At 54.5% G+C, this 278,819-nt stretch overlaps 6 protein-coding genes and 1 long non-coding RNA gene across 41 annotated transcripts; 5 read left to right on the top strand and 2 right to left on the bottom strand.

The window, feature by feature from the left end:
- The first annotated feature begins 6,901 nt into the window (after window positions 1–6,901).
- Window positions 6,902–61,423, top strand: LOC105483493 (dynein axonemal assembly factor 5). Of its 2 annotated transcripts, XM_071095481.1 has the most exons (13): window positions 6,902–7,518; window positions 9,847–10,031; window positions 21,285–21,409; window positions 21,866–21,984; window positions 32,152–32,384; window positions 34,027–34,239; window positions 39,168–39,311; window positions 41,285–41,453; window positions 47,828–47,975; window positions 49,960–50,110; window positions 50,906–51,062; window positions 55,552–55,743; window positions 60,658–61,423. In XM_071095481.1, the coding sequence occupies exons 1-13, from the start codon at window positions 6,924–6,926 to the stop codon at window positions 60,792–60,794; spliced, it is 2,568 nt and encodes an 855-aa protein (XP_070951582.1). In that variant the 5' UTR covers window positions 6,902–6,923; the 3' UTR covers window positions 60,795–61,423. The 2 variants fall into 2 exon arrangements, with proteins under 2 accessions (XP_070951582.1, XP_070951583.1); XM_071095482.1 differs by lacking the exons at window positions 55,552–55,743; window positions 60,658–61,423 and adding an exon at window positions 51,553–55,545 and having other exon boundaries at window positions 6,912–7,518.
- A 19,233-nt stretch (window positions 61,424–80,656) lies between these two features.
- On the top strand, window positions 80,657–85,629 carry LOC139362589 (uncharacterized). The gene is made up of 4 exons (XR_011621734.1): window positions 80,657–80,779; window positions 81,480–81,700; window positions 82,987–83,110; window positions 85,000–85,629. It is a non-coding gene; the product is annotated as an uncharacterized lncRNA (long non-coding RNA).
- Window positions 85,630–94,455: 8,826 nt separating this feature from the next.
- Window positions 94,456–151,814, top strand: LOC105483427 (Sad1 and UNC84 domain containing 1). 31 transcript variants are annotated; one of them, XM_071095460.1, is made up of 23 exons: window positions 94,456–94,600; window positions 110,209–110,305; window positions 118,197–118,385; window positions 119,817–120,001; window positions 121,130–121,156; window positions 121,272–121,451; window positions 125,227–125,424; window positions 126,304–126,387; window positions 126,698–126,808; window positions 128,388–128,486; window positions 129,052–129,145; window positions 129,712–129,770; window positions 129,898–130,037; window positions 130,492–130,701; window positions 132,047–132,133; window positions 133,414–133,457; window positions 134,858–134,987; window positions 137,113–137,367; window positions 138,915–138,999; window positions 143,702–143,817; window positions 146,306–146,473; window positions 149,395–149,487; window positions 150,143–151,814. In XM_071095460.1, the coding sequence occupies exons 2-23, from the start codon at window positions 110,229–110,231 to the stop codon at window positions 150,257–150,259; spliced, it is 2,748 nt and encodes a 915-aa protein (XP_070951561.1). In that variant the 5' UTR covers window positions 94,456–94,600; window positions 110,209–110,228; the 3' UTR covers window positions 150,260–151,814. The 31 variants fall into 31 exon arrangements, with proteins under 31 accessions (XP_070951561.1, XP_070951565.1, XP_070951567.1 ...); XM_071095479.1 differs by having other exon boundaries at window positions 94,457–94,600; window positions 129,895–130,037; XM_071095459.1 differs by lacking the exon at window positions 94,456–94,600 and adding an exon at window positions 109,158–109,179 and having other exon boundaries at window positions 129,895–130,037.
- A 1,425-nt stretch (window positions 151,815–153,239) lies between these two features.
- On the top strand, window positions 153,240–174,226 carry LOC105483426 (guided entry of tail-anchored proteins factor 4). 3 transcript variants are annotated; one of them, XR_011622646.1, is made up of 10 exons: window positions 153,240–153,539; window positions 163,109–163,187; window positions 163,615–163,696; window positions 164,622–164,771; window positions 167,487–167,625; window positions 168,730–168,870; window positions 171,255–171,330; window positions 171,415–171,487; window positions 173,126–173,272; window positions 173,985–174,226. XR_011622646.1 is itself a non-coding variant. In XM_011744320.3 (9 exons), exons 1-9 carry the CDS (start codon window positions 153,385–153,387, stop codon window positions 173,212–173,214), a joined length of 984 nt encoding a protein of 327 aa, XP_011742622.1. In that variant the 5' UTR covers window positions 153,240–153,384; the 3' UTR covers window positions 173,215–174,226. The 3 variants fall into 3 exon arrangements, 2 of the variants coding, with proteins under 2 accessions (XP_011742622.1, XP_070951581.1); XM_011744320.3 differs by having other exon boundaries at window positions 173,126–174,226; XM_071095480.1 differs by lacking the exon at window positions 153,240–153,539 and adding an exon at window positions 159,738–159,873 and having other exon boundaries at window positions 173,126–174,226.
- Window positions 174,227–175,675: 1,449 nt separating this feature from the next.
- Window positions 175,676–234,609, bottom strand: LOC105483425 (ArfGAP with dual PH domains 1). Of its 2 annotated transcripts, XM_011744317.3 has the most exons (11): window positions 234,326–234,609; window positions 216,408–216,538; window positions 204,817–204,908; window positions 198,065–198,147; window positions 184,551–184,663; window positions 183,077–183,223; window positions 178,418–178,501; window positions 177,969–178,031; window positions 177,206–177,277; window positions 176,799–177,027; window positions 175,676–176,715 (listed from the first exon to the last, which is right to left on the bottom strand). In XM_011744317.3, exons 1-11 carry the CDS (start codon window positions 234,405–234,407, stop codon window positions 176,687–176,689), a joined length of 1,125 nt encoding a protein of 374 aa, XP_011742619.1. In that variant the 5' UTR covers window positions 234,408–234,609; the 3' UTR covers window positions 175,676–176,686. The 2 variants fall into 2 exon arrangements, with proteins under 2 accessions (XP_011742619.1, XP_011742620.1); XM_011744318.2 differs by lacking the exons at window positions 204,817–204,908; window positions 216,408–216,538; window positions 234,326–234,609 and adding an exon at window positions 198,804–198,943.
- An 11,566-nt stretch (window positions 234,610–246,175) lies between these two features.
- On the bottom strand, window positions 246,176–257,220 carry LOC105483424 (cytochrome c oxidase assembly factor COX19). The gene is made up of 3 exons (XM_011744316.3): window positions 257,066–257,220; window positions 254,690–254,801; window positions 246,176–250,899 (listed from the first exon to the last, which is right to left on the bottom strand). Exons 1-3 carry the CDS (start codon window positions 257,145–257,147, stop codon window positions 250,821–250,823), a joined length of 273 nt encoding a protein of 90 aa, XP_011742618.1. The 5' UTR covers window positions 257,148–257,220; the 3' UTR covers window positions 246,176–250,820.
- Window positions 257,221–266,784: 9,564 nt separating this feature from the next.
- On the top strand, window positions 266,785–274,001 carry CYP2W1 (cytochrome P450 family 2 subfamily W member 1). The gene is made up of 9 exons (XM_011744315.2): window positions 266,785–266,958; window positions 268,286–268,448; window positions 268,817–268,966; window positions 269,033–269,190; window positions 270,475–270,648; window positions 270,948–271,086; window positions 271,185–271,369; window positions 271,944–272,085; window positions 272,299–274,001. Exons 1-9 carry the CDS (start codon window positions 266,785–266,787, stop codon window positions 272,484–272,486), a joined length of 1,473 nt encoding a protein of 490 aa, XP_011742617.2. The 3' UTR covers window positions 272,487–274,001.
- The last annotated feature ends 4,818 nt before the right edge of the window (window positions 274,002–278,819 follow it).

Here is a 278,819-nt window from a genome sequence, read left to right as displayed (position 1 = left end):
AGTACCTGGGACTACAGGTGTGAGTCATTGCATCCAGCTAAGTTTCTATATTTCTTTGTAGCGACGGCGTGTCACTATGTTGCCCAGGTGGCCTTGAATGCCTGGCCTCAAGCAATTCTCCCATCTCAGCATCCCAAGGCCTGTTTCATTTGTTGTAACATATTGCCATCCTGTCCTACTGCCCTGCTTCTGTCATCCGGTTTATAGCTATTCGGTCTGGCAGTGTGTCTTGGGAAAGGAGAGAGGTCATGATCTCGCTGGGTATTCACAGAGATGCCACCACAATCCAGGTACTTAACTGCACCAGCACCACAAGACTCCCTCCCAGTGACCCTTAATAATTACGCCACCCCATCCCTATCCCCTAGAGATCAGTCATCTGTTCCCCATCTCTGTTACTTTATGGATGTCAATACAAACAATACCACAAAAGATCCCTTCGGGACTGGTTTTCATCTACATAATCTTTTAGAGTTTTGTCCAAGTTGTTGCATGTAGCAATTGTTTCCATTTCTGAGTCGAATAGTTGTCTAATCTCCACATGTGTGAAGATTTCCCTGCTGTCTGCTGCTGATGGTAAGTTTGATTCCATTATTGTCAGAGAAGGCATTCTGTGCAAGTCTTTTTTTTTTTTTTTTTTTTTTTTTTTTGTGGAGACGGAGTTTCACTCTTGTTGCCCAGGCTGGAGTGCAATGGCACAATCTCGGCTCACTTCAACCTCCACCTCCCGGGTTCAAGTGATTCTCCTGCCTCAGCCTCTCGAGTAGCTGCGATTACACGATGCGCCGCCATGCACAGCTAAAAGTGCTGGGATTACAGGTGTTAGCCACCACACCTGGCCCTCGGTGCAAGTCTTTTACATTTGCTAAGGTTTGCCTTATGGCCCAGGATATGGTCTATCTTGGTCTATGTTCTGAGGACACTAGAAAAGAATGTGAATTCTGTGATTGTTGAGCAGTTTGTTCTATAAATGTCAGTTAGATCCTGTTGGTTAATGGTGTTGCTCTGCTATACCTTGATGACTATCTGCCTAGTTATTCTAGCAGCTGCTGAGTTACGGGCTGAAGTTGTCAAATACAACAGCAGCTTTCTCTCTTTCTCCTTTCAGTTCTGTCAGTTCCTGTTTTACACATGTTGAAGGTCTGTTGTTTGCTGTATACACATTTGGGATTGCTGTATCTTCCCACTGAGTTCTTTCATCATTATGTAATGTCCCTCTTTCCCAAGGAATTTCAACAGCCAATCCTGCTTTTTAAAATTAATGTTTACATGATACACTTTTGCCATCCTTTTACTTTCAACCTGCCTATGTTGTGTTTGAAGTGAGCTTCAGCATATTGTAGACATCATATAGTTGGGTCAGGTTTTGTATCTATTTGGCGAACCTCTGTCTTCTAATTGTTGTGTTTAGGCCATTTACATTTAAATTAGTGATATCGTAGGGCTTACGCTTGCCATTTAATCATCTGTGTTTGTTCTCTCATGCTTTACTGTGGGATACTTGAAGGTTTTTTAGAATTCCACGTTATATTTTTGAGGATATCACCACATACGTATATAACTCATCAGTCTATCAGCATCTATGATTTACCACCTTGAAGGAGTGTAAACCTTCCTTCCACTTAAGTCCCTAACCCTTCTCACTGTTAAATACCTGGTCGTAGATGTTTCCTCCACGTACATCACGCACCACATCAGTGTTGTAATTTTTGCTTCAACCATCAAATATGATTAAAGAAACTCCTGAGGTGAAAGATGGTCAGTGACATTTACTTCTATTTTTATCCACTCCATTGTTCTCAACTTTCTGGAGGCCCCAGCCCTCTTCTGTTAAAATTATCTTTCTGGGCCAGGCACGGTGGCTCACGCCTGTCATCCCAGCACTTTGGGAGGCAGAGGCAGGCGGATCACCTGAGGTCAGGAGTTCAAGACCAGCCTGACCAACACGGAGAAACACTGTCGCTGCTAAAAATAAAAAATTACTCGGGCGTGGTGGCACATGCCTGTAGTCCCAGCTACTCGGGAGGCTGAGGCAGAAGAATTGCTTGAACCTGGGAGGCGGAGGTTGCAGTGAGCCAAGATCGTGCCATTGCACTCCAGCCTGGGCAACAAGAGCGAAACTCCATCTCAAAAAGAAAAAAAAATTATCTTTCTGGTTACAGGGTATCCTTTAGGCATTCCTTAAAGGTAGGTCTGCTAGCAATAAATTCTATTAGTTTGCCTGTCTGAGAATATCTTTATTCCTCCTCCATTCCTGAAGGATAGTTTTGCTGGGTAGAGGACTCACAGTCAACAGCTCTTTCTCCTGTACAGTTGAACAATGGCACGTCACTTCCTCCTGGACTTTTGTGGTTTTGGTTAAGAAATCTGCCTTCATTCAAACTGGTGTTCCTCTCTAGGCAAGACATCATTTCTCTCTGGCAGTTAGTATTTTTCCTCCCCCTGTCTTTAGTTTCCAGGAGTTTAATAGTTTAATTGTGATGTGTCTTACTATGGGTTTTTGGAGGGCTTATCCTACGAAGGCTTGTTCAGTTCTGGAATCTGTGGATTTATGTTTTTCATTGAATTGGGGGAGTCTTCAGCATTTTTTTTTTTTTGAGATGGAGTCTTACTCTGTCACCCAGGTTGGAGTGCAGTGGCATGATCTCAGCTTACTGCAACCTCCATCTCCTGGGTTCAGGCAATTCTCGTGCCTCAGCCTCCCTGAGTAGCTGGGATTCCAGGTACCCGCCACCACACCCAGCTACTTTTTTTTTCAGTAGAGATGGGGTTTCACCATGAGGCCAGGCTGGTTTTGAATTCCTGACCTCAGGTGATCCGCCTGCCTTGGCCTCACGAAGTGCTGGGATTACAGGCGTGAGCCACCAAGCCTTGCCTGGTTCTTATGACTGCTTTAAAATTCTTGGCAGATGATTCTAACATGTGACCTATATGGAATTCACATCTGTTACCTTACCATGGTCAGATTGTGGCTTTCCTGGTTCTTGGTAAGACAAGTGATTTCCAGATGTATCCTGGACATTTGGGTTACGATGTTTGCAGACTCCTGGTCCTACTTTAATCTACTTTAGCAGACAGTTGCTCTGTTCAGGTTCACGGTGTAGATTTCAGCCTATTTTTGCGGCCTGTCATTCTAACAGCAGTTTTGTCTTCAGAGCCCTGGCACTGCCCTCCTGGTCTGCTTTATTCTTCTGGCCTTCCTGGGGCTGCTGCTCATTTCCCATTGGTGGCACCTGCAGGGGTGAAAGGTACCTCCCTGGGCCACCTGCTGTCACTGGGCTACGTTTTGCTGTGTCAAGATAGAACATGCTCATTCTGGGTCTGTTTGTGCTATGAGAGGAAGGGCAGACTTCAGGCTCCTCTGACACTACCTGTGCCGTGCAGACTGTCCACTGGAACCACAGTTGCGCAGCACAGGTTAATACACCTGCAGTGGCTTTAAAATCGGCCCTGAAAGCAGACTGGAGTGGAGGTGGTAGCTACCCTCTGAGTTTCTGTTGGGCATCCCCTTTCCCAGGGCTTTGGCCAGAGCGAGGAGGCTTTCCTTGGAGAATTTCTGTGCGTGACTGTTGGTTGTTCTGGGCTGCAGGCTTCCCTGGGGACTAGTGTAGGAACACACGAGAGAAAAAGAAAACCCAGGGGACCCACCACCTTGCTATTCTTCCAGTCCAGAGGTCTCTAGACCGTCTGTCTTGCTGTCAACTCTCAAGCTCCTTTCCTCGTTGCCTGCTGAGTTATGTGCAGGGTATTTTGCTGTATTTCAATGGGAAGAGCAAGGAAAAGTGAAGTCCCACCACTGTAATTAAAGTGCTTATTATTTCTTGACTTCATTGCTGCCACAGCCTTCCAAGGGCTCCCGACCAATCCGTTCAACAGAAGCCAAAGGGGTCCTTGAAAAATGTGGACTCAATCTTGCCAATGCTCCCACCTTGAAATCGTTAGTCCCCCATGCTTTAGGACAAAGGCCCCCATGGCCAGGCGCTGGCCATCTGCTCACGCCCTGCCTGCTCCCCTGTGAGCAGTGTCAGCCTCCCTCCGTTTGATACCTGGGGCTGCCATAACAAAGCACCCCAGGCTGGGTGGCTGAACAAGAGAAACTGATTTCTCAAGATCAGGGTGTCAGCAGGGCTGGCTCCTCCTGAGGTCCCTCTTCATGCTCATACTGTGTTCTCCCTGTATGCACATCTGTCTCCAAAATTTCTCCTTTTATGAGGACAGCAGTCACATTGGATGAGTGCCCAACCTGATGACTTCATCTCACCTCGATCACGTCTACAAAGACCTTGTCTCCAAACGCCTTGTCTCCAAATAGGGTCACATCCTGAGGTATGGGGGTTAGGACTTCAGCATGTGAATTTTGGGGAGGCACCATTCAGCCCATACCACCACCGAGGCCTTTGCTTATGCTATTTCCTCTCTCTACAACACCTCCCTGTCCCCTACCCCCACCTTTCACCTGGCTATGTGATGTGGTTTGGCTGTGTCCCCACCCAAATCTCATCTTGAATTGTAGCTCCCACAATTCCCACGTGTTGTGGGAAGGACCCAATGGGAGGTAACTGAATAATGGGGGTGGGTCTCTCCTGTGCTGTTCTCATGATATTGAATAAGTCTCACAAGATCTGATGGTTTTATAAGGGGGAGTTTCCCTGCACCAGCTCTCTGTCTCTCTTTGCCTGCCGCCATCCATGTAACATGTGACTTGCTCCTTCTTGCCTTCAGCCATGATTGTGAGGCCTCCCCAGCCATGTGGAACTCTGAGTCCACTAAACCTTTTCCTGTATAAATTACCCAGTCTTGGCTATGTCTTTATTAGCAGCATGGAAACGGACTAATATACCATGTTTACTTATTCTTCATATTTTGCCTCTGCTACCATTTGTTCAGGGAAGCCTTACAAGTCTAGTTCAACATCCCTTGACACTCATTCTCCCGGGACCACTGTGGTTAAACACATATTAATTTATCTTTCCATTAAGGGCTATCTCATCCTGCAAGATAAGATCTGGGAAAGCAGGGACCGTGGCCAGTTTCTACATCATTGTCATCCTGTCCCATGTGTTACAGATAGTGCCTGGTCAAACAAATGCCTGTTGGAGGAAACAATGAATTAAGAACGTTACTGAATATGCTACATAACGACATTTAAGAGGTACTGATGGGCTGGGTGTGGTGGCTCATGCCTGTAATCCCAGCACTTTGGGAGGCCGAGGCGGGTGGATCACGAGGTCAGGAGATCGAGACCATCCTGGCTAACATGGTGAAACCCCATCTCTACTAAAAATACAAAAAAATTAGCCAGGAGTGGTGACAGGCACCTGTAGTCCCAGCTACTCGGGAGGCAGAGGCAGGAGAATGGCGTGAACCTGGGAGGCAGAGCTTGCAGTGAGCGGAGAACGCGCCACTGCACTCCAGCCTGGGCGACAGAGCAAGACTCCATCTCAAAAATAAATAAATAAATAAAGAGGTACTGATGAACAACACCATTTTGCAACACGAAGATCAACAACAAAAAAGGTCAAACTTGAAGTTCAGTCCTAAAATTACACACATTCTGCTTTTAGAAAACTGAGTGCACCGTCACAGATGAGAAGTGCCTGGCTAACCAGACTTGGGGACTCCTGGTTTGCAGTGAGTGCTGTCAAATTCCCGTTCCAGGCTGGGCTCGCACCAACTCCGCCGCCAAGCTGTTTAGGCACCTCTGTCTCCACTCAAGTCCATACTCAAAGTCACTACTGTGAAACACTGTCCTGCTTTTAATTTCCAAGCTGCCTTGTTATTTCTTGGGAGTAGGCCAAGCTCACTTTAGGAGCAACTTAGTTTACAGTTTAACTTTGAAACAAAGATGATAACAGCCCTTTCCTGAAGCCAATCTCCTTCTTGCCTGGGGACCAGAATGCCTTTGTAAGACTAAGACATGGGCCACAAGATTAGAAATTGTGGTTTGAGTCATGTAGCTAGAGGCCACAAGATCCCAAACCTCCCGGATTGCTCCTTAGGATAACATCACTATTGTAAACTCTAAGATTGGTGCTCGAGATATTTTTCAGGCTCTGCATTCTGATGCACCAGCTGCCACCACCCACACCCCTAATCTGGCTCAACCAGTTCTGTGAGCCCACCCAAGAACAGAAGACAGCAAGAGAATGAACTTTGACGCTCCACTGTTTCATCTCCAACCCAACCAATCAGCACCGCCCTCTCCCTGGCCCCCTACCTGCCTAATTATCCTTAAATGACCCGTCTCAGGAATTTCAGAATCTGCTTTGAGTAATAAAGCTCTGGTGTCGTTTAGCCGGTTTCTGCATGTATTAAACTCTCTATTGAAATTCCCCTGTCTTGATAAATTGACTCCACCTGGGCAGCGAGTAAGGCGAACCTATTGGGCGGCTACACCTGAGATCAAATCACAGGTTGCACGTGAAGCCCAGACCAGGAACCCGTCTTACACCACAGGGGGGATCCAGTCCACAGAACCAGCGCCCTTCCCTCCTGGAACGGACCTTCCCAAAGCCAGAGGGGCTCTAGACGGCTCAAAAAGGGGTTTCCCGGCTACCCTGGACCGATGCAGGGCACCCAGGTTCCTTCTCCAAGCACTCCAGGCCGCAGGGCAGGCTTCCCTAGGGGCAGGACCAGGCCTATAGCCCGGGGCCCGCATCCCAGGCGAGCTGCACCCTCCCGAGACCCTTCCCATCTGCGCAATGGGGACAGGGTAAGGCCCAGCAGGCCGGCTGGCGGGGGCTCCTGCGACAGCGCGGGACAGCAGGCGAGCACCGCCGGACGAGGGCCCAGGCCCACGTGCGCACCTGCTGGGAGGAAGGAGCTCGGCGCCCCGCCCCCAGCGCGGACCGGAAGTGCTGCCGTAATCCGCGCCGAGCGTCGCGAAAGCGCCGTTCCCCTTAGTGACCGGCGACGCGAGCAAAATGGCGGCGCCGGGGGTGGCGGAGGCCGTGGCGGCCTCACACCCGGCCGAGGGGGCCGAGATGGCGGAGGCGGCAGAGCTGAGCCGCGCCCTGAGCCGCCTGCTGCCGGGGCTGGAGGCCGACAGCAAACCGGGCCGGCGGCGCGCCTTAGAGGCCCTGCGGCGCGCGCTGGAGGAGCCGGGCCCTGCCGCCGACCCCACCGCTTTCCAGGGCCCCTGGGCGCGCCTGCTGCTGCCGCGCCTGCTGCGCTGCCTGAGCGACCCCGCCGAGGGCTGCCGCGCGCTAGCAGTGCACCTGCTGGGTCTGGGCCTGCGCCGCGCCGCGCGGCCCCGCGATGCCCTGCCGCGCCTGCTGCCCGCGCTCGCCGCGCGCTTGACCGGCCCCGAGCCCGCGCGCCGCCCGCCCGAGGCCTGCGAGGAGCTGCGCTTGGCCCTTGTGCAGCTGCTGGGTCTGGCCGTGGACCTGTGCGGCGCCGCGCTCGCGCCCCACCTGGACGACGCTCTGCGCGCGCTGCGCTGCTCCCTGCTGGACCCCTTCGCCGCCGTGCGCCGCGAGAGCTGCAGCTGCGCCGCCGCCCTGGCGCAGGCCACGCCCGGTGAGCACCCCGGGCCCCGCTCGCACACCCCACACTCTCACCCCCACCTCCACCTCCACGGCCCCTCTCACAACCCCCGCGGCTCGGCCCCACCCCACAACATCCCGGCCACCCCCATGGCCCGCGTCCCCCACCCGCCTGCCCCAAAGACCCCGCCCCCTCCTCTCACCACCACTGCGTCCCCTGCCTCAAGTCCCGCCACCAACGCGCCCTTCACCCGCTCCCTTGCCCTCTACCCCCACGTACCTGTTGCCTGCGCTGCCACCTGCTCCTGCTTGGCCCTCACTCACGTCACCCCTGTGTCCCCCGCTCCCCGCCTCCACCCTCCACGCCCCAAGCCCCGCCCCCACCTGCCTGCTCCCTGTGCCCCCTCCACCTGCCTATCCTCTGCCGTCCTCCTCTTTGCATCCCGCCGTCCCGCGACCCTCATCCCCCACCCTCCTCCCTGCCTGAGCCCCCTCACCCAGGCCCACGAGCCAGCTCTCCTATCCAGATCCCTGGAAACCACCGCGGAAATTCCTGTTAAGCAGTTTGGGGTGGTGTGTGCCCCGATAGCTGCCCCCTTTCCTTCCCTCTGGGGGCTTGCAGGACTTGCATCTGGTTGAGGAGACACGCTGAGACTCTGCTCTGATCATTTCACTTTCTGTCCCATTCATCCTACTCCACTGCCTTCCCTTTCTGGTTTGGACCACTGTCCTAAGTGGAAGGAGGCCGCTTCTCCCCTCCACTTTATAACGTTCCGCATCATTTTTAGAGCTCTGATCTGATCTGGTCGTTCTGTTTCCTTAACTGGCCATTCCTGCAGGGCCTTGCCCTTTCCCTCCTTTGGCTGGGATGTGGAATGATAGCAGGCGCCGGCTTCCTGCTGGCGGGAAAGCTTTCCAGAGAGGGGAACACTGATGCTATAAATCGGTGGGCGGTAGGGAGCAGGAAAGCAGTGAGAGATCTGGCCAGCTCAGGCCGTCCCAGTGATATCCCAATGATGATTTGAATGTAGTGGAAAGTGCAGGGGGTGTCAATAGGAGTAGTAGACCCGAGTTCAGGTTCTTAAAAGATCACTGCAGCTGCATGGAGAATAGGTTCCAGAAGTAAAGGAAAAGCTGGACTTGGGGAAATGCCGAGATTTCCACGTTGGTTAACTTTGGATTTCACATGGTCCAGAATTCCTGTGGAGCTCGGGAAGAGCCTTGGGCTGGACACGGCCATTGAGAATTCCTGGCATTTAATGTATTTCTCTTTAGCCCTCAACCACTTCCCTATGCCATCTGTACATCAGCCCCACGGGTGCTCCTGCTTCCTCCAGGGAGCTCCTCCTGGCCTTGCCACATTCCCTCCCCAGACCGTAGGTTCCATAGGACAGCACCATGCCCGCCTGTGCCCCTGCCCGAGCACAGCCTGCCGGGATATGTGCTCATGGTTGCTGTGGGGTGAGGGACTGTGCCTCTGCCTGGAGCGTCCCCTCATCTCCAGCACCTCTGGCCCTCCTCTCCCCTGGGTAGGGGGCCTCACCTCTGGCCTTGGTCACACTGGGCAGTGGCAGAGAGGTTGAAGAGCTCACCCAAAGTCTCACTGGAATGATGGTTTCCCAGACAAGCCCCAAGTAGTGCAGAGCTGAGGCAAGAGGCAGTGTGGATGCCAGAGACCCTTTGGTTCTGGCTTTTTTTTTTTTTTTCTTGGAGAGGGAGTTTCACTCTGTCTCCCAAGCTGGAGTGCAATGGGGTGATCTCGGCTCACTGCAACCTCCACCTCCTGCGTTCAAGCGATTCTCCTGCCTCAGCCTCCCAAGTAACTGGGATTACAGGCGCCCGCCACCTCTTGTTCTGACTTTCTGTGGGGACTTTACAAATAGGAAGTGCAGTGGCTTTGCCTAGAGTGGTTCTGGCCCAGCTTCCTGGAGGAGCCTGGGGTCTGGTCTCAGTTGGGGCTGGGCGTGCGGCCTCCCTGCTGTCCTCTGGGCTCGGCTTCTTTCCTGTGGCCTCCAGTGTCCCCCTCAGGCCTCCACCTTGGCTTCAGCAGGTCCAGGCTCTCCCATCTTCAGCCACAATAGGATTGCACCCCCAGCCTTTCCCTGCTGGTCCCTCTAAGCCCCCTGGGTTGCACAGGTGTCATCAAGGTGGGACACTTGTCCCTGAGCCTCTTCCTGTGCTGGGCGGTACAGAGCTCTGTTTGGCAGCCTGAGTTGTTTACTGTTCCTGCAGCAAGGACCTGGAGGGGAAGAGGAAGGGAGGTGAGGAGCTCCCAGGCGGGCAGCTGTCCTCTGAAAGCCCACAGAGCTGGGCAAGGCGTGTGGGAGCAGCTTTGGTAACTGGGGGCCTCCCTGTCCCTCAGACCACTTCCACATGCAGTCGGAGTCTCTGATCGGGCCCCTGATGCAGACCATCTCCCACCAGCACTGGAAGGTCCGTGTGGCCGCCATTGAAGCCACAGGTGCGGTGATCCAGTTTGGCAACGGGAAGTCCGTGGACGACGTGCTTTCCCATTTTGCTCAGCGACTGTTTGATGACGTCCCGCAGGTAACTGGTGTTTCTCCTGGACAGTCTGTTCCTCTCTCCACCACAGGCGGGCTGACGTGCTATTTTTAACTAACTCACTTGTTCTTTTTTCAGAATGCTTCATGCACCAAATGTCCTTTCATTATTCCTACTCACAGGATGTTCCTATTCACATCTTGGAAAAACTAGGAGAGAGCTGAACTGTTTTAATGTTTGATGTTATGAATTCCAAGGGTGTGAGAAAGGATGGCTTGTGTAGTTATTGTCTCTTAGACACGGTGTGTGCTTCAGCAGTTGCAGAAGCTTCCTTAGTGCTCCCATCCATCAAGATGCACTTTCCTGAAAAGCCACCGTGGTTGGTGGACCTGGCCTGGGAGAATAGTGCAGTCAGGATTAGTTTGTTGGGGATAATTATGTTGTTGGGCTTTGGAACCCACCGAGAGACGGGCAGGCAGGCAGGCAGGAGTCCTACAGATGGGACTGAGTGTCGGCTTTACTGCTGGCAGAATCTGGCCTGGAGGGCATGTCTTGGATCTGAGACCCCAGTGACTTGCTAAAATGCCACACACTGTGGCCCCCAGGGAAGCTGAGCGACCTCTGATCTTTCTGTGTCTGAGTTACCTGTCAGCGTAGTCAGACGTGATCTTCTGTGTCTGGCTTCTTCACCACGCATGGCTCCAGGTTTCAGCCTTGCAGAGGTAGGTTTCCTGATGAGAAATGGCATGGAGGTGGTGAGTTGAAGAGTCACTCGGGTATTCTGGGGCCAGGATGGAAGCCCTGACTCACTCCCTCGTCTGTGCGCTGGGGTCCACCTGTCGGGCCGGCTGTAGGTGTGACACAGCACCTGCCCAGGATGCCCCTGCTTTGCCTCCATGGCCAGGCTTCATTCCCGGGCGCGCTCCCTCCAGCGGTAGTGTGGCTGCCTTGGGGCTGTGCGCAGAGACACAGGGGGACCCTTCCCCACCAGGAGCCTTCGTTCACCCCCTTGGTCTCATCAGGCCAGCGGAAATTGAGTCACCATGTGTGCTGGCCGGCCCCTCCTGGAGCTGGTGTGGGTTCAGCACCAGGCAGCACAGAGGGCCCGTAAGCACATTAGGCTCTGCCCGGTGGGGAGAAAGTGGGCAGAGTGCGGGGTCAGTGTCCATGCTGCCTGGCACTTGGCAGCAGGCACTTCTGGCAATGACTGAATACTTGGGCTGCGGAGGGCAGTTCAGGGGGCCAGGGCAAGAACAGAGCCCAGTGAGAAGTGCAGGCAGCCGGCTGGTTTTCTCTCCCACCTTCCTTAAGCCTGAGGCAGAGTATGGCCAGCAAGGAACGTGGTGTCTGTGTCGTGGGCCAAGTCTTATTCCTCAAAACAGTGTGATGACTCTATGGAGAGCTCTGTGTGCATACTGAAGCTGCATAGCTGATAGCTGTCGGTGTAACCTACCGTCACTGTCTAAAAATACCGTCACTGTCTAAAAATACTGTCACTGTATCGATAGCTGTCTATAAATACTGGAACTCTGTGGCACTCTCTGTAAATACTGGAACTCTCTAGCTAGCTGCAGACGGTGTAACTCAGTGTAACTGTACCATAACTGTAAAAATACCGTAACTGCGTGTCGATAGCTGTCTATACATGCTGTAACTGTATTGGTAGCTATGCATGAACCGCCTACTCTGTATCAGTAGCTGTTAGAAATCTGACATCACATCATTGATCTGAAGCAAGCTTGTCCAACCTGCGGCCTGCGGGCCACGTGCTGCCTAGGACTGCTTTGAATGCCGCCCAGCACCAATTCATAAACTTTCTTAGAATGTTATGATATTTTTTTGTGATTTTTTTTCTTTTAGCTCGTCAGCCATCATTAGTGTTAGTGTTATTTTACGTATGGCCCAAGACAATTCTTCCAGCATGGCCCATTTCTTCCCAGTGGGGTTTGCATCTTGTTAGCAGAGACCCTGCACGGCCTTTCATGTGAGTTTCATGTGGAGTCGGGTGCTGCCCCTTTTACTCTGATCAGCCCTGGGACCCCATCCTGGAGCTCACTGTGCGCTCCTTGCAGACACCTCGAGCCCCTCAACAACCCAGGGATTGGAGCCCTGGGACCCCATCCCCTCTGCACAGAAGGTCCTGACTGCCTTCTGACTTGTAGGAGACCTTCCAGCAGCCTGCTAGACTAGGCTTAAATCACTCAACTTCACTGGAAGGGCCCAGAAATAACTTCATCTCCTCCTTACGAGGCTCGGAGGCCTCAGAGCTCACTCAGATAGCTCAGCCAGGTGAGCCTCAGAGCAAGGTCAGGACGTGGGTGGTCTAGCCGCCCTGGAGCCTTAGGCCCCGGGACGGTGGTGTCTGAAGTTGTGGAAAGGGGGGTGTCCCAGTGTGCCAGGGGCTACTGCATCTCCCCACGTACACATGACTGGAGCTCCCAGCCAGGACACTGGCATCCAGAACGCCGGCGAGGCAGGCAGGACGGACGTATGGCCGTGCAGTTGTGAAGCAGGCCCTGAACAAACTGCCCTGTGCCGCCCTTAGGTGGGTGGCTTATGGACTTCGCCCTGCAAGGGTGCCCTGGTTGTTGCCAGGCCTGCAGTCGGCAGCTGCTCAGCTTTGCTGCAGTTTTCCTGCTCGATGTGTGCTGCTGGTGAGACCACCAGACCTGTTCTTGTCAAGAGGACCTTCCAGGAACATTGGATGTTACAGGAGAGGCTGGGGCTGCATGGACAGCTTTTCAGAGATGAGTATTTGTCACGTTCCTGCCAAGTACCTGTTTGGCATTTGTATGCCTTCTTTTGATAAATGTCTATTCAGATCTGTCCATTTTTAAATCGAGTTACTAGATTTTTTTTCTATTGAGTTTGAGCACCTTATGGATTCTGGTTGTGAGTCCCTTTTCCGATGGGTATTTATGCAGCTGTTTTCTCCCATCCTGTGGGTCGTCTCCTCACTGTTGATGGTTTTCTTTGCTGTGCAGAAGCTTTTTAACTTGGTATGATCCCATTTGCCCATTCCTTCTTTGGTGGCCTGTGCTTTGGGCATTTTACTCAAGAAACCTTTGTCCAGACCATATCCCAGAAAGTTTCCGCAATGTTTTCTTGTAGTGGTTTCATAGTTTGAAGTCTTAGATTGAGGTCTTTAATCCATTTTGATTTGACTTTTGTACATGGCGAGAGACAGGGGTCCAGTTTCATTCTTCTGCATATGGATATCTAGTTTTCCCAGCACCATTTATTGAAGAAACTGCCCTTTCCCCAAGGTATGTCCTTAGCACCTTTGTCAAAATAAGTTCACTGTAAGTGTATGGATTTAATTTCTGAGTTCTCTATTCTGTTCCATCGGTCTGTGTGTCTGTTTTTATGCCAGTGCCATGCTGTTTTGATTGCTGTAGTTCTGTAGTATAAATTTTTTATGCCAGTGCCATGCTGTTTTGGTCGCTGTAGCTCTGTAGTATAAATTGAAGTCAGGTAATGTGATCCCTCTGGTTTTTTGTTTGTTTGTTTTTGTCATGTTTTTTGCTCAGGATGACTTTGGCTCTTCAGGGTCTTTTGAGGTTCCATATAAATTTTAGGATTATTTTTTCTGTTTCTGTGGAGAATGTCATTGGTATTTTGATAGGGATTACACTGAGTCTGTAGATTGCTTTGGGTGGTTTTGACATTTTAACAGTATTGATTCTTCCAGTCCATGTACATGGAGTATGTTACCATTTTTTGTGTGTGTCTTCTTCAATTTTCTCACATCAGTGTTTTGTAGTTTTCATTGTAGAGATCTTTCACTTCTTTGGTTAAGTTAATTCCTAGGTATCTTATTTTGTTTGTAGCTATTGTAAATGGAATTACTTTCTTGATTTCTTTTTCAGATTTGTTCACTGTTGGCATGTAGAAATGCTACTGGTTTTTGTTTGGTGATTTTTGTATCCTGCAACTTTACTGAATTTATCTGTTCTAATTTTTTTTGTGTGTGGAGTCTTCAGGTTTTTCCAAATGTAAGATTATATCATCTGCAAACAAGGATAATTCTCTTGCTTTTCAATTTAGATTCTCTTTATTTCTCTTCTCTGATCGTTCTAGCTAGTGCTTCCAGTACTGTGTTGACTAACAGTGGTGAAAGCGAGCATCCTTGTCTTGCTCCAGATTTAGAAGAAAGCCTTTGAGTTTTATCCCCATTCAGTGTGATACTAGCTGTGAGTCTCGTATATGACTTTTTTTTGTGCTGAGGTATTTTCCTTCTATACCCAGTTTTTTGAGGATTTTTATCATGAGGGGATGTTGAATTTTATGCTTTTTCTGCATCAATTGAAATAATCACATAGTTCTTGTCCTTCATTCTGCTAATATGATGTGTCACATTGGTGGATTTGTGTATGTTGAGCCATCCTTGTATACCTGGAATAAATCCCACTTGGTCATGATGAATGATCTTTCTAATGTGCTGTTGAAACACTGTCTTGTTGAGGAAATTTTGCATCTGTATTCTTCAGGGATATTGTCCTGTAGTTTTCTTTTTCGATTGCATCTTTGTCTGGTTCTGGTATCAGGGTAGTACTGTCCTCATAAATTAAGCTTGGAGGTATTCTTTTCTCTTCTATTTCTTGGAATAGTTTGAGTAGGGGTGACCTTAGTTCTTTAAATGTTTGATAAAATTTGGCAGTGAAGTACTGGGTCCCAGGCTTTTCTTTGCTGGGTGGCTTTTCATTGCAGCTTCAATATCATTACTTGTTACTGGTCTGTTCGAGGTTTGGATTTCTTTATGATTGAATCTTGGTAGGTTGTATGTGTCTAGGAATTGATCCATTGTTTCTAGGTTTTCCAATTTGTTGGCATATAGTTGCTCATGGTGTAGTTGCTCACGGTGCAGGTGCTCACGGTGCAGGTGCTCACAGTGCAGCTGCTCACGGTGCAACTGCTCACGGTGCCGGTGCTCACGGTGCCGGTGCTCACGGTGTCGGTGCTCACGGTGTCACAGTGTCGGTGCTCACGGTGCAGTTGCTCACGGTGTTGGTGCTCACGGTGCAGTTGCTCACGGTGTCGGTGCTCATGGTGCAGCTGCTCACGGTGTTGGTGCTCACGGTGCCGGTGCTCACGGTGCAGCTGCTCACGGTGCAGTTGCTCATGGTGTCGGTGCTCACGGTGCAGTTGCTCATGGTGTCGGTGCTCATGGTGCCAGTGCTCACGGTGCAGTTGCTCATGGTGTCGGTGCTCACGGTGCAGTTGCTCACGGTGCAGTTGCTCACGGTGTCGGTGCTCACGGTGCAGGTGCTCACGGTGTCGGTGCTCACGTTGCCGGTGCTCACAGTGCAGTTGCTCATGGTGTCGGTGCTCACGGTGCAGTTGCTCACGGTGTTGGTGCTCACGGTGGCGGTGCTCACGGTGCAGGTGCTCACGGTGCAGGTGCTCACGGTGGCGGTGCTCATGGTGGCGGTGCTCACGGTGCAGTTGTTCACGGTGTTGGTGCTCACGGTGCAGTTGCTCACAGTGTCGGTGCTCACGGTGCATTTGCTCACGGTGCAGCTGCTTACGGTGTCGGTGCTCACGGTGCAGTTGCTCATGGTGTCGGTGCTCACGGTGCAGTTGCTCACGGTGCAGTTGCTCATGGTGTTGGTGCTCACGGTGCAGGTGCTCACGGTGTCGGTGCTCACGGTATAGTTGCTCATGGTGTAGTTGCTCATGGTGTCGGTGCTCACAGTGCAGTTGCTCATGGTATCGGTGCTCACGGCGCAGGTGCTCACGGTGCAGTTGCTCACGGTGCAGTTGCTCACGGTGCAGTTGCTCACGGTGCAGGTACTCACGGTATAGTTGCTCACAGTGTAGTTGCTCACGGTGTCGGTGCTCACGGTGCAGTTGCTCATGGTGTCGGTGCTCACAGTGCAGTTGCTCACGGTGCAGTTGCTCATGGTGTCAGTGCTCACGGTGCAGGTGCTCACGGTGCAGTTGCTCACAGTGCAGTTGCTCACAGTGTCGGTGCTCACGGTGTCGGTGCTCACAGTGCAGTTGCTCACGGTGTCGATGCTCACGGTGTAGTTGCTCATGGTGTCAGTGCTCACAGTGTAGTTGCTCATGGTATAGTTGTTCACTGTGTCGTTGCTTATATTGTAGTTGCTTATGGTGTGGTTGCTCGTATGCTAGTTGCTCATGGTGTAGCTGCTCACAGTGTCATTGCTCATGGTGTCGCTGCTCACAATGTTGTTATGGTGTAGTTGATCACAGTCTCTAATGATGCTTTGAATTTCTGTAGTATCAGTTGTGTAATGTCCCCTTTTTGATCTGATTTTATTTACTTGGATCTTTTTCTTAGTCTGGTTAAAGGTGTGTCGATTTTGCTTATCTGTTCAAAAAGCTAACTTTTCATTTTGTTTGTCTTTTGTATTTTTTTGTTTCGATTTCATTTATTTCTGCTCTTATTTCTTCTACTAACTTTGGGTTTGGTTTGCTCTTGCTTTCCTAGTTCTTTTCGACACAGCGTTAAGTTGCTCTTTGAAGTTGCCTGCTTTTTGGCTGTAGGTGCTGATTGCTATACACTTGCCTCCTAGTGCTGCTTTTGTTGTTTTGGCATATTGTGTTTCCATTTTCATTTAAGAATTTTTTAAATTTCCTTCTTAATTTTGTCATTGACCCACTGGTCATTCAGGAGCATATTATTTAATTTCCATGTATTTGTATAGTTTCCGAAGTTCTTGTTATTAATTTCAGTGTCCTGTTTTAAGGCTTGTTTCGTGGCCTAACATATGGTCTATCCTTGAGAATGATCCATGTGCTGAGGAGAAGAATGTGTATTATGTAGCTGTTTGATGCAGCGTTCTATAAATATCTATTAGGTACATTAGGTCTATAGCGCAGATTAAGTCCGATGTTTCTTTGTTGATTTTGTCTCTGGATTATTTGTCTAATACTGGAAGTGGGGCGTTGAAGCCTCTAGCTGTTACTGTGTTGGAGTCTGTCTCAACAGACAATATTTGGTTTATATATCTGGATATTCCAGTGTTGGGTGAATATATATTTAAAGTTATGTCCTCTTGCTGAGTTGACCCCTTTATCATTATATGATGACCTTTGTCTCTTAATATAGTTTTCGTCTTGAAATCTGTTTTGTCTAAGTATAGCTATCCCTGCTCTTTTTTTGGTTTCCATTTGTACAGAATATCTTTTTGCATCCCTTTATTTTCAACCTACGTGTGCCTTTTTGGTGACGTGTGTTTCTTGTCAGCAACAGATAGCTGGGTCCTGGTTTTCTTACCCATCCAGCCACTCTGTCTTTTGAATGGAGAGTTTAGTCTGCTTACATTCAATGTTGTTATTGATAAGTAAGGACTTACTCCTGTCGTTTTGTTGTTTTCTGGTTGTTTTGTGGGCTGCTCTTCCTTCTTGCCTTCTTGTCTTCCTTTTTATGAAGATGATTTTCTCTGTTTTTTTTCCGTATGTTTTAATTTCTTTTTGTTTTTTGTGTATCTGTTGTAGGGTTTTTTATTTGAAGTTACCAGGAGGCTTGCAAATAACATAACCCATTATTTTAAACTGATGGCAACTGAACACTGATTGTAAAAACAAACCAGCAGCAAAGAAAAAATGAATAGAAACGCTACAGTTTAATTTTATCCCCTCTGTTTTTTAACTTCTTGTTGTTTTTATAACTTTGTCTTGAAAAGTCATTGTAGTTATTTTTATTCATTTATTTATTTTTATTGCTTTATTTTTGAGATGGAGTCTTGCTCTGTCACCTAGGCTGGAGTGTAATGGTGCCATCTCGGCTCACTGCAACCTCCACCTCCCAGGTTCAAGCGATTCTCCTGCCTCACCCTGCTGAGTAACTGGGATTACAGGCATCCACCACCACACCTGGCTAATTTTTGTATTTTTTAGTAGAGTCGGGGTTTCACCATATTGGCCAGGCTTGTCTCGAACTCCTGAGCTCAGGTGATCTGCCCGCCTCGGCCTCCCAAAGTACTGGGATTACAGGTGTGAGCCACCGCGCCCAGCTAGCTAGTTATTTTTCATGGGCTCATCTTTTAGTCTTTCTAGGCAAGGTGTGAAGAGTTTACACCCCACAGTTACAGTGTTACAACAGTCTGTGTTTTTCTGCATGCTTACTGTTCCCAGTGAGTTATATCCTTTTAGATGATGTGTTATTGCTGCTCAGCATCCTTATTTTTCAGACTGAAGAAGACTCTTTAACATTTCTTGTAGGACAGGTCTGATGTTGATGAAAATTCAGCTTTTGTTTGTCGGGGAAAGTCTGTCTCCCTCATGTTTGAAGGATTTTTCACTGGATATACGAGGATGAAAGTTTACTCTCCTTGAGCACTTTAAATATGCCACGCCACTGTCTCCTGGCCAGTGAGGGCTCCTCTGAGAGGTCGTTGCCGGGCGTACTGGAGCTGTGTTGTATGTGATTTGTTGGTTTTTTTTCTCTTGGTACTTTTAGAACCCTTTCTTCATCCTCGATCTTTAGGAGTTTGATTGTTAAATGTCTTGAGGTAGTTTTATTGGGTTAAATCTGGTTGGTGTTCTGTAGCCTTCTTGTACTTGAGTGCTGGTATCTTTTTCTAGGTTTGGAAAAGTCTTTGATATTATCCCTTTGAGCAAACGTTCTACCCCGATTTCTCTCTCTCTACCTGCTCTTGAAGGCCAGGAACTCTTAGATTTGCCCCTTTGAGGCTATTTTCTAGATCCTGTACATGTGCCTCATTCTTTCTATTCTTTTTTCTTTTGTCTCTATGTGTTTTCAAATAGCCCATCTTCGAGCTGCTCACTAGTTCTTTCTTCTGCTTAGTCAGTTCTGCTGTTAAGAGGCTCCGATGCATTCTTCAGTATGCCCATCGCTTTTTTCAACTCCAGAATTTCTGCCTGATGCTTTTTAATTATTTCAGTCTCTTTGTTAATTTCTCTGATAGGATTCTGAATTCCTTCTCCATGTTATCTTGGATTTTGCTGGGCGTCCTCAAACAGCTATTTTGAGTTTTCTGTCTGAAGGGTCACCTATCCCTGTCACGCCAGGATTGGTCACTGGTGCCTTATTTAGTTCACTTGGTGAGATCATGTTTTCCTGGATGCTCCTGATGCTTGTGGCTGTCGGTCAATGTCGCTAGGTATTTACTGTCATTTTTGCAGTCTGGGCTTGTTTGTACCCATCCTTCTTGCGAAGGCTTCTAATTCATTTATTTTGCTTTTTAGGACAAAAATTGAAAAACATCCTGCTTTGTTAAACTGTTACATGGCAGTGAGGTATTCAGTGTTGTTTTTGAACTAAAAGAAAAGGGATAATCCGTCTCATGCTAATTAGAATTTGCAGATTTCTTATGATACTAAGTCGAGACTGATAGAAAAGGTGGTGGCAGTCCATGAGACTCAGGAGCAGCCCCAAATCCTACCCTGCAGCTGCCCTTGCTATGAGGTGAGATGTTGGAAGCTCCTTTCTACAAAAGAAGTCGATCTGTGGGTTCCAACGGACAGGCGGCCGTCCTGGGCAGGGCCCTGCAGAGACCCTGGCACAGGTGCAGGAGGTCAGGGAGGAGAAAGCAGCGAGTCCGACCCAGCGAGTTCAGACTGCTCCCCGGCTGCCGGCCTGGGGCAGAGTGTGCTCAGGCCTTGCCGTGTGGCCCTGGATGCCTGCCCGTCTCCTGGAGAGGGCCCCATCACATGTGTTTGGGCTCGGTACTGGCTGCAGTCTGGCTTGTCTCAGTCACGCCCTCTGCCCGACAGGCTTTCTAGCATCTCAGCACATGGCACAGGCTGAGCTTGGAGTTTGCCACTCACATGGATTAGCGTCCTGGCAGGTGCGGCCATGAGTGGTGCCTGTTGACTGCATTAAACCCTGGGGCATCTCTGCTCGAGACCCGCCAGCGCCATGTGTGAAGACAACAGTGACAGCTTGTTCTGTGGTGACTCTCTAACCGGGTGGTGGAGTGGCCATGGAGCTGATTTGGGTTTCTCAGTTGTTATATGGGTACTTGTATTTGTGGTTGCTAGTAAGGCCCTGTGTCAGTTAATAACCCCCGCAAATGCACCACGCATTCCTGTGTCCCCTATGCTGTGTCCCCGATGCACGCTTCCCTGCTGCTCGCACACCAAGAGTCGCCTGTGCTTACCACACAGGGAGCGGGAGTCAGGCGCGTTGGGCCCCTCCTTGTGTGAACTTGTCTACCCCTCACAGGACCTCAGTGACGAGCCCTGTCAGTCATTCCTATCCATTTTCCAGGTGGGAATGAACTTCGGTTCGGAGCGGTCAGGCCAGGGCCCGGGTCCCAGGCTGGCAGGGACAGATCCTAGATGCGATCTGCTTGGCTCTAGGCCTTGTTGGAGCCGGGGCGGAGCAACCCCTCCTCCGAGTCCCAGTGAGCGACCACGCCATGGGCACAGCTGCTGCTCGGGTCCCCTGCACCTACACGTGACTGTGAGTGCTATTGCTAATGGTGCATGGCTGTGCGGAGATGCTTCATCCAAAGTGTCAGGAGGGAGGAGGGTCCTGCGCCCCACAGCCCAGCCAGGCACTGATGGCACCACAGAGTCGGCCCCTGGCCTCACAGGGGATGACTCTGAAGCTCGTTCACACCCCAGAGCTCCCTGGATCAGTCTATAGCTGGCTTCAGCCACACCACTTCCTCACCCAGCTTCTTCTTGGCTGTTCCCAGTTCCCTTTGAGGAGTGTTGGTGCTGGTCCCCATCTCAGGCACTGCCCTTTGGGAGCTTGGCTAGGGCACTTGGTGTCTGTTAAGCTGGTTTCTTCTGCCTGCGTAGGCAAGGTAGGCAGAGGCCCTCGTGCCGCCTTTTCAGACACCCAGCAGCAGAACCAGGGACCTTGCTGGTTTCCTCCTGAGTCCCTGGGCTCTGGGACCAGATGCCTTTGAGGTCTGGCCATAGTGCACCATACGTGCTGTAGCCCTGGCTCACTGAGCACCCAGGGTGAGAAAGACACAGCCTGGCCAGGAGGTTTTCATGCAGAAGACTGAACACGCGGCGCGGCTCAGGCAGCAGCTAGGAGCCTGCTCTCGCCAATAGGACCAGGCCGGGGCACGGGGGACTTGTGTGTGAGGCTGCAGGACAGCAGCATTCCTCTCTGGCCCAGCCGGGGGGGACTGGCAGAGCTGGCTGGGACCCAGACTTGGTGGCGCCCAGGACCCCGGCCATGCACCTCTGCCTTGGGGATGGCATCCAGGTGGTGGTAGGTGGCCCAGGACCTGGCCGTGCCTCTGCGTCAGGCAGCGCCTGCATAGCGGCACTCAGAGCTGTGCTGTGGCATCAACTCCAGCATCCCCTTTGCCTACACGAATCCTTATCCCTTCCTCTCGTGCACAGGTCCGGCGGGCGGTGGCCTCTGTGGTAGGCGGCTGGCTGCTGCGTCTGCGCGACCGCTACTCCTTCTTCCACAAGCTCATCCCTCTGCTGCTCAGCAGCCTCAGCGATGAGGTGCCCGAGGTCAGGTACGTGGGCAGGCGTCCAGCCGGCGGCCACGGGCCCTGCTTCCTAAACAGTCGTGTATAGCAGTGGTGGTTTCTCTTCGCTCAGAATCTGTCACAGAAACCTGCTCGTGTCCCTTCGTCCCTGTGCTCTGAGGTGATGTGCCATACAGAAGGCCTCTGGTTTTGTAAACGTCATTTCACATCTTTTTAGCATTTGACTGAGTAATGGACAGAGATCAGACGGCCCACTTGGTGTACTGTCCGTAGAGTGCTCACAAGATGAACGGGATTTCTGGTCCACCTTTTCTGGGGTTAGGGAGCTTCCCACTCTCATGTGATGGGGTCTTTAGGCGACCCGTGTCCTGGCACAGCCCTGCGACCTCCTGGGCATCTCTGGGAACTTGCAGGGCCCTTCCCTGTGTGCCCTCCCCTGCGTGCCCTGCCCTGAGCCGCTGTTGTCCATCTGTTGTGCCACAGGCAGCTGGCTGTCAGCCTCTGGGAAGACGTTGGCCTGCAGTGGCAGAAGGAGAATGAGGAGGACCTGAAGGACAAGCTGGACTTTGCCCCTCCCACCCCACCCCATTACCCTCCACATGGTGAGTGACCGAGGCAGAGGGAGCGCCAGGAGGCGAGCGCTTGTTGGGTAGGAAAGGGGCTTCTGAACCTGAAGGAAGCTTCAGCTCTTGGCGTTCTGAGCCCAGGCAGCCGCATTGGAAAGGTGCAGGCATCTCCCCATTGTGCTGGGACTCCTACGTCCCAGGCACCTGGGACCTCCCTGCGTCCTAGGCAGAGCACGTCTCTCCTCAGCATCTGGGAAGCCCCCGTGTACCTCGCAGTGACCTCTCCCCTCCTCTGACCAGCTTTATTTTAAAAAGGCCGTGGGCTTCTGAAAGTGTCCAGTGCACTGCTAGATGGTGTCCGCCCCCCTCCCTTGGCTGTGCACACAAGGGTGCACTGAACTCTGGGTTCCTGGGCAGCTCTGCTGGTGGTTGGGGGATGTTGGAAACAGTGGGATAAGGGGCTCATCATTTCACCAAGACAGAGCTCAGCACAAGGGCCACGGATGAGGTGAGGTCTTCGTGGTTCCACATGATTTCCAACCTGGGAACAGGGTCCCCTGCTGCGTGGCCTCCCGCCCTTCCCACATTTGCTCCCTGGCCATGTTGCGGGCACCCATGTGTGTCTCTGCAGAGCCCAGCAGGTCTGGCTGAGTCTGAGTGGAGGCTCCCAGGTCCGGCCCCAACACACTTGCTCTGCCATGCCACTGGCCCACCTCGGGCATCATCTGTGTGGAAACCACTCTGTCGTGGGGCTGAGTGTCTTCCACTTGCACATGGTCAGGTGTTTTCATCACTTGAGTCTGTCTGCAGGGTGTCTTCTTAAAAGTGAATAATAGATACGCACTGATGAGGACAGAAAGTAGGTGAAGCATAGCCCAAATCAGATGCCCAGCCCAAATCAACCAGATACCCAGCCCAAATCAATCAGATGCCCAGCCCAAATCAATCAGATGCCCAGCCCAAATCAATCAGATGCCCAGCCCAAATCAATCAGATGCACAGCCCAAATCAATCAGATGCCCAGCCCAAATCAATCAGATGCCCAGCCCAAATCAATCAGATGCACAGCCCAAATCAGATACCCTGAGAGATTTGCAGCCTCAACTTACTTCCCATGTCACCTCCCTGGCCTAGTCCAGGCACTGAAGTAGCCCAGGGTCAAGTCCTGGAGGGAAGTGTTGTACTCTGTCAAATACAGCATTAAAGCGGCTTCTTGGCTGGGCATGGTGGCTCACGCCTGTATCCCAGCTACTCGGGAGGCCAGGGTGGATCACTGGAGCCCAGGAGTTGGAGACCAACCTGGGCAACACAGCAAGACTCCGACTCTACAAATATTTTAACAAAAACAAAATAAATTCGCCGGGTGTGGTGGTGCACATCTGTATCCCAGCTGCTCTGGAGGCTGAGGTGGGAGGATCACTTGGGTCCAGGAGGTTGAGGCTGCGGTGAGCTATGACCACGCCCCTGCACTCCAGCCTGGGTGACAGAGTGAGACCCCGTATAAAAAAAAAAAAAACAGTTTCTTGTATCTGGTGTTGATATTTGGTGCCCTGTTAAATCCCCGCCCACAGAACCGTGACTCCTCCCAAGCCTGTGAGTCTCAGGGCTGCTGTTCCTCCCGGTCGGCATTCTCCACCTTGCAGCCCCCCCACAATGCACAGTTGCTGTACAGGGAAAGCACACGTGTTTGGAAAAGGCACAGAAGTTAGTTGCAAGCAAGGTTTGTTCTGATGGAGTGAAGCCAGTGTGAGAACGCTCCGTCTTTCTTTTTTTTTTTTGGAGACAGAGTTTCACTCTTGTTGCCCAGGCTGGAGTGCAATGACTCAGTCTTGGCTCACTGCAACCGCCACCTCCCAGGTTCAAGTGATTCTCCTGCCTCAGCCTCCCGAGTAGCTGGGATTATAGGCACGCGCCACAACGCCCAGCTAATTTTGTATTTTTAGTAGAGACAGGGTTTTGCCATGTTGGCCAGGCTGGTCTCGAACTCCAAACGTCAGGTGATCCGCCTGCCTCAGCCTCCCAAAGTGCTGGGATTACAGAGGTGAGCCACCACACCTGGACAACTTAATCTGTTTTAAAATGTGGAATTTAGGCTGGGCATGGTGGCTCATGCCTGTAAACCCAGCACTTTGGGAGGCTGAGGCAGGCAGATCATGAGGTCAGGAGATTGAGACCATCCTGGCTAACACAGTGAAACCCCGTCTCTACTAAAAATACAAAAAAAAAAAAAAATTAGCCAGGTGTGGTGGCGGGCATCTGTAGTCCCAGCTACTCGGGAGGCTGAGGTGGGAGAATGGCATGAACCCGGGAGGTGGAACTTGCAGTGAGCCAAGATCGCGCCACTGCACTCCAGCCTGGGCGACAGAGTGAGACTCCATCTCAGAAAAAAGAAGAGGAACTGTATTTGCAAACTATGCCTCTGAAAACGAGTTAATTTTAACATATAAAACACTTAGGGCCGGGCATGGTAGCGGGCGCCTGTGGTCCCAGCTACTTGCGAGGCTGAGGCAGGAGAATGGTGTGAACCTGGGAGGAGGAGCTTGCAGTGAGCCGAGATTGCACCACTGCACTCCAGCCTGGGGGACGGAGCGAGACTTCATCTCAAAAAAAAAAAAAAAAAAAAATATGGAAGTTAGACACGAGGCCGCTTACGAACTCTCTGTTGAACTCGCACTGTCTGCGCGCCGGTGATGGGAGTGGAATCCCACGCGTGCTGTGGTTCTCTGGCAGTGCCCCTCCGTCCAGCCACCTGGGGTGAGCTTCTGCGCTGGTCGCACCTAGAAGCTAAGCTGTGGGTTGTTTGCCTCTGGCGATTTCAGCTGGGCTCTCCTCACCGATGAGGAAATGCTGCTCCTTAAAGAGGATCCAGCCTGTGTGCCTAATTCATGCTACACGGAGCTCACGCTGCGTGGCAAATTGTTCTCCACGTGCTCACTGAGAAGCCAGTGGAAGGCCCTTCAGGTGTCAGTGGGGCAGGAACGCCGTCCCTGAGACACAGGAGGGTCCAGTCCTTCCTGCTGTGCACCAGAGAGGGAGGCAGAGGTGGGCAGGGACAGTTTCTGGAAGGTACGATCCTTGGAATGCGGTAAAGGAGAAGACAGAGCAAAGCACACACATATACGCAAACACATACACATATTCACAGGCATGCACATGCACACGTGTATACACATCTGTGCACACACGCGTACATGCATAGCCTCGCACACGTGTACACATATACACATCTGTGCACACGTACGTGCATATCCACGCACACACGTGCACATACATATACACATGTACACATGTACATATACATCCCGCCCTGCCCTCGCCAACTGGCTGGCCCTGGTAGTAGGTTCCCGGAAGGGGCTTCCTCCCTGTGGTGGAAACACAGGCTCTTTCGAGGCTGCCTGATTTAGAATTGGTGCAAGGACTTGGGACTCTTCCTGACTGATAATTGCAAAAACAGTTATCCATGCCGAGGCGTGGAGAGTGTCGTTAGGCACAGAATTTTTGTTTCGAGTAGAGCAGAGTAAATTTAGAATTGAATTACAATCAGAGTCAGTGGCATAAGCACTACATTTTGTTAGATTTTTGGCATTTTCCCCTCAAATTACTTTGCTTCAGTCTGTAGATTTGAATTTTAAATACGATTTCTCAGATTTTTTTCTACAGTATTTTAAATGTCAGATCAGAAGATTATCTGAGTCTCTTCCTCAGAAGTTTGCACTGGCCTTGTATCGCCAAGCAAATGCCCTCCCTACCATCCTGCCGCTCCCGCCCGCCGTGCCCAGGGTCTGTGACGCCCTCCTTACCATCCTGCCGCCCCCCGGCCACCATGCCCAGGGTCTGTGATGCCCTCCTTACTATCCTGCCGCCCCCACCCATCGTGCCCAGGGTCTGTGATGTCCTCCTTAACATCCTGCTGCCCTTGCCCGCCATGCCCAGGGTCTGTGACGCCCTCCCTACCATCCTGCCGCCGCCGCCCGCCGTGCCCAGGGTCTGTGACGTCCTCCTTAACATCCTGCTGCCCCTGCCCGCCATGCCTAGGGTCTGTGATGCCCTGCTTACCATCCTGCTGCCCCCTGCCCACCCTGCCCAGAGTCTGTGACATCCCTTCCCCCAGGACCATACTGCGTTCACCCTTCAGGGCTACAGCTCTGTGAGTTTTGAGCAGCATTGCCTCTGTCCCCCGCATGTGGGCATCTCCACCTCCCAGAACCTTGGGCCCTGGCACTGCTGCTGTGGGCTGCGTCCTGTGCGTCCCTTCCAGGATGTCACGAGCATGAGGTCGTGGGAGCATGGCTGCTGGCGTCTGCTCTTTCCTCTCTGCGTGGCGCGTTGGAGGCTCGTGCGTGGCACCTGTGTGCAGCACTTTCCTTCTTCGTGTGAGTCACGTTCCCTCCCGTGGACAGACCATCCAGTCACCAGCGGGGCACATTCGGTGCTTTCTAGTCTTTCACCATCACGGGTAAAGCTGATGTAAACACTTGCAGTCTGGTTTTTGTGAGAGTGTTTTATCGGATAAACACTCAGGCGTGGGACTGCCGGGCCGTAGGTACAGTCCTTGCTTTGTTAGAAACTCACCACATGCTGTTTTCCACACCCTTCGCGCCACGTCGCATCCCCACGGGCACTGGACGAGCTTTCCGGGTGCCGTGGTCAGGCCAGCATATGAAGTGGGGTTTGCTGTTTTTAGCATGTCGGTTGGTACGCAGTGGTGGCCTGCGGTGTTTTTGTTTGCGATTCCCTAACAAGAGGACGTTGGGATCTTTTCCTGTGCTGTGTTGTGCTTCTGTGCACCCATGCGTCGTCTTTGGTGGCCGTTCACATCTGTCATCTATTAAATCGGGTTCTCTGTTTCCGAGTGTGGAGTTTGAGGACCCCTGCCATGCCCTGGATGCAAATCCCGCATCAGACTGTTTCACGCTCCGCAGCGGGGCCTCAGCTCTGGCTCCCGCTCCCCTCAGAGCTCTGGCAGCTGCCCCCTACCTCGGTGGAGGTGCTCCTTGTCCTCGGTGGACCCAGACCCTGTACTCACCTCACCACTCGCTCCAGGGGCCTGTCCGTCTGCTGCCATCCCCAGCACCCAGAGGCAGTGAGCCAGGCTCGGTGGCTCTGAGCACCCAGGGAGCCGATGAGTGGCTGCGTGGCCTGTCTTACCTGCAAGAACAGACGGTCCGACCCTGTGGTTGGGTCACCAAGAGCGTGAACAGGCAAAGTTTGGTCATATTTTCAGATCACAGCTAATGCAAGCCGTGCTCAGAGGTCATGACCTATCAATAAGGAATTCACGTGGTGCTGGATCTGAAGTGTAATCAGAGCCCAGTTTTCCTGTTTCCTGGGAAAATAAGGTGTGCACCACATAGAAATATAATTCGTACCATATAGTTTGTCATTAGCTTTGCAGACACAGCATAAGTTTCCGTTAACAGCACTGAAACCTCCACCTTCACAACCAAGCTTCGTGCTGGGAGGGTTGTGAGGGCATCACTTACTGTCCTCAAGTCAGTCACTTCCCCAAACACCGTGCCCTTCTCACACGGAAGCACACGTTCACGCCTGGCGTGTGTGTGACGATCGCACTGCCAGCCGCCAGCCGCAGATGGCTCAGTGACAACACTCCAGAGTCCTTTCTGCTTTGAGACTATCCCTCTGTTAAGATTGTTTTCCTTGGCAATGCCTGAGTGTAAAGGAAAGCGCCTCGTGGTGCTGGTGAGTGGCCGGCCAGAGCTTTTCACACAGGAGGACAGAGTTGGCTCTTCTTAAAGCCTGACTTAGAAGTGAGCAGGGTTCCCTGTGGGTGAACGCTGCCATGTGACAGCCTTCTCCTCCCTCCGTTCTCCTGTTCCACCTCGGAGCTCGCACCTATTCTGCTTTGCTTGTGTGTTTCATCTGTGTGTTTGGAAAGATGGAAGCTTGAATGGAAATTGTCAGAAACGTTACGTTGTGCAAAGGGGCTGGAAAAGCTGGTTAGCATCGTCTGAAGCCAGCAAGGACCCACACGTGGAGCACTGGCCAGCTCTGAGTTAGGCGGGGGTGTTGCAGAAGAAGGAACTTGTTTTCTTTTTTTGAGGCAGACTTGCTCTGTCACCCAGGCTGGAGTGCAGTGGCATGATCCCAGCTCACTGCACCCTCCGCCTCCCAGGTTCAAGTGACTGTCCTGCCTCAGCCTCCCGAGTAGCTGGGATTACAGGCGCCCACCACCACACCCAGATAATTTTTGTATTTTTAGTAGAGACGGGGTTTCACCATATTGGTCAGGCTGGTCTCCATCTCCTGACCTCAGGTGATCCACGCGCCTCGGCCTCCCAGAGTGCTGGGATTACAGGCGTGAGTCACGGTGCCCAGCCTATGTCTGCTATAATATTAAATATTAAAAAACAGGCTTCAGAACCATATAAGACCATGTGCTGCATAACGGCGTTTGAGTCCATGACTGACCGCAGGGAGGAGGCTGGTCCCCTCAGGTAGTAACATTGTGTTTCTCCTGTACCTTCTCTGTGTTCGGAAACAAATGCTCACCGTCTGCTGCAGTTTCTGCGTGTAGAGTACAGTCACCTTGCTGCACAGGTCCGTAGCCTGGGAGCCTCACAGGCATCGCACAGCCCAGTGTTGCCCAGCCCAGCAGCCCGGATGTTGCCCAGCCCATCAGCACAGGCATCACACAGCCCAGGCATCGCCCAGCCCGGGCGTGTAGGAGGCTGCGCCATCCAGGCTTGTGTGTGTCACTGTAGGACATTCACATGGCGACCAAATCACCCAGCGACGTGTTTCCCAGAACGCACCCCACTGTTCAGCAGCACTTGACCGTACCCAGAACTAGCGGTCCCCTGCCTTTTCACCAGGGACTGGTTTTGTGGAAGACAATTTTTCCATGGGTGGGGCGGGGAGCAGGGTGGTTTCAGGATGAAATTGTTCTCCCTCAGATCATGAGGCGTTTGGTTCTCATAAGGAGCGCGTAACCCAGATCCCTCGCACGCACAGTTCACAGGAGGGTTTGCCCTCCCCTGAGAACCTCATGCCGCCACTGATCTGACAGGAGGTAGAGCTCAGGCGGTCACGCTCCTTCACCATCTGCTTACCTCCTGCTGTGGAACCCAGTTCCTAACAGGCCTCAAACCAGTCCCGGCTTGTGTCCAGGCCATGGGTACCCCTGCCCAGCACCGGCCAGTGTTTCTTTGGAAACACCCACAGGCCCAGGTGCCCACAAAGCTCTGTTCAGCTGTCAGTGGACCCCTCCCTGGCTGTTCTTGGTCACACATCCCTCATTTTGCAAACTTTCCAGAGTGGATCATCATCAGGAAGAAAGGTGCAGCCAGGCTTGGTGGCGCATGCCTGTAATATTGAGGTCAGGAGTTCAAGACCAGGCTGGCCAACATGGTGAAACCCCATCTCTACTAAAAATACAAAACTTAGCCAGATGTGGTGGCGTGCACCTGTAGTACCAGCTACTCAGGAGGCTGAGACATGAGAATGGAGAATTGCTAGAACTCAGGAGGCAAACGTTTCTATGAGCCGAGATGGTGCCACTGCACTCCAGCCTGAGTGGCAGAGTGAGATGCTTTCTCTAAAAATAGAAAAAGACCCTTTAAATCCTGACGTGTCATGGTTTCATTTCTATCTTTACAGTTGCTCTGAATTTTTTATTTTTTGTTTTTTATTTTTTTCGAGATGGAGTCTCGCTCTGTTGCTCAGGCTGGAGTGCAGTGCCGTGATCTTGGCTCACTGCAAGCTCCGCCTCCTGGGTTCAAGCGATTTGCCTGCCTCAGCCTCCGAGTAGCTGGGATTACAGGCATCCGCCACCACACCCAGCTTATTTTTTCTATTTTTAGTAGAGACGGGGTTTCACCATGTTGGTCAGGCTGGTCTTGATCTCCTGACCTTAGGTGATCCACCCGCCTCGGCCTCACAACGTGCTGGGATTACAGGCATGAGCCACCGTGCCCGGCCTGAATTTTTAAGATCAAAATCTTTTCATCAATCCCTGAAGGCTTTTGTGTAAAAATCGATAAACTGATTGTGAAATTCTTGTGGGCGTGCAAAGGACCCACAGCCGCCGAAACACTGGGGAGGAGTGAGGCTGAATGGCAGCAGTGCCTGGGTGCAGGACTCACAGAACCACAGTCAGGGGCTGCGTGGTGTTGGCTTTCAGACCAATGAGCGGAACGAGAGTCCAGAAACAGGCGCCCGCATGCAGACCACTGACTTGATGAAGGCTCAAAGACCATTTAATGGAGTCTTTTAATAAGGGTGCTGTCATGATAGGATTACTCACATGCCAGAAAGTGAACTGGGAGTGAAAAACCTACCCCGGTTGTCTCAGGGGCCTGAAGGTAAAGCCCAGAACCGCAGAGCTAGGACGAAGTCTTCATGACCGCAGGCCGGGCCACGCTTCCCTGGATACGTCCTCAGAAGACTGCAGGGTGACGACGAAGCCTTTGTGACCGCGGGCTGGGCCACGCTTCCCTGGATACGTTCTCAGAAGACCAGAGCTAGGATGAAGCCTTAGTGACCACGGGCCGGGCCACGCTTCCCTGGGTGCGTCCTCAAAAGCACGCTCTGTAACAGGGCAAGGCAATGTGCTGGACTTCACCAAAATGAACACTTCTGCTCTTTCAAAGGCCTGTTGAGAAAACGAAAAGACAAACCAAAGACTGAGATGTTTGGAGATGATGTATGTAGGGATTTGTCTCCAGAGTACAGAAAGAGCTCTTGAAACTCAGTAGGAAAACAATCCAGTTTTTTAAATGGGCAGAAAACAATTTGGAAAGACCCTTCACCAGGGAAGATAACACAGGTGGCAAACAAGCCCGTGAAGAAGATGCTCAGTGTGGTTAGTCATCAGGGAATGCAGAGGAAAACCACACGGAAACGCCGCTGTGCCTCTCAGACGGGTCTCAATTCAAGACTGAGTGTACCGCATGCCACTGAGAATGGGAAGGAGCACGGACTGGCTCAAACACTTTAGAAAATAGTTTCTAAAACAGTTAAACACATGCACCTTCCCTGTGACCCAGCCCTTCCACAGCTGGTATTTGCCCTGGCACAGTGAAAGCACAGGCCACACAAACTTGCTCTGGACACCATTCAAGTGCTGCTCTGCAGAAGAGCAGACAGCAAACTGGCATCTCCCCAGAACAGGCCACTTCCCAGCTTCAGAAAGGAGCAGGCACGGGCAGACCTCAGAAAACCACGCAGAGCGAAAGAAGCAGAGAAGAGAGTGAATGACAGGCTTCCACTTGTGCCAAGCTCTGCAAGAAAGTGCAGCCCGGTCACGGGACAGAAAGCAGATCCGGGGGTGCCGGGGCGCCGTGGGGGCCGCACTGCAGAGGAGCAGAGGAAGCCGGGCAAAGGACGTGGCCATCACCCCCACCGTGGTGATGGCTTCGCAGGCGTGTCTCTCTGATCATACACATCAGCACGTGTGGCGAGTGTGTTGCTTGCATCTCTGTGTGGCTCTAAATGTTTTGTTTTGTTTCTTGGGATAGGGTCTCACTCTGTCACCCAGGCTGAGTGCTGGGGCGCAGTCTTCCCACCTCAGCCTCCTGAGTAGCTGGGACCACAGGCATGCACCATGGCGCCTGGCTCATCTTCCTGGTTTTTTTTTTTTTGGTTTTTGTTTTTGTTTTAAGATGGAGTCTCACTCTGTCACCCAGGCTGGAGTGCCGTGGCGCAATCTCCACTCACTGCAAGCTCCGCCCCCCTGGTTCACGCCATTCTCCTGCCTCAGCCTCCCGAGTAGCTGGGACTACAGGCGCCCGCCACCTCGCCCAGCTAGTTTTTTTTTTTTTTGTATTTTTAGTAGAGACGGGGTTTCACCATGTTAGCCAGGATGGTCTCGATCTCCTGACCTCGTGATCCGCCCACCTCGGCCTCCCGAAGTGCTGGGATTACAGACGTGAGCCACCGCACCCAGCCCATCTTCCTGTTTTTTATAGAGGTGGGGTCTTTGCCACGTTGCCCAGGCTGGTCTTGAATTACTGGGCTCTAGTGATCCACCTGCCTTGGCCTCCAAAATGCTAGGACTGCAGCCGTGCACCGCCTATGTGAATGTTTTGAATGAAAGGGGCATTTGGCAGCTTTGCGTCCACCCCGAGACTTGTTTTGAAATGGTGAGTTTGAAACTCACAGGTGTCCCTTAAATGTGACATGCGGTAACTTCAGTTGTTGAGGTTTTGCTTGTGCATTTCTTGTTTTTTCTCTTTTTCGTTCCAGAGCATCGCCCTGTGCTGGGCTGCCGGGAGCTCGTCTTCAGGAACCTCTCCAAGATCCTCCCTGCCCTGTGCCACGACATCACAGACTGGGTGGTGGGCACCCGAGTGAAGTCGGCCCAGCTCCTGCCAGTGCTGCTGCTGCACGCCGAGGACCATGCCACGCAGCACCTGGAGATCGTCCTCCGGACCCTGTTCCAGGCCTGCACCGACGAGGAGGCAGCCGTGGTCCACAGCGTGAGTGGCCGCGGAGCTCTAACTCGAGCTTAAGATCCCACCTCTGTGGTGTGCGGGGCCCGAGGCTGTGACAGACACAGTTGGGAGGCCACCCTGCAGCCAAGACAGCGTTCCCCTCACCCCCAGGCCGCAGCCCCTCCCCAGGCCCGGCCCCTGGGAACCACCGGTCTGTTTTCTGTACCTGTAGGGAACAACGTGTTGAGGGTGAACCCTCCATGCTGGTCTTCAAGCACACTCGGGCGCAGTGCCGGGTGCGTGTTGTGTAAACGTGTGCCAGACAGGGACCAGGCTGCTGACTGAGGACCGAGATGCCCAGAGTTCAGCATTGACATCCGGGCTGTCCTCAGACGCCTTCCAGGCCTCACAGGGGCTGTGGGGGCACCTGGCGGCGGGGAGGGCACAGCCTCAGGTGTCCTGTGAGTGGCATCCGTGGTGCCATCCTCTTTCTCACTCCCTGTCTGCACTCGGCTGGTGGTTATCGCCTCGGCAACAGTGGGTACGCACAAGGGAGTCCCATGCTCGGGCCACTCCTGCTCACTAGGCTGGGCCACGGTCTGTGCTGACAGTCACCACCGTGGGGACTTCACACCCGCCCCACAAGGACACTTCCCAGTGCTCAGGAGAACAACTAAAGCTTTGACTTGAGGTTTCAGTTCAAAATATCCTCATCTTGAACCTTAAATTCCATTGAAGGAGGCCTTGCCAGTAGCTTTTACTTTTAGTGGTCCAGGTCACTGTTACTAGCTGTGCGTCATGGCGTGCACCTGTGGTTCCAGCTACCGGGAGGCTGAGGTGGGAGGATCACCTGAGCCCGGGAGGTCAAAGCTGCAGTGAGCTATGATAGCACCACTACTCTCCAGCCTGGGCGACGGAGTGAGACACTGTCTCAGATAAAACAAAAAAAATCTACATCATTGTGACTGATTTAAAGTAAATGTTCCAGTTTCCATGTTATTTACATGTCATGTTTCTACTTTTCAAAAACTACCATGAATTTAAAATTATCTGTAGTGCTCTGTGGAATCTATGGGAGAGCAAGAGACACGGGGCGAGGCTGAGGCAGGACAGGAGACATGTGTGTGATCCACTGTACAGTCCCACGGTACAGAGGGGCTGGTGTGTGTGATCTGCTGTGAGTCCCACGGTGCAGAGGGGCTGGTGTGTGTGATCCAGTGTGAGTCCCTCGGTGCAGAGGGGCTGGTGTGTGTGATCCGCTTAGCAATGGGAAGGTTGGGTCACTGGCGTCCGATGAGGGGCATGCGGTGAACCTCGCAGCTCAGACACAGCCTTCCTTTGGGCCGGACTTCGCTGCCTGCGGGGTGTGTCCAGCTCACTGGCTGCAAGCCTGGCCTTGGGGACGTTCTGAGATCACACGAGGACTCTTGTACCTTTCCTGAGGGCTCTGAGCAGGTGCCAAGGACTCACTCGGCCTAACACGGGGCTGTCTGGGGACCACAGTGCCGAGAGCGGGAGCCCGGCTGAGACCCTTGGGTTTGGCTCTGAGTTCTCGTGTTTGTTTCTCGCAGTGGGAGCCCGGCTGAGACCCTCGGTTTGGCTCTGAGTTCTCGTGTTTGTTTCTCGCAGTGGGAGCCCGGCTGAGACCCTCGGTTTGGCTCTGAGCTGTCGTGTTTGTTTCTCGCAGTGTATGAGATCCGCAGAGCTCGTTGGGACATTTGTCAGCCCTGAGGTGTTTCTGAAGTTGATCTTATCGACGCTGAAGAAGGCGCCCTCCGCCTCCGGCCTCCTGGTGCTGGCCTCCGCCATGCGGGGTTGCCCCCGAGAAGCCCTCCAGCCGCACCTGGCGGCCATCGCCACAGAGCTGGCACAGGCCCACATCTGCCAGGCGTCTGAAAACGTAAGAGCACTTGGGAAAGGGGGGAGTGGAGAAGAGGAGCCTCCCCTGCCTGGCCGTCTGCCATCGTAATGACATGTTTGTGGGTCCACCCCGTGCTGCCAGTCCGGGCTGTCAGAAACACCCAGTGATGTGTCTGTGGGTCCGCCCTGTGCCGCCAGGCCGGGCCATCAGAAACACCTGCGGTAGCTGGGGTGCCCTCACTGGTACCCCTCGTTCCAGGGCCTCGTCCTGCACTGTGCAGAGCTCCAGCCCCAGCCCCAGCTCCAGCCCCAGGCGGCCGCTCACATTTACATTGGTTGCTGCACATTTCTTGGCCACACTGGCCACAGTTCTGGCCACGGTTCACATGTTCAATGACTCAGGAGGTGTCCACGGCGGGGACCGCTGGCCCGTGCTGCTGGGGGTAGATGCGGGGTTTGCATCGTCCCACCCCTGAGGAGCGTGGTCGCATGTCCGCCATCCCACCCAGTCCCCACGCGCCATCCCACCCAGTCCCCACGCTCCATCCCACCCAGTCCCCATGCGCCATCCCACCCAGTCCCCATGCTCCATCCCACCCAGTCCCCACGCGCCATCCCACCCAGTCCCCACGCGCCATGCCACCCAGTCCCCACGGTACCTGCACAGATGGCACATCCTCGGGGGCGCCGGCAGCCTGTTCCCCATCAGCCCTGCCTGGCGTTCCGATCTGTGCTTCACACAGCCCAGCTGAGGATTTGCCAGAGACGTTTGTTTAATTTTAAATTGAGCAGCAAATCCTTGAGCTCAGAAGCTGGAACAGCCTGGGTAGTTGGACTTAATTGTTTGGAATAATCCATAATTGTTTTCTGTGGAAGAAGAAGTGATGACTTTGCTTTGGTTTGGAGGCGAGTCGTCCCTGTCTGTGTGTGTCGGACCCAGCACCCCAGATCTTTCTAGGACACAGGGCGGCCCCCACCGGGTGGCCGTCCCATGCAGGGCAGACCTCAGCTCGCCCCTGGAGGCCGGCACTTGCTCCGGCTTGATCATTTCTGGCAGCTTCTATGGCCCCAAAGCTGGCCTGGGGCACGGGGACTTGCCCTCTGCTCTCAGCCCAGCCTGTCCTGTGTCCAGCTCCCTCTCTGTCCTCAGAACGAGAGGTGGGGCTATTAACAGTCATTATTGTGAACTGTTTTAAGAAACCTGTAAACAGTTCCTGGAATACACAGAGGGAAGGAAACAGAGCTGGGATCAGGAAGGGAGCGGGGGAGGGAGCCGGACCATGTACTCATGGCGCTTCAGCCACGTTCCAGCTTTTCCCAAAACCCGTTTTTAACACATCATCCAATCTGTGTCAGTTCTGCGCTTTCCTTTACTCACAAGGGGTTGTGAGGATCGCTTTGATTTCTGTATATAGATTTGCAAGCCAGAAGCATTTTTCCCTAGAAGGGCATAACTTGAAAATGTGCACAGGTGCCTAAATCCGTATCTCACAAAGTTTATAGCAAAGAACGTGAAGTTTTCACGTCTCCATGTTGGTTACAGGAAAACGGAATTGTGTCATCCCGCAGTTGTGTGTTTGGCTCCCCATCTTCCAGTTTTATCGAGGAAAAATTTGCTTACGATCTTTCAAACAGAGACCTCCTTCTGACAAAGCCCAGTCACACAGCCTGGGGAGCCAGCCTCAACCTTCCAGGCTGCGAACATGTGTGGCCCTTTGGCCAAGGAGCCAGTCACAGTGAACACCCAAGATGTACATTTCACTCCTTCCTTGTTTTCATTTTTTTGTTTCAGAGTGATCCTCCCACCTCAGCCTCCTGAGCCGCTGGGACTACGGTTGTGCACCACCACGCCGGGATAATTTGTTTATTATTTATTTTTATTTATTTACTTTTTGGGACAGAGTCTTTCTCTGTCGCCCAGGCTGGAGTGCAGTGGCACAATCTCAGCTCACTGCAATCTCCTCCTCCCGGGTTCAAGCAATTCTCCTGCCTCAGCCTCCCAAGTAGCCGGGATTATAGGCGCCCGCCACCACGCCCGGCTAATTTTTGTGTTTTTATTAGAGACGGGGTTTCACCGTGTTGGCCAGGCTGGTCTCGAACTCCTGACTTCAAGTGATCCGCCCACCTCGGCCTCCCAAAGTGGTGGGATTACAGGCGTGAGCCACCGCGCCTGGCCCCATTTTACTCCTTAGCAGACTTAAATTCTTGGCAAGAAAGGGTGAATGCACTTAGGTCTCTGTCAGAGTCAGGCCCACGGCTCTGTGCTCTTCCCGCGGCTGGCTGGGCTTTGTTTGTGTCATTCAGGAAGTCGATTATGTTTCCCGCAATTATTCTCCAGTAGCTATGAGAACAGGTTAAAAATGTCTTTCAAGAACAAACTGAAATTGTTTTAAAAGCCCATGTTCAAACAGAAGTCCGTGAAGATGTATTCTAAACTGAGCCTGGCTTCAACCCCCTGCCCTGGGGTTCACAGGAAATGGTTTTAGCAGTAGGTACTTCCAGGTGTCTTGGGCCCAGCAGCACCCCTGGAGCTCGACAGAGGGGAACTGGAGTCTCCTGGGAGGGAGTTTAGGACAGGTGGGCGCCTAGAGTGAGGAAATGGGTAACTCACCAATTCGCTTCTCACGCAGGGAAGCCGGCAGTTCTGGGATGCCATTGCCATTGTTAAAACAGGAGTCTCTTGTGCTTTCTGAATTAAAAACTTTCCAATCTTAGATAACATTGTTTCGGAAAACAATGTTTGAAATACTCTTTCAAGAAATACTGAGAATTATTTCTTGCTGTATCTTTTTTCTTTTTCATTCTGTGTGTGTGTGTGTGTGTGTGTGTGTGTGTGTGTGTGTGTGTGTGTGTGTGTGTATGTAGGCAGACACTGAAAATCGTCTGGTCAAATATAGAGGAATCTGTAAATGTGAAGTCTTGTCAGTTCCTCCGAGACGGTGCTGCATTTGTGGCAGGAGGGTGGCGCTTGCTGTACAGGATGCCTGCTTCCCCGTTTGTTCCCGTGCTCAGAGGCACAGTCAGCCAGGAGGGGCCATGTCTTCTAAATGCACCTTCCCTTTTTAACCGAAAAGATGGTAGCTCCTGAAATGTACATGACAGGTCATTCTAGAAAGCAGCCAGATAGTGTCCTCAGAAGTCAGCCAGTCAGTGCGGGCCTCAGAGAAATGGCTGCGGGAAAAGTCAGGAATGGAATAAAAACAGAAATCGGTAGCTTCTGTGGGAGTTGGGGCCACGACAGGGCCACTCTGCTCTGCCAGCTCCAAGGTAGACGGCGCCACGCAGCTCTGCCAGCTCCGAGGTGGACGGGGCCGCGCAGCTCCGTGTCTTCTGTGGGCCAGGGCGGGGCCACGCAGCTCCGCCAACTCCGAGGTGGACGGGGCCACGCAGCTCTGTGTCTTCTGTGGGCCAGGGCGGGGCCAGGGTGCAAGGACGGCGCTGTCATATAGCGGGAGTGTTTTGTTTGGCATTTCGTGATTTACATCAGTGGGGAATGGGGCTTAGAGTTTTATAACTGATTAGGAAATTTAGAGCCAACCTATTGTCTAGCCAAATAATTACCAAACTTTTTTGAACTCACACCCCCATTAGTAAGAAGCAGTTTAAACATAAGCCTTCAATATATGTACACTGTTGATAAATCACGTTTAAATTACATACATGACCACTGTCCTAACTCACTCTGTACTTTATGAAACATACATCAAATAGACATTAGAGGGATATTATAAGAAGTAAATACAGGCCAGGCGTGGTGGTTCTTATCTGTAATCCCAGCCCTTTGGGAGGCCACGGCAGGAGGATCACTTAAGCCTAGGAGTTTGAGGCTGCAGTGAGCCACAGCTGCACCACTGCACTCCAGCCTGGGCAACAGAGCAAGACCCTGTCTCTGAAAAATAAGTTAAAATTTATTTAGAAAGAAGTAAGCATACACAAAGCCGTAGGAATTCTTGGGTCCAGCACACGGCCACTGTGTTGCGGGCTTCAGATCCTGGCTGATTCACAGCAGATGAGGCTGGAGCTGGGAGGAGAAGCCTTCAACCAGCGCAGCCTTAGGTGCAGAGCTGAGACTCCACCTCCCCATCAATCAGGAAACACTTTAAACCATAGAATTTTGTCTTTGTTAAAACTTGGTGTTATAGAAATATCCAAAAATGCACGGAAGAGGGGCAGGCGGCAGAGCGAAGATCCGCTAGCTTCAGTGCTGGCCAGCCCTTTGCATTCATGTTCTGCCTGCCTGGGGCCACTTTGGAGGGCGGGGAGAACTCGGGCGTGTTAAAAAGCAGATAATGCAATGCGCCGTCATTTCTCTCACAGGTACCATGGTGTGCATCCCTAATGCGGCTTCTTCACCACATAGCTGAAGTGCCTGTTCCCATTTCACAAAATAAGCACAGATTCCTTAGCTCCCAGTCTGTGTTGAGTTTTCCCGTCGTCAAGCACGTCCTTCTGTGGTTGACGCGCCAGCACCTGGGGGCTGTCCCTGCGAGGGCTCTCCCATGCACGCTGCCCCTTGTGAGCCATAGACTAGGAGCCCCGGGCGGGTTCTGTCAGCCCTGGGGCTGGGGCCAGGGCAGGAGCCCTGTATTAGTCCATTCTTATGCTGCTAATAAAGACCTACCAGAGACTAGGTAGTTTACAACGAAAAGAGGTTTCATGGACTCAGAGTTCCACATGGCTGGGGAGGCCTCACAATCACGGCGGCAGGCGAAGGAAGAGCAAAGTCACGTCTTCCATGGCGGCAGCAAGGGAGTGTGTGCAGGTTACTGCCCTTCATAAAACCATCAGATCTCGTGTGAGACTACCATGAGAACAGCACGGAAAATCCCACCCCCATGATTCGATTCCCTCCCACAGGGTTCCTCCCAGAACATGTGGGGATTATGGGAGCTGCAGTTCAAGATAGGATTCAGGTGAGGACACAGCCAAACTGTACCAAGCCCTGACGGTGCCACCGGTCTCTTCCAGGACCTCTACCTGGAGCGCCTGCTGCTGTGTGTGCAGACTCTGGTGTCTGTGTGTCGTGAGGACTGCGGCGTGGGCAGCCTGCAGCTCATGGACGTGCTGCTGACAATAGTGGCCCTTGCAAGTGCCACTGGCCTGAGGGACAAGGTAAGGCTGACAGTGGTGGCTGCTGCTTGGCCTCGTGGAGCTCACAGCTGGAAGGCATCTCTTAAGTGAGGGGAACTGTCTCCCACGCATCCCCTCTGCGCGCAAGCCCCAGGCCTCAAACCTGTCTGACCAGCAAAGACCAGGGATTGAGAACCTTGCGGGTGAGTCCCCAGGTAACAGCCTTCGGGCAGCCCTCCGGCTGCCAGTGTATTCCGGCATCAGGGAGTGGAGACCACTGTTTAATTTTAGGGTCCACAGCAAAGAAGCAAACAAGAAATAAGACATCACCTTTAAACCTGCGCACCTGAGTGGGGTTTAATAGAGCAGGTGTCGCCGTGCGCATCCCAGCACATCGGGAGACTGAGGCGGGTGGGTCACCTGAGGTCAGGAGTTCGAGACCATCCTGGCCAACGTGGTGAAACCCCGTCTCTACTGAAAATACAAAAAATTAGCTGGGCGTGGTGGCCAGCGCCTGTAATCCCAGCTACTCAGGAGGCTGAGGCAGGAGAATCACTTCAACTGGGGAAGCAGAGGTTGCAGTGAGCCGAGATTGTGCCATTGCACTCCAGCCTGGGCTGGGCAACAGAGCGAGACTCCGTCTCAGAAAAAAAAAGAAAAATAGTGCACGTGTGACTGTGAGTCTACACAGAAGATACCATGATTTCCCACTCTAATTGTAGCGCAGCGTTAAGAATTAGTTCTCGCCCATGGGCTCCCTGTTTATGCCCCAAAATCATCTTTTTTTTCAGTGGAGTCTCTGTCGCCCAGGCTGGAGTGCAGTGGCACGATCTCGGCTCGTTGCAACTTCCGCCTCCTGGGTTCAAGGCACTCTCCTGCCTCAGCCAACTGAGTAGCTGGGATTACAGGTGCTCGCCACCACACCCAGCTAATTTTTGTATTTTTAGTAGAGACAAGGTTTTGCCGTGTTGGCCAGGTTGGTCTCAAGCTCCTGACCGCAGGTGATCCACCTGTCTCAGCCTCCCAAAGGGCTAGGATCATAGGCATGAGCCACGGTGCCCGGCCATTATGCACAAAAGTCTTTTAACCCCAACCTCCTTGTGGGCTCCTCGGGCCCCTGGAGGCCGCAGTGTCTGTCTGCCTCTCTGGAAGCTGAGACTTAGTTCTTCTTCCTGTTCTGTCTCTGTGGACAGCCCGTCTCGGCAGGTTCTCTCTGATCTGGGAGATTCACGGTCTGAACGTACCACAGGGAACCTGGTGTGGAGGAGGCTGCTGCTCTCGCCTCCCTTCTTGAGGCCTCTTTAAAAACAAGCTTTCCAAGGGGCGTGTGTCTCAGCAGACGCTGTCACTGATAGGGCCTTAGATACCAGCGAAAGCAGTCTTTGCCTGCTGGCCATGGGGGAGGAAGCCAGGCAGCCCCAGATTCAGACTCCAGGCCTGAGGCAGTGGCCATCAGGGAGCCTCAGCCCTTCCTCTGTTCCTAGGCCCCCAAGGAGAGCAGCCAGCTAAAAGTAAAAGGCAGCCAAGGTTATCATCTCTCTCTACCCCGTTTTACCTGGAGGTCTGGTCTGCTGGGCTTAACTCTTTAAGCCACTTGCCCGTCCGTCTCTGCCCCTCACTGCCTCAGAGGAGCCCTGCCTGTCTGGGGGGACACCCAGGGTCCGTGGGAGCCCCGGGACCACCTGTGCTGCGTGCGTCCCAGTGTGCACAGTGCCTGCCCAGGCGGACGCCCAGGGTCCGTGTGAGCCCCGGGACCACCCGTGCTGTGTGCGTCCCAGTGTGCACAGTGCTTGCTTCATGATACGCTGCAGAGACGGCGTTGGCGTGAATGGGATCAGGGTCTCGCCCTACGCCCGTGGCTCTCACTCTCCTGCACCCTGGTCGGGGCTCCCTGTGGCAGCCTCCCTCCCGGTTATCCCGGCAGGCCCGGCCTGTGTGGGGGATGGTGAGTCCCGGCAGGCAGGCTTGAGCCCTGAGTGTTGGAATTGTCTCAGTCTCTGACTTGTAACCTCCAGGCACAGGAGACGATGGACTTGCTGGCCAGAGCGGAGGGTGTCAGTGGCTGCCAGGACCTCTATCGCAAGCACATGGGTCCCCTCCTGGAGCGGGTGACTGCGTCGCACCTCGACTGGACGGCACACTCGCCAGAGCTCCTGCAGTTCAGTGTCATCATCACGCAGTCAGGTGAGCCGTCCCAGCAGGTGGTGAGCTGTGCCTGGCCCCGCCCAGGCCACACACCTGCTCCCCCGGGTGCTCAGCAGGTACCAGCACCGACCAGCTGAGCTGTGATTCACTGAGGCGTATTTTTAAAAGTACCCAATAGTCACTCTTGCCTGTGGAGAACCAGCATTTTAAGGAGCATCGCGTTGAAGACTGTGGGACGCAGCTCTTCCACTTGGCCCGGGCACACGCTTTCATGTGAAACCTTCAAAGTGTGGTTTTCCGTGGCCTGTTTTGTAGCCTGGCTTCTTAAATACGTCTGGATTTTGTTGCAGAATGTAGTTGTCTGGCCACATGGGTGCTGTGTGTGTGACGTGGGGGCCTCGGCCCAGCCCCTCTGAGACCAGAATTTCTGCGGTTCTCTTTGAGTCTGCGAATCGGCCACTTTCCTGGGATGGACAGTGTGGCCCAGTGGGCTTCAGTGTGGGGCAAGATCTGCTGCAGAACTCTAAGGAGGCATCCGTTCAGCAGCCATAGAGCCTTGGGACACACAGCCCGTGCTGCTCCGTGGGCCATGAACTCGCCGCGGTAGCTTTTCCTCGTTTGCCTCCCCAGCTCTCCCGCTCCCCTGTGCAGTTCCAAGTGCCCCCGCCTCCTGTTGGATGCGTGCACCAGGGCGGTCATGCTCTGCATCTGAGGACACTAAGATCGTTCTTATGCAATCTCTGTGCCTGGTAGGGACTCACCATTTTTTTTTGAGACCTGGAAAAATATCCAAATTTGTTCTTTGTCAGCTGTATTCAAAACTGTTTCCAAATTAGAAAAGAAAATACTAGCTGGGCATGGTGGCTCACACCTGTAATCCCAGCACTTTGGGAGGCTGAGGTGGGAGGATCACTTGAGCTTAGGAGTTTGAGACCAGCCTGGCCAACATGGCAAGGCCTCATCTCTCCAAAAAGATGAAGAAAAAAACTGCACGTGTACTTCTAAATCTAAAATTTAAAAATAATAAAATACAGTTAGCCAGGCGTGGTGATGCGCGCCTATGGTCCCAGCTACTCAGGAAGCTGAAGTGGGAGGATCGCTTGAGCCCAGGAGTTCGAGGCTTCAGTGAGCTGTGACTGCACCACTGTACTCCAGCCTGGGCAACAGAGCAAGCCATGTCTCTAAAACAAAAAAAAAAAAAACAAAGCTGGCGATTGCTGACGTGCACTCGGGGCATTAAACACTTTATGCCAGACGCTGCTCTGCAAGCCTTATGGCCGTCGGCTCGTCTACCCTCACAGCTGGCCTGTGTGGTGGGAACTGTGACCCCGTTTCACAGACAAGGAGGCAGAGCAAGGGAGCTCCCGAGGCAGCGACTTCAGGGCCTCCCTCAGCCTCTCTCCCACGGGCCTCCTGGGGATGGGGTCCCAGGGTATTCCATTTCAGATTTTTACTGAATGTTACTTCTTTTTTTTTTTTTTTTTTTTTTTTTTTTTTTTTTTTGAGACGGAGTCTGGCTCTGTCGCCCAGGCTGGAGTGCAGTGGCCGGATCTCAGCTCACTGCAAGCCCCGCCTCCCGGGTTCACGCCATTCTCCTGCCTCAGCCTCCCGAGTAGCTGGGACTACAGGCGCCCGCCACTCGCCCAGCTAATTTTTTTTGTATTTTAGTAGAGACAGGGTTTCACCGTGTTAGCCAGGATGGTCTCGATCTCCTGACCTCGTGATCCGCCCGTCTCGGCCTCCCAAAGTGCTGGGATTACAGGCTTGAGCCACCGCGCCCGGCACTGAATGTTACTTCTAACGACCTCTTGCACCAAATTACTGCAGCCTTCACCTCACAGTCCAGAAAATTGGGCACGCAAACCCCAAGAGACTCAGCTTGCAGTGAAGCCAGGACTCGCATTTACTGCAGCTCTGGTGGCTTCTCCACCCTCTGCTCTTCCTCTTTGCAGAAGCATTTCTTAAGGTGCTGGCGGAACTGATTGGCAGCTTAGAACATGCATCTCTTTGGACCCACATCTGTCATTCGCTGAAAGGCGGAAAGACTGCAGTGTGCTGTTCAATGTCAAGAGTTGGGTATAAAACTGCGTGGGGGTTTTTTTTGTGTTTTTTTGTTTGTTTGTTTGAGACAGGGTCTCACTCTGTCACCCAGGCTGGCTGGAGTGCAGTGGTGCGATCACAGCTCACTGTAGCCTCGAACTTCCGGGCTCAAGGGATTTTTCTGCCTTAGCCTCCTAAGTAGATGGGATTGTAGGCGCACGCCACCTGGCTACTTTCGTATTTTTTATAGAAATGAGGTCATATAAACTGCCAGACTAGTCTTGAACTCTTGGGCTCAAGCCATCCTCCTGCCTCAGCCTCCTGACTAGCTGGGACCCCAGGCACCCACCACCACTCCTGGCTAATTTTTGTATTTTTTGTAGAGATGGGGTCTCTGTACATTGCCCCTCTTGATGTTGAGGCTGATCTCAAACTCCTAGGCTCAAACAGTCTTCCACCTCAGCCTCCCAAAGTGCTGGGATTACAGGTATGAGCCACTATGCTGGGTTTAAAACTGTATTTCCCAATGATTATTTTCTCTGAGCCCCACCTGAGCGCACACACGTGATGTGCTCTCGGGAATCAGGGGCACAATCTCAAATATAATAAATATTTCCAACATCACGTCCTTGGGGATACAGATGATTTTTGTTTTCTTCTTTATTTTTTCTATGTTTTTCTAAGTTTTCTCTAATGAGCATGCACTCCTGTAATAAACAGAAGACAAAAGGATTAAAACAATTTTTTTAATAGGAGAAATTTTTTAATTTCTTATTTACAAAAGGAAGATACCTTTTAAATTTTAGTTATTTTAAACATACAGAAAGGGATAACTTTCTAAACTTTGAGAGGACGGGGGAACTGCAAAGACGATGATTTGACTACATTTGAACCCCAATAAAAGGAACACAGACTTAGGAAAGTATTTGCAGTAAGGATGACAGTGTGAGATCTTTGTTACATAAAGCCGACACAAAATGAGAATAAAGGCTGGGCACGGTGGCTCACGCCTGTAATCCCTGCACTTTGGGAAGCTGAGGCGGGTGGATCACAGGGTCAGGAGATTGAGACCGCGGTGAAACCCCATCTCTACTAAAAATACAAAAAAAAAAAATTAGCTGGGCGTGGTGGCGGGCGCCTGTAGTCCCAGCTACTCAGGAGGCTGAGGCAGGAGAATGGCATGAACCCGGGAGGCGGAACTTGCAGTGAGCTGAGATCGTGCCCCTGCACTCCAGCCTGGGGGACAGAGCGAGACTCCGTCTCAAAAAAAAAAAAATGAGAATAAAAGCATTAAGAGTTGGGCTCGGTGGCCACGCCTGTAATCCCAGCACTCTGAGTCCACAACTGAGCAGCCTGCTCTGATGATGGAGGCTGAGGCAGGAGGCTCACGTGAGCCCAGGAGTTGAGGCTTCAGAGTGGTACAGTGACTGTACCACTGCACTCCAGCCCGGACAGCAGAGTGAGACCATGATTCCAAAAAACAAAAACCATTAACTCCCAAACTAACAGGCAAAATATCCAGATTTTATAAAAAAGAGAGTTAATACAACTAATGAGCAAATAGAGTGGGAACCATCCAGCCCTTCTAGTCATGAGGAAATATGAATTAAAGACTGGAGGGCCCCATTGTTTCCTTTATCCAGTTAAATGAAATAAACAGCTTCTGCCCAGGGTGGCTGAGCTGGGAGTGCCAAGGTGCTTTTGGAAAGCCGTCGGATGGAATTGCCAGTATTTGGAAAACAGCGGGACATTGCGCATCTGGAATTGCCAACATCTTCACTCCTTTCATCCAGCAATCACATTCATGAGAATCTATCCTTCCTAAGGAAATAATTCTAATTATGGAAAAAGCTATGTACCCAAAAATAGGCATCGGGCATAATTTATAATTTAATAGCAGACATTGGAAGTGACCCCACTACCTCATACAAAGTTAAATACATAATGGTATTTCCATAGAAGAAATGCTCTGGCAACCATTAAACAATTATCCTAAGCCTTTATAGCAGAATGGGAAGACAGGCATGGTGTGATATGGAGGGAAAGTGAAGCCAGTGCAGAAGTGTCCGTGCTGCGAGCAGGAGCTCACCTGGGAAGGCAGACAGGTGGTCTGGGCGGAAGTGTCTGTGCTGTGAGCAGGAGCTCACCTGGGAAGGCAGACACGTGGTCTGGTGGAAGTGTCCGTGTTGCTAGCAGGAGCGTTCGTGCTGGCAGGGCAGACACATGGCCCAGGCGGAAGTGTCCGTGCTGTGAGCAGGAGCGCTGGTGCCGGGAAGGCAGACACGTGGCCCCGGGCATCGGGTTTGAACACTCTTGACAGCAAGTGGCCCACCCCTCAGCGCGCCTCTTACCTCCCATCCCAGGAGGTGGACGTGACCTGTCGACATTCGGCTGTTTTCTTTCTGTATTTAAGCCAGAAACTCTGTCTTCTTTCTAGTTTAAGATGTAAAGAGGGTGAAACAGTCAGAAACTGGGTCAGAAGCAGCATGGTTCTCGTGGCAGGGCGGCACTTGGCCCGAGACTCCTGCCCTGGGAGGCTCAAGTCAGGCATCCCAGCGGCTTCGAGGCAACCCCTCCTGCCTGGCTGTATGAGGAGCCTCTCCAAGACACCAGCTGGTCCCACCGCGAGGCCTGAGCCAGGCCTGACTTTGAGCCAGAGCAGCGAGTACATCGCGTCTCCGTGTGGCAAGGGCAGGTGGGGGTCTCGGTCCACTACCAAGCAGCCTGCTCTGATGACCACCAGTGCCAGGGAGAAGGCTCACATCGCGGGGTCCCCAGCGACGGCTCAGGGTGATGCACAGATGCTTGGATAAGCCAGCGGATGCTCCCTCTACACTAGCCCTGGGCCAGAGCGCCTCCCTCTGTGGCCCCAACCCAGTCCCCACCCTGCCCTTCAGCTCCTGAGCCTGCGGGCTGAGCCTGGCAGGAGATGCTACGGGGATCCTCGGGGCTGTCCTTGCCCTGTGATTCCTGGAGACTTACGGGGAGGCGGGGTGGCCCTACTGCGGTGGGGACCCGTTGGGGTGTAGGATGCACAGTGCAGGCGCCCACGCCTCGCACCCACTGGAGAGCAGCTGGGGTGCAGGAGGTTGGCCCTGAGTGTGGACGGGGTGACGGCTGCAACGCTGAGGGGCAGATATTAAATAACTTCCTTCACTAGAACAATTTATTTTGGTTGTTATTTCAACTATTGCTTGACTTTAATTTTTCAAAAAATTTAGAAAAGTTTAAGAAAAATAGCCGGGCGCGGTGGCTCAAGCCTGTAATCCCAGCACTTTGGGAGGCCGAGACGGGCGGATCACGAGGTCAGGAGTTCGAGACCATCCTGGCTAACACGGTGAAACCCCGTCTCTACTAAAAAATACAAAAAACTAGCCGGGCGAGGTGGCGGGCGCCTGTAGTCCCAGCTACTCGGGAGGCTGAGGCAGGAGAATGGCGTAAACCCGGGAGGCGGAGCTTGCAGTGAGCTGAGATCCGGCCACTGCACTCCAGCCTGGGCGACACAGCGAGACTCCATCTCAAAAAAAAAAAAAAAAAAAAAAAAAAAAAAAAAAAGAAAAATAGAAGGTTGCTTTGTTTTGTTTTTGAGACAGAGTTTTGCTCTTGTTTCCCAGGCTGGAGTGCAATAGTGCGATCTCAGCTCACCACAACCTCCACCTCGCAGGTTCAAGCAGTTCTCCTGCCTCAGCCTCCCGAGCAGCTGGGATTACAGGCGCCCGCCACCACGCCCAGCTAATTTTGTATTTTTAGTAGAGATGGGGTTTTCTCCATGTTGGTCAGGCTGGTCTCGAACTCCTGACCTCAGGTGGTCCACCGTCTCAGCTTCCCAAAGTGCTGGGATTACAGGAGTGAACCACCGCGCCCAGGTTTGGTTTTTTGTTTTTGTTTTTGAGACAGAGTCTCACTTTGTCGCCCAGGCTGGAGTGCAGTGGTGCGATCTCAGCTCACTTCAACCTCCGCCTCCCAGGTTCAAGTGATTCTCCTGCCTCAGCCTCCCAAGTAGGTGGGACTACAGGTACACGCCACCATGCTAGGGTAATTTTTGTATTTTTAGTGGAGATGGGGTTTCACCCTGTTGACCAGGCTGGTCTCAAACTCTGGAACTCAGGTGATCCTCCCTCCTTGGCCTCCCAAAGGGCTGGGATTATAGGCGTGAGCCACCATGCCTGGCCAAATAGAAGGTTTCCATATGGAAAAGCATGATTGCTGCTTTTCTGTGATAATCACCTCACTGATTCAGAAAGAGGAAGGGGGAGGTGGTGGCCAATAGTGTCCTCTCCCAGGTGGGAGCATCCGTGCCTGGGCCTGCGCTGGACGGGGCCACCTCCCGTCTCCCGAGGGCCATACACAGGAGCCTGTGCTGTGTCTTGCAGGCCCTGCCCTAGGAGAAGCCCTGCCACACGTCATGCCCACGCTCAGGGCCTGTCTGCAGCCCTCCCGAGACCCGCAGATGCGCCTGAAGCTGTTCTCCACCCTGTCCACTGTGCTGCTCAGAGCCACGGACACCATCGATTCCCAGGGGTAGGTCTGGGCTCTGCCTCTGCACGGCCCCCATCTCCCTCCCCAACAGCTCGCTGAACAAGGGGGTTCCCACCTCTCTCCTCCACTGTGAGTCTAAGGTGGGCCAGAGTGTCCTAACTCCCTCCCCAACAGCTCTCTGGGCAAGAGGTTCCCCACACCCAGTCTAAGGTGGGCGTATGCAATGATCCCTGAGCTTCACTGGCCCCGGAGCAGTCTGTCCATCCTCACTGGGTAAACACAGGCTCTCGGCAGGGAATGCACAGAGAAACACTAAGTCAAAGTCATGTCCGTGTGGCCATTAAAATTCCAGTGAATGAAAAAGTTTTAGGGAACATTAACTATTAATAGCTTATGTATTAGCCGTCCTCTGTTTTAAAAGCCTTCAGGCACTTTTCAAACCTAACAAAGAATTGATTCAGTTACTACTGATGGTCAAAGTGGTAGAAATACCTCCCTATTATCTAAAAGAACTTTTAGGTGACAGTAAGACACCGAGGGCCTAGGGCCTCCAGTTGTACGGCTTTGAAGTAAGGGCCAGAAACACGGTTGCCCCCCAGAAGTGCTGGGAGGGGCAGTGGAGGAAGAGGCCCCACCTGGGTGCTGCTGCTGAGGCAGCTCTTAGAGCCCTGCCGCTTACTTTGTTATAAGCAAAATGTGCCTTCAGTTGGGTCCCACCCCCACCTGTGCAGCTGGATCTGGCTGCATCAGCACCGGGACCCGCCCCAGCAGCAAACGCGTCAAAGTGGAAAGCAGTTCACACACCGGAGCCTCACGTGGAAAGAATCCAGCGTTCAGACTTTCTCCTTCATGACCCTCATCTCTGCTCTCGGCCCTCAGCCCGCCCGTCGTACTGCAGGAAATATTGTTTCCTGCTTGTCTTCAAAAACTTCAGGGTTTAGAACGGACCATAGAAAGATATGAACAGAGAGCCGTGACAGCCGTCCAGCTTGCAGGCTGATATTTGTGCAGATACCATGCAGATAACACAGCAGGGTCCAGGCCCTTCCCTCTGGAACTCACGCCTGCCTGTATTTTGGGAGGAACCGTGGGGCAGGTTCTGCCCAGGAGCAGTTAACTGCGGAGCACAGCTTCCACATCCGGGCTGAGTTCCCAAAGAAAGTGCACTAACAGCGTCTTGTGGAAGGCGGTTGGTGTCAGGAGAAGTAAAGTGTTGAGATGGCAGTGATTTTAGTAAACTCATTAGCTATTTTAATAGGCAGGAAAGATTTTTTTTAATCCATTTGGTTTTTATTTTTTTTATTTTTTTGAGACGGAGTCTCACTCTGTTGCCCAGGCTGGAGTGCAGTGGCACAATCTCGGCTCACTGCAAGCTCCGCCTCCCGGGTTCACGCCATTCTCCTGCCTCAGCCTCCCCAGTAGCTGGGACTACAGGCGCCCGCCATCACACCCGGCTAATTTTTTATGTTTTTAGTAGAGAGGGGGTTTCACCGTGTTAGCCAGGATGGTCTCGATCTCCTGACCTCGTGATCCGCCTGTTTCCGCACCTGTGGCCCTCCCATCCTGCCTCTCTGAAGCCACAGCGACTGTCCTTGCTGGAGGGAGGGTTATGTAGCTGGAGAGACAGCCTATTTCTGGGGGAGGGATGCAGACGGGAAGGGGCTCACTGGGGGCTGCCAACACCACCACGGCTGCCCTTGCCCAGGCGCCACTCAAGCCTCCTTTTGGAGCTAGGAGTGGGAGAGGCTAAAAGTGCACCCTCAGCCCAGGGCCTCTGGCTTTCTTTCTCTGGCCGCAGGAGAGGCCAGCTGCACGGGCACCGCTGTCTCCCGGGTGGGGTTGGGTCTGCAGAAACCTCCCACTTCACAATGAGAAGCAGCTCCTGAGAGGAGGAGGGGCCTCGTGTTTTGGGGTCGAGTTCGTTTTCCTGTTTGGCTCCCCCTCAGCCCCATTCATCCCCAGACTGAAACATTCCTTCCGAGTGCTTGTCCAGCCTCCTCATCTGCCGTCTCTGCTCCGGTTCCAGGCAGTTTCCCAGCTACCTCGAGACAGTGACGAAGGACATCCTGGCCCCCAATCTGCAGTGGCACGCGGGGAGGACAGCCGCGGCCATCCGCACGGCTGCCGTGTCCTGCCTCTGGGCGCTCACCAGCAGTGAGGTCCTGTCGGCAAAGCAGGTACGGGGCTCCCTGCGTGCTCGGTGGACAGTGGCCGGGGACTGCACGGGCTTCCCGGCGCCCGGCGGGACTCCCACAGCAGGAACGTGGGGAGGCAGCCGCTGCACCTCCACCTGGGGCCTGTACCCCCGGAGTCTCTCCCCACACTGGCCGCAGCAGGGTGGGAGCCAGCAGCGGGGCCGCGGTTCAGACAGCGGACGAGAGAGCGGGAGCCCGGCCATGGGCCCGGCCAGCCCCGTGTACTGCGGGTTTCGCTGCCCTGGATGAGTGTGGGGTTTCTCGGGTTTGCGGCCCCACGCTGGCTACAAGACCAGGAGTCGAATCCCAGGATCCAGGCTAGAGGACAGGCCGGGGCTTTCCACGTCTTTTCTGTGAACACTTCCCGCTGGGACCAGGCGTCAGAAAACAGACGCTGATGCCCGCCCCGTCCTGGCCACCGCCCAGCGGGAAGATGCTGCCCCTGTGCCCGCATGACGTGAGCGCCACCTCCTGGTACACACAGGGTGGTGCGGTTGGTGCTCCAGCTGCAAGCCCCACATCAGTGGGGTCCAGGCGAGCCATTACCCTGGTGCAGGGTTAGTGCCTCACCCAGGAGTTGTAAACAGTGTATGTGTTTTTTAAAAATCAAGTAAGCAAGTTAAAAATTGCTCAAAATCTAAATTTTACAATCAAGATTCAAGCGTACTTCTTAGGTAAAGCTTTCAAGCCCCATAAGTCCTTCCAGGCAGGAGTGCACGGATGGTGAGCCCCCCCAGGACAGATATGAGTCACGTCGTGTGTGTTTGCCGATTGCAGATACAGGACGTGCAGGAAACACTGATGCCTCAGGTCCTGACCACCCTGGAGGAGGATTCACAGATGACACGACTGATTTCGTGCCGTATTATCAACACGTTCTTAAAAACCTCGGGCAGCATGACGGATCCAGAGAAACTCATCAAGATTTATCCTGGTAGGACATTTCTGTTGTTCACAGCCTATGTAGATACAGTCGGCCCTCCGTATCCCTGGGTTCCATTTGCATCCATGGAGTCAGCCAACCTCAGATCAAAAGTATCTGGGGCAGGGTGCAGTGGCTCACACCTGTAATTCCAGCACTTTAGGCAGGAGGATTGCTTGAGCCCAGGAATTTGAGAGCAGCCTGGGCAACATAGTGAGACCCCATCTCAACAAAAAATTTAAAAATTAGCCAGGACTGGTGGCACACACCTGTAGTCCCAGCTACTCGGGAGGCTGAGGCAGGAGGATCGCTTGAGCCCAGCCTGGGCAACAGACCAAGACCCTGTCTTTAAAAGTAGATATATGTGTGTGCGTGTGTGTATATATATAGAGAGAGAAAGAGATATATATGGCTATATATATACATGTTTGTACATTAACACGTACAAACACAAATTTGTATGTATATTTGCATATATAAATATGTATGTTTTGGCGAGCAGAATTCCATAATTCCAAAAAGCAAAGCTTGAGTGTGTTGAGCACCGAGTACGTTGAACCCGCGTGAAGGAAGCGTCGCATGGACACTGCATTTGGCATTAAAACAACGTTGAACCCGCGTGAAGGACAGTGTGGGACATTGTATTTGGCATTAAACGTAATCTAGAGATGATTGAAGGTGTGCAGGAAGATGTATGTGGGTTGTGTGCAAATACTATGCTTTTTTTTTTTATCAGAGACTTGAGCATTTGAGGATTTTATCAGAGACTTGAGCATTTGAGGATTTTGGTATCCTGGAGGGAGTGGATTCTCGGAACCAAACTCCACAGATACCAAGGGACTACTGTATTTAAGTTTGACAGTGGTTTGTTTTATAGAAAAAAGTAGAAAATGTGGCTGGGCGTGGTGGCTCACGCCTGTAATCCCAGCACTTTGGGAGGCTGAGGCAGGCAGATCAGGAGGTCAGGAGTTCGAAACCATCCTGGCCAAAATGGTGAAACCCCATCTCTACTAAAAATAAAATATTAGCTGAACGTGGTGGCGGGCGCCTGTAGTCCCAGCTACTTGGGAGGCTGAGGCAGGAGAATCACTTGAACTCAGGAGGCAGAGGTTGCAGTGAGCTGAGATCGCATCATTGCACTCCAGCCTGGGTGACAGAGCCAGACTCCATCTCAAAAAAAAAAAAAAAAGTAGAAAATGCTTCTCTTTGACTTCTGTTCAAGTTGGTACTATGAGAACAAACAGCAATGACATGAAATACCACAAATTAAATGGCATAGCAAGAAGCAAGGCAGAGGTCTCCAAACCAGCACTGGGTGGGGGTGACAAGGCTCAGCTTCCACATGGCCGGGAGTGGAGTCCTTAAGGGTTGCAGGGTCCCCCTAAGCAGTGCCCTCAGGGTGGGGTGGCTGGAGCTGCCTGTGGGAAGACGGGGCCGGGCCACCCTGCAGCCCGGTGGGGCCAGGGGCACAGCCTCAGTGTCACCGCCTCTTGGAGCCCAAACCCCAGACCAACCCCAGGCGAGAGTGAGCGCTGGGGAGGGGAATGAGGTGATCGACTCGAAGCTCCCAAAAAGCAGCAGCACTGAACAGAGTCATGAATTCAGAGAGCCCCTCACTCAGGGCAGCCTGCACACAAACCCCTCAGGACAGGGTCCCCACCACCCAGGCCATGGGCCAGTACCTGTCCGGGTCCTGTTAGGAACCAGGCTGCACAGCAGGAGGTGAGAAGTGGGCGAGTGAAGCTTCATCTGTGTTTACAGCTGCTCCACATTGCGCACGTTACCACCTGAGCTCTGCCTCCCGTCAGATCAGCAGCGGCATTAGATTCTCATAGGAGCCCAAATCCTATTGTGAACTGTGCATGTGAGGGACCAAGGTTGACGATCCTTATGAAACTCTAATGCCTGATGATCTGTCACTGTTTCCCATTGTCCCCAGATGGGACAGTCTAGTTGCAAGAAAACAAGCTCAGGCTCCCACTGACTCTGCATGATGATGAGTTGTAGAATTATCTCATTATGTTACAATGTAGTCATCATAGAAATAACGTGTACAATAAACGTAACATACATGAATCATCCCAAAACCATCCCATCCCCGGTCCATGGAAAATTGTCTTCCACAAAACCAGGCCCTGGTGCCAAAAAAGCTGGGGACTACTGCCTCAGAACACCGGAGACCCGGCGCTAAGGGCGGCCTCGCACCCAGCCCGGGAAGGAAGCACTAATAATAGAACCACCTCAAAGTTACCTTTTGTGAAGTGTGTTTAAGATCTTCAGAAAGCTGAAAGAGTAACATCCACTAAAAACAAGCTGAGAAACAAGACAAGCAGGAATAAAGAACAGACGGAAACGGGAACGATCACTGGGAAGTCCAGAGCGACAGGGATGGCGTGCTGGCGCTACTTTCAGGAAAGGAGTTACCCAGCGAGGGAGGAAGGGGGATGGGGTGGGCGGGAAGCAGCCACTCCGGCTTTCCTGATTATCTCTAGTTTGGGTGATTATCTATACTTTGTGTATTTATGCCAGAAATGTTTAGCAGTTTTTAAAAGATGGTTCCTACTAATTCCTGGAAATGAACGGAGACATCAGAACTTCACACTCTGTGCTTTGGGTCAACTCTAGACTGAATGTGGCTGAAAACAGAGTTAGTGAAGCGAAAGCCAGGAATGTGGAGTTCCCTGGATTCACGGCGCTGGGCAGAAAAACTGCCTCCTGCTGAACTCTTGAGGTCCGGGTGCCTTTCTCACTCATTCTTTCACCTTTGCTTTTCTGTTTTTATTCTTGTAGTAATAAACATCCTGTTCCCACTGACTCTGGAACAAGTTCAACCCGTGTGATTTGTTGGGAGTTCACTCACTTTTTAAAACAGGAGCCAGCGGAAAGGCTGCACGCATTTGGGTGTCTGAGCGCGTTTGGGCGTCTCGGTCGCAGCCTCCTGTGTGGTTATTCTCACTACAAAAGGTTCCTTGAGAGGCTCCTTGCCCATTAGTGCCAGCTCTGGGCTTCCCAGGGTAGAGTGTTGGACAAATCATGGCCTCCTTGGCGGGGAAGGGAAGGATGTCCTGAGTTGGGAGCACAGGCAACCAGGCCTCCCAGAACAGGCAGACACAAACGCGAACAGCAGACAGGCCAGTGTGAGCCGATTCTGCCTGGCTTAGTCGTGCACGAAAGGAACCCTAAACTGGTACAAAAGTGGACCTGCAGGCCGTCCAGGGAGTGATCATCATAAAAACACAATAGCCAATGCCACTCTGCAATTCCACAGTCGGCCGCGCCAGCAGGAGGCCTTGGAGGATCCTGTCCATGCCCATAGACGTTTGCTAGTGGGCCAACCTTGGGTGACTTGATCATCTGACTCCGTCCTTCCTCCTGAGACACGTGCAGTGAGGGCACCCACCATGCAGCAAGGACACCTGCCCTGCAGCTAGATCACCCGCTGTGCAATGAGATCACCCTCTGTGCAGCGAGGGCAGCTGCCGTGCAGTGAGCATACCCGCTGTGCAGGGCTGCTTCAGGGTTTGGCACCGTGATGCCTGGATGCTGTCCGCGGCTTCCTCCTTGGTGCCTGCGTTTGGTGGCTGGAAGGCCCAGCACCCTCAGGGCCCAGCACCCTCAGGGAAGCACCTGGGCATCTCCCAGGAGTTAACCCACTGGGTACCACTTGTCTCAAAGCCTGGCTTGGTGCGACGGCCTGAACTTTGGATGTTTTTCATGCCTTTCGTTACGCAGGAACCGCTTGCTGAGGTTGGATCATGCCCTCCACATTGCAAAAGCAGCAGAGACCCAGCCCACCCTCGTGTTTGCAGAGGGAAGATGGGCCGCGTGCCAGGCGCAGGCAGCCGCGCCTCCGGCGTCGGGAAGACGGGCCTCTGGATGGTTTTGCAACTCGGTCGTCTGCAAATCTCCAAATGATGCACAGAAGGGGGTGCCAGAGATTTTTTTAAGATGATGTGAAAAAAGCATAAATTTGATAATAATTATATCCATTAATCTTACAAGTTTCTACCCATCAGGAAGGATCATCCTTCTCTTTTCAGCAGCAGAAAACTGACTACAGTAGAGAGTTGTCTGTCAGTGAGTCCTCAGCTCTGGTGGGAGGGCAGGGTCGGAGCTGGGGAGGGCGGCCAGCTCAGGGATCTGAGCATCTGGGAGCAGGAGGTGGAGGCCAGGTGAGCACACAGCTGCGGGGAGATGGAGGCCAGGTGAGCACACAGCTATAGCTACAGCGGGGCTTGGGTCTGCTGCGCCCACAGGGCAGGTTATTGTAGGGGCCACAGCAGGGCCTGGGCCACCTCCACTCTGTTGGCTGGGGTTCAGGGGTCCCAGGGCACCAGGAGCACCTTGCATGTGGCTCAAGATGCACGGAGTCTCCAGCAAGGTGTGGGTTTCCTAGGACCCCAGGCTAGGTGCCCCACGGGAGTGCGAACTAAACGCCTTTGTGGACGTTTAGACATGAAGTATCTGCTCGAGACTCACACACCTCACTCTCTCCTTCCAGAACTCTTAAAACGCCTAGACGATGTTTCTAACGACGTGAGGATGGCAGCCGCCTCCACCTTGGTCACCTGGCTGCAGTGTGTCAAGGGTGCTGACGGAAAGTCCTACTATCAGAGCAGTGTCCAGTACCTGTACCGAGAGCTGCTGGTTCACCTTGACGATCCAGAGAGGGCCATCCAGGATGCGATTTTAGGTGAGACTCCGACGGCTTGGCCTTCGTTCTGATGTCTGCTTTCAGCACCTGCCACGGGCCTCTGTAGCTGAGCCGTGTGACCGGCCACAGGGCCCTGGGGCACAGGGCCCTGGGGCACAGGAGGGGCCTCAGCTCCAGCCTGGCGCACACTTGAGTTCTTGGCAACCCCTGAGAGCAGCTGTCTTTGTGGTGATAGCCGCTGACATTTCCTCTAACAGAAATCAAAATTGAAAGCATTCTAGAATATTTGTTAATTGTTTAAAATAAAGTAAGCCCAGTATATATTGACACAGATGACTTGTTTTTGAAAAGTATTTTCCGAAACAAAATCATCTGCAAGAACAATTTTTGCAAATGTCTTAAACGTGTAGCTTGATGGAAGACAATGGACTTTCACATCTTCCATACAGTCAGTCATGATGTGTATGGCTCTGGTTGAAATACGTGGAAAATAAGCTGACCTCGCCTGTGGCTTCAGGTGTAGTTGGACAAGAGAAGAGTATTTTAGTAGCCTTTTCAGATAGGCGTGGGCCTTATTCAATACCACGCCAACAGCGACATGGACTGCCCCTTGAAGGTCACTCACAGCGTGGGCCCTGAGGCCACAACCACAGAGCCTTCCACGCTCAGTGTGTTAAAATCCGCTGGTCCATCTCGCACTTGAAATGTAATGATTTGCTTTTTTTTCTTTTCTTTTTTTTTGTTTTGTTTTTTGTTTTGTGATGGTGAATATAATGACTTTGCTTTAACATAAAATTTGTATTTTTAATTTTTGTGGGTACACAATAGGTGTCTATAAGGCATGTGTGGTACTGTGATACAGGCATGCAGTGTGTGTAATCACATTGGGGAAATGGGGTCCCCATCACTTCAAACACCCTTTGTATTACAAATAATTCAGTGATATTTTTCGTTATGTTCAAATGTGTGATAAATTATTGTTGACCATAGTCACGCTGTTGTGCTATCAAATACTAGCTCTTACTCATTCTGTTTTTGTACCCATTAACCATTCCCACCTCTCCCCCTGGCCCCATTCCCCTTCCCAGCCTCTGGGAACCATCCTTCTGCTCTATCTCCATGAGTTCAATTACTTTTATTTTTAGCTCCCACAAATGAGAACATGCGGAATTTGTCCTTCTATGCCTGACTTACTTCAGCTAACATAGCAACCTCCACTTCCCTCCATGTTGTTCCAGTGACTGGATCTCATTTCTTTTATGACTGAATAATATTCCACTGTGTGTGCGCCACATCGTCCTTCTCCGTTCTTCTGTCCGCGGACAGCCCGGTTGCTTCCAAACCTTGGCTGTGGGGAAGCGGGGCAGTCAGCATGCGCGTGCAGGTCTCCCTCCGCAGGCTGATTTCCTCTCTTTTGGGTATATGCCCAGGAGTGGGATTGCTGGGCCGTATGGGGCTCTATTTTTAGTTTTCTGAGGGCCCTCCAGACTGTTCTCCATAGCAGTACTAATTTACATTCCCACCAACAGCGTGAGAGGGTTCCCTTTCCTCCACATCCTCGCCAGGACTTGTTTCTGCCTGTCTTTTGGATAGAAGCCATTTTAACTGGGGTGAGAGGATGTCTCCCTGTAGTTTTTCTCCGCATTTCTCTGAGGAGCAGTGGTGTCGGGCACATTTTCAGATGTCTGTCTGTCATTTCCATGCTAACCTGTGAGAAATGTCTATTCAGGTCTTTCACCCATTTTTAATTGGATTATTAGATTTTCTCCTGTTGAGCCTGAGCTCCTCATATATTCCAGTGATTAATCCTTGTCAGGCCGCAGTTCGCAGATGCGGTCTCCCATCCCGTTCCCGCGGGCTGCCCCTTCACTCGCTCATTGTTGCCTTTGCTGTGAGGAAGCTTTGGGCCTGAGTGTGCTGGCTTTGCCTTTTGACCTCATTTGGGAAATACTACGTGGACCTTGCGGCTGCGTCCCATTTCCTGGCGTGGCTACGTCCTGTTACACAATGTCGGATCTTCCTGGCGTGTCCACCTCCCGTTACGCGATGTCGGATCTTCCGGGCGTGGCTACGTCCTGTTAGGCGATGTCGATCTTCCTGGCGTGGCCACGTCCCATTACGCGATGCCGGATCTTCCTGGTATGGCCACTTCCCACTTCCTGGCGTGGCTACGTCCCCTTACGCAATGTCGGATCTTCCTGGCGTGGCCACGTCCCATTACGCGATGCCGGATCTTCCTGGTATGGCCACTTCCCACTTCCTGGCGTGGCTACGTCCCCTTACGCAATGTCGGATCTTCCTGGCGTGGCCACGTCCCATTACGCGATGCCGGATCTTCCTGGTATGGCCACTTCCCACTTCCTGGCGTGGCTACGTCCCCTTACGCAATGTCGGATCTTCCTGGCGTGGCCACGTCCCATTACGCGATGCCGGATCTTCCTGGTGTGGTCACTTCCCACTTCCTGGCGTGGCTACGTCCCCTTACGCAATGTCGGATCTTCCTGGCGTGGCCACGTCTCCTTACGCGATGCCGGATCTTCCTGGTGTGGCCACTTTCCGTTTCCTGGCGTGGCTACGTCCCGTCAGGCATGGTCAGAAACTCAGACCATCATGGCGTGGCTACGTCCAGTCCTGCGGCCTCAGAAATTCGGATCTTCCTGACGTGACTGCGTCATGTTATGCGACGTCAGAAACTCTCCTGAGTCGGCACCAGTCTCAGAAGAGTCCAGCCTTATGGCGGCAGGGACAAGCTTTGGATAATTCTGATTTTTTGTGTGAAAGCTTGACTCGTATCCTGGGCCACAAACCCTGTCGGTTGTCGTGGCAGTGAGGGACTCACGCCGTGCTCTGACCGATCCATGTCCGCACAGCTAGCATGGGTGCACTGCCCGTCCGTCCGCCATTCTTCCTAGGGAAAGCAGCTCGGCTGCACGACCCTGGTCCTCAGTGTGAAGTCGGGCACCTGGTGCCCACTTGCGGGTGGAAACCGTGTGCGTGAGGGTGAATGTGGCGGGGGGTGCAGGCCTCAGCTGCTCCCGCACCTGCGCAGGTGTGAGTACGGTGACAGGCAGGCCGGGCGTGCTCTGCGTGTGACCACGAACCTGGCTTTGACTCACCCCCGAAGGGTCTTGGGGACCCCGAGGGCCTTGGAGCACATGTTGGGAGTCCCTGCCTTGAGTCATGGAATCAGGTTGTCAACCAGTGAGGGAGCCCCAGAGCCCATGGACCCGTGGCGCGGCCCGTGCTACGGGTCATGGAACGAAACTGCAAATTGGAGTCCGATTGGAAATTGTTTAAAAGGAGGACAGCAGCCCATGTGCAGGCCTCGCTGGGAGAGCCCGTCCTGCCAGATCCACCCCGCACTCCCAGATCCCCACACTCCCTGGCAAATCCCAGCACTGCCTACTCCCTCCCGGCTCTCCTGCCTTGCACTGTGCACCATCAGCCCGAGTTCTGAGCTTCCCCCACCCGCAGCCTCAGTCTCACTCACCTTCAGGACCTTGCTCTAGACCAAGAAGACCGGTGTGACTGTGCACCAGCTCAGCCTGCAGCCCGGCCCTCTCACCTCCTCAGGACTGCGCAGGGCACCTCCCTTCCCCACTGCGTGGTCCAGGCCATTCTTTCTCCTGTCTTTAAAAAAACGAACCACAGATGCCCTGGACGCCACCCCCCACCTCCCCCACCGTGCATCCGCCTGGCACCAGGCTCCCTGGAAGCAGCCCACGCTACCCCTCGCGGCCCGGGGCCGGTGGCAGGCATCCGCAGCCATGCACCTGCCTGCACCTCTGAGCAGCGCCAGGCACAGCTGGCGGCCACGCGCCCTCCGCTGCTGCGGGATGCTCCTGCTCAGCCTCCTGGTCTTTCCTTCGCCCATGTGGGCCTCCTCACTGCTCTTCTGCTGTGTCTGCACTGCTGCCTCAGAGCTCTTCTCCTGGCCTCCAGACCACGCTCCACGCCATCCTCCACACCACCCTGCCCTCAGCTCCACACATGAGTGCAGCTGCCTGGTGCCGAACCCTGGGCTGCTACCCCCCTCCCCGACTCTGCCTGCCAGTTCCCCCCACCCTCAGTGGCTCAGTGGCCATCTGTCCTCAAGACTGAAGGCAGAGACCTTGGGGTCCTGGACCCTCTCCTAGACTCCCAGCAGAATCTGATAGGCTCCCCACCCACTGCAGCAACCTCCCCATCCCCTTCCTGCCTCAGCTAGACATGCCTGACCCCTGCTGGCCTCACCCCTGTAGCTCCCACTGCCCCCATCACACACACCACCACGAGCCCCAACACATCTGCCTTCCTGGTTTTCATCATCGGCCACTGCTTCGTAATGAACCCTCCATAAGCATGGGCTCACTTCCGGCTGTGTCCGTGGTGCCTGGCCCGTGGCAGGTTTGCAGTCACTGCAGCAGGTGAATTGGCATCAGCAAATTGGATAAGAAAGTCATCTATTTTTCTGAGCCTGTTTATTTGCTCCTGCGAGACCTGTTTCTGAGGCCAAAAATGCCACCTGAAGACTCTGCAGGACATCATTTCATTTCATGGTCTACCAACAACTGTCAGGAGGCAATTTTAAGTTATTTGTATCCACGTTGTGACTGCCGTACACCCACCCAGCAGCATCAGGCTCTTCATATTCACGTAGTGACCGCCATGCAGCGTCAGGTCACTTGTTTCCACGTCGTGACTCGGGTCATTCATATCCATGTTATGACTGCTGTCCACTCGTCCAGAGTGTCAGGTCGCTCGTATCCACATTATGACTGCTGGGCACCCATCCAGCAGGATCAGGTCATTCGTATCCACATTGTGACTACTGTGTACCCACCCCACAATGTCAGGTCATTTGAAAATGCTTTTACGGATGCCTGGACTTTAATACGAAGCTGATTTGCACGAGAAATAAGATTGGTTTCATGTTTATTTCTGGCATGTTCACAGTGTTTTGCTGTTTTACAGAGGTCCTCAAAGAGGGCAGTGAGCTGTTCCCAGATCTCCTGGTGAGGGAGACGGAGGCTGTCATCCACAAGCACCGCTCGGCCACCTACTGTGAGCAGCTCCTGCAGCATGTGCAGGCCGTGCCAGCCACGCAGTGACCACGCCAGCACGAGCCACAGCACACCTGCATCCCCACCTGAGCCGGAGTTTGTGGCCTTTAAATCGCAGAAACAAGGTACCTCTGTGCCAGCAGTGAGACTGTGACAGCAAGAATGTACTCCTCGGGACACCTGTCCGCTCTTCCCCCGGAATAACAGCTTCTGAGTGGATTCTGCATTTTTATGTGATTTGTTCCGTTCAGCGAGCGGTCTCCCAAACGTCTACAGCTGATGTGAAATTAAAAGTAAATCACAGCTGCTCATCATCTTAGTTTTTATGCCTCACATGTGCAGCTGGGTACGTGGATCATCAGTTCCATCCTGCTTAGATGCCCACCAAGAAAGTTTTTACCTATTTAACAAAAAAGAAAAAAGCCAAAGTGATTATAAAGAAATGAAATCTCTTTTTGGGTTCTGTCTTCCGAAATTTAATATCTCCGTGAACAGACTAAAAGGAATTTGGAATCTTAACAACTTATCGAATTTCTCCTGTTTTAAATATACTGGGACTTTAAAGGTTATATATCCAGTCGCCGTGTATTTTAAGTCAGTAATGCTGAAAGTGTTGAAAACAGAATATTTCATCAGATGTAATTTTGGTTGCCCCTATAGGTAGCCAGAAAGTAAAATCGTATTTCCCTCTCGCACATTCTACACCCAAGTGCCTAAAAGATCTCATTGTAAGTGGGTATTGTTACCGTAAGCCATTGTGTTCACACAAGGGGGAAATGCTGTATATATTTTTCAACAAATACTAACATTTATACTTTCATGTTTGAAAATTTAATTAAAAATATTTGTTATAATGATTGTGTATGCCTGACTTTGTGGGTTGGTAACTAACCGACATGTCAGGCAGGGATCCCAGCCTCCAGAATTCTAGGGTTCCTCTGAGGGATGTCCTAGTGCCCCCTCTGGACACCAGGGGGCAGGAGCTCCCAACACATTAAGGCAACACCCCGGTAAGGAGGGCCCCATAGGACTCACCTGGAGAGGGGCCGGGGCGTCAGGGTAGGGGCAGGCCAGCCTTGGGGGTGTCTGGGTAGGGGGAGGTCAACCTTGGGGAGTGTCTGGGTTGGTCGGGGGAGGTCAGCCTTGGGGATAGCTGGAGTGTCTGGGTTGGTCGGAGGAGGTCAGCCTTGGGGATAGCTGGAGTGTCTGGGTTGGGAGGTCAGCATGTGTGGCTGAGCCTGCCCCATGGACTCACATCCCTTCCCTAGACACCCTCGCTGCCCTCTGGTCCCCTTCAGAGTTGCGCCATCATGCCTGCTCCCTGCGCCAGCTTCTGTAACTGGTGGCCACAGGGATTCAGGGGCCCTCAGGGGTGGTCCTCCACCTCTCCCTTGTGTGCCCTTTGACCTCTGTGGCTCCTGCCATGTCCTTGAAGGGCCCTTGAGAGCCCCTGGGTTGGTGGTCCTCAGTGGCAAGGGAGCCAGTGGCAGCAGCCTCACCTGGAAGCTTGTTGGAAATGCACATTTCAGGGCCTCAGGCCAGACCTACTGAGGCAGAGACTGGTGGGCCGCCGTCGGCCCTGCAAGTGCTTCTGAGGCTGCGGACTGGGAGGTCCCCCACCTGTGCACCATGCAGCTCCCATCCAGCTCCCATCCAGCACAAGCCTCCGTCGTCTTTGTCACAAGAACCAGAAATGAATGGCAGGGAGCTTGCCCGAGAGGACACACATGTGAGGGGCCCCTCGACCCCTCGGACGCAGGTGCACCAGCCCCTGGGCCGTCCCTCGCCCTGCATGCTGGGACCACAGCATAGGAAGAGACATCAGCACTCGCCGATCCATCTCTACACATCTGTAAAGGGAGCTCCCAGGGACCTGGCACGTCCACAGGTGCGTGTGTTCAGAGAAAGATGGAAACCCAGCCTACAAGGGTTCACAGACACCCAAGAGGCGTTACGTCTCTCTCCACTTAATTCTTTGAAATTTTTATAGGCCGGGTGCGGTGGCTCACGTCTGTAAAATCCAGCACTTTAGGGTGCTGAGTGGGGAGGATCACTTGAGCCCAGGAGTTCAAGACCAGCCTGGGGAACATAGGGAATTTTTGGTCTCTACCAAAAATTTTTAAAATGAGCCGGGCGCGGTGGCTCAAGCCTGTAGTCCCAGCACTTTGGGAGGCCGAGATGGGCAGATCACGAGGTCAGGAGATCGAGACCATCCTGGCTAACATGGTGAAACCCCATCTCTACTAAAAAAAAATACAAAAAACTAGCCGGGCGAGGTGGTGGGCGCCTGTAGTCCCAGCTACTCAGGAGGCTGAGGCAGGAGAATGGCGTGAACCCGGGAGGCGGAGCTTGCAGTGAGCTGCGATCCGGCCACTGTACTCCAGCCTGGCTGACAGAGCAACACTCCATCTCAAAAAAAAAAAAAAAAATTTTTAAATGAGCCGGGCGTGGTGGTGGCTCACGCCTGTAATCCTAGCACTTTGGGAGGCCAAGGGCAGATCTCTTGAGGCCAGAAATTCAAGACTAGACTGGGAAACACTAGGAAACCCAGTCTCTACAAAAAAATTTTAAAAATGAGTTGGGCATGGTGGTGCACACCTATAGTCTTAGCTACTCAGAAGTCTGAGATAGGAGAATCACCCGAGCCTGAGAAATCGAAGCCGTAGTGACCCAAGATTGCACCACTGCACTCTAGCCTGGGCAAGGGGAGTGAGACCTTGTCTCCAAAAAAAAATTTGTAAATCATAGAAATCATACATGAATGGATTAATACAATATGTACTTTTTTTTGTCTTGCTTCTTTCACTCAGCAGTTTTGAGGTCCATCCATGTTGTGGTGTCCATCAATAGTTCATTCCTTTTTGCTACTGCGTAATATTCCATTCTATAGATGAGCCACAGTGTGTTCACCCACTCAGTTGTTGATATGTGTTTGAGCTCTTTCCAGGTTTTGGCTATTACAAATAAAGCTGCTTCGAACATTTGTGTACACACGTCTTTGTATGGATAGGTACTTTCATTTCTCCTAAATAAACAGCTAGTAGAATAGCAGTCATGGTAGATGTATACTAAATTTTTAAGAAACTACCAATCTGTTTTCCAGAGTGGTAGCACAATTTCCACCAGCCCTGTGCAAGAATTCCAGTTCCTCCCGTATTTGCCAATACACTCGCTAATCAGTTTTTAATTTTAGCCATCTTAATAGGTATGTAGTTGTATCTCATTATGGTTTTAATTTGCATTTCTCTAATGTCTAATGATGCTGAGCATCTTTGGTGAAGAGTCTTTTTAAATACTGACATGGTTTGGCTCAGTGTCCCCACCCAAGTCTCATGTTGAACTGTAATTCCCAGTGTTGGGGGAGGGACCTGGTGGGAGGTGATTGGATCATGGGGGTGGATTTCCCCCTTCTGTTCTCGTAATAGTGAGTTCTTATGAGATCTGGTTGTTTAAAAGTGTGTAGCACCTCCTCCTTTGTCCTCTCTCTCCTGTCGCCATGTGAAGATGTGCCTGCTTCCCCTTCACCTTCTGCCATGACTGGAAGTTTCCTGAGGCCTCCCCACCCATGCAGAATTGTGAGTCAATTAAACCTCTTTTCTTCATAAGCAAGCCAGTCTCAATTAGTTATTTATGGCAATGTGAGAATGGACTAATATAAATATCTTGCCCATTTAGACAAAACTGGGTTGTGTTCTTGCTGAATATTGAGCATTCTTCATATATTCTGGTACAAGTCCTTTATCTCATATCTATATATCTATCTATCTATATATATATATATGCTTTTCAAATATTTTCTCTCATTCTATAGCTTGTTTTTTCATTCTTTTAACAACATCTTTTGAAGAAGATAAGCTTTTTATTTTGAATGAAGTCTGATTTATCAATTTCTTTTTTAATGGATTGTGTTTTTGGTATTGTATCTAAGAAATCTTTGCCTAACCCAAGGACACAAAGGCTTCAGTTCCTGAAGCTCAAAAAGCTGTTGTCGCCAGGCACAGTGGCTCTGCCTGTAATCCCAGCACGTTGGGAGGCCAAGGTCAGAGGGTCGCTTGAGTCCAGCTTGGGAATCATAAGGAGACCCTGTTTCTACAAGAAAAGAAAAAAAAAAAAAAAAAGGCATGTTGGTGCATACCTGTAATCCTAGCTAGTAGGAAGGCAGAGGTGGAGGATCTCCTGGGCCTGGGAGGTTGAGGCTGCAGTGAGCTATGATCACACCACTGCACTCCAACCTGGGCGATCGTGCAAGACCCTATCTCAAACAAACAAACAAAAAGCTGTTGTCATAGGCCAGGCACGGTGGCTCATGCCTGTAATCCCAGCACTTTGGGAAGCCGAGGCTGGTGGATCACTTGAGGTCAGGAGTTCAAGACCAGCCTGGCCAAGATAGTGAAACCACATCTATACTAAAAATACAAAAATTAGCCAGGCGTAGTGGTGGGCACCTGTATCACAGCTACTCAGTACACTGAGGTGAGAGAATTGCTTGAACCCAGGAGATGGATGTTACAGTGAGCTGAGATCACCCCACTACACTCCAGCCTGGGTAACAGAGTGAGACTCCATCTCAAAAAAATAAACAAATAAAAATAACTCATCTATTTGTTCTTACCTACACTGCGATTCAAAGGCAACTTCTACTTCCCTTTGTAATCTCCTTTCTGTGACCTAAACGAAGAGCTGAGGTTACTCGAGGGTGGGAGTTGGTTGGTTGAAGAAAAAACACTCACCTTTTTGTAGCCAAAGATAGCCTTCTATATCAGTATGGGATGACCACCAAAACACATTGTTAATTTTAAAAAACAAGGAGCACAGGCCAGGCATGGTGGCTCACGCCTGTAATCCCAGCACTTTGTGAAGCCAAGGCAGGTGGATCACGAGGTCAGCAGTTCGAGACCAACCTGGCCAACATAGTGAAACCCTGTCTCTACTAAAAATACAAAAATCAGCTGGGTGTGGTGGTGCACACCTGTAATCCCAGCTACTTGGGAGGCTGAAGCAGGAGAATCACTTGAACCCGGGAGGCAGAGGTTGTGGTAAGCTGAGATCTCACCACTGCATTCCAGCCTGGGTGATAAAGTGAGACTCCGTCAAAAAAAAAAAAAAAAAAAAAAAAAAGATCACAACCTTGTGAATCGAATGCCCCATCCGTAACAGGAAGCAGAAGGGAGCTGCCTATTTTGGTTATATGCATAAAAAAATTCTGGAGAGGACAAAAGAAACCAGTTAAACAGTGAGGCCTCTAGAGAATGGACCTGAGTGCCTTAGGGAGTGGAGTGGGAGTCCAGTGTTTACCTCTTGGTACCATGGAATTTACTCCTCTCAGTACCGTGGAATTTACTTTTAGTGCACGTATTTATTACCCAGTCAAAAACAACTCGGCTGAGACTAACCTGTAATCGAAGCCTCACTGACACCTGATACTGTTCTCAGCTCACAAGTCAGGACACTTGTTTCTTCTGTATCGTGAACCCCTGTCCCAGGGAAGGGTGTTCAGGATGTCAAAGCCAAAGCTTTATCAGAAAGTCGTCTTGGGCAGGGTGTGGTGGCCCATGCCTGTAATTGCAACACGTTGGGAGGCTGAGGCAGGAGGATTGCTTGACCTGGAAGTGGAGGCTGCGGTGAGTCATGATGGCATCATTGCACTCCAGCCTGGGTGACAGAACAAGACCCCATCTCAAAGCAAACAAACAAAAGTTGTCTTATTGAGAAAGGGAAATGCAGAGACTTGTAACCAAGTGCTCATAGCAGCTTTATTCTAGCCCCAAATTGGAAAAAAACCCAAATGTCCATCGACAGTAATGAATATGTATAAACAAACTGCAGTCTATCCATGCAACAGAATATGATTCTGCAATCAAATGATAGGGCACACTGCAACGGGGACAGCCCTCACAGATACCAGGCCAGTGAGAAAAGACTGCATCTCATATAATTTATATGGAACTCGAGAACAGGCAAAGCTGTTCTACAGTACTTTTTTTTCTGTTTTAGACAGGGTCTCACTCTATCACCCAGACTGGACGGCAGTGGAGCCACCATAGCTCATTGCAGCCCCGACCTCCTAAACTCAAGCGATCCTCCCGCCTCAGCCTCCGGAGTAACTGGGACTACAGACACGCCACCACACCCAGCTAATGTTTTATTTTTAGTAGAGACGAGTTCTCACTATGTTGCCCAGACTGGTCTCGAACTCTTTGGCTGAAAACATCCTCCTACCTCAGCCTCCCAAGGTGCTGGGAGGACAGGCGTGAGCCGCTGTGCCCAGCCTACAGTCCTTTTTAAATCACTGAATCAATGATGACTATATGGAGGATCTTTATATTTATTATATTGTTCTCTCTACTTGTGTATGTGTGAATTCTGCATAAGTGTTTTATAATGAAAAACATCAAACTTCAAAAACCGTCACCTGGCTAAGTGTGGAAGACACAAGCTCAGCCTGAGTGCTCTTGGAGCCTCTCCTCCAGGCGGGAGCAGACTGGGCAGTGTCCCTTTTACTGAACGTTTGACTTTCCACTACCAGGTGCCTCCTCACCAGCCTGAGAACTTCAGTTAAATTTTCTCTAAAGATAAATCTTTCATCCTAGCCAGAGCAATCAGGCAAGAGAAAGAAAGAAAAGGCATCTAAATTGGAAAAGAAGTCAAATTATCCCCATTTGCTGATGATATGATCATATATCTAGAAAACCTTTCACCAAAAGCTGTTAGACGTGATGAATGCAGTTAAACTGCAGAATACAAAATCAACGTAGCTGAGAAAGAAATGAAGGCAATCCCACTTATAACAGCTACAAAAAAATAAAATACTGGCTGGGCACAGCGGCTCATGCCTGGAATCCCAGCATTTTGGGAGGCCGAAGTGGGTGGATCATGAGGTTAGGAGATCAAGACCATCCTGGCTGACACGGTGAAACCCCGTCTCTACTAAAAATACAAAAAAAAAAAAAAAAAAAAAAAAATTAGCCAGGCATGGTGGCAGGCGCCTGTAGTCCCAGCTACTCGGGAGGCTGAGGCAGGAGAATGGCATGAACCCGGGAGGCGGAGCTTGCAGTGAGCTGAGATCATGCCACTGCACTCCAGCCTGGGTGACAGAGCAAGACTCTATCTCAAAAAAATAATAAAATTAAAATAAAATAAAATACCAAGGAGTTAGTTTACCTAAGGAGGTGAAAGATCTGTAAGAGGAAAAGCACCCAACACACTAATGACAGAAATTGTGGATGACACAAACAAAGGAAAAACATCCCATGCTCATGGATTAGAAGAATTAATAGTGTTAAAATGTCCATATTGGCTGGGCACGGTGCCTCATGCCTGTAATCCCAGATACTCGAGAGGCTGAGGCAGAAGGATGACTTGAGCCTAGGAGTTTGAGACTAGCCTGGGCAACACAGTGAGACATCGTCTCTAAATTTTTTTTTTAAATTAGCCAGGCACTTTTGCATGCTCCTGTAGTCTCAGCTAGTCAGGAGGCTGAGGCAGGAGGATCGCTTGAGCCCAGGGGTTTGAAGCCGCAGTGAGCTATGATTGCACCACTGCACCACAGCCTGGGTGACCGAACAAGGCCCTGTCTCTTAAACAAAACACAACAAAACAAAACAAACTGCCCAGAGCAATTTGCATATTCAATGGAATCTGTCAGATACAAATGTCATTTTTCACAGAATTAGAAAAAACACGTCCTGAAATTCATGAAATCCAAAAAGAGCACAAATAGCCAGAGTGAAAAGAATGAAGAGCAAAAAAGAACAAAGCTGGAAGCATCACGTTATCTGACCTCAAATTATATAACCAGGCTATAGTAACCAAAACAGCACGGTACGGGTCTAAAGATAGACACATATATCAACAGAACAGAATACAGACCCAGAAATAAAACCACATGTTTACGGCCAACTGATCTTTAACAAAACCAACAAAAACATTCTTCGGGAAATGAACATCCTTCTCAGTAAGTGGTGCTGGGAAAATTGGACGCCCGTACGGAGAAGAATTAAACTGGACCCCTGTCTCTCACTAGATACAAAAATCAACCCCAGAGGGACTAAAGACTTCAATGTAAGACCTGAAACTATAAAAAATACTGGAAGAAAACCTAGAGGAAAACTCTTGCGGACATTGGTCTAGGCAAATAATGTATGGCTAAGACCTCAAAAACACACACAGCAAAAACAAAAATAGACAAATGGGACTTAATTAAACCAAAAAGCTCCTGCACAGCAAAAGAAATAATCAACAAAATGAACGTTACATCCTGTGGAATAGTAGAAAAAATTTGCCACAGTATTCATCCAACAGGGGACTAATATCCAGAATCTACTCAACTCAACAACCACCAGCAGACACCACAAATAATCCCATTCAGAAGTGGGCAAAGGGCCAGGCGCAGTGGCTCACCCCTATAATCCCAGCACTTCAGGAGGCCTTGAAGAGTGAATCACCTGAGGTCAGGAGTTCGAGACCAGCCTGGCCAACATGGTGAAACCCCGTCTCTACTACCAATACAAAAATTAACCAGGCGTGGTGGTCCACACCTGTAGTCCCAGCTACTTGGGAGGCTGAGGCAAGAGGATCACTTGAACCCAAGAGGGGCAAAGTGGGCAAAGGATATGAAAAGACATTTTCCAAAAGAAGGCATACAGGCCAGGCGCAATGGCTCATGCCTGTAATCCCAGCCCTTTGGGAGGCCAAGGCGGGCAGACCACGAGGTCAGGAGACCGAGACCATCCGGGCTAACATGGTGAAACCCCGTCTCTACTAAAAAATACAAAAGTTAGCCGGGCGTGGTGGCAGGTGCCTGTAGTCCCAGCTACTTGGGAGGCTGAGGCAGGTGAATGATGTGAACCCGGGAGGCAGAGGTTGCAGTGAGCCGAGATCGCACCACTGCACTCCAGCCTGGGGAAGAGAGCGAGACTCCGTCTCAAAAAAAAAAAAAAAAATAATAATAATAATAATAATAAAAGGAAGGCATACAAATGGCCAAAAGGTATATAAATCATGCTCAACATCATTAATCACCAGAGAAACTCAAATTAAAACCACGAGATACCATCTTACCCCAGTCTGAATGGCTATATTTGAAAGACAAAAAATAACACATTGGCAAGGATGCGGAGGGAAGGGAACTCTGTTGGTGGGAACGTAAATTAGCACAACCACCACGGAACACAGTATGGCGATGTCTCAAATAACTATAAATAGAACTGCCGTTCAATCCTGCAGTCTCACCACTGGGCACCTACCCACAGGAAAATAAGTCACCATATGAAGAAAGCACCCACACTCGTATGTTTATCATCATCACACTATTCACAAAAATAAAAATCTGGAATCAACCTAAGTGTCCATCAACGGATGGATAGAGAAAATGTGGTGTGTCTACACGATGGAGTACCGTTCAGCCATAAAAATGAACGAGATTGGGCCGGGCGCGGTGGCTCACGCCTGTAATCCCAGCACTTTGAAAGGCCGAGGCGGGCGGATCACGAGGTCAGGAGATTGAGACCATCCTGGCTAACACAGTGAAACCCCATATGTACTAAAAAAATAAAAATAAAATTAGCTGGGTGTGGTGGCGGGCACCTGTAGTCCCAGCTACTTGGGAGGCTGAGGCAGGAGGATGGTGTGAACCCAGGAGGCAGAGCTTGCAGTGAGCTGAGATCCAGCCACTGCACTCCAACCTGGGTGACGGAAAGAGAGTCCGTCTCAAAAAAAAAAAAAAAAAAAAAAAAAAAATGAACGAGATCCTGAATTCTGCAGCAACATGGATGGAACTGGAGGCCACGATCTTAAGTGAAACAAGCTGGGTGCGGAAAGTCAAATACCACATATTTTGACTCATGAGTGGGTGCTAGAAAATGTGAACACATGGACGTAGAGAATGATAGACAGTGGAGACTCAGGAGGGTGAAGGGAGAAGAGGAAGTGGATAATGAAAAACGACTTAGTGGGTACAACATACGATATTCGGGTGATGGATCCCCTGACAGCCCTGACTTGACCAGTATCCAGAATGCAATCTATGTGTGTAACAAAACTACACTGTATCCCATAAGTTTTTACAAATAGAGAATATTTCTCCCGACTTCTCCCCATTTTCCAGAATTTTTTTTTTTTTTTTTTTTTTTTTTTTTTTTTTGAGACAGAGTCTCACTCTGTCGCCCGGGCTGGAGTGCAGTGGCGCAATCTCGGCTCACCGCTACCTCTGCCTCCTGGGTTCCAGCGATTCTCCTGCCTCAGCCTCCCGAGTAGCTGAGGCTACAGGCACCTGCCACCATGCCCAACTGATTTTTGTATTTTTAGTAGAGACGGGGTTTCACCACATTGGCCAGGCTGGTCTCAAACTCCTGACCTCAAATGATTCACCCACCTGGGCCTCCCCAAAGTGCTGGGATTACGGCGTGAGCCACCGCGCCCCGCCGATTACCTTATCTTTCCCTTTTCCAGACTTTGAGTCGTTTCTCATTTTAAAAGCATTTTAAGAGGTCTCAGGCAGTGCCTTTCACAGAGAGGAGGCTGCAGCCTCCATGCAGGCCTCACCCTCTCCGCCTTCTTCCTTTGACCTAGGCATGTCCTTGACGTTGTACCTCAAAGGTCTGTGCCCCTTTCCTGTGAGCAAACGATGGCTCCAGGAGCTGGCCTGGACCCTGAGGCCTAGAACCTGCCCCAAGGGAAAAGCACCTGCTCATTTGTGTTTAGGCATTTACTCAATGCTTTTCTTAATGTCTTGAAAAGTGTCATTTAGGAGACAAGGCAGTGCTTACTCTTGGCTGACAACAAGGTAACTGTAGACAGAAGAATCTATTATTAGGCGTCTGCATGTTCTCTTCTTACTCATCCTAGCCTCATTGCTGGCACTGTCATCCCTACGTTAGTTTCCTTATAGTTTTTTTTTTTTTTTTTTTTTTTGAGACAAGGGTCTGGCTCTGCCACCCAGGCTGGAGTGCAGGGATCCAGGTGCAGGGATCCAGGTCCAGGGGGCTTCTCTGAGCCCCCAATCCTTTATGGGGCCTTTTCCTGGGGTCCCTGTGGGCTCCATTCCAGGATGCAGGACAGAGATGCAGGATGCCGAAGGGTTCCTAGCAGGGATCTGGGTCCAGGGGGTGGGAGGAGCCCAGAGGGTGGCACCGTCACCCAAAGGCTTCCAGAGGCATGGCTCGGGACAACCACCACGCCAGGAGCCTGCGCTGCCAGGGCAGGGTCCACACCCACAGACTCTAACCCGGACGCGGGCAGGGCGGGGTCCACACCCGCAGACTGTAACCTGGACATCGGTAGGGCAGGGTCCACACCCACGGACTGTAACCTGGACATGGGCAGGGCAGGGTCCACGCCCACAGACTGTAACCTGGACATGGGCAGGGCCGGGTCCACACCCGCGGACTCTAACCTGGACAGGGGCAGGGTGGGGTCCACACCCGTGGAATCTAACCTGGACCCGGGCAGGGTGGGGTCCACACCCGCGGACTCTAACCTGGACCCGGGCAGGGCGGGGTCCACGCCCACGGAATCTAACCTGAACCTGGGCAGGGTGGGGTCCACACCTGCGGACTCTAACCTGAACCTGGGCAGGGCGGGGTCCACACCCGCGGACTCTAACCTGGACAGGGGCAGGGCGGGGTCCACGCCCACGGACTGTAACCCGGACAGGGGCAGGGCGGGGTCCACACCCGCGGAATCTAACCTGGACACGGGCAGGGTGGGGTCCACACCCGCGGAATCTAACCTGGACCCAGGCAGGACAGGGTCCACACCTGCAGACTCTAACCTGGACCTGGGCAGGGCGGGGTCCACACCTGCAGACTCTAACCTGGACCCGGGCAGGGCAGGGTCCACACCGCAGAGTCTGTCTAATCTGCAGGGGACAAGGGTGGGGTCTCCCACAGAGCCAGCCTGAGGGGTGGGCGCAGCGTTCTGACCACAGGGCAGGCCAGGCACAGTTCCCAGACCTGGTTTCTGTGCTCACAGTCAAGTGCTGGGTTCCGGGACTCGTTGCCCTCTGCCTCGCGCTGGCAGGACCCGGGAGGCCTAGGAGTGCTGGGAACTGAGACAAGGTGATCACCAGTTAAAAGTCGTGCTGCCGGCCAGGCGCGGTGGCTCACGCCTATAATCCCAGCACTTTGGGAGGCCGAGACGGGCGGATCACGAGGTCAGGAGATCGAGACCATCGTGGCTAACACGGTGAAACCCCGTCTCTACTAAAAATACAAAAAAAAAAATTAGCCGGGCGCGGTGGCAGGCGCCTGTAGTCCCAGCTACACCGGAGGCTGAGGCAGGAGAATGGCGTGAACCCGGGGGGGCGGAGCTTGCAGTGAGTGGAGATCGCCTCGCTGCACTCTAGCCTGAGTGACTGAGCGAGACTCCGTCTCAAAAAATAAATAATAATAATAATAATAATAATAATAATAAAAGTCGTGCTGCCTTTTATTTTTTATTTATTATTTTTTTTTTTTTTTTGTATTTTTTAGTAGAGACGGGGTTTCACTGTGTTAGCCAGGATGGTCTCGATCTCCTGACCTCGTGATCCACCCGTCTCAGCCTCCCAAAGTGCTGGGATTACAGGCGTGAGCCACCGCGCCCGGCCCGTGCTGTCTTCTGTTAACACCATGTGTCACCCTTCTATACAGTATCAGTAAGAAAACACTCCCCTAAAAAAACCTTTTGTTGCTCTAAATCTTAGCTGAACAGTTGCTGCAATTGCTGGTGAGTTTTAATACAGCTTCCAATGAGCACATTTAATTATCCTTTACGAACCTGCTCTAAGTGGAAGTAAATTCAGACAATGTCCAGTGAGGCAGTGGGATCCCATCACACACGGACTCAGCAGCACACACTGCTTCAATATTTAGGAATCGTTGGCGCTTGCTTTGGTACAATCCATGTCTCCAGCCCCTGTGGGACTTCAGATTTCTGTGTTTAAGCATTAAATTCAAAATAAACCTGACCGGGTGCGGTGGCTCAAGCCTGTAATCCCAGCACTTTGGGAGGCCGAGAGGGGCGTACCACGAGGTCAGGAGATGGAGACCATCCTGGCTAACACGGTGAAACCCCGTCTCTACTAAAAATACAAAAAACTAGCCAGGCAAGGTGGCGGGCGCCTGTAGTCCCAGCTACTCGGGAGGCTGAGGCAGGAGAACGGCGTGAACCCGGAAGGCGGAGCTTGCAGTGAGCCGAGATCCGGCCACTGCACTCCAGCCTGGGCGATAGAGCAAGACTCCGTCTCAAAAAAAAAATTTTTTTTTAAATAAATAAATAAACCTTATTAACGTGCAGTGATTGTAAATACAAAGAAACAGAACTTGAGGTGCTTCAATTATTTTTTTTTTTTTTTTTTCAGAATAGAGTCTCGCTGTCACCCAGGCTGGAGTGCAGTGACGCAATCTCAGCTCACTGCAAGCTCTGCCTCCCGGGTTCAAGCAATGCTCAGCCTCAGCCTCCCGAGTAGCAGGGATTATAGGTGCTCACCACCATGCCCGGCTAATTTTTTCGTATTTTTAGTACAGACGGGGTTTCACCATCTTGGCCAGGCTGGTCTTGAACTCCTAACTGTAGAATGAGACCACCACTTCTCCTGCTGTCTTTCCCGGCTTTTCCCCGTCTCCCCTTTTCCCTAGTTTATAAGACAGGAGAAGGGGGAGAAAGCAAAAAGTTGGAAAGAAACAGAAGTAAGATAAATAGCTAGACGACCTTGGCACCACCACCTGGCCCTGGTGGTTAAAATAATAATGATAATATTAACCCCTGACCAAAACTACTAGTGTTATCTGTAAATTCCAGACATTGTATGAGAAAGCACTGTAAAACTTCTTGTTCTGTTAGCTGACGCCTGTAGCCCCCCGTCACGTTTTCCACGCTTGCTTGATTTATCACGACCCTTTTACATGGATCCCTTAAAGTTGTAAGCCTTTAAAAATGCCACGTATTTCTTCTTCAGGGAGCTCGGCTCTTAAGACGCGAGTCTGCCGACGCTCCCTGCCGAATAAAAAACCTCTTCCTTCTTTAATCCGGTGTCTGAGGAGTTTTGTCTGCGGCTTGTCCTGCTACATAACCTCATGATCCACTAGCCTCAGCCTCCCAAAGTGCTGGGATTACAGGTGTGAGCCACCACACCTGGCCCAATTATGTTACTCTTACATGACCATTTATAACATTTTTACTTGCATTTAAGCTTCAGAACAATGAACAGAGAACATGCAAGCCGCAAAATGTGATTGTTTTTGTTTGCTAAGTGTAGATTTTAATCATGAAACATTTTGAGGAATTTGAATATCTTTAACAGTAAAGGAATGACTCTTAAAATTGTTGATTCCTTAAAAACTAAAGAGTAGATTAGGAAAATAATAAAATATTATTTCATGATTCTTTCTAAAATAAATTTGAGACTGGGCATCGTGGCTCATGCGTGTAATCCAGCACTTTGGGAGGCTGAGGCAGGCCTCAGGATCACTTGAGGTCAGAAGTTCTAGACCAGCCTGGCCAACATGGCAAGACCTCGTCGCTACTAAAAATATAAAAATTAGCTGGGTGGCCGGGCACGGTGGCTCAAGCCTGTAATCCCAGCACTTTGGGAGGCCGAGATGGGCAGATCACGAGGTCAGGAGATAGAGACCATCCTGGCTAACACGGTGAAACCCCGTCTCTACTAAAAAATACCAAAAAAACTAGCCGGGCGAGGTGGCGGGCGCCTGTAGTCCCAGCTACTCGGGAGGCTGAGGCAGGAGACTGGCGTAAACCCGGGAGGCGGAGCTTGTAGCGAGCTAAGATCCGGCCACTGCACTCCAGCCTGGGCGACAGAGCGAGACTCCGTCTCAAAAAAAAAAAAATACTTTTAGGCCTTCAGTATTTGAAGGAGAAAAGTGGGCTGGAGGGAAACAGGGAGGGTGTGGTCACATTGTTGAATCCACAAGTTTCAGGAGAAAAGGAGCAGGTAGGGGAAGAGTCAGTGCTCCAGAAACCCGCTCTTCACAGAAGAGACGGTGAACCTGGAGTACCCACCCGTGGACATTTAACCTTTTATCTGGAGCACCCTGCTGAGGAACGAAAGGAAAGGCAGTTTCTTGCTTGGCCCAGCTTTCAGCTTAATGTTTCCCTTTCGGCGGAGTGAACTGGGGTCCTCAGTTGTCATTTTCCTCTCACAAGAGGAGGAAGGTGTAGGCCGGGCGGGTGGCTTACACCTATAATCCCAGCACTTTGGGAGGCCGAGACGGGCGGATCACGAGGTCGGGAGATCGAGACCATCCTGACTAACACGGTGAAACCCCGTCTCTACTAAAAATACAAAAAACTAGCCGGGCGAGGTGGAGGGCGCCTGTACTCCCAGCTACTCGGGAGGCTGAGGCAGGAGAATGGCATGAACCGGGGAGGCGGAGCTTGCAGTGAGCTGAGATCCGGCCACTGCACTCCAGCCTGGGCGGCAGAGCAAGACTCCGTCTCAAACAAACAAAAAAAAAAAAAGGAGGAAAGTATTTCAGATGATCCACTCTGGATGCCAAGCGTGACAGTGAACGACCTGGACAGACGAGGGCTTCCCATCTGAAGACCGGTGAGAATGCAGCCAGAACAGGGCAGCGTGCTTCCTCCGCCTGCTTGCAGCCCGGGAAACCTTCTAGCCCAGATTCTTTCCCTCCCCAGGCAGGGCTGGGAGCACGGCCCCACGTTCACCACCCGTGGATCCCGCCTCTCCAGGCATGCGCCCACGTAATAGCCACTTTGTGCCCGTCCAGGCTGGAAGACTTGCCCTCACTGACAGGTGCGCCAGGCTGGCAGCCTCTGAATGTTTATTTACATTATTTGATGGCCGGGCGCAGTGGCTCACACCTGGAATCCTAGCACTTTGGGAGGCCGAGGTGGGCGGATTGCCTGAGCTCAGGGGTTCGAGACCAGCCTGGGCAACACGATGAAGCTCCATCTCGACTAAAATACAACAAATTAGCCGGACATGGCGGTGTGCACATGTAGTCACAGCTACCTGGGAGGCTGAGGCAGGAGAATTGCTTGAACCCGGAAGGTGGAGGTTGCAGTGAGCAGAGATCACGCCACTGCACTCCAGCCTGGGCAACAGAGCGAGACTTGGTCTCAAAAATAAATAAATAAATAAATGAAAGAATGAAACAAAGGGGGCGCGTGTGGTGGTTCATGCCTGTAGTCACAGCGCTTTGGGAGGCCAAAGCAGATGGATCTCCTGAGGTCAGGAGTTAGAGACCAGGCCCCATCTCTACTAAAAATACAAAATTAGCCGGGTGTGGTAGTGCATGCCTGTAATCCCAGCTACTCAGGAGGCTGAGGCAGAATTGCCTGAACCCGGGAGGTGGAGGTTGCGGTGAGCCGAGATCACACCATTGCACTCCAGCCTGGGCAACAAGAGCAAAACTCCGTCTCAAAAAAAAACAAGAAAAACCCCAAAAATCAAAAAAAATTAGCTGGTCATGGTGGTGTGCACCCATAATCCCAGCTACTTGGGAGGCTGAGGCAGAAGAATTGCTTGAACCCAGGAGGTGGAGGTTTCATCGAGCTGAGATGGTGCCACTGCACTCCAACCTGGGTGACAGAGCAAGACTCCATCTCCAAAAAAATTAAATAAATAAATAAATAATTTGTTAATAGCTCATTTCATTCCGCCAGGGAAAAGACGTCTTCCAACAAGAAGACAGGCACTAACAGACCAAATCGGGACCTGGAAGAAAGCAGGAGTGGATAGAGCATAGGCCCCGCTGAGGCGGCTCCTTGAAGGAGGTGGATGTCCAGCTCCCAGGGGCCTCTGCTCCTGACCATGCCAAGACTGTCATTTACAGCAGAGGTTCCCAACCCCCAGGTCACAGAACATGGCCTGTTAGGAACCAGGCCACACAGCCAGAGGTGAGCGATGGGCCAGCCAGTAAAGCTTCATCTGTATTAACAGCCGCTCCCATCGCTGACGTTACCACCTGACCTCCACCTTGTCAGCAGCAACGGCATTCGATTCTCACAGGAGCCTGAACCCTACTGTGAACTGTGCAGTCAAAGGATTAGGTTTCACCCTCCTTATGAAAATCTAATGCCTGATGATCTGTCACTGTCTCCCATCACCCCCAGATGGGACTGTCTAGTTGCAGGAAAACAAGCTCAGGCTTCCACTGATTCTACATTTTCAAAGTTGTAGAATTATTTTATTACTGACCAGGTGCAGTGGCTCTCACCTGTAATCCCAGCATTTAGTAGAGATGGGGTTTGGCCATGTTGTTCAGGCTGGTCTCGAACTCCCGACCTCAAATGATCCTCCCGCCTTGGCCTCCCAAAGTGCTGGCGTTACAAGCGTGGGCCACCACAGCTGACCATATATATATATATATATATATATATATATATATTTTTTTTTTTTTTTTGAGACAGAGTCTGGTGCTCTGTTTCCCAGGCTGGAGTGCAGTGGCACGATCTCGGCTCACTGCAAGCTCCGCCTCCCAGGTTCATGCCATTCTCCTGCCTCAGCCTCCCAAGTAGCTGGGACTACAGGTGCCCACCACCACGCCCAGCTAATTTTTTTGTATTTTTAGTAGAGACGGGGTTTCACTGTGTTAGCCAGGTTGGTCTCGATCTCCCGACCTCGTGATCCACCCGCCTCGGCCTCCCAAAGTCCTGGGATTACAGGCGTGAGCCGCCACACCCAGCCTGACCATATATTTTAAACTCTTTATTGAAATAACTTTAGGGCTGGGTACAGTGGCTCACACCTGTAATCCCAGCACTTTGGGAGGCTGAGGCGGGCGGATCATGAGGTCAGGAGATTGAGACCATCCTGGCCAACATGGCGAAATTCCGTCTCTATTAAAATACAAAAAATTAGCCAGGCATGGTGGTATGTGCCTGTAGTCCCAGCTACTTGGCAGGCTGAGGCAGGGGAATCGCTTGAACCCAGGAGGTGGAGATTGCAGTAAGCCGAGATTGCACCACTGCAATCCAGCCTGGCGACATAGCAAGACTGCGTCTCCAAAAAAAAAAAAGGAAGAAGAGAAAGAAGAAGGAAGGAAGGAAGGAAGGAAGGAAGGAAGGAAGGAAGGAAAGAAAACTTCAGACTTTTTAACAGAAAAATTGCAAAAATAGTGGAGTTCCCATATACACACTTTGCTCAAGTTCTCTTGGTGTTAACACTTTACACACTGTGGGACAAATATGAAAAGCAGGCATTGGGTGGGCATGGTGGCATGTACCTGTAATCCCAGCACTTTGCGGGGCTGAGGCAGGAGGCTCACTTGAGGCCAGGAATTTCTTTTTTTTTTTTGAGACGGAGTCTCGCTCTGTCACCCAGGCTGGAGTGCACTGGCATGATCTCGGCTCACTGCAAGCTCTGCCTCCTGGGTTCACGCCATTCTCCTACCTCAGCCTCCTGAGTAGCTGGGACTGCAGGTGCCCGCCACCTCACCCGGCTAATTTTTTTTTATTTTTAGTAGAGACGGGGTTTCACTGTGTTAGCCAGGATGGTCTCGATCTCCTGACCTCGTGATCCGCCCACCTCAGCCTCCCAAAGTGCTGGGATTACAGGCACGAGCCACCGCGCTCGGCAAGGCCAGGAATTTCAAGACCAGTCTGGGTAACACAGCAAGACTCTGTCTCTACAGAAAGTTAAAAAATGAGCTGGGCATGGTGGTGCACACCTGTAGTGTTAGCTATTCAGGGGGCCAAGGTGGGAGGATCACTTAAGCCCAGAAGTTCGAGAGTTCGAGGCTGCAGTGGGTGGCAGAATGAGACTCTGCCTCAAATAATAATAATAATTTACAGTACTTAAACCTCTGTCTCTTGTCCCACCAACTTTGGATGGTATCTCTTTGCCCTGTTCCCCGGAAGATGAGGGTCCCGTCCTTTCCTCTTTCTCTCCCTCCCACCCACCTCCCAACTCATAACAGCTGGACAGTTGCAGTTACATGGCCAAGGTTACTATTTATAGTTAGAACAGATGGAAAATATTCACCTTTTTCATGGTTTACATGTAGATTGATGCCAAAGGCTAAAAATAAATCCACAGTATTTTCTGATTATGGCTATATATATATTTTGAGACAGAGTCTGGCTCTGTCGTCCAGGCTGGAGTGCAGTGGCGCCATCTCAGCTCACTGCAACATCCGCCTCCCGGGTTTAAGTGATTCACCTGCCTCAGCCTCCCGAGTAGCTGGGATTACAGGCATGTGCCACCACGCCCGGGTAATTTTGGATTTTTGGTAGAGACAGGCTTTCACCATGTTGGCCAGGCTGGTCTTGAACTCCTGACCTCAGGTGATCTGCCCGCCTCGGCCTCCCAAAGTGCTGGGATTACAGGCATGAGCTGCTGTGCCCGGCCATTCTCCACTATTTCTGAATCTCCTTGCTCTCTCTGGAAGGGATCATTTCATCTCCTGGTCTCTGGTCCTTCTCTTCTGGGCTGCTGGTTTTCCTGGTGTCTCCCAGTTACCAATGGAGACCTTGCTTCATCTTCCAGGTAGCTCAGCTTCCTCTCCGGCCTCTCTCAGAAACAGAGAGGTTGACGGGAAGCCTCGTGTCCAAGGGGAGGGTTTCCAGGTGTCCAGCTTTGTGGGGTGTGGAAAGGGAAGAGGCACTGGGAACCCTGCCAGATGCCGGACCGAGGAAGGAGTGACTTGGGAAGCCTGGCCCTGCCCTCTCTAAAGCCCTCCCGAGCAGTTGCTCTGCAGATCTGGCTCCTTGACCGGGGAGGCTGGCCAGCCGCCAGTTGCCCTGTGGCCTCAGTATAGAGGATCACGGCTCCCAGCCAGGAGCTTTGTTTAATCTCCACGGTGCCAGCCCCACCCCCAGACCTGCCACGCTCAGCCTCAGAGGCCACCTCCACTCAGGCCAGGTGCCCATTCTTGGCTGGTGCTTCCGCCTGGCCCCTTCACCCACCCCACACTCTACTGCTTCCCCATTCCCTGAATTCCCTCCCCCACCCTCCCCACCCACCAGTCAGTGCCTTGGGTGGGGAAGGGAGACGCTGCCTGGGCCCAGCTCTTCCTCCGCTGAGATCTCAATTTCTGTCTGTGGACAGGGGAGACCTCCACGCGTGCTGTTAGGTAGAAAAAGCAGACTACAGGCCAGGCCAAGTGGCTCACGCCTATAATCCCAACACTGGGGGAGGCTAAGGTGGGAGGATCGCTTGAGCCTAGGACTTTGAAACCAGCCTGGGCAACATATTGAGACCCTGTCTAAGACCAGCCTGGCCGACGTGGTGAAACCCCATCTCTACTAAAAATACAAAAATTAGCCGGGCATGGTGGCAAGTGCCTGTAGTCCCAGCTACTCGGGAGGCTGAGGCAGGAGAATCACTTGAGCCTGGGATGTGGAGGTTGCAGTGAACCGAGATCATGCCATTGCACTCCAGCCTGGGTGACAGAACAAGACTCTGTCTCAAAAGAAAGAAGGAAAGAAAAAGAAACAGAGAGGAGAGGGGAGGGAAGGGGCAGGGAAGGGAGAGGAGGAAGGGAGAGAGAGAGAGGAAGGAAGGAAGGGAGGAAGGGAGGAAGGGAGGAAGGAAGGAAGGAAGGAAGGAAGGAAGGAAGGAAGGAAGGAAGGAAGGAAGGAAGGAAGGAAGGAAGGAATCTACAGCATCCACTTTTATGAAAATACATATATATGTTCATGGGAAAGTGACACAACAAACAGAAATGTTGACAGAAGTCACCTCTGGCTGATAGAATTCAAGTGATCTGTGTTTGTTTTCAACTTTTTAAATACTTCTGTGTGTTTTCTAAAACCCTTTTTGTTTCCTATCAGGAGCCAAAACATAAGCCTTGCTGTTATGAATGTGGCAGTTTGCATCGTGGCTGAAGCGTTGGGCTGTGGAATCCTCGGATCTGGATTGTTTGTTTGTGACATCGTTTCCTTCTATCACCCCAGGCTGGAGGGCAGTGGTGCGGTCACGGTTCACTGCAGCCTTAAACTTGTGGGTTCGAGTGACCCTTTCATCTCAGCCTCCCGAATAGCTGAGATGACAGGTGCGTGCCATGACGCCTGGCTAATTTTTTCACTTTTTAATAGAGATGGGGTCTCACCATGTCGCCCAGGCTGGTCTCGAACTCCTGGGCTCAAGCGATCCTCCCACCTCGGCCTCCCAAAAATACAAAAAATAAAAAAAATTAGCCAGGCATGGTGGTGGGCGCCTGTAATCCCAGCTACTCGGGAGGCCGAGGCAGGAGACTGAGCTTGAACCTGGGAGGCAGAGGTTGCAGTGAGCCAAGATTGCACCATTGTACTCCAGCTTGGGCGACAAGAGTGAAACTCTATCAAAAAAAAAAAAAAGAAAGAAAGGAAAGAAAAGAAAGAAAAGAAGAGAAGAGAAGAAAAGAAAGAAGACAAGAAAGAAGAGGAGAGGGGAGGGGAGAGGAGAGGAAGGAGAGGAGAGGAGAGGAGAGAAGAGAAGAGAAGAGAGGAGAGAGGAGGGAAGGGGAGGGGAGAGGAGAGGAGAGGAGAGAAGAGAAGAGAGAAGAGGGCATGGGAGATGAGAGGAGGGGAGGGGAGGGGAGGGGAGAGGAGAGGCGAGGCGAGAAGAGAAGAGAGAAGAGGGGAGGGGAAATGAGAGGAGGGGACGGGAGGGGAGGGAGGGGAGGGAGGGGAGGGGAGGGGAGGGGAGGGGAGGGGAGGGGAGGGGAGGGGAGGGGAGGGGAAGGAAGGGGAGGGGAGGGGAGGGGAGGGGAGGGGAGGGGAGGGGAGGGGAGGGGAGGGAAGGGAAGGGAAGGGAAGGGAAGGGAAGGGAAGGGAAGGGAAGGGAAGGGAAGGGAAGGGAAGGGAAGGGAAGGGAAGGGAAGGGAAGGGAAGGGAAGGGAAGGGAAGGGAAGGGAAGGGAAGGGAAGGGAAGGGAAGGGAAGGGAAAAAAGAGAAAAACAAGGCCGGGCGCGGTGGCTCAAGCCTGTAATCCCAGCACTTTGGGAGGCCGAGACGGGCGGATCACGAGGTCAGGAGATCGAGACCATCCTGGCTAACACAGTGAAACCCCGTCTCTACTGAAAATACAAAAACTTAGCCGGGCGAGGTGGCAGGTGCCTGTAGTCCCAGCTACTCGGGAGGCTGAGGCAGGAGAATGGTGTGAACCCGGGAGGCGGAGCTTACAGTGAGCTGAGATCCGGCCACTGCACTCCAGCCTGGGTGACAGAGCGAGACTCCGTCTCAAAAAAAAAAAAAAAAGAAAAAAGAAAAAAAAGAGAAAAACAGAGTTGGGACACTCAGAGTCAGCGGGGCTCCTGGCCGCTGCACAGCTCTGCCCTGCCCAGGGTTTGTTTTCCAGAAGGCGTTGCCTCCACTCAGGACCTTTCTGGAGAACCCAAGTCATAAAAACGTCCCAACCCTTGACCCAGCAGTTCCGCTTCCAGCGATTTATTCTAAGGAAACCCCAAGACCAGAGGGCAAAGGTGAGCTCAGGGATGTTTCTCGGAGCGTGATTAACGGTGAGCTGGACGGGGCTGAGCGTGTTCGTTCTGGGGAGAGCTGTCTCCAGCCACAGCGAAAGGCAGCAAGGCCAATTTACTCAGACAAATGAAAAAGCCAGCTCACAAAAGTCCATCTGTTGTGACTCCATTTTTGTCTGAGAAAAAGAAGTATGTTGGCCGGGCGCGGTGGCTCACGCCTGTAATCCAGCACTTCAGGAGGCCAAGGCGGGCGGATCACGAGGCCAGGAGATCGAGACCATCCTGGTTAACACAGTGAAACCCCGTCTCTACTAAAAATACAAAAATAAATTAGCTGGGCATGGTGGCGGGCACCTGTAGTCCCAGCTACTTGGGAGGCTGAGGCAGGAGAATGGCGTGAACCCGGGAGGCAGAGCTTGCAGTGAGCCAAGATTGCACCATTGCACTCCAGCCTGGTCTACAGAGCGAGACTCTGTCCCAAAATAAAAAAAGTGTTATTAGGCCAGATGCAGTGATTCACACCTGTAATCCCAGCATTTTGGGCAGATCACTTGAGGCCAGGAGTTTGAGACCAGCCTGGTCAACATGGAAAAAACCCCAGCTCTACCAAAAATACATTTAAAAAGTAGCCAGGTGTGGTGGTGCATGCCTGTTATCCCAGCTCCTCCGGAGGCTGAGGCACAAGAATTGCTTGAACCCTAAAGGCAAAGGTTGCTGTGAGCCAAGATCATGCCACTGCACTCCAGCCTGGGCGACAGAGTGAGACTCTGTGATAGGGTTTGCCTGTGTCCCCACCCAAATCTCATCTTGAATTGTAGCTCCCATAATCACCATGTGTTGTGGGAGGGACCCAGTGGGAGGGAATCGAATCATGGGAGTGGGATATTCCTGTGATGTTCTCGTGGTAGTGAGTAAGTCTCACGAGATCTTTTTTTTTTTTTTTTTTTTTTTTTTTTTTTGAGACAGAGTCTCGCTCTGTTGCCCAGGCTGGAGTGCAGTGGCACGATCTCGGCTCACTGCAAGCTCTGCCTCCCAGGTTCAGGCCATTCTCCTGCCTCAGCCTCCCGAGTAGCTGGGACTACAGGCATCTGCTACCACGCCCAGCTAATTTTTGTATTTTTAGTAGAGACGGGGTTTCACCATGTTGGCCAGGATGGTCTCAATCTACTGACCTAGTGATCTGCCCACCTCAGCCTCCCAAAGTGCTGGGATTACAGGCATGAGCCCCCGCACCCGGCTGAGATCTGATGGTTTTATAAAGGGTAGTTCCCTGCACACACTCCCTTGCTGCCACCATGGAAGACGCCCCTTTGCTCCTCCTTCACCTTCCACCATCATTGTGAGGCCTCCCCAGCCATGTGGAACTCTGAGTCCATTAAACTTCTTTTCATTATAAATTACCCAGTCTTGGGTATGTATTTATTAGCAGTGTGAGCTCAGACTAATACAATCTGTCTCAAAAAGAGAAAATAAAATTCTATTTCGTTTTAGTTTTTTTCCCTTGACACTGACAGTTGTCGTCGTCGTCGTTTTCAGCAACACATATGTATTGCTCATCAAATGGAAAAAGAATAAAACGTAAAACCAGTTGCCAGGATGACAGCTGCTTCTCTCTTTAGCAAAGCTCTGCTCCAAATGCCCAGCAGTGTTGCCCTGGGACCCAGCTCTCCTGGGTCCCTTTCCTGGGTCCTGGGCTCTGTCACTCACTCTACTCCCTCCAGCCTCATCCTGGGCAGGTTCCCGGCAGCACATTCCCAGGCGGGTCAGAGGGGCCTTCCAGGCTCCCCTCCCAGAGATGCTTCTCTCATCAAGACACAGGTGCAGTTTGCCAGCCTCTCCCTTCTGGCCCCTGGAGTCACTATTTTCAAATCCGTCATTTTCCCTCTGAACAGGGTACATACAGCCTCAAACAGGTGGATTTTACAACCAAGTGGGAGGATTTTGCCCACAGGAAGACCTCGGAGGCGGCTGCCATCCAGATGGCTCAGGCAGCCCAGCTGACCTGCTGCAGAGGCCTTCCTGGAAGGTCTCAGGCATGGGGGTGTCCACACTGGATCCTGGACAGGAGTGAGCCTCCGTCTCGGAGAGACGCACTGAGTGGGAGCCACACGTGTACCCTGGAGGAAGGCCCTCTGTGTTACTCAGTTCTCGCGTCGCTGTAAGGGAAGACCTGAGGCTGGGTAACGTATAAAGAAAAGAGGTTTGCAATATGGTTTGGCTCCGTGTCCCCACCCAAATCTCATCTCAATTGTAATCCTCATGTGTTGAGGGCGGGACCTGGTGGGAGGTGATTAGATTGTGGAGGTGGTTTCCTCCATGCTATTCTCCTGATAATGACTGAGTTCTCACGAGATCTGATGGGTTTTTTTGTTTGTTTGTTTGTTTTTTAGACAGAGTCTGGCTCTGTCGCCCAGGCTGGTGTGCAATGGCACAATCTCTGCTCACTGCAACCTCTGCCTCCTGGGTTCAAGCGATTCTCCTGCCTCAGCCTCCCGATTAGCTGGGATTATAGGTGCCCTCCACATCTGGCTAATTTTTGTATTTTTAGCAGAGACGGGGTTTCATCATGTTGGCCAGGCTGGTCTGAAACTCCTGGCCTCGGGTGATCCACCCGCCTCAGCCTCCCAGAGTGCTGGGATTACAGGCATGAACCACCGCAACCAGCCAAGATCTGATGGTTTCAAGCCAGGCATGGTGGCTCAAGTCTGTAATCCCAGCACTCTGGCAGGCCAAGGCGGGTGGTCACCTGAGGCCAGGAGTTTCAGACCAGCTTGGCCAGCACGATGAAACCCCATCTCTGCTAAAAATACAAAAATTAGTTGGGCATGGTGGGGGGCACCTGTAATTCCAGCTATGCAGGAGGCTGAGGCAGGAGAATCACTTGAACCTGGGAGGTGGAGGTTGCAGTGAGCCGAGATTGTGCCATTTCATTCTAGCCTGGGCAACAAGAGCGAAACTCCATCTCAAAAACAAACAAACAAAAACAAAACAAAACAAAAAGATCTGATGGTTTCATAAGTCAAGCTCCTCCTTCCGCACTTCTCTCTCTCACCTGCTGCCATGTAAGACGTGCCTGCTTCCCATTCCCTCATGACTGTAAGCTTCCTGAGGCCTCCCCAGCCATGTGGAACTGTGTGAGTCGATTAAACCTCTTTTCTCTGTAAACGACCCAGTCTTGGATAGTATCTGTGTAGCAGTGTGAAAACGGGCTAATACAGTTTATGTGGTCCACGGTTCTGCAGGCCGTACAGGAAGTAGGGCAGCAGCATCTGCTTCTAGCAAGGCCTCAGGCTGCTTCCACTCATGGCAGAGGTGAAGGGACAGGTGCATCACGTGATGACAACAGGAGCAAGAGAGGCGGTGGGGAGGTCCCAGATCCTTCATGAACTCACTTATCACCAAGGGGATGACGCTGGGCAATTCGTGAGGGATCCGCCCCCATGATCCAACACCTCCCAGCAGGCCTGGGGATCACATTTCAACCTGACGTCTGTAGGGCATAAACATGCAAACCTCATCCGCCTCTCTCCTGGGTCCCCCAGGTGTGGCCATGGCAGGGCAGTTCCAGCACTGCCAGATATGATGATTTTTCAAGAGAAGCTGAAAGTCCAGATTTTAAAAATATATTTTTTAAGTCCTTTAATTTTTAAATATTGGCAACTCATTTATTTTTGTTTGTTTTGTTTTGCTTTTTTTGAGATGGAGTCTTGCTCTGTCACCCAGGCCAGAGTGCAGTGGAGTGATCTCAGCTCACTGCAACCTCCACCTCCCTGGTTCATGCCATTCTCCTGCCTCAACCTCCCAAGTAGCTCTGGGACTACAGGCACCACCACCACGCCCAGCTAATTTTCCTTTTTTTTTTTTTTTGAGACAGAGGAGTCTCTCACTATTGCCCAGGCTGGAGTGCAGTGGTGTGATCTCGGCTCACTGCAACCTCTGGCTCCCAAGTTCAAGCAATTCTCCAGCCTCAGTCTCCCAAGTAGGTAGTATTACAGGCAGGTACCACTGCCCTGCTAATTTCATTTTTCTTTTTTTGTCCCCAGGCTGGAGTCCAGTGGCAAGATCTCAGCTCACTGCAACCTCTGCCTCCTGGGTTCAAGTGATTCTCTTGCCTCAGTCTCCTGTGTAACTGGGAATACAGCTGCGTGCCACCACGCCTGGCTAATTTTTGTATTTTTGGTAGAGACGGGGTTTCACCATGTTGGCCAGGCTGGTCTCCAACGCCTGACTTCAAGTGATTCTCCCACCTTGGCCACCCAAAGTGCTGGGATTACAGGCATGAGCCACCGAGCCAGGGCCCGGGAATTTCAATTGAAAAACCACAGTTATAGGCTGGGTGCAGTGGCTCACGCCTGTAATCCCAGCACTTTGGGAGGCCGAGGTGGGCGGATCACGATGTCGGGAGATTGAGACCATCCTGGCAAACACGGTGAAACCCCGTCTCTACTAAAAATACAAAAAACTTAGCTGGGCGTGGTGGTGGGCGCCTGTAGTCCCAGCTACTCAGGAGCCTGAGGCAGGAGAATGGCGGGAACCCGGGACGCAGAGGTTGCAGAGAGCCGAGATCGTGCCACTGTACTCCAGCCTGGGCAACAGGGCGAGGCTCTGTCTAAAAAAACAAAACAAAACAAAGACACCTGGGAGGCAGAGGCTGCAGCGAGCCGGGATGGCACCACTGCACTCCAGCCTGGGTGACAGAGCCAAACCCTGTCAAAAGAAAGGGGAAGGGAAGGGAAGGGAAGGGAGGGGAGGGGAGGGGAAGGGAGGGGAGGGGAAGGGAGGGGAGGGGAGGGGAGGGGAGGGGAAGGGAGGGGAGGGGAGGGGAGGGGAGGGGGAAGGAAGGAAGAAAGAAAAGAAAAGAAAAAGGAAATCACGCCTGTAACCCCAGCACTTTGGGAGGCTGAGGCAGGTAAATCACCTGACGTCAGGAATTCAAGACCAGCCTGATCAACATGGAGAAACCCTGTCTCTATGAAAAATACAAAAGTAGCTGGGTGTATGGCGCACGCCTGTAGTTCCAGCTACTCAGGAGGCTGAGGCAGGAGAATCGCTTGAAGCTGGGAGGCAGAGGTTGTGGTGAGCTGAGATCCCACCATTGCACTCCAGCCTGGGCGACAGAGCAAAACTCCACCTCAAAAAAAAAAAAAAAAAAAAAAAAATTGGAGATGTCATGAGATCCCCAAGAAGAGATGGAGCATGGGGCAGTCAGACGTCTGCATCTGGAGTTGAGGGGCGTTGCTGTCTAGAGATGTGAATTTAGGCACCAGCAGCTTATGGGGGTTATTGGATGTGACGAGTGTGTAGACAGCAATAAGACACACTAGGGCGAGCCCTGAACGCTTCAGTGTCTAGAGGTCAGGAGCATAAGGAAGAAACCGCAAAGGTCAGAAGGAGACTCAGGATGGGTGGAGACGAGAGGGTGCCAAGCTGAGGAGGACGATGTGGGGAGGACGCTGGGGGGAGGACGGTGGGGGACGGGAGGGTGCAGGGCTAGGGAGGACGGTGGGGGATGGGAGAGCGCAGTGCTGGGGAGAACAGTGTGGAACAGGAGGGTGCAGGGCTGGAGAGGACAGTGTGGGGAGGACAGTGGGGGATGGGGGGTGCAGGGCTGGGGAGGACAGTGTGGGGAGGACAGTGGGGGACAGGAGGGTGCAGGGCTGGGGAGGATGGTGTGGGGATGATGGTGGGGGACAGGAGAGTGCAGGGCTGGGGAGGATGGCGTGGGGAGGACAGTGGGGGACGGGGGTGCAGGGCTGGGGAGGACGCTGTGGGGAGGACGGTGGGGGACGGAAGGGTTCAGGGCTGGGGAGGACAGCGTGGGGAGGACGTGGGGGATGGGGGTGCAGGGCTGGGGAGGACGGCGCGGGGAGGACGGTGGGGGACGGGAGGGTGCAGGGCTGGGGAGGACGGTGTGGGGAGGATGGTGGGGGACGGGAGGGTGCAGGGCTGGGGAGGACGCTGTGGGGAGGACGGTGGGGGACGGGAGGGTGCAGGGCTGGGGAGGACGCTGTGGGGAGGACGATCGGGGACGGGAGGGTGCAGGGCTGGGGAGGACGGCGCAGGGAGGACGGTGGGGGACGGAAGGGTGCAGGGCTGGGGAGGACGGTGTGGGGAGGATGGTGGGGGACGGGAGGGTGCAGGGCTGGGGAGGACGCTGTGGGGAGGACGGTGGGGGACGGGAGGGTGCAGGGCTGGGGAGGATGCTGTGGGGAGGATGGTGGGGGACGGGAGGGTGCAGGGCTGGGGAGGACGCTGTGGGGAGGACGATCGGGGACGGGAGGGTGCAGGGCTGGGGAGGACGGTGTGGGGAGGACGGTGGGGATGGGAGGGTGCAGGGCTGGGGAGGACGGTGTGAGGAGGACAGTGGGAGAGGGGGTGCAGGGCTGGGGAGGACGATGTGGGGAGGACAGTGGGGGACAGGAGGGTGCAGAGCTGGGGAGGATGGTGTTGGGAGGATGGTGGGGGATGGGAGGGTGCAGGGCTGGGGAGGACGCTGTGAGGAGGACAGTGGGGGACAGGGGAGTGCAGGGCTGGGTAGGACGGTGTGAGGACAGTGGGGGACAGGGGGGTGCAGGGCTGGGTAGGACGGTGCGAGGACAGTGGGGGACGGGAGGGTGCAGGGCTGGGGAGGACAGTATGGGGAGGACGGTGGGGGATGGGAGTGAGCAGGGCCAGGGAGGATGATAGGGGACAGGAGGGTGCAGCCTGGCCGCAGAGCCATCGCTGGGGAAGGCTGAGAACCCACCTAGGCTTCAGTGAGTCACAGCGACAGTGGCCTTGGTGGGAGTGATTTTGGCAGCGCGGTAAGGATGGGCTCTGGAGAGAACAGGAGGAGGCAGTAGAGGGAGGGAGGACAGACAGCTCTTTCAAGATAAACAAGGACATTTGGGAGGCACTTTGTTTTATTGTTTTGTTTTAGGATGCCTGCTCTTTTACTTAGCTAATCCCTGGGGGCAGGTCATCTCTTGGCAGGTCTGTTAAACAGTAGCAGGATGCATAGCAGCCCCCAGATTTGTTCACCTCAGAATGAAATGTTACTTGGAATAAGGGTCTTTGCAGATATAATGAAGGTAAAGATCTAGAGATAAGACCATCCTGGCTTAAGGTGGGCCCTGGATCCAATACATATCCTTATAAAAGGAGGTGGCTGGGTGCAGTGGCTCACGCCTGTAATCCCAGCACTTTGGGAGGCTGAGGCAGGCGGATCACATGGTCAGGAGATCGAGACCATCCTGGCCAACATGGTGAAACCTGTCTCTACTAAAATACAAAAAATTAGCCGGGCATGGTGGTGTGCACCTGTAATCCCAGCTACTCGGGAGGCTGAGGCAGGGGAATTAATGGAACCTGGGAGGCAGAGGTTGCAGTGAGCTGAGATCACACTACTGCACTCCAGCCTGGTGACACAGCAAGACTCTGTTTCAAAAAAAAAAGGAGAAGGCCAGGTGAGGTGGCTCACACCTGTCATCCCAGCACTTTGGAGGCCAAAGTGGGAGGACGGCTTGAGCCCAGGAGTTTGAGACCAGACTGGGTAACATGTCTCTCTACAAAAAGTTAAAAAAATAAAATTAGCTGGGCATTGTGGTGGGTGCCTGTAGTCCCAGCTACTCGAGAGGCTGAGGCGAGAGAATCACTTGAGACCAGGAGTTTGAGGCTTCCATGAGCCGTGATTGTGCCACTGCATTCCAGCCTGGGTGACAGAGCAAGGCTCTCTCTCAAAAATAAGCAAATACATACATACATACATAAGTAAATAAAACGCTCTTCAGGGCCCAGCATGCATGTCTGCAGTCTGTACTGAGTTCAAACCCTCTGTCAATACTGGGAGCGTCTGTGCATGGATTTTGGATTCTGTGTATTGGGAAATCTGGCTGAAATCTGTTGCAGCTCTCTGGCAAGTTCCTTTCACCACTCCCCACAGACTCACGCCCTGAAACCACACCAGGGGCCGCCCTCACTCACCGCAGGGGACAACCACCCACCAAAAACCATTTCCTCTGCGGATGCTTCCGGCCCAAAGGAGGAACCAGAAGCGGGCAGGATAGGGAAGCAGCCGGCAGAGAAGCCAAATTGTTTCCTTAAGAGAAAGGGATTTATGGGAGGTGGAGGTTGCAGTGACCTGAGATCGTGCCATTGCACTCCAGCCTGGGGGACAAGAGCGAAACTCTGTCTCAAACAAAAAAAACAAAACAAAAAAAAACAGAGAGAGAGAGAGAGAGAGAGAGAGAGAGAGAGAGAGTGTGAAAGGGATTTCCTGAGCCTCCCGGAGGTCGGCTGGGTAATTTTCCTTCGTCCGACCCTCTCCCTGGCCCTTGTGCAGCCACCCTCATCCAGATCCAGATGGCACGAAGCCTCTGGACTCGGGTTTCTGACTCGTCTCCCAGGAGCCGGTTTCTGTTTACCGCTGAAAGGCACGGCCTGCTGCCAAATTTGAGGTGTGAGCTCACCGAGAAAGCAGCACTGCGCTCCCTCCGGAGCTTCCCAAAACGGGCCGTTGCTGCCCTCGGTTCTGCAGCAGAGATGGTGGCCGTGAAGACAATGAGCCTGCCTACGGGGTCACTGCGTCCGGTCTCACTCCAGCCAGGCTGCCGGCCCGGCCCCTGCCTCCGTTTCCCTTGCTTTGAAATATCAATGGCTGCGCCACCTGCTCCATCCTGCTCTGCAGCGCTGGGAAGAGCCTTAGGGACTGAAGTCCAGCCTGCTGCCCAACTTCTGAAATAAGGACGGTTGGCCAGGCCGAAGAAAACAGAGCCAAGCTGTGTTTCGGGAGACACAGAAGCCGCCAGATTCTCCTACCTGCTTGTTCTTGTTCCTCCCTTAACCCACTCTGAGGACCGGGGCCTTACGGGGTGGGGAGCCGTACTGGCCCCAGGGGGGGCAGGGTGGAGGCCAGCCTTTTTGGGGACACGATCCTAGTATTAGAATTTCCATCTTTTCTAGTGACAGACCCAGGCGGTAGGTTCTGGCACAGCCATCTGCCAAAATCTTTCCTCCAAACAGCTGTGCCTGTTTAAAAAGGAGATCTAATGCAGGGTTTTAGCAGCAATGTAAGGGCCATCAGTAGTCAGGTGTGGTAGCGGGTACTGGGGGACGCTGAGGCACAGGATTGCTTCAGACCAAGAGTTCAAGACCGGCCTGGGCAACATAGTGAGACCCTATCTCTACAAAAAAATTTTAAAAATTAGCCAGACACGGTGGTGTGTGCCTGTAGTCTCAGCTACTCGGGTGGTGTGTGGGAGGATGGCTTGAACATGGGATGTCGAGGCGGCAGTGAGCTATGATCATACCACTCCAACCTGGATGACAGAGCAAGACCCTGTCTCTAAACAACAACAACAAAAAGCAAAACAAAAGGGAAAAAACAGGAGTTCGAGACCAGCCTGGCCAACGTGGTGAAACCCCGTCTAGGCCGGGCGTGGTGGCTCAGCACTTTGGGAGGCCGAGGCGGGCAGATAACGAGGTCAGGAGATCGAGACCGTCCTGGCGAACACGGTGAAACCCTGTCTCTACTAAAAACACAAAAAAATTAGCTGGGCGTGGTGGCGGGCACCTGTAGTCCCAGCTTCTAGGGAGGCTGAGGCAGGAGAATGGCGTGAACCCAGGAGGCGGAACTTGCAGTGAGCTGAGATCGCACCACTGCACTCCAGCCTGGGTGAGAGAGCGAGACTCCATCTCAAAAAAAAAAAAAAAAAATCCCATCTCTACTAAAAATACAAAAATTATCCAGATGTGGTCCCAGCTACTCTGGAGGCTAAGGCACAAGAATCACTTGAACGCGGGAGGCGGAGGTTGCAGTGAGCCGAGATTGTGCCATTGCACTCCAGCCTGGACAACAAGAGCAAAACTCCATCTCAAAAATAAATGAATGAATAAATAAATAAATAAATAAAGGCTTTATTGGCCAGGTGCGGTGGTTCATGCCTGTTATGCCAGCACTTTAGGGTGCTAAGGTGAGAGGATCGCTTGAGGTCAGGAGTTCAAGACCAGCCTGGACAACATAGTGACACCTCCATGTCTACAAAAAAAACACAAAAAAGGCGGGGCGCGGTGGCTCACGCCTGTAATCCCAGCACTTTGGGAGGCCGAGGCGGGCGAATCACGAGATCAGGAGTTCAAGACCAGCCTGGCCAACATGGTGAAACCCCGTCTCTACTAAAAACACATGAAATTAGCAGGGCGTGGTGGCAGGTTCCTATAATCCCAGCTACTGGGGAGACTGAGGCAGGAGAATCGCTTGAACCCAGGAGGCGGAGGTTGCAATGAGCCGAGATCATGCCACTGCAACTCCAGCCCAAGCAACGGTGAGAGACTTCGTCTCAAAAAAAAAAAAAAAAAAAAAAGCCACGCGCGACTGTAGTTCCGGCCACGGGAGTCTGAGGTGGGAGGATCACCTGGGCCGGGGAGGTTGAGGTCACAGCGAGCTATGACTGTGCCACTGCAGTCCAGCCTGGGCAACGGGAGTGAGACCCTGTCTCAAAAAAAAAACAAGAGTAAAAAAGGTGAACATGATTGTAAATTATACTTCGTTCTAAAAATGCACAGAACAAATCAGTATTTGCAAGACGCGGTGCAGTCCCCAGCACGGAGAAGACAACCTGCGAATTCCACGACAGAAGAGCTGCATTTCCATCAGCCAGGGCTCTGCGGGTGACCACGCCTGCAGACCCCACTCATTCCCCAGAAGGGCGCCCGGGGAGCAGGGGCCAAGGGAGGAGCCCGGCCTGGGAGCGCCTGCGCACGCCTGGAGCTGCGGCGAATTGGGGTGGGGGCGGCGGCAAGCACGGGGAGACGTTCGGGAGGCCAAGGAGGCACTGGCCGAGGTGAGCCCCGTGGGAAGCTGGGGCTGCCTCCCAGAGCCGCAGGGGCCCCTCCCCAAGACCCCTCCCCCAGATCCAAATACGTTTCCGAAGATGCAGACCCCTCCCCAACGTAGACCCCGTATCTGAGACGCTGACCCTCCGCCGATGCAGACCCCTCCGCCAGTGCGGGCCCCTCCCCCAGGTGCGGACCCCTCCCCCAGTGCGGGCCTCTCCCCCAGGTGCGGGCCCCTCCCCCAGATGCAAACCCCCCACCAGGTGCAGACCCTTCCCCCAAATGCGGAGCCCTCCTCCGGGTGCAGACCCCTCCCTCAGGAGCAGCCTCTCCCCTGCATGCAAGCCCCCTCCTCCAGGTGCAGCCCCCCTACCGGGACGCGGCCCCGCCCCGCCCCGCCCCGCCCCGCCCGTCTCACCCCGTGACGCATGCAGGCCCCTCCCCATCCCTCCCTCTCCTTCTCCCCTTCCCCCGCCTGGAGTCCCCCTCGCTCCTCCGCCCGCGGCCCGTAGCCGCCTCGTCATTGGCCAGAACGCTTCAGGTGGCGCGCTCGGGATTGGTGGAGGCGTGCGTCGCTCCCGCCCTCGGCCCGGGGCGCGGCCCGCGATTGGCTGGGGCGGGCAGAGCGTCTTCTCCGGCCTGGGCGGCGCAGACGAGGCCTGAGGCGGCGGCGCGAGGCAGGTGAGCTCCGGGCGGGCCGGGCCGAGGGGACCCTGGGGTGGGTGCCGGACTGCGGAGAAGCGGGGCGGGGGCCGGGAGGACGCGGAGTCGCGGCCTGGGCGCCCTCTGCGCGGGCTGTGCTAGGGCCTCCTGGGCCTACGACTGCCGCCCCCGCCCGTCCCGCGCCTCGCAGCTACCCCACCCGCGCAGGTGAAGACGCCCAGGGACCCTGGGGGTCGTGGCGCGGGGGTCCTGCTCCTTCCCGGGGTGTCGCCGGCCGGGCCAGGGCGCGGGGTCGGGGGCGGAGCGGGGAGAGGCGCGGGAGGCCGCGGCGGGTAGCCCGGGCTGGGCGTGGAGGAGCGTCCTCTCCGCGTTCTCAGGCCTCGGCCGGGGCTGCCCGCGTGGACCCCGCTGCGGGGTCCCAGCCCCTGGAAGTAGCGGCCGGGCCGTGGGTGGGGTGGTGGGAAGGCGGTTTTATTTAAGAGGTGGGGTCTCGACCTCCTGAGCGCGACCGATCCTCCCGCCGCCGCCTCCCGAAGTGCTGGGATCACAGGCGTGAGCCACCGCGCCCGGCTGATACTCGTATTTTTTGTAGGGTTGGGGGGGGTCTCTCTGTGCTGCCCAGGTCGGACTTTTAGGCTCAAGCGATCCTCTCGCCCCCACCTGCCTGGAGGCGCGCGCGCGCGGTCTCCGCGCCCTGTTGCGCCTGCAAAGTGCCCGGAACGGTGTCTGGCGCAAAATAAGCAGCGGCGGGGAACACCTTGCCACTGTCACCGTCACGGGGGGGATTTCTCCCGGCCGCCCAGGGCTCCCCGGGGCAGAGGGGCGCTGAGGTCCCACGTCTCTGCTCTCGCTTTGCAGCTTGTGGTTGCTGCGCCTGGCTCTGATTCCAGGTGGGAAGCTGCTCATAATCGTGTCTTCTAAGCTTCGGTAATAGTATTGCCCGTGGAGTGCTTGCGGCTCTGATTGCTAATGCTTTGTATGAAGGCTTTTGTGTGCAATCCGTTTTTACTCCCTACATCTCCACTGTGTAGAAACATCGTGGGTTTTGGTTTGTTCTCATCTGTTGTTGGACACTTGATAGTTTTTTGAACCCTTTAGTTTTCTCAAATTATTTCTCCAACAGTTTCCTCTTATTTGTTTACCTTTTTTTTTTTTTTTTTTTCCCTGAGTGTTTTGGAAATACTGCTGTTTGGGCTGGAAGGCTTGGGCTGGCTTTATAATTTTCTTATCTTTCTTCCATTTTCTATTCTACTTTCTAGATTTCCTCTTTTTCTTCCAATGTATCTATTTAGCATTTTAGTTTGGCCATCGTATTTTAAATTTCCCAGGGCTTTTTTTTTTTTTCTCCTTTAAAATTTGTGATATGTTTTTCATAAATGCAGTATCTTCTCATTCACCTGCTTTTTTTTTCCGATTGTGCTAAAATACATGTAACATAAAACAACATTACCACCTAGTTACATAACTTTTTAATCATCCCAGATGGAAACCCTATACGTGTTAAGCAGCCACTGCCCATTCTTCCGTCTTCCCAGGCCCTGGTAATGGCTAATCTGCTTTCTGTCTCTATGAATTGGCCTGTTCTGGAGATTTCATGTAAATGGAATTATACAGTATGCAGCCCCTTGTGTGTGGCCTCTTTCACTTAAGATAATGTCTTCAGAGTTCATGCATGTTGTAGACTGTATCAGTATTCCATTCCTTTTTATGACTGAATAATTGTGCATTGTATAGATATACCACATTATGTTTATGCATTAGTCTGTTGATGCTCGCCTGGGCTGTTTCCACCTGTTGGCTCTTGTGAGTAATGCAGCTATTATGAACATTTGTGTATGAGTTTTTATTTGAGCACCTGTTTTCAATTCTTTGGTTATATACCAAGGAATGGAGTTGCCAGGTCATATGGCAAGTCTGTGTTTAGCTTTTTGAGGAAGTGCCAAACGATTTTTCGCAGTGGCTGCACCATTTTACATTTCCATCAGCAACATATTAGAGTTCACTTTCTGCACATCCTCCCAACACTTAGTTTCCAAAAAGGATGACCATGCTAGTGGGTCTGAAGTGGCTTCTGATTTGGCTGTGATTTGCATGTCCCTGATGACCAGTGAAGTTGAGAATTGTTTCATGTCCATGTTGGCCATTGTATATTTTTGGAGAAATTCTCATTCAGGTCCTTCCCTGCCTACCCACCCAACCCCCCGCCTTTTTTTTTTTTTGAGGCGGAGTCTCGCTCTGTCACCCAGGCTGGAGTGCAGTGGCGCGATCTCGGCTCGCTGCAAGCTCCGCCTCACGGGTTCACGCCATTCTCCCGCCTCAGCCTACAGAGTAGCTGGGACTACAGGCACCCGCCACCACACCTGGCCATTTTTTTTTTGTATTTTTTTTAGTAGAGACGGGGTTTCACCATGTTAGCCAGGATGGTCTCGATTTCCTGACCCCGTGATCCGCCCGCCTCGGCCTCCCAAAATGCTGGGATTACAGGCATGAGCCACGGCGCCCAGCCTTTTTTTTTTCCCCAGGCTGGAGTGCAGTGGCACAAACTCAGCTCACTGCAACTTCTGCTTCCCGGATTCAAGCGATTCTCCTGCCTCAGCCTCCCGAGTAGCTGGGATTACGGGTGCCTGCCATCACACCCGGCTAATTTTGTATTTTTAGTAGAGATGGGGTTTCCCCATGTTGGTCAGGTTGGTCTCAAACTCCCAACCTCAGGTGATCCACCTGCGTCGGCCTCCCAAAATGCTGGAATCACAGGCATGAGCCACCCTGCCTGGCCTCTTTCTCCTTTTTAAAATTGGGTTGCCTTTCTTTTTTTTCCTCTATTTTTTTTTGAGTTGTCAGAATTCTTTATTCTGTATACTAGACCCTTATCAGATACATGATTAGTAAATACTTTCTCCCAGTCTTTGGATTGTTTCTTCACTCTCTTGTTAGTGTCCTTTGATGCACAAATTGATGAACTCTAATTTTTCTGTTTTTTCTTCTGTTGCACATATTTTTGATGTCATACCTAAGAACTCTGAAAAATCAAAGTCAGGAGGATTTGTCCTGTGTTTTAAGGGTTGATCATTGTAGCTCTTGTATTTAGGTTTTTGATCCATTTTGAGTTCGTTCTTGTGTGCGGTGTGTGGTAGGGTCTAACTTCGTTCTTTTGCATGTGGATATTCAATTGTTCAAGCATCATTTGTTGACAGGACTGCTTTTTCCCTATTGAGTAGTCTTGGTGCCCTTGTCAAAATCAATTGACTATAGATGTGTGGGTCTGTTTTTGGACCCTGTTCTGCAGGTCTGTATGTTTTTATGCCAACGTCACACCTTTTTTTTTTTTTTTTTTGAGATGGAGTCTTGCCCTGTCGCCTAGGCTGGAGTGCAGTGGCGTGATCTCGGCTCACTGTAGCCTCCACCTTCTGGGTTCAAACGTGTCTCCCGCCTCAGCCTCCTGAGTAGCTGGAATTACAGGTGCACGCCACCACGCCCAGCTAATTTTTGTATTTTTAGTAGAGACGGGGTTTCACCGTGTTGGCCAGGCTGGCCTCGAACTCCTGACCTCATGATCCCCCCACCTCAGACTCCCAATGCCACACTATTTTGTAGTAAGTTTTGTTTTTGTTTTTTTTTTTGAGACAGAGTCTCGCTCTGTCGCCCGGGCTGGAGTGCAGTGGCCGGATCTCAGCTCACTGCAAGCTCCGCCTCCCGGGTTCACGCCATTCTCCTGCCTCAGCCTCCCGAGTAGCTGGGACTACAGGCGCCCACCACCGCGCCCGGCTAATTTTTTGTATTTTTTAGTAGAGACGGGGTTTCACCGTGTTAACCAGGATGGTCTCGATCTCCTGACCTCGTGATCCGCCCGTCTCGGCCTCCCAAAGTGCTGGGATTACAGGCCTGAGCCACCGCGCCCGGCCTGTAGTAAGTTTTGAAGCTAGGAAGTTGGGGTCCTCCAACTTTGCTTTTGTTCTGGAAGATTTTTCACTATTTGGGACCCTTTGCAGTTCCATATAAAGATTGGTTTTTCCACATTTGCAAAAAAGACCATTGGGGTTTTGATAGAGACAGTATTGAATCTGTACATCACCGTGGGAATACTGCCATCCTAACAGTATTAAGTCTTTTCATCCATGAACATGGAATGTCTTCCCATTTATGTAGGTTGTCTTTAATTCTTTCTACAATGTTTGTGATTTTCAGTGTACAAGTGGTGCACTTACTTGGTTAAATTTATTCCTAAGTTTTTAACACTTTTTGATGCTATCGTAAAATGAATTGTTTTCCCAGTTTGACTTTCAGATTGTTTATTGCTAGTGTGTACAAATGCAACTGACTTTTGTATTGATCTTGTATCCTGAAACTTTGCTGAGTTTGCTTATTAGTTCTGACAGCAGTTTTTTGGTTGATTCATTAGGATTTTCTAGATATGAGATCATGTCATCTGAGAATAAAGGTAGTTTTACATCTTCCTTTCCAATTAGTATGCCGCCCCCGCCCCTGCTTTTCTTAACGAATTGCTCTGGGGAGAACTTCCAGTATGGTGTTGAGGAGCAGTGGTGAAAGTGGCCACCCTTGTCTTGTTGCTCATCTTAGGGGGAAAGTTTGAATACGGCATTCACTGAGTTTTTCACAGATGCCCTTTATTGTGTGAGGGGTAAGTTCCCTTCCATTCCTGGCTTGTTGAGTGTTTTTGTTATGGAAAGGTGTTGGAGTTTGTGAGGTGCTTTTTTGTACCAATTGAGATGATCACATGGCTTTGCCTAATTGCTTCTTGAACAGATTGTGAGTATTCAGTTTCTCCTGTATTTTGGTTCCATCTTATACCCTCACTTCCAATTGTAACCTAGTGCCACTATTTTTGGAGGCTTTTGGGGGTTCCGTGATCGTGTTCTCCACTGCATGCTTATGACTCAACTTTTTCTGGCCTAAGACAGTTTTTATTCATCTATTTAGCTCCCCAGAATGTGTTACTATTTTCTTTTCTCCCTTTCTTTTTGTTCTTAATGAAATATGCCCTTAAAAAATAGCCCTTTCTCAAAGGGCTCCTTAGTAGCTGGAGTAGCTGGAACTACAGGTGCATGCCACCACGCCCAGCTAATGTTTGTATTTTTAGTAGAGACAAGGTTTTACCATGTTGGTCAGGCTGGTCTCGATGTCTTGACCTCATGTTCTGCCCACCTCAGCCTCCCAAAGTGCTGGGATTACAGGCATGAGCCACCGCACCCGACCTGGTGACCTGTTTTCAAAGAATGCTGATGTTTAATGGGGTGTGTTGTCAGCTCATCACCATTGTTTCCTGGTCCTGAATTTATGATGATCGAATGGTCTCTTAAACAGTCTGCTTTATGGTGTCTCCAGATTCTGAAAATCCAATTCAAATCTGCTTACAGTAAATGCCAGGTAGTGTTTTTTGTAGGAGAAGCTGTGATGGGATGAAACCATCCTTCAGCGTTCAACCCTTCCCGTTACCGCAGCGTTTCAGGGTGAGGTGAGAGTCCCGGAATTGCCTCTCCTGGAGGCAGTTGGATTGCATGTCCTAAAGCCCACGGGTGATTCAGGTTAAGCGGTCCTGAACACAGTGGGAAAGGGAGTTCCCACATGTGGGTTTGCCAGGCAGACTGGAAACAGGACTGTCTGGGCGGTAGGCGCGGTGTTGTCGGCCTCACCTTTCCCTTTGTGTATTTGGTGGGGTGGTTGTGCTTGGGTTGCCTGCTGGAGGGTTGCAGTGTTCTGTTGATTGAAAGCCTGCCCTCGTTTTCTTCTTCCCCTTGCTTCCTAAATGTGGAGCTCGTTGCTATTTTGGACTTTGCTCACCCACTCGATTTATAGACAGAGGAGACCAGCCTGGCTCACCCACTCGATTTATAGACAGAGGAGACCAGCCTGGCTCACCCACTCGATTTACAGATACAGGAGACCAGCCTGCTGCGTCCTATTTGAAGCAGTTTGCTTCCACTGGGATGAAATAAACTAGGAAGTATCAGGTGAAAAATACAGAACATGATGTTGCTTCTTACAATACACTGTTTATATATTTGTATATTGTAATTGTTTCTACTTTATTAAGTATCTCGTGTAATTTATAGTTTAAATTGTGTCTGTAATTAAGCATACTTGTTGTGTTGGTACTTGGGTTTTCATTTAGTTGCCTAGGGGCATACAGCGAGTGGCTGTAGGTTGTGAGTTTTAGTTTAGGCGGCAATGTCTGTGACAGACACTTTTCGATGTTTGTGCAGAATTAAACTGTAGGCCTCAGACAAGCAGTGTGGATGCCATAACATCTGGGTGCCGGGTTCCCTGGGTCCCAGCGGTGGAGGGGAGACGCCCCTGGGGCATGTGTAGTTTGAACACAGAGCAGCCCTTTGGTCGCTTTGTTCTTAGTTATTCTGTTTATTTTGATTTTTAATACTATTGGAAGATGTGAGCTGTATCTGCAGTATGAAAAACAGATGACTTTATTACGTCTTTACTTGCTACAAACTGAAACGTATTCATCTCGAGCCTAGAACCTGGTGCTGGGAAGGACAGAGCGCTAGAAGGGTGATCTGGACGTGGTGTGGATGTGTATTCCAGCACGTGTAAGACCCTGAGACTGCTGTTCCCAATTACCATTGGGAATGGAGCAGCTGACACACCTGTTCGGGTTAGACGAGGAAGCATATGAAGGCCTGAACGTGCTGGGAGGAAGAATGAGAGGCCCAAGCGCAGCACACATGGCCCTGTGGTCACCCGTGAATTCCCACACGCACACGGCCCTGTGGCCGCTTGTGAATTCCCACACAGCCCCGTGGTCGCCCACGAATTCCCACACACAGCCTTGTGGCTACGCACGAATTCCGACACGCACACGGCCTTATGGCCACCTGTGAATTCCCACACAGCCCTGTGGCCGCCTGTGAATTCCCACATGCACACGGCCCTGTGGCCGCTTGCGAATTCTCACAAAGCCCTGTGGTCGCCCACGAATTCCCACACACGGCCTTGTGGCCATGCACGAATTCGGACACACACACGGCCTTGTGGCCACCCGTGAATTCCCACACGCACACGGCCCTGTGACCACGCACGAATTCCTGCAAGCACATGGCCCCGTGGCCGCACACGAATTCACACACGCACACGACCCTCTGGCCACGCATGCATTCCCACACGCACACAGCCCTCTGGCCACGCATGTATTCCCACACGCACACGGCCCTGTGGCCACGCACGAATTCCTGCACACACACGGCCTGTGGCCACACACATATTCTCACACACACATGGCCCCGTGGCCACGCACGAATTCCCGCACACACACGGCCTGTGGCCACACACATATTCTCGCGCACACATGGCCCCGTGGCCACGCACGAATTCCCGCACGCACCTGGCCCTCTGGCCATGCATGTATTCCCGCACGCACACGGCCCCATGGCCACGCATGAATTCCCACACATGGCCCCGTGGCCACACACGAATTCCTGCACACACACGGCGTGTGGCCACCAGCAAATTCCTGCACACACACGGCCCTCTGGCCACGCACGAATTCCCACATGCAGCCCTGTGACCACGTATGAATTCCTGTACAGGATTTTTCTGGAGCGTAGTCAGGTAAGGAGTAGAGAGTGGTGGAGACGGGAGGATTGTCAGCTTAGTGGCCAAGTGAGCAGGGTGCGTGGTGTGGCGAGCGCTCCCTTCCCTTCCAGGCACTTGCAGCGTTCACTTGTTCTGCAAGCAGGGGTTAGAGCTGAAGGTGAAGGAGGCGCAATTCCTGCCCTCACAGAGTTCAGGGGCCACTTGGAGAGAAGGACTCAGTAAGAAATAATCATTACCATTTGTGTTAGTGCTGATCACCAGTGAGCGCTGGAATTGGCAGGAACTGGGGTAGGATGAGGCCCATGGGGGCTTCCTGCTGGTGGTATCTCTGCTGAATGTTAAGTGTGAGAAGAAGTTAGCTAGGCAGAGTTTGGGGTATAACTAGACCAAGGAGATGTGGAAGGGGGTGAGAAAATAGGAGGGCACCTCCGACAGGAGGACACTCATTGCAAGGAAAGAGTGGAGGAGTGGCACGTAAATGGGTGGGGAGGAAAGGGCTCCCTGCAGCCATGGTGGATCCTAAGGCACGGATGGGAAGTGAGGAGGGAGAAGTAGCAGCACTTGCACCAGGGCTGTGTGTGCAGGCAGCCACGGGAGGAGTCCGTGTGAACAAGGTAGGCAGATTTCTCTGTAGATGGATCATTCAGGTGGTTTTCTTAAGGATCAGTTTGAAAGGCAAGACTGGAGCCAGGGAGACGGTCAGGGCGTTTGCAGGGAGCCAGCCAGAGGTGGCGTGTCAGGGCGGGAATGGAGAGGGAGGGGGCATGGGGCACGCGCCCAGGAGAGGGAGGAGCAGGCCTGGGGCATGATTTGGACCTGTGAACCTGCCTGACGTGTGGGCTGTCCAGGCGGAAACGCCCAACAGGAAATAAAACGATGCTTGTGTACAAACGGCATTTACAGATGGGTTAAATGAATTATTAATGGCTTGCAGTGTAAAAGTCAAAACAGTAAGAGTAGGAGAGTCCACTGCAGACCATTCTTGTGTTCTTGGCTTAGGGAAAGTCTTTCTAAGAAGCAGGATGTGAGTCAGGGAAGGGAAAGACCAGACATGGTGTAGCCAAAGTCACCTGGTTGAAGTTAAGGACGGGAGTATCCCTGGCGTGTGTAGCAGATTCATATCCTTATGTATATGTGGTCCTGTAAAACAGAAAAGGACAGATCTCCTCACGGGATGAGAAATACACCTGGCTGAGAAACATGAGAAGATGTTTCAAGTCCCTGATAATTAAGGAAATGCACATGAAAGCTGTGTGAACCTCCGGGTCCAGACCCAGCACTGGCTTTGTAGGAGGAGGATGCTGAGTGTGGCTTCAGCACGTCATTGCTTGAGGGCCACTGGCTGAGATGAGTTCTTCCAGGAGACTTTTCGTTGGTGGTCCTGATTGTACTGGTTATAAGGAAATTTTGTGCACTCTAGGTTTGAAGCAAATACAATGAAACTATTTAATAGTTCTGTCTTCCTAGACCTTTGCAGTAATATGTATAAACTAAATAATTTGGCCTTGGGCTTTTGCTGAAACACTGTGATGACCACCTTTTTGTAAGAGGAAATGGGGTTTTTATTGAAAAGATCCAGTGCCCTTATCATATGGAGATGTACACACGTGATAATCGGTCTTCTGGAAGAAGTCATTTTCTTTGACACTCAGAACTGTTTTCTTGATGTACAGGCTAAATGGGCTTGTGTATCTTTTCCTGTTGTTTCATCATTTCCAAAACAAGTGAAGAAACATTGCGTCTTGACTAGGAACTATCTGTCAATACGGCTTTGCTGCTGACAGGGTGTGCTGGGAGGCAGCCTGGAGCAGGCGGGTGCGTCCGCTGGCTGGTTGCTCCGCTGGCCGGGTGCGTCCGCTGGCTGGGTGCTCTGGCGGTGCTCCAAGGAGCAGGTTCTGTTTCTAGCCCCTGTGAATGTGTCCACACCACCGCTAAGGCAGTGGGAGACCTTGAATTGGACCCCAGAGGACTGGCTGCCTGTCCTCCCTCACAAATGAAGATGAAATTTGTTTCTTTTTGAAAGTAATATTTATTATGGTAATTATTATTATTATTATTATTATTATTTTTTGAGACAGAGTCTCGCTCTGTTGCCCAGGGTGGAGTACAGTGGCGCGATCTCATCTTACTGCCAGCTCCGCCTCCTGGGTTCACGCCATTCTCCTGCCTCAGCCTCCCGAGTAGCTGGGACTACAGGCGCCGCCACCACGCCCGGCTAGTTTTTTGTGTTTTTAGTAGAGATGGGGTTATTCACTGTGTTAGCCAGGATGGTCTCGATCTGACCTCATGATCCACAAGTTTTTTTTTGTTTGTTTGTTTTTTTTTTTTTTTTTGAGACGGAGTCTTGCTCTGTCACCCAGGCTGGAGTGCAGTGGCCGGATCTCAGCTCACTGCAAGCTCCGCCTCCCGGGTTTACGCCGTTCTCCTGCCTCAGCCTCCCGAGTAGCTGGGACTACAGGCACCCGCCACCTCGCCCGGCTAGTTTTTTTGTATTTTTTAGTAGAGACGGGGTTTCACCGTGTTAGCCGGGATCGTCTCTCGATCTCCTGGCCTCGTGATCCGCCCGTCTCGGCCTCCCAAAGTGCTGGGATTACAGGCTTGAGCCACCGTGCCCGGCCCACAAGTTTTAAGTAATTATTTACAGTGGACTTAAGAAACAAACCGGGCTGGGCATGGTAGCTCACGCCTGTAATCCCAGCACTTTGGGATGCTGAGGAAAATTGCTTGAGGCCAGGAGTTCAAGACCAGCCTAGACAACTCTCTAAAAAAATAAAAAGATTAACCGGGTGCCATGACGCGCCCCTGTGGTCCCAGCACTGTGGGAAGCTGAGGCAAGAGGACCACTGAGCCCAGGAGATGGAGGCTGCAATGAGCTGTGATCTCGCCCCTGGCACTCTAGCCTGGGTGACAGAATGAGACCCTGTGTCTTAAAATACATATATAAGAAAGAACGAACAAAGAAACGAACAGCCTGATGTCAGGCTGGCTGCCGTTTGACAACCCTGGCCTGGGGTGCTTAAGGATCAGCGAGGGCGAGGATTGAGCCAGTGTGTGTGCCTGTGTGCTCATCATGCCCCCCTCTGTGTCTCTCGGGAAGGTCCCTGAGGGAAGGATCTGGTGAAAGAAACATCGCCGCCCAGCCTGGTGGAGCAGGTGTCCACAGCTAGCAGGCCCTGCTGAGGCTGGGGGCTGCAGCTCCGGGTGTCCCTGTGGACGTGGGGCTTGTGGCAAATGGCACTCTGGGAGGAGGGGCCTGTGTGTCCCCCCGAGGATCAGTGACAGACTGACAGAGTTTTGCAAGTTTGAGTCGTACGTGTGACTTGTTTCAGGAGGTAGGCTGCCGTTTTAAACCGGGGCTTGCAGGATCCATGTGGGCAGGTTCCCCACCTGCAATGTTTCTGATGGGAACGCTGCGTTTCACTAGGCTCCCTCTCAGTGTCAGTCCATGTCGTCAGTGAGCAACGCTGGGGCACAGGAAATGCAGCCTACAGCATTGTGCTAATGTCTGTTAACCGTGTCTCTGCAGCAGATCCCGTTGTTTATGTCTTCTAGAAAATATCAACTCAGTGTTGACAGTTGCTGTTCCTAGGCTGAAGGGAAGTGCTGCCCGCAGGCATTAAAGTTTGCCCTTCCCAGTTTTCTTTAGAGCCGATAGCATTTCTTAAGAAAAGATGGTGTGTTGATTTTATTTCAGAACTCTCAGGGTTTGTTTTTTGTTTTTGTTTTTGAGATGGAGTCTTAGTCTGTCACCCAGGCTTGAGTGCAGTGGCGGATCTCAGCACAGTCCCCTCTGTGCACACCTGTGCTGAGCCGGCCAGCCTGAGAACCCACCCCCAGGGCTTTCTGATGCCCAGCTCCTATCTCAGCGTCCTGCACAAAGCTGGGTACCAGTTAGTCTGTCTCCTTCCACCAGGCCAGGGGACACACACTCGTGTGGCAACTCTCACAAGCAACTTCCGCCTCCCAGGTTCAAGCGATTCTCATGCCTCAGCCTTCCAAGTAGCTGGGACTATGGATACGTGCCACCACGCCTGGCTAATTTTTGTAGTTTTGCTAGAGACGGGCCATATTGGCCAGGCTGGTCTCCAATTCCTAACCTCAAGTGATCAGCCTGCCCGCCTTGGCCTCCCAGAGTGCTGGAATTATAGGCGTGAGCCACTATGCCTGGCCAGACCCATTTAGTTTTGTTCCGTTTTCAGCTTTACATGAAGATTTTTCAACCACGTTCTCTGAATTATTACTAGATTAGTGCAGACTTTCTGAATAGTAGACTCAAATGATAGGGAGAGTAGGACTAAAATCTAAAATCCATTTTTTACCGAAGCATTCAAGAAAGAAAAACTGAGCTGTATATTTTCATGTCTACCATATAGTATAATTTATATACTGTAAAAGGTAAATGGTATTAAAAGAGAAACCTAGTATAACTTAAGAATCTCACCTAGTTTTTTTTTTTTGAGTTGGAGTCTCACTTTGTCGCCCAGGCTGGAATGCACTGAAATCTTGGCTCACTGCAACCTGCGCCTCCTGGGTTCAAGTGATTCTCATGCCTCAGCCTCCCGAGTAGCTGGGATTACAAGCATGTACCACCACACCCGGCTGATTTTTGCATTTTTAGTAGAGGAGGGGTTTCACCATGTTGACCCCGCTAGCCTTGAACTCCTGACTTCAGGTGATCTGCCTGCCTCTGCCTCCCAAAGTGCTGGGATTACAGGCGTGAGCCACTGTGCCCGGCTGGATGTATATATTTGTAAAGAAACCAAAGCCATAGGTTTGAATCCAAAGTTTGCAATCTAAACAGATTCTCTCTACTTTTCCTCTGTTTGTGAACTTGTAAGCTCTCTTGGCCACCAGCAAGCACAAGATAAAAGGGAGAGACTTCGTCTGGGTGACAGGCACTCCTGGCCGCCATCTCCTAAGGTGTGGGCCTTTCTGGTGTCGATGGGTCTCCACCCATCCATCTTGCAGAAGCCATCTCATAGGAGGACCAGCAGGGATCTTCCCACACTCCCCTCTGTGCACACTGTGCTGAGCCGGCCAGCCTGAGAACCCACATCCAGGGCTTTCTGACACCCAGCTCCTATCTCAGCGTCCTGCACAAAGCTGGGTACCAGTTAGTCTGTCTCTTTCCACCAGGCCAGGGGACACACACTTGTGCAGAACACAACTCTCACAAGGCCATGCCAGGCGTGACACTCAGGGCAGGGCAGCCAGGGAGACACAGATGCTGGCAGGAGTGTTACGCCTGAAGACAGCACCTCTATGCAGAATGTCAACTTCAGATTCTTTCCAGGTTCTTCTGATGCCATTGAAAACATCCTGGGTCCATTTTTCACTTACTGTGTGGTTACAGATCAGATTATAAACACAAAACACATCTCCCTTGAGTCTCTCAGACAGGCGACCAAGGCAGCCTCCTCTTCACATAGGAAGGCTCTCATGTTACATTTCGGTTTTAATTAGCAGGGATGTAATGGAGACTGGGAACAGTATTGTGAAAACGCGGAGTACTCTTTGGCGGTCAGTTGAGCTGGTCTCAGAACCATGCTTTTGCCTGCAGGTGTGCCGGCCAGCTCTGCAAGGGCTGGGGGCTCCCGCCTGCTGGCTGAGTCCCAGCTGTGGGGCTCATCGGTGAACCTCTGCCTTTCATTTAGGGCAGGGTGAACAAATCTTTCGTTTCAGGAATTGCACACCCAGAAGAAAAATAACTGTTCTTTTTTAAAGTTTAAAACATCGGTCCTATCGCTTTACTCCTCAAAATAACCGCAGCTGATGCCTGAGTGCTTGTCACCTGTCAGGCATTGCCAGAGGTGCGCAGTTTCATTTAATCCTTTTTTGACTTCATTTTAGTTTATCCTATAATTTAATACTTGGTGTCGTAAAGGACTAAGGATGAAGTTTAAAATCTTCCTGATCCATGTTGTGGTCTGTTAAGGGGGAAGGAGGAAGGAGGGAGTGAATGAGACTGCAGGGCGGGGAGGGGAGTTGGAGAACTCTGGGAGCCTCTCACCTGGCAGCAGGCCTGTGGCGCATGTGGGAGAGCGCGGAGCACCTGCCTTGGGGACACCGGGGCACATTGTCACAGCCTCTGCTGCCGCTGCCTCGCGAGGTTCTGCTTGGCATGAGCCTGGCCTTCGGCGCTTGTCAGGGTGGGGTTATTTTCTCAGCTGAGAGGTAACGGCCAGGACACTTCCCTTGATCCTGGACAGGTGTCGTTAGGCCAGGACTGCATCGGGGGGGTAAGGTGCCCTGTTTCCTCATTTCAACGTGTTAGGAAATAGAGAAAGTGATAGATTCCGCGCGTTTTATACACAGATGCATTTCACCGGGGAGCGTAAACTTAAAATTCACGTGATTATAAAAGTGAAATCAGAGTGATGAAGATAGATTAAGGGTCTGTAATCACAGACTCTCCACATCTGCACTTCCCTCAGCACCTGCTGAACCTGGAGTGTGACCTCTTTTCCCTACCATGCCAGTCTTCCTTGCTTTCCTTTTCTCTGGCCTGGCTGTCCTAACGGACTTACTGCTAAATTAGCCCAACATCTGAGCAGGAGTGGGCATCCATAGCATTACTCAGTTAGCCCCGTGTCCCCCCACCCAGGGCAGGAGTGTCCCCCCACCCAGGGTAGGAGCAGGAGCGGGCGTCCGTAGAAACACTGAGTTAGCCCCGTGTCCCCCAGGGTGGGAGTGGGAGTGGGCATTCGCCGAGCCCAGCCTTGGGTTGTTGCTTGGCAGTGCAGGCAGAGCCCATTGTTGCATTGCTGCTGGGTGGGGCTGGGTGCTGCAGAGGCTGCCGGACCAGACCTGTGCACCTCAGGAGCCCAGGCATGGTGTGTAGGGGGAGCGTAGCCTACATTGGATCCAGACCAAGGCCCTGCTCCTGTGCCGGGCTCCTCTGCACGTGGACTGAATCTAGATTTAGGTGTTGGTTAAAGTAGGTAGACAAGTGGGAGAGAGAGAGTTAAACAGATATTAACTATTACGTGGATTAAGTGATCACAGTTGTATTTGCAAAAAGCTGTTGAAGCGTAAGTTCATAGAATGCCAAACAAGTGTGAATTGTACTTGCCGAGCCTGTGTTCTGGGTCGGGTACTGGGCTGGGTGTCCCTGGAAAGAACTGAAGAATTTTGAAACGTGTTTTGAAATGCAGAAGTTTCGTCATGCTTGTCCATACTTATAGGTGTAGTACAATTTTTACATGTAAACAGTGGTCTTTATTTCTGTGGTACTTTATTTCAAAGAAAGTAGTATGAATTAAAGTACTTTTGGCTTGGTATATGGAGCTCAGTCATTTGTACAAAAGTATGTTTTGTCCAGGATGTTCTTTTAGTTATATCTTCCTCAGATATTTCAACAGCCAACTAGGACTCACGTTGCTACTATGAAGACTTCTTAAAAAGGCAGGGCGTGTGCATGTGAATATTTTTAGCCAGAGGAAGGTGTGAGTCATTCCAAAGAAATCTAGAGGACAGCCTGAGAAACAATACACTCACCACTTTCTAACCTAAAAAATAACCTGTTTTTTGGTGAGGAAAAAAGGTAAATAGTGCCTTAAACTTTTTTATTACTCACCCTGCAGTTTCTTTTCTGATTCCGAGATGCTTGTGAGAGCTTCAGCCATCTAGGAACGTGTATGCTGCTGCTTGACCACGGAGTAGCAGGTAGTTCTCTTTTAGTTAATAAAATAAAAGCTGATTTCAAAAGACTGAGAACATTTTGACACAGAGGATTTAGAAACATCTTGAAGAGCGCTCTGAGTTTCTCTGTGTTTCTTGGAAGGTGCCCCCGTTTTCATGAGTCAGTCACTTCAGGGCTCCCCAGGTCTTTTTCTCAGGCTATATTAGGGGACTAGATAAGCCAGCAGTGTTCCTGGGCTTGTGACTATGGAAACACTTGTCTCCTCTGTTTAGAAAACACTGCCGCTGGCTGTGTTGCCTGGGAGTTTTGATGGTGACCTGAGTTGAGTTGCATGTAGGCGGCTCAGGTTGACTAAGACAGGACTGCCCTGGATTTCCCGCTCATTAAACACTCTGCATTTCTTTCCTTCCCTCTGCAGTATGGTTTGAAGTGGTGAACATGGATTTTTCTCGGCTTCACATGTACAGTCCTCCCCAGTGTGTGCCGGAGAACACGGGCTACACGTATGCGCTCAGGTGAGTGTGCACCTGCACGTGGGGGCCTGGCCTTGCGATGCCCAATCGCTGCCGCGGTGGCGTGGACCTTAGCAGGAACTCGATAGTACTGCTGACTGCATGCTATATTTTGAAGGTGAAAAAAAATGGTAAACTGTATCTTACGGCTTTAGGGTGGTTTTGAAAGCTGCGTTTCCGAATCTGTTTATCCTGGTGACTGGGTGGTTAGTCATCACACATGGCGTGCTGGCTTCAACCACACCCAGGCGGTGGTGATCCGGAGAAGTCTCTGTGGTGATGGCTGGGGTTTGTGATGTGTATCAGTGGCTTGGTATTTTTGAGTTAACATAAGTAACCTGGAAAATTATTTCCCATTTGAAAGGAAGCATCATAGAACAGTGTTGAAGCTCAAGGTTTCAAGAACACAACTTTTGTCTGAGGCTGAGTTTTCTGCTTTTATTCATATTCTGATCCACTCAAACCGAGAGACGTTTGAGTCTGAAGAGGTGCTGGCCCTGCCCCTTGTGTTTTCAGTTTACCAGGTAGAAAGGGTGACTGAAACGAAGCTTGCGTTTGATGAAATTACGGGTTAGCGCCAAGGGAAAATATACAACGAAACAGGCCAGGATTTGATCAGCAGGTCGAAAAACTTGTGTACCCAAGCAGATGTTTAAGGCACCAGGAAAATGCTTGTGTAATTTTTTCAGAGGCTTGTCTTTTTTTTTTTTTTTTCTTTTGGAGACAGAGTCTCACCCTGTCACCCAGGCTGGAGGGCAGTGGTGCAATCTTGGCTCACTGCAACATCCACCTCCTGGATTCAAGCAGTTCTCCTGCCTCAGCCTCTGGAGTAGCTGGGATTACAGACATGCGGCCACCATGCCCGGCTAATTTTTCTGTTGTTAGTAGAAATGGGGTTTCACCATGTTGGCCAGGCTGATCTCAAACTCCTGACCTCAGGTGATCTGCCCGCCTCAGCCTCCCAAAGTGCTGGGATTACAGGCATGAACCACCACGCCCGGTCTCAGTGACTTATCTTCTAAAGAGTGAAAATGTAATTGAAACTGTAAGAAAATTAGAAAATATTTTAAGAAAAATACTTCTTACCAGCATTAGTCAGATCTCACATTTGATGATTGAGTTTTTAATTCACAATTCTAGGTCACATCACACTTCCATAGCAACACACTCTGTTTTGTAAAAGTCCTGTGTTGGTTAGAACAGAACGGGTAGGCCAGCTCAGGGAGACTGCTCCTTCCTTCAGACCGTGCAGCATGAAACAGTGATTTATGGTCATTTATTGTTGCTTTTCTGACCTATTTTAAATAGAGTTTTAAAAATGTCTGTGTGTGTTTCTCTACCTTAGGAGAGCAACACTTAACTTCATTGAAATTCACAGCCTTTCTTCAGTGAGACCTGTGGGCAGACCTCTGTGGCAGCTGGACTGGGAAATGCAGGGGGAAGGTGGGCAGGGGCTGGCAGGAGTGGTGTAGGCTGGGCTGGGAATTTAGATTCTTGGTGGGCAGGGGCTGGCCGGATGGTGTAGGCTGGGCTGGGAATTTGGACTCTTGGTGGGCAGGGGCTGGCCGGAGTGGTGTAGGCTGGGCTGGGAATTTGGACTCCCGGGCACTGGGAACCCCTGAAAGGTTTTAAAGGGGGGGATGCTCTCTGAGGTTGCTGTAGGATAGAGGTCGGGGGTTGTCCAGGAGATGGCCAGAGTGCTTTGGGGAGGCCCAGCTCTGGATCAGGACCAGAGGGAAGGACCAGCCGCCTTGCATGAGTCGAGGCCTGTGGCGCACAGCCGGAAACTGGAGGCGGGGGCCTCAGGGCTGGTCTGGACATCAGTGCCTGGGTCCACCTGGTCCTGGGCTGGCCTCCGCAACTCTTGCCACCTCAGCTGACCAGCCTTACACTGGGTCCTTACGCTCTTCTCTTTTTCCTTTCCTTAGGCCCTCGTAGCCCTGGCCTCTTCTCTGAAAGTTCTCCTTGTCTTTCAGCCCTCCCTGCATAGTCGGAAGGTGGAGCGGCTGTTCCTGATGGCTTTCTGTCTCCGTCACTACCCTCATCTTGATTCTTAGCAATTTCAGTAAACACTGAAAAGATCTTCCAGCATCCTGGCTACTCACTTTCTTTAATTAAAATTTTTTTCTCTTTTGGGGGCCAGGCACAGTGGCTCACGCCTGTAATCCCAGCACTTTGGGAGGTCGAGGTGGGTGGATCACTTGAGGTCAAGAGTTTGAGACCAGCCTGACCAACGTGGTGAAACTCCGTGTCTACTAAAAATACAAAAATTAGCTGGGTGTGGTGGCGCATGCCTATAATCCCAGCTACTCAGGAGGCTGAGGCAGGAGAATCGCTTGAACCTGGGAGGTGGGGGTTGCAGCGAGCCGAGATTGCACCACTGCACTTCAGCCTGGGAGATGGTGTGGGACTCCGTCTCAAAAAAGTAAATAAAATAATTTTTTTTCCTCTTTTGGAAAATGACAATATGCACGTTGAGAGAACAGTGACAAGCCTATTTGCCGGCGACTGGCTTCGACAGTGATGCATACGGGTTTTCCGCCCCCACCCAGCACTTTGGAGCCTCTGTGACCAGTGCTTCAGCTCACGGGTTTCCAGCCGGCCGTCCTGCTGCACCAGTGGCCTGGCACTCTCCCTGCTGGGACAGGGTGGGCCCGAACACTTCCTCCCACGTTCCCCTGGAACTTCACTGGATTATTTAAAGCCAGTCTCTGAAAGATAATGGTATATTTGGCCGGGCATGGTGGCTGACGCCTGTAATCCCAGCACTTTGGGAGGCTGAGGCGGGCGGATCATGAGGTCAGGAGATGAGACCATCCTGGCTAACATGGTTAAACCCCCTCTCTACTAAAAATACGAAAAATTAGCCGGGCGTGGTGGCGGCGCCTTCAGTCCCAGCTACTAGTGAGGCTGAGGCAGGAGAATGGCGTGAACCTGGGAGGTGGAGCTTGCAGTGAGCCAAGATCGTGCTACTGCTCTCCAGCCTGGGCGACAGAGCGAGACTTCATCTCAAAAAAAAAAAAAAAAAAGATATATTTAAAATAACCCAAATACCACTGTCATCCCAGTCATTTAAAGGGGTTCTTAATGTATTTAGTCAGTGTTCCAATATCCCAGATCCTTGAATTTTCTCTTTCACAATTAACTTTTTTAAAATTAGCCTAAACAGGATCCTCATGTTACATTGGGTGATTTCCCTCTTAAGTCTCAATCTGTAATTCTTGTCAACTGGTAGTTAAGTCTGGAAGTGCGGTCATTTTTTGGTTTATTTCTTTATTGGCGTGACTCTGTGACAGATGGTGTTACGGGATGTAGCTCCCTGTCACCGTCTTAAGTCTGTGCTGTCTGGTGTGTCTCCTCTGATAGCGCTGAGGGTGATTGATGATGGCAGCTGAACCCAGCCGCAGTAAAATCCAGCCATTGGCGATGGTGGCCTTGAGCTTCAGGGTCAGCAGAGGATGCTTCCCAGAGCCCTCGGACCTGACGTGCTGCTGCCCACGCTCAGACCCAGGGGCGCTGGAGACGTGAGGGTCCCACCATCCAGCCGCTCACGGGGCTATTGGTTGTGGAAGCCAGAAGAAGAGAGTTTCCAGAAGGGGGGACTTGCCAGCAGGGGCAGATGCTGCTGTAGGTCAGGAAGATGGGGTGACTCATCCATGGAGGTCGGGGGGCCTGGCGGAAGCTGCTTCAGAGCCTCCACCAGGCAAGGAACGGGCGGAGACTGGCCGGGGCTACAACCAGTCGGCTGCTGGGGGAGGTGGAGAGGCCTGGCTCTGAGTGGAAATTGTTTGTTTTTTACCATGGGGTGAGCCAAGCGTGTGTCTAGATGCTGGTGGTCAGGAGCCAGTAGAGAGAAGCTGAAGATGTAGGAGAACGAGGAAGGGTCTCCTACAGAGAGAGGAGGGCAGGAGAAACTCCATCCAGAGCATGCAGGCTTGGCTCGGGATTCCTCTTCCATCGCAGCAGGCAGGAAGGGTGCGTCAGGGTAGAACATGAGTGAACGTATGAGTACATTCATAGGAAGAGATTGATTATGTGGAATTGGCTCATGGAGGCTGGCAAGGCCCAAGATCTTCAGGTTGAGTTGGCAAGTGGAGACTCAGAGCAGCCGATGGTGTAAGTTCCAGGCCAAGTCCAGAGGCCCGAGACCCAGGAGAACCACAGTATAGTTTCAGTTTGAAGGTGGGCAGGCTCAAGACCCTGGAAGAGCTGATGTTCCGTTTTGAGTCTGAAGGCAGGAAGCAGCTGGTGTTCCAGCTCCAGGCTGTCCGGCAGGAGGAGCTCCTTCTTACTAAAGCCTTCCTGTTCTGTCCAGGCCTTCAGCTGATGGAGGACAGTCTGCTTTCCCAGTGTTTTGATTTTGATTGGAATGTTACTGTCCTCCAGAAACACCCTCACAGATACACTCAGAATAATGTTGGAGCAAATATCTGAGCGCCCAAGGCCCAGTCAAGTTGACACATACAGTTAACCCCTGCAGAGGGAAAGGATGGGCGGGGTCGAGGAGGAGGCAGTTTTCTGATGGCATCTGGCTTTTCTGGGAAGAAAAATGTAGGGCCTTCCCGACAGAGACCGAGAGGTGGAGGGAAGAGATGGTGACGTCAGACATGGGGCTATGGAGGGGGTCTGAGAAGGCCACTGAGGGCTGGGCACACATGGCCCCCAACACATGGATGGCGTGAGGACCTGGGGACCGCAGATCAAGACGCACTCGCACCTGCAACATGGGGGAACTTGAGAGAAAGCATTCGGGCCCACCCAGTCCTGGCAGGGAGAGTGCCAGGCCACTGGGGCAGCAGGACAGCAGACTGAGGAACCCTTGTGAGCTGAGGCCCCGGTCACAGAGGCTCTGAAGAGCGGGGGCGGGCAGGGGTCTGCGGCCGGAAGAGCGGGGGCGGGCAGGGGTCCGCGGCCGGAAGAGCGGGGGCGGGCAGGGGTCCGCGGCCGGAAGTGCTGGGGCGGGCAGGGGTCCGCGGCTGGAAGAGTGAGAGCGGGCAGCGGTCCGCGATTTGAGTTGGTGTCAGGGCACAGCCATCACGCTCCGTGAGCAGCGGTCTGAAGCTCAGAAGTCTCAGACACGTGGACTGTGCACCTTTCGGTCTGGCACACCTGAGCTGAGTTAACCTTGTGTGCCTTTGTTGGGCAGGTACTGTGGGTCCAGCACCTGCCCAACAAAGTACAAAGTACATCTAAATAACACATTTTTGAAAGAACAGTGCATAACTAATGAGAGAAAGACATTAAAACTTGATGTTCTTACAGGTGAGATCTCCAAGTTATCTTCAGGGTTTTCGTCAGTCCTGTCTCCTTGTTCTGTCACTTAATTCTCTCTAATCCTAGACTGGACACCTCCATTTGAAATTCTGTGTTCCCCCAAACATTGTAGAAAAGGTAATAAAGTGCTGTAATACTGTAGCCTACTGGGCTGCGTTGTGTCCTGGGATGGTGCTGGGCCAGCATCCGTGTCCTCCTGTCTCTCCTGGACGCTGGTGTCCTCCTGCAGGGCCCTGGGCACACCTGTCTGTAGGAACCATGATACGGATGGTGGCTGGGTTGACAGCCTAGGCTGGCGAGCAGAGGTGGCTTGTGACATTCCTGAACTGCACCTGAGCTGTGATGCTGATGGAATCGTGGGTGCTGGGACTGGAAGGGACACTGAGCTCACCTGATGCCGTGGATGAGGGAGGCTGGAAGGGACCCTGAGCTTATCTGATGCTGTGGTTGAATGGCTGAGACTCAGGAGCTTTCCTCACTTGGGTGCCTGCTTTCTGTTGGGACTTGAAATTTTAGTCTTTGAACTCAAAGCCGTGGAATTCCCGGTCCCTCCCGCCCTCCTTCCTTTCCCCTCCTCTCTTCCCTCCCTGACTTTTAAGCATGGCTTCCTTACCTTGAGGAGTCTGGTGCGGTACAGCTCAGGGTGAAGATGCTTTGACTGGCTGTGGTAGCCAGCATGAAGATCCTCTCATGCTTTTACACGTCTGTGTGTGGATGGGTACGTGGTGGTATTTTGTCGTTTATTCTAACATAGATAGGATGGTGCTAGGGTTTTTTTGTCGACCAGTGTACCTGGAAGTCTTTCTGTGACCGTGTGCAGGTCTCCCTGTGTTCTCATGGCCCTGCAGCATTGTGTAGTTGGAATGTGCCCTGGTTTGCCTGCCCGTTCCCCTGTGGGTGGCGTCCCCGTGCCTGTTCCCCTGCGGGCGGCGTCCCCATGCCCGTTCCCCTGTGGGTGGCATCCCCGTGCCCGTTCCCCTGCGGGTGGCGTCCCCGTGCCCGTTCCCCTGTGGGTGGCATCCCCGTGCCCGTTCCCCTGCGGGCGGCGTCCCCGTGCCCATTCCTCCGTGGGTGGCGTCCCCATGTCTTGCTGCTGTGACAGCACTGCCGTGAGGGTCCTTCCACATGGCTTCCTCACCAGCACCCTTTCTTTTTTTTTTTTTTTTTTTTTTTGAGGCGGAGTCTTGCTCTGTCGCCCAGGCTAGAGCTCAGTGGTGCAATCTCAGCTCACTGCAAGCTCCGCCTCGGGTTCATGCCATTCTCCTGCCTCAGCCTCCCAAGTAGCTGGGACTACAGGCGCCCGCCACCACGTCCGGCTAATTTTTTTGTATTTTTAGTAGAGACAGGGTTTCACTGTGTTAGCCAGGATGGTCTCGATCTCCTGACCTCGTGATCTGCCCGTCTCGGCCTCCCAAAGTGCTGGGGGATTACAGGCGTGAGCCACCGCGCCCGGCCCTCACCAGCGCCCTTTCTACCCAAACCAGCAAGTGTTCCCAGTTTGTGTTGGAAAGCAGGGATCTCATCTCCACTTCAAACCCAGTAATTAGATCAAGAGGCTGAGTGTGGTGGTGGGAGGGTAGAAGTCAAAGAGTTTAACGGATGAATTGAAAGTCGTAATTGTCTTGGTCCATATCTACATGACAAGTTCTGATTTGAAATCAGATTGTTTTTTTAAACTAGCATCACAATTGTGTAAAATATTCTGCTAGAAACAAACCCTGCTTGAGATGATACTGAAATTCTGTCTAGCTTAATACCCATCATCACTGTTTAGCATAGCTTAGTGCAGTCTCTCTCTCGTCCCCACCTCAGCCTCTGAATTAAAGAACCTCTTCTTAAATTGTGTGTGGCAACTCGAAGCAGTTCGTATTAACTTACTGTTGGTCATGAACGTATGACAAGGTCTTGCTCTGCTACCCAGGCTGGAGTGCAGTGGCACAGTCATAGCTCACTGCAGCCTCAAACTCCCAGGCTCACGCAATCCTCCTGCCTAGGCCTCCCAAAGTGCTGGGATTGCAGGCGTGAACCCCGTGCCTGGCTCATCTTTTTATTTAATTACATTAATTGAATAATTATATGGAAGGTATTGGAAGTGTCTTTCTTTTGGTCACAGGCTCAAAGCAGTTTTAAATTTGTCTCAAGCCTTTAGATAAATTCTAAATTTAGAAGGGGAGCATTGACGACTCGGTCACTTGGCCTCCTCTCCTGCGTGGATTCATTTTATATGCTCTGGTGTATTGGATTAAATATTATGTCCGCGTAGTGTTGACTGGGAAACACACACTGATGTGTTTATAGCGAGGACGTAGGTGGGGGCTCAGGGCTCTAGCATATGCCCTCAAGCAGTTCTTAGGGTGAGTTGTAGACGCTAGGTCCCAGCATCTGGGAATGTGCTGACCTACGTCTGATGTGAAGGGAGAGTGGCTGGGGCAGATGTCAGGAGCCGATGCTGGCTGACCTCTGCCACCATACGTTTGCATTAGAGTGAGGTTGTCACCCAGTAATAGTTGCTCTTGAAAATCCACAATACATTGCACTCTCAGTTTATGATTTGTTCATTTTGTTTCAGAATGGGGGCTATAAGCACTGCTTTATCTCTGATTAGTTTTTTTCCTTCTAGTTCCAGTTATTCCTCAGATGCCCTGGATTTTGAGACCGAGCACAAATTGGACCCCGTATTTGATTCTCCACGGATGTCCCGCCGTAGTTTGCGCCTGGCCACGACAGCATGTACCCTGGGGGATGGTGAGACTGTGGGTGCCGACGGCGGTGCCAGCAGTGCTGTCTCCCTCAAGAACCGAGCGGCCAGGTGAGCATCGCCCTCTTGTTGTCTGTCTGATCTCTAACACCAGTTAAAACTGAGCTTCCATACTTTTTGGTCTGTAAAGCCACACCCTGTCTCTTGAGCGTAAGGATATGTGTGTGCACGCGTGTACAGACACACAAACCCGCCATATAAAGTGACAGTGTTGCTGTAAATAAAGACTGAAAGGAACTCTGGAATCTACGTGGGTTGTTTAGTATTGATGTTCTGCCGTTCATGTTTCAGGTTCTCTTCACTGGTGCACTCCACGTGCAGTGCCAGCCCTCAGGTCTGGAAGCTTGTGGTCCTGTGGTGGGAGTTGAGCCACAGCTGTCCTACCACATGTTTAAGGAGGAAGGAATCTTACAGATTACACATGGTGTTGTGGACGATCTCCATGTCCAGTTCATTCTTTTTTCTTTTTTCTTTTTTTTTTTTGAGATGGAGTCTCTCTCTCGCCCAGGCTGGTGTGCAGTGGTGCAATCTTGGCTCACTGCAAGCTCTGCCTCCTGGGTTCACGCCATTCTCTTGCCTCAGCCTCCTGAGTAGCTGGGACTACAGGCACCCACCACCATGCCTGGCTAATTTTTTTTTTTTTTTTTTTAATTTTTAGTAGAGACGGGGTTTTACTTTGTTAGCCAGGATGGTCTCAATCTCCTGACCTTGTGATCCGCCCACCTTGGTCTCCCAAAGTGCTGGGATTACAGGCATGAGCCACCGCGCCCTGCCTTTTTTTTTTTTTTTTTTTTGAGACCGAGTTTCGCTCTTGTTCCCCAGGCTGGAGTGCAATGGCGCTATCTCGGCTCACCACAACCTCCGCCTCCCCGGTTCAAGTGATTCTCCCACCTCAGCCTCCCGAGTAGCTAGGATTACAGGCGTCCGCCACCACGCCCAGCTAATTTTGTATTTTTAGTAGAGACAGGGTTTCTCCATGTTGGTCAGGCTGGTCTTAAACTCCCGACCTCAGGTGATCCGCCTGCCCTGGCCTCCCAAAGTGCTGGGATGACAGGCATGAGCCACCACGCCCGGCCTGTGACCACCTATTCTTGCTGTACTTAATACAATTCCATCTTTACCAGCAACTTAGAAATCGCTTTTAGAAAAGGGGAGGATTACATTTATAAATCACAGTTTTTTTATTTTCCGGCCTTTTTTATTTTTAGTTTATTTTAGCTTTTAACCACTTTGGGGTCATGGTGCCCAAAATAACCTGGAAACTATTTTGTGTTTACAATTTTAGAGGGAGTTCTTGGATCCCAGCTTAAAAATTCCTTTTTTATATTAACAATTGATTCATTACAGCAGAAAAGGCATAAGAAAAGGGCTTGCCTTAAAATGCTGTGTTTATCCCCAGATGAAGAGTTTGTGTTGGTCAAATGTAATCATTTTGTATTTTCTAGAAAAGATCTATAAACTTGCTGTCTTTTTTCTTCTTAGAACAGCGAAACAGCGCAGAAGCACAAACAAATCAGCTTTTAGTATCAACCACGTGTCAAGGCAGGTCACGTCCTTTGGCGTCAGCCACAGTGGCACTGACAGCCTGCAGGATGCTGTGACTCGACAGCCTCCTGTACTGGATGAGTCTTGGATTCGTGAACAGACCACAGTGGACCACTTCTGGGGTGAGTCCCTGGGAGATGCAGATCGCCCCACCTACGGTTGGGATGTCTCTCAGATTATGCTGGGGAGAGGGAGGCTATGGCCAGGTTGTTGGTTTGCAGGGATTATGCTGGGGAGAGGGCGGCTGTGGCCACATTGTCAGTTTGCACGGATTATGCTGGGGAGAGGGAGGCTGCAGCCAGGTTGTCGGTTTGCTGCATGACTGGTTGGGAGGAGCATCAGTTAGGTTTCAGGCTTGTCCTCAAATTTGATCAGGACGCTCCTTGGAAGCCACTTCCATGTGCACCTTGTCAGGTTGTCATTGGGTTATGCTAACGTATAGTGACTAGTTGTAATGGGGAGATTAAGCAGCAGGTAGTAATCTTAAAACTCTGTTTTTATAAATGCATTACTTTTGTAGAATGTTTGAACAAAGTCCAAAAACGTACCAGTGTGTTTCCAAGAAAGCTCTAAGCAATGAAGCAGCCAGGGTTAGAGAGTTGTTAGAGAATGCTGCAGGGTGAGGCATTGGCACTCAGACTTGGCTGACGTGGGGTCTGGGCAGTGTGAGCCACAACCTGGCTGGGGAGAGCATGGGGTCCCAAGGCTGTGCAAGGAGAGGGAAGCGTGGTAAGGGATGCCCAGCCGCTCATCTTCGTTCAGTTTATGTTCTGGTTGGCCCGTTTGAGACAATTAGAAGATCCAGATTAGTTCCAGAGATCGTGTGTGCTAATTTTGAGAAGACTTGATATTCGTGTTCTGTTTTGCTTAACTAGTGAGAGTGGTTACCAGGCAATGGAGAGGCATCTGCTGCTGAGGCTTGTGCCTCACTGAGCGGGCTGTGAGAAGATGGGCATTCCCCTCCTTCCCTCATGTTCTGCTTCCCTCCTTAGGCCAGGTGCTGTGTGTGCTGCCGTCTCTCTGTATTTTCTCCAAAGACAAGTTTTCACCTTCAGTCAGAAGATGGTATCTGCATCTATCTGGAGGCATTTTAGGAAATGAACCATGACCAGTGCCATAATGATTTATTAACCATTGTAACCTTTACATATTTAAAATGGGTTTTGTTCTTATTTGATAAGTTGAGCTCAACTCAACACACACACATAAAAAAATGTGTGTGTGTTTTGTGTTTTTTGTTTTTTTTTTAGGTCTTGACGATGATGGTGATCTTAAAGGTAATTATTTTCGTCCTTTTACTTTCATACACTTTTCAAAATAGAAGTTTTAGTTAAGTATCTGCAGACTGTGATAAACAGGTTCCATCTACCATCTACTATTTGAAAACTTTAGGTGGAAATAAAGCTGCCATTCAGGGAAACGGGGACTTGGGAGCCGCCGCTGCCACCGCGCACAACGGCTTCTCCTGCAGCAACTGCAGCATGCTCTCCGAGCGCAAGGACGTGCTCACGGCGCACCCCGCGGCCCCCGGGCCCGTGTCGAGAGTTTATTCTAGGGACAGGAATCAAAAACGTAAGTCTCAGTCCTTTAAAACTCAAAAAAAGATGTGTTGTCCAAATTTAGTATTTCCTTTCTATAAGCCTCAGTGTCTGCAGTATTTGTCTTAGAGACTTAAAATTATCCTTTGAAAGTGTAAGAAGTACACCCCAAATCAGCGTCATCCTGCCTGTCCTCTTTCAGCTTACGTTTTATGTGGTTAGTAATTGTGTACCTAAAAGTATTTGAAATTCTATAAATTTGGACTTGACGTGAGCAAAAGAAAGTTTCTATGTAAACGAAACTATTAAAACTACAGTCACTTTCAGATGCACACCCTGATTTTTATAAAGCAGCATGGATGTTCACGCGTGCTGAAGGAATGGCTTTGGGACGTTGCTCTGGTCGGTTCTGTGAAGTGTTTATGCCAGTGTTCCTGTCAGGAAACCATTGCCCATGGTTGGTGCCCCGTGCTTATGGTGATGGAGGGGCCTTCGGAGAACATCTGGGTCTGGGAAGGACACGTGGCTCTGGTTTGTTCTGTGACAGCAGCAGTCATTGCAGGGAACCCCCTGACATGGACAACCTCTGTCCATGGACTTCCCTCAGTGGCGACTGGGAAAGAGTGTGGGCGTCCCTGCGGGGGTGCCCTCCCAGGTCTGCAGGAGAGACAGAGCCACAGGCCCCTTTCCGGCTTCCAGGCAGGACTGCGATGCCCTGAGGGGCTGGGAGTCTGTGCCCTTCATTATTACCTGGCCTGGGATCTCTCTCACCTGTGGCAGGAAGAGGCTGGGACCCTCGGCCGGGCCGGGTGCTGCCTCATTCTCAAGCCCTTGGCACCTTGTCCTTTGAAGCCCTCATTCTGCTGTGCTTGGAGGTGCTGGAAGCCTCAGGAGTGCAGGGCCGGGTCTGTCTTATCTACTCCAAGCCTAGCTATGCCCATGACGTGGGACGTTCGTCCAGTATTATTCAAATGACCGGACATAATGAAGGATGGCAACAGGATGAAGGCTTCCGCCCTAAGAGTTCTAGCATCTTGTTTTTACCAACTTGTCTTCGTGGCCCTCACTTGTGGTTGTGTCTGCTGTGGTGGTATGGACACTGCTAGTGTTAATGCCGCACAGTAAGTGTGAAAGGGGCCGAGAAAGGTGGCGGGAGCAGGGCGGCACATGGGTTTTCCTCACGGCACTGTGCACAGTGCCCGCTTGGGTTCCTCCATGTGGACCAGCACCACTGAGCACCCACTCTGCGCCAGGCACTGTTCGTGGTGGTCACGGCAGCCCCCTTTTTACCGACAAGCAAACTGGGGCTCAGCCAGCTCAGGAGGCTCGCAGGCAGGTGGGGGAGCCTGGAGCTGAGCCCAGGTGTCTGACCCAGGTGTTTCCCCTTAACTGCCTGCCTCCATGAGCACTTGGCACCCCACGGCCTGTGCGGTGCTGCACGTGAGCCCTCGCATAGCTTACGCGACACGCACAAGGATTCCCTGTATTCAGGGTTTATTGAGGCTGTGTTTTGAAGCATGCCATTGATAGGCTGAACATAACATTTTTCTTAGAATGAAAGCACATTCCATACACTCTACTATGGCAGAATAAGGAGGTTCACAGATAATTGAGAGAAGCTACCAAACTCTGCTGTTTTCCGAAGGCCTCCCTAGGCGTGTTGTAGTAAATGTGTGTTTATGACTGACAGAATTTTGGGGATCAGGGCCCAAGCTTAGCCGTGCAGTTGAGTGTGTCTTTAGATGGAAAAGGCGTTGGTGTGGTGTGGATTGTGGCTTCCCGAAACTCATGGTACCTGCCCGCAGACGTCGGTCTCATGGCGCCTCCCCACAGATGTTGGTCTTGGGTGTTTTGGGGGAGAAAACAAGCCCCATCCTTCCCGCAGGGGTTCTGGGCTTCACACCTGCCTCACCCTCTCAGATGAAGGCCAGGACTTGTGCGGCCCACATTAGTGTTCACCCTGTATTACAGTAAAATATGTTTATCAAAGAACATTGGAAAATCAGGCACAAAGAAGAAAATAAAAATCACCTACAAGCTGCCACACCAGAAAAAAAGCACACTTCCAGAAATTTCCTCTCTACGTACTTACAGTCAGATTGCGTGAATTGGTTGCATAATCATATTTACTTAAAATAAATATGGCTTTCCTCAAGTATAAATTTTCTCTCCACATTTTCTTTATTTTTGTTTTCATGTATGTATTGTAATGTTCTCTCTAAAGTCTTTCAGTAGTACAGATAAAGTAAGTCCTTTCCCCCCACCCAATCCATCTCCTCCTGGGGGAACCACGGCTAATGATAATAGTTGAATGGGAATTCTTACGCTTTTTAAAATGCGGTAAAATTCAGATAACATGAAATTAGCCATTAAAATGTACGGGTTAGGAGTAGTCAGCCTCCTGTTGCATGACTGTCCTGGGATTCTCTTATGCACCTGCAGAACCGTGCAGTTTTGGCTTTGTTTTTCCTTAAATGCCATCATGGTGTATGCACAGTTTAGCCTTTCTTTTCATTTTATGTGTTAATTGATGCTTGTATGGTGTTTTTTTTTTTTTTTTTTTTTTTTTTTTTTGAGACAGAGTCTTGCTCTGTTGCCCAGGCTGGAGTACAGTGATGTGATCTCAGCTCACTGCAGCCTCCACCTCCCGGTTTCAATCAGTTCCCCTGCCTCAGCCTCCCGAGTAACTGGGACTACAGGCGCATTCCACCACGCCCGGCTAATTTTTGTATTTTTAGTAGAGTTGGGGTTTCACCATGTTGGCCAGGCTGGTCTTGAACTCCTGACCTCGTGATTCACCCGCCTTGGCCTCCCAAAGTGCTGGGATTACAGGCATGAGCCACCATGCCCCACCCAACACACATTGTATCTTCTGAAGTGAGAGGTGGCACATGCCTGCAGTCCCAGCTACTTGGGAGGCTGAGGCAGGAGGATTGCTTGAGCCCAGGAGGTCGAGGCTACAGTGAGCTGAGATCGTACCCCAGCACTTCAGCCTGGGCAAGAGTGAGACCTGTCTCAAATCAATAAATTAAAAAATAGGCTGGATACTGTGGCTTATGCCTGTAATCCCAGATCTTTGGGAGGCAAAGTTGGGAGGATCACATGAGGCCTGGAGTTTGGGACCAGCTTGGGCTGTAACATAGCAAGATCCTATCTCTAAAAAAGCAGAAACAAATTAGCTGGGCATGATGGCATGTGCCTGTACTCCCAGCTACTCAGGAGGCTGAGGCAGGAGGATCACTTAGGCCCGGAGTTCAAGGCTGCAATGGGCTATGATCATCCCACTGCTAGGCGACAGAGAAAGACCCTGTCTCTAAAAAAAAAAAATTAAGAATAAAAATAATAAATAGGAAAGGAGGTGATTCTGGAGGTGATTCCGGTGCTCCGGTGTCCCATCCTTAAGCTGGTGGGTCAGAGGCCATGAAGCAAATGGCTGTTTGGCAGTATCTGAATGTGGTAGTATATGTGTAAACAGCATTGGAGTGAAGTGGCCGTGACTCGGGGACTCTGTAGATGATTGCTAGTGCGGCAGCAGAGCTGGCGGCCTTCCCCAGGGGTTACCCTGCAGCCCCCTCTCCGGGGTCGCCCGGGGGTTACCCCGCAGCCCCCTCTCCGGGGTCCCCCGGGGGTTACCCTGCAGCCCCTCTCCAGAGTCCCCTGTCCACCACCAGCTGGGCTGTTCCCCAAGTGATTATCTTTGGTGTCCATTCTAAAAGTGCCTGAAATGAGTAATTTGGCTACTTGACTTATCAGGAAGTAGATGTTGGCTTTATGGGAAGAAATAACGCGTGTTCATGGTTTTTTAATAGGCGGTGCGTCTTTCTACGTGAATAGGATTTTGTGGCTGGCCAGATACACTGCGTCATCTTTTTCATCATTTTTAGTTCAACTTTTTCAAGTGGTTTTAATGAAGCTCAATTATGAATCAGAAAATTACAAATTGAAAATTTATGAATCAAAAGATTGTGAATCCGAAAGCTTTAAATCAAAAAGCCATGAATCAAAAGGTATTTAAATATTTTTTCCCTCCTTCTTCCACCAGTCGCTTTCGCGGTGGAGAAAGCACTGTGCTTTTCCTCGCCCGGCGCCTCCCTCACTGCCTCCTCCTGCAGTCTTGGTGCTGGCCCTCTCCTGGCTTCCCCCTCTGGATCTTGCATCTCTGGGAGCTTGTGGAACTTTTCCTTTGTTCTGTGTGTAGTTCGGTTCTCTCAGAGCTGATCAGTGTTGAAACAGCTTTAAGGTTATTTCTTAAATGAAAAGTTAATGTGCTCAACTTTTGATTTTTATTACCTTTTTAAAGCAAAAACTTTACCTGAGTGGTATTTAGAACCTATTTTTTGAGAATTTTTTTTTTTGAGACGGAGTTTCACTCTTGTTGCCCAGGCTGGAATGCAATGGCGCGATCTCAGCTCACTGCAAACTCCGCCTCCTGGGTTCAAGCAATTCTCCTGCCTCAGTCTCCCGAGTAGCTGGGACTACAGGCGCCCGCCACCACGCCCGGCTAATTTTTTATATTTTTAGTAGAGATGGGTTTCACCATATTAACCAAGATGGTCTTGAACTCCTGACCTTGTGATCTGCCCACCTCAGCCTCCCACGTGCTGGGATTACAGGCATGAGCTGCTGCGCCCGGCCCAGAACGATTTTAAGCTGATGTTTGTATTGTTTGGACTGCGCACGGGATTTAGCCAGGGGGTGGGGGGTCTTTCCCGTCTCTTCTCGTGGCCCGGGCCCTGTCACCGGCGTGGTAGGAGCCATCCGCTGCGTGAGCTCTGTGGAAGTGGCTAGCCTAGCACATTCTCTGATCATGGTGACTTCATCAGGGTGCGAGGAGCGCTCGAGCTCGGTGTTGTGAGTTCTCTAAGCCTCTTTTGCATGTGTTGCAGCTCATGCCAGTTACTGTGGGAGAATGAATGTGAGAGAGGTTCTCAGAGAGGATGGCCACCTCAGTGTAAATGGGGAAGTGCTGTGTAAGTATGGCTTCGTTTTCCTGTGAGCGTCGGTCGTGGAGTTGGCCCCACATGCCGTCACGTTGGGCACTAGCAGAGAATGAGCGGCCCGTGTGACATGGTGGTCCTCACTGATGACGACGGGCTGGTGGAGCTGCTGCTTAAGCCCCCATCACAGAAGCTCATAGCCACCAGATTGCATTTGCTTTGATTGTTAACTGTCTTGTGTGTAATTGAGTTTCCTAGTTTTTCAGACTGCCGTTGCCGTGCACAGCTGAGATGGACAGAGTTTGCTTGTGAATCCGCCACATTCACTGCTTGTCACCCACAGGCGACGACTGTAAGGGCAAGAGGCACCTCGACGCATACACAGCTGTCCACTTGCAGTCGCCACGGCCGCCCAGGCGGGCAGGGACCCTCCGGCACATCTGGGCGTGTGCAGGTTGTCTCTCGCCCCGTCTCCATCTCATCCTGCCCCGTCACCACGCTATTTGCGCCTTGTGTGGTTTGTGCTTGGAATTCAAGTGCTTTAAAGTCTTGCTGTAAAAACTGACAAGAATAGTATTAACTTTGGTTTAAAACAGGGTGAATCTCTCTCGAAAAGATTCCTTGTGAATTGATTTTTTGGAGATGGAGTCTCACTCTGTCGCCCAGGCTGGAGTGCAGTGGTGCAGTCTCGGCTCACTGCAGCCTCCGCCTCCTGAGTTCAGACAATTCTGCCACAGCCTCCTGAGTGAAGGATTCTTTTTGTGTTTTTAGTAGAGACAGGATTTCGTTATGTTGGTCAGTCTGGTCTTGAACTCCTGACCTCAGGTGATCGACTTGCCTCGGCCTCCCAAAGTTCTGGGATTACAGGTGTGAACCACTGCACCTGGCCTCCTTGTACATTTATTTAGGATGAGTTAAACATTTGAAAAGGAATGTATTTGCGGTGAGATTGAAAGTTGAGAAAAGGTGAGTCCCTGCTCACCCCACTGTGTGGGAACTGGAACTGGGGCTCGCCGCGGCTGCACCTCTGCCCTGTGCCGCTTTAGTGGTTGCTGTCTGTGCCCCAAAGCTTACATGAGCACATTACTTGTTTCCAGTCTACGCTCAAAACTTTCTTGGCAGAGAGACACCCTTTTTTGGCATCTTAAAAAAAAAGTTTCAAAAATAATTGTCTCATCTGCTAATTAATAAACGTAAAGCAATTGATTTTTCTGTTAAATTCTCATAAGCCATACTTCTTTGCATGCCAGCCATGTTGTAATTACATAGGTGCAGGAATTAACATATAGATGTTAAGTCAGTGTGAGGAGAGAACCACCCACCATGAGATCTGGAACAAAACTTACTTTGGGAGGCCGAGGCGGGTGGATCACTTGAGGCCGGGAGTTCAAGACCAGCCTGGCCAACATAGCAAAACCCTGTCTCTTTAAAAAAAAAAAAAAAAACTGGAACAAAACGGATTTCATGAGTTTCCTGCTTTTTGTAATGTGAGGTTTGATACTAAGTTGATTGTGGTGCATTCCATCATCCGGTAGTGCCGTGTTACCCTTCTGAAACACTTTTTCACTAGAAAGTATTAGCCTTTAGAATAATGTGATTTTTGGTCTTTGAGTAATTATTTTCTCACCTAGAGCGTATGAACTGCAGGGGTCTATGGAATTTCAATCTGCTTTAAAATATGGTACTATCTTTCCAATATAAACTGTGCTGGCACCAATGGCCAATATTTATAGGGTGGCTTCCAACCGCTGCCCCCGGGGTTTTGTAAGGGATATCTGCATTTTACATCTGAAGTATCTGCAGGCAGAAGTGAGTGAAAATATTAAATATAGAACTGAGCTTTTCCTATGGTAATGTCAGTGCGGTATTGCCAACACTTACAAGAGTTACTTGGTTTTCGTATTTTTTGAGGAGACTCGACCCACCGACGTGGGCTCTGGTGAAGTGTGTGGTGTGGGTATCCCCGCGGTGCCATCAGTGCGGAGGCTGGTCTCTGGCGTCTGTCTGCGGCCTTACACGTCTTCTCTGCGCAGGTTACTTCTTGCTGCAGACTCTGCGCAGGATCGGAGCTGCGGGCCGGGCTGTGTCTAGGACGGCGTGGTCGGCCCTGTGGCTGGCCGTGGTTGCTCCAGGTGGCTATTTTGGGTTTCTGTGTTGCGTTCTCTCCAGAGCTTCTGGCAGCTAAGCACCTGCACTCGATGATTTACCTAACCAAGTAAAAATCTCATGTAGGCTCTCATGCTTTGATCCTTGGCGTAACGTGTCTCGTTCCTCATGATGTAGCAGTGTTAACTGACTCTACTTGCTGCATGAGCGCCCTTGGTTTCTCTGGGGTTGCGTCTGGGGTGAGTCCGGCTGCTTGAGTGCCCTGTGCAGGGCACAGAATGCATGGATCTGGGGCTTGCTCTCCTGCATCCTGTCCTGCGTGTTCATCAGCGTGATACGTTACTGCCTCGCCTCTCCTGCATCCTGTCCTGCGTGTTCATCACGTTACTGCCTCGCCTCTCCTGCATGCTGTCCTATGTATTCATCAGCGTGGCACGTTACTGCCTCGCGTGGCAACTAGCATCATGGAACTTCTTCACCTCCAGCTTCATCTTCATGTGCTTCTTGCTTGGCCTTCACAGAAACAGTCCATTTAGGAGCTTGGTTTTCCTGAGAACATTTCCTTAGAACGTTTGGTGTTTTCTCTTGTAGGGAAGGCAGCCTCCGGAGTGTTCTGGTGGCTAGGGATTGGATGGTACCAGTTTGTTACTTTGATTTCTTGGCTGAATGTGTTTCTTCTTACCAGGTAAGGAAATGGATATCATGTCAGCTTGGTGCTTTAAAGAACCAATTTTGTGCCATTCGCAGGCTCTCATTTGATTTGTTATTTTATAAGGATTTCGCTTATGTTCACATAGTGTTTGTATATTTTACAAAAGTGCCTTTATATTCTTATTTTTCAAACCAACCTGTGAGGTAAGAAAGGCGCAGATATCATTAAGGAAAACAAGTGTGCAGAGGTGAGGCAGCTGGAAGGGCCTGGGCAGGGTGGGGACCCAGGTCCAGGCTCCTCCCCTGCTGCAGTGCCCAGTGGCGCCAGTCACCTCGGGAGACTGGTGACCTGAAGGGGCAGAGACTCAGGGCAGCTCAGGCCGTCCCCACAGCACCAGAGAGTTGGTACCATAGGTCTCGAGGACGCCGTTGTACACTAAGGTTCTCCTGTAGGCGTCACAAGCCTTGTAGATAAAACCGTAACTGCTTTTCTAACACTGGGGGGTGGATTTTGCACAAAATTATCTAGAGGGGGAAAGCAGATTGGTGAATGCTGACTTTCATTTTTTCCAAATCAAAGGTTTTCATTTTTACCCCCAGGTGCCTTCGAAACATCTGCAAGCTTTTAGTCTTGCTCGTCCCACTCCTCCTTTTACTCGGTAAGTCAATCCAGGGGCTAAGCAATACACATACATGTAACTTAGTGGAAAAAAATGAGCGTGTAAGTCCATGTTTTGAGAAACGTGGTGTACCTGTGTGCGTGTGGTGGTTATTCTCTTTTAGCAGGTCTCTCCTTACGGGGCCAGGGCGATTTCTTTTCGTTCCTGCCTGTGTTTAACTGGGCAAGCACGCATAGAACACAGCGGGTGGATGACCCCCAGGATGTATTTAAACCCGCGACTTCTCGCCTGAACCAGCCTCTGCAGGTAAGAGGGTAGAAGGGCCTGTCAGTTGGCACCGCACATGTGAGGTCTTCAGGGACGCGTCCACACTGCTGTAAGTCAGGCACTGCAGTCAGGTGCCCTGTTGTAGGAAATATTTTTAAATGTCAGATAAGCAAGTCTTTGGAGCTCCTTAAGTGTTCTAAGAGTTCAAATGCACATTTAAAGTACTCTCATGATTCAGTTAGTTTTAATGTAAAAAACATTATAGTATTCATTACTGTGCAAACTACAGAAAGTACAGAGAAGCAAATGAGAACCACCCATAGTCAGGCACGTAAGGATCGAACCTGATACTCCAGGTTTCTGTGGATTCCTCCATTTGTGTGCTGTGCACCCCAGAGCTGGCGTCTTGCTGTAGGACACTGTTTGGAGGTTTTGACTGACTCTGCTCATAGTGACTTGATTACCTGGTTTCATTCCTCTCTTACCATTTCAGGGTGACAACGAGGCTTTTCCATGGCATTGGATGAGTGGCATGGAGCAGCAGGTGACCTCCCTGTCTGGACAGTGCCACCACCATGGCGAGAATCTCCGAGAGCTGACCACTTTGCTTCAGAAGCTGCAGGCTCGGGTGGACCAGATGGACAATGGCGCTGCCGGGCCATCAACATCGGTCAGAGATGCTGTGGGACAGCCCCTGAAGGAGGTGAGTGCTGCCGGGCTACCGGGCTCCACGGTGACACCAGCGCGCTTCTGGGTGCCGTGTTCTCTCTCTTTGGGCGACAGAGGGGATGGGAGAGGTGTCGTTGTGACAAGGGGTTGCACTTTCTGTTCTTAGTTGTTGAGAGCAGTGTGCCGGGGAAGGAGTGGGTTTCCCATCGTCTGCTGATGACCAGGAGGTGTGGCTTCCATAGCACGCGTGGAAGTGGTGGGCAGGAGATGTGTGATAACTCCAAGCGGGAAGTCTGGCGGTCGTGGAGAACCGTGGCCTTTCCTGTCCTGTTCTCCAGATTGCCCTCTTGGTGACAGGTCATGGCGCTCTGTCCCTGCAGACGAGACGGCCACTGAGTGTCCCTGTAGACAGGACGACCACTGAGATGGACACATACTGTCTCACGTGGGCCCCAGACGCACTTCGCCTCGGAGGCAGCCCAAGATGCTCCCGCCCACCGCAGGGATTGCGTGGGGGGGCCCAGGAACCTCTGCTTCAGAGGATGCCCTCTCTTGTAAAGAAAATAGTCGATAGCTTTTCAGAACAGTTTAGTGAAAACTAAATTGTATGTGGCCTGAGCTCATTTTAGTACAGATTGAGCCCATTCTTAAGCTGTCTTCCAGCACGTGCCTGTCTGGGTGTGATCATGGCAGTGATTGGAACGCAGAGCAGGGCTTCCCTCAGAAGCGGTGCACGCAGTGTTAAACGCTCAGCCACCTGGCAGCGGGCAGAGCCTGGTACCTGCTTCCCGGAGCCTCTAGCTCATGTTTGCATCTGCACTGCCTAGTGGAGGACGCCACTACTAGCATATGGTCGTTACATTTTTGTCAGTCAACACCACATCGAACTTTAAATGGCAGGTTCTCACTTGCATGGCCCCATTTCAGGTGCCCAGTAGCCACGAGTGACTGGTGCTGCCCTGCTGGACAGCACAGCTGCAGCACGGCCCACCGTGGCCCGAGGTGGGCATCAGGCCCTCACGGGGTTTGCTGTGTCAGTGCACTGGGCTCAGGCCTGTGGTCCCAGCTACTCAGTAGGCCGAGGCGGGAGGGTCGTCTGAGCCCAGGAGGTGGAGGTTGCAATGAACCACAGAGGGGACCTGTGGTTCAGGCTGGAGTGCAGCCGTAAAATAAATAAATATATAAATAAAGATCTCTGTAGTTAGGGATGAAGATGAGGATGTTGTTATTAAGCGGATTACTCCTTTAGGGTCTGTGCCACATTGCAACCGCAGATTCTCTGATTGTCGACATTCCGTGTAGAAACGCCTTGGCCTAACTTGCCAGGTTTTTGTTGCTTAGCTTTCTCCATCATTTGTTCACCCCTTTTCTTTCCTAAGACTGACTTTATGGCTTTTCACCAAGAACATGAAGTGCGCATCTCACACTTGGAAGATATTCTGGGAAAACTGAGAGAAAAATCTGAGGTATTTATTTTGCACCTTATGCTTTTTTAAAATAAAAAGAAAATCAACTATGGCTCATATTTTAAAGCCCCTGGGTCATTTAATGTTCCTCTTTTTAGGCTATTTGCTGTTGTGTAAAGTGGAAAGAAACACTTGTTCTCTGTCTGGTGTGGCAGGGGCTCTGGGACTCTAACGTTTAATCGGGCGTGTAACTCACTCATCCCTGTGTCTCGGCACAGAGTAGGGCTGCACACGCCAGGAGGTGGCTCTGCCAATTCCAGGCGGCCTCTGGGTTCCCATCCAGCTTTTTCCGGCTCCAGGGTGCTTCCTCGCTGCCACACACCCCCTTGCAGTGTCTTTAGAGGGGAGATAAAGGACCTGAACCTTTTGACAGACAGCACTAGCTTTGGGTGGGAAGGCTGGGACCATTAGTTGCTGAGAATGCCAGGGGAGGGGCCGGGCCTCTGTGCTGCCCTCAGCCCTTGGGAGTTAGGGTGGGGCTCAGGTTCCGGCTCTTTGTGTCTCTGGTGCTTGACACAGAGCCTGGCGTGTCACATGTGCATGTGTGTATTGAACTACATTGAGAAACGTGGTGAGCCTAAGGGTTGTCTTTAGCACGCCCTTTTGGGAATCTTGGGACCTGCTCATGGATTATGGAACCTGTGAGATCAGGCGGGTTTACTTGGGAGGGAGATGAGGGCTGAGAGGAGCAGGCAGAGGGGAGAATGTACCTGCCTGCGAGGGTCTGCGGGGCGCCGCCTCCTGTGTCCACTCATGAAGGTCTGCGGGGCGCCGCCTCCTGTGTCCGCTCGCAAGGGTCTGCAGAGTGCCTCCTCCTATGTCCGCCTGCCCTGGGCCAGGCTGTGGAGACCTCCGTGGAGTGAGACTTGGGGCTGACGCCGGCACTCAGCATGGTGCTGCTGTCAGGTTGCGCGGATGGCACAGGCCAGCATGGCTCAGCTTCATGTGTGCCTCTGCCGTGTCCCTGTCCTTCACGGTTAGAACACACTTTGGAGGTGTGACAGGGAGCTGACTCCCAGCCTGGGTGCTGGTTACGGGAGCTGCATGTTCTGAGCCCGCCAGGCCGTCCCCGTGTGATTTGTGCTCCTTTCTGCACACACTTGATGAAGGTTACTTTCAAATGTACAATGAACACTTCCTACCTGCCACCCACAGGCGGATCTGGACTTTGAATTAAAGGGGGTGTTTCAGAGAAATCAATGGAGTTTTAAGTATATGGATTTATGAAAAGTTAATATATAACTTAAGTATTTCAGTAGATTATTTCTTGTATTTTTTAGGCCATCCAGAAGGAACTAGAACAGACCAAGCAAAAAACAGTCAGGTAGGAGGATTTGGAAAACACTCACTTTTGTCTTCTGTGTGTGTGTGTGTGTTTGTTATGTGGAGCGGCAGCAGAGTGATGAACGAGGGGACACGGGGCCGGCCTCCACTGTGGGTCACCTGAAGGCCCTGAGGTTTGTGCTGACAGACACTCCTGCTGGGCTGCGTGAGGACAAACGGGTCCTGAGGGACTTGCCACATCCCCTTCCGTGTGGCATGGACCTCCGTGTCAAAGGTGCTGCCCTTGCCCCTGCTGTAACTTCGTCTCCAGTGTGCTTGCAGGGCCACCCTCAGGGAGTAGGTCGAGGCCCATCTTGCAGCCCATGCCATAGTGGGTGTCATGGTGGGCTCTGCGCCGGGCCTGCGCTGGCACCGTTGGCATCTAGGTGGGTGGGGTTACAGCTCAGCCTCATCCCTGCTGCTCCTCCTGGTGGGCAGGACACCTGCTTCCAGAACCACCCGATTTGTGCTGGGCATGTCACGGTGGGCCTCTGCGTGGCTGTTGGCCCTGCTGCCCTTGGAATTCATGGCACATCCGGGTCCCTCTGCGCTTCCTGGGGATGCTGGCGTTTTGCTCCTCGAGGACTCCAGGTGGCTTTCTTCCACACAACTATTGATTTGCCTGAAGCCTGCTTAAGTGGAGTGCCTCCCTCTCACAGGTGTTCCCAACACGGCAGCCTTGTCTGTCTTCCTTAGTTTTATACACACAGCTCATACCCCCACAGCCCTCCCCGCTTCTAGATTGGGCAGCCTTGGCTTGGTTGTGGTTTCCCAAGGTCCCCGCATCTGCACTCAGGAGGGTCCGTCCTCCCCTGTGCCCCATGTTCCTCCTCTGTGAGGACAGGTGTGAGAGCTGAAGCAGTTTTCTCTTCTTCCAAAGCTTTTATTTCAATAAAAAGTTGCTTTAATACGGTAATATGTCAGTCCTAAAGTGTTGATCCGGGAATGAGTTTTTTGAGATATGAATTGTTAGTATCTCATTAAGTATGTGTACCTATAAAGGCCTCAAGTGATCCGTCTGCTTCGGCCTCCCAAAGTGCTGGGCTTATAGGCATGAGCAACCGTGCCCAGTCCAGAAATAAAGTTTTTAGATGCTTAAATCGTTTTCAGAGAGAGCTCTCACTCGCCACTGAGAAACATCACTAGCAGCATTTTTGTAGGTAGCCTCCTTGTGCAGTGTGGATATTTGTATGTTACAGACATAAATTGATGCAGAAGATGACCTCTCTGGGATTTTTATTGGAAACTGGCATTCAGTTTCCATGTTAGTGTGGCACAGGTTGACATCTGTACAGTTAGGACACCCAGGAGTGGGATCGGGTCCCCTCAGCCTGTGTGTAGTGCGGGAAGTGTGTAGGCTGGGAGGCTTGTGTGTGACCCATTCTCACTGTTGGATTCCAGTGCGGTTGGTGAGCAACTCCTGCCCACGGTTGAGCACCTCCAGCTGGAGCTGGATCAGCTAAAGTCAGAGCTGTCCAGCTGGCGACACATGAAGACTGGCTGTGAGACAGTGGATGCTCTACAAGAAAGAGTGAGCTGCTTGCGTGTTTACTTTTTGTTTTATAATAGAGTAAAAGAAAACCTGATGACTTAGGTTTATTAGTTGTTTAAATTTTTTTTTTTTTTTTTTTTTTTTTTTGAGACCGAGTCTTGCTGTGGCGTGCAGGCTAGACTGCAGTGGCACGATCTCGGCTCACTGCAGACCACCTCCACCTCTTGGGTTCAAACTCTTCTCCCACCTTAGTCTCCCGAGTAGCTGGGACTAGTGGCACGTGCCACTATGCCCAGCTAATTTTTGTGTTTTCAGTAGAGACGGGGTTTCACCACTATGGTCAGGCTGGTCTCAAGATTCCTGACTCCAAGTGATCTATTTGCTTCGGCCTCCCAAAGTGCTGGGATTACAGGCCTTAGCCACCCACCACGCCTGGCCTAAGTTGTTTAATTTCAACTTCCTTTAAAAACTTTTTTGACTATATGTGAACTTTTTAAATATTTCAAAATAACTAATTCAGCGCTCTGTAGATTTTCCCGTTCCCGCACCACCGCCTGTCAGCACCCACCGTGCGTCTTTCCAGTCTCCTTGGTGTGCGTGCAGCCCAGGGCCAGCGCTGACTTGTGGCTGGGTTGTTGCTGTGTACCTTTCATTAAATAGACCCACCTTGAACCTGCTGCTTGCTCTGTTTCATGTTAAAACATATCATAGACATTGCTTCAAGTCCATCATCCTTAGGCAGAGGAGAAAATCTAGACATTTAGAGCTGCTTAAGAATGAAAACACAATCATTTGGCAAAAGTCGTCAAAGTCAGACAGTAGATTGGTAAAGGTATTTGCAATATGTGTGGTAAAATTATCTCTGATGGGCAGAGAGCCCCTAGAATTGGTAGGAAGAGAAGCAGTGGCGACAGAGAAAGCGTGCGATAGGCTGGGCGCGGTGGCTCACACCTGTAATTCCAGCACTCTGGGAGGCTTAGGCGGGCGGATCACCTGAGGTCAGGAGTTCGAGACCAGCCTGGCCAACTTGGTGAAACCCTCTACTAAAAATACAAAATTAGCTGGGTGTGGTGGCGTGGGTCTGTAATCCCAGCTACTCGGGAGGCCGAGGCAGGAGAATCGCTTGAACCTGGGAGGCGGAGGTTGCAGTGAGCCGAGATCACGCCATTGCACTCCAGCCTGGGAGAGAGTGAGACTCTGTCTCAAAAAAAAAAGAAAAAGCCAATGTGCCATCAGGGAGCTGAGTCCTGCTGATGGGACTTGCAGACTACAGCAGGCTCTCATCTGTAGTCTACAGGCCCACGAGGACGCCGGCTGCTGTCAGCACTGGCCAAGGCAGCGGGCTTTCCCCTGGCCAGGAGGACTGTCACCAACCACGGCCTCGGGGGGAAAATCTTAGGATATTCACCAGTGACAAATACCTGCACTCTTTGAAACGCACAACCATGCCCTTGGGAGTCATCCTACAGAAATAAAGGCACCAGTACAGAGGCCACACAGGCAGGAGGGTTAGCGCTGCGAAGTTAGTGTGGGGAGAAGTGAGGGTAGAAAGCAGCCACGTGCCACTGTTAGCGGGTGTGGGCTAGAGAAAGGTGTGTCCACACGTGGAGCGTGGGAGGGTGGCTGTGATGAACGGCTGTGCCATACATAGGCTTTGCCATTTCCTTCACGGTCTATTGTTACAAAGCAAGAAGAAAAAGGTATTTACATATGTGTTTGTGTGCGTAGAAATAACACGGGGCGTATTTAGCATACATGAAGCTATAATTTAGGTTCGTTTATATGACTGTTTTCTTACCAGACCAAGTTTGTTGATGGCAGGGCCTCTCCAGTGCACCTGTGTGCCTAGCTGCAGGGTGCCCGGCGGGTGCTTGCTGGATGGACATGCACCTCCGGATGGTGTGGACATGCCCCATCGCATCTTGCAGCTCCTAAGATGCAGGTCGTCCTCATCCCACGAGCTCGCCTATTTCTGTTCTTTTTAACGTGTTCCTGCATTATTGGAGAGGTTCTTAAATTTAATACGAAGGAAAACACTGTCACAATGACATTCTAGATTTCGAGAGGATATATAATACTTCTGAGATATCTAAGATAATGGACTCAAAGAATGGAAATGATTTAGTTAAAATAGTAAATTTGTGTCTCTCTACTGTTTTACTAGGTGGATGTGCAAGTCAGAGAAACGGTGAAACTCCTGTTTTCCGAAGATCAGCAAGGCGGCTCTCTGGAACAGCTGCTACAGAGGTTCTCGTCGCAGTGTGTGAGCAGAGGCGACTTGCACACGATGCTGCGAGACCTGGAGCTGCAGATCCTGAGGAACGTCACCCACCACATTTCCGTGACCAAGCGGCTCCCAGCCTCGGAAGTCGTGGTGTCTGCTGTGAGCGAGGCGGGGGCGTCTGGAATAACAGAGGCGGTGAGTTGGCGGCAAGAAATGCTTACAGTCCATTCTCTGCTGAGACTGAAGACCTCGCTGTGAGGCGTGGATGTTGATGTGTTGTTTTAAGAGTGGTCTGGCTGGGGTATGCTTAGCTGACATAAGTGAGATGGGATGTGCCTGGGCAGTGTGCCGTGTATGGAGGGGCACCTGTGCGGTGAGCTTCAGCTCTTGCTATCGATGTCATTACTGAGCTGCCTCTTGGGAGTTCTTTATACTTTGTGAATCTTTTTGTCCGAAAGAGCCCATCTGCCTGTGTGGTGGCCACACCTTCTGAAGTTCCATGAAAATGTTTCCGTGTATTAGTCTGTTCTCATGCTGCTAATAAAGACATACCCAGGACTGGACAATTTAGAAAGGATGATTGACAGTTCCACATGGCTGGGAAAGCCTCACAATCATGGGGGAAGGTGAACAAGGAGCAAAGTCATGTCTTACATGGCGGCAGGCAAGAGAGCATGTGCAAGGGAACTCCCTTTATAAAACCATCAGATCTCATGAGACACTATCAGGAGAACAGCATGGGAGAAACCCCACCCCCAGGACTCAGTTTCCCCACCTAGTCTCCACCACAGTGTGGGAATTAGGGGAGCTGCAATTCAAGGCCATGACTCGGTTCCCCCCACCCAGTCCCCACCACAGCGTGGGAATTAGGGGAGCTGCAATTCAAGGCCATGACTCGGTTCCCCCCACCCAGTCCCTACCACAGCGTGGGAATTACGGGAGCTGCAATTCAAGGCCATGACTTGGTTCCCCCATCTAGTCCCCACCACAATGTGGGAATTATGGGAGCTGCAATTCAAGGCCATGACTTGGTTCCTCCCACCCATTCCCTACCACAGCGTGGGAATTAGGGGAGCTGCAATTCAAGGCCGTGACTTGGTTCCCCCTACCCAGTCCCCACCACAGCATGGGAATTAGGGGAGCTGCAATTCAAGGCCATGACTCGGTTCCTCCCACCCAGTCCCTACCACAGCGTGGGAATTACGGGAGCTGCAATTCAAGGCCATGACTCGGTTCCCCCATCTAGTCCCCACCACAATGTGGGAATTATGGGAGCTGCAATTCAAGGCCATGACTCGGTTCCTCCCACCCAGTCCCCACCACAGCATGGCAATTAGGGGAGCTGCAATTCAAGGTGAGACTTGGTCAGGGACACAGCCAAACCATGTCACTCAGTAATACCTAAATTCCCAGAATTTCCTGTGTTCCAGGCTTGAAGTCTCATCTTTCCTTTATTCATGTTTTATGGCGTCTGGGGGATTTTTCTGGTTCAAAGATTGATGGCGGCCATGACTGAGCCCTGGGGGAAGAGACCTCGTGCCGTCCCATCTCCATCCTATGGCCTTGGCAGTTAGGTACAGGACTGGAGTGTGGAGTTACTTCTCTCATGCCGAGGATCCCCTACATAGGTTCCATTGAGAAAATGCTCTAATGTAAGTGTCTGGTCCTCATCTATGGCACTAAAACCCAAGTCTCTCCTCTCCTGTTCTGGTGTTTGGTGGTCTGTCCTCGTGTCTGTCCAGCAAGCACGTGCCATCGTGAACAACGCCTTGAAGCTGTATTCCCAAGATAAGACTGGGATGGTGGACTTTGCTCTGGAATCTGGTGGTGAGTAAATAGACGTTCAGATTACTAAGTGAGATGGTCACCTGTTAGCAGGGGTGTGCACTGGAGAGGCTGTTGCTGCCCCACGTCCAGCAGTAAAGACTCCTAACGTTTACACATCTGAGAAAAGGCATGTGATTCTGGGCATGTCCCTGGTGTTCTTTCTTGCTGGCCAGTTGTGTTTGGGGGGCACAGGTTCTCCCCTGGAAGGGCTGGGGGTGCATGCTTGTGGCTAAGTCAAGGTTCACAGCACAGAAAGTTTGGTCGACTTCACTCTCTCCTGTGCTGTGATCGGGGATTGTTCAGTGCCTTCAGGAGAGACTCAGCAGTGACCACACAGCTCTCCCCGAGGGTGTCCATTCAGCAGCAAGACAGACTGGGAGCAGGAGCAGGCTAAGCAAATGGAATGATGGGGGCAGTGTTTCAGGACCTCAGAGAAATACAAAGGCCGCTGTGGTCAGGGTCTGGGAAACCCTGCAGGGGCACAAGCCTAGGCCAGACCTCTTGGGGCAGATGCATTTGAAAATCAGAATCGCAGCTGAGGAAAGTCTTGGGGTCCACACAGCCCCTCCATGGGGAGTGGGGCAGCACACCTGGATCAGACACGAGCATTTCCGAAAGAACCATGAGAGGAGAGCTAGACCTGCTTCACGTCTGCTCAGGGAAGGTTTGCACCACACGTGTTATGGAAATCGAAATCTTGGTTTTCTGAAGGTTTGTGGTTTTTTTTTTTTTTTTGAGACAGAGTCTTGCTCTGTTGCCCAGGCTGGAGTGCAGTGGCGCGATCTTGGCTCACTCCCAAGCTCTGCCTCCCGGGTTCACACCATTCTCCTGCCTCAGCCTCCCGAGTAGCTGGGACTACAGGCGCCCGCCACCACGCCCTGCTATTTTTTTGTATTTTTAGTAGAGACGGGGTTTCACCATGTTAGCCAGGATGGTCTCAATCTCCTGAGCTTGTGATCTGCACGCCTCAGCCTCCCAAAGTGCTGGGATTACAGGCATGAGCCACCACGCCCAGCCTTTCTGAAGTTTTTAAATGTAGGATTTGCAAATGTGGGCTGGGAGACTCACATTATCACTCAGAATATGCTGAGTTCAGTACACGTTAGTGCGTGGAGGGACTGGAGAGTCTGCAGAGCAGGAGGGATTTCTAAAACCCACGATGGTGTAGGGCTGGGTAGGGACTCTGCCGCGTGGTTGTGCAGGAACCTGATCCCATTAGTACGGGAGCAGCTGGGTTTGAGTTCAGTCATTTGCCACCCCGTGGGTTCTTCCTGTGGTGGCTGCAGACTGAAGTCATAGTAACAATGGCCAGATTCTTCCAAATGGTAGATGTCAACAAGGCTACTGGCTTGATCAGTGTGTGTGTGTGTTTAAAGTGACCTTTTTAGAACATTAAGTGCTTTTAGTTATATATTTTGAAATTCAGTGATTTAGGAAGAAATTATTTTCCATTAAGAGGCATCAATTGACATGAACCATACAGTTTGAGCCGAGATGTCATTTATTCTTAAAACTCTAGTTAATCCTAACAGGTTTCTGTGTACCTCAGAACATTGGTAATCCTGAGAAGGCTGCACTGAAGGTTCTGATACTGAAGAAAACATTGATTGGCACTTTGTGAGTTAGACGGAGAACAGGATTTTTAAAAAGATAATTCAGTGGTTTGGAAATTCGGGTCTCAAGCAGCTACATTAAAATCCCCTGGTTTTCCTGGTTAAAGCATCAGTTTCTGGCCGGGCACGGTGGCTCACACCTGGAATCCCAGCACTTTGGGAGGCCAAGGCGGGCGCGGATCACGAGATCAGGAGATCGAGACCATCCTGGCCAACACGGTGAAACCCCATCTCTACTAAAAATAAAAAAAAACTAGCCGGGCGAGGTGGCGGCGCCTGTAGTCCTAGCTACTCGGGAGGCTGAGGCAGGAGAATGGCATGAACCTGGGAGGCGGAGCTTGCAGTGAGCCGAGATCATGTCACTGCACTCCAGCCTGGGGACAGAGTGAGAAAAAAACAAAAACCATCAGTTTCTGCCTCTCCGGCCCGTGGTTCACCAGCGCCAGGGCCCCTGGAGTGCCGCCCTTCTGAGCTTGCCCTTGCTGCCTGGTGTTGCGTGCTGCCTTCAGGGCCAGCTTGGTTTTTGTTTCTTGGGGGTTTTTTGTCCTGCTATGACAACAACATTCTGCCTGCCCTATTTCCTATTGAGGGCCAAGCTGGACTTGTTTTTTATGCTTCCTCTTATTATTGAGATGTAATTCACACAAAAATTCACCATTTTAAAATGTACAGCTCTGTGGTTATTAGCGTATTCACAGTGCAGCCATCACCACTGCCTCACCCCAAAATCTTTCTGACCCCCGCTAGGAAACCCTGTACCTGCCAGCAGTCATCCTCACGGCCCCAGCCTTTTCACTGTGATTGGTAATTACTGTGACGGAAGGTCTGCTCTTCAGGGCCTGAAAGCTCACCTGCCAGGTGACACCAGGCTCAGTTGTGTGCTTTATTCTTCATTGAGAAAAACCAAGGAAAGTTCATTCAGAGTAGCTATCTCTCTAGCAGTAGTGGGGGAAGGCCAGTATTGTAAGAATTTCCCAATTTCAGTAAGTAAAAATTCTGTATCCTAAAGCACTTGTAAACTCTTAACACTCAATTTGAGAAAGGACAATTAAGAAAAGGACTGGTCTAAAAGTAGGAGGTTCTTTCTATATGTAAAAACTTGAGAAGTTTAAAAACACTTTTTTTAACCCTAAAATATTTATTAGCTGGTATTAGATAACATTCTTTGTCATTTTCAAACTTATGTATTTTAATGGGTTCTTAACTAATTACCTATTTTTTAGTTTTTGTGGATACATAGGTGCATATATTTATGGGGTGTGTAAGATGTTCTGATACAGGCCTGCAATGTGAAGTAAGCACATCATGGAAAACGGGGTACCCATCCCCTCCAGCATTTATCCTTTGAGTTACAAACAATTCAGTTATACTCTAAGTTATTTAAAAATGCACAGTTAGGCCGGTGCAGGGGCTCACTGCACTTCGGGAGGCCGAGGCAGGCGGATCACCTGAGGTCGGGAGTTTGAGACCACCCTGACCAACATGGAGAAACCCCGTCTCTACCAAAAAGATACAAAAAAATTATCCGGGTGTGGTGGGCGCCTGTAATCCCAGCTACTCGGGAGGCTGAGGCAGGAGAATCGCTTGAACCCAGGAGGCAGAGGTTGCAGTGAGCCAAGATCGTACCATTGCACTCTAGCCTGGACAACAAGTGAAACTTCATCTCAAAAAAAAAAAAAGCACAATTAAGTTATTCACTGTAGTCACCCTGTTCTGCTATCATACAGTAGGTCTTATGCATTCATTTTTCTTAGAGACAAAGAGTCTCTGTTGCCCAGGCTGGAGTGCAGTGGTGCAGTCTCGGCTCACCACAACCTCTGCCTCCCAATTTCAAGCGATTCTCCTGCCTCGGCCTCCTGAGTAGCTGGGACTACAGGGGCACAGCACCACGTCTGGCTAATTTTTGTATTTTTAGTAGAGATGGGGTTTGTCCCTGTTGGTCAGGCTGGTCTGGAACTCCTGACCTCAGGTGATCTGCCCGCCTTGGCCTCCCAAAGTGCTGGGATTACAGGCATGAGCCACTGCACTCTGCCTCATTCTCTTTCTTTCTTTTTTTTTTTTTGACCCATTAACCATTCCCACTTTCCCCAAGCCCCAACTCCCCTTCCCAGTCCCTGGTACCACCCTTCTACTGTCTCTGTCCATGAGTTCAACGGTTTTGGTTTTTAGATCCCACAAATAAGTAAGAACATGGGATGTTTGTCTTTCTATGCCTGGCTTATTTCACTTAACATAAAGACCTCTGGTATCCATCCATGTTGCAAATGACAAGCCTTTTTTTTTTTTTTTTTTTTTTGAGGTGTAGTCTTGCTCTGTCACCCAGGCTGGAGTCAGTGACGTGATCTTGGCTCATTCCCAGTTCAAGCAATTCTCCTGCCTCAGCCTCCCAAGTAACTGGGATTACAGGCGCCCGTCACCATGCCTGGCTAATTTGTGTATTTTTAGTAGAGATGGGGTTTCGCCATGTTGGCCAGGCTGGTCTGGAACTCCTGACCTCAAGTGATCCATCTGCCTCATCCTCCCTAAGTGCTGGGATTACAGGTGTGAGCCACTGCGCCTGGCCTGCTCTCATTGATTTTTATGGCTGAGTAGTACTCCATTGTGTTTATGCAACCCATTCATCTGTTAGTGGACATTTAGGTTGCTTCCAGATGTTAGTCATGGTAAACAAGTAGTGCTGCACCAAAGATAGAAGTGTGGATCTCCCTACGATAGACGGCCCTCCTTTCTGTTGGGTATGTACCTCGGAGTGGCATTGCTGGGTCATATGGTAGCTCTGTTGTGGGTTTTCTGAGGGACCTCCGAACCGCTCTCCATGGTGGTTGTACTAGTCTCCATTCCCAGCAACAGTGCGTGAGGATTCCTTTCTCCGTGTCCTCACCAGCATTTGTTACTGCCTGTCTCTAGGATAGAAGCCATTTTAACGGCGGGGAGAGGAAATCTCATTGCAGCTTTTACTTGCATTTCTCTATCAGTGACGTTGAGCACTTTTCTTGAAAACATTCTGAGTAAATCCTTAAGAGGTGCAATACTATTGCTTCCAAAATAGTGGAACTGGGCCCTGAGACTGATCTGAACTTTGCTTTAAGGTGGCAGCATCCTGAGTACTCGCTGTTCTGAAACGTACGAAACCAAAACGGCCCTGATGAGTCTGTTTGGGATCCCGCTGTGGTACTTCTCGCAGTCCCCACGCGTGGTCATCCAGGTGAGTGGCCGCCGGTGGCCGGAGCTGCTCTTCAGCATGGGCTCTGTTAGTGTTCACAGGTCGTACGTCCCCAGCCTGGCAGAACTTCGTGAGATGAACATGTCTGTGGAACTGGTACCGCAAGCAGCAGCAGTGTTCCCACACCGAGGAGTCCCCGTGTAGCCTCCACGCTACACGTCTGTTGGCTTGGGTTTAGCGTCGCAAAGATGGGACCGTGTGGCACATGCTGGTCCCGTCGGCCTTCCTCCCTCCCTCTTTTGGGTGGTCCAGCCATGGTGGTGTGAGTGGCAACTGTTCCTGCTCAGGGCTGTGGGTCTTCCGTCACGAGAGTGTCAGCTGTGCTTTCTCGGGTGTTGAGAGAGAATAGGTGGGGAGGCCCTTGCTGTCTGGCCTCGGTGTAGGCCTTTACCCCCCGTCTCCCAGGCCTTCACCCCCCGTCTCCTGGACGTTCTGCTGTCGTCCTTATTGTGTACTGCTTTTCTGTGGCTTCGTTTAATACTTTATACTATTGACTGTACAAGTTTAAAGCACTAAAGGATGGAGAATTTAAACAGATAGATCTATTTTGCCTCAGTACTCAAATCCTGCCTAATATTCATGACATGTTTTGAAGAAAAGTCCAGTAATTCCTTGTATGTGGAACAACGCCAAGACAGCTTTCACTTGGAAAACACAAGTCCAGCCTGAAAGAATTCATGACATGCCCGTGACCTGAAGTTGAAGGTCCTGCGGGACTGTCGTCGTCATGATCTCGTCCCCAGGCCACCCCGGTGGAAGTGTCAGGTTGGCGGGACTGTTTGGCTTTCTGTGGCCATCAGCAGCACACAGACTCACCAGCACTTTGCTCCCGAGGGCGCAGCCGGGAGCCCTCCTCACTGCAGGCAGATGCAGCCTCTGCTGCCGTGAAGCCACACAGCCCTGCGCTTGGCATGCAGCTGGTTTTTCCGTGCCAGCTCGCGAGCGCCACCGGCACAGTCTGTGTCACCCGGCAGGGCCGACAGGTTTCCTGCATGGGGTTGCCACGGTGTTCCTGCATGGCGGTTCTCCTGCTTCTGGCCGTAACCTCCTCCTCAGCGGGCTTGGTGATCCTGACCCTTCCAGAGGAGCTCACTGGCCCGCAGCGTCGTCAGCGTGATGCTGGTGGGGATCTGGGGGTGAGAGTGCAGCGTGGCTTCAGTGTCTCAGAGACTGAGGGAGAGGGTGGAGCTCAGCCCTCCCTGGCACAGTTCTCTCTCGGCAGGAACTGCACGTCCCTGGAGGGGCAGACTTCATATAAACTGCCGTCACTGTGATGGGACTGGACCGCGAAGCTGTCGGCTCCTGGGAAGTAAAGAGAACGTTTACAGAACGTAGGGACAGCAGATGGAAGGGACCACAGTGGAGCCTCGCCAGAGGGTCTCTCCAGACCTTTGGGCGAGGGCGTGGCCCAGCTCACTGCACGTCGGGGAAGTTGCTGTGGTGCCACACCGAGGAATGTGCCAGCATGCTGGGAAAGCCTGTGCACAGCAGGGTGACTCACCAGGCGTTTGGCTGCAGCACTCCCAAGAGGGGAACCAGGGAACCTCAGTGTCCCTCCAGCACCCTGAGCTGGCAAGGGCTAGGCTCTGCGCTGGCAAAGGGAGAGCAGTTCAAGGCTCAGCTCCATCTTCACAGCGCAGCAGAAGGGTGGCTTGGGGGCTGAGGGGCAGTAAATGCACAGCTGGCATAGAGGAGAAGCCGGCGGGTACGTGCCCATTGTTCACCGTCTCGTCTAAACATGAACTAACGTGTGTGTCATTCTCACACACCGAAGGCAGGCTGCCTGCATGGCGGCCTCCTCCATTGCACACAGCAGCATGACTGCCTGGACACAGCATCTGCAGCTTCTCAGCCAGTCCCTGTGTGTGCCTGGGGACGTCGCGCTGTGAGGCGTGCTCTCGGTCGCATCTGCATCCTGCAGTTCTGTCCCTGCACCTGGAGGTGGAGGTGCGACTGCAGGCCAGAGGCAGATGTGTGCACAGTGGGCTGACCTCGCCAAGCTGCGCTTCTGGGGCTGCACGCCGCACCGTGGCCGGCGGTGAGAATGTGCATCTCCCCAGGGCGTCAGCGGCAGACTCTGTTAGACCCTTGATTTGATGTTGGTCGGATAGGGGGCAGTGGTGGTTCCCTGTGATGTTGTCCCTTCTTGCTGTGCAGGGTGGAGGGCATCTTCCCACGACCGAGGACCACTGACGTTCACCTTTTCTTTGAAGTATGTTGTATGTCTGACCCATTTTTCTTTAAGGTTCTGGTCATTTTAACTTTTATACAACATACAGGCTGGAGATAATGGCCCTTTGAGGAGTGAATTACAAATGTTTTTCCCAGCTTATCTTCGGATTTTGCTCATGGCAGTTTCTACCATGTAAAAATTATTTTTAGCTCAGTATAATCAGCCTTTCCTCTTACTGCTTCTAAGTGGGTAAGAGCATGCTCACACTCCGAGTCCTCATGTTTTTCCTTTCCTCAGCCTGACATTTACCCCGGTAACTGCTGGGCATTTAAAGGCTCCCAGGGGTACCTGGTGGTGAGGCTCTCCATGATGATCCACCCAGCCGCCTTCACTCTGGAGCACATTCCTAAGACGCTGTCGCCAACAGGCAACATCAGCAGCGCCCCCAAGGACTTCGCCGTCTATGTGAGTGCACGTGGCTGCCTCTCCTCCTCCCACACCTTCCTGGGAGTTCCCACAGATGAAAGCAAGTGACGTGAGCCCACTGGGGACGGCTGCCTCCGGCCGCCCTCTCTCAGCAGATTCAGTGTTGAGGGGAACATTCTAGTGTTTTTCCAGGGAGGGTAACTTAGAAATGGCATATTACCTGATGTCCACTTTACGTGCAGTACTACACTGACCAAGGCAGACACACCTAAGGATTTTGCTCTTCGCTGCCTTTGCCAGGTTGCCTGTGACAGGTGTTCGGGCAACTGGGTGACATGGGAGCAGCTAACTGACAAGAGGACTGCCATGATCCCAGCCCCAGAAAAACCCACCATTAATACTGTGATACTTTCTGGTTTCTTCCCCATGCCTTTTAAAGAATACAGTTGAGTCTGTAATCCCAGCACTTTGGGAGGCCAAGATAGGCAGATCACCTGAAGTCAGGAGTTCGAGACCAGTCTAGCCAACATGGTAAAACCTGGTCTCTACTAAAATATACCAAAAAAAAAAAAAAAAAAAAGCCAGGCATGGTGGTGCACGCCTGTAATCCCAGATACTTGGGAGGCTGAGGCAGAAGAATCACTTGATCTAGGAGGCGGAGGTTGCTTTGAGCTGAGATCGTACCACTGCACTCCAGCCTGGGCAACAGAGTGAGACCCTGTCTTAAAAAAAAAAAATTACAGTTCAGACAGTAGTGTTTATGAACCTTTAAAATTTTCATAAAACATTTCATAAAAGTATTACTGCCCTTAAAAAAAATTGGCCAGGCGTGGTGGCTCACGCCTGTAATCCCAGCACTTTGAGAGGCCGAGGCAGGTGGATCACCTAAAGTTGGGAGTTTGAGACCACCTTGGTCATCATGGTGAAACCCATCTCTATTAAAAATACAAAAATTAGCCGGGCATGGTGCGTGCCTGTCATCCCAGCTACTCAGGAGTCCGAGGCATGAAAGTCACTTGAACTTGGGAGGCAGAGGCTGCAGTGAGCCAAGATTGAGCCACTACACTCCAGTCTGGGCAACAGAGCGAGACTGTGTCGCAAAAGGAAAAAAAAAAAAAAGGAAATTGTATTACGAGCGTTTTTCCGGGGCAGTTAGACTTTATGGCCATCCTCAAGTAGCGTCAATCCTCCGTGTTTATCTGGCCGGTTCTCCTCTCGCTGAGTATTTCTTTCCCTTTTCTGCTTCCCTGTGTAACTGCCGCTCCTTTACACCTTCATAATCCCCATGGACAAGACACTCACAAGTGGCGTCACGGTTTCAGAGGCCAGCAGCATGTTTTACGGCCAAGTCAGTGCACTGTGTTACTAGCGTTTTCTTTTTCTTTTTCTTTTTTTTGAGATGGACTTTCGTCTTGTTGCCCAGGCTGAAATGCAGTGGCGTGATAACTCACCACAACCTCTGCCTCCTGGGTTCAAGCGATTCTCCTGCCTCAGCCTCCCGAGTAGCTGGGACTACAGGCCACGCCACCACGCCTGGCTATTTTTTTTTTTTTTTTTTTTTTGAGACAGAGTCTCACTCTGTTGCCCAGGCTGGAGTGCAGTGGCGCAATCTCAGCTCACTGCAAGCTCCGCCTCCCAGGTTCACGCCATTCTCCTGCCTCAGCCTCCCGAGTAGCTGGGACTACAGGTGCCCACCACCTTGCCTGGCTAATTTTTTTGTATTTTTAGTAGAGACGGGGTTTCACCGTGTTAGCCAGGACGGTCTCGATCTCCTGACCTCATGATCCGCTCGTCTCAGCCTCTCAAAGTGCTGGGATTACAGGCGTGAGCCACCGCACCCAGCCCTGTATTTTTATTTCACTGGTGATTATCAGAGGCAGTAATTACTCACTCGCTGGAATTTCTTTAGATCTAGGGAGCTGGAACTCCCTAGAAAGTCCTTTCCCATTTCAAAACAGATATGCAAATAGTCCCCTGTATCTTCTGCTAGTTTTCTGACTCTGGTAAAATACAACATAAAGCTTACCATTTTATTTTATTTTATTTTATTTTTTATTTATTTATTTTTTTTTTTTTGAGACGGAGTCTCGCTCTGCCGCCCAGGCTGGAGTGCAGTGGCCGGATCTCAGCTCACTGCAAGCTCCGCCTCCCGGGTTTACGCCATTCTCCTGCCTCAGCCTCCCGAGTAGCTGGGACTACAGGCGCCCGCCACATCGCCCGGCTAGTTTTTTGTATTTTTTAGTAGAGACGGGGTTTCACCATGTTAGCCAGGATGGTCTCGATCTCCCGACCTCGTGATCCGCCCGTCTCGGCCTCCCAAAGTGCTGGGATTACAGGCTTGAGCCACCGTGCCCGGCCAAAGCTTACCATTTTAATAAGTGCACAGTCCAGTGACATTAAGTCCAGTCACACTGTCGTGCTGCCATCACCACTATCATCTCCAGAGCTGCTCCATCTTCTAGTCTGAATCTCTATCCCCACTGAGCCCTGACTCCCCACACCCCAGCTTGGCCCAGCACCCCCTTCTGCCTGCTCTCCTGCTGGAGTCGGTCTTCTGTGGCCCCTCCTCCCACTAGTGAGGCCTCGTCTCCCCAGGCTCAGCAGGTGCTCCAGAGCTTCCACTGTGCAGAGGGCAGCAGCTGAGCATGGTCTGTGCATCGGGCGGGGTCACTTCTCTGACACACATGAGTGTGTCCTGTTTTGGCCACAGTTTTCCTAATGTGTATAATGGGGGGAATCGTGCTGACCTCAGGACGTGTCATGGGTTATGTGAAGCCCTCAACAAAACATACCCCTTCCTTCCAGGGAAGGCCTCATGACTGTGCCGTGGAGGAGTGACTTTCTCTAACTAAGTGGAGGGAAACGGTCCTGTTTGCTCAGTGTTAGCTGTGGAAGGGAACAGTCCTCTCTGCTCAGTGTTACTTTTCCATTAGTTCATGATTGTATGGTCTCGATTTCAGGGATTAGAAAATGAGTATCAGGAAGAAGGGCAGCTTCTGGGACAGTTCACGTATGATCAGGACGGGGAGTCGCTCCAGATGTTCCAGGCCCTGGTAAGAACCGGGACTTGCACTGCCCTGGGGTCTCTTGAGTCCCACAGCCTCTCGTGACAGCAGGGCCCAGCCGGCATCAACAGACTGGAAAGCAGCGTGAGGACCAGCCTTTGAAAAACGTTAACCTGCGTTTCCTGGCTTTGCATTAATGAGCCTTTCCGTGGCTAATAGAGTTCTCAGTTTTACCCGTGCTTCATGCCCCGTGATACATTACTTACAAGGATCATATTAAAGAGTTAACTTCCGGCTGGGCATGGTGGTTCACGCCTGTAATCCCAGTACTGTGGGAGGCTGGGGCGAGTAGATCACGAGGTCAGGAGTTCAAGATCAGCCTGACTGACCAACATGGTGAAACCCCATGTCTACTAAAAATACAAAAATTAGCTGGGCGTGGTGGCACGTGCCTGTAATCCCAGCTACTCAGGAGGCTGAGGTAGGAGAATCGTTTGAAACCGGGAGGCAGAGGTTGGCTGAGATCGCGCCATTGCACTCCAGCCTGGGTGACAGGGCACGACTCTGTCTCAACAACAACAACAAAAGGTTAATTTCCAATTTAGCTGCTTCCTGTCAGACGTCATATTTGGGGAAGTGATTGGGCTTGGGGTTATAAATACGAAATACATGTTTTGTTTTGTTTTTTCCTCCTTGATTTCAGAAAACACCCGACGACAGAGTTTTCCAAATAGTGGAACTTCGGATTTTTTCTAACTGGGGCCATCCTGAGTACACCTGTCTGTATCGGTTCAGAGTTCATGGCGAACCTGTCAAGTGAAGACAGTACTCATTATTTTTGTACATTTTTGTATATACTGGGACAGCCTGAAACACTGGAATCCTTCGTGGACGAGGGCATATACACTGATGGGACAGTGCCACTCCTTCAATAAACGTGGCTGCTGGCCAGGGACTAGAGCGTGTGACGGGCGCCCTGGCACCACCTGTTGGGTGCTCACTGACTGCATGTGCAGAGGGGTCAGCAGCAGGGGAAGCGTGTTGAACACGTGTCTCAGACGCTCCTTGTTTTTAATGGGAAGTTCTTTGTATTTGCATTTCCTTGACAACAGGAGCAAAGCAGAGGAAGCTGAGAGTCTGGCGTGTTCTTGACGCTTTGGTCTTGAGCCTTGCACTGGCTCTTCTAAAGGACTTTTGGAGGGCAGATAATTTCATCTGTTAAATCCAACACACATTTCTTTCAGGGAAAAACAATGTCACCAAATTTTCAGAGTTCTAAACTCCTTTCCTTCAAGCCGGGATTTTCCTTTATTCAGCACCAGTACGTACTAAGTCTCCAGATGGGGAAATGACTAAAATGGGTTTTTCTGCTTTGTTTGCTCTACTTCTGAGAAGGGTTTCCAGTCTGGACTCGCTGTACCAATATCCGTGGTGGAATATGGGAGCGTTTCATTCTCCTTGTAGGCTGAAGTCAGTCTGACTTGAAGGAGGCTGGTTTGGATCTAAGCAAACACCCAGATGGGGTTCTTTGGTCTCAGCAAGGCTTTTCCTGTTGGGATTCACAGTAAACAGAAACCCAGAAATCTCACCTTGGGTGTTTTCAGGGGTCGTTTTGAGTTTTGCTGAATAGGGAGCACGAGATACCCTGAGCCTTCCTCTCTTTACTGGTGGTGATCAGAGGAGCTGTCTGGTGTGTCAGGGTCGTGAAGCCGTTACATTTCAGGACGATCCTCTTTCCTTCAGCAGCACTTCTTACTGGCTCTGGCTGGAATCTGCCTTTTATCACAGCTGTCACCATTCTCACGTGATTCTCGTGAGACTCTCTGGTTATAATTACTATTTAATATTTAGACTGTTTTACTGAGCAGACTTTATAATAATGAGATATCTGCAAGGCACTTAAAGTGTTACAGATGTTTTACCTTAAGAATTATTTAAGTTGTGTTGGGTTAAGACAGTTTTCGGTGTACCGTAAATGTTGTTTTTTCAGAAAAAGACAAAACGATGGTGCTGACTGGTTTTCTGTATATTGCACAACAGTCCTCAAATCCACGAAACTATTCATACATCAAGCAGCATTTTTTTCACTCTCCTTAGAATTGGAACTATGCAGTTAAAGCGGATAAAATGTACAGATGTTTCATATATTACAGGTTACATATATAAATCAAAATTTCCTATATAAAACTGATTTGGGATTTGGGGTGGAAATATTTTGAATATTTATTTTTAAAGATGCAAGATAGGACTTTGTGCAATGTATTTTTGTAAATGCTTTTCAAAATATCTGTCTTTGGTAGTGCTGCTGCTGCTGCCACCAAATTGGTAAGATGCTATTAAGAGGTTTAAATAAAGAGTTTTAATTTTTAAAAGTTCATGGGATATAAACAGTATTTCTTTTCTCAATTTATCTGTCTCTGCCCCCGGGATGTGGGGAGGGACTGGGTTTGCTGGCTGTTGTTGGCAAGCTCTGTGGCACAGCCTTTGAATGGTAACCTGTCCTCCAAGGCCTTGAGGCCTCAGGTGTGCTGGGCATCTCTTTCTGTAGGGCACCATTTCCACTTGGAAAACGGACTGAATTACAAGTTGCTTGATGGGCAGAACGTTAGGAGATGTGATGGCTTTCCTCAGGACACAGTTTTCATCGCTGCTTCGGTAGCTGAAAAGGCAGGTGCTGACACCAGGTCACAGGTGATAGCACACACACCACACTGTTTCGCACCTGGCTTTTCCCCAGTTACCAAGTGTGTCCCATAAGAACCTTTTTTTTTTTTTTTTTAACAGCTGTTTTTGTCCATTGTATGCACAGCTGGATCATGGTGATTCAAGCAGGGCCCAGCTTAAAGGCTTGTTTCCTCTTTTTTATTGTAAACAATGCTAACCTATAAGGTCGGAAGTCTAACGGAGTCTTCAGACCAAACCGCTTTCAAACCCCAATGCTTACAGCCAAGCTATTTCCAAACCCGCATGGCTAGGGCTGGGCCCCGGGTCCCGTTTCTAACTCTCTGCCTGGGGTTGGACCCCGTTTCCGCCGCCTGACGGGGCTGGAAGCTCTAGGCCGACCCAGTTCCCCCTTCGAGCAGGGCCCGACCCTTGGGGAGTGACTGTCCGTCAACCCAGGCACAGCCGCAGGTCCCCAGCCACGGCCAGGGAGGGACCACAGGTGGCTTTTCGAAGAGGAGGAAGGCAGCTCAGCTATCCTAAAAGGTTTTTTTGTTTGGAGACACAGTCTGGCTCTGTTACCCAGGCTGGAGGGCAGTGGTGCCATCTTGGCTCACTGCAACCTCTACCTCCTGGGTTCAAGCAATTCTCCTGCCTCAGCCTCACAAGTAGGTGGAATTACAGGCATGCGCCACCACACCCAGCTCATTTTTGTATTTTTAGTAGAGACGTGGTTTCGCCATGTTGGCCAGGCTCCTCTGGAACCCCTGACCTCAGCTGATCGGCACCTCGGCCTTCCAAAGTACTGGGATTACAGGCGTGAGCCGCCGCGCTCGGCTCTATAAACGTATTTTTAATTTAAACATTTTACACGTAGAGCTCAATGGCTGCTGTTAACACCAAGCGCGTGGGCAGGGCCCCACCCCAGGACGCTCCCTGCTCAAGGTCAGCCGCCGCCGCCGCAGCCTCGGGCTCCCCGCCGCGCCGCACCAGGCAGTTCCACCCCACCGGCCATTGTGGCGCGAGCCAGTCCCGGCCCCGGGTCACGTGCCGCGCCCCGCCCCGCCCCGGGCCACGCGTTGCCTGCGGCCCCGCCCCTGGGTCACGTGCTGCCTGCAGCCCCCGCCCCAGGTCACGCGCCGCCAGCCGGCGCGCCCGCCCCCGACTGCGCGCGACTCCTCGCGGCCACCGTAGAAGGGCGTCGGGCGGCCGCCGGGACGGAAGCCGGGAGGCGCTGCCGACCGCGCCTGCGACAGCGTCAGCCCTGCGCGGAGCGCCGGCCCGATGGCGGCGGCGGCGGCGATGGCCGAGCAGGAGAACTCCCGGAACGGCGGCCGCAACCGCGGCGGCGTCCAGCGTGTGGAGGGCAAGCTGCGCGCCAGCGTCGAGAAGGGCGACTACTACGAGGCGCACCAGATGTACCGGACCCTGTTCTTCAGGTACCCGCGCCCGGCCCTCGCCGCGGCCCGGCGCCCGCCCCCGCCGCCTCCCATTGGCCGCGGCGCCTCGCCCCGCGCCCCCATTGGCCCGCGCCGGTGCCTGTCGCGGGGGCGAGTGAGCCAGGGGCCGCGGGTCGCCCGGCGGAGGGTCTGAGCCGCGCCTCCTGGGTTTGGCCCTGCCTGGCCCGGCGCCCCGGCGCCCCGGCCCCTCGGCCTCCGACTCCCGCCTCGGGTTCCCTCCCCTCCGCCGCGTTCCTCCCTGGCCTTCCCCTGCCCCTGGCTTCCACCTGTTCCCTCCTCCGCCCCCCTACGCCCCTCAGCCTTCCTCTCTCTCCTCGGCCGCCCCCACACTCGCACTTCGGTCTTTCTCCTCGGCCGCCCCCCCAAGCTTGGTTTCCCTCTCTCTCCCTGGCCTCCCCCTTCTTCTGTCTCTCTCTCCCCGGCCCCACCCCGCCCCTCGTCTCTCTCTCCTCGGCCTCTCCCTGCCCCCCGCCTCGCTCTCCCTGGCTTCCCACTGCTCCCTCCGTCTTCCTCTCTCTCCCCGGCCTCCCCCTGGCCCCACTCCTTTCTCTCCTCGGCCTCCCTCTGCCCCCCGCCTTTTTCCCTGGCATCCCCCGGCCCCCCCTTCTCTCTCTTCCTCCTGCCCCCAACCCCGGCTCGCTCTCTCCCCAGCCTCGTCCTTTTCGGCTTCCCTCTCCTAGTCTCCACCGCCGCTGGACCTCCCCCACCTCTCCCGTGGCCTTCCCCACTCCACTTCCTTCCCCCAGGCCTTCACCTGCTCCCCACCCCATACCTCCCTGTCCCAGACCTCCGTGCCCGGCCTCCCCCTCCGTGTTCTCTGCCTCCACCGCCCCTCCCCCATCTCCCTCCATCTCTCCCTTGGTCTCCACCTGTTCCCCTCCCCTTGGCCTTCCCAGGCCTTCACCTCTCCCTCCCCCCCTTTCTCAGGCCTCCCTGCCCGGGCTCCCCGTCCCCTTCCTCTGCCTCCACCTCTTTGGGCCTCCCCTTGCCTTCCCAACCTCTCCCCTGGCCTCCACCTGTTCCGCATTCCCCCACCTTCCTGCCTCCCTCCTCCTGGCCTTCAGGTTCTCCAGCCGGGCCCTACACCGAGCTCCACAGGAAGTCGCTGGCGTTCCTCTCACCGAGGGTCCAGGCTGAGGGTGAAACCGCTTCTCTGTTGACGCCGCCTGGCCTGCCGAACCGAGTCAGCCGCCTCTGGACCTAGGCGCGGTGACACCTGCGCGGCCCCGTGCAGCCTGGCGGGCGAGTGCGGGCAGAGCCGGCTGTGCTGGGTTAACTGCACGCCCCTCGGGACTGTGACCACTTGGAAGTTCCAGGCTGCTTCGGGCTTGGTTGATCTCTTCAGGACTGCTCTGTTACAATATTTCTGCTATCATATAGTTACTGCAAAAATGTTTCAGTTCTGTGTGTGGCATCCTGTAAATTATGCATATCAGGTTATCTCTTACGGCTCAGGTCAGGGAACAGTTTGGCCGGTTACTGGAGGGATTGGGTCTGTTTTAAAGATAATTTCAGAGGATTTAGTCATTTCCGTGGGGTACCTTTTACTTCTAAACTGCCGCAGGACAGTGGATGTTTTGATACTGTATTTAAGGGCAGTCTGGCTTTCATACAGTTTAGGCCTGGTTTTATTTGGTTTGGTATTCAGGGGTTTTTTGCTTTTAATAAACTTTTTTTTTTTTTTTGAGACGGAGTCTCGCTCTGTTCTCTCTCCCAGGCTGGAGTGCAGTGGTGCGATCTCGGCTCACTGCATCCTCCACCTCCTGAGTTCAAGCTATTCTCCTGCCTCAGCCTCCCGAGTAGGTGGAATTACAGGCGCGCGCCACCATGCCCAGCTAATTTTTGTATTTTTAGTAGAGACGGGATTTCACCATGTTGGCCAGGCAGAAACTCCTGACCTCGTGATCCGCCCGCCTCGGCCTCCCAAAGTGCTGGGATTACAGGCATGAGCCACCGCGCCCGGCCAGTAGACTTTGCTTTTTAGAGCAGTTTTTAGTTTGTAGCAAAATGGAGTGCAGTGTGTCCTGAATCCCCCCTTGGACAGCCTCCCGCCCCACGGACACCCCTCCAGAGGAGTCCTTCAGGGACCCATCTCCCACATCGGAGTTTGCGCTTGGTGTGCGTGGGGATGAGAAACCGCGTCAGAGCGTCACACAGCACAGCTCCATATCCTGAACATTCTCCGCTGGGCCTAGGTTTTAAATCCTTTCTCTCCATAGCAAGTCCACTTGTTGTCTGGAGAAGTCTAGAGGTGCCACTTTGGTTGTAGTTTGCTAGCTTATATTTGAATTAAACACGGTCTGTGGTGCCTGGCCTGTGCCTGCGCCGGGCTGGCTGGAATGCAGCCTGGATAGGCGATTGGTCCGCACTCAGTGGGGCTGGGTGCTGGTGAGCCCAAGCGAAAGTGGGCTTACCAACCCAAGGCAGGGAGTAGATGTCATATCGCTGCTTACTCATTTATGCCAGGAAATGAGAAAACAGGAGTGTTTTTGTCAGTAGTTGTCAATCTTAGCTGACCCGAACGGGCTGGGATGAGACCCTGGCCTCTGTTTGAAGAGTGTTCACGTTGTTTGTACAGCCCGGGCTGAGGACAGTGGACGTGAGTCCCTGACTGTAGGCTTATGAGGAGACATCTTACATGACCTGAAGGACAGCCTTGTTTCCAGAATTTTCTATGAACCTCGACATACTATAAATGCACACCAGGCAGGCTACATTGCGTCTTATAGTTGTATTGTAGATGCTTTTCTTTTTTGAAAACTGAGCTGTTTAATTGGTTTAGAAAGAGATTCGCTTTCCTCCTTAGAAGAAACTACTAATTTTATCTCTGGCAGAAACAAGTCTTTGATGCATGACGCTTATAGCGATACGTTTTAATGCTGGTTGAATTTGTCACTGAACGTGTAGCAGCTCCCAGATGGCACGGGTTGTGATAGTGCTTTCAACCTGATTGTTCTTCAGGGATCAAGGCGAAGGTGTCAGTAGTTACTAAACCGTAGAACGCGAGCCTTCCAATGGGTAGAGGGGCCATAGAGCTGTGTGATGGGGAACTTTTATGTCGTTCAAGATTCACCCTGATGCCTGCCATGCCTAGAGATTTGTATATAAATATTTGCTGAATTTGCCAGGCAGTGGTGGCTCACGCCTGTAATCCCAACACACTGGGAGGCCGAGGCGGGTGGATCATCTGAGGTCAGGAGTTCAAGACCAGCCTGGCCAACATGGAGAAACCCTGTCTTTACTAAAAATACAGAATTAGCTGGGTGTGGTGGCGCCCGCCTGTGATCCCAGCTACTCGGGAGGCTGAGGCAGGAGAATCGCTTGAACCTGTGAGGCGGAGGTTGCGATTAGCCGAGATCGTGCCATTGCACACCAGCCTGGGTGACGAGAGAAATTCCGTCTCGATAAATAAATAAATATTTGCCCAATGATTAACCAGCAAAAGTGGATCTCCCCCAAAATAAACACAGTGTTCCTTGTTTTGAGCCACTTCTACGGTGACTGGGGATTTGTCAGTTTTGGTTTTCAGTGATGAGTGCCTGGTTGAGGGAGTATTTTCACAGTGAAACCAGGGAGGTGATGAGTGTTCTGTGCCCTTAAGCTCTCTAGACTGGGAAGCGTTCTGGCCACGTGTGACGTTGTGGGGTCACCTGGCAGGGGCATGGTGCGGCTTAGCTCAGAAAGCCTGGACTTTAGGGTCACACGCCACCTCTTACGGGGCCCGGGACACGTTACTGAACCTCTCAAACCTTGGCTTGGAGCCTTTCAAGCCAGGAATGAAGACTGAGTCAGCAGCGGCAGCTGTCACCTCACTGTCACCTGCTGAGACAGCATCCTTTTCTTTCCAGGGTAGAATTCCGTGTGGATTCCCAGCTCTGCTTCAGAGCACTCCATGGGTGGGTCGCTTCCAGAGAAGTCACATTCCCCAAGTTACGGTCTTTGTTTTTTGAGACAAGAGTCTCACTCTGTTGCTCAGGTTGGAGAACAGTGGCGCGATCTCAGCTCACTGCAGCCTCTGCCTCTCAGGTTCAGGCAATGCTTGTGCCTCAACCTCATGAGCAGCTGGGACTACAGGCGCCCGCCACCACGCCTGGCCAATTTTTGTATTTTTTGTAGAGATGGAGTTTCACCATGTTGGCCAGGCTGGTCTTGAACTCCTGATGTCAGGTGATCCGCCCGCCTCAGCCTCCCAAAGTGCTGAGATTATAGGTGGGAGCCATAGCACCCAGCCATTTTTTAAAATGCTTTTCTGCCCATAAATATATATAATTGCACGTTTACATTTAAATATTTATGAAAAACGTGTAATTTGGTGAGGTCTGACATGAGTGAACTATGACCAGTCAAGACATGGAATATATCACGGCTCTGTGGGGCTCTGCAACCAGGCTTCCTCGCCCCCACTCCCACCCCTCCGCACCCCTGGCACCCATGCATCTGCGGGCTGCACTTAGGTGTGGTGGCGTTTCCTGGACTTTTATGTACGTGGAATCACAGCGTGCGCTTTCTGTCTAACCGCTTGAATTCACGCACCACGGTGACTGGGAGACTCCTCTGGGAGAGTCCTCAGTTCCTTTCATTGCTGAATGGTGTTCCCTGTGTGTCTCCGGCAGAATCGTTTATCTCTTCAGCTGTCAGGTGAATCTGCCAAAAGACAGTGTTCGTTGACGTATTTTTAAATATTCTAATGTTTATTTAAGCCTCGGGTTTGTGTGCAGGCTTTGTTGATTTATTTTTAAATATTCTAATGTTTATTTTAGCCTCAGGTCTGTGTGCAGGCTTGTTATATAGGTAAACTCGTGACTGGGGTTTGTGGTACAGATTATTTCAGCACTGGGTACCAAGCATGGGTACCTGACAGTTTTGTTAAAATGATTTTTGAGTCTCTTCCTCTTCCCTCAGTCAGGCCCCGGTGTGTGTTGGCCCCTTTCTGTCCCTGTGTTCTCATCATTCAGCTTTCGCTTCGAAGTGAGAACGCGTAGTATCCGGGATTCTGTTCCTGCGTTAGTTTGTGAAGGATAATGGCCTCCGGCTCCTTCCAAGTTCCTGCAAAGGGCATGATCTCGTTCCTTTTTATGGCTGCATAGTACTCTGCGGTGTATATGGACCACATTCTCTTTATCCATCTGCTACTCACAGGCCCCCAGCTTGATTCCACGTCTGTGCTGTTGTGAGTGGTGCTGCAGTGAGCATTTGAGTGCGTGCGTCTTTATGGCAGAACCATTTAGAGTTCTCGGGGTATATATGCAGTAGTGGGATTGCCAAGTCGAATGGTTAGTTCTGTTTTTAGTTCTTTGAAGAATTGCCATACTGCTTTCCAGGATGGTTCAGCTAATTTACACTCCCACCAGCAGGGTACAAGGGTTCCCAAGAGATACCTTTTTTTTTTTTTTTTGGAGACAGAGTCTCGCACTGTCACCCAGGCTGGAGTGCAGTGGCACGATCTCGGCTCACTGCAAGCTCCGCCTCCCGGGTTCATGCCGTTCTCCTGCCTCAGCCTCCTGAGTAGCTGGGACTACAGGTGCCCGCCACCATGCCCGGCTAATTTTTTGTATTTTTCGTAGAGACGGGGTTTCATTGTGTTAGCTTGATGGTCTCGATCTCCTGACCTCATGATCTGCCTGCCTCGGCCCCCCAAAGTGCCGGGATTACAGGTGTGAGCCACTGCACCCATCCAAGAGATGCTGTTTTAACTCATAGCCACAGCAGTTTAAGGTGAAGGAGAGGAAGGAATGGGAACCCAGCAGGTTTGGTATCGCTGGGTGTGTGCCCCACAGAAGTCGCGCAGCAGCTCCTGGTTTGCCTGGTTGTGCTAGAGAGAAACCGACCTGGTTCACCTGGTTATGCTAGAGAGAAGCCGACCTTGCCCCGTAGATGGCACTGGTTATGGTCATCACCTGATTTCTCCACACTTTTCCCTGCTGGGTTGAGGAGTCGGCATCCAGGCCGAACGGATTATTAGTGCTCTTCGGAGCCACCATCCAGGCCTTGAGGGGCCTCAGCCTTGGCTGCAGTATTTGTAGATTCACTTTTAGAAACTTGATGTGGCTGAGACCGCAGCCTGGGAGGCAGTGACCTGCAGCAGCCGCCCACACAGTGGTGGGTCCGGCTCCTCCTGCCACATGGTTGCTCTTGCAATGTGTTTGCCTGATTTTTTTTATTGCGGCCTCTGAGCTTCTTTTGTTTCTTCAGTCATCTAAAGAGATTTTTTAAAGGAAAATGGTCCAGTGTGTGCGGTGCACGCTGTAGCCCAGGGCCCAAGAGGAGCGTCGTGTGAAGGAGCTGTGCTTGGCGGCTCAGGTCCCTTCTCAGAGTGAGTCCTGGCAGAGCGGAGCGGCCTCACACTCCCTGCAGGAGCCCCGCATCTGGGCGCGGGTGGCTTCAGCTCGAGGCAGTCGGTGCGGGGGTCCTTGTGAGGTCTGTCTGGCTGCCTGTGCCCGGCACCTGCGTGCGTCTTGAGTATTTCCTCTTCATCCTCCATGTGTCCCTGGTGGCTGAATGCGCGAGCCAGCTTCCCTCTGCCGAGAGCGAAGGGCGGGATTTGCCCCAGGAGCTTGGTCTTCCTTCATTTGACACCAACAGTTTCTGCCACTAGTTCTCATGCTTGCATTTCTGTGTTCTACTTTTTTTTTTTTTTTTTTTTTTTTTTTTTGAGACGGAGTCTTGCTCTGTCGCCCAGGCTGGAGTGCAGTGGCCGGATCTCAGCTCACTGCAAGCTCCGCCTCCCGGGTTTACGCCATTCTCCTGCCTCAGCCTCCCAAGTAGCTGGGACTACAGGCACCCGCCACCTCGCCTGGCTAGTTTTTGTATTTTTTTAGTAGAGACGGGGTTTCACCGTGTTAGCCAGGATGGTCTCGATCTCCTGACCTCGTGATCCGCCCATCTCGACCTCCCAAAGTGCTGGGATTACAGGCTTGAGCCACCGCGCCTGGCCCTGTGTTCTACTTTTTAACGTGTTTGTAAGAGAAGAGCAAAGTCAGCTAGATTGTTTTTCCAGACACTTTGCTCTGTGGATACAGATTCTTTGACCGGCAGAGAGCACCATCGCTCTCTGGCTATCAGCGCCTCTGTCAGTAGGCAGAAGCCGTTTCCCTGTCTGGAAGGCGTGTCTGGGTGTCCACACAGCATGGCCAACAGTGCGCAGCGTGCAGAGCCAGGCCGGGAGAAGGCCCAGCCTTGCCCAGCTGCCCCCTACTCTCCCTGGCCTCGGGCCTGAGAGGGTACCTGTCCCGGCTTAGTCACCCGGAAGCCAGAATCCTTCACAGCTTCCGGAATTCTCCAGTGCAAGAGGAAGCCATCCATGTTCAGAGCTGCTTTAGACGGTTTGCCCGTCACTGGCATTCCTGGACCTGGAAACGGGCACCCCCAGCCAGGCCGGGGACCACTGTGTGCCCAGAATTCTCCTCCCGTTCTTTTTCCCCTCGCCTGGCTCACAGCTGCCCTGGGAAGAAGGGAGCCGGCCGCAAGGCGCAGTCCAAGCCGGGCCGGAGGCCAAGACCATCAGCAGTGCCCCCCACAGCAGGCTTCTCGTGCAGGAATATGGGTCACTGCCTTCCAAGGAGTCCTTTTTCTTCTTCTGGTTTTTAAGCTGCCACCACTTGCTTTACCTCCGATAGAAGCATCCAGAATGCTGTAGTATCGGCATAAGCAGAAGCCGGGGTGGTGCTTGCTCAGGGTCAGTGCATCGGTTCTGCCCATGGCCCTGCCGGCGGCAGTGTGAGGCCGGGTGTGTCTGGAAGCTTGTTTTCCCAGAGTGCCCTGTGCCAGGCGGCTCCCGGCCTCCTCTGAGTCAGTCACAGCCCTGCAGGACTGGAGCCAGGATGGCCGGTCACAGAGTCAATGGTCCTGTCGAGGCTCCTGCTGTGGTGTTGGGGTGGGTCTCCCTCCAGAACCTTCACTGTGCAGGGAGCGCAGCAAAACCTGAGGCCTGTCAGAGGCCTGCGGGCTGACGGGGGGCGGGGCACTTTCTTTCTTGGGTACAGGCTTTTCCCTCCTGGTGCCCTGCCTCTGTGCAGCCCGACGGGTGGGAAGGCATGTGTGCCAGGCTAACAAGATGCCCTAGTCATGGCGAGGCTGTCTGTGTTTGGGATCCCCGGCTGTGGTGCCTTCTGAAGAGGAACCCTTTTCCTGTGGTTAACTGAGCAGCCAGCCCTTCACGTTCTCAGCTGGCCGTCCCATCCTGGCAACACCAAGCTCACATTCCGGCCTTCACCGGCATTGCTGTGTCTGTTTACCACCTGCACTGCAATTGTTTTTTGTTTGTTTTGGGGGGATGGCGCCTCGCTCTGTCATCCAGGCTGCAGTGCAGTGGTGCAATCGTGGCTCACTGCAGCCTCGGCTACCTAGGCTCAAGCAGTCCTCCCACCTCAGCCTCCTGAGTAGCTGGGGTCACAGGTGCACGCCACCATGCCCAGCCGATTTTTGTGTTTTTCGTAGAGACAGGATCTCACTATGTTGCCCAGGCCAGGCTCAAACTCATGGGCTCAAGCGATCCTCCCACCTCAGCCTCCCAAAGGGCTGACATTACAGGTGTGAGCCCCCGAGTCCGGTCTGCACTGCCGTTTACTTAATATTTTTCTTTAACTAGATTTATTTTTAAACAAGACTTTGTCCAAGGACATTTGGCTTACAGACACAGAGCTGATTAACTGGTTATGTATTTTTTGATAAGGCAGTTAAGAAAAATGTGTAGCTGATGAAATAGCATGTGCTGGGCCCCACCACTGGGCCTGGGAGGTGCAGCGCGTCCCAGCAGAGGCCGCCTCCTGCCTGCCACGCCTGCTGTTCTCACAGGCAGGGGCTCTGCTGCTTAGAGCAGTGTGGCCATCTCGGCTTTTCTCCTCATCGTCTGTCGCACACTGGTCCCCACCACGCCTCTCGCCGCCCCTGCCTCTGTCCCTGTGTAGCCCGAGGAGCTCCAGCTTTCCCCGGCGACGGTGCTCTGGGAGTGGGGACATGATGCAACCGTGCACCCCAGACCCTTCCCTGTCCTGGGGGGAGGAGTGCGGCATGCAGAGGAGCAGAGGGCAGGGACACTGGCCCCGTAGGGGAAGAAGGTGCTGCTGTCACAGCCATTACTGTCCTTGGTGGGACCCCAGCCTGGAGTCCGCCATCCTTCGGCCCCTGCCTGTGGCCACTGAGCTCTCAAGTGGCCACGTGCACATCCCCTGCTCCTTCCCTGTCCACCTGCCTCGCCCAGTGGCCTTTCTGGTCCCAGCTGCTGAAACAGTGAGCTGCTCCAGGGTGAGGCTGCTTTCTGGCTCCTGGCATATTTGGACACAGATGGGCCCTTAGTAAGTGTCCAGAGGCGCCCCACACTGCCCTCATGGTCAGCATGACGCCCAGGGCAGACCCTCTTCACACAGCACCTGGGCCTCAGGAGCTGCTGCCCTGTTCTTGGTGAAAAGCATCTGTGCGCAAGGGGAGCACCGCTTTTAGGATGCCACCCGTTCCTGGGCACCTTGTTTTTAGCTTCTGACCTGAAGATGAGCGGGGAGTGTGGTGGCGAGAGCGTGTGGGTGCGGCTCACGGTCTCCTCTCTGTGGCAGGTACATGTCCCAGAGCAAGCACGCGGAGGCCCGGGAGCTCATGTACTCGGGAGCCCTGCTGTTCTTCAGCCATGGCCAGGTACGCCGTCTTGTTCCTCCTGCATCCCTTCCTGCTCCCGGCAGACAAGTTGAGGTGGGAGTGACATGGGAGGGGCCTGACAGGCATATCTTGGGCTGCCCTTGGCCTTGGCCACTGGGGCTGTGGGTGGCGGAGGGGCCCAGAGTCCCTGGCTTGGCTGCTCCCCTCTCAGGGCTGAGACGCTGCGCTGCGTTTGTGCACAGTGGGGCTGAGTGGGCATTTTGGTATAAACGGCCCTGTCCATTTTCATTTGATTCTTGGCCAGGAGATCTGTTTTTTGGCGGCATTGCCAAGGGACGTGGTGCTCAGAATAGACTCCTCAGCACTGGCCGCGCTCTGGCTTCTGCTGGAAACCCAGCCTTGTCTTTTCTGTCCTGAACAGGTCAGAGCTTTGTTCTTGATTTTTGTGTGTTTCCCTCTTTTGTAGCAAAACAGCGCAGCAGACTTGTCCATGCTTGTCCTGGAGTCCCTGGAGAAGGCAGAAGTGGAGGTGGCTGACGAGCTGCTGGGTGAGCATCCGGCCCTGCACCCCGGGACCCTGTGACGGTGGCCCCGGTGCGCCCCTCCCCGGGCCTGTGCGCTGTGTTTGGTGTCTGCGTTTGGGGGTCCGCCGTGTTTGGTGTCTGCGTTTGGGGGTCTGCCGTGTTTGGTGTCTGCGTTTGGGGGTCCACCGTGTTTGGTGTCTGCGTTTGGGGGTCTGCCGTGTTTGGTGTCTGCGTTTGGGGGTCTGCTGTGTTTGGTGTCTGCGTTTGGGGGTCTGCCGTGTTTGGTGTCTGCGTTTGGGGGTCTTGTGCTCTGGGGTTCACCCTGCTGCAGAGGCAGTTCTCACCCGGTCCCGGTGAGCCAGGCCCCCTGGCTGGCCCTGGCTCGAGCACACTGCAGGCTGAGCAGCACCTGCTGTGACTCGTCGGCAGGGTATGATCGGGGCCCTGGCCTCTCCCCTGCTCTGATGGACAGTGGCCTCCCCGCCAGCTGGCAAGGTGGGCGCTGGTTCAGGGTGGGGCACCATTTTATCCAGGGATTTGACTTGTCGGCATGTCCTGTCGGGTGAGCGTGAGGTCAGCAAAGCCCTTCTGTGGGCGGCCTGGCTGCGAGTCCCACTCCTAGTCCCTGCTGCTCTGGGAGATGCCCCCGAGCCAGAGCCAGGTATCCAGAGCGGCCACAGGTGTTCCTGGACTCCAGACTCCCCACGGCACCTTCCCCAGCCCTTGCCTCGGCCAGGGTGTCTGTCCTTCCTCACTGTGCTCTGGGGCCCATGGTGCTGGCACCGCGGTGGGCAGGTCAGCAGGGTGGCCCATGGCTCACTCAGGGACACCCACCAGCTTCCTCTCCCTGTTAAGTAGTTGTGGATTGAAATCCACTTCCGTAAGGTGTGTGGTACAGAGAACCGGAGTTGCTGTGCGTTTCTCTGATGAGGGTCTGTGCTCTTTGCAGAAAATCTGGCTAAAGTGTTCAGTCTGATGGACCCCAACTCTCCTGAGCGCGTGGCCTTTGTGTCCAGAGCCCTGAAGTGGTCCAGTGGAGGCTCCGGGAAGCTGGGCCACCCCCGGCTGCACCAGCTGCTGGCCCTCACCCTGTGGAAAGGTAGGTCTGGGGCCAGAGTGGGCGTGGGCCCCTCTCTGCTCTCACGGTGTTGATATGCACTGTGCATTCCAGTCCATCAGGGTCACCCACTGGGGCAGGGGTGGGGTTTCACCCTGTGGTCATGTGGGTCGGTCCATGGAGGCCCGTGCACCATGCCAAGCCCCCGATCAGATCCACTGCCCTGAGAAGCTGCAAGACGGGGGGCAGGCGACCGCCTCTCCAGGCCTTCCCGTGGGATGTTCTGACCCTCAAGGAGGCAGCCGCACCCTCACAGGGCCTACACGTGCTGCTGCTCCTTTCTGGAACGTTCTTTCCAGCACTGGGATGATGCCATGCCTTGTTTTTCTCCTTTACACTGACCTCATCTTCTGATGAAGCCTTTGCGGGGATTAATCACCCTGTGGTGGGGCTGATGGAGCCTCTGTGCGGGTTACTCACCCTGTGGTGGGGCTGATGGAGCCTCTGTGCGGGTTACTCACCCTGTGGTGGGGTCTGGCTGGCTGTGTTCTGCAGCTCTGAAGCGGGAGTGGTGCTGGGTAAATGTTGAGTGACTTGAATGAGGTGCTAATGGGGGTTTAGAAGTGTCCTCCCCAGGGTATTCCCTGGGAAATGGGGTGGCAGGTGGCCCCAGTACCGTGAGATGGTTTCCTTCCTGCTGTCGGGAGGCCTGCTCGGGTCTGCATGTGCCTGGGCTTGGCGGGTGAGGGGCAGCCCCGCATTGGAAGCTCTAGGAACTTGGATCTCGGCTGAAGGCCTTTGCTCCAGAGACCAGGGCTCTGAGCTTGAACAGCTCCTCCTAGACACAGCTGTGCTCCACCTGGCGCGGTGGCAGCTGCACGAGGGCCCATGTGCTCTGCACACGTCAGCAGCCCCGAAATGCACGCCCGTCCGACCTTGTCCCTGGTCATGCAGGTTCCGCCTGGGCTGTGACAGGAGGTTCAGCACCCTCAGGCACCTGGCAGGCCCTCCTGACCTTCTCCCCAAGCGACAGGAATGGGAAGGTTGCCGATCCGAGTAGAATTAGGAGGCTCTTCTCAGAGGAGCCTGGCAGAACCTGGCCCTGGATGTGTGCCGAGTGGCAGGGCACCCACAGGGAGATGAGCCAGTGCCCACCTTTCACCTCAGTTTCCCCGTGGTCGCCTCCTTCCTCAGAAGGGGCTGGCCCAGGCTGGTGCCTCCTTGGTTCCTGAAGCATACCTGCTGCCACCTTCCCTGGCCTCTGGCTACAGCAGGCCTCCTGTACTCCACCTGTCCCTGAGCCAGCACGCCTCCACACAGAACACGGCCGCAGATGACCCTCCTCTGCCCTGCATAGCGAGCTGCCGCCTGTGTGGGTCCCACTGCCAGGTTGGGGAGTCAGGAGCTGCCCCCACACCCTGCCTGGGAGCTGTCACCCGTCTTTTGGATGAGTCAGGAACACCTACGTCAACACTGGGTGGCCGCCCTTGCCACACCTGCGCACAGGCCCTGTGGGGAGAGCCAGGCAGTGGGTGGCGTGGGACAGGTGATGCCCAGTGCCCAGGAGACCTGCATGGCAGTTCCTAAGACAGGCACAAGCGATCATGAGGGACGTATGTGTCTATCTCCCCACCCACCATGGGGTTAGGTCGAGGCAGTCCAGGGAGCGCGTGGGAGGGCTGTGCTCGTTGCATCTGCAGAGATTCTCTGAAGAGGGACCCTGGCTGCCTCCCACTGGGGTAGGCGCGGGCCCAGGTCCCCGACAGCATGACAGTGCTGTGAGACTTCGATGGACCTCACCCGGGGAGCCCAGGCCTGCTCCATGCCAAGGTGGCCATGCACGGCCTCTGCTGTCCTAAGCACAGGCCCCATACAGGACCTGAGGCTGGGGCTCCACGATACTTGGGCTATGTGCTTCCCTGGTGCTTCCCTCCTGGGGATGAAATCACACCCATAGGTAAAGGTTTGGGAGTGTAGGGAGACAACAGGAGACAAAGCAAGGTGACAAGGACTCTGGCAGCCACAGAGGCAGCAGGAGGGCCCTGGAGGCTCCTGTTGGGCAACGCAGTTGGGAAAGGGCCCACTAGGTGGGAGAGGCAGGCGCCTGGTGAGTGCTGAGATCTGCACCACGGGAAGGGCTGGGCTCCCAAGGCATGCACGGGGCCTGGGAGCGGAGTGAGTGTGAGCGGGTGTTAGGATGGGGCCTGGGAGCGGAGTGAGTGTGAGCGGGTGTTAGGACGGGGCCTGGGAGCGGAGTGAGTGTGAGCGGGTGTTAGGACGGGGCCTGGGAGCGGAGTGTGCCTTTGAGATATCAAGGGTTGATCGTTGGGTCAGTGTGGTGAGCACATCAGGCTGGTTTTGACTGTTGATTACATGCTAGATGCACTGGCCTAGGCCCTGATTACATTGCTCCCTATAAGTTGCTTCTGGTAGGTGGGGAGGGTCACATGTTAACACTCTGTAACTGATCATTACAACGCACGTTAATGTGATTGGATTAAGCAGCTCTGAGAGCTTGGAGGATGAAGGTGTTGCATGGCTGAGTGACTGTTCCCTGGTGATCTGTTTATTTGGTGCTGTGTGTGAGGTTTGGGCCGGCTCTGAGTCCCTATCGGGTACCTCTGCCTGTGGGCTCTGGCTGGGCTCTTCTCCAGGGCAGGCAGGTGGACTACAATTAACATAGAGTATCTTTCCACTTTTCCTGTTCTATATTATATTCATGAAATGCATTCAAATTTTTCTGTGTTTCCTTTGCAGAACAAAACTATTGTGAGTCGCGCTATCATTTTCTGCACTCGGCGGATGGGGAGGGCTGTGCCAACATGCTGGTGGAATACTCCACGTCCCGCGGCTTCCGCAGCGAGGTGGACATGTTCGTGGCCCAGGCCGTGCTACAGTAGGTGTTTGTGGCTCTTTGGGTCTTGGCTTCCATCGCTGCCTTGGCCGGGTGGCCTTACAGCAGGTCCCCTTGTCCCCTGCCCGAGCCATGCTGCAGGATAAACTGAGTTCACTCTGGGCAGAACCCACAGCGCACTTGTCAGCCAGAGTCACCCGTGATTATTCATAAGTTTAACCAGTTTCAAGAAGTATCTTAGAAACTCCCCCTTTCCCGACGGGCACTGGAGCGCCCTCCACACTGTGCCTCTTGCCCGCTGCCGGGAGGCCCCGCGGCCTCTGCTCTCCTCAGGCCTGCCTCGGCCTCTGCCTTCCCGCAGTATCTGGAAAAGCGGAAATGCACACCCAGGTCATAGAATGGTGAGCATCTACCCCGCGGCCCCTCCCGCCAGCTCTCTGGGGCATCCTGCAGGCCGAGCTCCAGGCGCTCCTGCTCCAGGCGCTGGCCTCCGCTTCCTTTCTCATGAAAGCGTTATTTGTGTCCATCAGTTTCTTCCCACAGAACAATGTGGATTTCAAGGCGGGCGTTGAGGAGTTAACGTGGGATCTGGGGACAGACACCCTCTGACCTCGGTGGTGTGCACTGCAGAGCTCTGCCAGGAGCTGGCGTCCGTGACTTAGATGAAAAGCTGGGTCAAACCTGGAGCTCCCTGGCTCTGCACCGCACTGCGTACACGTTTTCTCTGGGCTGACAGTGGCTCTGCCCCTGGGACACTGAGCTCTCCCCGTGGGCCCTCCTCAAACAGGAGCCAGGGTCTGTGTGGCACCCGCCAGCTGCTGTGCCGTGACTGAGTGTTCTGGTGCGGGCAGCCTAAGGAGAGGAGAGCTTGCTCAGTGCATCGCATAGTTGAGTCTCAGGCTGGGGCCCAGCTCCAGAGCCTGGTGACCTTCCCAAGCTTCGTTCTCTTCACCTGTGAATTTCAGGCTTCCCCAGTATGCCCTGCACGTGAGGGGAGACACGTGTGAAGCACTGGGTTCCTCCGTGCCGGGGGCCGCGGGACCCATGGGCGCATGAGCTTGGGAAGGACGTGTCAGAGGCTGGCGCCTGTGCGGCCAGAAGCCATGTTCTCCAGCCCTTCCACCACCAGCATGTTCTCATTTCCAGGTTTCTCTGTTTAAAAAACAAAAGTAGTGCGTCGGTGGTCTTCACGACATACACCCAGAAGCACCCGTCCATCGAGGACGGGCCTCCGTTTGTGGAGCCGCTGCTCAACTTCATCTGGTTCCTGCTGCTGGCTGTGGACGGGTGCGTCTTGGTGTCTTGGGGGTGGGGTGTGAATATGTGTGTTGTGTGTAGACGTGGCATGGGTAGCTGTGTGGGTGTGCGTGCAAGTGTAGCCATGGTGGGGGTAGCTGTGTGGGTATATGTATAGGGTATGAGTGTTGGGTGTAGACGTGGTATGGGTGTGTGTGCAGGGCTGTTGGGTGTAGACATGGTAGTGTGGGTAGCTGTGTGGGTGTATGTGCTGTAGTGTGGGTGTGTGCAGGTGAGTGTTGGGTGTAGACTTGTGGGTACAGGGGTGGGTGAGTGTAGACGTGATGGTGTGGGGGGTTGTGTGCAGGTGAGTTGGGTGTCGATATGGTGTGGGTAGCTGTGGGGGGTGTGTGTGCAGGTGCTGGGTGTCCATGTGGTGGTGTGGGTGTGTGTAGATGTGTGCAGGTGTGTTGTAGGTGTAGAGGGGGGAGTGTGTGCAGGTGTGGGGTGTCTGGTGTGGGTAGTTGTGTTGGGGTACATGCAAGTATGTGTGTTGGGTGTAGACATGGTGAGGGTGGGTGTGTGGTGTGTAGGTGTGTTGTCTGTAGACGTGTGGGTAGCTGCGTGGGGGCGTGCAGGTGTATTGGGTATAGACGTGGCAATATGGGTTGCTGTACGTGTGCAGGTATTGAGTGTAGACATGGCATGGGTAGCCATCTGGTTGTTTGTAGGTGTTAGGTGTGGGTGTGGCGGTATGCACAGGTGAGTGCTGGGTGTAGGCACGGTGTGTGCAGATGTGTTGGGTGTGTAGGCGTGTGTGCAGGTGAGTGCTGGGTGTAGGCACAGTGGTGTGTGCAGGTGTGTGTTCGGTGCAGGCGCGGTGGTGTGTGCAGGTGAGTGGTGAGTGCAGGTATGTGTTCAGTGCAGGTGAGTGGTGAGTGCAGGTATGTGTTCAGTGCAGGCGCGGTGGTGTGTGCAGGTGAGTGTTGGGAGTAGGTGCGGTGGTGTGTGCAGGTGAGTGGTGTTTACAGGTGTTTGGTGCAGGCATGGTGGTGTGTGCAGTTGTGTACACAGGTGAGTTGGGTGTAGGCGCTGTGGTGTGCAGGTGAGTGGTGTGTAGGTGCGGTGGTGTGTGCAGGTGAGTCGTGGGTACAGGTGTTCGGTGCAGGCATGGTATGTGCAATTGTGTGCACAGGTGAGTTGGGTGTAGGCACGGTGGTGTGTGCAGGTGTGCAGTGTAGGCGTGGTGGTGTGCAGGTGAGTGGTGGGCGTAGGTGCGGTGGGGTGTGCAGGTGAGTGGTGGGCGTAGGTGCGGTGGGGTGTGTAGGTGAGTGTGCACAAATGAGTGTTGGGTGCAGGTGCATGTTTGGTGTAGGCGTGGTATGTGCAGGTTAGTTGTGTGTAGCCATGGTGGTGTGTGCAGGTGAGTGTTGAGTGTAGGTGTGTGTGCAGGTGAGTGGTGTGCGCAGGTGAGTGGTGTAGGTGTGACGTGTGCAGGTGAGTGATGCGCAGGTGAGTTGTGTGTAGGCATGGTGGTGTGTGCAGGTGTGTTGGGCCTAGGTGCGGTGGTGTGCACAGGTCAGTGCTGGGTGTAGGCGTGGTGGTGTATGGGTTAATGGTGTGTGCAGGTGAGTGGGGTATAGGCACGGTGTGTGTGGGTAAACTGGGCGTAAGTGCAGTGGTGTGTGCGGGTGTGCAGTGTAGGCACGGTGTGCAAGTGTGTGTTGGGTATAGGTACGGTGGTGTTCAGGTGAGTGGTGTGGGCAGGTGTGTGTAGGCGCAGTGGTGTGGGCAGGTGAGTGGTGTGTGCGGGTGAGTGCTGGGTGTAGGCTCGGTAGTGTGCGCAGGTGAGTGGCATAGGCGCGGTGTATGCAGGTGAGTGGTGTGTGCAAGTGAGTGTTGGGTGTAGGTGTGTATGCAGGTGTATGTTGGGTGTAGGTGCAGTGGTGTATATAGGCGTGGTGGTGTGTGCAGGTGACGTGTGTAGGCGCAGTGGTGTGTGCAGGTGTGTTGGGCATAGGTGCAGTGGTGTGCGCAGGTGAGTGGTGTGCACAGGTGAGTGGTGTAGGTGTGACGTGTGCAGGTGTTGGGTTTAGGCACAGTAGTGTGTGCGGGTGTTGGGCCTAGGTGCGGTGGTGTGTACAGGTAAGTGTTGGGTGTAGGCTCAGTGTGTACAGGTGAGTGTTGGGTGTAGGTGTGGTGTGTGCGGGTGTGTGTTGGGTGTAGGTACGGTGGTGTGCAGGTGTGGGGTGTAGGCGCGGTGGTGTGTGCGGGTGAGTGTTGGGTCTAGGTGTGGTGCATGCAGGTGAGTGATGTAGGTGAGTGGTGTAGGTGAGTGGTGTGTGCTGGTGAGTGCCAGGTGTAGGCGCGGTGGTGTGTGCAGGTGAGTGTGGTCCTGTTCTCACCTAGCACATCCCTGTGTCTCTGTGTCCCAGTGGGAAGCTAACGGTGTTCACTGTGCTATGTGAGCAGTACCAGCCATCCCTCCGGCGTGACCCAATGTACAACGAGGTGAGAGCTCAGGGCTGGGGAGGGAGGAGGGGACCCCAGGGCCTGGGTCTGCCGGCTCCTGAGCCTGCTGCCTCTGCCTTGCAGTACCTCGACCGCATAGGACAGCTGTTTTTTGGCGTCCCGCCCAAGCAGACGTCTTCCTACGGAGGCCTGCTCGGTAAGCTGGGGCGCCCTTGCCACGCCCACTGCAGCCCTGGGTCGGTGTGGGGTCATCATCTGCCCAGGCAGGGCCAGTGCGGTCCTTCATGTAGAAGTGATTTTCTGCTCTTTCAAATGTTTCTCTATTTTTTTTTGTTAGTAGGAAATTATATTTTAGAGTAGAGAATTCTAGCACGGTGCCTCCCAGCCCCGTCTCCACTCCAGAGCTCCCCATCCCCGAGGTTTCTCCCACTTCCTGGCAGGGGTCACGTCGCGTGGCCGGCTGTGTGCTCACCTGTTTATCTGTGCGCCATGCCAGGTGGCCTCTGTGAGCCTGGTGTGCCCGGACATTGCCGGCCATTATGCTGGGACAGGCAGTGCTGCTGTGGCTGTGGGGTCACGGCGGGGCAGGTGTCTGTGGGTGGTGTCCCATGCCACCGCGGGAGAGGCCCCTGAGGCACCTGCCTTCCCAGTGTCATCTCTTTGGGTTTAGTGGGAGGTGCGAGGCGGTGACCTCTCCCCACAGCTGTCTGCCCTGGTGCAGCTGCATCGCGTGGCAGGCCCCGTCCTCCCGGGGTGCCCATCCACACACACTGGCCCTCACTGTGCCCCACGGCACAGGCTCCTCCACCCAGCACCCGTCAGGAGCGCCCTGACACTTCTGCATGGCTGTTCTGTTGAAACCGCAGCCTGGGCTCCTGTTCCACAGAAGCGCCGTCGGGCATGTCCTGCGATTGGGGTGATATCGTGGATAAGAGAGGGTGACACCACCACGGCCATGTCTTTGTATTCGGAGAACACGGTGTAACGTCTCACTTGTTCGTTTTAGGAGACGTTTTGGACTTTGGTTTTGTATGTAGAGTAGTTGTTGATTGGGTAAAAATCGGATGACAGTGACTGCAGTTGGCCCCTGTGGGAGCAGCCGTTGAAGCTTTGGTGCATCCAGTTGATTCGGGTGTTACCACAGGGTGTGGCGCACGTGTGCTCCACGGTCGCGCTTCCCTTTGTTGAAAAGTGTCTTTCTGGCTGGGCGCGGTGGCTCTCGCCTGTGATCCCAGCACTTTGGGAGGCCGAGGTGGGCGGATCATCTGAGGTCGGGAGTACGAGACCAGCCTGACCAACATGGAGAAACCCCATCTCTACTGGAAATACAAAATTAGTTGATCGTGGTGGCGCATGCCTGTAATTCCAGCTACTAGGGAGACTGAGGCAGGAGAGTCGCTTGAACCTGGGAGGCGGAGGTTGCAGTGAGCCGAAATCACGCCATTGCACTCCAGCCTGGGTAACAAGAGCGAACTCTGTCTCAAAAAAAAAAAAGTTATTTCCGTGAGGTTATGTTGGCTCTGTAGGGCCCTCCGTGGAGGGTGGTTCTTTAGGCCCCCATGCCTGCTCCCTGGTGCCGTTGGTGGACATGGAGCGCGGCTCTGTAGAGCCCCCGTGGCTGCTCCGTGGTTTCAGTATCTCTTTATGGCTATCGGCTCCCTGTCTTCCAGAGGGTCCTGTCTTGGGGTTCCTGGGTCGCAGACAGTAGCGTTGTGAGGCTTTTGCTGGTTGCGTGGGACACTGGGACACCTCACGAGACGTCTGTGGGAAGGAGGGGCTTGGGGGCCTGTGGGAGGCTGCCCGGGCCTGACTGCCACAGTGTCCTCCTTTCCAGGGAACCTTCTGAGCAGCCTCATGGGCTCCTCAGAGCAGGAGGAGGGAGAGGAGAGCCCCAGCGACGGCAGCCCGATCGAGCTGGACTGAAGCGGCCGGGCCACGTGGAGACACCACGGTCGACGACGGCTCGAGGGACGTTTCAGAGGCGAGTCCTGGGTGGCTCCTCGCCTGGGGGCTCCCGGCCCTGAGGCTGGCGGTGGCCGCGTGCCGGCGCGTGTCTGTTACTGTGCGGCGGCTTAGGGTGGCGCGGCTGTGGGTTGCTGTGCTGCTGGGGCCCGGGAGCGGGGCCTCGCCCCTGCTGGCCGCCGCGTCCCCCAAGATTGACCACAATAAAGCACAGGCCTTGCCGCGGCGTCACCCTCTCCCACTCCTTTGTTCTGGGTCCTTTCGGGAGGGCTGATGGGCAGCACAGGAGGCCCATCCTCAGCGGGGACTGGGCACATCATGCTCCTTGCCTGGCATCCAGCATAGCTGCGGTCCATCAAAGCAGGTACTGGCCCTCGGACATGAGCGCCCAGCCGGGCCCATGTGGTCTGCAGATGCGAGCGGCTGTTTTTGAGCACGGGGCCACTCTGCGGTCACGGTGAACTGGTCCCCGTCGCAGACGGAGCGCACGTGCCCGCGCCATGTTCTCAGGCTCAGTGGAGGGACGCGTTCGGCAGGACGGTGCCCACGGGTACCTGCAGCTGTGTCCCATGTGGCATCCCGGAGCTGCACCCTGCCGGTCTCCGTCAGCGCCACGCTGCTGTGCTGGAAATGCCACTTTAAAAAGGGATACCACGGGACTCTGCCCATCTCTTTCATAATGCAATATTTATTTGTATTGGGTGATTGATTTTTTTGACCTGACATTTTAGGTTTTAACCAAATAACCGGTCCAGGAGTGAGCAGCTCCGTTCTCTGTCACAGATGCTATTCCAGATGTTACCAGAACAATGACAAAAGGGGAGACGCTCTATTTTTTCACAGTTAAAGGACAGTTGTAGATTGATACACAGTTGTGCATGGGAAGGGGAAACGCACAGCTTTATTTCCTGTAAAGTGGAATTTAAGGAAGGCTTGTGTGAACCGTTGCGCATAAATAAACCCTTTCTACCGGGCTGTGCGACGCTGGTCCTTTCTCGGGCGCCCACCCGTGGGTGTGGGGGCCTCTGCTCTCAGGGCTGTGCCTGTGAGCCCCCAGAGGCGGCGTGCCCTGTGGCCAGACTGCCCGTGCGTGGACGGAGCAGAGGGCTATCGGGAAGTCTCACATTCACTCGGCTGTGATTTTAGAAGTAAAGTTGTGTAATTTCATTGAAATTCATAAAAACCAAATCCACCAGGTCTGGGTGTCGCAGCCTCAAAGAGCAAAGCCCTTGGGCTGCCAGGGAGGCAGCCGTGCAGAGAGCCCGTACCCTGCCCTAGGTGCTGACAGGGCACCCGTCCCTGCCGTGTGGCACTTGCTGTGAATAGCGAGTGTGATCCGGAGTGACAGGATTATGTGTGCAGCGTCACTCCGGCTTACCGTGAGACGGCAGGAACAGCTGGCCAGAGCCCTGCAGGCGGCCCCCCTGTGGCCTGTGCTGAGCCTGCACCGCGGCGTCCGCCTCTCCCTGCCTCAGGACTTCGCGGTGGAGTCACGGTCCATCCGTATGCCTGCTGGGAATGCTGCGCACGAGGGGAGGCCCTTCCCCACAGCTGTGTCCACACAGGGAGGGCTGGACAGTGAGCGACCCCTGCTGCAACCACCTTCTGTGCCTGTGCGTCTTGCCTGGTTTGAAAAATGCTTTCCCCCATTAAAAAGTTGCTCTGTGGTCTTTAAAACGTGACGGTCATCAGCGTCTTCAGCGCACACGTGGACACATGGGGACGTGCACTCACACAGCACGTGCCCACACTTCCACTCTGTGGGGAGGCTGTGGGCACTGCTGGTTGCCCCCGGGGGTGTGTCCAGCGTAGCCCGGGGCTCTCCCTGACCCAGGCCCAGTCCTCTCATTGCTGGGGTTTGGACCATGGCGCCTGGTGAGGCTGCGGGGCACTTGCCTGGGGTCTCAGCTCCAGGTGGGGGTATCTCACCCACATCCTCACCAGCACAGCCCCCTTGGGGACCCCTCCACCCTGCCCTGGGGCCCCAGCTCCTCATTGGAGAAGTGGGATTCAGCATGTTCTGTGTGAGGGCTGAGGGGCCCAGCATGGGAGCGCTGGCAGGTGCAGGCGCAGGCACAGGGGACCCCCCTCTACCCGGGATGCATCCCCCACACTCTCCTTCATGCTGAGCTGGGCTTGTCTTTCAGGCTGTGGGCTCTGCCCAGGAACTGCCTGGCAGGCCTCAGATGGAGGCAGCTGGGGAAGAGGTGCTGGGGAGCACCTCGGGTGGGGGCCAGCTTCCGTGCACAAGGAACATGGCGCTGTGACCAGCTCAGACACCGCGTCCTCCCTCCAAACCTCAGGGAGCAAAGGCCCTGTCAGGTCCCTGGGAGCAGACAAAGATTCTCCTGAAGCCAGGGGAGCAGGGCCATGTGTTCCCAGCCCAACCCCCTCCCCACTCCATCCTCAGACACACAGCTGGAACCATGCCAGAGCCGCACTTTATTCCAGGATGTGACACAGGGCAGTGGATGCCCGGCCTCGGGAACCCCCTCCCCCCCATGAGGGCTTGTCCAGGGCTCCCCTGGAACACAGCTCAGCCAGGCAAGGCTGGGAGAGGGCTGGGCCCCCCAGGTGACCTGCAGACGCCCCCCCCCCCACCTGCACGCCCCATACAAGGGGAGCCCTGGAGCCCGGCCTGCCTTGACAGGAAGGAGATAGGTGAGAAATAAATACACGGCTGGGCCACCAGCAGCAAGTGCGACAGTGTCCGGGCCCCCCCAGGGCCACGTCTGCCTCTGGTGGCCTCACCGCGGCCCAGGCCATTATCCCCAAGGGTTCCACCACCACTATCAGCGAGCACCGTGCTGGGCACACAGAGGCCACATGTGGTGGGACAGCAGCCTGGTGACCCCTCTAGCCAGGGAACCAGGAGCACGGGCTGGGGCGACTCCCGCCCAGGGAGGACCTGTGCGGATAATCCACCCAAACACCCCTACAGCCCCCACGGCCCCGTGACACACAAGAGGCGCTCAATAAATACTTGTGGAGGTGGGGAGAGGGCGGGGTGGCATGCGAGCAGGGCCCAGTCCCCAGCGGCCGGCAGCTGCCAACCATGCCGGCCCCAAACAGGGCTCTGCGCTGAGGCCTGGAAGTTCCCTCAGCCATGGTGGGCGGCTCCTGGGGGCCGTGTCTGAGCTCGGGAGCCAGACTGGGCCCCGGAGGAAAGGGGGGCCCTGGGTCAGGGAGGGGCAGGTTGACTGGGTGTGGTCAGCAGCAGCGTGACGGGGTCAGAGGTCAGGGCCGGGGCTGCCTGCCTTGAGGTTCCAGAGAAGCACAAGGCCCTAGAGGCTCAGGGCCTACCTGGCAGCGCCCGGGCTGCCCTGAGGAGCAGGTGGGGCCAGGTGGCATCAGGACGCTGCAGCCCCCCATCCACAGGTCCCCTCCGTCAGCCACAGTGAGTCCAGTGTCCGTGGGCCTCTGACCGCACTCGCTAGGGTTTATGCTTGAAGTGTGCCTCCACTGCAATGGAACAGGGTCCGGTGCTGTCACGGCCGCAGGGAACTGGGAGCCCGTCCAGGCTGCTGGCCGCCCGCCCCCCTCACCTGCGTACTCCTGGGGCAGCATGGGCCTGTCCACCGCCTTCTGGAAGGCCGCCACCCACTCCCTCTGGTCGGACTCCGTCTCGCAGGCAAACAGAAACTTGCGGTCGGGCGTGACAATGGTGATGCCGTGCGGCCAGTGGTGGCCCTGGGTGGACGGCGGGAACCCGTGCAGCACCGTGTAGCCACTCTCCTTGCTGCCGATGAAAACTTCCCCTCGGGCGAAGGCGTCCTGTGGGTGGAGACCACACTGGAGGCGGGGCCATCTCCCTTCCGGCTTCACTCAGAGCCAGGGGAGGCCACAGGCCAGGACTCGGGAGGCCACCCACCCTCCTGGTCACACATCCAGTAGCCCCAGCCAGTGAGCTGCCCCCCTGTGCTGGCCGGGCCGGGCCACAGCTCTCCCTTACCAGGGGATCTTTAAAGTACATGAGCCTGCGGTCGTCCATGGTGAACCAGCGCTTCCGGAAGCCTTCTGTTTGCTGTGGGTCAGAGAGGGCCTGTGACTGGCAGGTCAGCCGAGGCAGGCCTGCATCCAGCCGGCAGCAGCACACCCCGGAGGGCAGGGTCCAGGCCAGCCCGGGTCAGTCACCTCCACTCATTCACATCTGCCACTGGCCATGCCACACGAGGCCTCTGCACACGCCCGTCCTCCCAGCCCGGGTCAGTCACCTCCACTCACGCCTGCCGCTGGCCACGCCACACGAGGCCCCTGCACACGCCAACCCTCCAGCCTCCGCATGGCACCTCCCTCTTGCTCCTCCAGGTTCCCCAGCCCTCCCAGGGCCCCAGATGGGGGTTCAGGCCTCACTTATAAGCCCTCACACTTGCACTTCTGCTCCGGGACCACCAAGACTCCCGGGATTTCCCTCTCCCTCCCACATCATGCCTCAGGGAGTGGCAAGACGTGGGCCCCTGGCCGCGTGGGTACACAATCCTGTGGGTGAGGAAGCTGGTCGGACTGAGCAGGCAGGGAGGGTCTAACCAAAGCCTAGGACAGTGGCCCGGGTCTGCGGGGACCCTGACCAGGCACAGATAGGGGCCGTGAGGACCCACCAGACACTGACCAGTTTAAAACACTGAGGCAGCAGCTGGGAAGGTCACTGCACTTCAGCCCGAGACCCACCATGACACACCCCAGGCCACCCCAGGCTGCACGGGCGGCACACGCACCTTGGGCCCCGTCTTTTCCATGTAGCCTTCCTTCAGGTAGTTCCTGGAGAGCTTCGGCACCAGCTGGGGCAGGACACACCGGGCGGGGGGCCTCAGAAGCCCAGCTCAGGCCGAGACCCTCCCTGGCTGTGCCCCTCCGTGCTCCCCTCACCCCGGGCCACCAGGGCAGGGTCCAGGCCTGGCACAGCCTCTGCAGGGTCCACGTCTCTGCCTCTGCTTGCCACCCCTTTCCCTCCCCCTTTCCCTCCCCCTTTCCCCTTTGGCTGAGCTTAAGTTCTAGAGTGAGGCAGGAGAACTGCAGGTACTTCAGGGTGAGCCCTTGGCCAGTCCCAGGCCCACCCTAGGGCTCAATGTCATCCCAGAGTCAGGGCAGGAGGGCTCCCTCCACCCCCCCACCCCCCCACCGCTGTCTGCCCTAGAGCTGAGCGCAGGGCCACCACTCAACTCACATCTGCGTCGCTGGCCCCCGGGAATGCCACCTGCAGGTAGTGGAAGCGGGCAGCTCGGAGTGCATTGAACCAGTCCACAATCTCCTAGGGGCAAAGGCAGGCACAGGCTTGGGCTCAGGAGGCTGCAGGGCTGGGGTCCCCACAGAGGGGCCGTTTCCCCCAGAGCCCAGCCCCTTCCTCCTCCCCGGCACCTCAGCTCCCAGCAGTCCTGTGCAGGCCTGGCCTCTATGCCCGCACTGAGGCCAGCGCTGCTACCCAGGGGCTGCCCCTCTGGGAGGGTGGGTACAGACTCCCCCAGTGAAGTCCTGAGAAGGGCTGAAAGGCCTAAAGGCTGGGCTGGGCTGGGCTGGGCTGGGCTGGGCTGGGCTGGGCTGGGCTGGGCTAAGGGCTGGGCTAAGGGCTGGGCTAAGGGCTGGGCTAAGGGCTGGGCTGGGCTAAGGGCTGGGCTAAGGGCTGGGCTAAGGGCTGGGCTGGGCTAAGGGCTGGGCTGGGCTAAGGGCTGGGCTAAGGGCTGGGCTGGGCTAAGGGCTGGGCTGAACTAAGGGCTGAGCTAAGGGCTGGGCTGGGCTAAGGGCTGAGCTAAGGGCTGGGCTAAGGGCTGAGCTAAGGGCTGGGCTAAGGGCTGGGCTGGGCTAAGGGCTGGGCTGGGCTAAGGGCTCGGCTGAGCTAAGGGCTGGGCTGGGCTGGGCTGAGCTAAGGGCTGGGCTGGGCTGGGCTGAGCTAAGGGCTGGGCTGGGCTGAGCTGAGCTAAGGGCTGGGCTGGACAGCACAGGGCTGGACGGGGTCAGGGGCTGCCATCCAAGCTCACCCTGTGGCCCTGGCACTGCTGGGGCCTGGGCCAGCCTGCCTTCCTTTCAGATGGTGCTATTTTTATGAAGATCCTTATTTTGTAGCTCATGGAAGTCTTGGGGTGACGGGGGAAGGGAGGCTCATCTGTTTATGAACAGTCTTGGAGCTGTGCCCCCTACCAAGAGTGCTGCGGCAGAGGGCAGAACTGCTGTCCAGGGAGCTGCCCTGGTCCTCTGGAGAACGTGGAGTGGGCCAGCAGCCTAGAACAGAGGGCCCATGCCCCAGGCCTGGCACCCAGCCCCACGTCAGGTGCCCTTGGGGTCCGTCCAGACCTCAGCCTGGCTGTCCCCTGCTCCCAGACCCAGCGGCCCTCCTGGGGTCTGCCCAGACCCTTGGCCCCATGACCTTGTACCCTGAGCCCCGGGGCCCCTGTCCAGGCTATAGACTGGAGCTGCTGACCTCTGGAAAGGTGCCCATCTCCACTCTTGGCTCCACCCTCTCCTGGCCAGGAAGAACTAGGGAGCCCCATCCCTCTTCCCTTCTCTCATGTCCCCTTAGGCTTCTCCCCCAGCCCCTTTGGCCTTGAGTTTCGTCCCGCAGGCAAAGCCCCCAGCACTGGACCAATCCAGCCACAGCTTCTCCAGCTGACACCTGGTCCAGCACCAGCTGGAGGATGGTACAGCCCCAGTCTCCTCCTACAGCAGTGGGATTGCCCCAGTCTCCTCCTACAGCAGTGGGATTGCCCCAGTCTCCTCCTACAGCAGTGGGATTGCCCCAGTCTCCTCCTACAGCAGTGGGATTGCCCCAGTCTCCTCCTACAGCAGTGGGATTGCCCCAGTCTCCTCCTACAGCAGTGGGATTGCCCCAGTCTCCTCCTACAGCAGTGGGATTGCCCCAGTCTCCTCCTACAGCAGTGGGATTGCCCCACCCTCTTCCAGTGGCCCCACCCAACAAAGCCCCGCCCACCCCAAGACTGCCCCGCCCTCTTCCAGTGGCCTCACCCAGCAAAGCCCCACCCACCCCAAGACTGCCCCTCATAGGCCTCCCACCCTGCTTTCTCCTGTGGCCCTTCCTCCTAGGCCACGCCCACCAGCCACACCCACACCACCCAACCAGCCTCCCCTCCTTCCCCCTCCCACCCCATTCCTCCGGCCCACCCCTTCCCATTTGGCCCCGCCCTCCCTCCGGCTAGAGGAAGCTGAACCTGTCCACACCGCGCTGCCCCAAAGGCCTTGGGAATTCACCACTCCAGGTCCCCCGGGAAATGGAGGGCGCTCTAAGCAGGAGAACTGGTTGGAAGCTCGCCCCTTGTCCCCCAGCAGGACATGGAGCCGGCTCTCGGGGGCTCTGGGCAGACGGGACATGGCTGGTGCACTCCAGGGAGCTCTGTGACCCTGCAGGCTGCAGCCCGAACTCCCTCAGCTCCCACCGCTGGGGGCCAAGCGCCTCTGCCTGGGCGGGGGGATTTATCTTCGGAGGATCTGACCTGCCCAGATTCCAGGATATCTGGGAAAGATTTCTCACAGGGAACACAGCAGATCAGACCGGCAGCAACTTAGAAGACAAAAACATTTTTCAGGAATAAGCAAGCTTCAAAAATTAGTATTAGTAAGATACCACAATCAAACCAAAAACAGCGTTTCAAAAAGGAATATTCAGCTAGGCACGGTGGCTCACCCCTGTAATCCCAGCGCTTTGGGAGGTTGAGGTCAGGAGTTGGACACCAGCCTGACCAACATGATGAAACCCCGTCTCTACTAAAAATACAAAGATTGCAACTGGACGCGGTGGCTCACACCTGTAATCCCGGCACTTTGGGAGGCCGAGGCAGGCGGATCACCTGAGGTCAGGAGTTTGAGACCAGCCTGACCAACATGGAGAAACCCCCATCTCTACAAAAAATACAAAATTTTTGGGCGTGGTGGCACATGTCTGTAATCCCAGCTGCTCGGGAGGCTGAGGCAGGAGAATCACTTGAACCTGGGAGGCAAAGGCTGCAGTGAGCCGAGACTGCACCATTGCACTCCAGCCTGGGTGACAAGAGTGAAACTCCGCCTAAAAAAAAAAAAAAAAAAAATTGCCTGGGCGTGGTGGCACGTGCCTGTAGTCCCAGCTACTCAGGAGGCTGAGGCAGGAAAATCACTTGAACCCGAGAGGCAGAGGTTGCAGTGAGCTGAGATCACACCATTGCACTCCAGCCTGGGCAACACAGCGAGACTCAATCTCAAAAAAAAAGAAAAAGAAATACTCCAAAAACCAAAGGTTCTCTGTAAAATTAAATACATAAGAGCAGAAACAAAACCCTCAATACAGTGTTGGAGACAAAGTTGAAGAAATCTCCCAGACAGCAGAAGCAAAATGAGCCAGCTTAAGAGTGCCAACATCTCCATAACAGGAGTTTCAGAAAATGAGAACAGGGAAAGTGGAGGGAGGAAATTATTAGATAAGAAAGCAATCCCTGACCTCGTGGAAACCAGTAACTGGACTCGAAAGGCCACCCTGGGCCTGTACCCAGCACAGCAAAAGACGAGGGACTCTTGCCAACACACGCACGGCATCGGAGAATTTCAAAACCCCACGACAAACGTACTGGGAGGGAGGAATCAGTGCAGAGCCTTCAGAACTAGCAGGAAAATTAACTCCAACCTAGAATTCTATATCTAGCCACAGTCTAAGCCAAGCAGGAGGTAGAACGTTCCAAGGTGCCAGGTGACAGGCCACTTTCCTTCCAAGCACATCACTTCTACCAAAAGGAACAAGTAAACTAAAAAGAAGTGGGACCGGGCGAGATGAGCCTGCAGGAGCGAGATCTCCATGCCATGGGAGTCACGGGCTCCCGGTGCCCAACTGCCTCCAGAGAAAAGTCTGCAGACAGCCTATGGCAGCACACCGTCAACTGCGGCAGAGAACACAACCGCTTGCTGTGGGAAAAGTGATCGAAGCGTGCTCCGTCCGAGGTATCCAACGTCAGCCCCGTAACAACCCCAGGTGCAGACACCAGGAGAGCACAGTGGGCAGGGGACGGGGACGGGCACGTGGGAGGGCATGGAAAGAGCTGGAACCTCTACTTCCTCGTGGGAAGTTGTCAGATGGTGCCTAAAATGGGTAAATTTGCAGCAACACCGGCAGGTTATTTTTGGATACGGGGACAAATTCCCAACGGGGGTTAGGAGGGGCCTCAAACTTCTGTTTCTCAAGACTTGGGAACAATTTAGCGCTTTAGACCACGTGCACATAGACGGGTGATAAAAATAGAAACGAGAACCAATGCAACAGAGAGGCTGGACCCACCGCTGGGCCCCCTGCAGCCTGCCCCAAAGACAAAAGGATAGCTTTTGTGGGAGTTTTATCTGGGTTCCCCTCAAGCCCTCCAGAAATGAGGGGTGCACCCGCCCTCCCCACCGCCACGCCAAGGGCAGCCAAAGGAACACTGCCCAAACCAGCCCCAGAGCTGGCTGCTGTCCCCTTCTCCTCCCCATAGGACCCCAGTTCCCCCAAAGGCCCCCTGTGGGCATTGTGGGGGTGGTGGATCCTCTAGCCTGAGCTGGCAGCCCCCACTGACGGGGGCAGGCTGGGTGGCCCCAGAGACAGCACGGTGATCCGGTTCCTGGGCAGCCCGGCCCCGGGAGGGAGCCTACTTCCTGCACATGTCTTCCCCTGCTGCCCACCCGGTGCCCACCCTCCCACACATCCAAGCACCTGCCTTCTCATGCCGCCCGGCCCGAGTGCCTGCCTTCCCACACTGTCCAAGCACCCACTGAGTGCCTGTCTTCCCACGCTGCCCAGCCCAAATGCCCGCCCTCTCGTGCCACTCAGCCTGAGTGCCCGCCCTCCCGTGCTGCCCTGGCCCGAGTGCACGCTAGCGCCCACCTTCCCATCCTCATGGTAGATGAAGATGTTGCGCGTGCTGTTGTCCTTCAGGTAGGTGACCTGCAGGCCATGGGGGTGGCCGATCTTGGCCGGCTGGAAGGTGGCGTTTAGGTGCTCAATCTTCATCACAGCCTTGGGTTCCTTGGCCTGGGAAGGGGTGGGGTCTGAGCACCTTACAGGGGCCACCATCCAAGCTCGGGGGAGCAGGAAGGGCAGACCCTGTGGGTGCTGACGACACACCTGCTGTGCTGTGTGGCTTTGAGCAAGTTACTTAACCTCTCTGAGCCTCGGCCTCCTGGTCTGTAAGCAGAAGGTAATGGCACCTCCCTCCCAGGGGTGATGGGGACTCAATGACACTGTGTGGGTGGCTTTTGACATCAGACATTGCACCTCCCTCCCCAGGGGCAGCCCCGGGCCCCACACGGCACAGCAGCTCCCACAGGGGCAGGCCCCAGCCACCAGCCCACCTCCAGGCAGCGCCCAACAGCAGCATGCCACAGCTCAGGGCGGGTGCTTCCGACCATCAGCCCACGGCCCTGGGGCCACCTCGCGGAGACCCTGCCATTCTTGCCAATGTGTGTGTCCTGTCCCGAGCCAGTCTCCCCAGGGTACCTCCAGGAAGGTTGGGGGCTTTCTGGGATCCTGGCTGGCTCCAGCGGGGCCCAGTGACTAGGTTCTCCCCCTCCCACGGCTGGGCCTGAGTTCAGGGGGCCCTGCCCGGCCACCCAGGCTCCTGGAAAGCCTCAGCTGCCCCACCCTGGGAGACACGAGGGCCGGGAGACACAGAGGACCGGCACACAGAGGGCCGGGAGACACAGAGGACCGGCACACAGAGGACCGGGAGACACAGAGGACCGGGAGACACAGAGGACCGGCACACAGAGGACCGGGAGACACAGAGGACCGGGAGACACGAGGGCCGGGAGACACAGAGGACCGGCACACAGAGGACCGGGAGACACAGAGGACCGGGAGACACAGAGGGCTGGGAGACACAGAGGGCCGGCACACAGAGGATCGGGAGACACGGAGGACCGGGAGACACAGAGGACCGGGAGACACGGAGGACCGGGAGACACAGAGGGCTGGGAGACACAGAGGGCCGGCACACAGAGGATCGGGAGACACGGAGGACCGGGAGACACAGAGGATCGGGAGACACGAGGACCGGCACACAGAGGACCGGGAGACACAGAGGACCGGGAGACACAGAGGGCTGGGAGACATGGAGGGCTGGGAGACACGGAGGACCGGGAGACACAGAGGACCGGGAGAAACGGAGGACCGGGAGACACAGAGGGCCGGCACACGGAGGCTTCACAGCCCATCACAGGCTGGTTCTCCTGAAGTGTCCCCATCGGGGGGGCAGCAGGGAGGGCAGCTGAGGATGGACGTGGCCACCACAGGCCCCAGCGTGGGAGGCCAGGATGCTGCCCCGGGACAGGCCCCCACCCCACCCCTGTGTCTGGCTCACGTCATTTCTGTTGAAATACTTCAGGGCACCCTCTCGTTCCGTCAGCACAAACTTCCGGCTTAAAAACTGCCCATTGTCCCGGCCACGCTTCCAGAGAAAGCCCTCGCGGTACCCTGTGGGGGAGAGGACAGGAGTCAGACCGCGACCATGGATGGGGGAGAGGGGACACGGAGGAGACAGGGAGATGGACAGGGGAGAGGGGACATGGAGGAGGGGACATGGTGGGAGAGAGGACGTGGGGGGAGAGGGGACATGGGGTGAGGGGACACGGAGGAGACAGGGAGACTGACAGGGGAGGGGGGACAGGGGGTGGGAGGACAGGGGGGAGGGGGGACAGGGGAGAAGACACGGTGGGAGAGGGGACACGGTGGGAGAGGGGACACGGTGGGAGAGGGGACACGGTGGGAGAGGGGACACGGGGGGAGAGGGGACACGGTGGGAGAGGGGACACGGGGGGAGATGGACGGGGGAAGACACTGGGGGAGCGGGGACATGGGGGATGTGGTTCAGTGATGATGGATGGTTGGTGAGGGGATATGACAGTGGACCAGGGCTGATGGCTGCAACCCTGGCCCAAGCCAGCCTGAGGAGGGCCTGGATGAGTGGGACATCCAACCAGCTATCCTTTACCAGCCCCCAGGGACCCCCTGCACCCTGGGTGGGCATGGCCAGAGCCACCATGGGCAGAGGCAGAGCTGGGTCCAACCACGTGCTGCCCAGGAGGACCAGGTTGGCCTCCACCCTCCTCCCTCAGCCATCCGCGACCGCTGGGTCCAGGTGGTGCCGTCCCCTCTTTTTTCAGGAAAGCTCATCTGAGGGGAGCCCAGCCCAAGCCCTCATCTCCACCTGTGGCCTCACGCACACCACACAGCCACAGAAAAGTGGACCAGGCATCCCCCTGGGAGCCTAAGCACCTGAACACACCACCTTCCATGTGTGGTTAAGACCTCACTGTGGCAGACGATCACAGGGGAGGGAGGCAGAGACATGAGGACAGGAGGGAAGGGGACGTGGCCATGGAAACTGAGGCCGGAGGGGGCCCCAGAGCCCAGGAGCACCGGGGAGAGGCCAGAGGACCCGCCCCGAGCCCAGAACCAGCTCTGCCCACCCCAAGCCTCGAGCCCGTGGGATCATCCTGGAGCTCTGACCGCCAGAGCTGTGGGAGAATAAACGCACGTGGCTTCACCTCACTGAGCTGCGGTCAGTGACCGACGCGCAGCCGCTCAGAAGGGCGTTCCCATCGCCCCGGTCCCGCTCCCACTTCCGCTCCCTGTCCGTGGTTCCCATCATTGCCCGTCCTTTCTCCTGCTCTAGAACTCCATATCCTGCAGACTCAGACGCAGGTTTTTCTATGGCCCTGGCTCTCCCACCCCAACAGCACGTGGCTTGCAGGGTCTGCGTCCTGGGCTCCGTCTGCCGGGCCTCGGGTCACGTGCAGGTCCCGCCATCGGCAGCAGCTCTGTGGCTGGGGTTGAACGCGTCCTCAGTGGGTGCTGCCTCTCCCGGGGTGACGGGGCCGTCTGCCGAGCATCTGTGGGCCTCTCCCGGGGTGACGGGGCCATCTGCGGAGCATCCGTGGGTCCCTCGGGGCCGTCTGCGGAGCGTCCGTGGGTCCCTCGGGGCCGTCTGCGGAGCGTCCGTGGGCCTGTCCGTGGCCCCTCCCCCATTACTTCAGAGACCACTGGCTTGGGGACAGCATCCTGTCCTGCTGGCCACGTGGCCTCGGAGCCCCTCGAGGGGTCATCTGAGGGCGGGGGCTGCTGACCTGTGCCACAGGGAGGCGAGGAGGCTGTGGGTTCCAGGTGGGGCTAAACAGCCACCTGCAGCAGCCACCAGGCCAGACAGAGCCTCAGCCGACTCAGATTCCAGACACCGCCCCTCAGCCCTGACCCCCAAGCCTCCAGCTCCCCAGCGTCCCCTCCCCAGCTCAGACAGCCCCATCCCAACACCAGAGACCAGGGGCTATTTTCTCTGCTGAGATGCCATAAAATGCCTGGCATCGGGGAGGGGACAGCTGGCGCCGTCGGGGAGGGGGCCCTGGGCTGTCTTGGATGGTGCCAGACCAGGCCTGCTCCCTGCACAGCCTGGAGCTCCCTGCTTCCCAAGTCTGTACAAGGCTGACTTCCCAGCCCCGTGCACACAGCAGCAGCCGGGAACCCCCTTCCCACGGAGGAACCCCCTTCTTCTGCTTCTCACTGGGAGAGCAAGGCCACCAGTGTCCCTCAGGCCCAGGCAGGGTCTGCTCAGAACGCCTGTTGACTGAGCCCCTGCCCGGGCACAGCTGGGCATCCCCATGGCTCTGCCTCTGGCATCAGGACCTCTCTGGATGCAGCGCTTCGTGGCTGAGGGTGGATGCCAAGAAGTGTCCGGGGCGGCTTAGCAGCAGCAAGCCCAGCAGTGCTTCCTGGCCTGCCGCTCACGGCCTTGTGTGCACCCCGGGGAGCCTCCAAGGCATGCATGTCTGTGTCACCGATGCAGACAAGTTCGGGCCACCTCGCCCACGGGGGCTGGAGCTGGCTGGGTCCAGTGTGTGTGGCTCCACAGATCCCTGCCCAGGATGCAGCGGGGGCCCCTTCCAGCCACCAGGCTCCGGAGGCCACAGGGTGGGGAGGCGCCCCCGCCATGCCCGCCGCGCCCAGCAGGTGGCAGCAGTGCCCCGGGAAGCGCACAGGCCACAGGGTTGGGGAAGCCACTGCCCCCTCTGCGCACGGCGGGTCTGGTGTTCTCGGGGTCCAGACGCCAGTGCGAACCCCGGCCGGTCTTCCCGACAGCAGGCGCCAGGACGCCACATTCTAGGGGCGATGACGACGCAGGAGTGTATTTCAGGACGGCCCTGGCCACGATTCCGAACTCGCCCCACGCCCAGTCTGGACCTCAGGCTGAGCCTCTGCTCGCCCCAAGCCTGGCCAGCCCCTTGGCCTCGCTGGGGAGGGCCAGGACCTCAGGGTCTGCAGCCCCCTGTGGACTCCACAGGTGGCACCGGCAACAGCCAATGAGACGGGGCTTCTCCCCACAGCACAGCCCCTCACAGGGCAGCATCCTGGACAGTCGGGTGGGCTGAAGCCAGAAACGGCCATTTTCTCTTAAAGTTTAAGACTCGTGAGTCCTGGGACAGAGACCAGAGGACTCAACCAGCATTTATCAAACACCTACTGTGTGCCGGGCCCTGCTGTGAGCTGGTCCCACTGTGTGCCAGGCCTAGTCCCACCTGTGGGGAGCGGGGTCCAGTCCACACCCCATGCCCTGCTCAGAGGCCTCTCTCAGGAGCCCCCCCTCCGCCTACCTCAGGGCTAAGAGCAGGAAAGATTCTCAGCGTCACCACGACCCACGAGAACAGCAAAACCAAACCAGCGTGCATGCGCGCACACACACACACACACACACACAAAAACACGCGACGTCCGACTGCCGGCGGGGACACCGGCCCTTCCATGCTGCCCGTGGGGACATAAGGTGCCCAGTCCCTGGAAAGCAGCCAGACCGTTTCTTCCACCACAGTGAAGCGCACACATCACATGCCTCAGAGAGAAGTGAAATCCGAGGAAACAGGAACAGCCTTCACGTAAAGGCCACGCCCATTTACGAGGCTCAGTCTTTTTTTTTCCCCCCAGGCTGGAGTGCAGGGGCACTATCACGGCTCACCGCAGCCTTGACCTTCCAGGCTCAAGTGATCCTCCAGCCTTGGCCTCCCAAGTAGCTGGGACCACAGACGCATGCCACCACACCCGGGTAAGTTTTGTATTTTTTTTGTAGAGATGGGAGCTCACTGCGTTGCCCAGGCTGGTATCGAACTTCTGACCTCAGGTGACCCTCCTGCCTCTCCCCCCACTGTGCTGGGGTTGCAGCGTGAGCCCCACGCCTGGCCCGAGACTGCTGGGTTTTGGATTTATCAGAGCTGGAACTGCACTCTAAATAGGATATGCAAAGTAGATGTAAATCATACCTCACGTATGTGATTTATATGCTAATTTTCTTGTAAACTGGGGCAGGGAAGCATGTGGCCCTGCTCTGAGTGACAGCTCACAGGTGGTGGTCCCTCTGGGTTGGGAACTGGGTCCTCATATCTCATGGTGCCTCTGGCCTTCCACAGGAACGGGTGCACCATGAAGGGGTGGCCTCTGGGCACAGGGCCAAGGCCCTGATCACTGCACCCTGACCGTCCCCGTGAAGGGCCTGGACCTGGCTTCCGGTCTTTGGGTCCTAGCAGCTCCTGCCCTCCTCCAAGAGGCAAACACTGGAGCTCATGGTGGCTCGGCAGAGCAGCGTCTCCTTGCTGGGCAAGGCCCCAGAGTCGAAGGTCTCGTCCGTGAGCCTGCACAGGGCTCCATCTCTCCCTGCCTGCTGCTTGGCTGCCTGGCCCATCCACCCACACTCTCCAACCCATTAATGCACCTTCCCCAGGTTGGTGCGTCTGGGGCCAGCAGAGGCTGAGAGCCAGCAGCCGTATCCTGCAGAGGGCTCCAGGTCCCAGCTCCACCCTGTCTGGGGCTCTCTCTCCAAACAGCCAGGACAGGCAGGCTCCCCTGCTCCCAGGGGTGAGACCAGAGGGTGAGTGAGGGCTCCTGGGGTCAGCTCTCATCTGTTCCTGTTCTCATACAGCCCCCAGCATGGGTCCTGGCTCCCGACAGGCCTGGAGAGAACCCCCCAACTCACACACGGGCTCACAGTTTCCACAGTGCCTTCCCGCCTAGAGTGGCACATGAACGCCCCCCATCCCCGCCAGGCTGCCCAGGCTGCAGGAGGCGCTACCCTCAGGGCCAGGTCAGCCCCAGGGTACCTCCTCCCCAAGCCCCAAACCCTGAGGTCCCCACACAGGGGCCCCAAAGCCCAAGAGCAAACCCATAAGACAAACACGGTGGGAAGGGGGCAGGGATCCCACGGAGGGCCAGGAGCCGGCACCCACCCAGGGAGGGGCAATGGGGCAACCCTACCACCTCTGGCCAGGCCCCAAACACCCGTCCCCCGAGGGGCAGCCTCGTGGTCTCCAGCCAGGCCCCAAACACCCATCCCCCCCGAGGGGCAGCCCTACAGCTTCTGGCCAGGCCCCAAACACCCGTCCCCTCAAGGGCCGCCTGAGGCCTCGCGCTGCCTGCAAGGAATGGCTGGTGATGTTCCCAGTAATGCCTTCGTCCCGCACACCATCGTCCCCACTGTATGGACAGGGAAACCGAGGTCCCAGACCTCATGTACGGCCCCAGCCCCCTCCTGGGCTCCGTCTGCCCCGTGACATTTAGGGCAATGGTCAGCCCATCCCTGCCTGGCACCACCAGGAGGGGCCATCCCGAACCACAGGGGAAACCACGGAAGCCCCCGCAGGAGCACGGGGTCCGGAGCCTGGGGCAGGAAGCCCTGCATCTCAGTGAGGCCAGGGCCTGGCCCTCAGGACAACATGAGGCATTGTCCAGGCCCCTGTGAAAGGCACCATTGAGGCTGTGGCCCAAGGCGGGGCCAGCCCGGGGTGGGAGCAGCTGTCACCAAGGTCACCCCCAGGGGCAGGTGGCAGGGCAAGGCTGGCTCAGACACAAGGATAAACCCCCACATCTGGGGGAGGGGTGCGGCGCGTCCCCACGCCGTGACCTTGGCCAAGGAAGGTGGCGCAGAGGGTCGGGGAGCCCGGCTGGCCCAGTGGTCTGAGGTTCACCTGGGGCCGCAGTGGCACATGCTTCCGCTATGCCCTGACGCCAAGGGTTTCTCCCCCCGTCCTTTGTCATCAAAGAGCGTCTCGGGGAGACACAGCGGCCACAGAGGGGCTTCCCTGCCACAGGTTACTGCACCGTGCACCTCGGGGGCATTTCCACTTCCCTCACTTCTCCTGCATTTATTTATTTTCATACGGAGTCTGTAGTCGTCCAGGCTGGAGTGCAATGGCGTGATCTCGGCTCACTGCAACCTCCGCTTCCCAGGTTCAAGCGATTCTCCTGTCTCAGCCTCCTGAGTGGCTGGAGCTACCACGCCCGGCCTATTTATGTTTCAAGACAAGGTCTCTGTGGCTCAGGCTGGAATACAGAGGTACAATCACAGTTCACTGCAGTCTTGACCTCCTGGGCTCAGACCATCCTCCCAACTCAGTCTCCCGAGTAGCTGGGACCACAGGCGCCCCCATGCCCAGCTAATTAAACTTTTTCTTGAGATGGGGTCTCCCCACGTTACCCAGGTGGTCTTAAACTCCTGGCTCAAGCAATCCTCCCACCTCAGCCTCCCAAACTGCTGCAATGACAGGCGGGAGCCCCAGTGCCCAGCCTTCTTTTGTATTATCTGGAATTAGTGTGCAAAGGCTGCTGGCCTTCTCCCCTTCCTGTTTACTGATTCCATTCTTTATGTCTATGTCTATTGACTTGGGGACGTGTAGCTTGCTCCCTGGGTTATAATCCCCTTATACCATCTCCCTTTTGTTGCTCAAGTTACTCCAGCTTTAGCCATTAAAAGCTCCTTCAGGCAACAGAGCGAGACTCCGTCTCAAAAAAAAAAAAAAAAAAAAAGGCTCCTTCAGAGGCCGGGTGTGGTGGCTCATACCTATCATCTCAGCACTCTGGCAGGCCAAGGCAGGTGGTCACCTGAGGCCAGGAGTTCGAGACCATCCTGGCCAACATGATGAAACCCCGTCTCTACTAAAAATACAAAAATTAGCAGGGCTTGGTGGCGGGCACCTGTAGTCCCAGCTACTAGGGAGGCTGAGGCAGGAGAATGGCGTGAACCCGGGAGGTAGACGTTGCAGTGAGCTGAGACTGCACCATTACACTGCAGCATGGGCAACAGAGCAGGGGAAAAAAAAAAGAAAGAAAAAAAAAACTCCTTCAGAAAAGCCCAGTGGTGCCGGGCGCGGTGGCTCGCGCCTGTAATCCCAGCACTTTGGGAGGCCGAGGCGGGCAGATCACGAGGTCAGGAGATTGAGACCATCCTGGCTAACATGGTGAAACCCCGTCTCTACTAAAAATACAAAAAATTAGCCGGGCGTGGTGGCGGGCGCCTGTAGTCCCAACTACTCGGGAGGCTGAGGCAGGAGAATGGCCTGAACCCGGGAGGCAGGGCTTGCAGTGAGCCGAGATCCTGCCACTGCACTCCAGCCTCGGCGACAGAGTAAGACTCTGTCTCAAAAATAAAAATTAAAAAAAAAGCCCAGTGGTGATCCTTCCTTTTGGGTGCCCTAACAGAGGGCTAGAGTGGGGCTCCCCTTTCCTCAGCCATGGTCCCTGGGTGGCATGGCCCACATTCAGGACTCCTGGGGCCCCCGCCCTGTGAAAACAACACAGCCAAGGTGCGGGCTGTGGGCACTGGGCATGGTGCAGCCTCTGGGAGTTCCTGGTTCCGGCTCATTCCGGAGCAGGCCTGCAGTCACTCCTCTGTGTGGAGCAGGATCCGCCTGGCCCAGGCCTCACCCGGCCAACGTGGGGTTGGGGTGTGGCAGCCCCTTCCCAAGCCCCGAGCTTCCCCCTTCCTCCCGGGCTCTGCCGCAGGGACTTCTGTATTTCCCTGTGGTCCTGAGGTGCCGCCGCTGCCGTGAGAAAGTGCTCTTGTGGCAAACCCAGGGAGCAGGGCAGGAAATGCCGCCGGGAATCCCCAGTGCACTCTGCAAGGGCTTAGGGAGGCCCGGGAACTACCAACTGGCCCTGGAGCCCTGTGCAGGGGACTCTGGCCGCGGGGCCACCCCAGACAGGAGGACACGTCCTCTCCTGCTGCCCAGACGTGGGCTCAGGGTGGGGGCCATGGGAAGGCTCGGGGGGTCCCTGAGGTCTAACCCTGAGCACCAGACACCTGCTCCCTCATCAACCTAGCAACGGGCAGGACCTGGGATTCCAAATAGCAGCGGGCAGCTAGGTCTATGGGAGGGGTGCCCTGGAGCCCCTGAACACACAAGGAGACAGGCGTCTCACCCCCAGCCCTGTGCAGCACTCAGAGACAGCAGCCTGAGGCACAGACGGTCACTGCCTGCTGGTCCCCAGGCACCTGACCATCTGAAGCGGCCAGGCCTTAATGCCTACGGACCAGGCTGCAGGGGCAGGGTAGAGGGAAGGCTGTGAGCAGCCCTGCCCTGAGCAGGTGGGTGTCAGTAGGACCTGAGCACAGGGCCATATGGCTCAGGCACCTCTGGGTCCCTGGGGGATCCCAGCAGCCTCCCTGCAGCCGGGGCTCTGGGGCCCGAGGCCCTCTGGCTGGCATGCCTGGCGCCTCCTGCGCAACCTAGAAGGTCCTGTGGCTCACGGATGGCTGGGCAAAGGCCTCGGTGGAGGCAGGGACAGACCCACACCCCCAAGGCCTGCAGACACCCGGGATTCTGTTCCTATAACGTTCAGGGCCCTGTGGGGAAGGGTGGGAGACGCAGGCAAGGAGAAGGCAGCATTAGCATCCTGGGTAGCAACGGCCTTAAAGAAACAGGATGGGGCCAGGCACGGCGGCTCACGCCTGCAATCCCAGCACTTTGGGAGGCTGAGGCAGGCAGATCACGAGGTCAGGAGTTCGAGACCACCCTGGCCAACATGGTGAAACCCCATCTCTATTAAAAAAAATAGAAAAATTAGTTAGGTGCCTGTAATCCCAGCTACACTGGAGGCTGAGGTAGAAGAATCACTTGAACCCAGGAGGTAGAGGTTGCAGTGAGCTGAGATCACACCACTGCACTCTAGCCTGAGCAACAGAGCTAGACTCTGTCTCAAAAAAAAAACAACAAACAAACAAACAGGACTACAGAATAGGAATGCTGGGTTAAAGGCCTCCACGCTACCAGTGGCTGCAGCTGCCGGCCCTTTAGTGGGAGCAGAGGTGAAGGTCTGGGGTCTTATCCACTCAACGGGGGCCTCCAGAGGCCTGGGGAGCTGGCGTTCAGAGGTAAGGAGGCCTCTGGAGACAAGGCTAGCACCGAAGGTCACCCACCCGCCTGGGAGAAAGGTCTGGAAGTCTCCTACTCACCCCTTTCAGTGTGAGAGAGGTTTCTCTTTCAGGGAGGGAATATCCAGACCCCACCTTCGACACCAATGACCCGGCGGTGGAGAGGAGACCCGGTGGGACAGGCGGGACCCCAGCACTCCCAGCTACCAGCCTCAGGCCTCAGCTTCCAGGACCGCCTGCAGCCTCGAAAAGTAATGCACGGGGCCCTGAGCAGGCCCTGAGGGAGCCACAGGCAGCAGCCGCTCTGGAGGGATAGGAGACTTCCCCTCGCTCGGAGGGATGGGAACCTTCCCCTCGGCTCGGGCGCTCCATACTCTCCCTGCAGCTTTACACCCTTGGCCCGGTCCCACCTCCATGGCCCTCCTCTGAGCTCTCCAGCCTGGCCTGAGTGTTCCTGTGCTTAGGGATACAGCAGCCACACGCTATGGCGCAGCCGCTGTCCACGGCCCCATGCCCTCCGCAAGAGGCTGCCACACGCCTGCCAGGTAACACCTGGCCACAGCACTCACTGCACCTTCACGAAGGGCCAGCCCTGCGCTCAAACCTGCGCACTTCACCTGTCCCACACACACCCGTGCACCTGCCCACCATCCTCACACCTGTCCAGGGGAGACAGCAGAGGGCGCAGCCCATGGGGCCTGGTCTCCACAGGTCGACCACGAGCCTGGAGCTGCAGGTGTGGCCGCCCCACTGGGCCTGGTATGAGAAAGTGGACATTCTCTCAGCATGGCCTTCAGAGGCCAGCAGGCAAGACCAAGGCCCCAGCCTCTGACCCTGCAAGCCAGTGTGTGCCTGAAAATCTCTGCCCCAGGGGACCCTGCTAGGAGACCCCTCCCTCCCTCCAACCTATGCCCGAGGGCCCCGAGTCTACCCTGCTGGGTGGGAGGCCCCTCCCTTCCTCCGACCCCTGCCCAAAGGTCACACGGGAGGCTTTAGCTCATCTCAAATGCTCTCAAGGCACCGGGAATATCTCAGACAACAGCAAAGGCGGGAGCGGGATTCCAATGGGGCGGCCTCGGGCCTGGGGCGGGAGGCGTCTTGGGTCACCAGGGCTGTCACCACCTCCTGACCCTGAGCCCAGCGACACCCGAATACACCTGCAGAACCCGCACTTACTGCCCACGAGACGCTGTCTGCCACCTGCACGCACCCCCACTTCTGGAACCCAGACCCTGATCTTCTCCAGAAGGACAAACCCAGGGGCCAGAGGCAGGCACACAACCCAGGGTGCCACGTCTCCCAAGCCACATCCCGGGCCCGACCGGTCAGAGCCGATGAGACAGGGACTTTTCCCAACACTTCCGTGAGCCACGCCTGACCTTTCCCGGCAGCCCGGGAGAGCGGGGATGTAAAACCCAAACTCGCTGAAGGAGGTGGCCACCAGGAGGGTTGGTGCCAACCCAGAGACGCAGAACTAGGAGGAGGAGGTGCTGAAACCAGGGCCCAACACCACCAACTGAACCCCTAGATCAAGCTGTGCCTGAAGCCAGTTCTGTTATTCCAGCCAATCTATTTCCAGTTTTGCTCACATCCAGTTAAGTTTAATTTTCCATCCTTTACAACCAGAGGATTCTGATACAAGAGCAGACACAAAACTCAGTCCTGTGGTCATGCCAGCCCAGCCCACGCCTGCCTCTGAAATGAAGTCACGCGCCACCTTGCTACAAATTGCTAAGATGTTTTTGCCGAGGGAAACAGAGGGGCTCTGGGGTGATTCTTTGGGGGTTTCAGGCAGGAGCAGAGCGAGGGGTGTGCTGGGCGCTGAGCAGGCCCAGGTACCCGTGTGTTCATCCCCTGACCGTTTCTTGCTCTCTCCCTCACACACACAGGGATTCTTAGGAGGAGGAAATTGCTGTCTGGGTGGACAGTAATTGAAAACGCCTGCACAGGCCGGCTGTGTGCCAAGTGGGGGTTGCGGGGTGGAGGCGCAGGAGCCGCCCTGGAGGAGGGCAGAGCCAACAGGGCCGCTGCATGAGATCCCAGCCTGACCTCGGGAGGTGCCTTGCTCAGGCCTGGGGCAGCCTCCCACTGGTCACCCCGGTCACCTCGCGCCACTGCTGGTAGAAAATCCACGGTCCTGACAGAGCCCAGGGAGGCGCATGGGACGGGGCAGAGTGCCAGCTCCACCAGGGAGGGCCGGGAGGGGCTGGAGCACTGGGGGTTAGGGGCTCCTCCACCAACCCCGCCTACAACGCCAGGACTGTGTTCAGCCATTTCAGGGCCACCTCTCTTCCACATATTTTGAGACAGAGTTTTGCTCTGTCGCCCAGGCTGGAGTGCGGAGGCACAATCTCGGCTCATTGCAACCTCCGCCTTCCAGGTTCAAGCAATTCTCCTGCCTCAGCCTCCCGAGTAGCTGGGATTACAGGCACCTGCCACCATGCCCAGCTAATTTTTGTATTTTTTAGTAGAAACAGTTTTGCCACGTTGACCAGATTGGTCTCCAACTCCTGGTCTCAAGTGATCCATCCACCTGCCTCGGTCTCCCAAAGTGTTCTTTTATTCTTGGGGTAAGATTCACAAATACAATTCATCTTTTTTCTTTTTACAGACACACTCTCGCTCTGTCATCCAGGCTGGAGTGTAGTGGTGCAACCTTGGCTCACTGCAGCCTCTGCCTCCCAGGCTCAAGAGATCCTCCCACCTCAGTCTCCTAAGTAGCTGGAACCACAGATGTGCGCCAACCACGCCCAGCTAATTTTGCATTTTTTGGTAGAGTTCAGAGCAACATGGGGTTTCGCCACATTGATCAGGCTGGTCTTGAACTCCTGAGATCAGGCGCTCTGCCCGCCTTGACCTCCATAAAGTGCTGGAACAGGCGTGCGCCAACCACGCCCAGCTAATTTTTGTATTTTTAGTAGAGACGGGGTTTCACCATGTTGGCCAGTCTGGTCTCAAACTGCTGACTGCAAGGGATCCGCCTGCCTCAGACTCCCAAAATGCTGGAACCATAGGCGTAAGCCACTGCACCCAGCTTTTTTTTTTTTTTTTTTGAGACAGTCTTACTCTGTCACCCAGGCTGGAGTGCAGTGGTGCAAACACAGCTCACTGTAGCCTTGAACTCCTGCACATAAGGGCTGCTCCTGCCTCAGCCTCCGGAGTAGCTGGGACTACAGGTGGTGCCACCATATCCAGCTAATTTTATTTTTTTCTTTTTTGAGATGGAGTCTTGCTCTGTCGCCCAGGCTGGAGTGCAGTGGCGCCATCTCGGCTCACTGCAAGCTCCGCCACCCGGGTTCACGCCATTCTCCTGCCTCAGCCTCCCAAGTAGCTGGGACTACAGGCGCCCGCCACCGTACCCGACTAATTTTTGTATTTTTAGTAGGGACGGGGTTTCACTGTGTTAGCCAGGATGGCCTCAATCTCCTGACCTCGTAATCCTTCCTCCTCTGCCTCCCAAAGTGCTGGAATTACAGGAGTGAGCCACCACACCTGGCCAATTTTTTCTTTTTTTAAAGGGAGGGCATCTTACTATGTTGCCCAGGCTTGTCTGACCACCAGCGATCCTCCCCGGCCTTGGCCTCCCAAAGTGCTGGGATTACAGGTGTGAGGTGCCCAGCCTCATGTTCCACCATTCCAGGGCAGCCTCTCTCTTATACAAGGGCAGTGCTGGGGTTGAAGGTCTGGGCCCTGGGGGCTGCCTCCTCCCTGCGAGGAGCTCACGTGGCCATGCCCAGCAGCACCAAACATCCCCATCCAGCCTCTGGACCCGCCCCACCCGTGCTGAGGTTCAGAACCAGGCCCTAGGGCTAGGCTTGCCTCGGTTTCCCTGTCAACACAGTGGAGGAAGGGACACTCAGGAAGCTCCAGTGTGCAGACACACAGCTGCCCTGGGGAAAAAACCACTCAAGGCCCCCAGTCGCCGAACCCACCTCACACAGAGCAGCCAGCAGGAGGAAGCCGGCCCACCTGGCTGGGGGCTCCAACTCAAAGCCCCAGGGTTTAAATGAGACGCAAGGAGGAGCAGGAGTTGGGGGCTCCTGGGAGACACAGCCTGAGGCTTGGCCAGCTGAGCAGCACTGGGGAGACTGAGGCTGGGGTGGGCTGGCCTCTCAGGCCCCCACAGCACTGCTTCCCAGCTCCCACCTCCATAGCCCTACCAGCCCACGAAGCTCCAAGATGCTGCCTGGATGTCTCTGCCACCCCGAGGGCCCCCAGTGGCACCCAGGCAGGCCCAGGGGAGGTGGAGGCCGCAGGCCCAGGTTGCACCCTCCACACCTGCAGCACGGTGTTGCCACACAGAGGATGCCCTCATGCCCCTCACCCGGGCCCTCGGGTCCTGCCCACACTGCTCGAGAGAGGGGTCCCTGCAGGCCACCCCTGAATGGAAGCGCGGGTCCACCACCAGCAGAGGAGGGGCCAGTCACGGCCCCAGGGGGTCCCCAGGTACCCCAGTCCTTCAGGGCTGGACTGTAGACAGCTGTGAGGACCCCAAGCCCCAGTCACCCCACTCAGAGTCAGAGGACAAAACAGGTCTGAGGGGGTCTGGGGACGCAGGTTCAAACCCATGAACATGTTTACCCAGGTTAATGACTGCACGAAAGGGAGGGAAGAGATGGAAATAGGAGAGAGAGGGGGAGAGAGACAGGGAGAGGGAGCTGGGAGGCCCCGCCCCACCCGGGTGGCCTCACCTGCCGAGTAGGGCTCCTGCTTCTCAGGGTAGATGAACTCCTGGCGCTCGTACTTGGCCCGGATCCACTGCTCTCGAAGGAGCCTGCAGGGAGAGGAGAGACTGAGCCACCGGGCCGAGACGGCCTCCAACCCAGCACACGCTGGTCTCTGACCCAGACCCTGGGCATCTCAAGAGGCTCTAGGGGCCGCTGGCAGACTTGGGCTGCCCCTCTGGGCACAAGGTCCTGAAAGAACTGCAGGGTCAGCCTCCTGCACTGGACATTTATCACTCTCTGACATTAATTTATTGGTTTCTCGTGCGTTCCGCCCCTGGAGCGTCAGGCCCCACGTTCTGACCATCCGTCCTGGTGGACAGGCTGGCTCTTCCCCTCTCCTTCCCACCTCGGCCTCAGCTGATGCCCCACAGGGCTGAGGTACAGGGGTCGAGCCAGGCCCCCCACCCTGAGTCAGATGTCCCTGGGCCCTCCCCGACCCTCCCCACGTCGTTGGACCAGATCCGGGAAGTGGCCGCAGCGCTGCCTTGCAGGTGGTTCTGAGACACAGGGCGGGGCTGTCAGGGCACCCGTCGAGGTCAGGAGGCGTTCGGGGCATCAGGAGAAACTATGGGCAAATACCCAAGAACCCAGGAAGACCCAGGATGGGAGAAGTTCCCGAGAGCAAGGCCCCCAAGGCACCCGCTGGGCCCAGACATCATGCCCAGAGCCACCCACCACGGTCTCCCCATCCACCGTGACTCACTCGAGTGAGGCCAATATCATTGCAGAAACCACGACCCGCACGCAGGCTCGGTGCGGCCCCGGGGCACAGGCAGCGGCCCCAGCCTTTTCCACTCCCGGGGAATTACACGGCGAAGAACAAATAGGAACCCTCTGGCTTCCTGCTGGGCCCACGTGAACAGCCTCGGAGACAGGGTGGGAACCCCCGCCCACTGGATCTGAGGAAGCCTGGGGAGTGATGGGTGATGGGCCCCAGTTGGGTCTCTGGCCCCAGGTGTCTGAGTGTCCTGTGGGATCTGAGGGGTCTCTGGCCCCCGGCCCCAGGTGTCTGAGTATCCTGTGGGATCTGAGGGGTCTCTGGCCCCCGGCCCCAGGTGTCTGAGTGTCCCCCACCTGCTATAACGGATCACCCCAAAACTCGGTCCCCAAAAGCAACACGAACGTATTGTCTTGGTCACAGAGGCTAAACATCTGAGATCAAGATGTCGGCAGAGCTGGTCCCCTCCGGATGTTCTGGGGAGAATCTGCTCCAGGGTCCCTCCCACCCCTGGAAGCCACCGGTGCCCCCACCTCGGCCGCTGTCCTCACCTGGCCTCCCCTGTGGGTCTCCCAGTCTCCCTCCCCTGTGGGGTTTGGGCCCACCCTACTCCAGGACAACCTCACGACCTTATCTTAACCTGAAGACATCTGCAAAGATCATACTTTTCTTTCTTTTAGAGACAGGGTCTCACTGTGTCTCCCAGGCTGGGGCACAGTGGTGTGATCACAGCTCACTGCAGCCTCCAATGCCTGCACTCAAGGATCCTCCTGCCTCGACCACCCGAGTAGCTGGGGCTAGAGGTGTGCTTGGGTAATTTCTTAATTTTTTGTAGAGACGTGAGCTCACTATGTTGCCCAGGCTGGTCTGGAACACCTGGGGCCAATCCTCCCACCTGGGCCTCCTACAGTGCTGGGATTATAGGCATGAGCCTCGTGTCCAGACCCTATTTCCAGATAAGTTCACCTTCACAGGGCAGCAGGTTAAGACTTTAGGCCGGGCGCAGTGGCTCAAGCCTGTAATCCCCGCACTTTGGGAGGCCGAGACGGGCGGATCACGAGATCAGGAGATCGAGACCATCCTGGCTAACCTGATGAAACCCCGTCTCTACTAAAAACTACAAAAAACTAGCTGGGCGAGGTGGCGGGCGCCTGTAGTCCCAGCTACTCGGGAGGCTGAGGCAGAAGAATGGCGTAAACCCGGGAGGCGGAGCTTGCAGTGAGCTGAGATCCAGCCACTGCACTCCAGGCTGGGCGACAGATCAAGACTGTCTCAAAAAAAAAAAAAAAAAAAAAAAGACCTTAACACGTCTTTTTGGGGGACACCGTGCAGCTGCCTGAGCCGCTCTGGCTGTGTGACCATGGAGGAGTTGCCCCCCAGCACCCAGCGTCCTGTCTGTGACCCGAGGGTCACACAATAGCCTCTCGGAGTCACGGGAGGACCCAAGGCCGCATGTGTGGAAGCCGGGGGCCTGTGGACGAGAGGCAGGTGCCAGGGATGGCTTTGACAACCACTGGCCTGCCAACAGCCCTCAGGGTGGGGCACCCACAGGGTCTGCAGCCCTGCCCTGGTGCGGACTGGGTCCCCAAGGCTCACACCCGCACACGAGGGCCTTCCAAGGCCTGGCACAGAAGCTTCCAGAAGCAGCAGCAGGAGGAGGAAGCCCGGGGAGAGAGCACCAGGAAGTCGGGGGCAGGACCCCATTCTGCCCAGCGGAGCCCTCCTGAAGCCCCTCATCACCTGAAAACCAGTACTGCCTGGAGCCCGCCCCACTCCCACAGCCCCGGAGGGGCTGTGCTGACACCCTCATGTGGTCACAAGGAGGGGGTCTTCAGGCACGTGGCAGCCAGGACACAAAACCACCGCGAAAGCGTCAACCACACACACCTCACCCCACGCCCCAGGATGTGTCCCAAGTTCCAGGGCTCCGGGGAGCCAGGCTTCAAGGACCCCCACAGCCACCCATTCAAAGCCAGGGCCTGAGGGTCAGGTGGGTCCCCTCAACCCAGAGCAAAACGTGGGCTGGGGGCAGGGGGTTGGGCAGGTGCTCAGGGCGACGGCCTCCCCTAGGTGTGGACTCACAGGGGAAGAAGCTCTGAGCCCCAGAACCCACCTCCCCACGGGGCTCCCCTAGCTCAGGATGCCATGGGAGACCCCTCCCCGCTTTCCCCAGGGCGGGTCCCAGTGGCCACTGTGGCCTCCATAGTGGGTGCTGTTCACGCAGCTGGCAAGTCCATCCCTGAGGGTCCACTCCTCAGTGTGCCTTCTGCCCGAGTTCTGCCGGTTTCTACCACTGGGAGTTCAGGACACGGTCAACACCCTTCCTGGAGGCTTTGCCTCTTGGGAAAGTGACTCCCCAGGGCCCCGGCTTTGCTTCTAGATAGTGGACCAAGTGGGTCCCCCCAAGTGGGTTTTTTCCCTTTTTATTACAGGAAAATAGCCAGGGTAGCGCTCATGACCCCGCCCACACCCCGGCCCCCCGCACCTGCCTCTCAGACCCCGCCCCGCCCATCAGACCCCGCCCCCGTCCCACCTCTCAGTCCCCGCCCCGCCTCTCAGACCCCGCCCCTGCACCTGACTCTCAGACCCCGCCCCCGCACCTGACTCTCAGACCCTACCCCAACCCGCCCCTCAGACCCTGACCCTGCCCTGCCTCTCAGACCCCGCCCCCAAACCTGCCTCCCAGCCCCCACCTCCCCCAGACCCCGCCCCTGCCCCGCCTCTCAGTCCCCAGCCCCCGGCCCCGCCTCCACGGTCTATCCTGGGTGTTTCTGAGGCTGCCATCACCTGAACTGTGATCCCATCCTGACCCCCAGGCCTGAGTGTGCCTTTATTTGGAAATATCGTGGTTGCAGATTCGTTGAGGCCACACAGGAGCAGGGTGGCCCCCAATCCAATGTGGCCGGTGTCCTTAGGAAGGGGAATTAGGACACAGACAAGCACACAGGGCCCACCACATGAGGAAGCACCCCAGAGAGGCCTCGGGAGAAGCAGCCTCGAGCCTCCAGCCTCCAGAGCCAGGAGAAAGTAGATTTCTGTTGCTCTGGGCTGCTGGGCGTGTGGTGCTCTGTTCCAGGAGCCCCAGACAGGGATGCAGAGCCCTGTCCAGCCGGGACACCTGCCCCAGAGGGGGCTTGCTGGGGCTGGGGGCTCCAGAGCTTTGCTGGGATGGCCAGAGAGGAGGCCCCAAGCAGGTGCTGCCAGCAGCCAAGGGCTCCTCCTGCAGCTTCCCTCACTTGCCCTGATCACCCCTGGCCACACAGGAAGCAGGGAGGGGCTGGTTTCCACCCAGAAGTAAAACCAAGCAGAGCAGCCGCACGACTTTCTTTCCCCCGATGTCAAGATAGAAACTGGAGAGCTCTGAGGGTGACACAGGAAGAGACAGGTCCCGGCCTCTGAGTCACAGGCCGCTGCTAAAGATAATTGCACGCAGGACCCTCTGCCCTCTCCTGCGGGCTCACCCTCCCCTCTTACAGGTGGGCAAACTGAGGCCCTGGGCCTCTGCTTGGCTGGAGGTGGGCATGGTGCTCATTCTGCCTGGAGGGACCCCCAGTGTGTGCCGGGAGGCTGCAGGGCATGCCATGGGGGGCCTTCCGGGACCCTGCTCCGGGCCCTGCCCGCCACTCTTAGCTCCTGTGAAGATGCTACCCAGACATCTGTGCAGCAGCGCTTTCCCATAAAGACCTTCAACTCGGACCTGGGCTTGTCCAGGCTACACGGAGGCCGTGGGCACCAGGGCTGCTGGGGCTGGGAGAATCTCTGTGGGGGCAGAAGTGGGAGGAAGGTGGACAAGGCCCCTGCCCACCTTGCCAGGCTGGGTGGTTGGGCCCCCTGGGCCACAGAGCTGGACCACAAAATGGCAGGATGTAGGCACCTCCTGCCCTCCAGGTTACACAGCAGGTCCGCACTGCACCCCCACCCCCAGGTTACACAGCAGGTCCGCGCTGCACCCCCAACCCTCCAGATCCATGCTGCACCCCTGCCATGCCACAGCATCCACGGCTCATACAGGGATTCACACCTCACCCCAGATGGTGGGCGTCAGCCCTGGGAGTCTCCTCACCCAGGACCCCACAGCAGCAGCCCCCGAGCCCACAAGCGTGTCCCCGCAGCCCCCCGCACCCATGTCTACCCCTGGTCCCGACTCAGAACAGCCAGGGAGTGGGAGGAACTCGGATGCAGTGACCCAGGCCACAGAGCAGCCGGGGGCGGGGTGATAAAATAATGTCTCAAAAATAGCTGTGCTGGGGCTCCGTGATTCATACCGAGAGCCCGGGGCAGGGCCAGGGCAGGGTTCCCCTGTGAGAGCTTGGCGGGGGAGAGAGCAGCTGGCACCCAGGGTCTCAGAATGAGAGTATGGGGGGCCAGGGCCCCAGGCCTGCCCAGGTGGGGAGAGGTGAGTGCATGGGGCTGAGCTGCCAGCCTCGAGCTTCTCAGCGGCGATATGGGGATTGCAGCTGGACCTGTCTCCAGGCTCATGGGAGGCTCATCAAGAAAACACCTGCCAAGCACCTGGACTGGGGCCTGGCATCATGGCCCTTTACCAATAATGCTGGACTGGGGCCCAGCACCGTGGCCCTTTACCAATAACAAATCAACATGCAGTCAAAGAAACTGAGTCGCTCGTGGCCTGAACATACTTCCAGCCCCTGCTCCCCAAAGACCCCCGGAGGGCTGGTTCGAACTGCAATCTCAGCTGTTTAGGAGACTGAGGCAGGGGGATCACTTGAGCCCAGGAATTTGCGGCCAGCCTGGGCAATGTAGGGAGACCCCATCTCTATATTAAAAAAAAAAAAAAAAAAAGACCCAGGGTGGTTTGTAGGGTTGCAGCCAGGAAGTCCATCCTTCCTCCCCTCTCCCTCCTCCCTCTTCCCTCTGGCTCCCCTCCACCCTACCACCCAATCCCCACCCACCTTCCAGAGGCCTTTGGATCCAGTGAGGACCCCTGACCCCACTGCCCCCTCATGGAGCTCACTGGAGGGGGCACAGATCCCAAACAGGGCCCCGGACGCGGGGGAAGGCCCCCTGGTCACTGCAGTCCCCACCAGCAGCTCCTGGGCGGGCAGAGCCCAGGCTGTCTCAGCCCCCAAGTCAGGGCAAAGCCAGCAACAGCACTTGGGCCCCTCAGGGCCTGGGAGGCCAGGCGCCCGCCACTTTCCTGCAGCGCCGTTGGGTCACACCCAAACCCTGCACCCAGCTCATGCTTGGGGTGTCTCTGTGGGGTGGGCCCTCCACTCAGTGGGTTCACGGAGTGAGTCAACGGAGGGAGGTGCTGAGCAAACAAGAGGCTGGGCGGTGCCCGGTGGGGCTGGGATTGAACCAGAGCAGGAAACATGGGGGGGCCGGGAGGGCACCCAGTGGGCCACACGTCCTTCCCTTATGACAGGTGTGAGAGGGTCAGTGCGAACAGTCAGGCTGGGCCCTGTGTCACCTGTCATTCCCACTGTCTGGGCAGATGGGGAGACTGAGGCTTGGAGGGGTGGGTTTTGGTGGAGGTGGCTGATGTGAGGCTGAGCAGGCCTTATTTCCTCTCTCTCTGCAACCTCCTGACCCCAGGATGCCCAGAGGACTGGGTCTCAGGCTTCCCCAACCAGCCACCAGTACCCACGTCTGCTCCTGCCCCAAGGAGCCAGGGCAGGCCCCGAACAACAGCAGCCCCTCCCGTCCTCCCAGACCACCGGGAGCACCTGGGAGACCCCTCAGATCCACCTGAGACCCCCAAGGCCCCAGAGAACTCGGGTGGGCTGCAGCTACTGATGCAGAATGACCTTTCCAGCCCCCACCCCAGCGCCCACCGCCCCCTACCCCAGAACCAAAGCCCAGTGGCGGGCAGCAGACACAGGCAGCACCTCGGGGTCCGGGGGACTCAGCTGCGGCTGGCTTCTCCCGGACCCTGTGGGCGGCACCCAACTCCCCACACTGCCGGGTCCTCCTGGGGCCATCTCGGAACTGCCCAGCACTGTTGACCACGGCCCTGACAAGGCCCCTTTGTACTCACTGGCAGTCGGAGGGCGTGGGCCGGTAGTAGAAGGAGGGTACTTTGGACTCGAACCTGGCTCTCGCGGCATCGTTCCCGTGGGAGGCCAGGAACTGCAAGAGAGGAGCGGCCAGGTCAGAGGCCTGGGGTCCCAGGGGTAGTCCAGGAGGTGCTGGCTGCGCTCAGGGCTGTCACTGCAGGGACCCGCAGACCAAGGCTCCGAGGCCTCTGCCAGCGCCAGGACGGGAACCCCCACCTCCTCCTGCCCCAGGGACACCATTTCTGAGTGATGGACCCTCCCCTGGCACAGGGAAGGAGCCAGCGTCCAATGGGGTCCCGGCAAAGGGGGCCCAGGGGCCAGGCCCCTCTTGAGGATGGGTCTGAGGTTTGCCCCACTGGTTCAACCCCCAAGTCCACCCACACCAGCCATCCTGAGTCCACCCACACTGCATGTCCCGTGGGAGAGAGCTGGCTGCATCCTGTGACCCCCATCTCTGCCCCAGAGGGCAGGGACTTCCCTGTTCACCCAGCTCCCCAGCTCACATTTAGCAAAGAGCCAACAGGCGCCAGACATGGGGCCCTGGAGAGGGACTGGTGAGCGAGAGACCCAGACGTGGCCGGGACAGAGTCTCCGAGAGGACTCTGCAGGGACACACTGCAGGGACCCACAACACATTTATAAAACAGGCTGATGGAGAAGGAAACGGTGCTGTGAAGCAGGGGAGGAGCTCCAGGAAGCTGGAATTCCAGGAGGCTGGCGTTCCAGGAGGCTGATGCTCCAGGAGGCTGGCACATGGACTGTGCTCCTGGCAGGTGCAAAGACCCTGAGGATGGATGCTGGCATTGACCCTGCCGCCAGCCAGGTGTGGTGAGCCTCGAGCGGGGCAGGAGGGGCCACCACACCCCATGTCAGCCCTGAGGGCATGGGAGAGGCTCTGCTTGCTATGCTCTAAGCCCCCGAGGGAGCCACTGTTTGCACCTTCAAGCTCCTGAATGCAGCTCGCCTGAGGCGGTGGCCAGGCCCAGCCAGACAGACGTCCCCTAACATCACCCTGCTCTGAGGATCACACGGCCATAAATGGGGAGGGCCCAGAGGAGTAGCTGGAGAAATCACAAGCAACAAGAGGCTGGCACCGATGTAAAATTTGAAAATGAATGGCTTTTCCATAGAAAAATACAAGGAGAGATCCTGCCACCAACAGCAACGGGACAAATTGTCTGAGTCACTGGATGGGAAACGTCCCAGGTCTCCACGGGAAAACCGGCGTGTGCTCCCGAGGATGCAGAGGAGCCTCGACCAGAGACACAGGGAGGTGGAGAAATGTCTCCTCGCGGGAGTCTACGTGTTTTTTATAATAACTGCCAAAGGCCGGGCACGGTGGCTGAAGCCTGTAATCCTGGCACTTTGGGAGGCCAAGACGGGCGGATCACGAGGTCAGGAGATCGAGACCATCCTGGCTAACACGGTGAAACCCCGTCTCTACTAAAAATACAAAAAATGAGCCTGGTGAAGTGGCGGGCACCTGTAGTCCCAGCTACTCGGGAGGCTGAGGCAGGAGAATGGCATGAACTTGGGAGGCAGAGCTTGCAGTGAGCTGAGATCCGGCCACTGCACTCCAACCTGGGCGACAGAGCAAGACTCTGTCTCAAAAATAAATAAATAAATAAATAAATAAATAAATAAATAAATAAAATAACTGCCAAAAAACAGCAACAAAATTTATTATTATTATGTATTTTTTTAACCTAGAAATGGTTCTAAAGTTTAAAAAATTAACTAGGCCGGGCGCGGTGGCTCAAGCCTGTAATCCCAGCACTTTGGGAGGCCAAGACGGGCGGATAACGAGGTCAGGAGATCGAGACCAACCTGGCTAACATGGTGAAACCCCGTCTCTACTAAAAAAATACAAAAAACTAGCCAGGTGAGGTGGCAGGCGCCTGTAGTCCCAGCTACTCAGGAGGCTGAGGCAGGAGAATGGCGTAGACCCGGGAGGCGGAGCTTGCAATGAGCTGAGATCCGGCCACTGCACTCCAGCCTGGGCGACAGAGCAAGACTCCGTCTCACAAAAAAAAAAAAAAAAAAAAAAAATTAACAAGGGCCAGCCGGGGACAGGGGCTCACGTCTGTAGTCCCAGCACTTTGGGAAGCCGAGGTGGGAGAACCACTTGAGCCCAGGAGTTCAAGACCACTCTGGGCAACATAGTGAGACCCTGTCTCTCAATAAATAAATAAATAAATAAAGCCAGGTGTGATGGCGCACACCTGTGGTCCCAGCTATTAGGGAGGCCTAGGTGGGAAGATGGCCTGAACCTGGGAGTTTGAGGTTGCAGTGGGCTATGATTGTGCCACTGAACTCCAGCCTGGGCGGCAGAACAAGACCCTGTCTCTACTGGACGCAGCGGCTCACGCCTGTAATCCCAGCACTTTGGGAGGCCGAGGCGGGAGGATCCCTTGAGCCCAAGAGGTCAAGGCTATGAGCTCTGGTTACACCACTGCACTCCAGCGTGGGAAAAAGAGCAAGATCCTATCTCTGCAAAAAAAAGGAAAGTAAAAATAAAAAATAAATAAATGGGTAAGGGTTTTAAAAATTACTTTTACATATGTATACATATATGTATACTTTTAATTTGTTTTAATAGAGATGAGATTCCACTCTTTTGCCCAGGCTGGTCTCAAACTCCTGGACTCAAGCCATCGTCCCACCTCGGCCTAAAAATGGGGAAGGATTTGAGGCTGGGCGCAGTGGCTCACGCCTGTAATCCCAGCACTTTGGGAGGCCAAGGTGGGCGGATCACAAGGTCAGGAGATCAAGACCATCCTGGCTAACACAGTGAAACCCCGTCTCTGCTAAAAATACAAAAAATTAGCCGGGCATGGTGGTGGGCACCTGTAGTCCCAGCTACTGGGGAGGCTGAGGCAGGAGAATGGTGTGAACCTGGGAGGCGGAGATTGCAGTGAGCCGAGATCGCACCACTGCACTCCAGCCTGGGTGACAGAGTGAGACTCCATCTCAAAAAAAAATAATAATAATAAAATAAAAATAAATAAATGGGGAAGGATTTGAATTGACATTTCTCCAAAGAAGATGCACAAATGGCCACTCGGCCACACAAAGGCACTCAGCACTGTTAGCCATCAGGGGAACGCAGATCAAAACCTCAATGAGCTACCACCTCTCCCCCCTAGGATGGCAAGGTCAAAGTGGCACAGGGGAGTGTGCTGGAGAGGATGTGGAGAGATCAGAGCCCCCGTACGCTGCTGGTGGGAACCTCCGGCTGTGGTGACTAACAGTCCGGCAGTTCCTCAAAATGGTAAACAGAGTTACCATAGAGCCCAGCAATTCCTCTGCACCCTAAGAGATGCAAAGACCCAGAGACATGCACACGAACATTCACGGCGCATTCTTAGTGACAGCTAAGAATGGGAACAAGCCCCAGGTCCGTAAACAGAAGCACAGATAAACTGTGATTGAGCCACACCATGGAGGGTTCCTCTGCCATAAAGAGGAATGCCAGCCGGGCGCGGTGGCTCACGTCTGTCATCCCAGCACTTCGGGAGGCAGAGGTGGGCAGATCATGAGGTCAGGAGTTCAAGACCAGCCTGCGCAACACGGTGAGACCTCGTCTCTACCGAAAATACAAAAATTAGCCAGGCATGGTGGTGGGTGCCTGTAATCCCAGCTACTCAGGAGGCTGAGGCAGGAGAATCGCTTGAACCTGAGAGGCAAAGCTTGCAGTGAGCTGAGATCGTGCCACTGCACTCTAGCCTGGGCGACAGAGTGGGACTCTGTCTCAAAAAAAAAAAAAAAAAAGAGCAGCCAGGCGCAGTGGCTCGCGCCTGTAATCCCAGCACTTTGGGAGGCCAAGGTGGGCGGATCACAAGGTCAGGAGATCGAGACCATCCTGGCTAACATGGTGAAACCCCGTCTCTACTAAAAATACAAAAAATTAGCCGGCGTGGTGGCAGCGCCTGTAGTCCCAGCTACTCGGGAGGCTGAGGCAGGAGAATCACTTGAACCTGGGAGGCAGAGCTTGCAGTGAGCCAAGATCGTGCCACTGCACTCCAGCCTGGGCGACAGAGTGAGACTCCATCCCCCCGCCCCCCCAAAAAAACAAAACAAAACAAAAAAAAGAGCAGCGCAATTCTGACACACGCTACTACCCAGGTGATCGCTGGACACCAGAAGGAAACCAGACACAAAACACTGCACGTGTCGGCCGCATGTGGCAGCTCACACCTATGATCCCAGCACTTTGGGAGGCTGAGGTGGGAGGATCGCTTGAGCCCAGGAGTTCGGGACCAGCTTAAGCAACATAGTGAGACCCTGTCTCAAAAAAAAAAAAAGACCACATATCGTATGATTCCATCTGTTTGAAATGTTCAGAACAAGCAAATCCACAGAGACACGAAGCAGCTCTGTCTACATTCAGTAACGGCTGGGGCGGTGGCAATGGGAGGGGGGTGAGTACGGGCTGCGTTGGGATATTAAAATGTCCTGGAATTAGACAGTGGTGATGGTCGTGCAGCCCTGTGGCTTCACTAAAGCTACTGAACTGTACACTTTACAGGAGTGACTTGTATGTGGATTATACCTCAATAAACCTGTTATCAAAAAATAATCCTCAGGGTTGGGTGCAGTGGCTCAAGCCTGTAATCCCAGCACTTGGGAGACTGAAGCGGGAGGATCACTTGAGGCCAGGAGTTCAAGACCATCCTGGGCAACACAGTGAGACCCCGTCTCTACAAAACATACAAAAATTAGCCAGGTGTGGTGGTGCATGTCTGTAGTTCCATCTGCTCAGGAGGCTGAGGTGAGAGGATGGTTTGAGCCCAGGAGCTTGAGGCTGCAGTGAGCTGTGATTGTGCCACCGCCCTCCAGCCTGGGTGACAGAGCAAGACTGTCTCAAACAAAACAAAACAAAACAAAACAAAAACAAAAACAAACAAACAGGCCGGGTGCGGTGGCTCAAGCCTGTAATCCCAGCACTTTGGGAGGCCAAGACAGGTGGATCATGAGGTCAGGAGATCGAGACCATCCTGGCTAACCCGGTGAAACCCCATCTCTACTAAAAAAACACAGAAAATTAGCCGGGCGAGGTGGCGGGCACCTGTAGTCCCAGCTACTCGGGAAGCTGAGGCAGGAGAATGGCCTAAACTCGGGAGGCGGAGCTTGCAGTGAGCTGAGATCCGGCCACTGTACTCCAACCTGGGCGACAGAGCGAGACTCCGTCTCAAAACAAACAAACAAACAAACAAAAAAAACAAATAAACAAAAACCCTGAGGCAAAGAAGGCCTCTTTATGTATGCTATAGACCCTAAAACCACAATATAAAAGGTTGACCACTTTGACTATGTCGAAGTAAAAATTTCCATGGCAAAAACCACCATGAGCAAATTCGAAAGACAACCTAGAAAAAAATGTTTTTCGTATCTCAAAGGATGAATTTCTCTAACATACCAGGAACCCCTAGAAGATGAAAACAGCTAACATTGCAGCAGAAAGGCAGGCAAAGGTGTGAAGAGACTTCACAGGCAAGAAAACACAGGGCCGGGCGCGGTGGCTCACGCCTGTAATCCCAGCACTTTGGGAAGCCGAGGCAGGTGGATCATGAGGTCAGGAGATCGAGACCATCCTGGCTAACACAGTGAAACCCCATCTCTAATGAAAAAAAAATTAGCCGGGCCGGGCGTGGTGGTAGGCACCTGTAGTTCCAGCTACTCGGGAGGTTGCGGTAGGAGAATGGCGTGAACCCAGGAGGTGGAGCTTGCAGTGAGCTGAGATCGCGTCACTGCATTCTGGCCTGGGCAACAGAGTGAGACTCTGTCTCAAAAAAAAAAAAAAAAAAAAGAAAAGAGATCCTGAGAACAACCTCTCACTCATCAGAGCAGCAAAGGAGAAGCCCTGGGCGGCCAGTGTGCTGGGGAGGAGGCAGCAAATACCCCCACAGCGTGCTGGGCAGGAGGCGGCAAATGCCCCCACGGCGTGCTGGGGAGGAGGCAGCAAACACCCCCACGGCGTGCTGGGGGCATGTGAGCAGTTACAGTGGGGAGTTTGGCAAACATGTCTCCAAAATTACCAAGCCACGTAACTTTTGAACTTGCACTTTCACTTCTAGGAATTTAGGCCACCAATGTACTTCCACATGTGCAAAGTGACGCATCAGTGAGGCTGCTTGCCGGCCCAGCGGGAACGGCAGGAACAGTCTGGAAATGACTGGCATGTGCAGCCCAAGGGGACATGGCAAGCAGGCCGTGGTTCCCCCTAGGAGGGCGAGGGGCTCCACGTGCTCTCAACAGGCAAAGAACGTCTCTCAGAAGCACACGCTAGGCCCGGCGCTGTGGCACACACCTGTCATCCCAGCATTTCAGGAGGATCATTTGAGTCCAGGAGTTTGAGACCAGCCTGGCCAATATAGCAAGACCCTATCACTAAAAAAAATTTTTTTTTTTTTTTGAGACGGAGTCTCGCTCTGTTGCCCAGGCTGGAGTGTAGTGGCCGGATCTCAGCTCACTGCAAGCTCCGCCTCCCGGGTTTACGCCATTCTCCTGCCTCAGCCTCCTGAGTAGCTGGGACTACAGGCGCCCGCCACCTCGCCCGGCTAAGTTTTTGTATTTTTTAGTAGAGACGGGGTTTCACCATGTCAGCTAGGATGGTCTCGATCTCCTGACCTCGTGATCCGCCCGTCTCGGCCTCCCAAAGTGCTGGGATTACAGGCTTGAGCCACCGTGCCCGGCCTAAAAAAAATTTTTTTTAAAAATTAGCCAGGGCTGGCGCAGTGGCTCACATCTGTAATCCCAGAACTTTGGGAGGCCAAGGGGGGGGTGGATCACCTGAGGCCAAGAGTTCAAGGCCAGCGTGACCAAAATGGCAAAACCCCGTCTCTATTAAAAATACAAAAATTGGCCGGGCGCGGTGGCTCAAGCCTGTAATCCCAGCACTTTGGGAGGCCGAGACGGGCGGATCACAAGGTCAGGAGATGAAGACCATCCTGGCTAACACGGTGAAACCCCGTCTCTACTAAAAAAAATACAAAAAACTAGCCAGGCGAGGTGGCGGTCGCCTGTAGTCCCAGCTACTCGGGAGGCTGAGGCAGGAGAATGGCGTAAACCCGGGAGGCAGAGCTTGCAGTGAGCTGAGATCCGGCCACTGCACTCCAGCCCGGACGACAGAGTGAGACTCCGTCTCAAAAAAAAAAAAAAAAAAAAAAAAAATTAGCTGGGCATGGTGGCAAGCATCTGTGATCCCAGCTACTCGGGAGGCTGAAGCAGGAGAATTGCTTGAATGTGGGAGGTGGAGGTTGCAATGAGCTGAGATCATGCCACTGCACTCCAGCCTGGGCAATAGAGTGAGACTCTGTCTCTAAAAAAAAAAAAAAAAATTAGCCAGGCATGGTGGTGTATGCCTATGGTCCTAGCTACTTCTTGGGAGGCTGAGGCAGGAGGATCATTTGAGCCTAAAAGTTCAAGGCTGTAGTGAACTATGATAGCGCCACTGAACTCTAGCCTGGGCGACAGAGTAAGACCGTGTCTCAGAAAAAAAAAAAGAGAGAGAGAAAGGAAGAAAGGAGGGTAGGGAGGGACGGAGGGACGGAGGGAGAGAAGAAAGGAAGGCAGGAGGTAAGGAGGGAGGGAGGGAGGGAGCGAGGCCCACACAGACCCCTGGCTGCCTGACCAGGGTGGGGGCGGTGCTCAGAGGCGGGAGACAGGGAAGCAGACAGCTCCCTTCTGCAACTGCCCTTGGAACCTGCGGAATGTGTCACTAAATTGTCGAAATACATCAAATAAGATAGAGATAACCCACGTGTCCATCTGAGGGTGAATGAATAAAGCAAAGGTGTTCCATCCACACAGGGCACGTTCTCTGGCCTTGAAAGGGACGAAGCTGTCACACAGGCTGCAGCATGATGGGCCTCCGGGACCCGGCACAGCGGGAAAGGAGTCGGACGCCGAAGCCCACACACCGTGCGATCCCATTTGTAAAAGTCCAGAACCCACAAATCTACACGGAGAGAAAGTGGATTTGCAGCTGCTTCGGGCTGGGCGGGGTGAGAGTCAAAAGGCACAGACTTTCTTTCTAGGGTGATGAAAATGTCCCAATATTGGCTGCAGCGAAGTTTGCACAACTCTGTGAATTTACTAGAAAACCTTCAACTGTGTACTATACATGGTGAATTGTATGGCTGTGAATTGCATCTCAATGAAGCAGTTGTTTTAAAAGGTATTATCAAGGAATAGAAAACTGGGGGGAGAAAAACATAAAATGTGAAGAGAAGGAAAGAAGAGGAGAATCCTCGATTCCTGGCCCTTTAACCTTGGTCCGGTTCTCAGCGATGACCACCTCGGGCTCGTTTCTCCCTTAGGGGTAGGAGCAGGCTTAGCCCCTGGATGTCCCCGCTGACCACCAGCCCAGGAATGGCCAAGGGGCCTGAGTGCAGGGAGCCATGGGGGCCCCAGCGCAGCCCCCACCCCACAGAGTCCCCGGCAAGAAGCCAGACTGAGACCCAGCTCTGCCCGGGGGCCAGGGTGCAGACGCTCTCAGGGGCCAAGCCCCTAGGCCTGCCTGAGATTCATGTTTGATTTTCATCACACGAGTGAACGTGCAGACAACAGAACGGGGATGGAACCTCCTTGTGGCCCCCCACTCAGTGCTCTCCCAAAGCCCCCATCGCACCGGACCTCTGCAGCAGGAATCAGGGGTTTTTTTTTTTGGTTTTTTTTTTTTTTTGAGACAGAGTCTTGCTCTGTCTCCCAGGCTGGAGTGCAGTGGCACGATCTCGGTTCATGGTTCACTGCAAGCTCCACCTCCCGGGTTTGCGCCATTCTCCTGCCTCAGCCTCCTGAGTGGCTGGGACTACAGGCACTCGGGATCCTGGCTAATTTTTTTGTATTTTCAGTAGAGATGGGGTTTCACCGTGTTAGCCAGGATGGTCTCGATCTCCTGACCTCGTGATCCGCCCGCCTCAGCCTCCCAAAGTGCTAGGATTACAGGCATGAGCCACAGCGCCCAGCCAGGGGTTTCTTGGTAATACCCACGGTGGGCCCTCCCCAGCCTTCCTCTCCAGCCTTCCCCTCCGGCCATCACCCCAGGCAGATCAGGACGGCACCAAGGTGGCCCCTGTCCTCTCCTGCTGATTACATTTAGGGTTTTTCCAAGAACAGTGAACACCCCACCCCTGGGCCTTTGCCCCATTTGCCCTGTAATTATGGCGACAATGGGCAGGTCTTCTCCCTGAGCCGAGGAGTCTGCGCCCCCATAGGCCCTCCAGGGACTCACCGCTGTTTCCTCCAGGAGTGATGGCAGAGTGACTTGGAGATGGGACACTCATCCCATCATCTTTCTGACATTGGCCATTGGTCCCCTGTTGACCAGGGAGGGGGACGGTCCAGGGGCCACCCTGCCTATTTTTTAGGGAAGGAAATGGAGGCTCAGACAAGCCCACAGCCTGGTGAAGGGACGGATATCACATCCCAGTGTCCCCCCTTGGGTCAGTGAAGGTGGGTCAAAGGCGGTGAGCCCAAGGTGGGCTGGGGTCCTGAGGGGATTCGCAGGGATGCCCTCAACTCAGAGTGTGGGGGATCACGGCGTTAAATGCAGAAGCTGATTTGGGGTTGCCCTGGGTGGGTCAGGGACTCTGCTGTCCCTGGGTCTTTTTCTGTCTCCCAGGCTGGAGTGCAGAGATGCCATCACAACTCATCGCAGCCTCAAATTCCTTGGTTCAGCCGGGCGCGGTGGCTCAGGCCTGTCATCCCAGCACTTTGGGAGGCTGAGGTGGGTGGATCACCTGAGGTCAGGAGTTCAAGACCAGCCTGGCCAACATGGTGAAACCCCATCTCCACTAAAAATACAAAAATTAGCTGGACATGGTCGTGTGCACCTGTAATCCCAGTCACTCAGGAGGCTGAGGCATGAGAATTGCTTAAGCCAGGGAGGCAGAAGTCACAGTGAGCTGAGATCACTCCGGCCTGGGTGACAAAGCCAGACTCCGTCTCAAAAAAAAAAAAAGAATTCCTGGGCTCAGGTGATCCTCCTGCCTCAGCCTCCTGAGTGGCTGGGATTACAGGCACCACCCCCACGCCAGGCCGAGGCACTGGGATCTCAGCTGTGATTTCTAACAAGCCCCAAGGTGTGACCCCTGCACCAAGGCTGCCTGTTAGAAGCAAATAAGCTACTCCTGACCAGGGGCCGGGGCCAGTGGTGTCAGGGAGCCAGGGGCTGGGGTCAGTGGTGGCGCACAGCCGGGGGCTGGGGTCAGTGGTGGCGCACAGCCAGGGGCCGGGGCCAGTGGTGTCGGGGAGGCGGGGGCTGGGGTCAGTGGTGGTGTATAGCCGGGGGCTGGGGTCAGTGGTGCTGGAGAGCCAAGGGCTGGGGTCAGTGGTGGTGCACAGCCGGGGGGCTGGGGTCAGTGGTGGCGCACAGCCAGGGGCTGGGGCCAGTGGTGCTGGAGAGCCAGGGGCCGGGGCCAGTGGTGTCGGGGAGCTGGGGGCTGGGGTCAGTGGTGGTACACAGCCGGGTGCTGGGGTCAGTGGTGCTGGAGAGCCAGGGGCTGGGGTCAGTGGTCCTGGAGAGGGGGTGCCAGAGTCAGTGGTGTTGGAGAGTAGGGGCCCACGGTCAGTGGTGCTGGAGAGCGGGGAGACACGCATAGGAGGCCACCAGCCTCTACGACCCTCTCCATCCCCACAGCAGCCCCCAGACCACCGCTCTCACCTCCATGCGGCCCCTAGGTCCCGCTCACCAGCAGCCAGGCAGATCAGTGGTTCCAAGACCCCAAGTCCCACAAGTGGGGCTAGGGTGACCCTCCCACTGGGGTCTTCAGGGCCCCACATTCCATCTGAGCTGCAGCCCCCAGCGGGGGTCTTGTTCCTTCTCCACCTGCCTTGGGGTCTTCCTATGGGGGCCCTTCCTGCTGCCTCCAGCATGCCTGACCTCCCCCTGCATGCCAGGGCTTCCTGGTTGGCTCACACCCGTCTCCCTCCCCAGAGAGGCGTCTCTAGGGCCCCACCAAGCATCTGTGGCCGGAGTCCCTGCCTGGCCCTGCTAAGTGCTCCGTGAAGCTGCTTCAGGTGCACAGGTAAGAGGTGGGCAGTGGCTGTGTCACCTCAGAGGCTGCCCAGGGGACAGGTAATGGAGCTGTACACGGACGGCAGCGGGTCAGGGTGCACAGGGACTGCAGGGTAAATGCGACCCTGACTCTGGGTCCTGTGGCGCGGCCTGGGACGCTGCATTCTGTTTCCTTAGAGACAGGGTCTCTGTTACCCTGAACGGAATGCTCCAGGAGTGGGGATTCGAGTGGAGCGCTCCCGAGCTCCCAGGGCACGGGAATCGGGACCCGCCTTCACTCCGTGGCCCACCACACACACCTGGAGCTGTTCACAGAAAGGCTGGACCCAGCAGGGGGTGGGTGGAGCAGCCACACAGGACAGGCCGCTGGAGAGGGGGCGGGGTCCTGCGCCGCCCTGGCCTCCACAGCCTGGGTCCAGCCAGCCAGGCCCCTCAGAGCAGCCCAAGGCCCCAGGGGGGCACAGCCAGGCCGTGCAGCGTCTCTGGCTCCAGAGACCTGGGCTGGAGCCACCCGGGGACTGCGCGGGTCCCCCCGCCCCTCCCCCGCCGTACCTCCACTTGGGCCTCGTCCCAGGCGTCCAGGCGGACGGACTTCACCTTGCTGACCTGGGGGATGTTCCGGTGGATTCCCGAGCAGCTGAGGCAGATAAAGACTCCCAGAGTGTAGGAGGCCCAGTCGGGATCTGCAAGGGAGAGCCGGACGTTCACAGAGGCTCAGCCCAGGGACCCCGGAGGGAGGGTGGTCAGAGCCTCGGGTCAGGGTCAGGAGCCCCCGGCCATGCAGTGAAGGCTTCAGAGGAGACCCCCGGGGACACCTGGCTCCGTGCGCCCCCAGGCGCCTAACCCCAGCTCCCCTTGCCCTCTGCCGGGTGCAGATGGAGCTCTCCCCGGACACCCCCAGCATCTGAGCAAGCGGGTCTGCACAGGCTCCCTGCCGGGTGCCGGGAACCTCCAGCAGAGGCTGGCCCACAGGAGCCCATGTCCCGGGCTGGAGGGCACCCAGCACTCCTGAGGACTGGGTCCACGTGCTTCCCTGGTGTCCGCTGCCCTGGGAGACGTCTGTGGGCCCGAATCCTCCTGGGTGAGGGGGCCAAGATTGGAAACTTCAGATAGGATCTGAGTGCGGGGGTGCCCCCGAAGGACGGACCGTAGCCGCGGATGACGATGCACCGTGCGTGGGGTGACAGCGCGCGGGCGGCACTAACTTTGTGATAACGGCCTTTGGCTCCACCCTGCATGTGGCCTGTCCAGCGATTCCACGTCTCCATGTCTGGTTTGCCTTAAACGGTCCAACAAAGCTGGGCACGGTGACTCACGCCTGTAATCCCAGCGCTATGGGAGGCTGAGGCAGCAGAATCTTTTTTTTTTCTTTTTTTTTTTTCTTTTTTTTGAGACAGAGTCTGTCGCCCAGGCTGGAGTGCAGTGGCGTGATCTCGGCTCGCTGCAACCTCTGCCTCCCAGGTTCAAGCGATTCTCCTGCCTCAGCCTCCCGATCAGCAAGGCACGCCCCACCACGCCCGCCTAACTTTTGTATTTTTAGTGGAGATGGGGTTTCATCATGTTGGCCAGGCTGGCCTCGAAATCTTGACCTCAAGTAATCCACCCACTCGGCCTCCTAAAGTGATGGGATGGCAGGCGTAAGCCACTGCGCGCGCGGGGTGTGAGTGCCACAGCTCAGTCTTTCCGCTGCTGCACGCGAGAAACGTCTCATTCTGAAACGGCAAAGTGAGTCGTGGGGAACGTCCAGCCCCACCCTGGGGCGATGGCTAAGAGGGCTGCTGTGTGACTCTCGTGTTTTCTTCTGGCTCCGAACGACCCTTCACATTTCAAGGGAGTGGAATGGCTGAAAGGCGCCCCAGACAGAACAGTCTCTGGGGGAGATGAGTCATCTCTGAAATGCTTTTATTTTTAAGTGGAGGCTTTCCTGGGTGAGGCTGGTGGAAATCGAGGCACTCCCGACAAGAAGGTGCAGCTGTGGACCAGAGCCTGTTTGAGGAATCATGAGTGGAGAGGACCTCGCCCTTCAGGCCTGGCTGAGGATAGCCCCCCTCCCCGCGCTGATCAGGGCCCACCCTTGGCTGGTGGGGGACTCCCATGCCGGGCAGTGGAGGCCCAGTGGGGCTGGGCCTGGCCTCCGAGTCACTGCCAGGAGGAGAGGCACCCAAGCAAGTCCCAACTGGGGATGGTGTGCATGAGACCCAGCAGGCCGGGCCTCTGGGATCTGGGGATCACGCCCGGCCTCTGGGATCTGGGGGTCACTCCCGGCCTCTGGGATCTGGGGGTCACTCCCGGCCTCTGGGATCTGGGGGTCGCGCCCGGCCTCTGGGATCTGGGGGTCACTCCCGGCCTCTGGGATCTGGGGGTCACTCCCGGCCTCTGGGATCTGGGGGTCACGCCCGGCCTCTGGGATCTGGGGGTCACTCCCGGCCTCTGGGATCTGGGGGTCACTCCCGGCCTCTGGGATCTGGGGGTCACGCCGGGCCTCTGGGATCTGGGGGCCATGCCGGGCCTCTGGGATCTGGGGGCCATGCCCGGCCTCTGGGATTTGGGGGTCACGCTGGGTCTCTGGGGGTCACGCCTGGCTCTGGGATCTGGGGGTCATGCCCAGCCTCAGGGATTTGGGGGTCATGCCCGGCCTCTGGGATTTGGGGGTCATGCCCAGCTCTGGGATCTGTGGGTCATGCCGGGCCTCAGGGATTTGGGAGTCACACCTGGCCTCTGGGGCTTGGGGGTCATGCCCAGCCTCTGGGATTTGGGGGTCACACCGGGCCTCTGGGGCTTGGGAGTCACGCCCAGCCTCTGGGATCTGGGGGTCACACCAGGCCTCTGGGATTTGGGGGTCACACCCGGCCTCTGAGGCTTGGGGGTCACGCCGGGCCTCTGGGATTGGGGGTCACACCGGGCCTCTAAGATTTGGGGGTTGTCTGTCACAGCTGTTAGGCTCCCTGATTAATGAAGTCTGTCTCCCCATTAACGTGGGCTTCTTGAGGACCCCAGACCCAGCACCCCCAGATCTGGCACAGAGCTCAGTCCAGAGCAGGTCTCCACGGGAATTGTGAATGAAGGAGCCACCAACACCCCGACTTCAGCAGAGCCCCTGTCTTCAGGAGAGACCAAAGGCTTTCTCCTCACCCCTCAGTCAGTCGGCAAACATTTGCCAAGTGACCCTTTCCCGGGAACCAGGAGTTTTGCCTGTGCTGAGTAGGGCGGCTTTTGGGAGAAATAATTCGGCTACAGGATCAGTAGTTGTTTGGTTTTGTGGGTTTTTTTTTTTTTTTTTTTTGAGACAGGATCTTGCCCTGTCGCCCAAGGTGGAGTGCAGTGGTGCAATCACAGCTCACTGCAGCCTCCAACTCCTGGGCTCAAGCGATCCTCCTGCCTCAGCCTCCCAAGTAGCTGGAACTGCAGGCATGCACCAGCATACCCAGCTAATTTTTACAATTTTTGGTAGCGATTTTAAAATTTTGGTTGCCCAGGCTGGGCTTGAACTCCTGGGCTCAAGCGATCCTCCTGTCTTGGCCTCCCAAAGTGCTGGGATTACAGATGTGTGATGCCGTGTCTGGCCGGCAAAGTATTTAGTTACAGACTCCCCTGGAGAACAGGTGGGGAAGAACCACACTGAACTCCCAGGAGAGAGAGACCTGACTCCTCCCCCCGGGCTCCGTCTTCTCCCGAAGCCTTCATGAAAGATGCCGCAAATGCTTGGTGCATGGCTGTGCACGGGGCACCCGGCAGGCATGCCAGTCTCCGGGCCTCGGCCTCCTCATCTGTGGGATGGGACGGCACGAGCCACTTACAGGCGTAGTGGTCAACGTGAGCCCAGGTGGGAACATTGCTGCTCAGGGTGCAGTGGGGGCCCCCCTTCTCACAGCATGGCAATGCTGTTGGGTTCTGCTCTGACAGTGTGGACCACGGACCCAGGCTTCCTGTCTCATGGCCTTTATCTGCCCGTCTGGAAGTCCTGAGGGAGGCTGAGCAACAGCCACCAACAGCTAACCGCCCAGCCCAGGGTCCAGAATGCCTGTGTCCACCTCCATCCTCACTCGGGCGCTCCGGGGCAGGCTGTCCCTCTCCTAACCTGGAAGGAGGCCTGTTCACGGAACCCGCGGCAGGAGCTGGGCCTGGAAGGAGGTCTGTTCGCGGAACCCGTAGCGGGAGCTGGACTCTATGGGCATGGACCAGCTGCCTGTTGTTGTAAAGAAGGTGTTACTGGAACTCATCCATGCCCGTTTATGAATTGTCTACAGCTGCTTTTGTGAGCAGTCGTTGACTAGCTGAGATGGAGACTCTACGGCCCTAAAATATTTACTGTCTTTTTTGTTGTTGTTTTTTGAGACAGTTTCGCTCTTGTTTCCCAGGCTGGAGTGCAATGGGGTGATCTTGGCTCACTGCAACCTCCGCCTCACAGGTTCAAGTGATTCTCCTGCTTCAGCCTCCTGAGTAGCTGGGATTGCAGGCATGCGCCACCACACCCGGCTAATTTTGTATTTTTAGTAGAGATGCGGTTTCACCATGTTGGCCAGGTTGGTCTCAAACTCCCGACCTCAGGTGATCCGCCTGCCTCGGCCTCCCAAAGTGCTGGGATTACAGGTGTGAGCCACCACGCCCAGCCTGCTACCTGTCTTTTTAAGAAAACGTTTGCTGGCTGGGCACGGTGGCTCACACCTGTAGTCGCAGCACTTTGGGAGGCCAAGGCGGGTAGATCACCTGAGGTCAGGAGTATGAGACCAGCCTGGCCAACATAGTGAAACCCCGCTTCTACTAAAAATACAAAAATTAGCCTGGCGTGGTGGCAGATGCCTGTAATCCCAGCTACTTGGGAGGCTGAGGCAGGAGAATCACTTGAACCCAGGAGATGGAGATTGCAGTGAGCTGAGATCGTGCCACTGCACTCCAGCCTGGGCAACAGAGTGAGACTTTGTCTCAAAAAAAAAAAATAAAAAGTTTGCCAATCTCTGCTTAGAGGGAAAAATGGGTGTGGCACAGATGGGTGAGCCCAAGAAGGGCTTGTAAGTAGGACTGATAGCTTACAGCCATTACTAATATAGCCTATCTTTGACAAACCAGATACAAGTGAAGCTAGGGAGTGGTTACAACCTGTCCTGACCTCTTGCAACTGGCACAAGGTCCCCCTAGTGTAAAGTTAGAGATCGTCTGATGCAAACCTGTCACATCCTCCTGGTATTCATGTGTGAGGATATACATGCGTGCGTGCACACCCACAGACACAATATGAACAGCCTACTGGGGAGGGCTCAGGGAATTTAATATGAAGAAATAGAGACACCAGCCAGGTGTGGGTGCTCACACCTGTCATCCCAGCATTTTGGGAGATTGAGGCAGGAGGATCACTTGAGCCCAGGAGGTGGAGGTTGCAGTGAGCCGAGATGGTGCCACTACACTCCAGCCTGGGTGTCACAGACCCTGTCTCTCATACACACACACACACACACAATATGGAGACATGAAGACCTTTTACATAAGAATCAAAAGATGAGAGCCAGTTAAATCAAGTGTGTTGGAGACAGGGGCAATACAAGGTTGTCGCTGGAAGGGCAGGAAGTTTGTACCATTTTAAAAAAGTTTTTGTGGAGTTTTACTAGGATGACTAAAATTTAAAAGATGGATACTACCAAGTGTTGATGAGGATACAGAGCAACTGGAACTCTCATCCACTGCTGGTAGAAGTACAAATCAGTCCAATCCACTCTGAAAACAGCTTGTCAGTTTCTTACATAGTTAAAGATATATCTCCCATATGACACAGCCACTCTACTCCTAGGAATTTGCCCAAGGGAAATCAAAACGTAGGTCCATAAAAAGATGTACATCCAATAGTATATAAAAAGAGTAATACACCATGAGCAACAGGGGTTTTTACCAGTAATGCAAGGTTGGTTTAACATTTGACCATCAATCAATGTCATTCACCATATTTACAGATTAAAGAAGAAAAAAACATAATCGTTTCAACAGATGCAAAAAATGTTGGCAAAATGAACGTCCTGATAAAACTCTCAGAAAACTAAGAATAGAGGGGAATTTCCCCAATCTGATATAGAGGATCTATGAAACATTTACAGCACATGTCATATTCAAGGGAGAATGACTGACTGCCTTCCCCCAAGATCAAGAACAGGACAAGAATGTCTGTCCTAACCACTCCTAGTCATCATTGAGCTAGAGATTCTAGTCAGTGCAATAAGGCAATATAAAGAAAGAAAAAGCGTCTAGATTGGAAAGGAAGAGCTAAAACTATCTTCATTAACAGACAACATGATTGTCTATGTAGAAAATACAAGAGATTCTATTAAAAACAACTATGAGAACAAGTTTAGCAAGGTTGCAGGATACAAGATAAATATACAAAAATCAATTGTATTTCTATACACTAGCAAGCATTCAGAAATTGAACATTTAAAAATACCATTTATAATAGCATAAAATGTATGAAAGAGGGATAAATGATGAGATATGAAACATAGGACACTGAAAACTACAAAATATTGCTCAGAGAAATTAAATAAGACCTATAGATTTGGAAAGAGATAACGTTTTCATGGGTTGGGAGACTCAACATTAATAACACATATATTCTCTCCAAATTATAGATTCAATGCAATCACAATCAGAATTTCAACAGGATTTTAAAAATAGAAATGAACAAGCTGATTCTAAAATTCATATGTAAATGCAAAGGACCTAGAATAGCTAAAACAACTTAGAAAAAAGACAAGGAGGGGGAACTAACACTACTTGTTTTCAGAACTCATTATAAAATTACAGTTATTAAGACAGTGTGGTGGTATTGGCACAAAAACGGATGAACAGATCAATGGAACGGAATCGGGAATCTAGAAATAAACCCACATATATGTGGACAACTAATTATCAGCAAAGATATAAAGCCAGTTCAGGAGAGAGCAAACAATCTTTCCTACCAACAGTGCTGGAACAATCAGGTATCATCCACAACACAGTAAACAACCCATACCTCTCACCATATCCAAAAATTATCCCAAAATGCATGATGGTGCTAAAGGTAAAACCTAAAACCATAAAATTTTAAAAGAAAACAGGAGAAAAGTCTCTGTAACTTTGGGTTAGGCAAATATTTTCTCAGATACAACAACAAAGGCAGAATCCACTGAGAGAGAGAGAGGAGGAGGAAGAGAGAGAGGAGGAGGAAAGGAGAGAGGAGGAGGAAGAGAGGAGGAGGAAGAGAGAGGGAGAAATTGACTTCATCAGAATTATTATTATTATTATTATTACTATTATTATTATTGAGACAGGGTCTTGCTCTGTTGCCCAGGCTTGAGTGCAGTGGGGCAATCATGGCTCACTGCAGCCTCGACCTCCTGGATTCAAGTGATCCTCCTGCCTCAGCCTTCTGAGTAGCTAGGACTACAGGTGTGTGCCACCATACCCAGCTACTTTTTAAAATTTTCTGTAGAAACAAGGTATTGCTATATTGCCCAGGCTGGTCTCTAACTCCTGGGCTCAAGCAATCCTTCCACCTCAGCCTCCCAAAGTACTGGGATTACAGGTGTGAGCCACTTCGCCTAACCAAGTCCCTGTTTTATTTATTTTTCTTTCTTTTTTAGCTTTTTTTTTTTTTTTTTTTTTTTTTCTTTCTGAGACAGAGTCTCACTCTGTCACCCAGGCTGGAGTGCAGTGGTGCGATCTTGGCTCACTGCAACCTCTGCCTCTTGGGTTCAAGCAATTCTCCTGTCTCAGCTTCCCAAGTAGCTGGGATTACAGGAGCCCACCACCATGCCTGGCTAATTTTTGTATTTTTAATAGAGACAGCGTTCACCATGTTGGCCAGGCTGGTCTCAAACTCCTGACCTCAGGTGATCCGCCTGCCTCGGCCTCCCAGAGTGCTGGGATTATAGGCGTGAACCACCGAGCCCGGCCTATTTTTAACAATTTTTAATCTTTAATTTTTGTGGGTACATAGTAGGTGTATATATTTACAGGGTCCACGAGACATTTTGCTACAGGCATAGCAATGTGAAATAATCATATCACGGGAAACAGGGTACCCATCACCTCAAGTGTGTATCATTTCTTTGTGTTACAAACAATTCAATTATACTCTTTTAGTCATTTTTACAAGTACAATAAATTATTGTTGACAATCGTCACCCTGTTGTGATATCAAATACTATATCTTATTCTATTCTTTGTACCCATTAACCATCCCCACTCTACCCACCCTGAGACCCTGTTTTAAAGAAAGATTCAGACCCTGGGATTGAAGAGCCCGGGGTGGGGGTGACTCTGGGCAACGTCTTAAGGCCTTGGGTCACTGGGAGAGTGACCCCCACAAGCCCTTGAAGGCACTGAAATAGAAAGTGGCCTCCTGGTTTGACTATGCTGAAGCTCTGCAGGGTGGGCTCGTGTGTGCGTGTTTGTGTATGTGTGTGTGTGTGTGTGTGTATGTGCGTGCAGGGAGACGGGGAGCTAGAGCCCCCCCAGCTTCCAGCAAGGAAAAAGGCTGGCTGGTCCCCGAGGCAGAAGGGATGGGCTGACTCTTCTGTTTTCCAGGTGGCCGAGGCTGGGCTGGGCAGGCCTCCTCCTCAGGCTGCTGGGCATGGCCAGGCCTCCTCCTCAGGCTGCTGGGCATGGCCAGGCCTGCCTGCATCTGCAAATGCCCACAGCCCATCGGAGCGAAAAGGGGCGGGGTGCCCACTCTCAGGGACCCTCCAGGGTGGAAAGGGAGCTGGTCTGACACTCCAGCAGCAGGGCCCCCACAGGCCCACGCAGGAGGGCCTCTCCCTAAGCCTGGCTCCACTCCAGCTGCCCTCCACTCGGGGCATGGAACTGTGGGGCCGGCCCTGTTTCTGCCCAGGACCACTTCTGGGTTCCCAGGGCTGTGGAATTTTCTTCCAAAATGCCTGGAGTCGGCATCCATGGCCTGTGTTCTCCCCGGGACAGGCACAAGGCCAGCAGGTGCACACTGGGCCCAAGGGTGGCTGCAGCATGGCTGATGTGGTGGTGGAGATGGAGGCCCCGAGTGCCAGGTGGGGAGGGGGCAGGCCCAAGGCTCCAGCCCCCACAAACATCCAGGCTGCCAGCACCATCTCCAGGAGCTGCCTCCTCCTCGGAGACTCTGCCCACAGCCGCCAGCCTCTTTCCCTCCCTCCTCCCAGCCCGGCTGTGCCCTGCCAGCTCCCAGGCTGCCCGAGGTGACTCAGCCGCTCACCATTTCCGGAGCTGGTCTGGGGCACCTGGGCAGGTGAGCCACTTCCTTGGGCTGAGCCAGGTGGGGTAGGCGTGTCCCCCAAGCCAAGGCCCAGGCTGGGGCATGGGCAGGGGGAAGGGCAGCAGCCAAGCCTGGCTCCAGAGACCTTTGCCCTCCCAAGGCTGATGCACAGCAGAGATCCTGGTGCGATCAAGGCTGGGTTGGACGCTGGCTCTGGCCAGGCAAGCAAGGGGAAGCCAAGGTGGGACGGCACCCTTGGGGGAGGGACTCTGGTGCCCACTGCCCTTTACAGCTACCTGAGGTGGGGCATGCGTGGCTGTCCCCCAGGCACACTGTGCCCAGCCCCACTCCGAGACCCAGGCCCGGGGCACACAGCATCCAGCCCCACGCCGAGACCCAGGCCCCAGGCACGCGGCGCCCGGCCCCACGCCGAGACCCAGGCCCTGGGCCCCCAGCCCCCTCACACTCACAGTCGGCCCTGGTCGCATTTCACTGTGAGGATGGGGCCCATTGGTGCTAGGAACAGGCCCTCCCACGACCCAGATCCAATGGCCCCAGATCCAACTTGGTTCAGGGGCACGTGGCCCTCTCCTGGATCCCCCCTAGCAGCACCTGGACACAGTCCACTTTCAGAATCCCCCCAGGACCTCCCCAGGCTCTGCCCTGCCCTCTGTCTTCCCGCCCTCTCTCCCTCCTGCTGCTCCAGCCCCACAGCAGGAATCCCACAGTGAAGGCCATCCCCAGTCCTCCCTGGACCCACCCTGACCTGGAGCCAACTCCCTGGGGCCCCCACCCCGTGCCCCTCCACACTCTTCGGGGCCCTCGCACAGGGCCGACTCCTCTGCGGCCCATCTGGTCTCTCCGCTGTCAAACCCTATTTTTGGAACTCGATAGAGGTGGTGGTTGAACAGCATGGTGAATGTTCTAAATGCCACTGAATTTTCACTTTGAAATGATTAACTTGAGGCTGGGCGGGGCGGCTGGCGCCTGCAATCTCAGCACCTTGAGAGGCCGAGGCGAAAGGCTGGAGCCCAGGAGTTCGAGACCAGCCTGGGCAACACAGTGAGGCCCCAAGACGCCATCCTTATGAAAGAACTTCCTATAAAAGGTTAACTTTTTCGTATGAATTGCACCTCAATTTGGGGTTTTTTTTTTTTTTATTTTTGCTTTTTTTGAGAGAGGGTCTCTGTCACTCAGGCTGGAGTGCAGTGCTGCGATCACAGTTCACTGCAGACTTGGCCTCCTGGGCTCAGGTAATCCTCCCACGTCAGCTTCCTGAGTAGCTGGGACCACAGGTGTGCACCACCACATTTGGCTAATTTTTTGGTAGTTTTTGTCTGTTTGTTTTAGAGATGGGAATCTCACCATGTTGGCCAGGCTGGCCTTGAACTCCTGGGCTCAAGTGATCCTCCCACATCAGCCTCCCAAAGTGCTGGGATCACAGGTGTGAGCCACCACGCCTGACCTCGATTTTTTAAAAAAGGAGAGAGAGAGACACAATTCACACACTGGCGACCCCTGTCTCTACCTCGGGCCTCTTTCCTCCAGAGCTGTCCATGCGGGCTGGTGTCCTCTCGGCAGCCACCGCGGCTTCTTACAGAGCCTCACATTGCAGGCCCCTCCCATCTCCCTGGACGCTGCTCCCATGTCTCCTCAGCGAGTGAAGTGCTGGCTAAAGGCCTGGGCATCTTCATTTCTACTCTGCCCACCACACCCCGACATCCCGTTGACCAGCAAATATTTCAAGACGATCCAGGCTTTCACCCTCCCCACACTCACTCCCTGCCCTAGGCCTAGCCATTGCCACCCGGCCTCGGTCACTGCAGCAGTGTCCCATGCACCTCCTGCCCCTGCGCTGGCCCTACTTGCCCTGGATCCTACGACGCGTCGTGGGCTGGGACCCTCCTCGGCTCACACAATTCCCATGGTTCCCATCTCACCGAGTCACACCACAGCCCTCCCAGTGTCCCCCAGCCCTGCGTGGCCCCACAGCCACCTCTGACCCCATCTCCCCGCCCTGCTCTGGGCACACTGGCCTCCTCGCTTCTTTGACGTGTGAGGTGCATGGCTACCCCCACACCCCACACCGCCAGCCCCTTTACCTCATTCCTTCTTCCGGAGGGGCCGTCTCTCTCCTCCACTGAGGACCCAGCACTGCCAGGGACCCGCTCCTCACCCCCACACCTTGGCCACCCCACAGCCTGCCCTGAACCCACTCTATTCCAGCTGGGCCTTTCCCGCTCACAACCCCGGAGCCCCAGCCCCTATCCTGAATCTGGAGGACCTGACCCAGCCACTTCCGTCCCTCCCTCGTCACCCCATGTCTACCCTGACTCCTTGCCTGGCTGGGATCCGAGGTCCATCAGTACAATACCCTCTGCTCCTCACCCCTCCTTCCGTCATTCAGTACGGAGCCCATTTCTACACCCACCGAACAGAACAGGCCCTGCAGAAGGCACTCCATGGTGGCCCAAGTTTCGGCTTCCCTCCCCTCTGGCCCATGGCCTGGCCCCCTGTTTCTATGAGGAAAACAGTCACTTCCAAGGCCTTCTCCTGCACACCAGGCTGAGTTCCCACTGCAGGACTCTGCCCCGGTCTTAGCAGAACTCCTCCAAATGCATCTCCAGGTGCCGTGACCCCCTCCGGCCTCTCATCCCCTGGCCAAGCTGTCACCACCACCACCTGGACAGTGACTTGGGGTCAGTTTGCTCCTCCTGACCCACCTCCCAGCCCACAGGTGCCTAGTTCTCCTTCCTGAAAATGCGTTTATGTGGCATCCAAGATTCTACGTCCTTTTTTTTTTTTTTCTTGAGACAGAATCTCACTCTGTTGCCCAGGCTGGAGTGCAGTGGCATAATATTGGCTCACTGCTACCTCTGCCTACCAGGTTCAAGCGATTCTCCCACCTCAACCTCCCAAGTAGCTGGAATTATAGGCGCGCACCACCACACCTGGCTAATTTTTGTATTTTTAGTAGAGATGGGATTTTACCATGTTGGCCAGAATGGTCTCAATCTCCTGACCTCATGATCCTCCCGTCTTGGCCTCCCACAGTGCTGGGATTACAGGCGTGAGCTACCACTCCTGGCCCTCACTCACAATTCTTACTCCACCCTCGGCCCTCCCTGTCCCCGAGTGCTGTCACCATCTGTCTTTGTCTCTCCTCCAAGGAACAACAGATGCTGAGAGCAAAGGCCCGGTTCGGTCCCATCTCCCTGAGCCCCAGTGACAGCGCAGGGCAAGGCACTCAGTACACGTGCATGGAGCGGGAGACGGCGCCTTGCCCGCCGGAGTCCAGGGGAGGGCGCCGCTGGAGTTCAGCCCTTGTGGGCCTCTGCCTTCCGGGGGGCGCGTGAGCACACACCTTCTGGCCACACGACCACGTGCCGCCTCAGCCACTGTGGACCCCGCCAAGTCCCTTCCTGTTTCCTCATTCTTTCATTTGCAAAATGGGGCCATGCAGCCACCTGACGGGTGACGGGAGAAGCAGTCGGGGGATGCGGCTGGCTGCCAGGTACTGCCACAGAGCAAGGCTTGGCAAATGCCTCTGAGTCTAAAACAGCAGTGGCCCTAGGAGCACAGGGCCTGGGGGCAGGGGCAGCGCCACACCTCACCCGAGATGTGTCCAGAGCGGAGGTCTAACTCAGCGTCTGTGCGTCGGGGGAAGCTGGCTGCCATCACAGCCAGCCCAGCGGCTCAAGGAGTCCACAAAGAGGTAACCTTGGCCCACACCACAGCTCTGGTGCATCTGGAGATGGGGGCTGGTCTAGGCTGAAGTCAGGGGGAGCCTGGCCAGGGCCTGGGCACCAAGCATAGGGCAGAAGGAAAGGCCTCCAGCTCCTCCCGGCCCTGAGCACCAGCTCATCGCCCGTACCAGCCCTCCACACCCGGCCGCAGGGCAGGCAGGCAGGAGGGTGGGCACGTGTGACCTGCTGGCCTGTGGCTTGAGTGTAAAACCAGGTAGGGGAGACCTGTCTAGCAGTTCCTCAACCAGTTAAACACAGAATTGCCAAAGGACCCAGCAACTCCCGTCCTGGGTACAGACCAAAACAACCTGAAGCAGGCTCTCTAAGAGACGTCTACACCCTCGCGCTCATACAGCACGATGCACAACGGCCCAGAGGTGGTAGCAGTCCAGTGTCTGCCTGCAGACAAATGGGCACATGCAATGTGTTCCTCCACACAGGATATGATCCTGTCTTCACACGCAAGAAAATCTCAGCACTCGCCACAGCATCCGTGAACCTGGAGACATTAGGCTGAGTGAAACTGGCCGGTCACAAAAGAATGAATACCGCACTGTTTCACTCTTACGAGGTCCCTGGAGTCATAAGATTCATAGAGACAGAAAGTAGAGGCTGGGCACGGTGGCTCACGCCTGTCATCGCAGCCGTTTGGGAGGCCAAGGTGGGAAGATCATCTGAGGTCAGGGGTTCAAGACCAGCCTGGCCAACACGGCGAAACCCTGTCTCTACTGAAAATACAAAAATTAGCTGAGCGTGGGGTCCTGTGCCTGTAATCCCAGCTACTTGGGGGACTGAGGCAGCAGAATCGCTTGAACCCAGGAGGCAGAGGTGGCAGTGAGCTGAGATCGCCCCACTTCATTCCAGCCTGGGGAACAGAGCAAGACTCCGTCTCAAAAAAACAAAAAAGAAAGAAAAAAGAAAGTAGAAGGGTGGGTGCCCCAGACTGCGGAGAGGAAATCTGGAGCTGTTGTTGAATGGGGACAGAGCTTCAGTTTGGGAAGATGAGGAGGTTCTGGAGATGACGGTGCTGGCAGTGGCACGGTGAGGTGAATGTGCTCAAGGCCCCTGAACTGTGCACTCAAAACGATGAGAAGGTAAATTATTATTTTTTTAAAAATCCGGCCGGTCGCAGTGGCTCATGCCTGTAATCCCAGCACTCTGGGAGGCTGAGGCAGGAGGATCACGAGGTCAGAAGATCGAGACCATCCTGGCTAACACGGTGAAACCCCGTCTCTACTAAAACTACAAAAAATTAGCCAGGCGTGGTGGTGGGTGCCTATAGTCCCAGCTACTCGGGAGGCTGAGGCCGGAGAATGGTGTGAACCCGGGAAGTGGAGCTTGCAGTGAGCTGAGATCCGGCCACTGCACTCCAGCCTGGGCGACAGAGCGAGACTCCGTCTCAAAAAAAAAAAAAAAAAAAATTCCAACCTAGTTTGGCTGCTGCCCTGGGGAGTGAAGGGAGTCTGCCCAGCCCCCGCCCACATTCAGCAGCCTTCTTCCCACCCTCACGCATGCCAGGCCAAGTTCCTGAAACTCCTCCCCACCAAGGGAATTGCTACCAGCAATTTCTGAAATGTCACCTCGGCCCTGAAGCCTTCCTGGGTTGAATGAGGAGGCTGAGCTGTGAGTCTGCCCCATCAGCCTTGCAAGCACAGGCTCGGGTTCACGGAGCCTCAAGGACTGGCCTCCAGGGTCACTCATGCCCCATTATCGCTGGGGCTGGGGCCACCCCGGAGCCTGGATCTGGCTGGGGCCTCAGATGTGGAATGAAGGAGCAATACCTAAACCACCAGGGCCTCCACAAGAGGGTCCCAGCCATCTTCCTGCTTCTTAGGAACAGACTTCCTCTCAGAGCCAGGCCTCCAGAACCGGGGGCCCAGGGTGTCCCTGGGATTGTCGGATCCATCTGGTGCTCCAGGTGCCTCAGACACCCAGGTGACACGAAGTACCAGTCACCACCTGCTCTCCAACCCAGTTAAAGAGCCCAGACACAGGCCAGGCGTGGTGGCTCATGCCTGTAATTCCAGCATTTTAGGAGGCCGAGGCAGGAGGACTGCTTGAGGCCAGGAGTTCGAGACCAGCCTGGCCAACATGGCAAAACCCTATCTCTACCAAAAAAACAAACAAAAAACAAACAAAAAATTAGGCTGGGAGCAGCGGCTCACACACCTGGAATCCCAGCACTTTGGGAGTCCGAGGCAGGTGGATCACTTGAGGTTAGGAGTTCGAGACCAACCTGGCCAATATGATGAAACCCCATCTCTACTAAAAACACAAAAATTAGCCAGGGGTGGTGGTGCACGCCTGAAATCCCAGCGACTTGGGAGACTGAGGCAGGAGAATGAGAATCGCTTGAACCGGGAGTTGGAGGTTGCAGTGAGCAAAGATCACGCCACTGCATGGCAGCTTAGGTGACATCAAGAGATTCTCTTAAAAAAAAAAAAAAAAAAAAAAAGGCCGGGCACGGTGGCTCAAGCCTGTAATCCCAGCACTTTGGGAGGCCGAGGCGGGTGGATCACAAGGTCAGGAGATCGAGACCATCCTGGCTAACATGGTGAAACCCCATCTCTACTAAAAATATAAAAAACTAGCCCGGCGTGGTGGCGGGCGCCTGTAGTCCCAGCTACTCAGAGGCTGAGGTGGGAGAATAGCGTGAACCCGGGAGGCGGAGCTTGCAGTGAGCCGAGATCGCGCCACTGCACTCCAGCCTGGGCCACACAGCAAGACTCCGTCTCAAAAAAAAAAAAAAAAAAATTAGCGGGCATGGTGGCATGGACCCGTAATCCTAGCTACTCGAGAGGCTGAGGTGCGAGGATTGCTTGAGTCCCGGAGGCAGAGGCTGCAGTGAGTTGAGATTAAGCCACTGTACTCCAGCCTGGATGACACAGCGGGAACTTATCACAAAATAAAAAAGAAAAAAGAGCTCAGACACCCCAGTCCTCCCAGGGCATCAGACAGGCTGAGACTCAAAAAGGAGAATATGTCTGTTTTTCTTTTTTTTTGAGACAGGGTCTCACTCTGGCCTAGGATGGAGTGTATCACTGCAGCTTCCAACTCCTGGCCTCAAGCGATCCTCCCGCCTCAGCCTCCCAGTGTTGGGATTACAGGCGTGAGCCACCGCGCCTGATTCCTGTCCTCTGTTGCAATTAGGCAGGCAGCGCCAAGGATGCACAGAGGCACCTCCTCCCTCCCCCAAGCCCCACCCAGGATGGAGACCCCCACCCAGGTCTTGCAGGACAGTGGGTCCAAGCACGCCCCAACTTGCCCACCTGCCAGGCCTGTGAGGAGAGGCTCTCTGGGTGGCCGCTGGGTGAGGACCTGTTCAAGGTCAGGGGAACCCACTAGTGGGACAGATCATGAGAGTTTGGAAGGAGCTTCTGTGGAGGCCTCAGAGACCCCCAGACCATGTGGCTTCCCTCACACGGCCAGTAGGTGGGGCCTGCTCAAGTCTACCCCAGCACCCACAGGCCTGGCGTTCAGAGGTGGCCTGGGACTGTCTGATGTCCTGCTGTCCGGGTCTGCACCAGCCGAGAGCCAGTGCACAGGACAGTGTTCTGAGGAAAGCAGAACGTGCTGGTCACCCCAGTCCCCATCAATACTGGAGTGGCTCCTTGTCACCCAGCTGGGCCACAGCAGGAACAGGAGATCCCAGAGCAGCCGCATCAGCAAAGCAGCATAGCGCCCTCAAGGGTGTGCCATGGGGTCATGGGGTCCGGGCAGCCCCCCGTCTCCTGACACCTCCTGTTCCACCCTGTGGCCACAGCCCTGGGGAGCGGGGACAAGCACAGCGGCCGGGTGTGACCCATATCCCCAGCTCCAGTTTGCAAGGCATCAGTCTCCCTGGCTGTGAAATGAGAACAACCCCTCACAGCATCCCCGCTCCATGGCGCTACCCGACAGAGGAGGCGAGTCACTGAGGTCATGGACCAATTCTGAGAAGGCACAGGTGCTGCCCTGTGCCCAGCAGCACCGGGCAGGGGGAGGGCCGAGAACAGCTCTGTGGTGGGCCAGGCACACCTGCACCCACTGGGAGGGGAGGGCCACTGAAGGGCCCAGCAGGCCAGGGAAGTGCCCTCTTTCTTCCTCCTGCCAGGCTGGGAGGCCCAGAGGGCAGCTGGAGAGGGGCTCTGAGTCCAGAGAAGCTGCTCCCAGGCTGTGTGGCCAGGGATCAGAGGTTCAGAGACAAGCCCAGCTCCCCTCCCCGTGGGCCATAGCAACCCCAGGCCAGGCCCTTTCCCACTGACTCTCCAGGGGAGCATTCCTGAACAGGAGGAAATAAAGATCTGGGGTAAGAGATTCTCGTGCGAGCCAGCCCAGGGGGCCGCCCCCACCACACCATTGCACTGGCCCTGCAGCCGCCCTGCCTCAGGAGACCACGGAAAGGCCGTGGGTCCTGCCTGTCTTTCCAGAAAAGCCTGTCACTATCTCCCCTCTGGGACACCCCAGCTCCTGGTGTGGACTCTCGGGCCAAGCTGTGGCTGGACAGCAGCCACCACGACCTGGGGCTGGCAGAGACCCCTCCATCCCAGAGGGAATCAGATCCTATTTCCGGGGTGTCCAGAGACTGCATGCTGAACCAGGGCCTTGGGGGCAAATGCAGGGTCTTCCCCCGCTCTCTCCCTGGGGACCTCAGCCATCCTTGGTGAGTTTAGGTTTGTTCCAAGGGGCTCAGGCTATTGGCCCCCAGATTCCTGGTGTGCCTGGGGTGGCAGGACTGCCCTGGCAGGGCCCTCTCCCCACAGCGCAGCCGGCCTGGGGCTGACAGCTCCGAAGCAGGGCAGGGCTGGTCTGGGCACTGGGCCCCGTTCACAGCCAATGGCAGGACCAGTGGCCTGGAAGGGAGGGACTCCGCTCCTTTGGACTCCTGTGCCTTGAAATCCCACAGACCTAGGAACCGAGTCAGGGATGCCCGGCCGGGAGAACGAACGGGCGGGCGGCAGGTGGACGAGGACCTGCGTCCGGCCCCACCTCTTCCAGGCCTCACCTGTCCTGGCGCCCGCACCGGAGCAGCCAGGTGCAGGGAGCCGGGGGAGGGGCGCCGCTCACACCCAGGGACCCCCGGTGCGGGGAGGGAGTGAGGCATGACGTCACCGCGAGGTGGCCCCGGAGCCGGGGGACCCCACAGTCCAGCAGAGCCCTCCAGCCGGCGGCCCGTTCCCTCCCTGCAGCCAGCCCCGATTTCCTCTTTCTGTGCGGAGCCCGAGCTTTCGCAACGCGGCGGGCGGTCCGCGGTGACCGTCAGACACGCAGCCCGGAGGGGGAGGGGAGGCGGCGGCAGGGGGATTTCCGGGGGTCCTGGGGGCGCCTCCCGCTCCGCCCGGCCCGGGGAGACGTCCGGGTCCCGCAGGTGCAGCCGGGCCCGGGTCCCATCCGAGCGCCGGCCCGGTGTTCAGCACCGCCACCCCCGCGGCGTCCGCGGTCCCCCGCCCGGTCCCTGGGGCCCACCCAGGACCCACCCGGCACCCCGCGCCCACCCGGGACCCACCCGGCCCCGCGCCCACCCGGCCCACACCTACCCGGGGCGCCGCAGTCCGCGCAGCGCGTGTTCCCCGGCCGCTGCAGCAGCTCCAGGACCGCCCTGCGCCGCTCCTTGGCCATGGCCGCGATGCGCCCGCGATGCCGATGCCGGGGCCGGGGCCGGGAGCGTCCGCCGGCTCGCTAGGGCCCCGCGCAGGCCGCCCGCCGCCGCCGCCCCTGCGCCATGCCGGGCGGCCTCAGCCCGCGCGCCGGTTCCGCATTCCCGCCGCCCTCCGGGCTCCGCCGCCGCCGCTCGTGTCTCCGCCGCGGTCGCTGAGCGAGTGCCGGCGCGGGGCCCGGGGCGCACGCTGCGCTCTGGCCGGCAAGGCCCGCGGGCGGCCCCCAGCGGTGCAGGCGAGCGTGTGGCCTCCTCCCTCGGCCGCTCCGGCGCCCCCAGCCCGCGCGCCCCGGGGACCCACCGGGAAGTAGCCCGCTGCCCGCCCCTCATCCGCGCGCAGCATCCCACCTGCCTGGGCGAGAGGCCGCCCCAAAACCTGGCCGGACTGGATGGGACCCTCATGCCGCCACGCGCGCTGGGACGGAACCTGCACACCTACTGTGGGGGGTGCAGAGGGCACCTGCCGAGCCCCCCAAGACCATGGGCACGGGGGTGCTCATGCAAGGCAGGCGTGTGTGTTCTGCGCTAGGGACCAGGGCGCTCACACCATCCCTGCCTGGGAGGGGCGGCCAGCAAGTGACAAACGCCAGCATCCCAGGGCACTGAGGCCGCAGAGGCCCCAGAGGGAGCCTCCCCCTGAGACCCACCCAGCTGCCCACCACCCACAGAGGGGACCCTCTGAGCACTCCTCCCACTCAGGCTGGCTGAGGGGCCCGGTGGGGACTTCACATGGGGGCTGACAGGTAACAAAAAGCCTGGGTTTGATGTCGCCTTCCCCAGACTTGGGTGCCCTTCCTCTGCACACCCCAGCGTCTTTTCAAATTCTTTCCATTTTCTTCTTATATTGTTAGTGCAGTACGCCCGGCTGAAAACAAACTGGAACATACCAGACTGAAAAAGGAAAGCCTCCCCCCGCTGCCTTCCAGGCAACCACTATTAACAAACAATTCCTCAGCACCTTCCAGAATGAACGGTCTGAGGCCTGTGGCCTTTCATTTATTTAATCATTTATGGAGACAGGGTTTTGGCTAAGGGCTGTAATCTCAGCGCTTTGGGAGGCCAGGGCTGGTGGATCGCTTGAGCTCAGCAGTTTGAGACCAACCTGCGCAACATGGCAAGACCCCATCTCTACAAATACAAAATTTAGCCAGGTGTGACGGTGGGGGCCTGGAGTCCCAGTTACTCAGGAGGCGGAGGCAGGAGGATCACTTGAGCCCAGAAGCTGAGGCTGCAGTGAGCTATGATGGTGTCACTGCACTCCAGCCTGGGGAAGAGAGGGGAGACCCTGTCTCTAAAAAAAAGAATTTTTTTTTTTTTTTTTTGTAGAGATGGGGATCTTCCTATGTTGCCAGGCTGGTCTTGAAGTCCTGGGTTCAAGTGATCCTCCTGTCTCAGCCTCCCAAAGTCCTGGGATTACAGGCGTGAGCACTGTGCCCAGACTCTTTCTTTTTGAATGGTTGTATTCTACTCAAAAGTTCGGCTGGGTGTGGTGGCTCATGCCTATAATCCTAGCACTTTGGGAGGTCGAGGCGGGTGGATCACCTGAGGTCAGGAGTTCAAGGCCAGCCTGACCAACATGGCAAAACCTCGTCTCTACTAAATATGAAGAAATTAGCTGAACGTGGTGGCACATGCCTGTAATCCCAGCTGAGGCTGAGGCAGGAGAATCACATGAACCTGGGAGGTGGAGGTTGCAGCGAGCTGAGATTGTGCCATTGCACTCCAGCCTGGGCAACAAGAGTGAAACTCTGTCTCAAAAAAAAAAAAAAACTCAAAAAAAGTTCAACTGGACCATGACTTGTTCACCCAGTCACTGGCGTAGAAGCATTCAGGGCGTTCTGAATGCATCAGAATCACGGTCTACACAGCCTCATCTTTTATTTTTTAATTTTTTTTTTTTTTTTTTTTTTGAGACGGAGTCTCGCTTTGTCACCCAGGCTGAAGCGCACTGGCCGGATCTCAGCTCACTGCTAGCTCCGCCTCCCGGGTTTACACCATTCTCCTGCCTCAGCCTCCCGAGTAGCTGGGACTACAGGCGCCCGCCACCTTGCCCGGCTAATTTTTTATATTTTTAGTAGAGACGGGGTTTCACCGTGTTAGCCAAGATGGTCTCGATCTCCTGACCTCGTGATCCGCCCGTCTCGGCCTCCCAAAGTGCTGGGATTACAGGCTTGAGCCACCACGCCCGGCCCACAGCCTCATCTTTGTGAGAGTTTCGTGTGGATTTGCACTCAAAGTGGCATCCCTGGGGCAATGGTATGGGATGTGGGACGGCCTCCACTGAGGCCGCACTGACCAGTGTGCCACCAAAGACACCTGTCTCCCTGCTCCAGCCAACGTGGAATGACAGAGCTGCTTAAGCTCTGTCCACCTGAAGCAGAACACAGCAGCCTGTTTTGGTCTGCGTCTCTGGGATCATGAGCCCTGTGGCGTCACATGCCCTTTCCCTGTAACCATTCACACAGGTCTTTCTCCTTCCTCAGATGGGAGCCTTTGGGGTGGGGATAGGTGGCATTTCCATCTCTGGGTCCCTGTGCCAGGCTTGGAATCCACCACACAGCATGAGCTTGGAGAATGTCACCTAATAAAGACAGATGAATGTTAATAACAGCAGCAGCTCTGCACTAGGTATTAGGAGAAATGGCCTGACTTGTATTTTCCTTTTTTTTCTTTTTTACAGACAGGTCTTGGTCTATCGCCCAGGCTGGAGTGCAGTGGCATAATCTCAGCTCACTGCAACCTCTGCTTCCTGGGGTCAGGTGATTCTCCTGTCTCAGCCTCCTGAGTAGCTGGGACCACAAATGGGTGCCACCATGCCCAGCTAATTTTTTTATTTTTTGGTAGAGACGGGGTTTCCCCATGTTGCTCAGGCTGGTCTCGAACTCCTGACTCACATGATCTGCCTGCCTTAGCCTCTGAAAGTGCTGGGATTACAGGCCTGAGCCACCATGCCCGGCTTGAGATGTATTTTCTTTCTTTCTTTTTTTTTTTTTTTTTTAAGAGGGAGTCTGTTGCCCAGTCTCTGTCGCCCAGGCTGGAGTGCAGTGGCGTGATCTCGGCTCACTGCAAGCTCCGCCTCCCGGGTTCACGCCATTCTCCTGCCTCAGCCTCCCGAGTAGCTGGGACTACAGGTGCCTGCCGCCACGCCCGGCTAATTTTTTGTATTTTTAGTAGAGACGGGGTTTCACCGTGTTAGTCAGGATGGTGTTGATCTCCTGACCTCGTGATCCGCCCGCCTCGGCCTCCCAAAGTGCTGGGATTCCAGGCGTGAGCCACCGTGCCCGGCCTTGACATGTATTTTCTTATTGAAGCCCTATTTTCAGTTGGGAAGACTGAGGCACAGGGAAGTTCAATCCCTTGCTGGAGGCCACACGCCTCAGGACTGGAATACACATAAAACGATATAACAAAGCGACACACCCTAACAGAGCCCAGAGCCTTTACTCAAGGTCCCCAAAGAGGGGGAGGCCATCGTACGAGGAATAGAAATAGCGGCAGGGAGGCCTCAGGAGAGCAGATGCCCAACAGGCCAGAGCTTCCAGTATGAGCCAAGACCATCGATGGCCTGCTGTTCCAGGTCCTCCTCCGTGGGAGGTTCCAGCAGGCGGGTGTCTTGCCTTCTCTGTCCTTCCATCCTGCTAAGGGAACTGTGGCATCACTCAGGGGACGGGAAGGCATGAGGATGACACGGAGGTGGTGAGCCACATGATCTAAGAGATGTCGGGGCTGAAGGGGATTCTTCAAAAGAGGAGGCTGCCTGGCCGAGGTCCACAAGTACCTGCCTGGACCCCCGAGAGCACAGCTGTCCTGAGATCCGGCTGCCCCCAGTGGCTGTGGTCAGGGTTGGGCGGGGCCAGGGGGAGCCCAGGACTCAGGAAGAATCCGGAAGGTAACAGCATAGCTCAGGGCGGGCCAGATCCAGACCAGTGCTGGTCAAAGGCTGTTCCAGCCAGCAGCAGCTGGCGAGAGGCCTGGACAGGTGGCCTGCCTGCTCCTGCTCATGCCCAGTGGCCCACAAGCTCTGCTGAGCCTCCTACCCATTGTCACTGACCTGCACGGCTGCACCAGGGACCCTGACACTCATTCCTCAAGCGTCTTCCTAGTCCAGAGCTAGAAGCACCTGCCTCCTGTGACCACTCGGCCGCGCGGCAGGCCCCAGGCAGGGGGCTCCTGAGAGCAGGGCTGAGCTCCTTCAGCGTCTCCTGAGCATGGGGCCTGCACACAGTAGGCCCGCAGATGACTTTGATTGGAAGCTAGCTCCTCCCAGGTAGAGGGGGGCTGTCCCCAGGGAAGGGGCAAATGGACTGAGGCTGGGCTGGGCCCTCTCTGTGACCATCTTGCCCAACACTCAGCCAAGCAGTTGCTCAATCCAGTAGCTGCCACAGGGGAGGGGAGGGTGGTGAGGTTCACTTCCCTCTCTGCCCCGCGCAGGGGCCGGGGCTAATTCAGTCCAATTATCTGTGCTTGGACAGCGCCTCACACGACGGTCGGTCGAGAGTCAGTAGGCCGCCCTGCAGGCCAAGGAGGGGTCTTCCACGTCCAGGCTCAGCACAGGGGTGGGCTGCTCCTGGCTCTGCCTGCCTCATTTGTGGGGATGGGGGTCGTGATGTTGGGCCCCCATGTGGCCGGCCCCCTTCTGGGTAGCCCACTGGCTGCAGCCTCCACCCTGTCCTCTGTGTCTGTGCCTTTGGCCTTGTGCAGACCCTCCTGGGCCTTCTGCCTGCTGTGGGGGCCCCGCCACCCCTCAGGCACCTGGAGTAGGAGCTCAGCAGCTCATGGATCCTAAGGAGCTCTGCTCAGGAAGGGCTTAAAGGAGACACAGGGATTCCCCAGAAACAGCCGCTGTGCCCTGAAATGCAGGGGACAGGGAAACACCACCCAGGATGAGAGGTGGTCTTGGCACCACTTTCCGGGAGTGGGGCTAGACCTGGAAACCCCTTCGGGGGCAGGGAGTCTGCAGGGGCCTCCTCGAGATGACAGGCCAGGGACGGTGGGTGCACAGGTTACCTTATTGGGTTTTGGGGCATTTGAACATTATCTTTTGCTTAGTTTTCCAAACAGAGATGGGGTCTGGCATGGAGAAAGGGGTCGTGGAGAGCTGTCCCCATAACCGAGGGGCTGGTGGCAGGTATGGAGCTGGGCACTGCACCTGGGGAGGGGTCCTGGCATCCCCCATCCTCCCCTCCCCCACTGGACAGCTGGGGTTGGCCTGACCGCTCCAGTCACAGCCCAGGCGTCCCCAGGTGATCTCTTGAAGCCTGGGACCAGCAGGATCCTCTGGGGCTGGAATCACACACTTGGCATGGGGAGGAGGCCCAGACTCGACACAGGACCCCAGGAGGTGCTCTCCTCCCCCAGCCCTGACCCCTTTCAGCAGTGACCATCAGACAGTAAAGTTCACACCCAAATTGGTGCAACCTCAAGAAACAGTTACTTATAAATAACTCATACAACTCAATAATAAAAAGGCAAGTGAACCAATTTAAAAAAAGGGCAAAGAATCTGAATACATGCTTCCCCAAGGAAGACATGCAGCCGCCAACAGGCACGGGAAATGTTCAGCACCATTAGTTGTCAGGGAAACACCAATCAAAACCACAACGAGATGCTCCACACCAGGATGCAGTGAAGACCTGGGGTGGTGGGGGGAGGCTAGGATTTACAAAGAGGAGCACCGGTGAGGATGGGGGAACCTGGACCCTCCCACAGCCCTGCCGGGTGGAAGACGGTGCAGCCGCCCTGGAAAACAGGCTAGCATGGAGCTGCCGTGGGACCCAGGAAACCCACTCCCCAGTATGCGCCCGACTGCAGAAAACACGTCCACAGGCACTCGGACACAAGTGTTCTCAGCAGCATCTTCCCCGGTTTTTGTTTTTGGTTTTTTTTTTTTTTTTTTTGAGACGGAGTCTCGCTCTGTTGCCCAGGCTGGAGTGCAATTGCGCGATTTTGGCTCACTGCAAGCTCTGCCTCCCAGGTTCACGCCATTCTCCTGCCTCAGCCTCCCGAGTAGCTGGGACTACAGGTGCCCGCCACCACGCCCGGCTAATTTTTTATATTTTTGTAGAGACGGGGTTTCACCGTGTTCACCAGGATGGTCTCCATCTCCTGACCTTGTGATCCGCCCACCTCGGCCTCCCAAAGTGCTGGGATGACAGGCGTGAGCCACTGCGCCCAGCCTTCTTTCTTTTTTCTTTTTCTTTTTTTTTTTTTTTTTTTTTGAGACAGAGTCTTGCTCTGTCGCCCAGGCTGGAGTGCAGTGGCACAATCTTGGCTCACTGCAAGCTCTGCCTCCCGGGTTCCAGTGATTCTCTTGCCTTAGCCTCCTGAGTAGCTGGGATTACAGGTGCCTGCCACGACGCACGGCTAATTTGTGTGTTTTTAATAGAGACGGGGGTTTCACCATGTTGGTCAGGCTGGTCTTGAACTCTTGACCTTGTGATCCACTTGCCTCAGCCTCCCCAAATTCTGGGATTACAGGGGTGAGCCACTGCACCCGGCCTTATTATTTATTTTTTTCGAGATAAGGTCTTGCTCTGTCACCCAGGCTGGAGTACAGTGGTGCAATCATAGCTCACTGAAGCCTCAACCTCTTGGGCTCGAGTCAATCCTCCCTCCTGAGCCTTCTGAGTAGCTAGGAATACAGGTGTGTGGCACTTTGCCCGGCTAAATTTTGTGGGGGTTTTACTTGTAGAGACAGAGTCTTGCTATGTTGCCCAGGCAGGTCTTGAGCTCCTGGCTTCAGGTGATCCACCTGCCTCAGCCTCTCAAAGTGCTGGGATTATAGGCGTGAGCCGTCTTTCCCAGCCAGCGTTACTCAGGACAGTCCTAAATGCAAACAGCCCAAATGTCCACCAGCTGATGGGTGGATAAGCCAAGTATGGTCTGTACACACCACAGAGTGCGACTCAGCCATGAACACAGCACGACACAGGTGAAGCTTGAACACGCTGTGCTAAGTGACAGGAGCCAGCCACAGAGGGGCAGATGGTGGGTGTGGTCACACACAGAACCTGCCGTTTATGTGAGCCCTGTGCATGCACGTCCTCGTTCTGAAGGCTGTTTCTCTCATGTTTAAATAAGAATCCAGCAGCTCCTCCTGCTTGGCTGCATGGGCTGAACCCAAGAGGCCCCCTCTGCCCAGAGTGTAGGGTCCAGCCCTGTGAGGCTTAGCGGGTGTTCTCCCCGTGTGCAAAGATGAGAGATTGTAATAAATAAAGACACAAGACAAAGAGATGAAGAGAAAGCAGCTGGGCCCGGGGAACCACTACCACCAAGATACGGAGACCGCCAGTGGCCCTGAACGGCTGGGCACGCTGATATTTAATGCATACAAGACGAGGGGGCAGGGTAAGGAGGGTGAATCTTCTAAGTGATTGACAAAGTGAAGCAAGTCACGTGATCGTGGGACGGCGGCCCTTCCCTCTTAGGCAGCCGAAGCAGAGAGAGAAGGCAGCATACGTCAGCGTTTTCTTCTATGCGCTTATAAGAAAGATCAAAGACTTTAAGACTTTCACTATTTCTTCTGCTATCTTCTAAGAACTTCAAAGAGGAACCAGGAGTATGGGAGGAACATGAAAGTGGACAAGGAGCGTGACCGTTGAAGCACAGCGCCACAGGGAGGGGTCTAGGCCTCCGGATGACTGCGGGCAGGCCTGGATCATATCCAGCCTTCCACAAGAAGCTGGTGGAGCAGAGTGTTCCCTGACTCCTGCAAGGAAAGGAGACTCCCTTTTGCGGTCTGCTAAGTAACGGGGGCCTTCCCAGACACTGGCGTTACCGCTTGACCAAGGTGCCCTCAAGCGGCCCTTATGCGGGCGTGACAGAGGGCTCACCTCTTGCCTTCTAGGTCACTTCTCACCATGTCCCTTCAGCACCTGACCCTATACCCGCCGCTTAATCCTAGGTTATATCAGTAATGCAACAAAGAGTAATATTAAAAGCGAATGATTAATAATGTTTATAATGATTGATAATTGTCCATGATCATCTCTATATCTAATTTGTATTATGACTATTTTTATTCTATTTTCTTTATTATACTGAAACAGTTTGTGCCTTCAGTCTCTTGCCTCGGCACCTAGGTAATCCTCCGCCCATACCAGAGGCCACTCCAGTCCTCAGTGCCCAGGCGGGCTGATGCCATATGTCTTTAGCAGATGGGGAGACTGAGGCTGAGTCACCCATCTCATGGGGGCTGTTGCGGGAACGAACCACAGGCCTGTCTGTGCCAGAGGCAGGCACAAGACCGCACTCTGCAGAGTCAGGCTGGAGAAACCCCACAGCCTCACAGAGAGGGAGGTGTGGACGTGAGTCAGGAAAGGTGGACGCAGCCTTAGACGGGGCTTGCCTTTCCTGGGGGCCCTGCCTGTGCCCCCTCCCTCCCTCTCACTCACCATCCCCCTCTGTCCATCCGCCCATCATCTATTTGTGCGACCTGTCATCTGTGTCTATGTGAACTGCCATCTCTATGTTTATCTATCATCAAGCAGTCTCCCTGTTCTCTACCTCTGTCATCTGTTTATCTGTCATCTGTGAATGATCCGTCACCACCATCATCTCTCTCCACCATCTACACATCTACCCTCTCCCCGCACTTCCCTCCCCTCCCTGTCCCACTCCCCAGTGTGTTTAACACCCCTCTCACTCCCACCTGCAACGTGGGCCACAGCTGTCCCAGCCCGTGCAGGACCCCTGTGGGCGAGGGGCCGCGGTTGTCCCAGCCCATGGAGGACAGCGGCCTGTGACCTCTGATGGGGTCACAGGAGGATGCAGCTTCTGCCTGGCCCCTCGCCCCTGCCCTGCCTCTCCATACACAGTGGGGGGCTGTGACTGTCCCAGTCCATGCAGGACCAACGTGGATGAGGGGCTGTGACTGTCCCAGGCCATGAAGGGTGGTGGCCTGTGACTTCTGACATGGGGTCACAGGAGGATGCGGCTTCTGCCTGGCCCCTCGCCCCTGCCCTGCCTCTCCATACACAGCGGGAGGCTGTGACTGTCCCAGCCCATGCAGGACCAACGTGGATGAGGGGCTGTGACTGTCCCAGGCCATGCAGGGTGGTGGCCTGTGACTTCTGACATGGGGTCACAGGAGGATGCGGCTTCTGCCTGGCCCCTCGCCCCTGCCCTGCCTCTCCATACACAGCGGGAGGCTGTGACTGTCCCAGCCCATGCAGGACCAACGTGGATGAGGGGCTGTGACTGTCCCAGGCCATGCAGGGTGGTGGCCTGTGACTTCTGACATGGGGTCACAGAAGGATGCAGCTTCTGCCTGGCCTCTCGCCCCTGTCCCACCTCCATGTACACAGCCGGGCCCCCCTGCAGCCTCCACACTGCAGAGGTCACGCGGACAGAGCCCAGGAACAGAGGCACTGGGCCCAACCCTGCCCACCCAAGGGCTAGAACCCACCCATCGAGAGCAGAGCTCAGTGACTCCAGCCTCCTCACACCTGTGTGTGAACCGCCTGGCTGAGCCCAGCCAGCCTCAGAGCCATAAGGGTGGGAGCCGGAAGATGCTGTGTGAGGCCCTGAGTTTGGGATGGCCTGTGACATAGTGACTAGCATCTGCACTGGTGGCCTCAGAGAATCCCAGCCCCCACCAGCCCCACGTCCAGGCCACTCCCCTCAAAGAGAGGCCTCCATGAAGCAGGATCCCCACCCCAGCGGACGCCCATGAGGGCTGGTGCTTCCCACGTCTGCCCTGAGAAGAGCTGGGACCCCAGGGAGGGTCTGTGGCTCTGCTGCCCAAAGGGCCGCTACCTGGACCATCCTGCCTGGTCCCTATCGCAGCCCCCACAGGTGGGTAGACCCCTGCCCCGCCCAGGCTCTGGCTCAGCCCCTGCAGCCCCTCACTGAACCCCACACTTCATAGGCACCTGTCCTGTGCTGCCCTGATCTGGGCCACATCTGGAAACTGAGCTGGCAGGGTTAGTGGGGGGTTGAGGGTGGTGGCAGGCAGGTGTCCGTGGGGGCAGATGGTGGGAAGGGGCTGCCCAGTCAGGAAGGCCTGGGGCTTCAGGACGCACGACCCTGGCCCCAGCCTGTGGCTCCTGGAGCAAAGGTCTAGCTGCACAAACTACCGTCCCTGCCCCAGCTGACAGCTATGCACCTGGCTCTCCCTCTGCAGATGACCCTCAAGGGTGCCGTGGTGCTGCTGCTGTCCGTCCATCAGGGGCCACCCCCACCACAGCGCTTCTGCTTCCTCGAAGGTCACACAGCCCCTGCAGGCTAAGGGGGGGTGGGCGCTGTCCGGCCCTGTCTGGCGGGCAGCCCCACAGACTAACCCCGGTGCCCCCAGTCATGACCCCAGCTCCCCTGCTCTTCAGAGTGGACGAGTAGGCCGCCAGCCTCCCCTCTGAGCGCGGACACCTGTCGAGGTGCACGGCTGTCCAGAGCCGGGGGGGGGGGCCTCGGGCCCCTCCCACCAGAGGGACCTGCTGCTGCCCCAGGCCAAGCCTGAGCCACCCACATGCCTCACAACTAGGTGTGGGGGCAGAACAATGTCCCTGAAGATGTCTGCATCCCGGTCCCTGGGACCTGTGAACATGGTGCTTACATGGCAAATCGGGTTGTTTGGGACCGAGATGGGGATGGTCCGGGATTAGCAGGACCCCGTGCAGTTCCAAGGGTCCTGACAGGGAGGCAGGAGGTCACAGCTGGAGAGACAGGAGCACACAGGCAGGGGTCGGAGGGATCGGAAGGGGCCACGCTGCCGACTTGAGGCTGGACCAAGTCCCAGCCCTGACTGAGGTGCTTCAACACCAGAGCCTCCCAAGGGGACACATCGCTGTTGGGCTTTTTTTTTTGAGACGGAGTCTTGTTTTGTTGCCCAGGCTGGAGTGCAGTGGCACAACCTCGGCTCACTGCAACCTCCGCCTCCTGGGTTCAAGCGATTCTCCTGCCTCAGCCTCCCGAGTAGCTGGGACTACAGGCATCCACCAACACACTTGGCTGTTTGTATTTTTAATAGAGACGGGGTTTCACCATATTGGCCAGGCTGGTCTTGATCTCCTGACCTCATGATCTGCCTGCCTCAGCCTCCCAAAGTGCTGGGATTACAGGCGTGAGCCACTGCGCCCAGCCTCTGTTGAGCTATTTATAATTTGAGAGAGGGTATTGCTCTGCCTCCCAGGCTTAAGTGCAGTGGTGCCATCATAGTGCACGGCAGCCTCTATCTCCCAGGCTCAAGCAATCCTCCTGCCTCAGCCTCCCCAGTAGCTGGGACTACAGGTGCATACCACCACACCAGGGTAATTTAAAAACAATTTTTTTTTGGTAGAGACAGAGTTTCACTACGTTGCCAGGGCTGGCCTCAGGCGATCCTCCCACCTTGGCCTCCCAAACTGCCGGGATGACAGGCGTGGGCCATCCTGTCTGGCTTGGGCCCCTTGTAGACTCTGCTCTGGAATAGTAATGCTTGCGGTGCTTTAAGCCACTGGGCTTACAGTAATCTATTAGTGTGGCCAGAGGAACCGACACAGGAAGCTTCAGGAAGAAGGCGGTTTGCCTTGCTCCTGAGGCCTGGGTGGAACAGGGCCAGCGCTGAATTCCGGTACAAGGCCTGTGCACACGAGACCCCCCACATCAGCTCTGGGGCTGCAGACCCGACCCTGGGGGGCTCCAGGCCTCCAGGTCAGACCTCCCCTCCTGGGAAGCAACACCGGGGCGGGCCTGGGACCACGCCGCCTCTGGTTTACCTCATCCCAAGGGGAACGCTTGGAAAACGTTCTGGAAATTGTCTTTGGGAGCCTTTTAATAATGTGGCCAGCTTATCATGACAAGCGTGTATGAGAAGTAAAATGCATTCTGCACACGACAGATGATGAACTACCCGAAATATCTTGTGAGAAGCTCTGGCAGGAACAACAGGGTGTCTGGATTCTTAAGCACAGTGCATTCAGCAGCCAGACCCAGAAAATCAGAGGCAGCGTCGGGAAGCTACTGCGCGTTTGTAAGGAGTCCGGCTGTCCACACAAGGGCGCTATTTTGGGACTCGGGCTTCTCAGCCTGTGACCTGCTGAAACCATTCATGCCGGCATCGTCCCTATTGGAAACTCTTTGAAGTTATTTTCGAAATGAGAATCGACTCAATCTATTCCACTACAGTTTCATACAAAGCATATTTTTTCTCATTTCAAAATAATTTCAGACTTCCAAAAAGTTCCAAAAATAGGACGGTGTGTATACTCGGTTCCCCAAATAACATCTTACATAACACTGGGTGAGCGCTGGCAGTCACTTCGCAGAAGGCCCCTCGGTCTGGGTCTCTGTCTGATGTCTCCTCGGGATTACATTCAGGTCATGCAGTTGGGCAAGAGAAACAGAGGTGACACCGTGCTCTCAGTGACGTCACCAGGTCGCTGTTGCCTGTGTGGCTCGCTCCCGGCAGTGACTGCTGGGTTAGGGGGGCTTCCGCTGCTCTGCTGTGATGTGACCACTGTCTCCTTGGAGGGAGTACACATCTCAAGGGAAGGTTTCTCAAGATTCAGCAGACACCTGCTTCACACCACACCTCACCACTCGCTTCATGTCAACTGAGGGTTCTTTTTTTTTTTGAGACAGTTGTCGCCCACGCTGGAGGGCGGTGGCACAATCTCGGCTCACTGCAACCTCCGCCTCCTGGTTTAAGCGATTCTCCCACCTCAGCCTCCCGAGTAGCTGGGATTACAGACATGCGCTACCAGTCCCAGCTAATTTTTGTATTTTTAGTAGAGACGGGGTTTCTCCATGTTGGCCAGGCTGGTCTCGAACTCCTGGCCTCAAGTGACCTGCCTGCCTTGGCCTCCCAGTGTTGGGATTATAGATGTGAGCCACCACGCCTGGCCCACTGAGGGTTGTAATCTGCATCCGTCACCACTGTGGTTTCTGCAATAGCGATTTCCTGTTCCCAAAATTCCTTCTACATTAGAATTAATAAGACAGACCTGGCCCTCCCCTCATTGATACCCAATTACTTATTTTGTATAGACTAGTGGATACCAATTTATTCTGTGAGCTACAGCCCATTACAATAATTAATTTTCTTTTTTTTTTTTTGTGAGACAAGGTCCTGCTTTGTCGCCCAGGCTGCAGAGCAGTGGTGTAATCGTGGCTCACTGCAGACTTAACCTCTGGCTCACGTGATCCTCCCACCTCAGCCTCCTGAGTATCTGGGACTACAGGCGGGTGACACCACACACAGCTGATTTTTCTTATGTTTTGTAGAGACAGGTTTCACCATGTTGCCCAGGCTGGTCTCGAACTCCTGGCCTCAAGCGATCCTCCCACCTTGGCCTCCTACAGTGCAGGGATTGCAGGTGTGAGCCACTGCGCCCAGCCTGTTTATTTTCATGCTGAACTCCTGGCCTCAAGTGATCCTCCCACCTCGGCCTCGCAGCGTGCTGGAATTGCAGACGAGCTGCCGGGCCCGGCCTGTTTATTTTCATGCTCAAATTGCCCCAGGTTGGCCATCGTGTGCTCCTTCCTATCCCCCAGTGTTATTTCAATAAGCCCCTTCATCTCAGCAATTCTTCACTCTCTGGCTTATCCAATACCTTCTCTGGCCTGGCCCTGGTTCCTTTGGTTAGAGAATGGTATCAGGGCCAAGACCCTGAGTGTGGGGGGCGCTGCGTTCAGGCCTTCAGGGCAGAGCTGGGAAGCATTTGTGCACAGCCCCTCACAATAGTCCCCTTTACACACAGTTTCAGTTACCCATGGTCAGCCACGCTCCAAAAATACTAAGTGGAAAATTCCAGAAATAAACCATTCATGAGTTTTCAACTCCATGCTGTTCTGAGCAGCTGTCCTGCCGGGACGTGAACCCTCCCTCTGTCCAGCATTCCAGGCTGTCCACGCCACCCTGCCTGCCAGGCACTCAGTAGCCATCTCGGTGATCAGACCTACCGTCACGGTGATGCGGCGCCTGGGTCCAAGAAGCCTTTATTTTACTTAATAATGGCCCCAAAGCACAAGAGTGGTGATGCAGGCGACTCAGACATACCAGAGAAGCTGCCAAGCGCTTCCTTTAAGGGAAAAGGTGGAAACTCCTGACCTAAAACAGCCATATGCCGAGGTTGCTAAGATCTTCCGTAAGAACACAGCTCCGACCTGTGACATTTTGAAGAGGAAGCAGAAAGTTCTGTCAGTTTTGCGGTCACACCTCAGACTTGATCACAGGTACGTACAGGAAAAAACATGGGACAGGATTCAGGACTATCCGCGGCTTCAGGTATCCGCTGGGGTCTCAGAGGATACCCTGGGCAGGTGACAGCGATCACTCTATTTCTCTATCCAGGTACCTTTGTATGTTAGAAAAGCAGGAGCTCAATACACCTGCCTTTTATCATCCACAATGTACTTCTAGTTTTTTCCATCTCAGAATATAGCTTCAGAATCGTACACGGAAAAAAGAAATTCACTCCCTAGAGTGCAGTATCTTTCCTGTCTCTCCCAGCTTTGGTCCATAGTCTGCCCCACACTCCTGACGAGTCAGAGTGCGGCACGAAGAGGAAGGCTCTGGCCCCAGGGCACCCATCAGCGAGTCAGAGTGTGGTTCAAGGGAAGAGGCAGGCCCCAGCCCCAGCCGAGCGCTCCCGATGGTGGGTCAGAGTACGGTGTGAAGAGGCCCCGGCCTGGGCCCAGGCGCTCTGTGGGCACGGCCTGTTGTGTTCCCCTCATATCCTGGTTCGTTTACTTTTTGAGCATGTGAAACCTTCTGCCATGACAGCCAGAACTCCACTCCCAGGGGTGCTCCAAGGGGCTCGCGGCTGGCCACGCCCATCAGCTCCGGCTCCTCCTTCTGGGGTTCTCCTTTGTAGTTTCCTATGTCCCTGTCTCCGTTTCACAGTAAGCTCACGCCACACAGCCGCACTGCGTCGGTGAGCTCATGGCACATGGCCGCACCGTGTCAGCATGGACTCCACGGTGGCTGCGTCACGGCTCCCGCATGCTGTGAGGACACTGGGGTTGCCACAAACAGTGCTGGGGCAACCCTGTGCCTACACGAAATATTCTGATAACAAATAAGACTTTTCAAACTAGCAGTGATATGTTAATATGTCTGCAGCACTTAGAGGCCTGACAGAGAGCAGACACGGGATGGTGACAGCTGCAGCGGAAGCAAGTCGTAGAACCCATGGGTGCAGGGACACAGGGTTGGGCGGGCCCACTCGCAACAAGTACTCAGTTCTGTGGGGAGGGGGGGATATGTTTAACCACAAAAGGGCCACCACTGCAGGACAGAAACAGAGGGCCTTTGCTGCAGAGAACTGGAGATGGGCTGAGAAGCCTCAGCCACCCACAGGCAGGAGGGGTGAGGGCAGCCTGTTTCCTGGAGCCCGAGGTCGGCCAGGCTGGTGGCCCCACCTGCCAGGGCTTAGAGACAGCCACTGCCAGGGTCACCAGAGAGGACGTGACCTGGATCCTCCCACCCCATCTCCTGCCACCGCCCTCCACTGACCAGACAGGAGCCAGCCCCTTTCCAACAACGCCTGGGAAGGGGACAGGTCTGGCTGAGGCCGCAGATGTGCAAGCACCTGCGTTCCATCCACAGGTTTGGGCCCCGGCTGGCCTGATGCACTGGGTGGACCCGGGCTGGGTTTCCGTGACCCACAGGCAACTCTGGCGCAGACGGGCTGAGAACTCTGCTCAGGGGCCAGGCCGTGCTGCGAACATGTGCCAGGGATCTTAGGCAGAGCTCACTGGCACAGAAGACAGCTGGTGCGAGCCTGCAAATGGACTCAGGTTCTCTTTTTCTGTTAAAATATAGGAGTTATTGAAATTAAATACCCAGCTTTATAAATATGGTCTGATACAAATCAGAAAATGACCCTTTGATCATGAAGCTACTTGGTATTCAGGCAAAACCAGAAAGAATCAAGAAGTCAAATCCATCCAAAGCCAGAAGGTTCTCACTTCCTACTCTGTGTTCCATTTTTTTTTTTTTTCTTTCTTTAAGGAAATGAACTGGCATATACGAATACAAACATGAAAACATCCTGCTAGGGAATGGTGATTTCCTGATGATATCTGTGTTCAGAAGGGACTGAAATTTATGCACATTTACCTGTTTGAACTCCGAAGGTATCAGAGGACTGCAACATAAAACCGCCCCATACAAGAGGGCCCCGGCCTCGAAGACGAGGGTCTTGCTCCACGCTCCCCTCCCTCCCAGCCTTGCAGGGAACGCCGTCCCACTCAGGGGTTCAATGCAGAAACACCCTCCTAAGGGAAAACAGGACGCCACTTCCCTACCCAGGAGACGCCCCCACAGGGGTGGAGCCTCTATTTGAAGCCCGTTTCTAAGGACACTACACGCAGGCCTTCGCCGACCTAAGAGGCAGGATGATGCCCTCCGTCCCAAGAGACCACTGAACACGGCCTAGGGGTCTTCTCATCAAAATTCATTTTTTTGCCTCTGATTTTCCACCAATCAAGTCTCCAAATCCCAGCTTCTCCAATGGTTCTTGTAGCATCAATTTTCTAAAAGAAAAAGAGAAAGCTGTCAGGGCGGGAGGCGCAGGGAGGACGAGAGGGGCCCTTGCAGGCCCTGGCTTCTCACCACAAACCGGGGGTCCTGCCGCCCCTATCTACGTCCTGGGAGACAGGCGTCTCGGCCTCAGCCCCCGTGCCTGGCGCCTTCCCCAGTGGGCAGAGTCAACAGGGCAATGAGGACATGACCACTTAGAGACATCCCAGGGCCTAAGGCCTGGGGCCTCCTGGGATACCCAAGAGGGGCAGCTGTGCCCGCTGCCCCTAGGACACACCACTTCCCCACATTCTGGTAAAATATGTATCTGGACAACAGCTTCACGCTGACCTCCCAGACTTGCCTTTATTGGCAGAATAAACCCTAAAGAATGACCCCTAAAGATGTTCACGCCCTAATCCCTGGAACCTCTGCCCGCCACCTTCCATGGCACCCTGGCAGAGGAGACCTTAGGTTGCCATCCGCCCAGGTGGAACTGAGACTGCGGTCGACAGTTATCTGATCTTTTTTTTTTTTTTAGAGACACGGTCTCACTTTGTCTCCCAGGCTGGGATGCAGTGGTGCAATCAGCGGTTCAAGTTCACTGCAGCCTTGAACTCCTGGGCTCAAGTGATCCTCCCATCTCAGCCTCTTGGGTAGTTGAGACTGCAGATGTATGCCATCACGCACGGCTAAGTTTTTTTTTTTTTTTTTTTTTTTCCCCCAGAGACAGTCTCGCTCTGTTGCCCAGGCTGGAGGGCAGTGATGCGATCTCGGCTCACTGCAGCCTCCGCCTCCCAGGTCCAAGTGATTCTTGTGCCTCGGCCTCCTGAGTAGCTGAGACTACAGGTGCACACCACCACGCCCGGCTAATTCTTGTAGTTTTAGTAGAGATGGGGTCTCACCATATGGGTCAGGCTGGTCTCGAACTCCTGACCTCATGTGATCATCCACTTCGGCCTCCCAAAGTGCTGGGATTATAGGCATGAGCCCCTGTGCTCGGCCAGCTAATTTTTTTTTTTTTTTTTTTTGAGACAGAGTCCTACTCTGTTGCCTAGGCTGGAGTACAGCGGCATGATCTCGGCTCACTACAACCTCCACCTCCCAGGTTCAGGCAATTCTCCCTGCCTCGGCCTCCCAAGTGGCTGGGATTACAGGCGCCTGCCACCACGCCTGGCTAATTTTTATATTTTTAGTAGAGATGGGGTCTCACCATTTTGGTTAGGCTGGTCTTGAACTCCTGACCTCAAGTGATCTGCCCACCTCGGTCTCCCAAAGTGTTGGAATTACAGGCGTGAGCCACTGCACCCAGCCAGCTAATTTTTTAAGACATTTTTTGTAGATACAGGGTTTCACTATGTTGCCCAGGCTGGTCTTGAACTCCTGAGCTCAAGTGATTCTCCTGCTTGGCCTCCCAGAGTGCTGGGGCTACAGACGTCAGCCACCACATCCGGCCAAAGTAATTCCCAGCTGTTTATCACAGTGCAGCCATCTTAGCGATGTGAAATTCATGACTCAGCATGACTTTTTTATGGGCCCCACGCTCTTCAGGACAATAGTAACAACCATGTGAACTCACACACACATGGTGACATGCCCCCCGATCCTACTGTGTGCTTTATAGGGATGGCCTCCTTTACCCTCCCCACAACCCAGCCAGGAGGCCCAGCCACCATCCCATGAGGCCCCCATGCACTCTGTGCTGCTGGCAGGGGGTGAGGCTGCTCCACCAGGGTGTCTGTGTTACCCCCGGTGCCTAATCCCCAGGACAGGATGCGAACTTCTAAATCACTGCAGAGGCTTGAGATCTCAGACCACGGTGGTCATCTAAAACACACCTATATTTTCACATCAGGCTAACACGGTCCAAGTCCTCACAAGACAACTTTTTTAAAGTTTATTTTAAATAAACTTAAAGTTTAAGTTTATTTTAAAGTTTATTAAAGTAAACTTTTTAAAACTCTATAGTGGTTCATTTTCTAAAACAGACACACACAGAGGTGGGAGTAAAGTCACGTCTGGGATTTTAGCACAGAAGGAAAAAGGAAGAAAAGAAATGGCTAAAAACAGGGCAGGTGCCAGTTACAGGAGGCAGATTATCCTCAACTTCTGTATGTTTGATGATTTTCATGAACAAATAACCAATCAAAATTCTACAGTCAAAATAACTGACCTTACAGAAGGAGCAGGATTTAAAAAAAAAAAAAAGAAAAAAAAAAGGCCGGGTGCGGTGCTCACGCCTGTAATCCCAGCACTTTGGGAGGCTGAGGCAGGTGGATCACGAGGTCAGGAGATTGAGACCATCCCGGCTAACACGGTGAAACCCCGTCTCTACTAAAAATACAAAAAATTAGCCGGGCGTGGTGGCAGGCGCCTGTAGTCCCAGCTACTCGGGAGGCTGAGGCAAGAGAATGGCATGAACCTGGGAGGCGGAGCTTGCAGGGAGCTGAGATCGTGCCACTGCACTCCAGCCTGGGCGACTGACACTCTGCCTCAAAAAAAATAAAAATAAAAATAAAAAAACAATGAAATCAGAAACACGTGCCCTGCACATTTGCCTAAACATCGCCTGGCCAATCGCGAGGCCACCTGAGGCACTGGCCCTGGCTCCCTTCCTCCCCGCTGTCCTCAGGAGTCTCATGGGGAAGCTGAGCATGAGGCAGGAGACCTGCTCACACCCTCACATGAACAGAGCCCAATTCACATGGTCTCTAAAGCTTGGCAGCACCATGGAGAAATTCTCAGTTCCAGTTTTCTAAAGATGCATTAATTTCAGACTAATTTAAACACGTGGCTCCAGCCAGCGTGCTACTTATAAACAATTAGAGATGGTAAGGGACAGACTCAGTGTGGTCCTTGGACAAATGTGAGCCTTGGAAGAGCCTGAGCAACAGCCCCAAAGGCAGAATGTGGCCTCACTGGAAGTCCACACCGCTGAGAAGGCCCATCATCCTTACGGCCCCAAATGTCCACACAAATAACCCCGAACACACCTGTGTGGCCTGAAAGGCACAACGGATTTTTGCCTTGAGGGAAATGTCTGAGTCTGTTATAGGAAAATGAAAAGAACTCAAAGTAGATGGTGAATTGTCAACCTGTCTTCAGCACAGACACAGCTGTCTGAAGACTGAAATGCTTACTGAGCTAATCATGGCCTCGAAAAGCAAAAATAAAAGCTCCCACCACCATCATATAATTACATGCTACGTGCTTTTTTTGCATAAGGATTAGGACAGCTCTTATTTTAAGTAAAAGCTGTGGGGATCATAGCTACAAACGCGTTTGTTTTGTTTAAAAGTGAGCTTTGGTGAGTTCTGGTTACGAAAGGAAGAACCATTCATCTTTCATCATTTCTTGAATAGTCTATTGTCCTCCCTGTCACATTCCAAACAACTCTAAGTGGAGCAAAACAACCCAGTGCATATTTTTAACGTCTGAGAATGCAAAAGAAAGAAACTGTATACCCACGACCTTCAATATTTTGACTCAGTCAGCATTTTTATGATGCACGATTTTGAAACCTTAATGACAGGTCGGTAGCAACCAAATGTGGAAAGAAAATGCTCTCGGGAATGCAATGATGTATAACGCTATCGCTCAAGAGGAGGTTCCCAAGATTGGGAAACAGCTTTTGGTACAATTTCATCTGATAAGCCTCCATTTCAAGGGCAAACAATTCTACAGTCCTGAAAAACACTAGCTGAATCCCAGGCCTGAAAAAGACACACCGTGATGCCTTTCAGGAAAAAAAAGTTTTAATTGGAGTAGTGGGAAATGGAAGTCATAACGCTTAGCTGTACTTACCTCTCCATCCTGCATTCTAAATATTCTTTGGATTCATTTCTGCACAAAGCATTTTCAAAATGATTGTCATAAAGACACTTCATGAATTTATCTTTAAAGCTTTTACATTCACCTAGAATGAGAAAGAAAACAGCACGTTCGTTTCAAAGTGAAACATGATGCAACCACACAAAGGCCTTAATAAGAGCTGCGCTACTTTTCCTTTCAAAACTTGTTTCCTCAGGCTGGGCGTGGTGGCTCACACTTGTAATCCCAGCACTCTAAGAGTATCGCCTGACCCCAGGAGTTTGAGACCAGCCTGGGCAACATAGTGAGACCCCCCCCATCTCTACCAAAAAAAACCTTAAAAGTTAGCTAGGTGTGGCGCATGTCTGTGGTTCCAGCTACTCAGGAGGCTGAGGCAGGAGGATCGTTTGAGCAAAGGAGTTCAAGGTTGCAGTGAGCTATGACCACAGCACTGCACTCCAGCCTGGGCAGCAGATCTAGACCTTGTCTCTTAAAAATAATCCAGGCCGGGAGCAGTGGCTCACGCCTGTAATCCTAGTGCTTTGGGAGGCAGAGGTGGGTGGATCACCTGAGGCCAGGAGTTCAAGACCAGCTTGGCCGACTTGGTGAAACCCCATCTCTACTAAAAATACAAAAATTAGCTGGGCATGGTGGCGGATGTCTGTAGTCCCTGCTATTCAGGAGGCTGAGGCAGGAGAATCGCTTGAACCCGGGAGGCAGAGGTTGCAGTGAGTCGAGATCATGCCACTGCACTCCAGCCTGGGCGACAGAGTGAGACTTCATTTCAAAAATAAATAAATAAATAATCCAGCCATGGACAACATGGGGAAACCCCATCTCTAAAATAAATAAATAGGCCGGGCGCGGTGGCTCAAGCCTGTAATCCCAGCACTTTGGGAGGCCGAGACGGGCGGATCACGAGGTCAGGAGATCGAGACCATCCTGGCTAACACAGTGAAACCCCGTCTCTACTAAAAAATACAAAAAACTTAGCTGGGCGAGGTGGCGGGCGCCTGTAGTCCCAGCTATTCGGGAGGCTGAGGCAGGAGAATGGCGTAAGCCCGGGAGGCGGAGCTTGCAGTGAGCTGAGATCCAGCCACTGCACTCCAGCCTGGGTGGCAGAGCGAGACTCCGTCTCAAAAAAAAAATAAATAAATAAAATAAATAAATAAATAAATAAATAAATAAATAAAACAATTAGCTGGGTGTGGTGCTGTACACCTATAGTCCCAGCCACTCTAGAGGCTGAGACAGGAGACTCCCCCGAGCCCAGAAAGGAAGGAGGCCAAGGCTTCAGTGAGCTATGATTGCACCACTGCACTCCAGCCTAAGCAACAGAGTGAGACCGTGTCTCAAAACAAAAACAAACAAACCCAAACCTGTTTCCTTCAGAAACATGCTGAAAACAACACTGGAAAAAACCCACAACGTGGTAACCTTCAGCCCAGTACAAGGTTAAGGTGCAAGCTAGGTGATGGTCCCAGGAGAGTTCGGGGTAAAAAGTCTTTCATTTTTGCTGTGTTTGAAAATGTCACAATAAAATATTAGGAAAGAAACAGTGATTCACAGATCGTTTTTCTTTTCTTTTCTTTCTTTCTTTCTTTTTTTTTTTTTTTGAGACGTTGTCTCACTCTGTCGCCCAGGCTGGAGTGCAGTGGCCCGAACTCGGCTCACTGCAACCTCCGCCTCCCGGTTCAAACGATTCTCTTGCCTCGGCCTCCTGAGTAGCTGGGACTACAGGAGAGCCACATCACAGCCGACTAATTTTTATATTTTTAGTAGAGACGGGGTTTCCCCATGTTGGGCAGCTCGGTTTCCAACTCCTGATCTTAAGTGATCCGCCCACCTCGGCCTCCTAAAGGGCTAGGATCACAGGCGTGAGCCACCGCGCCCGGCCCACAGATCCTTTTTCAAAGCCTTCATGTCCATGGAGGCAATTTAACGGCTAACCCCATACCGGAATCCGGCCAGAACCATTGAGAGATTAGCAGCACTTTGGAGCTTTGCAGCAGACACGCCAGGCACCGTCTAAGCCCCGGTTGCAGCTGCGGGCTTCGCGGCTGCCGAATGTCCCGCTCTGCAAACCCGGGGCACAGACAGCCCACCGAGTCAGGGCGGAGCCAGGGACCCGGAACCCGACGCAAGGAGTCGGTGTCGCTGTCCTCGTCACGGCGGCCACGGTCCTGCCAGCTCCCACATGCAGGGTCCACAACGCAGCAGTGACCCGGGGCTGGGGCGTAGGGGCGGGTGGCGTGCCTCAGTTTCCCCGCCTGCACCGTGCCAGATGCCGGCACCCCATGGGGCTCCGCGCTGGGCCGCGACCCAGACCCTCCATCCCAGACCCCTGCCCACCGACCTTCCGCTGCTCACCTAAGTGATCCAGTGGGAAGCTGCCCTTGTCCGGGGGCCGCGGCTGGAAGCTCTTGGTCCCGAAATTCATGGCGGTCGACATCTTGGCGACGCCGAAGTCTGCGAGTGCCTTGCGAGCGTACGCAGGGCGGCCGGCGGAGCGCCGAGCAGGCACCCCGAGAGCGCCGAGCACGTTGTGCAGTCCCCGTCCCCGCCCTTTGCCCCGGCCCGGCCCACCCCTTGTCCAGGCCCGGCCCCGCCCCATGCCCAGGCCCGGCCCCGCCCCCTCGGACTCAGGAAGCTCCTGAGCCCCGGTGGGCGCTGCCCGGGCTCTCCCGTCCCCTGGGACCCTCGCAGCAGTCGGTAGCAGAATCAGCTTTTGGAATGGGTGAGAAACCAAAGCCCAGAAAGGTTCAGTGAATTGCCCAAGGACACATAGCGGTGCCGGGCATCTCTGCATCCCAGGTGTCTGCCGGGGCCTCGATTTCCCCATTGCACAGAGGCCTCATCACCAGGCCCATCCGGGGAGGAAGGCGGCACCGGAGGGACAGGAGAGCATGTGGACTCGCTGCCTGCGACTGCTGGAGCCAGGTGCCACCACCGAGCAGCTTCAACAACAGGAATGTGCTCTCAGTCCTGGGGCCCGGAGTCCAAGCAGTGGGCAGGGTGGGGGCCCTGGGGACAGTCCCAGGCCTGCCTCCCAGCTTCTGGGGGCCGCCAGTCTCTGATGTTCCTTGGCTTGCAGAAGCACCACCTGGTCTTGGCCCCTACGTTCCCATGGTGTCCTGTGCGTGTCCAAATTTCCTATTTTTATTTATTTATTTGAGACAGGGTCTTGCTCTACTGCCCAGACTGGAGTGCAGTGGCACGATCACGACTCACTGCAGCCTCCACCTCCTGGGCTCAGCGATCCTCTCGCCCCAGCCTCCTGAGTAGCTGGGACCACAGGCACACACCACCACACCAGACTAATTTTTGTATTTTTCGTATAGATGGAGTCTCCCTATGTTGCCCAGGCTGGTCCTTAACTCCTGGGCTCAGGCAATCCTCCTGCCTCAGCCTCCCAAAATGCTGGGATTACAGACATGAGCCACCATTCCCAACCTAAATTTCCTCTTTTTATAAGGATAGCAGTCATGTTGGGTTAGGGCCTACCCCAGTAACTTCATCTTAACTAATTACATCAGCAGCAACCCTATTTCTTTGTTTTGTTTTTTTAAGATGGAGTCTCTCTCTTATTGCCCAGGCTGGAGTGCAGTGGCTCAATCTTGGCTCACTGCAACCTCCACCTCCCAGGTTAAAGCAATTCTCCTGCCTCAGCCTCCCAAGTAGCTGGGATTACAGGCGTGCACCACCACACCCGGCTTTTTTTTTTTTTTCTCGAGACAGTCTCGCTTTGTAACCCAGACATGAGTGAAATGGTGCAATCTCAGCTCACTGCAACCTCCACTTCCTGAGTTCAAGTGATTCTCCTGCCTCAGCCTCCTGAGTAGCTGGGATTACAGGCACTTGCCACCACGCCCAGCCAATTTTTTTGTATTTTTAGTAGAGACGGGGTTTCACCATGTGGCCCAGGCTGGTCTCGAACTCCCGACCTCAAGTGATCCACCCGCCTTGGCCTCCCAAAGGGCTGGGATTACAGGTGTAAGCCACCGCCTGTAAGGTGGTGAGGCACCTATTTCCAAAGCAAAGGTCACATCCTAAGGTCCTGGTGGCTAGGACTTCACCATATGAATGGGGGACAGGGTAGTTGCAACTCAACATAGGACAGAATGAAAGTGTATTGTAAGTGGTAAGGCCCGGGCCCGGCATTGGCCTGTCGATGTCACCATGGCAACAGCAGTCATGGGAAAGGGCTCAGTGAAGACCCCAGCTTCCACCTGCGTAGCTTCTCCCAGCCCTGAACCTGTCCTGGCCATGAGGAAGTTGAACACTGGACCTTTTACAGTGCTATGGATGGCCCAAGCTCCAGCCTCCACTCACTCATCCATCCCCCCACCCCATTCCACAATCACTAGCCAGGCCCTGGTGGGAAGCACCGTGGGCCCCCAGCAACACTGAGTTTGCTGCCTGGCCCCCTCTGGACCCCTGGTGTGACCCAAAACCACTGTTGCTTAGGAGCCAGTTACTGCAACTTCCCAGGGGCTGCTTGCAGACAAAGGCTTGGTCAAGGCAGCCCAACCGCCCCCACCCCGGGGCCTGCCCTTCTTCAAGCCTGGCCCAGGTGTCCCCTCCCCATGTGGCTTCCAGCTCTCCCTATCGCTGGGCCCTGGTGAACCTGCCCCTCTGCAATGCATACCATTAGATTCCTGTGCCCGAGGTCGGACTCTGCTCCGTGTGCCCAGAGCTGAGCCACAAGCCTGGCACTGAATGTTTCTGAACCGCAGGGCAGTGCGGACCTCACGCCAAGGCCCCAGGGGAGGGCCCAGGGCTGCAGATATCCAGTTGTCAGGTCCTTGATTGGCCTGGGGCTCTGGGCCCACTGAAAACGACAAAAGGAAAATTGCACCTTATTCCTGTCATATAAACTACTATTTTACACCAGGGGCCCACACACTGGGTTACTCATTAATACATTTCCAGGGTTGTGAACAATGGGAGCTTTTATTACCCAGCAAAGAGCTCACTTGACCTGAGCAGCGGCTTAGCAGTGGAAGGACAGCCCCTCCCTTGGGGCTGCCCTAAGCCTCTCTGTCTGAGAGCCCCGAGGGACCTGTAGCCTGGAGGTGACAACTGGCTTTTAATTGACTGTCACCTGGCAAATGGTTATTGCTTTATATGAGATATGAGATCTTTAGCTGGGAGAGAAAAGGAAAGAATTTTTATGAGCAGTTCACCGGTATAAAAAGTGGGGAAGGGGCTGGGGGTGGTGGCTCACACCTGTAATCCCAGCTCTCCACTTGAGCCAGGAGTTCAAGACCAGTCTTGGCAACATGCTGAAACCCTATGTCTATAAAAAATACAAAAATTAGCAGGATGTAGGGGCACACACCTGTAGTCCCAGCTACAACACGCTGAAACCCTATGTCTATAAAAAATACAAAAATTGGGCCAGGTGTGGTGGCTCACACCTGTAATCCCAGCACTTTGGGAGGTCGAGGCGGGTGGATCACGAGGTCAGGAGATTGAGACCATCCTGGCTAACACAGTGAAACCCTGTCTCTACTAAAAATACAAAAAATTAGCCGGGCGCCTGTAGCCCCAGCAACTCGGGAGGCTGAGGCAGGAGAATGATGTGAACCCGGGAGGCGGAGCTTGCAGTGAGCCGAGTTCACACCACTGCACTCCAGCCTGGGCGACAGTGTGAGATTCCATCTCAAAAACAAAACAAAACAAAACAAAAATACAAAAATTAGATGGGTGTAGGGGCACACACCTGTGGTCCCAGCTACAACATGCTGAAACCTCGTCTATAAAAAATCCAGGCCGGGCGCGGTGGCTCACGCCTGTAATCCCAGCACTTTGGGAGGATGAGACGGCAGGATCACGAGGTCAGGAGATCGAGACCATCCTGGCTAACATGGTGAAACCCCGTCTCTACTAAAAATACAAAAAATTAGCCAGGCGCAGTGGCGGGCGCCTGTAGTCCCAGCTACACGGGAGGCTGAGGCAGGAGAATGTCGTGAACCTGGGAGGTGGAGCTTGCAGTGAGCCAAGATTTCGCCACTGCACTCCAGCCTGGGCAACAGAGCAAGACTCCGTCTCAAAAAAAAAAAAATTCCAAAAATTAGCCTGGTATAGGGGCGCACACCTGTAGTTCCAGCTGCCCTGGAGGCTGAGGTTGGAGGATCATCTGAGCCCTGGGAGGTTGAGGCTGCAGTGAGCCAAGATTGTACTACTGAACTGCAACCTGGGCGAAAAAAGTGAGACCCTGTCTACAAGAAAAAAGGAAAAGCTCAGAGAAGGGAACGAACCTTGTTTGAGCCCCAGTGATCAAGGCATTGCTAAGCATTTTCCACCCGGGATCCCCAGAGCCTGGAACAGTGCCTGGCATGCTGGACGTGCTCCGTTTATAGTTTGCAAATGAATGAACCCAGTTAAGCAGGTCTCTTATCCTCATCTGACACTGAGAAACAGAATCCCAGGGGTCCCATCCCTCGCTGAAGCTTACATGGCCGCGTTTGTGTTATCTGCCGCCGCATAACAAAGCAGCCCACTTAGCAGCAGTCATTACCCATGGACTTGCACTTGGGCAGGTCTTGGTGGAGACACTCCACGGGGCCTCGGCTGGGTTCGCTCCACTTCAGACGGGAGGATCCACTCAGGATGGTGCACGTGGCTGGCAGGCAGGTGGGCTCAGGGTTGGGCGGAGGCGTGGCCATGGTTCTGTGGGCCTGGGTCCCCTCCACGTGGGCCCCTCTAGGAGCTGCTGGGTTTCCCCACAGCATGACGCCTGGGTCCACGGCACAGGTGTCCTGGGGAACCAAGAGGAAGCTGCATCACTGTTTGGGATCCAGCCTCTACCGTGGTCAGAAGTGCCCACCCAGATTCAAGGAGTCAACTAGAGAAAACTTTTGCTTTTGAAGAATTAAAGTTAGTTTTATTCAGATTCCTACTGAGCACTGCAATCCGGGAGGGTGTTTCAGAGTTTCCGTCTGACTGCTCCAAAGCAATGTTTCAGGCCACAGCTTATCAATCAACAGGTGGTGGAGGCTCTGCACCTGTGCAGGGGTACCTTCGAGCCAAATCCGATCATCAAAGTTTCGGTGCAAGAGTCCATCTCGTCATAGATTATAGCCACTGATCCTGTCGGATGGTATGTTATGTACAGGAGGAGGCAAGGGCTAGGATCGTTGACCTTTTTAAAAAATGCAGTGATTTGGCCGGGTGTGGTGGCTCACGCCTATAATCCCAGCACTTTGGGAGGCCAAGGTGGGCGGATCACCAGAGGTCAGGAGTTCAAGACCAGCCTGGCCAACATAGTGAAACCCTGTCTCTACTAAAAATACACAAATTAGGCCGGGCGCGGTGGCTCAAGCCTGTAATCCCAGCACTTTGGGAGGCCGAGATGGGCGGATCACGAGGTCAGGAGATCGAGACCATCCTGGCTAACCCGGTGAAACCCCGTCTCTACTAAAAAATACAAAAAACTGGCCGGGCGCGGTGGCTCAAGCCTGTAATCCCAGCACTTTGGGAGGCCGAGACAGGCGGATCACGAGGTCAGGAGATCGAGACCATCCTGGCTAACACGGTGAAACCCCGTCTCTAATAAAAAATACAAAAAAAAAAACTAGCCGGGCGAGGTGGCGGGTGCCTGTAGTCCCAGCTACTCGGGAGGCTGAGGCAGGAGAATGGCGTGAACCCGGGAGGCGGAGCTTGCAGTGAGCCGAGATCTGGCCATTGCACTCCAGCCTGGGTGACACAGCAAGACTCCGTCTCAAAAAAAAAAAAAAAAAAAAAAAAAAAAAAAAAAAAACTAGCCGGGCGAGGTGGCGGGCGCCTGTAGTCCCAGCTACTCGGGAGGCTGAGGCAGGAGAATGGCGTGAACCCGGGAGGCGGAGCTTGCAGTGAGCCGAGATCTGGCCATTGCACTCCAGCCTGGGTGACACAGCAAGACTCCGTCTCAAAAAAAAAAAAAAAAAACAAAAAAAACAAAAACTAGCCAGGCGAGGTGGCGGGCGCCTGTAGTCCCAGCTACTCGGGAGGCTGAGGCAGGAGAATGGCGTGAACCCGGGAGGCGGAGCTTGCAGTGAGCTGAGATCCGGCCACTGCACTCCAGCCTGGGTGACAGAGCAAGACTCCGTCTCAAAAAAAAAAAAAAAAAAAAAAAAAAAAAACCCACAAATTAGCCGGGCGTGGTGGCAGGTGCCTGTAATCCCAGCTACTCAGGAGGCTGAGGCCGGAGAATCGCTTGAACCTGGGAGGCAGAGGTTGCAGTGAACCGAGATGGCGCCACTGCACTCCAGCCTGGGCGACAAAGAGGGAAACTCCGTCTCAAAAAAAAAAAATACAGGGATTCAAGCAAGAGCTGTGGGAACCTGCGCCGTGCCTGCTCAGTCTCCGGGGCATTCTTCCGGGGGCCACCCAGTCACTGAGGAAGGGCGCACACTTCTTTCCGCACAGTTGCAAAGATGCCTTAAACTAAATTTCTGGAAACTGGGTTGCTGAGCCAAGGGACTGTTCCTTTTTGATGTGTGCTGGATCTCCAGTGCACTGCAAAAGCCTTGGGTGAATGCCACAGGCCAAATGAGCAAACACGGCTTCTGGCCTCTGCTACTTTGTGTCACAAAGGAGGAAGACCACAAGCCTTCCTGTGGAAGGAGAAGCGCAGTGTTACATTTACGCAAAGACAGTGTGGTTAGGAGAATCTGTGCGGCCATCTCTGGCAGCTGCCATCTGCCACAGCCGACAGGTGCGGGGCTGAGTTTGGAACCAGGTCTGTCTGATTCCAGCCCCTCCGGGGGAGCCCACCTACCCACCCACCCCACCCACCCTGCCTCTGACGTCAGGGCCAGGCAGGACCTGAGCCAGCCAGAGCGCTGCATTCCTCCTGGTCATAGGGATGGCACAGGGCTGAGTATCTGACCGGCAGGGTTGGATCAATCAGGCCTGATCCAAACAGTCCCAGGCTCCGCCTGGGCAGCCAGGCCACAGTCGGCACACATCTCTGCAGGGCGCAGGAGGTCCGCCGGCCATCAGAAAGCAATAATCCCTTGGCTCAGCCACCTGGTTTCTAGGAATTTATTTTAAGATATCTGTGCAGGCCGGGCGCGGTGGCTCAAGCCTGTAATCCCAGCACTTTGGGAGGCCGAGACGGGCAGATCACGAGGTCAGGAGATCGAGACCATCCTGGCTAACACGGTGAAACCCCGTCTCTACTAAAAATACAAAAAACTAGCCGGGCGAGGTGGCGGGCGCCTGTAGTCCCAGCTACTCAGGAGGCTGAGGCAGGAGAATGGCGCAAACCCGGGAGGCGGAGCTTGCAGTGAGCTGAGATCCGGCCACTGCACTCCAGCCAGGGCTACAGAGCAAGACTCCGTCTCAAAAAAAAAAAAAAAAAAAGATATCTGTGCAACTGTGCCCATCCTTGCAGGTATGGACACATATTTTTAGCAGGATGTTCTGTGACAGCCTAAGATTGGAAACAATGTAAATATGCACACCCAGCCATGCCCCCCAGAGCAAGCAACACGTACAGGCGGCCGTTAGAGAATTGTCAATTCCCCAATGATGAGTTTTGTTTTTGTTTTTTTTTTTTTTTTGAGACGGAGTCTCGCTCTGTCGCCTGGGCTGGAGTGCAGCGGCCGGATCTTAGCTCACTGCAAGCTCTGCCTCCCGGGTTCACGCCATTCTCCTGCCTCAGCCTCCCGAGTAGCTGGGACTACAGGCTCCCACCACCACGCCTGGCTAATTTTTTGTATTTTTAGTAGAGACGGGGTTTCACCCTGTTAACTAGGATGGTCTCCATCTCCTGACCTCATGATCCACCTGCCTCAGCCTCCCAAAGCGCTGGGATTACAGGCGTGAGCCACTGCACCCAGCCATAACGAGTTATTTTTAAAAGAGGGCCAGGCACCGTGGCTCACGTCTGTAATCCCAACACTTTGGGAGGCCGAGGCAGGTGGATCACTTGAGGTCAGGAGCTCGAGACAAGTGTGGCCAACATGGCGAAACCCCGTCTCTACGAAAAATACAAAAATTAGCTGGGCGTGGTTGCATATGCCTGTAATCCCAGCTACCCGGGAGGCTGAGGCAGGATGATCACTTGAACACGGGAGACGGAGGTTGCAGTGAGCCGAGATTGCACCACTATACTCTAGCCTGGAAGACAAGAGACTCCATCTCAAAAGAAAAAGAGGCTGGCCCAGCGTTGGCTCACTTCAGTAATCCCAGCGCTTCTGGAGGCTGCCACAGTAGGATCGCTTGAGCCCAGGAGGAGTTCAAGACCAGCCTCTAGACTCCCTCTCTAAAAGAAACTTACAAAATTCCCAGCACTTTGGAAGGCTGAGGCGGGAGGATCACGAGGTCAAGAGATCAAGACCGTCCTGGCCAACATGGTGAAACCCCATCTCTACTAAAGATACAAAAATTAGCTGGGTGTGGTGGCATGCGCCTGTAATCCCAGCTACTTGGGAGGCTGAGGCAGGAAAATCGCTTGAACCGGGGAGATGGAGGTTGCAGTGAGCCGAGATTGTGCCATGGCACTCCAGCCTGGCGACAGAGTGAGATTCCGTCTCAAAACAACAACAACAACAAAAAACCCAAAACTTAAAAAATTAGGCCAGATGCAGTGGCTTACACCTGTAATCCCAACACTTTGGGAGGTCAGGGCAGGAGGATTGCTTGAACCCAGGAATTTGAGACCAGCCTGAGTACCACAGTGGGATCCCCATCTCTACCAAAATAAATGAATAAATAAATAAATAAAGTTAGCTGGGCTTGGTGGTGTGTGCCTGTAGTCCCAGCTATTTGGGAGGCTAAGGTGGGAGGATGGCTTGAGCCCAGGAGGTGGAGGTTGCAGTGAGCCTGTACTCAGCACTGTATAGCAGCCTGGGCAACAGAGCGAGACCCTGTCTCAAAAACAAAACACAAAAAAACAAAAATGTTCCCTGAATTAATTAAGTAAGCTTTGCTAGGCAGGTAGGACCCCCAGCCTGCCCAGTAGTGGCCCTGGTATAAGGCACTCCCTCCCCACTGCAGCCACCCAGCCCTGGCACCGAGGCTGTACAGCGGGATAGAGGCAGTGAGCTCCCCACCACAGGAGGCGTGCAACTGTGGCTGGGGCTTTCCCTCCCAGCCAATCAAAGGGGCCAACTCTGGGAGGGGTGAGGGGTGAGGGCCTCAGGCTGCCAGCCAATCAAGGGGGACCAAACCCAGGAGGGGTGAGGGCCTCAGTCTCTGCGGTTTGTACAGGGCATGGGCAACGCCCCAGAGACAGGCCGTGGGGAGGGTCCCGCCCCACTGGCGCCGGCTCCAGCTGCCTCATGTCAGGGCAGGCTGTGCAAAGCAGGCCCCACCGCTTCTGCTGCCAGCAGCCCTCCCGCCCCTCACAGCGGTTTAGGAGACAGATGGACAGGGCTCGTAAACCCCACCACCTACCACCCGGCAGCCCTTCCACGTTGCTGTCCTAGCTCAGACAGTTGCATCCCCTGCCTGGGCAGCAGACCTCAAAAAGGAGCAGGCTGCTACCTGGGGTGAACACCCTCAGGAAATGTGTCGGGAGATGCGGGTGGCGGCTTGTGAGGGCTGTGGGATTTGAGGCCCCTCACGGGCCGTCCTGAGGTCTCACTCCTGTCCCTTGCCCAGTGGGGAACTGATCAGAGAAGAGCTGGGTGCACACGGATGGGGTTTGGGAGAGGCCTGCAAACCCCGAGCTCCGCAGGGTCCCACTCAGAACCTGTGAAAGGCAGGGAGCTCCCCTCCAAGCCAGGGCCTCGGCCCCAAAGCCCTGTGAATTCCAGTTCTGAGGGGTGGCCAACGCCGAGGGGCCTGGACTGGTGGGTTCAGCAGAACAGTCCACGGGCCGCATCCTTCTCTATGGACAGGGGACATGGATGCCTGACCCCAGAGGGCCCCCGTCCTGCCCTCCCCTATCCGGACCCACCAGGGCCTCAGCCCCACATTCCACACAGGCCTGCAGCTTTAAGCCGCCTGCTGGTGGCTGCCCTGCAAACTGCTCGTTCCACATTCTAGGGGTGGTGGGGTGGGTGGGGTGCGGGCACGCCCTCCCGGGGAGGCCTATAAGGGCGCGGGGGGGACGGGGCCCAGGAGGGGAGCGGGACCTCACCAGCCACGTCGTCATGGCCCTGCTGCTCTTGCTGCTCCTGGGCCTGCTGGGGCTCTGGGGGCTGCTCCGTGCCTATGCCCGAGACACCTCCCCAGCCCACCGGTGGCCCCCAGGGCCTCGCCCGCTGCCACTCATCGGGAACCTGCACTTGCTGCGTCTGTCGCAACAGGACCGGTCCCTGATGGAGGTAGGTCAGGGGGCCTGGGCAGCTCTCGCGGCCCGGACAGCTGCTGTGTCCTGGCCCCACTCCTGGGGAAGCCGGGCCCCGTTTCCACTGCCTGTTCCCTCATGGTGCCAGGCCCAGCAGGGGACGCAGGAGGCCGGAGGGCCCACCCTGCCTTTGGGAAGGGAAAGCCGCCCCTTCCCACAGGGAAGCAGACAAGTGAGTAAGAAGCAGCCCTGGAAGTGCCACCCAGGGTCCAGCACGGGGGCAGGAGTCTGGAGGGCTCCCTGGAGGAGGCTGTGTCTGCTGAGAGCCTGCAGGAGACCGGGCTGAGGGACAACAGAGGGGAGGAGGGCCTGGGCGTGTGTTGGCTGCCCGCTCAGCCCCTCTTGGCCCTCAGGTGTTCAACAGTAAACACTTCTCACTTTTTTTTTTTTTTTTTTTTTTTGTGACGGAGTCTTGCTCTGTCGCCCAACCCAGGCTGGAGTGCAGTGGCACAATCTCGGCTCACTGCAAGTTCCACCTCCCGGGTTCACGCCATTCTCCTGCTTCAGCCTCCAGAGTAGCTGGGACTACAGGTGCCCACCACCACGCCCGGCTAAATTTTTATGTTTTTAGTAGAGACGGGGTTTCACCATGGTCTCGATCTCCTGACCTCATGATCCGCCCGTCTCGGCCTCCCAAAGTGCTGGGATTACAGGCGTGAGCCCCCGCACCCGGCCCCACTTCCCACTTTTGAGCCTCTGTTTCCTCATCTGTGAAATGGGAAGAGGACCCGTGCCTCCTGGGCAGGGATGCTGAAGACAGAGGGTACACGTACACGGCACGGGGCAGCCTGACCGGCCCTGGCCCTGTCGCTCAGTCCTCACTCAGGCAGGCAGGGTCAGCGGGACAGGACTGACCAGTCAGGCAGTTGGCTGCCCCCAACTGTGGGCTGGGGTGCTGCTGGCCGGGCTGCAGCTGAGGATGGTCAGGGGCCGGGCCTGTCAGGCCCTCACTCTGTGTAGACTCTGGCATTTCAGAAAGTGCCACCCTAGCAGATAGCCAGCCCCCATCCCTGCTGCCTGGACTCAGGGCTCAAAAGAGCTCCCTGGGAATTTGGGCTAAAAAGAAAAGCCCGGCTGTTGTAGCCATGCCAAGCACCAGATGGTGAGGGGGCTCTGTGGGCTCCAGGCTGGATGCTGCCTGCTCCACCCTGTACAGCCGGCCGTATGGCATCTAGGCGCCTCCCTCCACCTGCCCCCATTTCCCCTCTGTCCCCACCCCTGCCCAGCACAGGCCCGGCCTGAGGGGGCCTCAGGGGGGCCTTGTGGGTGAGGGCTGCCTGGGTGACGCCTGCCATCCCTGCCAGCTCTCGGAACGCTATGGGCCGGTGTTCACTGTGCACCTGGGGTGCCAGAAGACGGTGGTGCTGACAGGGTTCGAGGTGGTCAAAGAGGCGCTGGCAGGCCCTGGGCAGGAGCTGGCCGACCGGCCTCCCATCGCCATCTTCCAGCTCATCCAGCGAGGTGGAGGTAGGTATGTGGCCTGCGCAGTGGGGGACTGCAGGGTGTGGCGGCACCTGGATCCCAGGAGGGGTGGGGGCTCCAGCAGCAGGAGAGGCTCCCAGGGTGGCCTGGGGAAGAGCAGGCAGGAGCTGGGCCTCCGGGCTGGTGCTGGGGGGGACCAGGTGTCCACACAGCAGGTCAGGTGCTCAGGACCAGCAAGCAGGGGTCTTTTCATCCCAAGTCAAGAGGGGCCGGGGCCAGTCCAGGGGGACGGGAGTGGGATTGGGGGTGAGGGCCCAGCCAGTCTTACTACCCCTAGGTCAGCCTGCCCACTTGCCTGGTGGGGCTGGCTGGGGTGAGAACCTGGGCTCACTGGGCGCTGCATCTGCCCACAGGCATCTTCTTCTCATCTGGGGCGCGCTGGAGAGCTGCCCGCCAGTTCACGGTGCGTGCCCTGCACAGCCTGGGCGTGGGCCGGGAGCCGGTGGCTGACAAGATTCTGCAGGAACTGAAATGCCTTTCAGGGCAGCTGGATGGCTATAGAGGTGAGCAGGGGGCTGGGGACGCCCCTCCCCAGGCCTCGACGTGCCTGAGGCCTGTCTCCCTTGCAGGCCAGCCCTTCCCACTGGCCCTACTGGGCTGGGCTCCCTCCAACATCACCTTCACGCTCCTCTTCGGCCGCCGGTTCGACTACCGGGACCCGGTGTTTGTGTCCCTGCTGGGTCTCATCGATGAGGTCATGGTCCTCTTGGGGTCCCCTGGCCTGCAGGTGAGGGGCTGCCTCCCGTCCTCGGGGTGGGGTGGAGCCTGGGGTGCTGGGCGTGCAGGGGAAAGACAGGGGCCCCAGCACTGTCCCCTCTCAGCTCTTGGCCCTCCCACCTTGCAAAACGAATCAGACTCAAGGGCCTGAATCCAGACCTATCTGATGTTAGCTGGTCGTGTGGCCTCAAACCAGCCACTGTGCTCTCCAGGAAATGGGGGATCTTGATCTCCCCCGACGCCCTCATCAGTGACAGATGCACCTGCTCAAGGGCGGGGGCGGGAGGCAGGCATGGCTTCCCCAGGATTGCGGGGGGCTCCATGCCCCCCCAGCCCTGACAATCCAGGCACCTTCCAGCTGACACCCTTCACAGTGCCCCAAAACCACAAAAGTTGATCCCTCTGATGTTTGGAACGCATGTGCATTTCATTTTGCTTCAAAATGTAAAGTTTCCCTCTTTTGGGTCCTCACCGTATTCGATGTGTGTTTACCGAAGCCCGCATCTCAGGTGTGATACCCACGTCACGGCTGGACCCAGAGGCCACGGGTCCTGGACCTCCTGGCTTCCCAGCGGCAGGGCTGTGACGGGAGTGAGGGCAGCGGCGGGTTCACAAGCGAGAGCAGGGGGCACAGCTTCCACCCGTCCTAGCCAGGGTGAGATCACCCTGCCTACTGGTGCAGCCAGGAGGGCCCGGAGCCACCTGGAAGATGGAGGTTGCATGGCACTGCGTGGTCCGGGGCAGCGCCAGGGCAGCGGAGCGTTCCCTGGCTTTCCCTGCTGGTGCCAGCTCCTTGCCACGGAGGTGCCGTGTGGACCTCGCTACTGGTGATCACGGACACCCCAGGAAGGCGAGTGGCATGAGGTGTGGCGGGACGGCCATGGGCAGTCATGGAGCACCCGCCGGTGCCAGGCTCACCCCTCAGATACAGCCTCGTGTCCGCGGCGGCCCCAACTCTCCGAGGTCTGAGGTCTGCTCTGCCTCCCATTCCATGACTCACAGGAGGTTCAAGGTTATTTCCACGGTGGCAGTCGCCTCCCTCCTCCCTCTCCAGGATGGAAGGAGGTCCTGCTGTGCAAACCTGCCTGGCTGTCCCCTTCCAGGGCACGGACGGGGGTTTCCTGGGAGTCCCTGGTCCTCCCTTGAGGGCGAAGGGTCCCTGTTCTGTGGCCGCCTCCAGCACATCCGCCCAGAGCCCCTGGGTGTGAACACAGCCGCTGGGGACGATCACTGCCTGCCAGGGTGCAGTCCTGGGGCTGCGTCCTCATCTCTGCTCCTCCTGCCTCCTACCCAGCTATTCAACGTCTACCCCTGGCTTGGGGCCCTGCTCCAACTGCACCGGCCTGTCCTGCGAAAGATCGAGGAGGTCCGCGCCATTCTGAGGACCCTCCTGGAGGCGCGGCGGCCCCACATGCGCCCGGGGGACCCTGTGTGCAGCTATGTGGATGCCCTGATCCAGCAGGGACAGGTGTGCCAGGACCCAGGTCCTCCTCGAAGGCCTGTAGGAGTCCTGAGGGCCACCCCAGGGGAGCAGGGCTGGGAAGGGGTCCATACCAGTCCTGCACCAAGCTCCCCACCTCCTGGCTGGCGGCCTCTCAGAGCCTCAGTCTCCTCGTCTGTGAAATGGGGCATCCATAGTGCCTGCCTGGGGGATGGCTGAGCCCAGATCACTGGGGCATCCATAGTGGAGCCCAGGGCTGGGCTGGGTCTGTGGGGTGGGGGACAGACCCCAGATCATCCCACGGAGCCCTGCCCCAACCTCTGCAGGGGGATGACTCCGAGGGCCTGTTTGCTGAGGACAACGCAGTGGCCTGCACCCTGGACATGGTCATGGCCGGGACGGAGACGACCTCAGCCACACTGCAGTGGGCTGCGCTTCTGATGGGCCGGCACCCGGACGTGCAGGGTGAGATCCCGGTGCCGGGCGAGACGACACCTGCCCCCGGGGGACCCCCAGGGCGGAGGGATGGCACTCCCACTGACGCAGCCCACCCCTCGCCCCAGGCCGGGTGCAGGAGGAGCTGGACCGCGTGCTGGGCCGTGGGCGGCCTCCCCAGCCGGAGGACCAGCAGGTGCTGCCCTACACCAGCGCCGTGCTCCACGAAGTGCAGCGGTTCATCACACTCCTGCCGCACGTGCCCCGCTGCACCGCCACCGACATGCAGCTGGGCGGCTTCCTGCTCCCCAAGGTGGGGCCGGGCCTCCCTCGCCCCTTCCATCTCCTTTGGGGTAGGCCTCCGCGGGGGTGCAAGGGCACTGGGACGGCTGAGCCTCCAGTGGGTGCCTGATGGCCCAGGGCTCCCCAACTGGAGGCAATAAGGGGCGTCCAGCCAGGAGCAGGAGGGAGGCAGCCCTCACCCCACAGCCCAGCACTTGGGGCTCTGGCCAGCAGACCTGGTGCCTCCCTGCATATCCTGGGGTCCCCTCCATGTGCCCTGTGGGCATCCCTGTCCATGTGTCCTGGAGGGTCCCCTCCATGTGTCCTGTGGGCATCCCTGTCCATGTGTCCTGGGGGGTCCCCTCCGTGTGTCCTGGGGTGTCCCTCTCTGTGCATCCTGGGTGTCCTCTCTATCCTTGGGGCCCCTGGCTGTGTGCCCCGGGGTCACGTGGCCTCCCTGGGTTCGGGTGCCTCACCTGCAAAGTGGGCTAACACCAGATGTGGTGGGTGTGGCAGGAGCTACATCCTGGAATGAAACTTTCCGATCTGGGCCCCATCCCACCTTCCCCGGGGCCCCTCTCTCTGTGCCCTGGCTGCCCACGCAGGGCACGCCCGTGATTCCTCTGCTGACCTCGGTGCTGCTGGATGAGACACAGTGGCAGACCCCAGACCAGTTCAACCCGGGCCATTTCCTGGACGCGGACGGGCACTTCGTGAAGCAGGAGGCCTTCCTGCCTTTCTCTGCAGGTCGGCAGCCCTTGTGGCTGGGGTGGGGCAGCACCACCAGGGCTGCAGGGGTGGGATGTCCCCAGCTCCGCCTGCCGCCTCCACTCCCACCTCCTGATCTCAGGTTCTGAAGGCGGCTGTGGCTGCTCCTCCGCTTCCCTGGGGAGGTCCCCACCCCTCCCCTCTAGGAGCAGACCTGGCACAGCCCACTCTGTGCCTCGACTTCCCCTGCAGGCCGCCGTGTCTGTGTCGGGGAGCGCCTGGCCAGGACCGAGCTTTTCCTGCTGTTTGCTGGCCTCCTGCAGAAGTACTACCTGCTGCCCCCACCTGGTGTTGGCCCGGCCTCCCTGGACACCACGCCTGCCCAGGCTTTCACCATGCGGCCGCGGGCCCAGGCCCTGTGCGCGGTGCCCAGGCCCTAAGGGCTCCCCCAGTCCCTGGGTCCTCCTGCCCACTCCCCTCCCAGCCCCCAGCTTGGACTGCTCTGGGAGAGCCCTGAGAAATCCCACCCCCACCCCCACAGGGTCAGCAGCTGCTTCCGGTTACACCCAGGTCTCCCCCTGCCTGACCCTGTGGGACCCCCACCCCTCTGGTGCCATCTGCAGCTCAGTCCCTGCCAGCCCCCAGGAGCGCCTCCAGGGCCCTGCCCACTCTTCCACCCCTGAAGCTGCACTCCCACCCACCGAGCTCCCCCGAGGGCCCACCCAGCTGGGGCTGCCGAGAGACGGCAGGTGGCTGCATCCAGCCAGAGACAGGCGCAGACAGGTGTCCTCAGCTTGTGAGCCCTGCACCCACCAGGCCCTGGGACTCCTGCAGACCCCACTCTGTTCCTGCTCCTGGAACAGTTCCTGTGGCTGTACCTGGAGGCAGTCGGCCTGCAGTGCCAGACTGTGAGCCAAGCCACCGGGGCTGCCCTTGGTCCTCCGTGCACGTGACAGGTGCAGGGAGGCGAGGCCCACATTCTCCTTTGGAGACAGGAACCGGAGCCGGAGGCTCCCAAGTCTGCCCCATTTTCTGGGGACCTGAGCAGACCTATTCCACTCCGGGCTGTTTTCCGCTCTGTGAAGTGGGTGATGGTGACTGCGGGACCCGTGGCGTGTGTGCTGGTGGTGGCATGGCCGGCGCGTGCTGGGACACCTGGTGTCTGAGATGGCCCTGGCCCCCGTCCCAGCGCAGAGCATGCATGTGAGCAGCAGGTGGCCCCTCATAAGAAAAGAGGATAAGCCGTGGCACGTTCCCACCTGCACCCCGTGGAGCAGCGCCCCAAGGCCAGGACCCGGCAGCCGGGACACACGGGTGGGCACACGGCAGGCCTCACACTCCCGGGTGGGGCTGCAGGGTCCCTAAGTCACGGGCGGGGCTGCTGCTGCGGAGGCTGCTGGACCTGCTGGACCCGCTGCAAGGACCAGAAGGGGTGGAGGGAGGGGGGCTCGGCTGCGTCCGCTCACGTATTTCTAGAGAAGAGCAGGGACCAAGTGCTGGCTTCACTATTATCCTCTCAGACATTTGAAATATGACACTGAAAACTTGAAGGGCAGAGAGAACGGGGTCCCGGCGCCAGGTGGGGCCACGCGACACCCCGTCCAGTGTGACTGGTGAGCCCCTCTGGAGCTCTGGAGGGTGCGGAACATTCCAGGGCAGGGCTGTGGAGAGTCCCTCTCAGCTGTCGTCAGGGCCTCCTGGGTGGGGTGGAGGACTCAGGCCCCGCCCTCCCGGTCCCGCAGGGGACCCTCATGCCCCTGCCTTACATTGGCCTGGGGTATTCATCTCCACGGGCCCAGGGGAGCCCCCGGCCCACGTGGGGAGGAAACGTTGACCCTTTCCCGCCCCGCTTCATGGAGGCCCAGCCGACGTGAGGGATGCCAAGTGCAGGGGTATGAGTGATGGCTGAGCTTCCCCTCAAAGCACTAAGACAAATGTAACCCCAACCCTGACTCCATCCCTGACCCCGCCTGCCCGACTCAAGACCTCTCACCCCATCTCACCCGGGAAGAAACAACTCAGCGAGATCACAGGCCTCCTCCACGGGGTGCAGCCAGGGCCCCCCAAGCTAGGCGGTCCAAACGCCTCATTCTCAAGTGTAAACAAGCCTAGCTTAGTGAAAACAGCGTGAGCAGGTGTCAAATCTCCTTCAACTCGTGCCCAGGGGCATGGGCAGGGGTGTGGGGCGGGGGGAGGGAAGGGAGGGGCCACGTGAGACCCGAACCCAGAGGTGCCACCTTCTCGACCGGGCAGACCTGGGTGCCCCCGTTTCTCATAGCTGCACTCAGGCTGCTGGCGGGGTGCGCAGGCACATCCCGGAGGCTTGCTGGGAAACGCTGGGGCTTGGCATGGACGTCTACGCTTCATTTCCAAGTGTTTTCTTGTTGGCATTTTTAAAAATTGTGATAAAACACACGTACAGAAAATTCACCATCAGCCATGTTTAAGTGCACAGTTCAGGGGCACAGCCACATTCGCTGCACTGTGCAGCCACCACCGTCACCTCCAGAGTCTTCTCATCTTCCCAGGCTGAAGCTCCACTCTCGTCTCGGGAGACGACAGACTCGGGACAGCCGCTCCGAGTCCCGCCCCAGCCCTTCTCCTTCCTGGGTCTGTGGGTGTGAGGGCTCTGGGGACCTCGGGTGAGTGGGGAGGGGGTTGGTGCTGCTTTATCCACGCACCTGCAGACGGGTCCTTTTCAAGGGTCCTGGAGAACTCGGGCGGGGGCAGCCCATGAGCCCAACTTCTTGCACGTGGATTTCGGGAGATGCCTCTGCGGACATCACGGTGCCCACATGTCACGGGAGAGGCAGACACCCTGAACCTCATGGCTCACGACGGGGCTGAGCTGCTCCCCGGACGTCTGTCCTCAGCAGCAGGGGGGACGCCGACCCTGGCCCCTGCACCCCCCACCTCTCGGTCTCCAGGGGAGGACCCTCCTGGGGTGGGCAGGTGGCTCTCGGCCCCAGATCTGCTTCTGGGTCTGAGGCTGGCCCTCAGCCGGGCCACACGGGCCTCCCATTACCCTCCTAAGTCAAGGTAAAACAAAACCACAGTCCCCGAGTCATCTGCAAACCTCCCACAGCAAGCTCGGAGGGGGAGGCCATCTGAGGGCCGGGCTTAGGAGGAGGCCAAGCTTTACCCACGGAGACGCCGTTAAACAGAACCCAAGTGACCCAAGGGAGCTGCCACGCCACCGCTCACCCACACCCGCAGGGCACACACATGCAGGGGCTGGGGGCGGCGTCCAGTGTGGTGGGGGTCTTGGTTCAGATGTCCTGAAGCTCCTCCCTCGGAGTGGGCAGCCCCCATCGGGAAACCTCTGGCCGGGAACCCAGAGGCTGGAAGCTCGCCTCACTCTGGGACCTGGGCTCTCCCCGTGATGGCTGGGGCTCCCTCAGGGCGGGGTTCTTCTTCCCCCCTTGGATGGTGAGGGGCAAGGAGGCAGGATGATGGCAGGGCTGGGTGGGCTCACCGGGCTTCAGAGGGCAGCGAGACTTGGACAGCTCAGCCCAGCGCCCAGCTCTCTCCAGGCAGGTCTCACAAATGCCCTGAGGCAGGCCCATCACTGGCCAAATTCCACCCCCTCCTGCCTGCACCCAGTCCCTTGTGAAATCTAAGCAAAGTCCTGGGGTGTCTGAGGTCAGAGTACATCGCGTAGCTGCCGCTGCCTAACAAGCGGGTGGGTGGCCCGTGGCTCTGGACTGCTGGGCCACGGATGATGAGGTGAGGCTTGGAAGAGTCTGAAGGATCTTAACTTTGATGGTTATTCAGGGTTTGAGGCTGCGCTCAGCTTTATCATCTGTGAAACCCGTGCAGCCAGCAAGGGTACCGGCAGTTCTGAGGTCCCGGTGGGCAGGCCGGGTGGCCTGACCCAGGCAGGGCAGGGGGACGGCAGCTGGAGCGCGCGGTGGAGACCCTGATCCCTGGGAGCCACTGGAGGGCGTGTGGCACACGGCACCCGACCAGCGCGTGACTGTGACCGGAGCAGGAGCTGAGGAGCTGGACAGACGGCAGGTGGCGCCACCTGATCTGTGCAGGGACAGGCAGGGAGAGAGAGAGCCCAGCTGGAGGCGTCCGGGGCTCCAGGGAGAGGAGTGGGGAGCGGATAGTGCCGGTCCGGGCTGGAAGGTCAGCTTGAGGCTCTGGGATGTGAACACTGGGCACCGAGTCATCCAGAAATAAATGCCAGGCACGGTGGCTCACGCTGGAAGGAATCCCAGCACGGTGGAAGGCCGAGGCGGGAGGATCGCTTGAGCCCAGGAGTTTGACACCAGCCTGGGCAACACAGTGAGCCCCCACTTCTACAAGAAATACAGAAAGTAGCCGGGTGCAGTGGTAGCAACTGTGGCCCCAGCTACTCGGGAGGCTGAGGGAGGAGAATCGCTTGAGCCTGGGAGGTGGAGGTGACAGTGAGCAGAGCTCATGCCACTGCATTCCAGCCTGTACGAGAGTGGGACCCTGTTTCTAAAAAGATGCCACTGTCTTGGGGGATTGGAGGGAGGAAAGTGCTCTGAGGGTGATTCAGTGGCCGAACCTGTCATTCTTGGTGGAGGTGAGCAGGCAGCACCCGGTGTGAGCTGTTTGTCAGACGTCAATCCTGTAACAAACTGCTCAGAGGCTGCTTCCTCAGAGGCTGGGTGGGCTGGGGCAGGGGATGGTTTCCTCAGGTCTCAGTGCTGCTCTGACAAGTGTTCACACCCCCAATGTCAGGGAGGCCCCTTTGCCCCAGAAAGCCCGTCTACACAGATCTGCTCACCCCCATGGGAAATGTGATTCTGACTTCCAGTGTTCCTTTTGATTATTTAAAAAATTTTTTATTTTTGAGGCGAAGCCTCACTCTGTCACCCAGGCTGGAGTGCAGTGGTGCAATCTCTGCTCACTGCAAGCTCCACCTCCCGGGTTCAAGCGATTCTCCTGCCTCAGCCTCCCGAGTAGCTGGGATTACAGGCGCCCACCACCATGCCTGGCTAATTTCTGTATTTTCAGTAGGGATGGGGTTTCACCATGTTGGCCAGGCTGATCTCGAACTCCTGACCTCGTGATCCGCCCACCGTGGCCTCCCAAAGTGTTGGGATTACAGGCGTGAGCCACCACACCCAGTCCTAAAAAAAATTTATTTTAGATGTCGGGTCTTGCTCTGTGGCGTAATCAACGCTTACTGCAGCCTCAACCTCCTGGGCTCAAGCCATCCTCCCACCTCAGCCTCCCTAGTAGCTGTGACTACAGACACATGCCACCACCCCCGGATTTTTAATTTTTTGCAGGAGGGCAGTTTAGCCATGTTGCCCAGGCTGGTCTCAAACTCCTGAGCTCAAGCCATCCTCCCGCCTCCACCTCCCAAAGTGCTGAGATTACAGGCTTGAGCCGCCGCACCCGGCATGAGTTATCAGTGTGTGGTTTGGTGGTTCTGACACCTGCACACGCCTACGTACTCACTGCAGGGACATTCCTCCCTGAGCTCTGCCCAGATGCTTTGTCACAGCCCATCACTTACGGCCTTGGACATATGCGAAGGAACAGCACGCATACCCGCACTGAAGTCTGGCCCCTCACTTGGCACAAATCTCAATCCACCACCTGGCTTGCTGCGGGTCAGCAGCTGCCCTCTCCACTGTGAGGAGCACTTGCCCAGGGACACATGTAAGGGATGGATGTGAGGGTCGTCTCCAGGCTAAGGTGGGGCTTCCTTAGCCGGGGGCTTCCTGGCTCAGGAGTCCCGCACAAGCGCCAGCCGAGACAGGCACACACAGCCCCAGCACAGGTGGCCCCATGTGGTTGGCCCTTGGGGTTGCATGGGTGGGTGCCCTCACTGACCTGCACGGGGTAGGGAGACCCCAGGGCATTGCATGGTTCTCTGAGCTGCGTCCCAGGTGACATCTCCGCACCACCCTTTGGCACCTTTTGCCAGGGAGCCCTGAGGAGCTTGGCACCGTACGACCCACAGAGGTGGGGACCCTTGACAAGACAGCACTCCCCAGCCAGTGTCAGAGGAGCATGTGTGCTGACGAAGGGAGGCCCAGGTCTTCAAGAACTCTTCCCATTAACTGTCGGTGAGGACTCAGCAGTACCCATCACATTTCCCTTTCTGATTTGGCTGCTGGGAAGCTCAGAGCCATGGTTCCGGATCTATCAGCCCTGCCTTCTGGAGGCTGCAGCCCTTCTTTGCACTCTGCGGGTCTGCCTCTACTGTCTGTTGGTGTTTAAGGTGCCTCCCAGCATAGGGGCCGCTGAGCACCCTGACTGCTGGGCTGGCCACGGACCCTTCTGAGCAGCTTCTCTGCAGAGCTGTGCTGCCAGGACCCAGATCCCAGGCACTGCCTCGCCGATCTGAAGGTTCGTGCTGTGCAACGTGCCTTCCTGTTTGTGAGTTCACCTGACTGGCACCAGGAGGGGCTGAACTCCTCGCCTGCTGCTGGCAAGGCCCATCCTGGGCCCATGCGGTGCACACAGCAAGGCCTGTGTTGTGGGTGGTCAAAATTTTGGCCCCAACGGTGGGTGAGACGGGGCTGGCTGCTGGTCACAGAAGAGCAAACAGCCTCATCGCCTTCCCACAGCTTGGTGGGTACAGAGAAGACCTGGGGACTCGGTCCTTAGGGTCTCCTCCAGCCCCGAGTCTCGATGCCCGCATAGAGACGGCCTGAGGAGTCAGCCAGACCTGCCCAGACCCCCCCGATGTATGGACCCAGCTCCTCAGCTTGGACCACATTTTAGCCCAGCCCTGGGTGTCTTAAGGGAGCTAAGATGGAAGTCACAGTAGACGTCTGTGGGTC

The sequence above is a fragment of the Macaca nemestrina genome, chromosome 4 (genome assembly GCF_043159975.1).
Source record: "Macaca nemestrina isolate mMacNem1 chromosome 4, mMacNem.hap1, whole genome shotgun sequence".
In the NCBI taxonomy this organism is placed as follows: domain Eukaryota; kingdom Metazoa; phylum Chordata; class Mammalia; order Primates; family Cercopithecidae; genus Macaca; species Macaca nemestrina.
The sequence above is the reverse complement of the archived record's forward strand: the minus strand, read 5'-3'. Positions and strand labels throughout refer to the sequence as shown.

What these genes read in the sequence shown, in the direction of transcription:
- LOC105483493 (XM_071095481.1), top strand. Translation starts at nt 6,924, where the DNA reads ATGGCGGCGCCGGGGGTGGCGGAGGCCGTGGCGGCCTCACACCCGGCC. An exon ending in TCTGCCAGGCGTCTGAAAAC is followed by an intron (nt 34,240 to 39,167) that starts GTAAGAGCACTT and finishes GGTCTCTTCCAG; the next exon opens with GACCTCTACCTGGAGCGCCT. An exon ending in CCACTGGCCTGAGGGACAAG is followed by an intron (nt 39,312 to 41,284) that starts GTAAGGCTGACA and finishes TGTAACCTCCAG; the next exon opens with GCACAGGAGACGATGGACTT.
- LOC105483427 (XM_024793287.2), top strand. Translation starts at nt 109,786, where the DNA reads ATGCTGCTGCTTGACCACGGAGTAGCAG. An exon ending in GCCTGAACCAGCCTCTGCAG is followed by an intron (nt 130,038 to 130,491) that starts GTAAGAGGGTAG and finishes TTACCATTTCAG; the next exon opens with GGTGACAACGAGGCTTTTCC. An exon ending in ACCAAGCAAAAAACAGTCAG is followed by an intron (nt 133,458 to 134,857) that starts GTAGGAGGATTT and finishes GTTGGATTCCAG; the next exon opens with TGCGGTTGGTGAGCAACTCC.
- LOC105483426 (XM_011744320.3), top strand. Translation starts at nt 153,385, where the DNA reads ATGGCGGCGGCGGCGGCGATGGCCGAGCAGGAGAACTCCCGGAACGGC. An exon ending in TACCGGACCCTGTTCTTCAG is followed by an intron (nt 153,540 to 163,108) that starts GTACCCGCGCCC and finishes TCTCTGTGGCAG; the next exon opens with GTACATGTCCCAGAGCAAGC. An exon ending in GGTGGCTGACGAGCTGCTGG is followed by an intron (nt 163,697 to 164,621) that starts GTGAGCATCCGG and finishes TGCTCTTTGCAG; the next exon opens with AAAATCTGGCTAAAGTGTTC.
- LOC105483425 (XM_011744317.3), bottom strand. Translation starts at nt 234,407, where the DNA reads ATGGCCAAGGAGCGGCGCAGGGCGGTCCTGGAGCTGCTGCAGCGGCCG. An exon ending in CGCGGACTGCGGCGCCCCGG is followed by an intron (nt 216,539 to 234,325) that starts GTAGGTGTGGGC and finishes TCTCCCTTGCAG; the next exon opens with ATCCCGACTGGGCCTCCTAC. An exon ending in GGGACGAGGCCCAAGTGGAG is followed by an intron (nt 204,909 to 216,407) that starts GTACGGCGGGGG and finishes CCTCTCTTGCAG; the next exon opens with TTCCTGGCCTCCCACGGGAA.
- LOC105483424 (XM_011744316.3), bottom strand. Translation starts at nt 257,147, where the DNA reads ATGTCGACCGCCATGAATTTCGGGACCAAGAGCTTCCAGCCGCGGCCC. An exon ending in CTTCCCACTGGATCACTTAG is followed by an intron (nt 254,802 to 257,065) that starts GTGAGCAGCGGA and finishes TTCTCATTCTAG; the next exon opens with GTGAATGTAAAAGCTTTAAA. An exon ending in TTAGAATGCAGGATGGAGAG is followed by an intron (nt 250,900 to 254,689) that starts GTAAGTACAGCT and finishes TTTTTCTTTTAG; the next exon opens with AAAATTGATGCTACAAGAAC.
- CYP2W1 (XM_011744315.2), top strand. Translation starts at nt 266,785, where the DNA reads ATGGCCCTGCTGCTCTTGCTGCTCCTGGGCCTGCTGGGGCTCTGGGGG. An exon ending in GCTCATCCAGCGAGGTGGAG is followed by an intron (nt 268,449 to 268,816) that starts GTAGGTATGTGG and finishes ATCTGCCCACAG; the next exon opens with GCATCTTCTTCTCATCTGGG. An exon ending in TGGGGTCCCCTGGCCTGCAG is followed by an intron (nt 269,191 to 270,474) that starts GTGAGGGGCTGC and finishes CCTCCTACCCAG; the next exon opens with CTATTCAACGTCTACCCCTG.